Raw genomic sequence first — 288358 nt, 5'->3', positions numbered from 1 at the left:
GGCCCACAATTCTGTCAGAGACCAGACACAAATGCGTTGATCAACGGGCACACACTACCCCAAAAGCTTTAGAATAAGTGTGGCCCCTTTATTAGGGGTGGGCATCAATATTTATACACAGAAGTAAACAAAGTGATTAACAAAAGATAATGGTCATGCATAATCAATCAAGATTTTACAGGAAGAGCAAGTTTAACAAGTAAATGCATAGAGATAAAGGCTAATGGCTACTTGAGGAAGGGGGTGTCATGAGTAGTTTGCAGGTCAGTGCTTTGTTCAAAAAAGGTTCAGAAAGGATTATGCAGAGACGGCCAGTCTGGGTGTTTTTTGGCTCCAAAGTTCACCAAAAGTTTAGACCCAACAGCACCATGGTCCTAGGACCAGAGCAGCCCCGTTTCGGGAGGGGGCACTAGGCACTCTGGGATATGCTTACTTTGACTCAGGTCTGTGCACTACAGTGTGGATGCCAGAGCCCTAGGTTCAAGCCTGGGTTAGAAGAGTCTTAACTGAGGGTTAAAACAAAGTGTAGATGCTCCAGACCAGGGTTCTCTAACACGAGCCAGCTGCCAAGAATTGCTTGGTCCCAGGTTATTTAAATAAACCTCCTCCCCAGCCTGACTGCTTTGGAACATTTGCAGTAAGCATCCTAGGCTGATTGTTTAAAGCAGCTCCACACAGTAATGGCTACATCTTGCAGCTCCACTGCGGTGGATCTCAACCTATTTACAGTTGTGGGCCGCATCCAATACTACCTGTATAGCCCTGAGGGTGTCACATGGGCCGCAGCTGTGTGCCGATTGGCCTGCAAGTGACCCAGGGGCTGCAGGTTGAGCACCACTGAGCCAGAGAATATGGCACAACCCGTCCCTTCTGGGGCCTTGTAGATCTCTTCAAACCCCCAACCATGCCCCCTCCAACCCTTGGATTTGACAAAACACTAAACCCCCCCATTGAACCCAAGTAAACATGTCACAAGCCAAACAATCGTACTCAGTAACCTTCCTCCGTCTTACCCCTAATCAGGGCAGCCTTTGCTCCTAAGGGTGCTTCCTCTTCTCACGGGATGCAACCCACAAACTTTCTGCCCTTCACTCTAGGAGCCAACTGCAGATCATTCAAATTCAAGCCCCCCCACCCCCATCCCGCCCCAGTTCTGAATGAGCTGTCTGGGTGTAGCTTCTGTCTAGGACTCCAACCCTCCATGCACAGAGCAACGCATGTCCTTTTTGGTCTTTGTCCCATAACACACCCTCTCATTCAATTTCCATTAACATTTATTCCATGACGGCATCTCATACAAGTTTTCAAATCAACATAATTTCTTCTCCAGCCGCTCTTTGCCACACAGTGGTCTAGCCAGTTTTGGCCTGGAACCCCCAAGAGAAACCCACTGCACCTCAGATATTGCCCTTCTTGCTGCCTCTGAAAGTACAGTGGGGGTCCAACCACGTGCATGTTGCATGAAGTATTTTGGGGCTGAATTTTTAATCTATGCCAAGCAAAGCTGAGCTGTGGCCCCCTGTCCCCAGTACATAAGCATATGCATGCTCCAAAGCTAGCCTCATCTCAGTGAACTGGAATTTCCACACTAGGACATAGAGCGGGCATGCACATTGCATGTGGCTTTTTCTTTTCTAGAAATGAAGCTGCAGAGACTGTTGGTAAATCAAACTCCAGCCAAGGAAATGTTCTTGCTACCCTAAGAGTCTCCTCAGAGTCCTGTCACATTTTGCGGTGTATTTTTCTGACCTAGTTCCTTCCCTCCCATACTTGCTTTACTTCCTTCTAGGGGGCAGCCAGCGTAACTAGGAGCAGTGTTATTTAAACATGACACAGTTACTTACTGACACACACAGACGTTCTTCTTGTGGGTCTGTCCTGCATGAATGCACCTTGCTTAATGCAGCTGAAGTGGGTAGGGAGCTGGAGAGAGCCAGATGCTGCATGAATCAGCTCAGCGTTCTACTGCTTCCTGCTTCTCTGACAGCCTGTGAAGCCGGGGTTGGGCATAGCTTGTCTAGCATGTGTGACATTGTGCAAATCTCCCATGGAACCTCTGCCCAGCCCCAGCTTACAGGGCAGACTTTACCATTTTAAAAAGCGTTCGCTTCTTAGTTGATAGCACATGAATATTTACCTAGCTCCAGATCAGCCTATTGTATTATCATAGTGCCTGGAAATCCTACCCATGGGCCTGGACCACAGTGTGCTAGGTGCTGTACAAATATAATGTCCCATTCAGCTATTCTTTTTTTTTTTTTTTAAACTTGGGGGTTGTGGTGAATAAATGGCTGAACATGAGCTCCTCATGTGACACTGGGGCCAAAAGGGCTAAGAAGATCCTGGGATAGTTGAACAGGGGACTCTTGAATAGGAGTACAGAGGTTATTTTACCTCCCTATCTGGTCCTGGTGTGACCGCTGCTGGAATACGGTGTCTAGTGCTGGTGCCCACAATTCAAGAAGGCTGTTGATAAATTGGAGACGGTTCAGAGAAGAGTGACGAGAATGATTAAAGGCTTAGAAAACATGCCTTAGAGTCAAAGAACTCAATCTATGTAGCTAAACAAAGAGAAAGTTAAGGGGTGACTTGATCACCCCCTTATAAGTACCTACACGGGGAACAAAGATTTAATAATGAGTTGTTCAGTGTAGAGGAGAAAGGTATAACGTGATCTGATGGCTGGAAGTCATTAATGATCTGGAGGATGGCGTGGACTGCCCTCTCAGCAAGTATGTCTTCACTCCCAACGTTAAAGCGCTGCGTTAACTGTGTAGTCGCAGCACCAGCGCTGGGGGAGAGCTCTCCCCGCACTGTAAAAAACCCACCCCCATGAGGGGAGTAGCTACCAGCGCTGTCTACACTGCCACTTTACAGCGCTGAAACTTGCATCGCTCAGAGGTATGTTTTTTTCCAGACCCCTGAGTGATGCAAGTTTCAGTGCTGTAAAGTGCCAGTGTAAACAAGGCCTTAGACACTAAAGGCTTGGCTGGCAGCGTGGTATTTTGGATAAGATCCAAGCCTATGCTGACCTGGTGATGTGGCTGACCCTTTGGGGTCAGAAGAACATTTTGTATATGTGAGCAGAGTTTATTAAGTAACTTCTCAGTAGGGTGACCAGATAACAAGTGTGAAAAATTAGGATAGGTGGTGGTGGGGTAATAGGAAAAAGCCCCCCAAAATTGGGACTGTCCCTATAAAACCGGGACATCTGGTCACCCTGCTTCTCACTGTACTGGACCTGGGAGCCAGGAATCTGGAATGCAATAAAGGGAGCTGTCTGATTTCTTTTTTTGCTTCTTGATAACCAGTGTGGGGATTCAGAAGCAGTTTGTGGCTGGTTGGGGAGTTAACTTCACTGTTACTCACCAGTTTTGGGAGTAACTACTCTCTCTTTTGCAGCCTGCCCTGACCTTGGCATTTCCAGTGAGGGCTGCCCTGGGCACCACGGGTCACAAGCTCTAAGAGGAAAGTATTGTTTTTTTTATTTCAACCCAAACACAATTAAGTGTGTTTGGGGGAGGGTGGCTAGAGGCAACTTGAGATTGAGCATAGTCAATTGAGCATTTGAAGGTACTCAAAGACCACAATCTTTTTATCAAATCACAGTGAAACTCTGTTATGAATTCCACAAGTATAGATATAAAATGTTAAAAATGCAGAAGAGATTTTAGTATCTGTTCATATTTCAGCTGCGAGAGTCCCATTGAGTTTGGAAACAACCACAAACCTACACAATGTTCCAAAGTCTTCCCCACTTCTTAAGTTTCAGGGCAAGGAGGGATTTAAAGTGACCTCATGGTTGTGCCTACAGAGTTTTGCTTCTGGAGGATGGCACTACCGCAGGCTGTCCACTGCTACCGTAGCTCCATATGGTTGGTAATGTGGGATATTGTTGAATTAATGCACTTCAGAGACTTCCTCAATACAGAGTGTGTCAGGGTCTGGTCTCCTTTATAGTGGTGCCACTCTGGAGGAACACGATTTAAATCAACAATGTTTCCCCAGGTGCATGTGGAATAGGAATCTGGCTCAATATGTTTCCTGTGTGGCGTCTATCAGAGACTGACTAACACAGTTTACATTCTAGTCCAAGCTATTTGTGCTCACAGGCTAACGGAGTCAGTTTGGATAAATATACAGACTCGGTAATTTTATTTAGTGTTTCCCTTCCAACCATATCAACTTTGGGTCAGATCCCAGGATCACTCTGCCTTGACAGGGCTCTCCAGCCAAACCTCTTGCCAATGAACTCCTAGTTCCTTAGGCAGCTAACAGGCCCAGAGACTTAAACAAATGACACAACCATTTGGCCTAGAATTCCCTGCAGAGCTGAACGCTCAACGCCTTCTCCAGAGAAGTGACTTTCCCTACGTCTCACAGAAAAATAGTTTTAAGGAGAAACCAAGATTTGAAATACTGTGAGCAGCAGAGACAATGCACCAGAAATAGCCTGTGTTGTTTCGTCTGTGGATTCTCCCTGTAGGCAGCCTGCACTATATTTGTCTTCACTTGCCATTTCGGCTGCAATCGATTTGCAACTGCCTTTGGCCAGGAATCCATCTATTAAAAGCTTAACTGAGATCTCTGGTTAAAAATGTATTAAATAAAAAGCTGGATGTTCACAAAAAGCTACAGTGTCCTCCCCTCCCCCCTGTACTCCCGCAAATAATCCCTCTGAAAATTGTTCTCAACCGCAGTAGCTGAACTTGGGCTGAGTTGAAGGAACTTTAAGTGCTGTTCAGTGGCAGATAGGGTCCTGGATACAGAGCTAAGATTGAAGCAGCTATTGTATGGGGTATGCAAGTGACTGTATGCAAGTCATCCTTTTAGGATGAAAATGACCCTACTGCATTGGGCCAGTACTGTCTCTATGCACCACTTACGCTATCAGCGCAGAGGCAAATGGCCTTGTGCTGGTTCTCTAGAGGGGTGAATTTCACCCCTAATGTGCCGCTATTGTGGCTCACTTCATTCAACAGCAACCAGGCTTGTGCTATTGGATAAATCCTGTTTAACAGAGTCCTGGACAAGCAGCGTGTGAGCTAGGTCAGACAGCTCCTGAGAAGCTTAGGGGAGAAGCAGCTTGGGTATAGAAGCTCCCAATACAGCTGATCTTAGAGATAAGAGCTTGTAGTATCCTCCCCAACAAATGTTTAATGAGCTGATGCTGGCAGGCTAACGGATTTTAACCCAAAAGGAGTGATTCTGTTCTGTAGCTGCTGGAATAATGCACAGTGTCTGGCGTTATCTGTACATCCATGATTTCTAGTACTGGCATTTGTCAGGTTCTAACCTACCTTGAGGAGCTGGAGTCCTCTGATGGCAATGGATTCTTTCTGATAGTTTCCATGGCCTGTTTCATGCAAGGATCTCAAAGCACTTCACAAATCCTACCTGAAGGATCCCAACCCTTTCGGAGGTGAGCTATGGTGGATAGGGGTGACCTTGCCCATCAGTGGGGTGTGCCACACTGGCTGTTAAATAGCACTGGGAGCAATACCCCACAGTACTAGGAGAAGGAAGAATTGGGAACCCAATCAATGTTCTGGGCTGGACTTGGGGCTGGTAGAAAAACTAGAAATTCCATTTTTGCCAAAAATGTCAAAAGGACAATGAAAGGTTTGTTGTTTGAAATTGTTCATAATTCTTTTCTCTCCTTCTTTTCTTTTTTCTTTCAAAGAAAAAAATGGAAAGAGCAAACTCTCTTTGTTGGAAAGTAAGTGTGTGTGTGTGTGTGTGTGTGTGTGTGTGTGTGTGTGTGTGTGTGTGTGTGTGTGTGTGTTCTGGAGTGTCCATCCCACTTTCTCTTACCCTTTTCCAGTCCAAAAGAGAGGGAGAGAGAGTTTCCCTTTTTCCACTGGCAAAAATGAGGGGTGGAAAGGGCACTAAAACTCAAAAGAAAATCAGTCACAGAACCTCATCCACCCACTTCTGCAATAGGCCTGTAACCTCTGGCCCAGTTACTGAAGGACATAAATCATGATTTACAGACTTCCAAGTTACAGAGAATCCACCATTTATTCTAGTTCAAACCTGCAAGTGACCTGTGCCTCACACTGCAGAGGAAGGCGAACCTCCCCAGGGTCTCTGCCAATCTGCCCTGGGGGCAGGGCTGGCGTTTCCATTAGGCAACCCTAGGTGGTTGCCTAGGGTGCCAGGATTCGGAGGGGCGGCATTTTGTGCGCTCCCCCTGGGGGGCATGGGAGCTTCCAGTTCCGCTCCTGTTGCGCCGCCGATGAAGGACCCTCTGCCGACATGCCGCGGAAAACAGCGGCAGGCAATTGAGCAGCTCAATGACTGCTGCTGTCACCTGCAGCATTTCGGCGGAGGGTCCTTCTTCTGCGGCACGATGGGAGTGGAACCGGAAGCTCCCGCATGCCCCGTGGGGAGTGCACAAAATGCTGCCCCCCACCCCCGAAATCTGCCTACGGCACCAGAAACCCTGGTGCTGCTCCTGCCTTGGGGAGAATTCCTTCCTGACCCCAAATATGGCAATCAGTCAGTTAGACTCTGAGCATGTGGGCAAGACCCACCAACCAGACACCTGGAGAAAGAATTCTTTGTCCTAACTCAGAGCCCTCCCCTCTCCTTCCCCCCATCCTCAGGTGCCCCATTCCCAGCCATTGGAGGTATTTGGTACTAGCAGTTGCAAATGGGCCATGCGCCATTGTAGGCAACCTCATCATACTATCTCCTCCATGCACTTATCAGCTCAGTCTTGACACAAGTTAGGTTTTTTTTGTTCCCGCTAATCCTCAACTTTCCCTGGTGCTGGAGGGTGCTCACGCCCCCTGGTCCTGCCCCGACCCCACCCTTTCCCCACCCCCATTCCAACCCCTTCCTCAAAGACTCCGCCCCCTCCCTGCCCCTATTGGACCCCTTCCCCAAATCCCTGCGCCGGCCCCACCTCTTCCCCGAGCGTGCCGCATTCCCCCTTCTCCCCTCTACCTCCCAGCGCTTGCCGTGCAAATCAGCTGTTTTATGGCGCAAGCACTGGGAGCTGGGGGGGAGAAAGTGGCCACATGGTGTGCCCAGGGGAGGAGGTGGAGGCAGAGGTGAGCTGGGGGGGGAGCAATTTTTCCCCATGGGTGCTACAGACCTGGAGCACCCACGGAGTCAGCACCTATGCTGTTGGAGACTGGCAGCAGGGGCTGACGTTGATATGTGGTTTTGTTTTTAATATTGATAGATTCCAGGGCTAGAAGGGATCATTGTGATCATCTAGTCTGACCTCCTGTATAAACACAGGCCAGAGAACTTCCCTGTGTAATTCCCAGAGCAGACCTATTAGAAAAATGTCCAATCTTGATCTAAAAATGGTCAGTGATGGAGACTCCCTCATGACCCTCAGTAAAGTGTTCCCGTGGCTAATATGGACATTTGCTCTCAGGATGCAAACTGACATCCACTAACTTTGTTAGGTGGCCTGTGTGAAGTGCTGTCTGATCATGACACAACTGCCCTGGGCTAGGTCACAGCAGTGATCTAGAGATGAGAGGTTCCACAGCTGTTCATTGTAGATGGAGCTGCCAGGCAAGGACCATGGAAGAAAAGGCAATGCCCATCCCAGTATGGGCAGAAGGGGTGACCGTGGGAAAGAGAGCAGCTTGTAGCGTGGGATTTATTTTGGTGGTTTGAAGGTTTTTGTTTGTGAACTGCTCCAACAAATAAATAAAAGCAGGGAAAAAAAGCTGGACAAACCAGTAAAGTAGCTACCAGCAAGCCCGCCCACACCACTTGCTTTGCCCATTGCGGCTGACCTTTACACAGCAGCCAGCAAGCTCCAGGAGGGAACAAAGTCACCTGTCAGCACTAGTAGCGTTCCACCAACCCCCAGTGCTGAGAAGCTGCTGCTGCTCCTGAGACGGCTCACAAAACTCCTGCTCCTTGCCCCAAGCAACAAACCACCTCGCACTAGCTCATGTCTGTCTTTGTCCTTTTGCATCCCCATCTCCTTCCCTTGGCCTCAAAGTCAAGGAGATATCGAAACACACAGTGCACATAGCAAACCTGCTTGAGCCCCTTGTTGATCCAAGATGCAAGGAAGGCAGGTGTTCGCTGGCTTTTACAGGAACCAGCTGCAGTGGACACTTCTAAGAGATGCTGAGAACGGAACATGTGGCATCTGAAACAAGTTCCCTGCTATGAAAACTGTTCTCCCCTCAGTCAGCCTAGTCTCACCTTCCCCTTTGGTCTGTCTGGTTTGATTTTTTTTTTCTTCCCAGCTCTATTCATGAAACAGAGTCAGACTGACTCATTCCCGTGCCATCATGGGCTGTGCACCGTGGCCTGTAGGTTTGAAGGCGGGGCCCTAGCGCCCACAGGACAGCCTTGAAGAATGGGCTGGCTAGGAGGCTGCTCAGGATATGCCATGGCTCTAGGACAGAAGTTCTCAAAGTGAGGAGCACATGCTCCTGGGTGACCAGGTTAGTGGGGGCATAAGGACCTCTCTGCCCATCTCGGCCCCCTACTGCTACAGCTGCCAACCAGCAGTCCCCCCCTGCTGGGGAGGCTGGCATGGACTGTGCGTCTTCGAGCGGAGAAGCAGAAGGCTGAAGCTTGTGAGTACTGACCCCTCTATTGGACACTGCCTCCTCCTGACCCTGGCCCGTCATTGCAGCCCCAGGGCACAGAGCCCCGTCCATGTCCCCTGCTGGACAGAGCCTGTGCGGGGAACTTGGATGGAGCCATGCTGAAGGGCTGGGGTCAGGGGCTATGTCCAGCAGCTGGGGGGAAATACTCCTGGGATGCAGCCTTCCACTCCACTCCTGACCTGCCCACCAGCAAAAGAAGTGTGGGAACCTCTGTTCTAGGAGGAAGCAGTCACGTGGACAGAAGACTCCCTCTCTTCTCCTCCTTCCCCCCCATGCTTTCCCCAGAATGTGGACTGCAGAAGGAGGTTGGCTGGACAGACCACAAGTGCATTCTGGGAGCCTGTCCCCCAAAACTGTATGCCTTAGTTCAAGGAGCCCTCCCCCAAACCCTAGGCTGTAGGAGCACGCCAATGTTCTGAAAGCCTTTTCCCACAGCGCAGGCTGCAGAAGGCTGGCTGCCCAAAGACAAGTTCCCTGCGCTAGTAAAAAAGAGACAAGCGAAATGAGGCTGCTTGAGGATGGGAACATGTCCCAACACCATTGTGAAATTAGCCCCAGGATGAAGTTTATACCCAAAGAATGCTGAGTGGGAAGAGGGACACCAGTTGGAGAACTAATCAGTGCGCTCTCATTGACTTCAGTGGAAAGTGCTTGTTCATTGATCATTGGATCATTGCTCCAAGTCTTCAGCCTTGGAATCCTTCTGACACCCAAATGGCAGCAGCCATGGGCCTAGTCCAGAGGTGGGCAAACTATAGGCCGTGGGCCACATCTGGCTGGCAGGACTGTCCTGCCCAGCCCATGAGCTTCTGGCCTAGGTGACTAACCACTGGCCCCTCCCCTGCTGTCCCCCCTCCCCTGCAGCTACGCCACTGCGTGGCAGCGCTCTGGGCAGCGGGGCTGCACGCTCATGCCAGGCAGTGTGACAATGTGTCTGGCTCTGTCCGGGATGCACGGCTCCAGATGTGGAGCTCCAGCTGCTCTGAGTGGCATGGTGAGGGGGCTGGGGAGTTAGATATGGGGCAGGGGGTCCTGGGGGCAGTCAGGGAGAAGGGGGCGGTTGGATGGGGCAGAAGTTTGTGGGGAGGCAGGGGGATGGGGAATGGGGGGATTGGATAAGGGATGGGGTCCAGGGGGTGGGGGTGTGGATAGGGGGTGGGGCAGTCAGGGGACAGGGCCTGGGGGGGTTGGAGAGGGGGTGGGGTCCCAGGGGTGGTTAGGGTAAGGGATCTTGGGAGGGGGTGGTCAGGGGACAAAGAGTGTGGGGGGGATTGGATGGGTTGGGGGTTTTGAGGGAAGCAGAAAGTGGAAGTGGGTGGATAGAGGGTGGGGACCAGGCTGTTTGGGGGGCACAGCCTTCCCTACCCAGCCCTCCATACAGTTTTGCACCTCGATGTGGCCCTCAGGCCAAAAAGTTTGCTACCCCTGGCCAAGTCCCTGTGGTCAATGCAGTGCAAAAGAACATTGTTGCCCTCTTGGTATCCTCAGGGCTTTTCCATATAATCAGTGGCTTTAGGGGGCTCTGGTGACTTTTTTGCACTCCGCACCACCTCAGCTGGTAGGACCTCTTTCTGAGAGAGGTGAGGTTGGCCATGATTTCAGCTATTCTATTCTTTCCTCAACAGCCCATGCAAAGAGTCTTTCATAGCTCCGTGGTTGGCCAGCTCAGGTGCTGAGCTAGCCCATGGGTTTCAAAGGGAAAGGCTGTTAAAGGCTTTGATAACCTTAGCTGCAAAGAGAAGATGGAAAGGCAGAATAGCACCTGTCCATTCCAATGCTGAAGAGCTGCCCTCTTTAATCTCCGCCTCTCGAAGTTGCTCTTCAAGGCCCAGATTTGTAGCAGTGTGACTTCTTTGTTAGCTCAATCTTCCATGAGCCAGGCCAATACCCTTTTGATCTTCAGCTATTAGAGCCAGAAAAGATCATTTAATCCTTTCTGATATACGTGTCATATTTGCTAAGTAACTTAGTTCCATGCTGTTCTAGCTTATACAGGCTAGGCTTAGTAATTACCTTCCTCATTCAAGCGGGGGTGAAAACCTGCCCTTCCTGTCAGGAGCAGCCATTGGAAAAGGAGCATTTGCTCTGTTACTCTGCCAAGGTAGGAAAGGGGAGTTCTGGGTGAGAAGCCATAATGCACAGTAGAGAACAGACAGCATACACCCCTAGCTAACATTTGCACCCTAGTGGCTTAGGGCCAGATGAAACCCACAGCCAGTAGACCATGACTCATTTGGGGTTGAGGTGAGCTGGCCAGCCTGGTAGCCAGGCTCCCTTTTTATGGTAGTTTGGAACTCTGCCTACTGCTACCCACAGAGGAAGAGGCCCCATAAGGCCATGTCTACATCTAAAATTTTGCAGCGCTGGTTGTTACAGCTGTATTAGTACAGCTGTATAGGGCCAGCGCTGCAGAGTGGCCACACTTACAGCAACCAGCGCTGCAAGTGGTGTTAGATGTGGCCACACTGCAGCGCTGTTGGGCGGCTTCAAGGGGGGTTCCGGGAACGCGAGAGCAAACCGGGAAAGGAGACCAGCTTCGCCGCGGTTTGCTCTCGCGTTCCCGGAGCCACCCAGCAAACCGCAGGGAAGGAGACCTGCTTGCTCGGGGTTCCGGGAACGAGAGAGCAAACCGGGAAAGGAGACCCGCTTCGCCGCGGTTTGCTCTCGTGTTCCCGGAGCCACCCAGCAAACCGCAGGGAAGGAGACCTGCTTGCTCGGGGTTCCGGGAACGAGAGAGCAAACCGGGAAAGGAGACCAGCTTGATTACCAGAGGCTTCCTCCTTCCACGGAGGTCAAGAAAAGCGCTGGTAAGTGTCTACATTGGATTACCAGCGCTGGATCACCAGCGCTGGATCCTCTACACCCGAGACAAAACGGGAGTACGGCCAGCGCTGCAAACAGGGAGTTGCAGCACTGGTGATGCCCTGCAGATGTGTACACCTTCAAAGCTGCAGCGCTGTAACTCCCTCACCAGCGCTGCAACTTTCTGATGTAGACAAGCCCTTCGTCTACACCCTGCACTAATGCACCTACCTATGGGTGATGAGCCTGTGTGAGATACCTATCAGTAGCCATTTTGCGAGGCAGAGCTGGTACAGCATGTCAAGAGAAATACTCACTGTGCTCTCTCACAACCTAAAAAATAAGTCATGCAGGCTGAAAGGATCCATTTGCTCTTCCTTTGCAGAAGAACACATTGGTGATGGCTCCAGTCACAGGCTGCCTAGGTTCCAAAGTGTAAAGACACTCTGAACGTCTGCTCTGGTTAAGGCACATAGTGTCCCTGCACATTTTTCAATTAACTCTTTTGTATGGCTAGAGATTGCAGGCAACACTTACATAATTTCCTCTCAGGTAAATTAATATTTGAGGGAGAGATTTTGAAAGGCACAAGGGAAAGTTAGGCACCCAACTCCCATTGACTTTGTCCCTTAAAAACCTCCCCCAAATCCTTAATGGGAAAGTCACTAGCCTCTTACTCAACAAAACCACAACCGAGCTGAACAACGTCAATCCATGATACGACACCTTCCAAGTACAATACTCCAAAGGCTGATGTATGCCCTTGGTTATTCTCAGCCCCAACTCCCATTTAAAGGAACGAATTGGAATAAGGGAATGGGCTGGCTGAAGCACTATCCCTTCAGAAACTGAAGGACAACTTGGCTAAAACACTGATAAGAATGAGAAGACCTGGAAAAACACAGGTTCAGCCAGGCTACTCAAATGGAGGCACCTTCTGGCCTGCCTGTCAGGTCGTGTAGAATAATTGGTTCTGCTTATTGGAAGTTCTGTCCCAAGGGAAGGGTGAATTCTCTGTTTCTTAACGGCTTCATATGTAGACTGGATGCCTTTCCAGAAGACTGTTTCAGTCCCACGCAAGTTATTGCACGCAATACAAGGGGAACTGGAGGAACTCAAATGCCCTGTGACATAAAGGAAGTCAGACTAGATGATGTATGGTCTCTTCTGGTCTTCAAATCTATGACTATTCTGATCTCTGTTACAGCAGTGTAATTCCAGGGACTTCCGTGGAATGACTCTGGGGTAACAAAGGTCACAGTGTGGCCCATGGTAGTACGAGATGGAAAACGCCTATTAGATATGGCATCTGTCCCTTTGTCAATGCCGGAGCTAGTCCCCGGCTAGCAGATGGATTACATCCTAAATGAACACGTCACTTGAGCGTAGTCCTTGTCACACCTTGCCTCCCAAATGCAGGAAGCTTTGTATAAATAATAGTTAAGCTAATTCTATTTGTTACCCTCTTGTTTTATTTGTCACCAGCTATTCTCTTCAGCACTCACCATCTTGGTAGTTTAATGGGAACTGAAGGTTTTTCATTACTCAGGTGAATATGTAGCAGATGGCACATGGTATGCTGCCATCAGCTGTTTTCTGTGATGTGCTGTAGCTGTTAGTAATTAATCAGCGCGCTCAGATAGGTGACGTCTTGTTGATACCTGTTTGTTTGAGAGTGGAGGCTTTTATCCTGTCCACTCTTTCTCCAAGGTGTTAAAATTTTGACACTGTAAGTCCATGACACCGGCTTCAGAGGAGCTGTGGTTAGCAACTTATGCTGGGGAAAGAAGTACAGTTGTCTCCCTAAGTCATTACTCTAGCCCGGCAGGAGGCGTGTCTGTTACCATACTAGGCCCACAGGAGTCTGTGGCACATTGGGGTTGCACTCTGGGGATTTTGTTAGCAGAATTTGAGCTCTCTCTTTGCTGGTCTGACCAGCCCCGCCCCAATAGAACCAGCCCTAAACTCCAGAATCAAATTTGGGAGCCTGTGGGAATCTCTGTTACTGATGGAACACAGGGAAAGAAACATGCAGGGACAGGCGAGAATGAGAAAACGGGGTGAGTGAGTTCCCCTCCACACACACATACTTCGGTGGGCACATAGAAGAGCTGGGCTATGTCACTTGCAGAATTTACCCTCCTTTTCTTCAGGCTGGGCAGTGTGAGTGTTTGGAAGTTTTTTCAACTTTTAAATGTGGGCTGCCATCACCCATGTCGCTCTGGGGCGAGCAAGACCAAAGCTCAGTTACTGGCTTTAGGTTCTGACAGTCCCCTGGCAACAGGGGCTGGGATCTGGGAGTGTGTGTTTACATGGGTATAAAGTAGAGGGGGAGACTGTTCCCTTCCCAGGTTTCTATTTCAAGAGGATGAAGTCACCAAGGCAGCAGTATGAGCTCAGCAGAGGGTGAGTCAGAGCTGGGATTGATTAAGAACCGCTTACAGCACTGAACAGGAATCTGAGTCCAAACCAAACGACGACAATAGCTCATAGTACGAGGCCTTTAATATGACAACTTGGAGGGGCAGGGAAGCTAATTAACCCTTTGCAGTGAGCCCTGCATTAGGCAGCATGGTAGAGTGACCAGATGTCCCAATTTTATAGGGACAGTCCCGATTTTGGGGTCTTTTTTCTTTTATAGACTCCTATTACCTCCCACCCCTTGTCCCGATTTGCCACATTTGCTGACTGGTCACCTTACAGCATGGGGATGGTCAGGACTGCACTTAGAAGGGCATTGAGAGGGGGTAGAGGAGGCCAAGCCAGTCGGATAGTTTTGGAACAAACTGACATTTTAAGAAGACAGCCTGGTCCAGGGGGCTGGCAATGGGCTAAGGAGTCTTTCATGCCAAGATCATTGGCTCAGATGAGGTCCCTGGTTTCATGAGTGGATTTCCACTAGGGCTCTGCATGGCTGAATAGGAGGCGGTCCAAAGTGGTGGCTCATCTTTGGTGGCTTTGTTTGTAAATGAGCTTGAGGATGGAGTGGAGCCGAAGCTGTAACGGCAGCATTGCCTCCACATGCAGACTAGGGTGTCCTACACCCTCTCGGTGTAGCTAGGACCACTAGGCAGTATTGTGGGCTGGCTGCCACCCCAGCATTGCTCTCTGGGCCACCTGCAGTGAGGACACTACAGAACCGACTCACCATGGTAAAGACACACAGCCCATGCCCGGGCAGCCCATCTACAAATCATATAAACTTCCACTGGCTCTGTCTCATATGCCTGCAGCAGCACAGGAAGGCAGCTGCTCGGCCTTGAAATGCCTGTCTTGGCCTCTCAGGAGGAATTATATGAGAGGACAGACTGGCCGGGGAATGTCAAAGGAAAATCGCGGAATGGGGCAGCCTTGTACCTTTAAGGAGCTTTTTCTCTCTCTCTCTGTTCTGTTGTTATAACAGGCTCCTTGCTGGAGGAGCCGAGCTGAACAGGTGGTTTCCAGCCTGTGGGCAAGCCGGCTGCTGGCATCAGTGTTACAATAAGAGTTAAAAATAAAAGGCCACAATCTGTGTGGATTAATAAGCTAAGAGAGGAGGTGACGCTGATACGTAAGGCAAAGGTGGGGGAGAATATTCAACTCTAGTCCTCCTTCGCTCCCTCCTTCCAGCTCTCCCCTCCACACCTGGGCTCATCTGGATCAGAGCGGTTTGGCCAAACGTAGCAACCATCACTCATTGATCTCCTGCAATTAGCCCCGGAGCCCCTTATGAAATGGTGGTGGGGCAAAGGAGCAGGACAAAGGCAGCCTTTGTAGCTTCGTTAAGGCTGAAATCACTTTTTTGGAGGGGGGGGCAGGAAATGGTTTTGATCCTTCTGTGCTTTCAAAGTCAGCTCCCACAGCCCTGACCCGTTAGAGGTGCTGATTACAGGGGGCAGACTAGGGAGCTCAGACAAAAAAACCTCTGGTGTTTGGAATAGACGCTTTTCAACCAGCATTTAAATATTTTCAGTCTAATTTACCCGTCTCCTGTTGAGCTGTTCTAGGCTGGATGGTCCCCGCTATCATCCTGTGGGATTAGCAGGTAAACGATCCCTGCCCCTAGCCAGGTGTGGTATCCTTCATAGACAAAACCCCAGCTAGGTTAATGCTTCAGCAGTTGTGGTGAAAGCAGAGTCTGCCTACGAGGGGGTTTTGCCCATCTCCAGTGGAAACCTGACACCTAGATGGTGGGCTGTGCGGAAAGCCAGCTCCCAGCAAGGGGGCTCATGCACGGTGGGCCTATTTCCATCCCAGAATTCTTTGCACCAGAGCTCCTCCTGGGAAGAGCTGGTGCAACTATGGCAAAAGATAATACAATGTATGTAGTTAATGGGTGGAGCTATCCAGCCCAGTGGGGGTGGCACTGCCTGCTCATTCACAGGACAACCTGTTGTTTAGAGGATCCTCTCAGGGTGGGATTTCTGCACCAGTAATGATCTCCAGCACATACAGAAAAGTGCCATTGTCCTTGTTCATTTGCGTAGCCTGAGGTACAATTGTTCATGCAGCCCCTTTTTCCCCCAGTGCAGTCTCAGGGCCCTTCCCAACAAGCAGCAAGATTCAGTGGGCCCAGGAGAGCTCTGGGGGATCAGGCGGCCGGGGTTTTCTCCCTGACTCTGTCACAGATCTTGGACAAATCACTGGTCCTTGCCTTCCCTGGTGTGCAAATGGGGACAGAGATACTTGTTCTAAAGCCCTGAGATCACTAGGTGGACAGTATGAGGTAGGCGCACACTACTACCTACCATCACTGCAGATGCAGCCAGTGTGGTGGAGCCTGCAAAACCGGTTCCGACCCAATTTCCTGTCTTCACATGCTTCTGCCTTGCAGAAAGTTTCACCTTCCTGGCTTGAACTTTCCACATGCTTTGATTCTGGAGGGTTTGAGCAACAACCCTTCAGCCACTGGGGTGAGAGATGGGGAGATGCCCTAAGGCTGTGTGTGATGTGTTGCCCATGTACAGATGGGAGTGACTATGCAGCCAAGTTCCAATGGCTTGTTAACTCCAAAGCCAGGACAAATGCTGGAGCTTGTTAGAGTGCAGGTGGGATAGGGAACTACACTCTGCTAGGTGTAGCTCTGGAGACGGTAAGGGAGGTTACTACATGTAGAAACCAAGGCTTACAACATGCAGACTTAGTTGCACCTTGACTAGCAATTGTAGCCAGCACTCATCGACTTTTGGCCAGCGGGTAGACCTGGGAACTCTTATTTTTATCTTATTTTCTTCCTGTTTAAAAAACAAAATAAGGAAATTAAATGCAAAAAACGTAAACACATTATTAAGGTTGCACATAGGTAGGCTTGACAAAATTTGGTTTGTAATGTTGGCAGGTAATATCGGTGTTTTATTTGTTAGCATTTTTTTTAGATTTGTATCTATTGAAATGTTCAGTTGCAAAAAATAATAGGAGGGAGTCTCAATAATTATTTAATGAAAGTGGCTATTGAAAGTCAAACAGTGAAAGCCTTATAACCATTAAAACACACATTGTCAACATCACATGTCAAAATATATACCAGCCCTCCCAGCCTCGAGGGAGAAGGAAATGGCAGCTGTAAGTCACCTCAGTGTCACTCTGATTCCGGGTGGTTCCAGGGACTAAAACAGTCCCTCGTTTAACCGAGTTGCCTATGGCCGGCAATGCTGCTTAGAACCATTGTCAGTGTCTGTTATGGCCCCACCCGGGCAAGCCACCTGCACCAGCCCTTGCTGTGTGGGCCTTACTCAGGCCCAGCATTGGAGACATTCTCCCCAGCTAGATCTGGGGCTTGTATGCGCCACAACAGCACAGAGGGACCATAAAAACAGGTAGATTCCCCTTCCACAGCCTTAACTCTGTCCCCTTACACAAACGAATTATGGCACAGACCTTAGTTATGTGCTCACACCTTAAAAATGTGGTAGAAAAAATTATGGGGGAGCTGGTAGCAATTCCAAGAGTTGGGATGCCAAATATGTTCCATTGTGAAGGATTCTAGGGCTGTTTATTTTTTATTTCTTACACTTCTGTTGCAGCAGGTCTCTGAAATTCAGCAGGACCCTGGGGTGAGAGAAGTGCCTTTTCTTTTTCTCTTGAAATTCCATTCAGTCTTATCGGAGATATAAAAGTTGTCCTTTCCCTTCCCTTGCTGGTGTTTCTCAGGAAAACATTGGCATCTGCCCAAGTGATAACTGCAAACAAACAGCAGCATCACCACTACTCCCTGCACCAGGCATCACCCTCACCCTGGATCATACCATCTAGACCCAGCACATACCCCAACACCACTCCCTTTGGGGTAGCATGTGGGGCAAGTGCTCCCCCCTGCACAGGTGAGAAGAGAGAGAGAGAGAGCCAAGAGGCCAAGCTCCCCCTGGAGGGACCTAGCACATGGCCCATCCTCCACACTGGGACAACAGCCTTCTCCTGTTGCCAGCTATTTGTTAGTCCTATAGCTCGATTGATAGGAGTCTTTGCTGAAGGTCAGGCTTCTAACTCTGTTGATGGGTCATCAGTGGCAAGGAGGGAGAAGGATACTGCATGTGAACGTAATTACATATTTTTTCATTTTAAAAAAATAATCGTAGGCACTTACATACTGTCCTACAGTAAAAGAGTTATTTAGGACCCAGTCACGCACTGGAAAGTGAAGAATTGCTAGACTGACAGTTGCCCACAGCTGTAATTTGGCCCCCTTGTGCCTGTGCATTATGATATAATCTTTAATTCCATGACTCCCATCCTACTTTTTCCACAGGTCCCCACCTCACTCAGTGCACTGGCTGGATGCACAGGGAAGCAGGATTAAAGTTCCACAAGCTGCCATATACTTGGCATTTCCTAGTGGTCAGTGCTTGGCTTTGAAACCTAAACTTTTGTATACAAGATTGTATAGTTTGAACTTGAGCAGCTAATCCGATAGACTGTCCTGTGATGTAGTTGCACAGTGAGAAGAGCGTTAACACAGCCCCCTTCAGTCTTCCTTTGCATTTTCTGACTAGTGAATACTTAACCATGGAACTGCAATACTGCATTAGGACAGGCCTTTTTGGCATTTAAATATAGCGGCTTTCTCTAGTTCAGCCCTGAACTTCTCTAGCTGCAACAATTAGATACAGCTGGATGTCCATGCTGCTGACACAACCCCAGGAGTGTGGGCCGATGAAAAGCTGCAGACTTCCTGCTCTGCTCACAGGATGTTGCTTAAACTCCCATCTGATGAAACACTCAGTTGGAGACAGACTGAACTTTCTAGCCTTTTCCTGTGCAGACTGAGTGGGCTCCCCCCACATCCCCATAAATCAACCCCCCACTCCCATGCACTGGCTGAAAAGTGCCTGCAGCCGCTTCTCAGCCAGCAAGAACAATACAATAGCAGCAGCAAAGGGTAAACCTGGCCGCAAACATGACCAGAAGCTGAGCTGTGCTTCCTGAAGCACTTCCTCTGTCTGCTTTGACTGAATCCAGTCTGGCCAAGCCAAGGGACAAACGGGACTGGACGTACTGGGGTTTTCTTTCTGAACAAGGGGGACCTTCAAGCCTGTGGGGCTGGCATGCAGTAACTACAGAGCAGGTTGTGGCCTGTTATCACTGGAGTGGTGTGCAGGGCCCACCTGTTTAAGGGCTGACTTTTTGGTGTTCTGCTAGTGAGAACTTTCTTTTGGGAGGGGAGGTCAAAGCTGTTGCAGATACAAATCTTGGCTTCCAGGCTCCTCCTTGCAGCTGCAACACAGGGGGGTTAAATCCCCAGACGGTCATGATAAGAAATTAACTTTCTGAAGAAAGAGAAAGGAAGTGAAAATTTCCCCTGGCCTCTGGCCCAGCCCCATAACCCAGTGTTGCCCAGCGAAGGTGGTGGACTCGCCTTCCTGCTGCTGGCAGTAGTTACAGTTTATTCGTCTTCCCAAAGGAAAAATGTTGAACCTCAGTGTTTTGTAAATTTTTTTAAACCTGCTTCCTGAAATGAGGTTTCCTGTTAGTGTCTCTTCCAATCCAGACAGCCTGGGGGATTTCCCAGCAAGGGTGTTTTGTAATAGATTTCCCAGAGGTGGGTGACTTCCGCTGGGGCCGACCTGCTTAGGCTGGCTGTGAATAAAGCCTTGTCAGCTGGACTTTCAGTGGTGCTGCGTGCCTGCTGCTCCCACTGGCTTCACAGAAAGTCGAGGTTGCTCAGCACCCCTGCAAATCGGATGATAGGTATTAACAGTCCTCCCAGCTGATAGCGCCTACCTGGCAGGAAGGACCACTGGCTACTCCCATGTGGGCCAAACAGCTGATACATCAAGCGATTCATTTTACTAGTTTCACCTTTTTCTTTCCTGTGTGTGAGCTGTATTTGAACAAGTTGTGACTCAGCGTCTCACAGCCACTGTGTAAGGCAACAAGAGCTGAAAGATACCAGGGGCTGGAAAGGCAAAACGGAGGCAGCTTTGTGCTCTCCTGTAGCTCGGCCACAGGTTGGAACCTTAGAGCCTGTCTTGATTACAAGTTAAGTAAGGAAGGTAGTGGGGCGTTTAGGCAGCTTTCACCTTCAGACAGATCTAGCTAGACAACATTTTGGGGGTAGTGGTTTCAGAATGGTGGGTAAAGTGTTTGGTACCAAAAGACCTAATTCAATTGTTGTATTAGTTTCTTCATTTAGTCTGTAGAAGAGAGAGACCCAGATCAAAGATTGAACTTGAGGAAGATTTTGGATCCAGTTCCAAACTTCCCTGTTCCTGCTCTGAGCTGCACCCAAGCTCTGCTTTGCTGTCCCTGAGTGAGGCGCTTTGGCTCCGGCTTCATACACAGTTCTAGCCTGTAGGCGGTTTCTGCTTATCTCAATCCCATGCTGCTGTTGTGTGGCTGAATGAGCAGGACTGTGAGAGCCCCAGTTTGAAAAACATCATGACAATTCATTTGAGACGCATTCACTTAGGAATCTTGGCTGCTCTTCACTTTGCAAGAACTGGGGATAAGAGTGGAGATAAGAAATCTACAGTACAAAGTTCTAGACTCGCCTCAGACATAAAGCAGAGTTGGCTGGGCTGAGATGATTCTGCTGCAATTCTCAATTCTAACCTGCACAAGTAAAATGAAACGTAAATGGCTCCTAAGCTGCAGCTTGTTAAACAGCAGGGAACTGAATGATAGGTAAATTATATGCAAACTATGACTCCATGGCATACAGTGCTCTATCCAATAGGATTTTATATCTATAGAAACAGAACTGGTTCAGCTGTGAGTTTTTGGTGTTTTGTTTTGAAGCAGAGGGTAGTTCTGGCCTCCTGTTCAGTTCAGCGGAATAGAGATGATGGCCACGGAGTGCAGGGAGAGCAGAGTGGGCTTCTTGCAGAGCGCTCTACCTGCAGAATTAGCAAGGGAGTGGGCTGTATCAGTGGCTACAGAATGTTAATAGAACTAGGTAATCAGCAGCAGGTGGCTTAGGCAGCCGAGCGCTGGTGATTCTAGTTTTCACAGGAGCTAGGGCAAAGGTCCCTATATAACGTAGGTGGGTGGGACACACACACAGTGTTTGCTCAGGCACTAATGAAAGTTTCAATCTAGGTCTGAGAGTGAACCAGCTTGCAGGTGCCTGAGGGGCAAGCAGTACAAAGAGGAAAATAGCCCCCTCTGTTAAACATGGGCAGCTCCTCTGGCAGGGCAGGCTGGGGCGCTGGAACAGTTTGTATAGGGCGGGTGCTGAGAGCCATTTAACCAAACTGTAAACCCTGTATATGATGGAACACATTACAAGCCAGAGGGTGCAGCAGCACCCATGTACCATGAATAACCACTGAGCAAGGGCACAGGGCTCTCTCCTATTCCAATGCCATCGGGCTAGTAGATCCTAAACTGAAATGCTGCCACCTTAAACCGAAGGCCGGTCTTTCCTCCAAGTAAATCTGTACAGGACCAAGCCAGCTGCAGCTGCCATAAACATTTCTAGCTACAGCCGCTACCTTGCTGTCCTTAAGTGTACAATGCTGAAGGCAGAAAAACTGCATTAATTCACACCAGCTCCTCCAAGCCATCTTGCGCCTGCAGCCACCCCAGGGGAGTGGGCACTGTCTGCTGAGGGGAACCGCGTGTGCAAGTAGAAGCCTCTTTCCCCACTGCCAAAAGGCAAAAAGCTTAACATGGTCTCCTGGGTGAAGTGACACTGCCTCCTTCCTGCCTCTGCCTCCAGCCAGCCTTCCACGCAAACAGGTGAGTCACTGCAGTGGGAATTGTGCTTCACTTAAAACCCAAATTATGTAAAGAGAGCTTTGGAGGAATGGATTTTATAGCTGCTGAAGGGCTGCTGACCATTGTTTTTCCAAGAAAATCCACATCAAAGCACAGGGCAGGAGATTACGTAGGTGCCTGCAACCACTAACCTCAGCGCCGTTACAATCTCTTGCCTGCGAGTTGTTCCAGGCCACCAACGGTAGAAGAGTGGCACGCAGTGTTCTTATAGGAGTTTCTCACGACCACCGCTCCGCCCTCTCAGGGGAGAGTAGAGTCACAAGTGAAATGAGTTTAGCGTGCTCAGCCCAGTCCCTACCATCCGCAACACCAAACTAACACAGGATTTGCAGGCATGGCAAGCCAGCTCCACTCACAAAGGGACCATCACAGAGACTGAGGGGTGGGTGTGTTGGCAGGGGAGTGGTAGAGCTAATGGGAAGGGGGGCCACCTCAGTAGGTTTGTGTGTGGCATCTCTTTAAGCCATTAGATATAACTGAAGGTGGCATCGCCCATGCCCCTGCCTGCCGCCCCAGCTCTGCTACAGGGAGATGCTGCAGGTCAGGCTTGAGGTGCACTGGCAGGGCCCACAGAACCTAACACGGGCTGAGGCTTTTCACATGCACTAGAAAGGGGCTTAGAAATGTCCTTGCTGCCTCCCTGCAGGGAGTGTGTTGGGCTGCTTGTTAGATGATTCAAGCAGAGGCTGGCAGGTGCTGCAGGAGGTTTCTTTTCTTAAGGTAACTGTGAGAGCAAAGTGCTTCTCCTGCCCCATGCAGGCAGCCTGGCTCCCAGGCTGTGTCTGGAAGAAATAGGGAACAGGAGGCACAGGCTGGGGGAGGGCCAGACCCCACAAAGGAAAGGGAGAGAAGCAGATGAAAGCTGCTGTTGCTGCTGCAACAGGACAGGTGGAAGTGCCTGGCTAGCCCAGCCACTCCTGTTCAGTTTTCGTGTGGGCCCGGCTAGTCCGCTCACATGGCAACTTAGCTTTGCACAAAGCTGCTCTGTGCCAAGGGTAAGATGCTGTGGAGCATCATCTAGACAGAGGAATAGGCAGGGTGTGTGTGTGTGGGCAGGGGGGCGAGTGAGAGAAGAGCCCAACTTTTCACACTTCTGGCCTGACTGAGCTGCCTGTCAGCCCAAGTCAAGGGACTCCACAAATAACGCAAGGGGAAAGGTGGCTTTGTATTGACTTTAAGGCTGCAGAGTGTCAAGAAGGAACGATGCGGAGAAGAATAAACCCATCACACCTGAAAGACACACGCTTTGATCACCATAGTTCCGTGTTTGAGAGCATCAGAGAAATAAGCATCCAAAGATACTGAGGTGCTCAAAATTGCTCCTACTGATTTGTGCCACAGGGGCTCTGGGGACATCAAAACATTGTTTCTTTGTGGCACATCTTGGGCCCTTCCCCCTCTCTACTACTTGCTAGATTCACTGATTTCTGGTCTTGATCAGCAGCAATGGCCACCCCCATTGATTTGTGAGTGTGCCATAACTGCAGGATTGCACCCCCCTCAAAGACAGGACATACAGAGGCTTAACTCTCTCCTTTGTCAAAAGTTCAGCAGGAACACAGTGTTAGCACAGTCAGTGCCTAGAGCTGTGTCAGGCGGAAGGGAAGAGATGGCCATTGTGCTCTGAATTGTCTTAGGTTTGTGTGTTTAACTCAGACATTTTTACAGCGAATTTAGCACTGGCAAAAGATGTAGGCCTGCCTGTGCTGGAGCGTGACTCCCTCTGTTTAACCACAAAGCAAGGGCCGTCCAGGCAGTGGCAACGCAAGGTTCTTCTCATCCTAACCTCGACCTGGGGTGCATGTGTCACCTGTATGGCGGGGGCAGAAATCGCTTGGTGCCAGGGGCCCAATTCATTATTTGGCCTGATTGCCAAGAGAGCAGCTAAGTGCTAATTTCTCTTAACTGGGATGGTGGTTTTTGTTTAGGGAGATCCTGAAATTCACTTTAGGCCACAGAACAGCTATTGGCTAGGAATGCCACTCGGGCCAGTTGTACCAGTGTGAATTTGAACCTGTTTTGTTCACACAGGGGTTTAACACTGGCTTGCAGCAGTTTAGCTTAAGTCAGCTGGGAACAGGTTTGAAGCTGAGGAAGCTACTTGCCCACCAAAGTAAGTGGCTTGCACCTATTGATATGTTTTTAGAGCTGGTTTAAGTTACACTAGGGCACCTTTCTCCTACAGATAAGACCTCAGTAATGCCTGCACTGGGCTGATTTCAAGCCACACACACAGGTAGAGAGTTCTAACTCCCCAATAATCCCCAGCCCCCCTTCATGTTGTTTGCATGCAATATGACAGAGTGGTATATGCCTGCCCATCCCATTGCTTCATACCTCTGATTTGTAAGCTGCCTTCTCACTGAACGATTGTTCATTGTATTGGTTAGGTACTTCATTTTGCCACTTGATGGAGGCTATTTCGGCAAGTTGCTCAATGAACTGTTAACACAGTGCTGCAGTGAAACCATACACGAAGCACAGAACTTTCTCTCTAGGATTGCAAGTGTTCCACTACAAAGCAGCAGAGAGGTACAGTATTATCTCTCACACTCGCTTAGGCATGTCTGTTACCTATTTTATTTAAATAACCCCACTCATTTCCCCTCCCCCCATATAGTACAAAGGTAAAGAACAACAGAGGTGGTCACAGCATAACAGTACCCGGGCCAGTGAAAGCACCAAGAGGAAGACTAGAGAGAACAGACATAATGGGGCTGTACAATCAGAGTAGCAGACAGTCCCTGCTTCACGGAGCCTACAGTCTAAACCAGTGGGTCTTAACCTTTACTACAGCCTGCACCCCTTTGGCTCTCAAAATATGTTCTCACCCCCCTTACCAAAAATCCTTGAAGTAGGTCAGTTCTTTAAACCTAGATATATTTTTTGTTTGTATATTACAGTAATCACTAAAAATGTTTCATGTTAATAAACACAGTTTGATGAAACAAAAGAGCTGTACTTACACATGCCAGTGCTTAATTTGTGTTTTCGATGATTTACCTTCTAAAAAAATCTGGCATATCTCGCACCCCCACAAAGGGCATCGTGCACCCCAGGTTAAAAACCACTGGTCTAAACAGACAAAGGACATAAATCCTGCAATGTTTTGCTCTTATCTAAAACAAAACCCAGCCTTTGCTTTGAACCCAATTTCCAGTCTGAGGATCTGTCCACCACCTCCAATGTTGGTTTACTTGTAGTTCTTACCTGAAGTTCAGGCTCTGTGTTTGCTATAATTTGAACTAACAGCACATATCCAGCCAGCCACTGAGCAAACTGCCCGTGTCTCTGTGTTGCAAACTGAAGTTTTTTAACTCTAATGTATAAGTGGTGCTCGCTGTGACTGAAGTGTCGTGGGTGAAAACTGCCTGCCAACAGCCAATCTAATTCTCAAATTTTTATCCTCCTATTTTTGCTTTTGTGTTGAGGAGTTTAAAAAGGCACGGCTATGGTGAACTCTTGCAAAATGTATAAAAATGCCAGCCTGTAATGGAACTGAAAGGTATGCAGGGAAACCAGGTATGACAAGATTTGTGAGCTTTGCAACCACATGTATATTACAACAGTTATTAAACAGGAGAGCTCAGCAAAGATTTGCCAGGAAAGAGAGCTAGAAATTTCAGTAATACACAAAGAAAGTCAATTTCAGGGAAATGCCACAATGTTTCCTGTGCCAAGATTTGGACACATGCTTATTCTGTTCAAACTTACACACTGCAAACTATTTTAAAACAAAAAAAATCCCCATTCTTTTCAAACTAGTTTGAACTTCCTATAATTTACAGAAAGTCATAATCATATCGGAAAGATTCCAAAGTCTTTATAGTCAGATCTGCTAAAGTACGGATGAATGATTTCCTTGTACTTTGTAATGCCATAGTCCTAGAAAATATCTGAATAAGAGCAGTCACAACGGCAAGTGTTCAAAAGGAAATAAAAGCTTTTAATGAAAATATTTCACCAAAAGTTCCTAGCTGGAATTCTGTATAAATGCAGAGTTCTTTCAAAACAAGACACTGTTACTAGAAATGCATTATTTACAAATCTGATTGCAAAAGCATGACTCAGCTCCTGAAATGGAGTAAGGAGGGGATTCCTGCTGATTCAAAATGTCGAAGGAGCAGTGGAAAAGAACTGTTCTGTAGGACCAGTACCTTGCTGAGCAACGAGGATGGTAACAAACAGAGGGTGCAGAATGTTAGGATGTTAAGAAGGTTAAATGCGATGGGCTGATACAAATCTCTTCTTCCTAAAATCTTTAGTTTGGAAACATCTTAATTTGTGTGTGCCCGGCTACTCTGGGTAATACATGCGGGGCTGATTCTGGAAGGGATTTAAGCAGCTGAGGTGAACAGGTGCAGGGTGTGCATGCCCTCTGCTATCACATTATCCTAATGAGGGGTCTCTAGTTGGACACTGTAAACAGGAGGTATCGGATGTGATTTCTGGGACTGTTGAAAGCAGGGCTCTCTCTCTCCTAGGAGAGCAGAACTCAGTCCTGTTACTCTGCGATGACAAGGACAGGTTTAAAAACTACATCTACAAATGCTGCTTCCTGCTAGTCACTTGCCCCAACTGGGGGCTACCCATCAGCACTGGTGATAAGGACAGGCTTCTGAACTGGTCCCATCAGTGCCACGCTGCCTAAGGGCCAGAAGGGGACACAGGTGTTTCAGTGGCTACCAAAACAGAGCAATAAATGGGCCAACATGGTGGCTTAACTGCTCTGCAGTGCCAAGTGGAGGCTCTGGATCAGGCTGCCAGTCTGCCAGTCCTGAACAGCTGCTTCCCAGGCTGTGGCAGGGTTTGGCTGGCTGCAGACACAGCTTGTTCAGGCCCATGGATTTATGTTGATTGCCAGCAACCTCTCAGCCCATTAACGAGCAGTAGGGATAGGGTCCAGAGGCAGTCCTTGGGCGGAATAAGGGTGGCTGCACAGGGGCTCAAAAGGGAACGGAGGTGGCGAGAGGACAATAAGTGGCACTCTGGGGTTCCAGCAAAGAGCTGGGGGGGGGGGGGGAAGAGAAGACTAAAGCCACATCACTGATTTCCACCAATTCACTCAGCTGGCAGGGACCCGTCTCATCTGGAAGCGACTTCCTGAAAAAGGAGCTCGCTCACCACCACACCTGTTCCCTGAGCTCCTGTACCGACAGGAGATGATTCTGCTTAATCTGCCAAGCAGCGAAGTAGACAAAGAGGCCCTAGATAATCAGCAGTCTGAAAGAGTACGGGGGGTGCCCACTCCACGGCTGTAAAATCCACCATAACCCGGGCTTCGAGGAAGATGCCGTTGGAGGAATGTAGCTCTCTAGAGAACAAAACTGCATTAAGGAGCTTTAACAAAGCAGTGATTTTCTTCCCTACTAGAAGGGTGGGCCAGTGCTTTCCCTCCCCAGGACAGCCTGTCTTTCAGACCCCTTGGGGTTGATGGAAGGCTCTTTTTTGCTGTTCTGCTCCAGTGACAGGCTCTCCACTCTGCTACCAGGAACTGAAGTCCCCAAAGCCTGTGCTCCTTTTCTCTTTCTTCACAGCTGCACTGGTTGAAGGCCCCTCATCATCTGCTGTTCGTTTTCTGCAGCCAAAATGAAAACAAATATCAGTGACTGCTAATGTTAGCTGGATTCCTTTCCCTTCCAAGTGTGATTTAGAATGGAGCTAGCCTGTCACATACAAATTAGAGAGATGCTTTGGCTGCAGCCCTGAGATGTGGTTTGCCAGGGGTTGAAGATGCAGGGTTTTTCTAGCTCATTAAAGAGAGAGGGGCCACTTAAAATGTTAGGAATGATTCCAGGTTTCGATTCTGAACACTCCCAAAATGTGGAAGGGGGGTGGTGGTCCTGAAGCTATGGCTTTGGTTCGGGCCCAGCACACAGGAACACGGGCAAATCGGAAAGCATGAGCCTGTTTGCTCACCTTCCTATGGAGTGCTTAATGCTTTTAAAAGCAAAAGGGTTTTGCAGTTAGCTGGGCACAATGCAAGAAGTGGGGGGGCTGTGTGACATTTCCCACCCCTCCCAGTGCTGCCAAATGCATGATCCAGACCAACAGCAGTCCGTGCTGCTATTCCTGGCATCTCTCAAGCAGAGCCTATGAATCATGCAGAAATTTACTTGATTGCCAAGTCCCATGAGGTGGCCAATAGGGATCAGACTGAAACCACCAAAGATGTCATTGGAGACCAGTGTCACACATGTTACAGAGAAGACTGCAGGGATGAAAGCCATTGGAAAAAAACCTCAGGGAACCGGTTGGCCTACTCAGCATAGACTATTAATCTTGCAAACTTTCCTACATATTTCCATAGTAACCACGGTGGAGCAGGAAAGCAATTTTAAGTTCAACCAAATTTCAGCACAACTTTAAAACAGAGGTGAACAGCAGCATGTTCTAGCTGAACTTCTAAAAGACCCAAATGATTAACAATGTACATGTGCTGGCTAAACTTATAGGACACATTTTCAACTGAATGGGCACCAAAATCTCCCAACTGCACAGGCATACAGGCCTGTCAGCAGCCGAGGTCTGTACATACAAACGCATGCTTTTGTGTACACTACGATCTGAGAGCCACATCTGTGGGAGGATTTGGCAGAAGGCTGTTCAAAACTTAGCAGTACACATTCTTTTTAATTTTCCAAAATAGTTGAAAAGCTGGGCCAGGGTTTGGCGCTCGCCTCTGGAAAGCTAAACTACCAACAGTACAAGGTGTGTGCAGGGAAATGCTGCTTTAGGAGTTCTCGGTAACAGTGCAGGAGGGGAAACTCAGGAGACTTAATTCAGGTCCTGTCCAGGAAGTGATGGACAGGCTCCTCCACAGAGATGATAAAAGTGTTTGTAACTACACACACACACGCTGTTAATGATCAGCTGTGGCTTTTACACAGAGCTTTTAAAAGAAATGTTTGCTGTTTTTATCCTTAAAACAATAGGGCCAGACACTGACTGCTGTGATTGGTACACGAATGTTCCTAGCAAGGTCCATTGCCACCAAACAAACGGCTGGTGACAGTGTCTCCCATACAACACTGAGCCGTAGCGCTAGTGCCAGAGAGTAAAGGGGAGTTCCCCGGGCAAGACAGCACAAACACTGAACAAAGCACAGTTGTGCAAGGGACTTACGCTGCAGCCATATTAATATACTTCCCAATGCCCGGCCGGTAAGTTTTGGGAGCCTGGCTCTCTCTCTTTGGCAGGACAGCCTTAGTCTTGGTTTTGGATGCTTCCTCCTCTTGTCGGGCCTTTTCTCTCTCTGCAGAGATCTGAGAGAAATGAGTATTAGAAGAATATGGTACAAGAGATTAGTTCAAAGAAAAGGCGACCGTGTCCAAGCGCTGTGTAGTGGCAAAGCACTACGCAATACCATCGCTGCCATGACTGACAGTGCATGCTTGGCTAACAGCGCCTCAAGGAATGAATGGTCTATGGCCATCACTCCACTGCAAGTGATAGGCAACTGCCATTGCGAAGGCAGAGGTAACACTGGGGGACATGGGGGAGCCTTTATAAGTCTGGTGTATTACTCTCCAAACCATTATCCATTCCAACACTAGCATGTTTCCAGCAAATGAGACAGCCTCAGACAGCAGCTGTTCAATCTTTGCTTGTAAAACACAGGTGTAATCACCCAAGGGGAAGACAAGAGAGGCACGCAACATGGGACGAGTACGAATTCCCAGAGAAGCAGACGGGGCTACAGATTAGAATTAAATATTTCTTTGCAAACCTATCAAACAGATGATTTCCTCCTCACCTGAGCATCTGCCTCTTCATACGGATCAACAAAAACAGTTATTGATTTGATTCGTATTTCCTCCTGGAAACAAAAAATTAAAATTAAAAAAGGTACCAGAAGTTGCTAATTGGGTTGGTTTCATTTTCCTGAAGGTAACTTTTAAAAATAAGCAGTAACAGGCTGCATTGCATTCATGGAACACACACACTCTCCCTTTGTTTGGTAACCCTTTTTGGTTTACATTTAAGTAGTACCTTGGGACGATCTGTTTTTGGATCGCTGTCCACATTCTCCATAGCTGTCAGAGCCTCAAACCCACCAACCACTCTAAAACAGAAGAAAGGACTTAATTTCCAGCTGTACCAATGGAACATTAACCACGCGTTCTGGAGGGTGATGCAACAGGTGTTTTCCCTCAGCTTGAAAAGAGACAAATCCACACTACATGCGCTTAGCAGTCCGAACGGCTGACAGCTGTATAGAAACCCAGGCAATGAGTGTCCCAACATGGCCATGTGGGCCAAAGCAAAGGTTTTAAAACCAAGATGAACATTCTTAAAGGAAGGAGATAAAATCAACACACTGGCAAGTAATTTGAGGTCTGTTAATATTGTGACAAACCCCCTAAAATAGTAGTTGGGAACAAAGGACTTAATACTGGTTTGTCACAAATTATAACCGACCGCAGCAAACTGGTTTTGCTAGAAGCAAGATTATTACTTCTAGCATTATTAGGCACTTTCACTCTAACAACCACCCTGGATCTTTATAAATCATGAATAATAAAGGCCCCATCCAGCAAGGGACATAACTACACACTTGGCTTTAAACACTTAAGTATTCCTATTGAATTCAATGGAACTGCTCATGTGCTAGAAATTAAACATGTGCTTAAGTGTTTTTCTGGATTGGGGCCAAAGTGCAAGAGGTAAAATAATTCAATAGAAGGGTCCGAATTCAGTCATCAGGAGGTTTTGATGGAAGAGGAGGAGTTAGTTGCCCTGTGCATCCAAAAACCTCCTGCTGAGGAATTTTAGCAGTGTCAAATCACCTGTACCAATTCTTCACTCAGTGCCGGAAAGGGGACAGACACTGCAAGGATGAAATAAAACTCCAGGTGTAGCTATATTTTCTCAGTATCCAATTTATGGCTGTCTGATTTAAGTGCTGATCTTTCACTGTGGTGAAGTACATGGTGTGCACACATTTAACAAGTCAGGCTTGATGATATCTGATCAGAATAAAAAGACTTCAATTTGTGAAGGCCAAATGCTGGATCAGTATGAATTAAAAATGAGGGTCACTGTGAAAATGACGTGACTTTGGATTCTACCATAAAAGTTCTCTAGAATCAGCAATGTTGTTGTTAAAACTGATATTCAGAAGTGTGATAACACAGGACTTGAATACAGTAGAGGTAATTCTGAGTCTAAATGGAGAGAGATATCTTCAGTGAGGAATAGCTGGGGAGACCTGCAGAGAATTAATCTCAACTCTTTCACTTGGGGGAAATCTGACCAAAAAAAACACTTAGTACAGACAATAGACCCAAATTAAGTCTGTCTCAAAAGCAGGTAATAAAGTAACAGACCAATATAGGTACAAATACTTTTGCAGAAAGAAAAAGGTGTTTAAGCAAGAAACATTTCACTGTTATTCTAAAATCTGAAAAGCTCTAAAATAAGATGGCATAATGACTCCATTAAAGAGATGCTCTTATGGAGTTATACCCTATAGGCACAAGAACACCTTAGCAATGTACTAGGAGCAGTGTTATAATGAAAACCAGAACATTTCACACTGATTGGAGTGTTCCCTCCACATCTAATGCTCTATTGTGTTCCCTTAAATTACAGTTCCTGCATGGAAACACCGCCAGATCAGGCAGGGTCACATTGAAGCTTTTACAATGTCAAGCTAAACTGGAGAGCAGAGATTTACCAGGGTCTATTTTTCAGTCCCAATATAAAAATCTGGGGCCCATTTCAGTACTGGTGTTCTCTGCTCGGATAACTGGGTGTACTTGCTAACTTTAAAGGAGCAATTTTGGAGGTCGCTTTAAATCTCACAAGCTGTTAGAAAATAACATCACACAAGTATTCTTTGTATTGTGCTTAGCTAAGAATCCTTCCTCTGACTTCAGTGGGCATTGGATGAGTACACTATATGTACAAGGGTTTGTTAATACTGCCTATAGCTGCTTCATTCAGAACTCTTATGGCTATTTAGCTTTAAATGTTACAGACTTCCCTTTGTGCGGATGTGTTTTCTCTTCGGAAGGAAAAAGTTGGTCTAGCTACCTCTCCATGTGGACAGAGGGAACATTTTTGGTAACAAGGCATTTGGGGATGGACGGACACAGACACACACACAAATCTGTCATCCACGTGAAAACAGCAACAATAAATAAGGAACAAAACTGCTTCGGTAAAAAATAATTTACTTGGTTTTGTTCTTTGCTTTGGGCTAATTAAAAAAACCTCTAACTCAAAAATATGGGAGGGCTTCTGTAAAAAATATCTGATAGGAATTCTGGTTTTTGCAGGGATGAAACTTTTTAAGTAACTGTCACTCAGAAAACTGACCCATGTTATAGATTTAAGGCAGCTTTATGACAATTATTGGGATTTTAAAAAACACTTAAGAATTAAGTCCAAGTTCCTGTATAGCTTGCATTAATTCTGTGCTCGGGCAGGCAAAATGAGAGTTCAGTTCACTAATGAAAATCACCATGTAACACAGGCAAAACCATGCGTCTCCTTATATAATTCTCTTTTTTCCATATCATGGATTCTCGATTATAACCTCTAACACACCAGGCATTAGCTTAACCCCTTCAGATGAGAATGCCTCCATCAATAAGCAAGTAGTATTAAAAAGTACTTTGGTGTATTACTATTCATTACATATTGGTGACATATTACAAGCTATAATTTCTGCATCCTTGCAGACCTTTGACAGATATTCAGCTCTAACCAGTTCTAACAAGACTGGACATTATTTGGGACAGCAAAAGGCCTTTCTTGAGGCTGATATTATCACACTGTTTTTCAAAGAAGTCACTACCTCTTAGGGCAATTAAAATGGTTGAAATATTGTTTGGTGATGAAAGAACTGTGTAGCAAGCTGGCAGCCTAGTACTTATATTTTTCATATATTTCTTGTAAGGATTACATGAATAAAATGCAATTGACCAAAACCAACTTTGTTTGTACTATGGGGATTCTGAGGGGCAAATGTTTTTTCCCCCCTATCTAAGGCCTTGTCTACATACAAACACTGTACCACTTTGGCTATACCAGTGGAGGTAAAGCAGGACAGCCCCCCTAGTATGGACCCAGTTATATCACTATAAATGTGCTTATAGCACTATAGCTTAGTCCCATATAGAAAGGGAAATAAGCTATACTGGTATAAAGTACCTTTATACTGTTATAACTGCATCCACATTACTATTGGTACAACTATCCAAAAATAATCACATCCCTAACTTACAGTTTAACTGATACAAAAACTGTAGGTAGACCAGGAACAAATGGACAAAAAAGTAAGACCCAGCCAGACAGAAAATGACAAAATTATCCAAGCCAAAATAATTTCTAAATATTTGCAGCACAATCTTGCTACAATTATTAATTTTGTTGCTGCTGCACCGCTTTACAAAATCTCTCAGTTTCAATCCTCAAGGGTCTTATCTATTTTTTACAGTTAGATCCCAGCTTCACATGGATGTTAAAGAAAGAAAGAAATATTTATGCAGGCTGGAGAAGTCTCAGGCTTTTTTTGAAACTCTCAGTAGCACGCAAGGGAAATCTTCCCAGAGTTCCACAGAGTTTCCAAAACCCTGCACACACTTTTGAGAGTTTATAGCAGAAACCCAATTTTCATCTCCTCCTCCAGGCTGATATCACAGATTCACTTATAATGCTGAAAATTAAACCAAACTCTAAAGATGTGTTCTATATTTTTAATTGCCCCTGAAGCAAACTTATGATTTGATACAGGAATATTTTCTAACCAGTAGTTCCATCCATTATCTTCTTGTGTTTTCATGGTAGTTCAGAAGCAGCCAGATAGCTGAGCACTGGAAATCTCAATGAAATATTCCCTTACCCTAAGGCTAGACCTCCTACAATATTAATATGTTTTGCTGGTATTTATGGATCTTCATCTTTTGACAAGATGAATGAAAAATGATTAGAAATTTTCTGCTGCCAGTCCTTTTTCAAAGTCTGAGTGCCATTTCTGTTGCAACTAGTTTGGACCCCATACATGATCTACTTTTACATATTTATCACCGGTGGGGGGGGGGGGATTAATGAGGAGAGATTGTACTCCAGAATACAAATAGCCTCAACAGTTTTGTTCTTTTTCGGAGATCCATCACCCTGTTGCCCCAAAATTATCCTTATGTAGAACCAATAATATTTTGAAATCTGCTACCATTTTTGTTATTAACTAGTGTTGTTAAAGTCTGATGTGAAATAATGACGTCTACCTGGCCTGGGACAGATTTCCAGACTTCAGACAAAAGTAGGGCTCAGTACTGCCTACACTTACTGAAGAAGGGTGGTTGTGTAGTAAAGATGCTAGATTGGGATGCAGGAGATCTTGGCTCAGTTCCCTGCCACAGACTTCCTGTTTGACCTCAGGCATGTCACTTACTCTTACTCTGCCTCAGCTCTCTGTATGTAAAATGGGATGACCCGTCCTCTTTCACCTCCCACCCCACCCCGGTCTATCTTGTCTACTTTCATTGTAAACTCTAGGGCAGGGACAGTCTATTACTTTGTGTCTGTACATTGTCGAGAACAATGAGGCCCTGATTTTGGTTTGGGTCTCTGGCTGTTACCATAATAGCAATAATAAAAATACTCACTACGAGTACTCATAATAATACGCACTACATTCAGTAGTAAGAATTTACCTGACTGGACCCTTGAACTGTATCCTTTGTCTCATATGATTGCGTAGCTAGAAAACAACATGCAAGAATGTTACCACAGAGGCAGTGGAGGGACCACTAATTAACTAGGCGCTCCAGTACCGATGGTGCTGGTGCAGGAGAGAGATGAAAGCTGAAAGACTAAACAGTGGAGTATAAAGGGAAAAACTGTGAAATGGACAAGAAGGACTTCTAAGCCTCCTTTGGGTTGGGGAACATTGAAAAAAGCTTGCTTTGATCCTAGCAGCAAAAATGAATCTACATGTTACCACTGGGTCAGGAGAAGAGAGGCCTGACTGCTGAAATCTGAAAGGACCCAGCAATCATTTGTAGTGCGTAGCAGCTAGAGGCTTAGTCAGGAACCATGCACAATTGTGCCAGGTGCTGTACACAGACAGTGCCCACCAGACCTTCCAGTTTAACAGATCAGGCTCTAGGTTTATAAAAATGTCTTTCTGGGTCAGTCATAGGAGGCGTATGATCCAGGCCTTTATCAGTACATTTTTGTTTAAAATGTTCACCAAGACTTTTGCTTCGTCAACCTAGTGCCTATGTTAGGGGTTTTTCCTATGGCTTTTACTCTTCATTGCTGACACCGTTTGTTTCATACTGACTGGCATACCAGCGCTTTGGCAGAACTTTCATTGGATTTGCATTCATTCAATAATGAGGACACTAGTCTCTATTTGCTGTTTCTAAAATCATTAGTGAAATTAACAATTTACAACTAGTTCCTAGTGACAGTGAATGTGGCTGACCAAGGGAGAGGTGGTGTTGGATGAATTTTTCCTTATGAACCAAGTTGCAGATCCTTAGCTGGTGTAAACTGCCATCTAAGGGAGCTTCTCAGCCTTTTTGCATATGTGGTTATGGAGTTACACTGTTATCTGTTAGGCTACTGGGTTCAGCACTGTGGCTCTTCATTTCTGCAGATATCCGTGGACCACTTCTGTGGATAGCAGCGTGGATTTGGATACACATTTTGTATCCACACAGGGCTCTGACAGTAAGAGTGGGTGGGCAGCTGTGAGGAACCGCGGCACAGATCCTCCACCTGCCCTGGGAGAGGGGTTTGGAGGGCAGGTACACTGGGCAGGGGGCTGCTTGGGCCCCACACCCAGGGCAGGTGGAGAGTTCACTGTGGTTCCCCACAGCTGCCCACCTGGTTCTTACCGTGGCCAGGCTGTGGCAGGAGGGTTGGGGGAGAAGGGCCAGGGGCTGCTAGGGTACCCAGCCCAGGACAGGTGGAGGGTCCACCACAGCTCCCCATAGCTGCCAGTGCGTCTCTTTCCGACCCAGCTCCGGCCGGGGAGGGGAGGGCAGCTCGGAGCTGCAGCCCGACCATAGTAAGGGCAAGGGCAGGTGGAGGGTCTGCAACTCCACGCGGGATCCCTATCCAGTTCTCCCCAATTGGACTCTGGCATTCCACAGATAATTTTTGAGGATCACAGATTGGATGCAAATACACCTTTGTGCATCCACGCAGGGCTCTAGATATCAGCTTTGTGCATCCACGCAGGGCTCTAGACATCAGCTTTGTCCTAGAGGCAAGACTTTGAATTTTCAGGTTGGGGGGGAAGGGGCCTTCAAACCCAGCTTCTTCAAACACTGCCTAGCTAATCAACTAGCTCCCAATGCCTGAAACTTTCAGCTTTTCCCTCTCCCTAGCAGCCCCATGGAGTATGGGGCAGGATTCCACACTTCACATGTAAGAGGCAGGGAAATGGGCAGAACAGATAGGCAGACTAAGAGACACAACGCGCCTGGTCTCCCATGGATGCACTGGTTAGGAGGGCACACCCCAGGCAGAAAGCATTAATGGGTTTGGGAAAAAATGTGCAGGTAATGCTGCATTTTTCTCAGTAAAGGGTATTACAATCCCAAGGAGAGACCTAAAAGCCTGGGTCATGCCATACTGGGTAGAAATGGCGAATTTCATGCAAATCAGAACACTGCGGGTCTGTCTACACTGCGATAAAAACCCCACCACACGAAGTTCCAGAGCCTGGGTCAGCTGACCCAAAGCTTTCAGTGCTCAGACTGTGGGACTAAAAATAGCAGTGTAGATGTTCGGGCCCAGGTTGGAGCACAGGCTCTGAGACCTTTCCTCCTTGAGAGAGCTCAGAGCCTGGGGTCAAGCCTGAGCCCAAACGTCTACACTGCAATTTTACAGCCCAGCAGCCCAAACCCAAGTCAGCTAACCCAGGCTAGCCACGGCTGTGCCATGGGTCTTTTATTGCAGTGTAGCCAGACCCTAATGGCTCGACAGCTGGTTGCAGAGGGTTAAATATTCCAACTGAACTTCAAAAGATGATATTTAAAGGGACTTTGCTGACTCTCCCCTTATCTGCCTAACCGAATAAATGAATGCCTGAAATAAACAAGGATACAGAATAGGCACTGCTTGCGCAATACAGCCTTCATTATATATAGGTTCATTGACTCAAACTTTAAGGCTTGAATGGATTAGATCTTTATTGGTAAATGATGGTAAACATCGATTTCACCGAACACACAAACCCATGAAAAAAATATTTCCTTTGATGATCTAAATTTACAGACAGGCAAAGAAAGAAAAACTGTGCTTAAGAACTTATCTTGATTTACTTTACATATTTTGATGTGTGATGTTCACAACTGTGTGTTTTAATGGTTATAAAGGTTTAACTCTGAATCTCAATGTCTACTGTCATAAAATAATTATTATTGTCTGACCACTCCATAATTTCCCGCAACTGTGAACATTTAAATCAATAATGGGAAAAAATGCTTAAAAATGAACACTGATATCAGCCAAAATTATAATATAAAAACCCAATTCTGCCACGCCTAATTATATGCTGTAATTGTCAAACCTCATGAAGTTGTAATACTAACATCACCATGACAAGATTCAATACGCCTAACCAATACATGGATGCCCATTAAAGCAATTATTTCACTTACACTGAAGAAACAAAGATGTTAGAGAAGTAACTGTGGGTTGGTTTCCCCCCTGTTCTACGACACAAATCCTGTGCATAAATTGCATCACTTGCAAAGGAACAAACTCATTGAATGTATATATGGAAAAGCTCACAAGAATGCCAGGATAGGATGCATCCCTCCAACAGAGGCAGATTGGATATTAAATTAATACTCTACTTATTTCACCCACCAGGGTAAAATCTGTTTCAAGAATAAATTCCTGAAACTCTGTACAGGAATCTTTGTACAACAGTTACATTACAATAAAAAACAAATGCCACAAATTCAGACCAACATCCTGTCTTACCCTTTAATGTCACAAGTACACTGTACACATGCAATTGATCATTCCGCATTCAATATCAGTTATGCTAAATTTAGAAGGTGGCAGAGCAGTTGAAGTGGTGAAGGTGAAAATAGGTTTAATGTTTTCCACCCAGACTGGCCCTTAAAGGTACCTCTTACTTAAATTATAGGGTGTTACTCATGATTTGTCCTGAACTGACCTAGTCAGCTTCTGTGACACCCATGAAAACAGATCTGTTCAAAGGATACCCTATAACAGAAATGAAGATGCCTTCAAGTCATTGTACAAATTTATATTAGGACAACTGGGATAACTGAAAAATTTTCTCTATATTTCCAACACACACATGAAGATGCTCATTTCTCAGGGTAACAACAGTTTGTTTTATTTTCTGTGAAGAATGATAAATACTATGTTGCATCTGAATATAGAAAACAGATAGGAATGTTTAGGTTTGCTTCAGTTACCGTAGTATAACATAAGAAGTGCACCCGTACCTCCTTCAAGATGGACATTTCTATTTTCTTGAAAACTAGACTGACTCTGGCACTGGAAATTTTTACATCTCTGAGAGCTATAGGTTTTATTTAAAAAATCCACCCTTTTTGGGTTGGTTCTAAATGGGGCAGCCAAGCATCCTAAATGCAGTCATCTTTGCATGACACTTTGTAGTACTCAACTCAGTCAAAACTTTTACTGTAACCAAAATTAATCACCATGAGCCAAATCATTACTACATGAACCAAAGTGAAGCACATAGACCGGGGTAGGCAACCTATGGCAAAGACAGCATATGAGCTGATTTTCAGTGGCACTCTCACTGCCTGGGTCCTGGCCACCGGTCCAAGGGGCTCTGCATTTTAATTTAATTTTAAATGAAGCTTCTTAAACATTTTAAAAACCTTATTTACTTTACATACAACAATAGTTTAGTTATATATTATAGACTTATAGAAAGAGACCTTCTAAAAACATTAAGATGTATTACTGGCATGCGAAACCTTCAATGAGAGTGAATAAATGAAGACTCGGCACACCACTTGTGAAAGATTGCCGACCCCTGACATAGACCAAGCTTTGCTAATTTACATATGCCAACCTACCAGATAAGCAGATTTCATTTAGCAAGCCTTAAACTACCAGCTTCACTGCTACATTATTTAGTGCAGTCCCTAAAAGAAAACCTCATAAGCTTCAAAAACTCTAAGAAATGGGCTTCCAAATATCACATGCAAGTCCTCTGTTTAAAAAAACCCCCAAACCAGAAAGTTAATTTATTTCTCTTTTTTAATATGACTTAGCACCTTCACTGGCATTCACACATCTTTGTGTACTGTACAGTTTTCTCACTTTTGTTTTGCTGAATTATATGAATTAAACCTCATGCAGTGCTGTGGATGGCACAGGTCCAAAATGATACAGTTTGCTGCCCAGAAGACAATGCTGGAATGTGTCTGGAATTTGTAATGAAAAACAAAAACACATACTAGGATGAAACATTTTTATTTGGGGAAAATAATTTTACCCTCAAGTTCATGGTTATAAAAACAAAGTACACCTATTTTTATATATCTGTGCAGTGCATGCATGTTAGATAGATCATGTGTGTTTGTGTATAGGCATATATATTAGATGGATCTCGTGTGGGTGTGTCTGCTGACTCCGAGTAGACTTTTGAAGCTGTTAACACGAGTGAGACCAAAACAGCTCAACTCATCCAAGGACTTAATCTAGAAGCCCAGATAGTGAAGCCCTGATGATGCTGTAGCCCCTGACCTATACAAACTGCCAGTGGAGTGACAGATGCTAATTCACTGGACCCACTTCTCTGTTTTCCTCTGCCCCCAGGCCTGCTGCATGCGCACCTGTAATGCACAATGGTTTGGGCCCCCTACATAGATTCACTACAACCTGCTCCCTTCCTCACTCCTGCAAAAATGTTTCTGTTCCTGGAGCCCTCCCAGGCTGAAATGGGGCAGGATTTGCTGCTTAGAAACTTGGCCGTGAAGAGCTTTGCTCCTTAATGGGCTTTGATTTCAACTATAGATGATGTGATTAGTTACAGAACAGTAACAAATAGGATACATTATTATTCAGCAATATACCCTAATGTCTAGATAGAGTGGTACAGTTCAGGGCAACTGCACCTGTACTCCCCCTCTATGATCCACCAAGGGCACCCACTCGCTCTTCCAGCAGTTCCCTCTCTTGGGCAGAGACATGCATCCCTCTCCCTCCAGACTGGGGTGGAGGTGTTTCATATTGCCTGGTTTCCTGCCTACCCTGACTGTCTGAGCAGGCCTGCTTTGCCTTTCTTCTCAGAGGCTACACACAGTGTAATTGCCCACAGATTTAAGGTCCCACAAAGCTTTGCCTAAGCAAGCACATTCATTCTTAAAGTGAACGTATTACATAGAAAACATTAAAACATCAAAAGAAACTACACACATGCTAATAAGCCTTCCAGAGATCACCCCAACGCCAGTGAGGGCTCTGGTAGGAATCAACCCTGCAAACCCCATCAAAGGGTTTTGCTGTGGTCACAGGTTTGTAACAGTAGTTTGTTCAGAACAAGCACCATGAAGCTGTGAGCCACTCCTTTACACAGTCCAGATCTTTGATCTGCAGACCACGAATAGGTGATCAGCCAGGCAATGGTCCCCTACTCCTCAGGGAGGAGCTTCAAAAGGCTGGGTCTTTGCATAACTAGGGGTGGTAATTTGCATTCTCCTCCCTCAAGTATTTCCTAGGAACTTCACTTAACTCTGTCTGTCACGTTGTTTAAAATAATCCTTTGCAGTTCACAACACTCCCCAAGGCTGACACTGGCCATGTCTGCCCGCAAGAGCAGTGACATATAACCCCACCATAATACATAAACTTTGCATTTTTAATGCAATGGACTCCAAATATACTTAAACTTAATTCAATAAGGTTTGTCCAGTGTATCCCAAGAAATTTCCATAGCTATCACACAACAGCCTATCACTCTGAAATAATACAATTACTTTTGATTGCTCCAGCCCAGGATTTTAGCGAACTGCCTGATGCAGAAGAAAAGATACTATAATACAGCATGGCACTTACACTCAGAGATGGGAAATGTGATTGGGGAAAAAAAAAGAGGAGCAAGTCTACCAGGACCCTGATCATATTTCCTTTGTCGGGAGTGCTCAGTGTGCATCCAAACACATCGTCTGACCTTCAGTAAGCAAGGTCAAGGTCCCTGATGCTGTCCTGTCCATGAATTCTGAAATCAAGTGTGAGCTGAAGAAACCTCCAAACTCAGAGGCAGAACCGTCATAATGATTCAAAGGTTGCTGGCTCCTGACTAGCTGCTCACAAAACACTGCAACTTGGCCCATGCATAAAAATTATCAATACAGATTGCACAGTGAGCCTAAGCTGTTCTTCTGGACATGTCATTGCTGCTCATGCAATTCTGTGAATGCAAGAAGAGGGAGGTATCTTTGCATGCCAGCTAGGGAGAGTTTCTCAAATGCGGCATGGGCTTTTCTTGCAGCCACAGACTCCTGGACTGTGTCTGGGGAGGACAGAGGGTGTTGGCAAAGCAGCAGCTCCTCCTCTGGGGCTGCCTGAAGGGGTTGGTCCCTAGCCCTTCTGGAGCCACAAACACTATAGGAGCAGGCAACCAGTGTGATTTCCCCATTTTCCCGGGGGTGTTGTGGCTCAGGCTTCCGCCCTGGGGTGGTGGGCAGAAGACTCTGGTCATGAGGTGGTGCGCTCTGTCCCCCAGCCGCAGGGTTTTGGGCGTGATCCCTGGACTCCCCCCTGCCATCACCTCAATCTCCGCTGCCTCCTCCAGATCCCCATTGGCCCTGCCCCCCTGCCTCCTTATCCACCTCCTCATCCAGGGCATAATTTGTCCCCCAACATGCCAGGGCTGAGTAAGTCTGCTGTGAAAAGTGATATTAACAAATCTACAAATATCACTTTTCACAGTGGCAAACTTACTAACTAGCAACCTAAACAAAACAAAACAAAACATGCAAAGCATCTTATTTTTGTTTCTATTCTGTTCAGGTCCAGTAAAGAGTAGATATAACTGTACGTTATTGTTATTATTGAATCTGCAAAAAACCCTATATAAACAAATGACAATGATATGGACATGTATATATGTGCAGATTTATTTGTTTTTCCTAACGTTAATTAAGTATTTTAGGAAAAATTCTCAGAGCAGTGACCAGCAAGAGTTGGCGGTCGCCCGCTGAGGCCACCAAAAATGATGATGTGAGAACCTCTGAGCTAGGGTGATGATATAAAAAGGGTCTCAGAGGAATGTCCCCAGGCAGTGGGCCTTCCTAAAATGCTTCTCACCTAGAAGAAAACTCCTGCCCAATACTTGGCAGAGATGGTAAATACCAAATGGTTTTCACCAATTTGGGTTTTTCAATTAAATGCTTACCAAGCAGTTAGAAGTCAGCAACTAGCTAATTTTCAAGTTAATTATAGCTTTTTTAATGTCAGGCAGTTCATTGCCAGTTATTACTGGAGAGGGTAATTACTGAATTAATCTAAGCAACTCCACTGAGGCAGGAAATCCACACAGCCCATAAAACTCCTTCCTTTGAAGGCACTGTCTCCTCTTCACCTCTCTTTATTTGTGCTCTCTTTCCACACCCAGCTTACCTGCTCCTTGAGCTAACGGGCCTTCGTGACATTTATTGTCACTACTGTTGCTGGTGAATGAGAAACACTGTCATTACAGGATTCCCCAGCAGTCTGACAACCCTAACATTCTCCCTTGACTTCAAAGACGCCACATTGTACAGAGTCTCATGTACCATCTCTTCAGATCCTCACTGCTCTGGGCCAAACTATTTTACACAACAGCCTCACAGTCTAAAGCAGTGGTGGATTCCCCGCAGTTCCCATTGGCCGGGAACAACAAACCGCGGCCACTGGGAGCTGCGGAGGGTCGTGCCTGTGGACAGTCAATGTTAGCAGAATGCCTCGTGGCCTGCAATCAGATTACCCCGACTGGTTGCATGCGGCCCGCAGGTTGCCCACCACTAAAGCCTCAAGCTCTTAATACCTGCTACTAGGCACGGCTTTGATTTCCAATCTGTAGTAACATGAGTTAAACCAGTTTCTGAAGAGGAGGAACTTCCCAATGTTACTTTCCTCCTTTGCTAGTAGAATAATGCTTTCTTCCTCTTCCTGTTCTTCTTAGGAGTGCGATAAGCTTACTTAGAAATTCGTACAACGATTACGTATATGAGGCAAAATTCTATCCTTAAGTACATACATGCAACCCTACTAGCAAAAACAGAAGTTGCATGAAGGAGGGAACAGCTGAGTGCAGAATTTGGCTCTCAGCATATAGTGATATTCTTATATTGTCCAAAAGAAATAACCCTCAAATTCATGTTGAAGCCAGAAATCTAAATAGTACGATCTGATTTAGAATCCATAAAAAAGGGACAATTCAGATTACAGGGACAACACTTGAGTTACAACAGAAGTTAACTTTGCAGTGAAGACAAGCTCTTAGGTACAGGCAATGCAGTTACTATAGGAATATGTTCACTCACAGCTTTTAATATAAGAACTTGTGTAGGTGAGATAGATAGAATGTTGGCCAGGACACTGAAGTTATCCACTTTTCTTTCACAAAGTGATATGGGAGCTTTAACTTCTACCTGGAGGAGCCACTAGCAAGGCAAATGGGACACCTTGGCAGAAGGAGGGTAATTCAGAGAGTGCAGTTATTGCAGTGTCAGTATTGGGAACATAGCACAATAGTAATTTCTGACTGTTTAAGTGCCAACAATATGTTTGGCTCTTCAGAACACACAAAATGAAACCAATCCCTGCCTGAAAACTTACAATGGGATACACTGGGAAGCCCAGTGAAAAATAATCTCTCATAGATACTAAACAGCTCTACTTTTAACATCTAATCACACTAAGTCCTACATACATTTATTTTAAGCAGTTCTTCAAATTGAGTAAAAATCAAGAGTCAATAAAAGAAGTTGCAATGGAAAGAAAAAAATGAAAAAGCATAGGATTCTAAGGAACTATCAATGAAATAGTCTGATAAAACTCTACATATCTACCACCACCACGACATGTTCATTAGAACAGCTTTACATAATTTAGCACCATCTATTATCAGTGCTTGCACCTGCAGTGATGGAAACAGCTACGTACTATACTTTCTTTACAGATCTGCATTATATTCCTTGGCCTTTGCAATATTTGGAGTTTGAGTGGAGTAGAACCATGGGAACACCATTCCACTCACAACAGGGAATGGTCCTTGGAGTTCCCCCACATTGATACTCACTGGGTTGATATTTTACCATTGTACCCAGCAGCGGCTCCAAGCACCAGCGCTCCAAGAGCGTTCCTGGGGCAGCAAGCCGAAGGGGGCGCCCTGCCAGTCCCTGAGAGGGTGGCAGTCAGGCTGCCTTTGGCAACTTGCCTGTGGGAGGTCTGCCGGTCCCGCGGATTCAGTGGCGGGTACGCTGAAGCCACAGGACCAGCGGACCTCCCGCAGACATGCTGCCGAAGGCAGTCTGGTTGTCATGCCTGGGGCAACAAAAAAGCTAGAGCCACCCCTGATTGTACCACAATGGTAATTGTTGCACTTCAGGGCAACTGCACCTGTATTCTCCCTTGGAACTCCCTCGAGGGCACTCTCCCTAGGCTCCCAGCTCCTCAGCCATCATCGCTCTTGGGTAGATCCCACATCTCTCTCCTTCATGACTGAGGTTTTTCCAGGAAGCACAATTCCCTGCCTTCCAGGACAGTGTGTACACTTTGGTCTCTTCCTAGAGGTTACGCACAGTATAATGGCTCAAAATTATAAGTTAGCACACAGCTCTTCATAAACATGCACATTTATTCCTATGGTGAAAGTATTAAAAAACATGTTAAAACAATAAAAGAACCTACACACACTAATAAGCTTACCAGAGATCACTCCAGCTCCAACTTCGGGCTCTGAAAAGTGTCAGTCCTTGAAAATCCACAATTGGGTTTTCCCCACAGTTATAAGTTCATAACTGTCTCAGATTCAGAACCAGAATAACCACGCAATTCCTTTATACTCTTTGACCTTGGCCTCATGTAACAAGTGACAAGCAGACAAAGGTCCACTCCTTTGGGCATAGCTTCGAAAGGCTGGGTTTTTGCATAACCTGAGGTGGGGAATTTGCAGCCAGGAAAAACTCTCCCTACATCGTTCCCAGGAAAACCACTTAACACTTTTTGTTCCCAAAGTCCATTCTTGTCTGGTACATTGTTCTCTAAAGACCTTGAAACTCCAGGTCTCACATCTGTCACATCTCCTCCCTTGAGAGGTTACAAACAATCCCAACCCACAATGATAGATAAATCATTCACTTAATACAATGGATCCCAAAGATACTTAAACTTAATTCTAGACGGTCTCCCAAGGATGTTACAGGAAATAGCTTTATCTGACACAGTAATGACATGCAGGTGCAAAATAAAAGGCGCTCAGAAGAGTTGGCCCTGTGCAATAGCTCAGTGTTCTATGGCGCCGCACAGGAAGCACTGGGTCATGACTGACCAATTGGCTGGCAGTACCTGAAGTGATGAAGGCAGAGTGTTGAACAGGTAATCTCCTGTGTCACAGTGATGAGTGTGTAAGTATTTTAAAAAAAGATAGAGAACGTGCTGACTGTCCCGTTCTGGAGGCCCATTAACAGAAAAATCTCACAATAATTAGGTTACTGCTGCTGCTGTTTCTGATGAAAGTGTGGATGGGGAGAAAAATGATGGTAAAGGGAATGCCTGACTAGTGGTGGTGCTGGAATACCCACTACCTACTCAGCGCCACAAAGAGTGTGCTCGGCCACACAATAAGTGAAAGGAGAAAAGAGACGTGAATAAAATTAGACATTAAAAGGCTATTTCCAGGTGTCAGACCCAGAGAAATGTGCGGGAAATCAGCTAATGAGCATGGAAAGAAAGAGGAATACTTGTCAATTAAGGTCCGCAGAGATGAGGCCAGAATTTTGGATTTTGCTTCAAATCAAATCAAAGTCAAAAGTTACCAGACTCATCTCCATGCCTTGAACGTACACAGTACAAACTATATGCATGATGTGGTTCTATTCCTTCTCTTACCTTCCAAAAATTGTGTGCTTCTTGTCCAGGTATGTGCAGGAGCGAAAAGTGATAAAGCTGAAGGGAGACACAAACATGACACTCAGAATTTGACCCTCAAGATTCAACAGTATTTTAAAAGCTAACTATGTTTAAAAAAATGTACATGGCAACCCACTATGATGACACTTTAACCATTTCCTTTCTGTGGGGTGTATAAATGAATGACTTATCATATTTTACTTTTTTATGGACTGTATCTGGCAACAGTCAGTTCTTTACCCCTCATTTTTTGATACTTTTATTCCAGTTTCTCATACACTGCCCTATTTACCATTTTAAAGAGTAACTTACATAAACGCCTTTGACAACACTGAATATCCCCTTCTGTGAATGTGTAGATTTTAAGAATGCCAATGTAGGTTAGCAAGGCGCTATGGCTCCTGAATTACATTACATTTATACGGATCAGGATTCTATATCTGGCAAAGACCTTTAAAACAGTGTTCCACTACGTCAGTACCAATTTTCAAAATAGATTTAATTTTCATCATTTACGATATTAATTTTTTACAGTTAAAATGAAGGGAGATTGGCCTATTTATAATCCACCTCTCTTATTGGCTCACTAATGCCATGTTTAGGTTGCAAACACAGCAGAAGACTATTTAAATTAAACAGTCTTTCATTGAAATAATAAAACTCAGAAAACTTTTGTTGCTTTTATGTTTTGTTTAAAGTTTTGCAAAACTTAAATGTGAGGTCTAAGATATCTTTGCAAAGTAAGCTCAAATCACTCAAACATTTCTGAATAGCTTAACATTTCTTTGGAAGCTCCGACCGCAATTGTATATAACGCAAAGGTTCCAATAGCGTGGTCTTGGACACGGATGGTCCCTGGAGAGTTGGCTAGCACATAGTGCTGGCTCTCCTCCTTGTTTCCATCTGTTATATAGCACTATAGACAACTACAAATAAAACATTTTCCTAATAGCACTTTTCCATGTACCCAAGTGCTGCAGTTGCCACAGGGAAATTGTGCGATTGTAAATGGGAGAGGATGTCATCTGACAGGTATTATCTCTATTAAGATGTAATTAACCCCATGAAAAGGTTTGGAAATCCCTGGGTTAATGCATGAGTCTCTCCAGGGGTGCACATTAACATTAATTTTCTTTATGCATCCTCTGTATCATCTTATTCTCAGTTGTATAATAATTAGACCAGCAGAAGTCAATCAGATAACAGTATACCAAAAATACCTGAGAGCTAACATGGGCCCTATAAAATACTGAAAGCTAATAATTCATGAGGACAGCAAAAACAAAACAAAGCAAATAGGGAATTATTCTAATTGCTGAGGATTCCTGGGATGAAGTCTGAGTTTTACTCAAGTCCTTGTCAGTACCAGGTGCTTATAAAAATGATGTATTGTAACTTTGTACGCTGAACCTACCTACCTACCTATTTCGTTCTACATTAGTGTGACTATCACCTGTATAGGTGAGCCATTCATACAGCTTCTAAGTTAGCAACAGTTCTCAGAAAATTCTAAACCTTGTCTATGAAATCTTATAAAAGCAAGCAGCAGGAGAGTCTCAAGGACTTCATGCTATAAAAGGAAGTTCATGTAAATTTACAGTAACAAGGAAAAATATAGGCACAGATGAAAGTACATGTTGTGACACAACAGCAGTAAATCACACAGAGTATGAACAGTAGCTCTTGCGAGTTGTTCCAAATCATTTCCTATAATCTGTTTCCTGGATACTTGAAATATTTTATTTAAAGAAACCTCCACTATACGCTAGTTGATTTAGCATCAGTGATCTGGCAATAATGCTCAGCTTCAAGATAGGTTCTAAGGGCTTGATCCTACAAGGTGCTCAGCACTTTGGTCCCAGTGCAGCAAACTACTTAAGCAAGTACTTAACTTTAAGCACGTGAGTAATCTTATTAAAGACAACAGAACTATTACTCATGTACTTAAAGTGAAGGTACTATAGTGCTCAGCACCTTGTAGGACTGAGCCACAAGAGAATGTCTTTTTAAAAGTTCCATAGTAGGAACAACTTCTTTTCTCTGAAGAGCCAGAGAAAATGAACAAAAACTACTAATTATATGAAACAGGAAACTCTACTGATGATACCAAAACCACAAAGGAACTACAGATCTTCATGACATGCTTCAAGTTGCTCTGATCTTAGTGTTTAAAATGAGTCTTACACTTTGGTGGTATCAATACAAAGTACTTGGGAGAGCATTTCATTCAGGTGTATCATAAGTGGTTCATAGAATTCCATTTATTTTCTTAACTCTATAAGACAACCCCTTATAGAATAGCAAGCGATCACTTACAATTGTGATTTGTTGCTGTTGGGTCCTGAATTGGCCATGCTAAGAATACCACGTCCAGTGTGGGACAGATTTGGCTTGAACTCATCTTTAAAAGGTTTTCCCCAATAGGACTCTCCTCCTAAAAACAAAAACAAAACAAACAACCCTGATGTTTGCTCTTCATTAGATTCCCATTACCCTTCAGATCACTCCCAGCACTCATACTTATTTGGCAGTGCTGCCATTGTGCTCAGGTTTATGGGGCTCCTGACTCCTTTGTATACATTTTCATTCCCTTTCCCACTACCACTCTGATGCCTGAGTGTCCCCATGAAATCAAATTTTGGAATTATCAGCACAGCACACTGCCTCCCTACTGCTCTCATCAAGTGTGACTGATAAGATTGTTTATTGGCTGCATTATATATTCTGTGCATCAAGAGTTCTCAGGGATTTAATATTTTACTGCTGGCCCATCAAACCACAACCTTCTTTGTGTGACGTTAAATCCTAAAAGGTGTTTTTCCTGACAAAAATAAAGGCAACGAGCAGAAAATTACCAGTTTAATTGCACTCTGGATACTTTATTGCTGCTATGAGATTTGGAAATTATTTACTACTGTATTAAATACACTTTCATAGGATCAATAAAGTATATGTATAGAGCCCAATACTGAACTAAAAACTCAGCAGTTCAACTCCTAACTAAGCAATCTGGCTCAGTGTAAGGGGATATACTTCCTCCAAATTGACACAGTAATTTAGACATTCTGGATCAGATCCTTGGCTGCTGTAAACAGATGTAGCTCCACTGAGGTCAAGGGAACTGTGTAGATTTGCATCAGTTGGGGATCTGGCCATCCAAGACTTATTTCTTTTCAATAGCAGCAGATAGAAAAAGGATCTGCAAGACTGCAGATCTCTCTGCTGGGCTGCCATTTCTACATTATTTATGACAGATCTGACATTTTCACTTTCATCCCAGATCACTCCTAATACGAAAAAAATGCTGAGATGAGTCATTTCCATAGTTTTACAGTCAACTCCATAATCTTGTTTGACAAACCGTGAAGAATATTTCACCTTAGCACCAGATTAGAAAGCATGCAAACACAAAAACATCAGACTAGGGAAGCAGGCTGGCTCATCTGCAGAACAGGCTTGAGAACTCTCTGGAGCAACCATATCGCTAGCAAAGCAGCAGTTCACTAACAGATCTGCAATACTCAGTGGCTATTTGCACATGTACACAGGAAAGAAATGTTATGATACAATTGGACAGAAGAGCAGAGAGAGTACTTACTGTGGAGGAGGGAAATGGGCTTTAGATAGCAGCCTAGTACAGAAAACTGCAAATATGTATCAAGAAAGAGACTCTGGGGAAACCTATTCATATTGACTTCACAATATTGTCTAACAATCAAGCAGATGCATGTGGCTCTAAACAAACGTGAAATCTCAGAAGAAGCTGAACTTCTTAAGGACCCAATTAATCTTGTTCAAAAGACCTGTTAATAAAGTTGAACATTGCCAGCTCTGCAATTTGACAAGAGGAGGCGAAGAGAGACTCTTCTAACACCATGGGGAATTCCTGTAATCAGAAGTAAAGAGTTACTGATTACATCCTTGATATTTGGCTACTGAATGTTTTAAGGTCAGCTACACCTCAGTGTCAGTTTGTCTGGCAATCTCTCACTGTGTTATATGAGGTAACAGCTTTTCCTCATGCTCAACAGTGGTCAGCCCTGATACATCGAAGAGAATTCCTTTGAGAAACAATTACTCTAGAGTAAATCAGATGTCGTCAACTTAATAATTGTAACATATCCTGCTTAGAAGACAGTACTGTACTTTGCTGGTAATTCTCCTTTTCCATTCCATGCTCTAGTTTGGGACGGAGATGTGCAGAAGGAAGGAATGGTGAGAACAGTTTGGCAGCTGAAATATAATGAGGTATAGAGAATCCGTAAGTGTGTATAGTATTTACCTCTTGTGTTTTTGAAAAATGGGAGTAATCTTTTCTAAAAGGAGTTGTATACTTATATATCGTACTCACCTGTCATTAAGGATGTCTGAGGTGGGGTGGGGGTTGGCGGAACACTATAGAAAGAATGGATACAAGCAGGTTACCTCAAGAGGGTACTGTGAGGCTAACTGCCCATGCTCTGCCAGCCAGTCATTCCACAGCAAGGGCTAGTGGCTGCTTACATGTATGTTGAAGCAGTTGAAATGAGTCAGAAGAAGCTGGAGAGAGGCTGTGTATTAAGCTACAAGCAGACAGTTTTAGCTGGTGGGTCTGTTTGTGTCCCTGGAAGAGACAACTGGGCAGAGGTGCTGGGCCCAAGATTTCCACCAAAGGGGGTTACACTTGTGTCATTCCTTACCATCCCTGCTTCAGAAAACAGTGCTACTGTATTTGTAAATAAACAAATTACATGAAGAAAATAGTCTGTCTCCGGATCATCAGTTTCTGGTCCAAACACGAACCAGACCTGCAAGGCCCTGAAAATCCACAACTGCTGGCAAAAGCACAATACACTGTCAGTATGCCTTGGCTACTGCCCATCATAATCGTCCCATCTTTTCTTGGCGCTGCTTCTTTGATTGGCCAACTAAACTTGCAGTCCCCAGGTCTGATTCTGTAACACGGTTGTCAAGCTGGCGTAACTCACTCCATTGCCTTACAACAGCATCAAACTGGTGTAAACAGAGTCAGGAAGCAAGTCCTCCATTTTTATGCTCCATCCAAATTGGATCCATTTGTACATAATTAACAAGTTTTATTTCAGTTTCCCTTAGGAAACTACATTTCACTTCAAAGAGTCTCTTTGAAGAAACTCCTAATTAACTGCCAAACACATGTATATTGGTCTACATCTCAAAACAGAGGGGCAACTGCTGCCAAGACATTTTCAGAAACATGTATACAAATGGATCCAGCTGGGACAGAGCATAAAAGCGGAGGGGCCAATTCCTGACTGTTACACCATTCTGACGCATTGGAGTTACACCACTGTCAAGCTGGTGTCACAGAGTGGAGAATAAAGCCTGAGGACTTACTGACCTGAGGAGCAACTCAAAGGAAAGAGGAAAATTGAGCATGACAGACTGTTCTTCCTGGTCCAACAAGCACACAGTATGAACAGCAAGCTGACAGGAGCAATGAGCCATGATCTTTATGTTTCATGATATTTATTCTCTTAGGATTTCATTCTAGTTCATAAGCACAGGGCTAGAAATCTTATGTACATAATAGCTAATTTCAATTTATTTTAACTATCTGAAAAGCTAATATTTTAGCAAATGGTTTCAATATTCAGTTGAGTGCCTCCCTGCATCCGTCCATGACAGAGCTGTTTCGAAAGCTCATTTTGTCTGCCTAGGAGCTTTGAGCAAGGGCAGAGTTTATCCAGCACTAAAACTCTTGAGGATGGAAATTCTAACCAGAACACATACTCTGCGTGTCTGCAGAAGCCCTGCAGTATATGCCAGTGAGTGGAGGTGGGGATGCCGAGGAGACCTAGGCAGCAATATGTTACAGGAACCAAATTTAGAAGAAACAAAAGCTATTCTATTTAATTTAAAAACAGCAAGAATGAACTCCATGGCAAACTCGTTAACCACTGGAACCATTCCAAGTGCCTGCCTGAAGCAACGGCAGAGATAGGCAGCTAAAATGATGAAAAATAAAAAATTCTTACTGAAAACCAGTCTCTGTCTCTCTCTCTCTGAAGACTATTTAAGATCATTTTCAGGTACTCCCGCATCAATCCTATGTATGTACACAGATTGGAAGCATGTCTCTAATGGTTAGAGAAAAGGGACTGAGAACTGAGATTCTGTTTCTCTGCCTAACTCTGTCACTGGCTCATTGTATGACCTTGGGAAAGTCATTCACACTCTTTGTACCCCTCTATCTAAGGTACTCACATAATCCTCATTACCACTGGATCTGAGCATCTCACAATCTTTAATACATTTATTCTCTGCGCCCTTGGGAGGTAGGGCAATGCTATTCCCCCGCACCACTCCATTTTACAGTTGGAAATGTAAGGTACAGAGACACTAAGTGACTTGACCAGGGTCATGCAGGAAGTCTAGGCTCCGCTCTGGGGCTCTAGCCGGGGTGGGGCACCATGCAGCTCCCAGACGCTGCAGTGTGGTCCCACTTCGGCCAGGGAGCAGGGTCGGGGGCCACACCAGGCATGGCCCCACTCCGGCTCCTACGCACCTCTGCATAGGAGCTTGAGAAGCGACATGCTGCTGCTTCCGAGAGCTGCTTGAGGTAAGCGCCACTGGGAGTCTCTCCCTATGCCCCAACTCCCTGCCCCCCTCCCGCCGTCCAAACCACTCAATTCCAGCCCAAAGCCCCCTTCTGCACCCCAAAGCTCACATCCCCAGCCCCACCCCAAAGCCCACACCCCTGCCCAGAGCCCCCCCCCATACTCCACTCTCCCACCCCAGACGGAGCCCTCTCCCACCCCAGCCTGAAGCCCCCTCCCGCACCCGGAACTCATTTCTGGCCCCACCCCAGAGCCCTCACCCCCTCCCACACCCTAACCCCAATTTTGTGAGCATTCATGGCCTGCCGTACAATTTTTATTCCCAGATGTGGCCCCTGGGCTAAAAAGTTTGCCCACCCCTGCACCAGACCATACTTCCTCTCAGTTTACTCATATGTAAAATGATGCAACAAACACTGCTCCCCCACAGGGGAACTATGGTGTGTAAGTGTTTGCAAAGATTCTTGAGATCCTTACATGAAAAGTGCTACAGAAGCAGTCTCAGGACAAGCCCATACTACAAAAGTAAGTTAACCTAAGTTATGTTTGTCACGGAGTCACCAGGCGATGCTCTGGAACTGCTCCCCACCAAGCCAGTCAGGACTTTGGGGAGCCTCCTCTCCCTTGGAGCAGACTTGTTCAGGGCAAGCAGCTCACACAGCTTCACCTCCTGGGTCTCTCCTTGCAGCATTCAGCATCCTCTGCCCCTCCGTGCGCTTCCCACAGCGAGTCCACCCCAGCGGGGTCCTGGGGAAGCCACCGGGTTCTGCACCCCCACTTTGCATTCAGACATGACTCTCAGCCAGCCAGTAAAACAGGTTTATTCGATGACAGGAACAGGGTCTAAAACAGAGCTTGTAGATACAGCGAACCGGACCCCTCGGCTGGGTCCATTCTGGGGGGCAGTGAGCCAGACCCCCAGGTCTGCCCTCCACCCTTGACCCCAGCCAGCTCCAGACTAACAATCCCTCCCAGCCCCTCCTCTCTCCTCAGCCCCTTTCCCAGGCCAGGTCGTCACCTGATCCCTTTGTCTCCAACATCTTCAGTTGGCACCTTTGCAGAGGAGGGGCCCAGGCCATCAGTTGCTAAGAGACAGAGTGTCAGGCATTTAGGTGCACTGGCCCTTTGCTCTGCCAGATACTTAAGAACTGCCTAGGGGACACTGAGGCACCAACACAGTATTCAGAGAAAACATTAAGAACTTTCCCAGTTCGTCACAATGTTGACATACAGCCACTGCGATAATTAAATTGCTTTTGCGTGTCCACACTATGTTCCTTGTGTCAGCAGTGCGTGTCCTCACCAGTAGCACTTGTATTGATGCAGAGAGCAGTGCACCATAGGTAGCTATCCCACTGTGCAACTTGCCACAGCATGTTTTAGGAAAGGTTTGCAATGCCTCCTGGGGGCAAACGAGTTGTGCAGGGGTAACTGGGAACATGATTTCTCCATCGCGTAATTTTATCTGCATCCCATAATATTTCACACACCTCTTTTCAAAAGCCCCGCAACCGTGTGCCGTCTAATTTTTTCCACGCACATGCGGAACAGATTTTGTTATGTCACCAATATGAAATTGATGTGTGACACATCACCTCCATATTGGTGTACATAACAAAATTCATGTGGCGAGGGTGAGGCTGAGGGGTTCAGAGTGTAGGAGGGCGCTCAGGGCGTAGGAGGGGACTCAGGTCTGGGGCAAAGGGTTGAGGTACCGAGGGTGAGGACTCTGGCTAGGGGTGCTGGCTCTGGGGTGGGGGTTTGGGATGCAGGCTGCCCCAGGGCTACAGCAGGGACAGAGAACTCCTCCCAGGTCTCTCTCCACAGGAGCATCTGGGCTGGAGGCGCCGCTCCTGCACCGCAGCCGCTCTGGGGCTGGGGCCACGGGATGGGCATCTCTCCCCCAGCTGCGACAGGTCTGGGCCGGGACTAGGTTGGGGAACCTCTCCTCCAGCCACGGCAGGTCCGGGACTGGGTTGTGGCCCGGGTGCCTCTCTCCTGGCTGCGGCAGGTCTGTGCTGGGGCCGGGCTGGGGCCAGGGGAGGCGTGCCTCTCCACACTGCGGCAGGTCTGGGGGAGAGGCATCTCTCCCCACTGCAGCCCTGAGCGGCACTTAATAGGTTGCCGTGCAGTTTAGAGGACACTTAGACAGCAAACCTGCGTGGCTGCCATTTGTGCGAGACGCATGGATCCAGCACAGCTCTCCGCTATTGTTATGAATGCGGCAAGCACTGGGTGCCTGATCCTGCAGTATTTGCAGAGCTGCCGGAGGAGCTGTGAGAATATGACAATTCCTTAGAGGCTAGATTGCCATGGGACATAGAAAGAAACAATTCAGGGTTGTTGGCGGCATTCATGGAGCAGCTGCAGATGATGGAGTGCTTGTTCTGGGCCCAACAAACCACTGACTGGCAGGATTGCAATGTCATGCTGGTTTGGGAGGATGAGCAGGGGTTGCAGAACTTCAGATGTGCAAGGCCACATTCCTGGATGTGTGTGTATGGCGCTTGCCCCAGCCGACCAGCACAGTAACACCAAAATGTGAGCTGCACTGACAATGGAGAAGTGAGTGGCAATAGCTGTGTGGAAACTTGCATGAGCATATGCAGATAGGGCAACTGAACTGACCACTGGCATTGTTTTCCACAGGTGGTAGTGACTGTAGCTGGTATTTCACTCCTGAGAGCAATGGAAGCTGAAAGAGAAGAGCTCCTGAAGGTGCCCAGCTGCAGACCAGGGCTGCATGCTGCTAGTAATCACTGAGTGGTGTGGGAAAGTGTCCTACCACAGTTTGAGAAATAAGGCAGCCCTGCCCAGAAAACTTCAGTGGAGGACTGCAGACTACCCAGGAAAGTTTCCTCAAGATCTCTATGGAGGATTCACGGGATATCTCGGTGCACATAAACTGTTCCGCAGGGCCCCTCTGCCTAACTGTTTGGGGGAATGCAAAGCAAATAGTAATTCTAACTCTACTGGTAGTTTCACTACCTCTTTTAACATAAGTACATGCGTCCCTGCAATATCAAAGCAAACTATATACTTATCAGAGGTTCCTTCCCCTGCATCAGGCTTGCCTATGCTGGACTGACTGTATGGACTGGCTGGACTGTGCAGGAGTCAAAAACAAGTTCTGGCTTCCTGCGCCACTGGATTCCCCGGTCATCTGTCCCTCATAGTTCTCCTCGTCACTGTTCGCAGCAGGGGCCTATGACTCAGGCTTCCCCGAAGTATCCACAGGGCTCTTAGGGGTGGTGGTGGGGTCTCCACCGAGGATAGCTTATAACTCTTTGTAAAAGCAGCATGTCTGTGGCTCTACACCTGAGTGACTGTTAGCCTCCCTGGCCTTCTGCTATGCCTGCCGCAGCTCTTTGGCTTTCATGCGGCACCGCTGCAGGTCCTTCTGGTAGCCCTTCTCCTTCACATCCAAAAGAGCTGGTTGTAGATATCGATGTTTCTAAGCCAGACTGGAGCTCTGCCTACACAGCCTCTTCTTCCGCATAGACTCAAGACATCCATCATTGCCTGGAGCATGTCTGCTGCGCGAAGGTGGCCTGGTTAGCTGGGTAGTTGCTAAGTGACCTCTCCACGCTGAGCAAACAGGAAATGGAATCTCAAAATTTGCAGGGCTTTAATGGGGAGGGGCATATACTTGCGTGCCTAGCTGCTGGGCAGCACAATTCAAAACGGTGACCAAAATTGTTGCAATGGGGCACTGTGGGACACCTCGTGGAGGCCACTAAAGTTGAGGTAAGTAACAGAGTGTCTGTATTGACAGTGTGTCGACCTATCTACGTCAATCTAAGCACTATGTCTCTCACAGAGGTGGAGTTATTAAGTCGGTGTAGCAGGCAAGTTACATCGGCGGGAGCAACATTTTAGTGTAGATGTTCACAGAGTTAGGTCAGTGTAAGCTGTCTTGCATCAACCCAACGCTGTAGTATAGACCAGGCCTCAGAGACAGTTGCACTGAAGTTAATTGGACTCCATGTGGGAGCAGACAGAACTCCACATGGATATGACTACTTGGAAGATCAGGAGTTAAAAGAATGGCAGATGGAGAGCTAATTTACATAACCTGACCCTGACCTGCTCTGTCACTTATAGCCACAAAGCTGGAGATTTTACTGGGGATGGACTTTTACAATAGGCTGATCTTCCTCTGATGATTGCAGCTATCTTGTGTGAGGTCAAAGCCTTCGGGAGCCACAGATAATTTTTGCATAACTTTATGAAAATCAGCAGATACTGGTAACTCGTCTAGGGGGTTGAAACTTTCCTTAAAATTCAAAATTAATGGTAGGAGAGATCCACATGCCCAAGATTTTAATAAAAATCATGCAGTCAAAAAAGTGAAAAGAAATTGCCTCTTCTATTTTTTAAGATTGAAAAGGACTTCTACAAATGGTTGATAAGGTTAATTTACAAACCATTTGTATTTTTTAGTAGAAGAGGCAATTTCTTTTCACCTTTTCAACTGCATGATTTTTACCTACTCCTGACAGAAAGAAAGAGATGAATCTGTAAACTACACAGCTCAGATGGGTAAATTCAACTGCTTTCATCATTTCAATATTTGTTCAGAGCAGCAGCAGCATTGGTTAGGTATTCAAGACCACAGCCACAACTAGTGACACTGGTGAAAAAGTGAAGAAATGCAAACTGACATCTAGAGAGACAATGCACATGGGGGGATAAAAACAAAACACACTCCCAGGCAAACTGAAATAGCTCATTTTCCGTTGGACGGGAAGGTTTTGCTTCCTCCCAAAGAAATTATTTTTCAAAATGTACAAATGCTTTGTAAATTAATCTTATATTGTATAAGCCCTTTGCAACAAACTGAAGAGATGCACCTCAAGTACATGCAATATTTCAGAAACTATAATGCTAAAAAAAAAGGAGGTGTGGGCTGGGAATCACTCATGACAGCTGTGATTTTAAAATAAATATTTCAAGGGGGGCACAAAAATTGCAAAGCACTGAAAAAGTAGTGGGAGGGCTCCAATTCATAAAAATGATGGCTTACTTTCTATAGCTTTCTTCTTGTCACTCAGAAGAACAAGGTACATGGTAATAACATGACACTTGTATAGAGCTTTCCATCCAAGACATTTGACTCACAAAGCATTTTGCAAAGATTAAATCCTCCCTTGACCCCATGAGGAGAGGTAAAGTTCTGCCTCCTTTCACACACGGGGACAATGAGGCACAGAGGTTAGAAACTGCATTTTTACAAGTGCCCATTAATTTTGGGTTCTCAACTTAAAATGCTATAGGCCTAATTTTCAGAGATGTTGATGTCAGAGATAAATATAAATATATTACTGGGGCTTCATTCTCCCCTATGCCAAGCTCTATGCACTGCAGGATCAGGTGCCACTGTAGAGCTAGTCCCTAGGGGACCTTATGTCAAAGCAGAGCTGAGCTCTATTCTGACCTTGGTTCCTACTTTGGGGGTGGTGATGGTGGAGCAGGAGTTGGATCTGCTGGCTTTATACCACTGCAGAATTCCCATCTACCAGGTGGATTCTCTGTTGGGTATTTGCAGCCAGCAGCAGGAAGGGCTGGAGCACAAGAGAATCTAGCTAATTAAATTTCCTGATCAGGTACAAGTAGCACCAGCTGTAACATTCCAGCTCTGCTTTAAAAACGTGTATAGTCTCCTCTCGTTTCCTCCATCAAAGTGGATGGAATATTAAACCTGTTCTTGTCCATGCACACTTTCTCCTTTTGTATTCAGAACACTGGGAATACACAACAGCTGTTCCATTTGCACAGGAACTGGCAACATTCTAAATACTGAGAGAACTAGTCACACAACACCTAACCAGTTTGTTGTTATAAACAGCAGGAATAGATAGATCATGGATGTGAAATTCATTTTCAAATAATTAATCGTGAGAAAGAATGGCCATGACTCAGCTACTTGTTTTGAATATTGATTTTCTGGGTGCTTATTTTGTTAAAGAAACAATATTCTATTGCAGCTTTGGGAAAGGAAATAAAATCTTTCCCAACTGTGTTCCTGAAACGTTCAGTGCAAGGAAATTAGCTTGGCCTGCTAAGCAGGTATTAAACCTTCAAGTAAATGTATATCTAACTAACTTGGCTGCACACAGATGAGCCACTGAGAACCCTTCATTCCATGTTATATTTAATCTTTCTTGTTCCTCAGTGCTGTAGTTTCCCGTGAGGTGAACTGTTTCCCAGCACAGATCACTGGCCATTTAAATGTATTACTAAAATCACAGCAGCTTCATTAATGAAGTGTTAACAAGAGACCCGACAGCAATAGAGAGAGACATCAGTGCTAAATTCAAAAACCATCAGCCTGCCTGCCAGATGGAGCTGGTCTAATCTTAAAGATCTATGAAAATTTACAGAGAGTAACATTGCTATTAGCTTGGCTTATAGATTTCATTTTTTATGTTTATGAAACAAACCTTTCTTTAGCTATATAACTATGTATAATTATAACTATGTATGGATTATTTATATTTCACATAGGTTTAATGTCTCTTGCACTGAAGAATTTAGAGGCTAGGATTCTAGTTAAAACAGAAATCTCTTTTGAGGTTCTTTTAGTCTGAAGTCCTCGTATTAAGGGCTGTACATAGAAACAGCACAGATTGTGTAAAGAGACAAACTCATAAGGTCTGGAGTTTCCCTATTGTCCAAGATCAAACCCTTTCCATTAGTAATGGAGAAAAAATACTTCCATCATCTCATATGGGATTTATTTGTATAGAACAACTGATATCATGTGAGCCAAGCAAATTACTTGCAAATATACCTTGCAAAGAGCATTAAGTTTCTATGGAAATTGATGTTTTTCCAATCCCTGTTCCTTTTCCGGAGATGCATCTGTTTTTGATTTTAACCATCAAGAGTCAAAGAAATATCAATATTGGTTACAGATAACAGCTGAAATCCTAAATGGAGTTAAATTTACAAATATACTCCACTCACCCATAGCTTGATTGTGTTCAAGAACTGCAACCCTGAATGTACTAGACTGCCTGGGCCTGACTGTACAATCCTTCCTTATGCTAATGTGCACTTATATCACTGACGCCAACAGAATTACTTGCATGAAGAAGGCTTGCACAAACATATCCTACATGAACATCAATAGTCAGAATTTCAGCAAAGCCCTTCACACGCAGAAGTAATCGCAGCCGTACCCTGGATTGTCAGTCTACAACAGGGCTGGGAAAACAATGGCCCAGAGGCCACATCCGGCCCTTGAGCTCCTGCCAGGGAGTGGGGTCCAGGACTTGCCTTGTTCCAGCCAGGGAGTGGGGTTGGGGGTTTGCCCCACCCCGGGCCACTCCCAGAAGCAGTGGCATGTCCCCCATGTGGCTCTGCCTGCTGCCCCCGCCCTAAGTGCCATCCCCGTAGCTCCCATTGGCCAGGAACCACAACAAATGGGAGCTGCAGGGCGGTGCTTGCGGACAGGGCAGCGCATAGAGCCGCCTGGCTTCACCTCTGCATAGGAGCCAGAAGGGGGACATGCCGCTGCTTCTGGGAGCAGCTTGAGGTAAGCGCTGCCCAGAGCCTGGACCCCTGACCCCCTCCTGCACTCCAACTCCCTGGACCAACCCTGATCCCCCTCCTGCTCTCCGAACCCCTTGGTCCCAGCCCGGAGCCCCCTCCTGCACCCCCAACCCCTCATCCCCAGCCCAGAGCCCTTACCCGCTGCTGGAGCCCTAAACCCTCCCCACCTGCGCACATCAACCCCCTGCCCAGCCCAGAGCCCCCTCCTGCACCCTGAACTCCTCATTTCTGGCCCCACCCCAGAGCCTGCACCCCCATCCACAGCCCTCACCCTCTCCCACACCCCAACCCCTGATTTTGGGAGCATTCATGGCCCGCCATACAATTTCCATACCAAGATATTGCCCTCGGGCCAAAAAGTTTGCCCACTCCGATCTAGATTATAAAGAAGATTCCTGGTCTACATGCAACGTACACCAGATTTACCTCAGGACCAAACACTGAATTTGTTTATGCTGTGGTGAACTATTACATCCGCTCCTATATACATGTGCATGTATAAAGCTGGCTTTTTACTATTTCTGGGAAGCAGGATTTAGTGTAAAGTAAACCATGTCTGGGACTCAAGAGCAGCTGAGCATGCTAGTAACCTTATTCTCAGGGAACACTGTGCAGTTTCTACTAGACATAAGGGAAAAGTACAGAACAGCACTACTTCTATTCTAATTCCTCTAGGATTAACCAACCATGCATCACACAGCCACAGAGGAAAGAATAAACCACCCAAACTGCTATTGTTATTTGGGGGATAGGGAAATAAAAGAACGAGTTACTCCAAGTTTCATATCATATAAATTATTTTTGGTCAAGGTAAAACTACTATCAGATTTCAGCCTACTATTTAATGCTGCAAAATAAATGTCTGGGTTCAATATTTCCTTGTTTTAAGGCATCTGATACACATTGCTTTCATGCTGAAAGATAAATGTAAACTGTGATGAAAGCTTAAAGCAGGGGTGTCAAAAATATGCCCCACTGCTCAGATCCAGCTTGCTTGACAGACTAGTTTTATGCTGCACCTTTTCAAAGCCATTGCCCAGGAGAGGCAGGGGCATCTGTTGTTTTTAAGATGGTCCCACACATCTTCTGTACTACACAGGTAATTCCTCTAGACACTGGAGTAACAGGGGGGAAACAGCCCAACAGTAACAGGACAAAGAAATCTGGAGTTTAAGCACAATACATGTTCTTTTCTGATGTATTTCATTCAAGAAATTGTACCCAATACATCTCGAGAGGTTTGAATAAATGTATCAACTACTCTGTTACTGCTATTGGTTAGTAAACTGGCTGTGCCCTTTATTTTTTAAAGAATCTAAAAACTAAAATTTACTTAGCTTAAATGACTGAAATCCATCTAATTAGATGAAAGAAAAACTCTAGCCATTGCACAGTTCATGACCTATGAACCTCCAAGATTTGCTTAAAAGGTCAGTTGAGGACAGAAACCAAAACCAAATGTTACCATAGCTAGTGAGCGGTGCCTGAAGGTCAGAAGTGGGAGTCAGAGGAGAACAGGGGTGTTTGAATGCAATCCATGTTAAACCTGGGTCCCAGGATTCAGCTCTCTCTGGGAACCCCTAACATTGCAATAGCAGTGGATTCAAGAGTTTTAGGTAAGAAACCTGGTTCTTTTAGAAGCAGCAGCCTGGGTAGAGATTTGATTGGTTTGGGTTTTGTTTTGTTTTTTTTAAACTTTGTTTTTAAACAATACATCATGTAAATTACAGAAAAGATGACAATCATCATACATCATGAAAAAAAAGACATGAATAGACTGCAATAAACATGTTGCCTATTAAATAGCAAAAAGAGTAACTTAGATCAGCTTTAGTCATTTCAATTATTCATGGCTACTTATTCTGTATCTTAGTTCCTGATAAAATATCAAACTACGAACCCAGATTTCTAGTGTACAAGATAAAACAAGTTTTTCCATTTCTGTCTGGTAAATTAGCGATCATCCACCATTTCTAGTGGGGGGGAGGGAAAAGCACTGGAGTTATTGTAATCCTCACTAAAAAGGAGAGATAAAGTTTACTGTACAGCATATTTTACAGTCAGGTTCCCAAAGATTAATTGGTCATCAAGTTCCAGAGTAATGTACAACATCCTGTCCATAACAGATTAGAGGCAAATCACTAAACTCCTCACTCCACTTCTTACAGTGACAAAGCTGCAAGTCTCGTCTCAATTTTCATCCAGCAGATATAAAGCAGAGTTTGCATCCTAAAGAGTATAACTCTTATTGAGGAGGGCCAGGTGTAGATCAGTCAAACACGGCCACCTCATGCCGCACTGTTCAAAAGTCAAGAGATGTAAAGTCCTTCCTTCTTGCCTCTACCATGAAACAGGATTATCAACCAATGTAAATTCTCCTTTGGTCTTAATGGCATTTAGAAATCTCTCCCGCTGACCAACACTAGAGAGGGTGCCTATGACGGAGATGCCTCTATTCTCTTCTCTATGGATTGGATTTTCCATCATGTTCAATTTAAGTGCCTTTGAAATAAAGCTTCTCTCTCTCATGAATTCTTTGAAAATAGAGGGCACGAAATATCAAACATGCTTTTAATAAACTTGTTTATTTCACTGATTTTTCCCTTGGCTAGTCTCTCAGTGGTATCCAGACAGATTTCTGATTTTTACCAGTTAAGTGTCTTGCAACCAAATGCTCAAGAAAAAAAGTGCTGACAATATTAAACACAATCAGAAAAACTTCAGAGATTCATTTGATCAATGGTTCAGAGACTTTCAAAAGGATGAAAACAGTCAAGTTCTTTGCAGACCCATCTTCAGACAAACTCAAAAGACAGAGGCAAAGTAAGCTAAAGGTGACAGACTTAAAATGCTCCAATCTAAGTTTTGGGAGGGAAACAACAAATTTCCACAAATTAATTCTAAATTTTTGGGGCCCTGCTTTAGCAGCGGAGGTCAGCTGGAGTGCATGAGCTAACAGTACATGCGTTTAAAAGACACTAGGGGCCCAACACTCTCAGCGGAAGGTGTTTGCATTCTGTCCATACTTCAAGCTGGGAAGTAAACCCCAGCTTGAGGAGACAAACTCAAGCTAACTCTTCTTGAGCTAGTGCTCTAAAAACAGAGTGCAGCCCTGGTAGTGTGAACAGTGGAAGGAGCTAGTCAGCCCGAGTACATGCCTACCGTCTCAGACAGGTAAGTACACTTTCGGTGGCTAGTACCTCCTGTTACTTTGCCACAACCCTATCTTTGACATGCTAGCTTGATCACAGCTAGTATGGATATGTCTCCTCGAGCAGGGAATTACACACCCAGCTCAAAGGGTACACATACCCTTAGTGTGACTGATTAGAGACCAAGTTCATTAACCTGTAGGTCAGGTCACAATAACAGGAAGGGAAGGACAGAGGCAGGAGGGATGCTGTTTTGAAGAAATTAATGTCTCCTTTTGCTTTATGCGTATGCACACACACACAGAAGTGCATAACTGGTGACACTTCTGAAATGTAGGAGTACATTTTCAAAGGCTGGCAGTTAGGCACCTAACTCCCACTGATTTTTCATACTGGCAGTACTGGAAAATTTAACCAGCTACTCATACTGACTAAATTCTGCCTTTTTTTATCCCTAGAGGAAGCAGTCTCCTTTGGTTTCAGTGCTGATCAATTGTATTCCTAAAGTCATATGCCTAGTTCATTTTGGGAAGAACTGCAAAGTGGAGTACAATTTAAAACTTTTTGTGAAATCCCAGTTAATCATGTCCAGTTGCTCCCACTCAAGTTGGGACATCTTATTGCGCAACCTTTGCAATTCACGTTTAAAGACATTAAAATCATATACTCTTCCCCCCCCCCCCTTTTTTTTTTTTTTTTTTAAAGTCACAGTAATTTTCACAGGCCAAATGCTTCCTTTGAACACAAGCTCCAAGTTGCCACCACTGTGTTACATACTCTACAAAGCATAGTATGAGATTTACAAGTTAAGGCCAATCCTAACAGAGGTCTGAAAATTCACTTAGAGAAAATATATGATCTTAAATAAGAACAGAAACAAACCGCTCCTACTTTCTGAGGTTTCTCTAATGCAGATATATAGCCTGTTGGCAGGGCCGCCCAGAGGATTCAGGGGGCCTGGGGCAAAGCAATTTTGGGGGCCCTTTCCATAAGGAAAAGTTGCAAAACTATAGAATATTATATTCTAGTGGGGGCCCCTGTGTGCCCCATTCCCCCCCACCCCCATCCCCGTGTCCCTGCCTGTTGAGAAAGTTTCAGAATTGACAGAATGACTCAAGGAAACCCCCGTGAACACTTACCTTGAACAAACAAGCTCTTGGGACAATGAAACTAGTCTATCATATGGAATTCCTCAAGCTACAATGAGCATGGATTTACGCATCCCACTCTAATTAGCATTATCGGGAGTAATAGGCATAAACATTAGTGCTCCACGAGCCCTTATTTTTTAACTAGCCAATCTTGAGCACTTTTCTTAATGTGGAGAGGGGAGGCCAGAGGCTCTTAAGAGACTCTTCATTTAACACATACAGAGAATTAAATACTCAGAACTTAAGCTGAGCCTTGTTTTAACTCCCTAAGGCAACTGGCCCAGACACTACACTTCTGAACACAGGACAGAGAAAACATTGCAGTTATCTCTAGGTCAGAGTTTGAATTCTCCAACCTTCACACAGTTGTCTCGTCATCTACCTATCTGCTGCTGAGACCCAAAATTCCTTTCTTTTCATAATTCTCAGGATGAGGGGCACTGCAGATATGTCATCCTTCTGTAGTGAAGTATAGACTCCGTCCAAAATGCTGACAAACAATTTTAAAATGGGACTGGTGACTCTCAGTGTTGGACACTATGAACTCCCTGCTCCAAACATCTTCTGCTCCCCTTCAATCGTTCTCCAACTTTAAGTGCATGGATCTTGTCACTTTCTTCCATGAAAAGATCACTACCACATGAATTTCACATCTGCCAATTCTTCTACCAGTATGGTCCCATCCATTGTTCTTCTACTGGTCTCGCCTAACATCCTTCCTGGTGGCATCTTTGCAGCAAACATAAACTTCTTGAAATTCAATGCTATTCTTTGTTGAATTGTTTTCTGCGGCCTCCAAATAGATATTGCAAAAAAGACAAGGGTCACAGCAACAAAGTCATGAGTAAAATTTTCAGAAGTGCCTAGGTCTCTCTTAAAATTGGGACTTGCGTCCTTTTAAAAAATTTTACCCCATGTGCTTCACAAATAAGATACCTGAGCTTTCACCAGTATTCTCATGAAACACTTCAGTTTTCTCACCAAAGAGATATGGCGCCAACTAAGATGACGTACTTGTTTTTCCTGTTTGTAGCCTTTGTGATTTCCCCATCATCTGGTTGCTTTCTGATAAAGGAATACTTGACAAAAGCCAACAAGTTTCCTTAGTAGGGGATTTTTGATAAATTCATTTAATAAAAAGTTCTAAGAGACAGATTAATTTTATTTGTAAAATATAGGTTCACTCCCCTGAAATGAAATATATAAAAGCTCTGATTTATCAATTAAAACCTTGTCTAGTTTTTTTAAAACAGATAAATGATTACAATGGTCCTTTCTGGCCTTGGAAATCTACGAGTCTGACGCCCAGTATAACACAAACCATAGAACTTCCTCAAAATAGTTCTGCTGTCCTAGCAATGTTGGCCATCTCTTACTCTTTTATTTCTACTTAAATTGTAGTATTTTAGCACTATTCAAACAGTACTTCTCTTCGAAACAAGAGCTATATCCGATTCTTACAGAAAAAACAGAGGAGACTGTGCCATGTCAGGATTGTACCCTTCAATGTTGATACCAACAGGTCCTGCCCATTGACCCAAAAGTTCAACTTCAAACTTAACTTTCTAACAAATACTTCTTTAGTCATTCTGTGGTATATGACTTATACCAGGACTCTGAATTCAGAACATTATTTATTCTGAACCTTTAAATGAGGCTTTGGTTTGAAACATAATCCTGGTCTTTTTCAGAGCTACTCAGAGAACAGAATTAAGCCATTTTGTGAGCAGAATAGAGCTGTATTTCATGTTAAATCTGTTATTTTAAAGCAACAACACAGTAGCTAACAAAACAACAGAAGCTCAGGACTGCAGCTGTGTTCAACAACCCAGGCCCTCCGCATACAATGACTCCACATTTGAAAGCAACAGAAAAAACAACCCTGCGGTTTCCCAATTTAATCAATTGCAAATGAGAGGGAGTTTAGAATATTTTGATTATAGCATTTAAACTCACTGCTCTCAGAGTATCAAAACAGTTATTTTATCCTTCTTGTTCATTTGCTTTATGATGTGCCAAAATAATGAGAGAGAAGGAAGAAGCCTGGAGAGTTTCTGCCCCTCGCTCTCTTTTCTTTTCTTTTTTTTTTAAATAAATGTCGTTTTTGCATAACTCAATATACCCATCTCAGAAACACAGACAAAAAGATTCAGCAAGACAATCTCAATCTTGTTTTTTTGAAAGGCTGCATGAATGTGCACTGTCAGAAACAGAAATATAATAGTTGTAACTGTTTGCTCACCCTATGTGCATCAAAAATAGTAAGTAAGTATGATCAGAGATGATTAGTGCTTAATGAAGTATAAAAAGATAAAATATAATAATTAGATGACAATAGCAAATACTGACTGAATAAAGCAGACAAAAAGTTGCTTTGTAAAACTAAAACCTGCTGCAGTTGCATCACTCAGCTGTGCAGAAGTTGTTAGGTAATCAAGAACAAATCTTGAAGATTTCCCCCACAGTTGTTTTAATTGTATAATTTTAATGACTATAGACACACAGAAAGGGTTGAGAGTCCTGTAGGAGCACAGCACTTCTAACAGCTCTTGTCACATCAAGTATTTCAAATACGTTTTATTTCTGATTGGAACCAAGTTAAGGTCTTTAAAAAACGTAGGCCTGAGGAAAGTAAGTCTTGTTGCTTCTTTATTTGAAAAGTTGATTTCTGCAATGTCTGGATTCTCCTGAACTAGAGCAACTTTTTGAAGAGCTGCTGGCACTGTCAGAGCCACTTGGGTATAAACTGACAGTTTTAGGAGAACTGCTACAGGCTTTCTAAACCTCAGGCAGGACCCCAAGGTCTATAGTAGATTCAGAACCAATTAAAATGAAGTAAATAGAAGAAAACAAGATGAAAAAAATCAGAGACTGTTCTTTCTGGTTTGGGATTCCATCCTTCTATCAAACTCTTTCCTAAAATGAAAGGATACACATTATGGATTCCCCCCACCCCCCAGCTTTATTTGCATTAAATTTTTAACTTTCATTCAAAATTGCAACTCATTCCTAACCTTCAATGTAACTGCTTTGTCAGCTTTGGACCACTTTTCTACAGATTGTTAATTGTGCTGCATTTCGGGTATTTTTATGATTTGCACAATTGGAGCTTAGAATGACATCACCTAGTCCATTTTCATTCCACAACAAGATTTAAACTCCTGCCTATAGAAGTGAAAGGCTACTGGGGTACAGCACTACCCCATTTAAGTACCTCTATAGTCCCCTAGCACTTCTTTCATTTCTCTTTTTTAAAGATGTTCCTAATTATGCCTTTAGGTACCTTCAAACCAATAGTCATCTTCTAATGGCATCAGAACATATTTCACCGGACAGTCCAAGAGTAACAAAATACATAATAAGTAACCGATCTTTTCAATGGGCTTCAGCACTCAAAACACAGAATCCCTAACCACTCTGATTCAGCAGTTGCATAATCTTTCATTAATTTAAGCTCTTTATGCTCATTGGGGTAGAGTCTTGGAGAGTCCAAATATATCTGAATTGATAAATAAATAATACACACTACAGTATTTAACAATTACATAGACATCCCTTTGGATGAATAGATTGTGTGAGCACAGGAATACACTATGTGTGTACAGGTAAGCAGCACACGTGTAACTTCACAGTAGAACAGAATGCGGGGGAACTCCTGGGGCCTCCCTGACAAGCAGCTGTGAAGGCTGGATGACATTTGGTAGTGAGCAGGCAAAACTGATTTGTATAGGTGTGCAGAGAACCAGTTTACAGCATCAGGTAAGCTCATAATGTATCTTATATAGAACAGGATGGTCAATGCCCTGAGAAGCCTTCACTGCAGTAGTAGGAGCAACTCTCATATATGTCTTTTCTAATCTATTTGCATTTCTACGGCAGCTGTCACCATTGTATCTAGATCACAGAGGCTAGGAAAGAAGAACAGGCAGAATAAAGTATCAACAAAGTGATCCCTAGAAGTTAGGAACAAAAATGGGAAGAGGCAGGGCCTAACAAAGGGATTAATTCTAGGGGAATGAACAGTATTTAGCCACTTACTAGCCTCAATGGGTTTCTAAGATTTCATTGATATGGAATAAAGAGAGAACCTTCCTTTAGTACATAATATTTTTTCCTTTTTATAACACAATCCCAGCACACTGAATTGTGAACAAGACTCATGGAAATTCTCTCTCTTAATACAAACCAGCCAGTAACACGTCTTTATACAGCACTTTGTATTTACACACACACTTACCCATTCCTGTTCCAGTAGGATCACCTCCTTGAATCTGCAGAATTAAAAACAAAATACTATATCCTATAGTATACTATAGTAAAATATGCCTAATATTTAGATATGAGAAATAAAATATTTTCACAAGAGAGAAATTCTGCTCAACTTTTCTTACTTCTAAATGGTGTGTTGGGCAAGCTAATAAAGAGAAAATTATTACAACTAGTTTGGGGCTTCTATCATCAGTTGGTTGTCATATGCTCCTGGAAAATCATCTAGCAGAGTGACAGGTTTATAACAACAACAGGACTCCTGTGGACAAACAAGGAAAAATAAATGAACTGTGTCTTGTACAGGTTAATGGAAAAATATCTTTTCCATCACCTGCTGTGCCCTAAGTTACCCAGTCGATGATGCACTGCATTTAAAGTCTGAAAAGTATTTAGTTTTACAGTCAAAGCTCCAGCAAGAAAAAAGAGCTTTCTGCACTTGCTTCCATCTTTCTGGCACTATATTCATTTTATGAGTTGTAAGAAAAATCCCAAAATAAAGCCAACCAACCAAGATATCCATTGTTTACGTAGGACCTATACAAAAACAATCTTTTGGATTTTATTGCTCCAAAGTCAGCAGAGGGAGCGTGCAAGTTAGCTGAAATCACAGTGAAAGCACCATTTTAATTTTGATATAAATCTAGGAACACAGTGCTGTCAAATGGAGAAGTCACTTTCTTTTTTTTAGGATCACAAGACCCAATCTAAAGATCACTGAAGTCACTGGAAAGACTCATTGACTTCAGTGTGCTTCAGAAAGTAAAGACTCATCTACGCTACTGGCGGGGGTCAATCTAAGACATGCAAATTCAGCTACATGAATAGCGGAGCTGAAGTCGACGTACTGAGATCTACTTACTGCGGTGTCTTCACTGCGATAAGTCGACAGCTGACACTCTCCCGTTGACTCCGCTCGTGCTTCTCGTTTTGGTGGAGTACCGGAGTCAACAAAAGAGCACTCAGCAGGCAATTTATCGCGTCTATACTAGACACGATAAATCGACCCCCACTGGATCGATCACAGCCCGTCGATCCGATGGGTAGCGTAGACAAGCCCTGTGTTGCAAAAACTAGTTACAATATTTTGTTCCATTTAAGGGAATGTCTGCAGTGCCCCAGGCCAGTGGTTCTCAACAAAGCATACGTATACATGTTGGGATATGCAGTGGTCTTCCAGGAGGTATATCAACTCATCTAGATAGTCCCCTAGTTTCAAAACAGGCTAAATAAAAAGCACTAGTGAAATCAGTACAGAATACAATTTCACAGAGACAATGACTTCTTTATACTGCTCTCCATATATTGTATATGGAAATGTAAGTACAATATTTATATTGACATTTATTTATTTATAAATATATGGTAAAAATGAGAATAAGCATTTTTTCAGTAATAGCGTGCTGCTGTAAGCAAGTAGATTTTAAGTGAGATGAAACTTGGGGATATGCAAGACAAATCAGACACCTGCAAGGGGGACAGTCTGGAAAGGTTGAAAGAAACTGCCCTAAGGTGTATGAGTGTGAGTAGCATCACTATAATGGCTTGATTTTAAGACCTATGCAAATCAATGCTAGCATCTTTCCATGCATTTTAAGGAGCTGGCATACTAATGAGGTGTCACAAGGGTGACATTTGAAACAATTATTCATTCAAAACTAAAGTGCAGCAAGTGAACTGTTTACTTGGCATGGCTTGTAACCAAAACTAATTTTTTGTTGTTTTGTTCAGAATATCAGAATGGGTCACTAAACGAGTCTTTTAAACAAACAGGTTCCGAAAACCTTTGCTGTGAGATTAAACCTGACCCGTGCTTACAGAAGTTCACAAACACAGGCTGAGGTTACTCACCTGGGTTTGATCCTACATAATGCTAAGCACTCTGGGCCGCAATCCACAGTACTTAAGAATGTGCTTTACTTTAATCATGAGAGCAGTTACACAGAAGTTAATGGGACTACTCACAAGCTTAATTGTAAGCATGTACTTCGGTGATTTGATGGATTGGAGCAGAGTGCTCAGCACCTTATAGGACTGAGTCTTCGGTTGGGAAACCTTCTCTCCCCAAGTCAGCATACCTTACTTCCTCTCCAACAGCTGTCCTCAACCAAAGAGGTAAGAAAGGATGTAGATTTCCATGACTTGTATGGAGAGAGGGCACACCCTGGGGCAGGTTCCACCGGGAGGTTCGACTTCAGTGAACACCCAAACAAACCTTCAAGAGTTAGCCAGTTTTCTCTAGCCCCTGTATACCAAAACTACAGAGATCAGTTCCAGAAGTCCCTCAGAAACTGACTTCCTGATTGTTTCAGCTAGGGCTGTGAACCTCACTAAATGAAGTTCAGATATTTTGGATGTAAAAATATGTATCTTGTAAACCAAGTGTCAGCTGAATGGGATTTAAATGGGCTGAGAAATTACCCACCCAGATCAGGGTTTTGAGCTGTATTCACTAATGGCCAGATACAAAGCTTGCTGAAGACAACAGGAGTCTGGCCAATCAGGCATTTCGATGGACTTTGAATCAGGCTCTGAGTGACAGTATTCTTCAGTGACAGCTGCTAGGTGATCGAATTTATACATCTTGCCCTCACTACATGAGGATAATCCTTGTTTCCAAGATACATTTTTCATGACCATCTCTAGTGTACACCTACTTGCTCCAAGGAAGTAACTGAAATTTTAAATTAACACTTCTAATATATTCAACTCCTATTTCGGGGGAATAATGGTGACAAAACCTATTGTGCATTATGTAGCATTTGTTCAATACTCACCACAAAATTACGAATTGATCTGTGAAAAATAGTTCCATCATAATAGTTCTTCTTGCATAGCTTGATGAAGTTTTCACATGCTCTGGGTGTCTGAAAAAGATTAGGTATTTAATGAAGCAATGTCTTTGGACAGTAAAATCAATGATTACATTGTTTAAAATGATCGCATTTTGTCTGTGTCTGTTACAAAGGACTAATTAGTCAGGACTCTGATTAAGAGTTCCTACTAGTTTACAGCAACCACAACAAAAATCCTATAGAAGAGCATATTGTATATGAGAGAGACACCTTGTACAGCAATATGTGAAAGGCAGTTCTCCCAAGTGGCACGGAAAGATGCTGAACATTAGTCTCATTATGCATTGTTTTATTTTTAGAATATTTCCCAGTGAAATCAATGACAATAAAGGGGATAATGCTGGAGACCAAATTCATCTATTTATCCCTAACGAGTCCCAGCAACATACCTCAATCCTGTTCTGATGAGACTACTTCCAGATTTGAAAGAGTGGCTCATTCTTCAGGCTCATTTAGGCCTTGACATCCTTGCTTAACAATTACACAAGGGAACACAATCATGCCACTTAGCATACTGTTCTGCTGCGATAAGAGGCACCTGACTACTAAGAACTGGACTGGCATCACAAAAGTCACAATATTTTATATTAATTGGTTCAAAGAAACTGATGACTTATTTTCACAATCTAAAAGTAAATCTTAGCCAGTTATGTTAGATACATTGCATATTTCTCCTTTGCTCTTACAGTGTGAATGAAAGATATTTATCCTCAATCATGGCATTCAAACACCACTTAGTAAAAAACCGCAGCACAGATGACCTCTGATATTCCAAATACTTGTCTTTCCTTTATCAACATAGTTTCTCTTTTCTGCAGTGCCAGGATGGAATCCCTCATAAGTAGAGAAACAGCCTGTCTTAGTTTGGACATGCTTTCCCCCCCTCAGTTGTAAATTATGGAAATAATATGAATCAAATTTCATAGAAGAATGTCTTAAACAAGCTGAGCTGTAATAGGCTTTAGAAATATTCTTATTGCGCTCTGCGTGTGATAACAAGCCCCCAGCATGAGCACAAGACTCTGTAAATTAGTCGAGATAAGCTTTCAAGAGTTGGAACCTCTTTCTGAATAAAACTGATGCATTTAGCATTGACATGACACCAGTATGGCTCATTTGTAATGTTGCTCTGAGATCTCCAGCAGTGACAGAGGCAAGACTCAGGGCAAGTCTACACTAGAGCGCTACATTGGTGCAGCTACTCAGATGAAGCTGCGTCTTTGTAGCACATCTGGTGAAGACGTGCTATGCTAATGGGAGAACATTCTCCAGTCAGCATAATTACTCCACCTCGGCGAGAAGCAGAAGCTATGTTGGTAGGAGGGAGGGCTTTTTCACACCCTGAGCAACATAAGTTATATCAACTTAGGCTGTAATGTAGGCCTGCCCTCAGTCATGAACACAAAACGCCTAAAACATTACTACAAAAGTAAGGCACGGTCGCACATTCTACAAAAAAATAAAAATAAAAATAAATGAACCATATTTTTTATAACGTTTAAAAATTAAATGATCTCTCTGATCCCTTTCCCAAAGGGAAACTGTGCTACAGTACAGCCTCAGTTATCTAAATCTCAATCGCCTGAAACTCCCTGTTTCCTGGAAACAGGGTCATGTCCCACACTGCCTATTAATTACACTGAAATTTCCCTTGATTGGCCACACATTCTTTGTCCTTCATGACATGTGGATAATCAAGGCTGTACTATATTTCCTCTTAAATCTACCCAACATATAGAAAATGAAGCAGACAGCTACAGTGGAAGACAAACTAGCTAGACTCAATTCAATCTAATGCTAACTGTGATCTCAGCTTTGAAGTGTAGCTTATTATTAGATTAAAATATCTGTTTTATGACAGAATGATACTTAATCATATATTTGTGCAACATCCTTAGGGCAGCTTATGTCACACATAACCAATAATTTCAAACAGGAAGGTCTATATACGTTTTGATGTTTATAGTACATCTAAACCCTTTTTTGAAGTTATATACACACTTTAAAATAATATGCTTGTAAAATCTGACCAGGGAAGAATCATGTGTGTAACAGAAAATACCATAATAGAAAGAGTGCTGTACTAGAATCAAGAATGGAAAAGCTACGGATCATGAAAAATGCCTGGAAGGACATTACAAGCACAGAGGTTTTTGCATTTTTAAAAAGAAATTTTTCCTTTCTGAATCAGAAATGGAATTGGCAGCTTTTAGCCTAAGGCAGTGCTCCTCATGAGAATCAAAAAACTCTTTGGAGAGAGACAGTTAATTAGTTCTCTTGGGGGGAATAAGGCAACCTGTAATTAATTTTTTAAGAAAATGAAATTAGCTGAAAGTTGAATCCCCAGAGGGAATATGGAATTTAGTGCCAAACTGTTTTAAACCAATAATCAATCCACAGAATGCTGATAATACACTTGCCACATAAATTAGGTATTTATGTTGAAAAACATGCTCTGTAAAACATAGAGGAAAAGTACTTTTTCTGCTAATGAATTTTTTATTCACAGCAGGACCTGTGCTGACCCACCTCTCTGAATAGGTTTCCAGTTATTATATCGGTTCTCAGAAACTAGGTTTGTGTGTGCAGCTGTTGAAAAGCAGTCTAGCAACTACGTAAGAACCATTTACTGCAAGGTTTTCTTTAAATAATTGCTACCAAACTGGTTCCCATGGCACCTCATGCATCATACAACAGACATACACTTTCGCAGGTAAACAGTATCTTAGCAACATTACTGTTACCATTTATGGTGGACTTTTTTTGTACAGGAACCAATAAAAGGTTTTCATTAGCAGACACTAGTTTTAATCATGTGGCAGACCCTAATGGTTACGTTGTTTCTTCAAAAACTACTGATAATCACAGCTTGAAACCTGTGGTGAAACTGGGCCACAAACTTACCCTAGTTGTGAGTTTAATTGTAAGAAGTGAGTGAATGTTCATAAAGTGTCACTAATAACTGTCTTATAACAACAAACATTAATGAGAAAAAATACAAAAGAGATGGAAAGCCTGAATTAGTCCAAACAAAAAGTCTTACTGATATAACTCAAGGACTGTGTTAAAATCACATCTGGTAAATAAGAAAAACATAGAACCAGAAATCAGTGAACCCAAATTGACGTGTCAGACACTAGGCTTAACTGATGGACAAAAATAATGAGCGGATGATTTATTCCCTCCATCACTCCATCTTGGAACCCTTAAAGTATTTTTGAGAATGGGGCAAATTGGCTAGTGGAGCAATCATGACTGCCACCCAAGGCCTTCATCATCCTGATCCTTCCCTAACCAGACCAGGCCAGAGAGAGGGACCAAAAGACATTGCCACCTTTGCTGGTTCCAGCTGAATCCCAAGCACCACCTGTGATGAAACGGGATCAGACTTTAAACAGCAACAGCAGCTCCAGCCCATCTCAACTAACTTCTTCTCTCTTCCCCAAAAGGACAGTTATTACCATCTTTGACACCATATAAGACAGTGGTTCTCGACCAGGGGTACACATACCTCTGAGGGTATGCAGAGGTCTTCCCGGGGGTACATCAGCTCATCTAGATAGTTGCCTAGTTTTACAACAGGCTACATAAAAAGCACTAGTGAAGTCAGTACAAACTAAAATTTCATACACACAATTATTTGTTTATATTGTTCTATATACTATACACTGAAATGCAAGCAAAATATTTATATTTCAATTGATTTTATAATTATATGGTAAAAATGAGAAAGTAAGCAATTTTCCAGTAATAATATACCATGACACTTTTGTATTTTTATGTCTGATTTTGTAAGCAAATTGTTTTTAAGTGAGGTGAAATTTGGGATATGCAAGACAGGTCAGACTCCTGAAAGGAGTACAGTAGCCTGGAGAGGTTGAGAGTCGCTGATATAAAAGACTATCGAAACAAGGGGGATTTCCGTTTAAAACCTTCTCCAACTGAAGAGAAAGGGAACAAGGGATGCTGTTAAAATGAAAGCCTTACTGAATACTTCACATTGCAAATACTTTAACTGTTTTTTTTCCCTTTCTTTTATCTTTAATAAAATGTTAAAAGGATTTTTAATGTGTTCACTATGGTACTAAGCAGGCAGAGGTCTCTGTATATCAAACCCCGAACCTTATTTAATACTGTTTAATGCTGGACAGTAACTGGGTTATGTTAAAACCTTTGACCTATATACTGAATCTAAATTAATACAACATGCCTAGAATCAGCAGCCTGGTTTGTCTTGAAGAGCTACTGTACTCGTGAGATCTCAAATTTCCAAGCAAAAACAAACATTTTTTTTAGTCTCATCCTGCTCTTAGGGACAAAGGATGGGGATAAGAATGCGTGGGCAGTGTTATGGCTACAATCATGGCCGCTCTTTGAATGTCTATAGGGCTGCTTTTGCTCCCTTATCAAGGATAGGTGAAAGTACTACATAAAGTACATACTTTGTATTTTCATTAGTGAATTTAGTGCTCGTGAAAGATGCCAGATTGACAGTTCTGGAATGCAAATCCCTCTGCTTATTCACAGAACAGGCACAAGCTTCCTCCATACTGCTTCCTTCCAGCGTGACAGGATTGGTTAGCTTCAATGCCCATTCAATCCTTGGTCTTTCTGCAAAGACTATCAACAAGAAAGCCAACTGGGACAGTCCTTTTTGTGGGCCAGTCCACTAACAACTAGACTGGAACCATCACATACATTTTTAACGAGGCCATCAAACAGCTCCATTGTTAGTATCTACTACTGGTCATTGCTACACTGACTTAAATTTGCAGAGGTAAGATGAACACCAAAGCTACAGCCCTAAGACCTGATGTGGCTTTCAGAGATATACTCTGCTTCACCTAATCTTTTTGCATGATCAGCTACTGTGCTGGCATTCACGGCATTTGATTTTTCAAGGTACATGCTAATGTATAAAGTGCATTGGAAGATTATTTATTATTGCCAGGGCCTCCACAGTGGACAATGAGTTCTTTAGTATTTCTTGTTTGTAGTTGTTCCAAGTAGGCACCATTATCAATAGACAATTCCTCTTTGCCCTTTTTGCAATAGATGGAAGGTCAGAAATACTTAAAATAATTCCAATTTCTCCATTACAACTTTTGCATTCACTCATCTCCAGAAGCTGGATGTAATATTGCCCTCTCATTGTGTAATTATGCAGGTCTGAAAGACAGCAACAGGGGAAAAAAAAGTTAAATTTTACATTTTCTCAAGTATTCAGACCAACTGCTTTTTTTAATCAGATACAACACTTCTAGAGGACGAATGTAAAACTGATCCAGAGGTTTTCTCCCCAGAAGTGTGGTCATTAAAGATAGCCTAAAAAAGTAGGATTTCCCAGGGCTAACAACTCAGATTGTGTTAGCACCACAAAAATGAGTCAACATGCGTGCTGTCTTTGACCATAGGGAAGGGTATACTCTTTTCCAAACTCTGACCAGCATCTTTGGCAACTTCCTACTTACAGTAAAATGAGTCTCATCCCTAAAGACTAACCTCTCTCTGTATATTTTGTAGATACTTTGTCAGATATCTGCATTTGTCAATGGGTTGAAAATTCCTTCCCAAAACAAGCATTGATCTTTTATCAAGAGTCCCATTCCAAAGGATCTGAAGGCTGACTGCCCTAGAAACTGACCTGATTGCTTCCCCTGCTAGCTGGCAGGGAACACGTGTGTCCGATGTGGAAATGAAGATTTCATTTATTTCAAAACATATTTAGTCTTAGCTTATCTAAATGTCTGCAAACTAGATGCTGTAGTGGCACATACTGATTGCTGTCATTGCACCACCTACAGGGCCTGGATGGATTTCAGAATGAGAAAAACTGGTTGTTCCTAAGAGAGACCAGGTAAAAATGGAACAGAGACAAAAGATGGACAGTGATATTACAAGCAAGGGGAAAATACTAGAAAAAAAGAAACCATTTTTTAAAATCTAAAGTTCCAGTAAAAGAGCTAGCTGAATAATGTAATACCTTATAAATACTGACTGATTACATTTTACTTTTCTCATTGCCAAAAGCATAGATGTAAACCAGGCAAAACTCATCTGTCTTATTGTACCCAGAGAGAAGTAACCAAGCCAGGCTATTTTCTCAGTTTACAGCTTTCCTTTCTCATCAACAAAAATGGGTTGCTATCTTTTTAAAAGTCATTCTTATTGGACAGTTAAGTAGCCAATTAGAAATAGATTAGAAACATGCTGTGCCCCTGTTGCCAAGATACAGTAGAAGGGAAAGGAACTGCGGCTTCTAAGTTGTTGCTATGACTGCAAGCAAGAAGGCTTTACTATGTGAACAGCTAATCATTTCAAAATGTTCCATCCCTTCAGGATCTACATGTGTCTTAAAGAGAAATTCCACACTAAGCAGTCACAAGCCATCATTCACATGACTGTATAATTTCTTTTATTGCAAATTCCACCACTCCAGTTATTTGTTTTTGTCTTCTTTAAGCTGTCGCTGTACTGTAGCAGCTGCATTGAACTGCACAACCACAAAATGTGCTCATTAATGCTCTGTGTCCATGCAATAATAATTTGAAATAATGAGAAGTTGGTTCTGTGAATTAAAATTCTATTATGTACACAACAGCTTTCATCTCATCATTCCAATGCCAGAATCCCTCTACTAAGAAGCCTGAACTGGTGAAATACATTTTTCAGACTTCAAACTAAGCTTGCAATTTTTCAGTTTGTTTTTTTTTAAATGCAAGGCAGATTCTGTTTTGCTTTTGAAGGTTTTATTTAGTTAAGGCATTTCTGTCCACGCAGTATTTCTTCAAGGCTATTCTCCTGCATCACTTCTTTCCAAGAAATATAATGGGGTGACTGGGAAATTTCTAAAATGAGCTCTTCCTCCCACAGTCCCCACCTCTCTCTGAAGATCAGATCTGTTTACTGTAGCTGCTCCTCTGCGTAGCCCTTGAATCTTAATGCTCTCTCTGCTGCAGGGAGTACTGTCTCTGACAGGAAGTCAGTGGAACTCACCATGGGATGTCCTACAGGACAGGCGGGTTTTTAAACACATCTATTCACCACTAGCACCACAGCCTCTGCCAGCCTTCTCCTCCGATTCAGCATCGTGATAAACAGATGGGCTATGGTGACAGAGAAGAATGACAGCTCTATGTTTTGTTTTTTAAATAGGAATGAGGCAGGGCTTCCAGTTCACATAAATTACATGGTGATCTCACCGAAACCTTCTCAATCCAATCATGCAGTGGGCAGATGCCTTGAGGTCAATACACTGACTAAAATGATGAGAGAACAGTGACGTTCCAATGAGGTGAGATGACATGTGCAATGGATAAGCATCAGACAGGGCATCCTGAAGTAGAGCATTTCACCAGGCTCACAGTGATGCATGGAGATTCAAACAAACAAAAAGCATCTTAGGTAATGAAACTATATCAGGCAATTACCTAATCTGGTTACTTAAAGCTACAGTAGCTCTTTAAAAACAACAGCAGAAGAACTAAGATTCTCTCATGACACAAAAAACTTGTCATTTTAAAGAGTTATTTAGTACTTGCTAAAAGCATTTTTTTTTAATAAACCAGAATTTCAGTCGACAGCTAAATTTCATTTTTCAAAAACATTCTTCAGAGTGCTACCATTAAGGAATACGATCTAAAATGATGAAGTAGCAAGCACAGTTTACAGTAGGTATCTGTAGAACAATTCATAGCCCAGTTTGCTTGTCACTTGAGAGTACAACAGCAATTGATCAGTTTATCTAAACAGAGTCTAAGGTAAACAGGGCATCTAATTTGCTAACCTAATTTGTCAATTTTACTCAGTAGCTCCCCAGAATCAGAGAATCTGTTCCTACTACAGTCAGTGTTTCCTTTTGTTCTAACTTTTATTTGCTGTGTTAAAGAAACGAATGCACAAGTCGTGATCATTAGGGACTTGAATAGCTCTACGATACTACGCCACTGTGCTCTGTGCTCTGCAAAATATTACTGATATGGACAGAGACATTTGGTATGGTTTAAATGTCAGCCACAACTTTCTTTAATTATTGGAGCAAGCATCAGTAAGTGAAGACTTGGCATAACAGCTCTTCAGGCAGTTTCCTGGCGATACTGCAGTCCAATCACAGGCCATACAGACTCCACCTTAGAAGGAGAAGCTACCTTAGCCTTCACTTCCAACTGAAGCCATAAGGCGCTGATAAATAGCCAGTTACCCCAAATCACGTGTCCTTATCAGAGGACTCAAGACCCAAACAAAGGATGCCTCAAGCAGAACACAATATTGAAGGGGAACAGTTTTGTCATGCTTACCATTGCAGGTCTCAGCCCTGTCCTCTGGACAGGGGATCACTGAGTAACCCCTTCTACCTTAGCACACTTGCCCCACAAAACTGAAGCACAGAAAATACACAAACAGTGATCGACCCAACACAAGCCTGCCATGTGCTTTGGGGAAGGCAAAAAGTCATCTCTCACAGTACTGGAAGGGACCCCGAAAGGTCATCGAGTCCAGCACCCTGCCTTCACTAGCAGGACCAAGTACTGATTTTGTTCCAGATCCCTAAGTGGCCCTCTCAAGGATTGAACTCACAACCCTGGGTTTAGCAGGCCATTGCTCAAACTGAGCTATCCCTCCCCCAGACTGCATGTGCATATCTGCAGGATGGGAAAGTTCTTTTGCAATCCCACCAGGTGACCACTGAGAACCAAAGCACATCAGGAGACCCGAAACAGACATCCAGAGCTCAAACAGACCATCCCATCAGGATGTGTATGTGGGGGGAAAGGATTGGGCTGAGTGCCTCCCTCTGCCTCAGTGTAGAATTAAATACCTCCTTAAAAAAAAAAAAAAAAAGAGCAGGACAATGCCTTTGAAGCAATGGGAGATGAGCCCATACAGGGGACGATTATGGCCCCCAGAGATGGGAAGAACCCTTCCACTATTCCTGTCAGTCCCAGATTTATGAGGAGCAAAACAAAGCAGCACAACCAACATGCAACAGCAACACTATTGTGACACACAGAACAAGTTACAGCAACTAAATGAACAGTTTGCCATTAATATTTGTTGAGAAGATCATGCTCCTCCCCCAACCTCAATCATGGATACTATATTCATAAACAAAGTTCAAAGCATTTTAACATTAGCTTCCAACTTACTTCAAAAGGAGGAAGAAACCATCTGGGAAATACAGTTTATCAAAGAACTATGGAAAATTACTAGATTCCCCCATCACGAAAAAGGGCAGGTTGATTTATCTGCCAACATAGCATTCTGAGGGACCAGTCTACTTCTGAAATCAACACAGCCTACCAACAAATGTTTCCTCTAACTGCTTTTACACCTGAGGGCTGACAGGATTTTTTTTGTTTTTGTTTTTTTAAGCTTAGAAACTGCAAGCTACAGTCGCTTTTACACTAAGGGTACGTTTTTACTACTCGCCAGATTGGCAGGTAGTGTTTGATGTATTGGGGATCCATTTATCACATCTCGTCTGGGCGCGATAAATTGATCCGCTAATCGACACCCGTACTACACCTCGGCAGGAGGAGTAAGTGGAGTCGACGGGGGAGCTGCGGCAGTCGACTCGCTGCCATGAGGACAGCCAGGTAAGTTGCACTAAGATACTTGGACTTCAGCTACACTCAGATGAAATAAAACACTATAGTAAATAAAAACAGAAGAATAAAACTGAAATCCACTGCAGTTCATCTTCATATTTCTTCATATTATCTTTGTTTAGCAACTTTTTACACTTAAAGACCAAAGCTAAGAATTTAACACCTGGTTAAACACTAGCAAATCCTGTGCAATAGCCAAATGCATCTCCACTAAGTAGAATTAATGTTCCAGTTAAGCAACATTTATTGGAAATACACTATCCCTAGAATAATTCAGCTCCCTGGCACATGTTCCAATAAAAGTGACCATCTGATTAAGTATGTCTCCACAAAGTGGAACATACTGTATCAGAATGAAAAAGACAGGGAGGAAAACAGTGACAAAATAAGAAACAGGAATGCCCTTATGTTGTAAAGAGAACAGTATTGCATCTCTGCATCTCTCCTCATTTAAGGCATTTAAAATCAACGGAAAAGTCAGCTTATCTCCAGAAATTTTTTTAACTGCTTTTCTTCAGTTCAGTAAGTTATACATCAAACAACATCTTTGCCATTCTGGAACCCACGTAAAGTTTCACAGAGATCTTGACAAGCGATCTCAGATGCACAGCCAGGAAATTTTGGATTCCAATCCTATTGCACGCTCTGTTTCTGTAGCCCATCACAGCATAAGTGATGATTTCAATTGCAATGCAATACTGATTTCCTGCACTTGGATCAATACAAAACATTTCTTGGTTAGCTTTATATGCTGCCAGGCAGAATCTCATCACCATCAATCTTACTGATTAGCACCTTGCACACTACTTTGGTATATGTGGATTATTGTATTGTTTTAAGACACAAAAGTAAGTAAAAAACTTAACATCTGTCAGAAAAACCCTAACATCAGCTAATCTTATGATCTCAGAGATAAGAGAACAGCAGATGGGCTGTTTCATCAAGAGGCCTTTACCTTGAAATGTTCTACTCTAGCCCACTGGATTATTTTCAAATTAAATTTCAGTGTTGTGGTATTACCTACAGAGAGATAATAAATATGTATTTTATAGCAACTTTGATCCTCTGTGCTAAGTGGGGCACGCACTGAAGAAGGACACTGGATGCCAGACCTAGGTGTAGGGCAGGGGATCTCAACCTTTTTCTTTCTGAAGTCCCCCCCAATATGCTATAAAAACTTCATTGCCCACCTATGCCACCACAACTGGTTTTCTGCGTATAAAAGCCAGGGCTGGCGTTAGGGATTGCAAGTAGGACAATTGCCTGGGGCCCCAGGCTACAGCGGGCCCCACAAAGCTAAGTTGCTTCAGCTTTAACTTCAGCCCCAGGTGGCAGAGCTCAAGGCCCTGGGCTTCAGTTCTGCACAACAGGGTTTTGGCTTTCTGTCCTGGGCTCTAGTGAGTCTAACATTGGCCCTTTTCTGTGGGCCCCCTGAAACCTGCTCGCAGCCTCCCAGGGGGCCCCAACCCCTAGTCTTCAGAAAAGCTGGTCCCTTAGAGTCCCTCACTTGATCTGGACAGGCTCAGAGAGGAAATGCACTTCCTGTGGACAGTCATTGAAGGGAGTTCTGTCCTTGCTTCCATGAGAGTCCACTCTACTCTCATGGGCAGCACTAGAAGAAGAGTGCTTGGGCTTAGACGTTGCAGGCTCCACTCCAAGGCACATGCTTGGAGGGATACTGCTAGTGAATTGTGGTCCAGGTTCAGGGGCCTCTCTCCAGTCCAGATAAGAGAGTGGCCTCATAGTCTTTTCCACCAGGTGCTTTTGGTGACGTTCATAGGCTTCTCAAGTTTTGGGTGGGAAGAAGCAACACATATTGCACTTTGCCAATATGTGCACCTCACCCAAACAATACAGGCACCGCTGATGTTCATCACTGATAGAGAAGAAGCAAGTACAGGAGACACAATCCATGAATCTCAGAACTCTGGACATAGCCCAAGAGCCAGGGAGAGGCTCCCCAGGTGTGGGGAAAGAAATACTCTATGCTAACTATAAGCTTTAACTACTAAGCTAAGATATATAACTATTTACAAATATTTTCTTCTGCAGGTTATGCAACAGAGTGAAGGTGGACACTATTCCAACTCAGGCCAAGCAGTGATGACAAGGAACTGGAGAGGCGTCAACCTATACCACTCCTTATGCCCTGAGTTGGGAGCACAAGGAAAGCTACTATGCACGTGTGGCCAACAGACACTGTTTTGAAGAATTTCTGGACTCGGGTGCATGGCTTTCATGAGTACCCCACGTGTGGAATATGCACAGGGACCAGCACTCAAAGAAGAATTAAAGACTATCATGATGCATATGAATTAAGGCAGCACAGAAAACCTTAATTTTAGTAATTCCCAACCTCTGAATGTTTGACTTTGCAATCTTAAATAGTTTTTACCTTGTATTTCAGTATGTAATATATACATACTTTATGTTCTCAGAGAAGTAACTGGTCTCTTATTTAGCTCACTACTATTTTATTAATACATGCATAGCTTTACTTAGTTACTCTCTGCTGCCAAAAGGCTACTTAATCTGCACAGATTTAATCAACACAAAGAAATAAAAGAAACAGATGATCATAGGCCAGTGTTTGATCAGGCTTGGCTGTGCATAACAGTACACATTTGCAATATGCATATAAAAAAACACTGACTTGAAAGGGACATGTATGGAAAAATAAAGAAACATGATGGGCACCATATTGGGAATGCTATAAAGGGAACTAGACACAGACTCTTGAGGACTGAGACATAGTAGTTGCTCAAGTGTTCCAGGGAATCATATTGATCAACATGGGAATGGTTTCACTCAGCATGGATTAGATAGGAATCAGTTTCATAACACATGACAAAATAAATGATTCAACACAGTCTGCTCACTCTGTTTCTGCCCCTAAATGTTGCTGTACTGACATCATCTGCTTTTCGTCTCACTACATATTGCTATTCAATGTTTAGGAGCAAGAAAGTCACCTTTGTCATTGAACAGGGTGACGTAGAGCCATAGATTCATCATGGCATGACATGCCGCTGTGATGCTTCTCACATCATGGTGATGCATCTCTCACTCATCACCACTACTGTTTGGCAGAAAGGAGGATAAACAGAGCTTGGTGTATTTGTTCCATTCTCATCTCCCACACCTCCAGCCCTACACACTGCCTGTTAGGCAATGAAATAGAAGATTTATCATATTTTTGGACTCCACAATAGCTGCCTAAAACTTCTGAGTCACTGGATAAACTATTTTAAAGTTAAAGTGGTCACCAAAAGCAACCTCTAGAGTAAGCCTGAAACATATTTCCCATTATAATCTCCTATTTCACATGCTTAGAACTTTCCAAAATACCATTTGGGCTGAAATTTTCAAAGTTTGGTGTCTGCCTAAAAATTAACTTTTTTTTTTTTTTTTTTTTTAAAGTTTGAGTATAATCCCTTCAGCTGCTGGAGTTCTGGAAAAGTGAGACAATCTTTTTGTGTTTGTTTTTAAAAACAGAGCTAAGGGGGGTGGGAAGGTACTTTTTGAAACTTGGCACGGAAAATATACAGTGATGTCACACGCTGACAATTTTATTATGAGACTTGCTATTTTTGTGACTCTGATAACCCTGGGTCCTGGAATCAGACAAATATAGGGTTGTTTCAGCTTTCATTTTTTAAAACAGTGAATTTCTACCATTTTGGTTGTAGGTTAATAAAAGCCTGAAAACGTGAACTCTAAAGACTTAGACACCAGAAAGTAAACAAAACCCCAAAGTTATTTTATAGAATCACTTGACATTTTGGAATCTGACTCAAAATTTTGAATGCCTGGGATTGGCAAATCTGTATTGTCTCTATTGAGGATTAGAGCATCCACTTGGTATAAAGGAAGCTGGCAGAATAGGCCACTGAATAGGGCATTGGTCTAGGAAACCAACATTCAGTTCCTGGTTCTGTCACTGACCTGCTGGGTGACCTTGAGCAAGTCATGCTCTCCTCTCTGCACCTCTCTTTCCCATCTCTGCTTTGTCTGTCTTGTCTGTTTAGATTATATAAGCTCTTTGGTCATGTTCCTGCAATGTGTGGAATTCTACACTCTCAGTAGTCCCACTGATGGTATTCCCACAGTGGTACTAAATGGTACTCCCACAGTGTGTAAAGTTAAACATGTGAGCAAGTCTCTGCATAACTGGGGCTTATATATTTGCAATGCCTAGCACATGGTGCCAAGCTCTCAGTTAGGGCCTGTAAGGACTACTGTCATACACAAATATTAATTTAAAATTGACATTAAAGCATTTGAAAGTTATGCACTGACCATGTAGTGCAGGACATTTTCTTAATGTTCCTGGTTCACATGTACACATATATACACTATGAATTCATAACTAGCTACAGGTTAATTTTTGCCAACTCATTCATGTGGAGTAGAGCCTTATATTGAGTGTAGACCTATTGATTCCAATGGGACTACTTGTGATGTAAGATGTTACTTAACAAAAGGCTGGCAAAATTTGGCCCACGTTTACTCTTCTCATTGGCTCCAAGAACTCAAGCTCTGGCGGTGAAACTTGAAAGCTCCACAAGCCAAACAGCTGCTTCGCAAGAAGCCTGCAAGCACAGCTGGTGAAGCTTGACATAAGATATGCAGCTATTAGCTTATAAAATTCACACTCTGAACAGCTCTGGAATTTTTCCTTTTGCTTTTCTCTCCTTTTTTCTCTTAAAAAGGAGAAGAAATTTTAGAAAAGCTATTCATACAGACATTGCACAATTAAAATCACAGTTTGGAAATACACGGCAATGTTACCTAGTCCATTTTGCACAAACATACTATTTATCTGATTAAATGTACAGCATAATATATTACTATTTCCAAACTCTATTTTCTATAAAGACAGGATGTATAACACAGCTGAGTTACCAGTGCTACTGGAACCTTCACTTTTGTATTTCTTGGTTTTATCATTTCAGCCATGCAACTTCCATGTTATGTTAGTGCAGCTTATCACATTTAATAAAAGAAACAATACTTTGGGCTAATGTGGCATTTTAATGTGATATCTCAAAGTGCTTTACATAAATGGGCAATAATTATGATGACCATTTTTCAAACAGGTAGTGCTAAGGCCCAAAGAAGTTAAGTGTCTTGCCCAAAGCACGCACACAAAGTCAGCAGCAGAGTAAAGAATATAAGCAAGCTCTCTTGATTCCCCTCCCTTCTTAAAGTTGGGATGGTGTGTTCAACTGCAAATAGGAAGGGAGATATCCATAAGATAATTTCCTATTAGGATGCGGTCCATGCTATGAAAGAGTTTGAGAACCTCTCTTCTACCGTTTGGTTTTTAATTTTACTTTCATTATTTTCTAATTTCTCCATAGACTTGCATTAGCTGACTTCAAAGACCTTGACTATCTCTACTCCCATGTTTCTCTGCAGGGCCACTAATGATGCAAGAGCCATCTCCTTCTCAGCTCATGCCATCAGGAACTGCTTTTCCTTTCCTCTCTCACCCTCTGAGTCTCAGAATCTCTTAGAATTTCTCATTTTAAAAGATAAAAACTTCACTGAATAGATACTGCTTGCATTGTTTCACTATTCTGACCTCCAACCCTTGTTCTATTCATAATCTAGAGTTACATTACAGGATTAAATCTAGGTGGCATACTGTACCATATCACAGTGCAACTCCAAGTTCAGGTCTCCTTTATTAGTGTGCAGTTGTACATAACCTTTTTTCTTCACATACTGGTATCGCACAACGTCCTCCTCAATGGCAGCTGCCTCAAAGCAAAATTAAAAATTAGCACTTTTGAAATTTTTTCATTAATCTTTAGAAGCTATCTGCAAACAAATCACTAGATTCCTATTAGATGAAATCCTCCCCATAGACTTAGAGATATGGTAATGTAGAAATCATCAGATGGTAATCTCACATTAATCATCTTATGTCATACAATTTTCATTCTAGAAAGCCACAAATTGTCTAGAGCCAACAATGTGGTCTGTATTTTAAGCATCAGGTAACCCTGAATATTACACACTGTAATTTTCCAGTAATATCTACTAATTATGGGTATTATTTTGAAACCAAATTGCTTCTTGCCAAACTTAGAAACCATGCAGGTAGTCATCAGCCAACCACAAATTGTTGACATATGAGGACCTGAACTGATGGAACCATGTCACTACTGGAAAGTCAAACCAAAGGCTCACTCCAAGAGACTTATTTCATTTGTGTCAAAGAAACTCCATTTCTATCAATATTTCTAGATACTCAAAATCTGTCTCCAAAGCATAGAAAAATAAAAGCAGGGATTTCAAGCTAAGTAAAGAAAATTACTTTGGTAAATATGCAGTTAGACTACTGGCTTCAGGCTTTCACTAAGTGTACCTGATAGTCCGAAATCTTTAGTCCCAAGAGTAAGAGCTCTACCTTGCATTTGAAACACTAATTGCCAAGTCAGTTAATCAACACTGAAATTAAAACATTCAATGCATTTTTGTTTAAGCTCGAGGACGAAAGGAAAGAATTACTGTTTAAAATGCATCTTTGGCAAGAAATATAACTCTGTGTGCTGTCTGGCAGCTTTTGACTTACTGCTATTCAATTTTTTAAGATATAATTTTAACCAATACCAAGAGGTTTTTAAGCTAAAAGACAGTAAACATTTTACATGAGAGGAGATCAAATTTCATTGCTAACTTGCATACATGTGCATTCCATTTTGTGGTCCATAGGCATATGAAATATCTCATTAATTTTAGCTCAATATCTACATACTTGCCATTCAGAGCTAAAACTAAATTCACAATTGCTACATTATTTTAGAATGAACTCACTGGAAAAAAATTATCTACCTTTTTGTAACTGTTGTTCTTCAAGAGGTGTTGCTCATGTCCATTCCATTCTAGGTGTGTGCGAGCCCATTTCAACAGTCATTGGAGATTTTTGCCTCAGGGTTCCCACAGGGTCAGCCGTGGCACCCTCTGAGTGCTATGCACTTTGTGAACACTGTTGGGGGTTACGAGAGTCCAAAGGGCGGCGTTGTGAATTGGAAATGGCACCGACCCGACACAAAATGGAGGAATCATTTGTGTCCGGAGAAAAATGGAGATATGGAAGTGTGTGTCCTTCAAGTCAAGGGTCGTATACCAGTCTCCTGGATCCAGGGATGAGATGATGGAAGCCAGGGAAACCATGCAGAACTTCAACATTTGAGATGCTTGTTAAGGCATTGCAGGTCCAAGATGGGTCTAAGGCCCCCTTTTGCTTTCAAGATTAGGAAATAACGGGAGTAGAATCCTTTCCCCCTCATCTCCCATGGGACCTCTACTGCTCCCACTCCAAGGCTGTCTACCTCCTGGGCAAGGAGTTGCTTGTGAGACAGGTCCCTGAAGAGGAACAGGGAAGGGGAGTGGGAGGGAGGGTCAATCAAGAACTGCAGAGTGTAGCCCGAAGATATGTCAAGCACCCAATGGTTCGAAGTCAGCCGCAACCAGGCCGACCGGAAGGTTGAGAATAGAGTAGGAAGCTGGATCCTGGGATGTGACTAGGGCACCGTCCTTGAGTGCATCCTCAAAATCCCTGTTTCTGGCTTCCTTGGTTCCTAAAATGGTTCAGCTGAGCAGACAAATGGGAAGACAAAGGGTATCATTGTTTAAACCCCTTGCCTCTGTCCTTTTTCCTATAGGTGCTTAGCCAGGGATGGAGGTGATGGAGGACGATGACGGAACAGCTTCCTAGCCTGCTGAAGAACATGAAGGCCCAGGGAGTGGAGGGTGGCACAGGAGTCTTTAAGGCCGTGCAGCCTTGTGTCTGTGAGCTCGGAGAAGAGCCCTAACTCCTTCAAACAGGAGGTCCTGTAGAGTGGTCTGCATATCCTGGGATAAGTCAGAGGACTGTAACCAAGAGCTGCGCCTCATTACCACTGCAGCGGAGACAACCCTGGCCGCCAAGTCCGTAGCATCCCAGGGCACCTTTTGCCATCGCTCTGCCTTTCCCCACTGAACAGGCGAACTCCTGGGCTTGGTCCTGTGGAAGAGCCTCCTTGAATTTACTAAGGGAGTCCCACAGATTAAAATGGTACCTGACTAATAGGGCCTGGTGGTCAGACACCTGAAATTACAGGCTGGCTGTAGAATAAATCTTTCTGCTAAACAAGTTCAGTCTCTTGGTGTCTGTTTTTCACCATGCCACTCACCATCCCTCTCATTAACAGCGCACACGACCGATGACCCAGCTGGAGGGTGTGTATTTAGCTATTCAAATCCCTTTGCAGGGACATACTACTACTTTTCCACCGTCTTAGAAGTGGGCGGAATGGCAAAGAGGGTCTGCCACAGTGATTTTTGCGATCATAAGAACCCCTGGGTGGACAGGCAGCGTGATCTGGGCTGGGGCGGTGGAGGATACGACATTAAAAAGTTCATCTGACTTTTTCACCAACTCCTCAATCTCCAGGTTTAAATTGGTAGCCACCCTTTTAAGGAGGGCGTGGTGCTCCTTAAAGTATGGGTGGGACTGCCAATTTGGGAGGGGCCCACCACCACTTCCTCCGGAGACAACGACAACTGCACCGCAGGGGGAGGGGCAGGTTCCCCTGCCCTCTCTAGGGATGGCTCCTTAGGTATAGGAGCCTGCTGTGCTGTCCCTGCATTGGATTCCACACCCTGCTCTGACTCCAGTGCCGGAGGTGGTTTGTCCGAGGCAACCAGGGAGGAATGGTGGGAGTACGGGACCGGTATCATCAGCATGCCCCAAAAATTCCAGAACAGCCATTGAGCAGGCCATTGTCCCTGCTGCCACGCCACTGCAGCAGATGCCATGCTAGTCTTGTGGGTTAGTGGTGATTCACCCTTTCTTAGTAAGGGGCTGAACTCCTGCTCTAACTCGGACCATTGCCCCCCGGTGACCAGGGCGGAGCAGTAGAAGCCCAAGTCTGCCAAATGATCCTCATTGGTGACCGGTGAGAAGAGGGCAAGGAGAGAGAGCGTGGCATCGGGGACCTGGGTCTTCTGGCCAGAGACCGAGGTTGTGGGAATAGGGCCTTGGCAGTGCTGATGGGGATTTATGCCTGTGGTCCAAGGACACTCCACTGCCCTATGGGGTGGTCCCAAGACTGGACTGCCCTGGACGGTGGGCCTTAGCTGAGTCCAGTGCTTGGTGCAGTGGCAGCTGGCTTACTGGGTCTTTAACCACCGAGGCCGCTTCAAGCAACGAAGGCCCTAGGAGGAGCCGGGGGTGCCCTGCTGCTCCCAAGAGTCAAAGGCAGATCTCTGGCTGGGTTAGGGGGTCCGAGCATACCAGTACTCCCGTGAAGTTCCAGGGCAGGCATGTGGCCTGACACGTCCTTTGATCAAAGCCCTCTTCCTCTCTGGTGCTGGGGAGCCCTTCTTCTTATGCTGCTTCTTAGGCATTGGCAGTGAACTCCGCACCGATACCGATGTGCTAGGAGTGGAGTCCAAACAGGAGGGCTCCGATGCAGGACAAAGCATAGCTTCCACGAGGAGGGCCCTCAAGTGGATATCTCGCTGCTTCTCGATTCTAGGGCAAAAGTTCTTACAGATCCTGCCCCTGTCCTTTCTATGAGACTCCCCAAAGCACTTTAAACAACTGTCCTGGGGGTCACTAATAGGCATCAGCCTGCTGCATGACGACCATGGTTTGAAGCCTGGGGAAAGGGGAATGCCCTGGAGCAGAGCAAGTCCCAGCTGGGACTCTAACATTTAAACTAAGGGCTAACTAAGTACCTAAGAACTATATATACAAAGGAGATAACAATAGCTGTTAAGAACAGCGAACGCTCTTGCAGTGCAAGAAAAGCTGCTTCAACCAACCATCAGGAGCAGTCAGAAGGAGCTGAGAGGCCAAAGGACAGCGGTGCCTGATATACCAGTGCATGAGCCCCACACTCAAGAGGGCGCCACAACCAACCCTGTGGATACCGCTAAGGCAAAAATCTCTGAAGACTGTGCGTGTGGGCATGCACACACCTAGCAAGAAATCGACATGAGCAAGCACTCAAAGAAGAAACCAGGGCTATAGCTGCATAGACAATATTATTCTAAGATATCAGACACTGACTAGTCAATAATGCATTCTTGCAGTCCTCTCAAAAGTATGTCTACAGGACAGCATACTTTATACCAGTATATCTGATTACAATACACTTTGTTAATGATAGGTATCAACAGTACCTGCTTCATGTGTTGTTTCTGGGGCCATGGCAGTGGACGTGAAGGAAGCACTTACTGTCCCTGTAGAATAGTGAGCCTGTACAAAAGATTAAAAATTCAGAGTTAACACTACAAAAACTGGAGGAAAGAGATGTAGCATTATAACATCATCTCTGCACTCTTCTCTCAAATCCATCTAATTAATTTTGGTGTACATACACACACATTCAAATAATAAAACTACCTATATAATAGCAGTAGTAATAGTAATAAATACATACATAAATAAATAATATGGCTGTATGGAATAATGGAAACAATTAGTCAGCTATTGTCAAAGCAACTCCAGTTCTATTAATTGTTAAAAGGAGATCAGAAGTTCATCTACACATAGGGTAAATTCCTGGCCTCATGGATAAAATGGATGATTTCTTCTATTGTCTTCAACGGAGTCAATATTTTACCCATATGTCTCCAATGGGTTTAATATCAACACTTTTCCAAGTGCCCTAGCAGAATGAATTAGCCATCAGTTTTAGCTTCTCATTCCCACCAAGCATTCAGATACACTATGGTGAAGATTGTCATATAATTAACATTTTTAAAAAATGTTACCAGAGGAATGTTTCCTAAAGTATCTGCCACATTCCCAATGTCCTTGTAGTATTACAAAGCTGGGCTCTAAAGATCTTGAAAAAGAAGCTATCCTGTTGAACAATACATATATTGGCTATTTCAATTAACAATCCCTTTCCTCATTCCAGAGGAAGGATGGGGTTTCCAAAATATGTAAGCATGTCCAAGTATTCACCAGAAGCACTGCATGAACTGCCCAAATATTTACCAACACAATATGCTGTGTATTTTTTCAAATCAGGCAAAACATCTGTACTTAAAAATAAAAAGTTTCAGGCGTGAGTATTCAGTCTTCAACAGCTTCTGAAAAATACAGTTGTAAATTGAAGCTGTCAAAGCAAGGAGATATGCATTAATATTTTTTAATCAAGACTTGTTTGGTAAAAAGCAAATGAAGCCACTCTAACTACTACAGCATGATTTTACAGTACATCTGTTATGCTGTGTTTCTCGTAGGTTTCCTATTTCACATTGACTTTTTCAGTTGTAGAGAGCTAAACTTGTTCATCTCATTTATCAGATGAGTGAGAGTGTGGTTTAGCCCCCATGACTCTCGTAATCCTCTCTCCTGAGACTGCCAACAGGAGTACCAGATTTGGTGATGTGGACACGTGGTCTCTTAGAATTGGACTGACACCTGTCAAATTTCATATAGATCATTAAATAGTCAGCATATGGTTACAACTTTTGGTCATTGCCAGAAGTGAAAGGAGCTATTATCCCATAACCAGTCCCCTGACCCTTTCAGCCCTCTCTAAAAAATGGAAGCTTCTGTACCAAACACATACCACATATGGGTTTCCGCAACTAAGAGCCAGAGGGGAGGGGGAAGAAGTGGGAAATTAAAAGGGTTTTAATCAGGGGTTACAAGTCTTGAGAAGCACATGCCAAACATAGCACAAATCACACAAATAGCCATTCTGATCACAATTCACTAATTCTGCTGCATTGCCAATATAATCAGCAAACAACAACATTTAATCTTTCACTTCAGAAGGAAGCACCGTCACAAAAAAAGTAGAATGAGGGATTTAAGATAAACAGTGTCACTCTACATTAAACACATTTTTAAACAACACTAAAAACTGGTTGCAAAACTAGAAGTGTCCTTTTGTTGTAGGTCTCTTGATTTTGTTTAAAAAGGTACCCTTAAAAACAGATTTTTTTTTCTGTAAATTTAAAGTGGGAATTCTTTTCCTAACTAACAGTTGCTAAAGTAAATAACAAGACCTGGCTGGTTGCTATACTACATGGCAGAGCCTACATTTTCCACCCCCAGAAGGGACAGCAGGGTTTAATAATGCTTTGGAAAACATACATCGGCTTTCTTGGTTCCTCTTCTGCAGGTGCACAACTGCTGCAGTTTTAAGCATGTCTGATATTGTTGCAATAAAATTTCATATTGACTTTCATTTTTAGCTTGTGTAATATTGGCCATGATAAAAAGAATCAAGGTTAAATTCTATAATTCCTTACTTAAAATATTACCACTTAATTACTAGAAGCATGCAAATGTCTTCTATATTTCCTATTTAAAGTAGATTTTCCGCTCCAGTTCTTATAAAATGGAAGAGAAGCACAATGCGGTGGTATTTCTCCATCTGTCACCTATAACATTTGCTCTGATGAATTTCTACTTAAGTCTTTCCAGACACTGAGCTCAAGGGACTTATTGCTTCCACATTATCAGGCAAGGGTTTTATTATTACAAATTATTTTTATATCCACAGCTGGAGATATGAAAGGAGCACTGCTGGCAAGACTTCTGTAAAACATCCTTGTTAAGTGATATTAAAGCCTACTAAACATATGGAGGGACTTTGGGAACACAGGGTGGCACTTGAGTGGACACTGTCACATGGCTTCTAATATCTATAGCCTCGTTCACAAATTTTCTTTTCTGAAAAAAATGGAATCCCACTCACAGATCTTAAGTGGAGTTAAAAACACAAATACAAGACCAAATAAGTAATAACATCTAGCTTGTTTATATATTTACACACACATCTGGAAATCTCAAAGCATTTTATTGAGGTAAATAATATCCTCATTTTATGAAGGGGAAAACAGAGGCAGGGAAACGAAGCAACATGCCCAAGATGACCCAGTGAAATCAGCGGCAGTGCGCTGTATAGAATCCAGGTTTCTGTGTGCTCTGCCCAATAGGTTTTACTGCCTCCCACAGAAGCCAGTGGAGCTTTGCCAATTACATCAGCTGCCGATCTGTTCCTTATTACATGTGGACAGTTCACATTCCATCTCATTTCATCTTTTTCTCTAAATACAATTTCTTTTAACTGTATAATTGCCTGAATAGGAACAAACAAGACAAGCCAAATCTAAGCCTTGCAGCTTCTGATATATCTAGGCTCATAAACAGTCTAAATTGCCTCTGTTTTGTTTTTAAATCATGTGGCACAATCCTGCTAACTGATGTTCATACAAGGGTAATCTAAGCACAGTGACTGTTTAGGGAGAGGATAACACTCAGCAATCTTGGATTCAATATGCAGACGGATTATTTCTTGACAACCACGAACACATAGTAATATGCCCCTGATAAGGGCACCTTTTACAATAGTCCATTAAAAATACTGTGAAGAGGAAACGTTGAAGCTGCTTCTGGTGATTTATATATATGCCAACATCAGGAATGATTCACTTGCATTGCCCTTAAGCTGTGTTCCTTCTGCCAATGATAAATTAATTCAAAGCAAGAAATTACAAGCTGGAAGGAAAAATCTTTATCACCTAACTCACACCATGGTAATCACATCCTAAATTTAAAGAGTTCTACCTCTCATTGCACCAAATTTCAAAAATATTTTAGGCTCGTTTACAAATATCTTACAAAAACAAATCCATTGACATACACACATCACTGCATTTCTAAAGAATTGCAGTATATTTTAGCTACGCCACTCTCATTGCCTCTGATGTACGGTAAGTTCCCATTCATCAGAAAATAGCCACGTCTGTTCAGGTGGCGATATGGTTACTATACTGAAAAATGCCTTTTACTATTCTTCAGAAATGTAATCAGTGTCGACCTATAAACCAACTTACTGCATTCAGCTTATCCACTTTTCTCTTTTCTGGGGCCTTCATTGTAGCTGCTAGAATATCATCTCCTTTGAATTCTTTATACAGCTCCAGTAAAGTCTCTCGGGTCTCTAAATTTGTATTTTTCAGATAGTAAGATGGATCCAACTTTGCTTTCTCTTCATCTATAAGACAGTATTAAGCCACATTTTCAGTTAAAAAGCAAGCTCTATATCTCAAAATCATTTTGTTCCCCTTCAACTTAACAGGGCAATACATCTCTCTCACCAATAGAAGTTGCTCCAATAAAAGATATTACCTCACCCTTCTTGTTTCTTTATAGAAGAAGAAATCTTTTTCATTGAAACTGCCACATATTTTTGCTCTTCTAGAAGTGATTATGATGAATGAGTGAGTAGTAAGACACCATATGAAAAAAGTGATATCCAAGTATGGTGAGACAAATACTTTACTGGCCATGTACTATACAAGGGCTTGACTTTATATCCTTTACCATTGAAAGACTCTTCAGAACAACTGGAAGCTACCTAAACTCTTATAAATCAATTTAAACCAGTTGTACGGAATACTAAAGACAGACACTATTTTTGGATACATAGTGCCAAAAATATCTTCCCTTTGTCCTCTCAGGGAATGAAACAGATCTATGGCTCATAATTCCCAAGATACATGCTGTCATAGTACAGAAGTATTTTTTTCAAGTGACATAAGTCACACCCGAGTTCTGCCCTGGCATGCCTAATTTTTGCTGAGTTATGGTTCGGGGCGGGGGGGGGGGCAGGGCACGCGAGCAGAGCCACAGTTGGAGCCTCAGGTGTGGGGCCAGAAATCGGGGCCAGGAGTGGAGCTGGATGCCACTCCCTCCCTGTTCCCCAGGGGGGTTGGCCCAGGCCTCAGCCACCCCCCCCCAACTCCAGGGGAGCATGCCCCGCAGTTTGGGGACCTCCGGTCTATTTAGGGAGAAACACAGTGGGGACTGTCTCTTACTGTGTGTTTATACAATGTTTAGAACTACTGGTCCCAATCTCAGCTGGGGCCTCTAGGCACCATTGCATAACATTTCATAATCCCACCATCCAGCGTTTTCTTTTAGAAAAATCACTCAACATTCCACAAATTATTCTCCGGGTTTGCATATTAAGATTAGAGTTTCTTCAGCCAAGCTTTAGTTCAGCCTTACCTGGGTCTGTCACCTTTAAATTGTTTTTAACATGGAAGAAGTTGGAGACATTAAATTTGTCCAGATTGGTTGGATCCTGAAAATAAAAATAAAAAAGTATAAAATCTTCCCAATGGAAACGTAACAGCAGGTAATAGTGAGTGTATGTTAATCCAGTAGTAAACGAGGGGCTGGAAAAGACTGAAATAACCACGATACAAACAAAATTTCAGCTAAACTATATATGGAAAACAGCTACTAACATAGCAATATCTGAAAATGTAAAAATTCCTGGCTATATTTGTTAATATGATTGAAATTTAGTGTTGTGTTCATTGGTAAGTACAGAACCAGTTACTAGCATAGTGTTGTTCAAGAATAGCCTGGGTTCAGGTAACTGGTCACAGCTTGCAAATGCTCAGATTCTAATTCTAAACTGGGATTAGCTCTCCAGAGCATTGGCCAAATGAGATGTCCAGCACCTAGGGGCCAGATTATTGAAGTTATCTAGACACCTATAGATCCAGATAGGTGCACACTGGAATTTCCAAAAATACGTAGGCATTTATCTGCTTCTTTAGGCAACTAAATACCTTTAAACAATTTGACCCAAGGAGGATAACACTGCAGACAAATACAATACAATAAAAATGATTCCTTCATTTTTAAATAAGAAATTTAACATTTTAAACAGGAAATATAATTGAACGTCCACATGGTGCAATACATGTTATTCATTTGCATTCTGAGGTTCATTTGAGGTGCGCTAGTACATCAGGCCTTCAGAGCCACATGAGTCCTATTGATCATGCAGCACATTTTTTCCAGTGTTAGAAAAAGTTCACTTTCATGCAACACTTTTCATACCCAAGATAACAGAGACTTCTTTTAAAATAGCAGGGAGTCTGATCATAGCAGTGCCGTGATTATGTAGGCCAAGTAAACAGCAGCTATTTGCTCTACAAAACATACAACGTCAGATATCAGAAGCCATTTACTGAGAGCGTACAATAGGATTGCTATTGTTCAGCAAATCCATGACTGGATACAAGAGGCCACATCTAGAGAGCATTATTAGTGTCTCCGCCCATTTTTGGAAGGTACGATCTGACCTTTTATTTCCACCAGGACAACCACCAAACATTGGAGGAACTCCCTCCATGTAATGCGTCATTTGAAGAGCAACATGTCTAATAGCCCATAATCTCTTAATACTCAAATCTTCCTGTAGGACTTGAACTCATGACCTAACAGTACTACCAACTGAGCTGTGAAGGTAGTTCAGTAGAAGTACTAAGCTAGTAAATAATCCATGAAATAAAAGATAAGGGAACTGAAAGAACAAAGATCTTTTATCATGGAATACTCTGGTTCAAAGGTAGCCAAGGTATTAAACGACTGGTTGGGCGGAGGGGAGCGGGAGAGTCACCACTTTCACAAAACATCATTTTTTAAACAGCTTCCCAAGCATAGAAAGGTGGTAAATGATTAAAAAGATATTAACGTTTAAAACAATTAACTCTAATTTCTGTACTAACAACATTTTAAAAACAAATTATAGTTATTTCTCAGGGGTACGTCAATAAGCCAGTTTAGCTATATCTCTATATATTGCTAAACAAAAAACCTTGAAGCACTAAACTCATTTGCAAGCAATTTAATACTAGTAGGGAGCAAATGCTCACTCTGAGGGACATTAGGAGCTGAATCTGAGGCCATGTCTACATCTAAAATTTTGCAGCGCTGGTTGTTACAGCTGTATTAGTACAGCTGTATAGGGCCAGCGCTGCAGAGTGGCCACACTTACAGCAACCAGCGCTGCAAGTGGTGTTAGATGTGGCCACACTGCAGCGCTGTTGGGCGGCTTCAAGGGGGGTTCCGGGAACGCGAGAGCAAACCGGGAAAGGAGACCAGCTTCGCCGCGGTTTGCTCTCGCGTTCCCCGAACCACCCTGCAAACCGCAGGGAAGGAGACCTGCTTGTTCTGGGAACGCGAGAGCAAACCGCGGCGAAGCTGGTCTCCTTTCCCGGTTTGCTCTCGCGTTCCCCGAACCCCCGAGCAAGCAGGTCTCCTTCCCTGCGGTTTGCAGGGTGGTTCGGGGAACGCGAGAGCAAACCGCGGCGAAGCTGGTCTCCTTTCCCGGTTTGCTCTCTCATTCCCCGAACCCCCGAGCAAGCAGGTCTCCTTCCCTGCGGTTTACAGGGTGGTTCGGGGAACGCGAGGGCAAACCGCGGCGAAGCTGGTCTCCTTCCCCGGTTTGCTCTCGCGTTCCCCGAACCCCCGAGCAAGCAGGTCTCCTTCCCTGCGGTTTGCAGGGGGGTTCGGGGAACGCGAGAGCAAACCGCGGCGAAGCTGGTCTCCTTTCCCGGTTTGCTCTCGCGTTCCCCGAACCCCCGAGCAAGCAGGTCTCCTTCCCTGCGGTTTGCAGGGGGGTTCGGGGAACGCGAGAGCAAACCGGAAAAGGAGACCAGCTTCGCCGCGGTTTGCTCTCGCGTTCCCCGAACCCCCCTGCAAACCGCAGGGAAGGAGACCTGCTTGCTCGGGGGTTCGGGGAACGCGAGAGCAAACCGGGAAAGGAGACCAGCTTCGCCGCGGTTTGCTCTCGCGTTCCCCGAACCACCCAGCAAACCTCAGGGAAGGAGACCTGCTTGCTCGGGGTTCGGGGAACGCGAGAGCAAGCTGGGGAAGGAGACCAGTTTGATTACCAGAGGCTTCCTCAGGTATGCTGAGATACCTGCTTATTCCACGGAGGTCAAGAAAAGCGCTGGTAAGTGTCTATACTTGATTACCAGCGCTGGATCACCAGCGCTGGATCCTCTACACCCGAGACAAAATGGGAGTACGGCCAGCGCTGCAAACAGGGAGTTGCAGCGCTGGTGATGCCCTGCAGATGTGTACACCTCCTAAGTTGCAGCGCTGTAACTCCCTCACCAGCGCTGCAACTTTCTGATGTAGACAAGCCCTGAGGTCCTGACTCAGCCAAAACTCCCACTGATTTCATAGATGTGTTAGGTCACAAGCCTGTAATTCGCTGCACTCTGGCAGAAGATGCAGTGAATTGCGGGATTGGGGTCTTCCTTTGGGATTTAATCCTAAAGGTCACCTTGCACCTGTTTTTGCCAGCACATCTTGCTAGGGTCAAGTAGCCAATCCAAGAGAAGGGTAGTCGCACGAGTGGATAGAAAAGGGGACCAGGAGTCATGAGGGTTAGTTTTATTTCTGCCACTTGCTGTAAGACCTGAGGCAAATCCTTTCAGCTCTTTTCCTACCAATAAAAACACACCTTACACACAGAAAGGCTGTGAGCATTAATCAACTTTTGTGGAGCATTTCGAAACCTAAATATTCTCAGACCAAGTATGCTCTATTAGACTGTAAGCTTTTTGGGGCAAGGCCAGTTTCTTAACCGATGTTTCATATGGTGCAATCCTCACTTACAAGACTATGTTAAATAAGCAACAAATAAGTATCACACTGAAAACTCTATTAAGTGACCCACTCAAAGAGCCAGCAAAAAAACTCATGACCTACTAAATGTGAACCTTTAAACTGTGTGCCTATGTAGCTTCCTGTCCAATTTTGTTTGACCTTTAGTTAAAGTGGTTAAGACAAGGGGATGCCTACTGGAGAGGCAGATTTCACACTAGCATCATTCAATAATCCTTAATCTTTCCTCAATCATTATTTCCCCCCTAAGGCTTGGTCCTTGTAAGCTCATCTATTGAGCAAAGAGGTCACATCATCACATCAGGATATCTAATTATTCCAGGAAATTGTATCTTAAAGAAAATAAAAAGAGTTGTAAAGTGGTAAAGGTTGTTTGGGGATACAAAATCTAAAATATCTTAATAAAAATACAATAGTCAAACATTCAAAAAAAATAATATTGTAGAATACTAGGGTTAGTGATTAATACACTGACATGAATGTGAATAGTATAATAATTCAAGAAAACATAACAAAATACTCAGGTTGTTACTTTCAATTAGAAAGTTCTCAAGATTCCATCTCCACTAAGTCAATGGTTAATACAGCAAAGCTGTGGCTTCATCTCTCATTAAATGATACAATTATGCCTTTCATTCATCCCTGAAATTGTATGCCTCAATTGGTGAATAAATCTTTAGTTTTATTGCTGGCAGTAAAACCAAAAGACATTTATGAAATCACTCTGCATGAGTCTGCACCCTAATGACGACCCACTGGCTTGCCGGCTTGTTTCTTCCCCCTCCCTCCCACAAATCATTTCCCATTATTTTTCAGTTCCACAACAGCAACTAGGATGCAGCCTCACCAAGGTATTTGACGTTGAAAAGCTAGATATTGTTTCTCTTCTTGGAGCTCTTGTGTAAGAGAATGTTGTTTTTAATTTCCAAGAATAGGAAATCTGGGTGTATTTCTTAACTATCCTGGTATGCTCCTGCACTTTTGTATATATAAACTGTTCCACCACAAAAAAAATAAGTATAACATGCCAAAAAAAAAATCCAGGGGTAATTTCTGATCTATAAATTGAGATCATAGAGGGAAGTGAGGCATAAATGGATTTAAAAAAAAAACCACCAAAAATGCCAGGCAAAGGCCTGTGGGGGTGGCACAACTTTCAATTGCCAACAGAAAATACAGACTGCCTGTTTTCAAGCATTCCTCTAGCTACTCTCAGGCTACAATATTTACTTACAGAAAGTTACAGGTCTGCCTATAAGCATGCCAAGAAGAAAATAAGGATTTACCCCTTCCAGGCATCCAAAAATACATTACAATATTAATTAAGGATTTTACAGAAAGTCCCTGGTCAAGCTTAGGGGTTGCTCCTGGAAGAGACTCTCTCTGGAGCTGGGGGGCAGAAAAAGTGGCCTGCAATAAAGATTAATCTGGTAATATACATTGTATTCTCCTTTACAAAGCCTCATGATTAAATTTATTTCTAATTTACATATAACTTAAAGTTAGTTGCTTACTGGCTTAATCAGTGTGACCGCTGACACTGAGCAACTAAGGGAAAAGCCTTTATAGGCCTCCTCCTACCATCAATATACTTCCCCTGGCTCTTCAAAACCTCATTTAACTACCTCCTCAGAGTCAACTCAAGAATCACAGTATGGAATATAGTAAATAGCAAACTGCAACCTCATCTCCTTAGAGATCACAGCTGCTCTGTCTCTCTGCCCTTTGGAGTTCTAAGCACGAATGAGAAACCCCAAGGTCTTGTGTGCTATTCTTCATTATACTCAGACGGGCTATTTTATTCAAACAGAAACCTTTAAAGATTTGATTTATACTATTTCCCTTCTATTCCCATTTCTGCAACTCAGGAATTTCACTGTACATTGACTAGGCAGGCCAATTAAGCAGCACACTACAAATGTATTTTCCTTCTGTCACTGAAGAAATGTTCTATAACTTGAAATCTGTGAGTGGCATTTCAGCCGGGTTATTTAGGGCAATAAGTCAATAGACTCCTCCCTCTAAAATTAAGCATTGTGATTCACTAGGAAGAGTTCAATTTAGAACTCGAAGTGTGTTGACTGCAAGAGCACAGCAACAGATGTTAACTTATGTACAGAACACTGCAGGGTTCTACTCAGCAAACCTCTCCCCAAAAACTTCACAAAATAGGTCTGACCAATCCTAACTTGTGCTGCAGATAATGTGGACAAGTTATTTTTTACTAAAGAAAAGGATGCCCAGAACACAAGACATATTTTTGATGTGTGCTTATTTAAATCCAAATAAAAACATTAACATACATTCTTTGGACATACTCCTTTCAGGAAGAAACTGTCCAAATATTAATAAAATATTTAACATGCCAGGTTCATCTCATTACACCGATGACTTATTGTGCAGAGAATCAGATGCGAGAGGGAGTCAAATCAAGACATGAGTGTTGAGAATACTGAGATGTAGAGATTAAGACACTTGTTTCTAGGCACCATAGTTGTATTAATGGTGTCTCCTTTGTAGAAAATGACTGGAGTCAATAGGGAGTGCCCCTGCTCCAATTAAGGTGAAGGACCAAGAGCTAAAGATTCCTGGATAATTGCTGTACATACCTGCCTCTTTGTACAAACTTGTCTCTTGTTACTAGCTACAAAAATATGGAATTGTTTTTTGTAGCTAGCAATAAAGGGCAATGCTGGGTTAAGAGAAAGAGGTCTAATTGTTTCTGTTCACTTTTTTGAACTACAGCAAGGTTAATGAAATTGGAACTTATGGTTCATTAAATAGTTTCAGCATGATTTTTTTTTAATTTTTAAATCCCAATCTGAATGGAGTATTTAATTTTATCATTTTTAATTAACTTTTTTTCTTTTCTATTTAAACATTCCTCTCAACTGTTGTGTCCATAAATACCCTTTGTGTTAATGCAGGAGAGCCTGGAAGGTTAACTAACGATAAAGAAAAAACAAAACATTACTATTCAAGAAATGTTAAAAAAACAAGCAAAAAACAGTAAATTAAAATTCTGAGGTTCCTTCTGATTTAAACTTTAACAGGTAAGAATTTCACAGTGTTGCCAGCTGTCACAATTTTGCCCCAAGTCACATGATATTTAATGTTTTTCTTAAAGCTCTGGCTCTTGAAGACCTTTCATTAAGTAAGAGTCAGTTTTTTGTTTCGGTTTTTAAAGTTTCTAGCCCTCATGACTGTGGAATATAAGCTTAAAAACATGACCCAAGTACATACATCCTGGAGACTCAAAACCAGAAGGCAAAAAACCCCAATATATTTTTAAAAAATATCATGATTTGGGGGGCCTGAGTCATGATTTTTTAATATTTGGTGCTGGCAATACTATATATGTCCTTTTAGACAGTGATAGAATCATGGAATTTAGAGATTAAAAACAAAAACAAAAAAACAGAGAGGGCCTAATTCAAGACATTGAGTTAATAGGGAGTTTTGCTAATAACTTTAATGGGATGATAAGATCAGTCTCCCAAGAATTCTCACTTGTTACATACACTTTGAAAACTGCCTTTGGGGTGAATGCACCCAGCCTGGTTAGGAACCCTCCTGCACAAGCTGTGAAGTGGCTTCAGAGCTGCTTCATAGAGGTTATTCCAGTATAGTGGCTGGAATAACCTCCACAGGCACTTACACTGCCTTCCACAATGCTGATTAATGGTGAGAGGATTCATCTGGACCCAACCATGCCTTACCCCTCTACCACAGGAAGCTCACACAGAGTGGTGTGTCCCTACCACGTCATCCCTGTATCAGCCCCTTCCGATTTTATGCAATGACTGTGCACCCCCTTTCATTGCCAAGGAGCCCTCCGTCTCCATAGAAAGTGTTTGCTTTGCCCTTTTGACAAACAGAATAGCAAATGGGAAACAGCTCAAGAGTGCAATATCAATTAGCACACAGCTCAGCTACCTCTAACTTTGTTCATTAGTTATGTTTCTTCTCACAAACACCAACGGTGTTCAACAGCTTGTCAGGATGCATGTCTTGTCCACAGCTGATTAGGCTGTACAGCAGCACTTAATAAAACACACAGTAATACATACATACTTTATTTTTAAATAGCTGCAAATGTATCTGCCACCGTATGTTTTATGCCCTGATTTTTCTTCTCTAGTGACTTCTCCTGAGAAAACACCATTCCATCTTTTTTGTGGTTCAAAGCACTGGGGATTAAAACCACTCATCTTTCTAATGCTCTGTTATGTACAGGGACTAAGCCCGTTACAGCTCTGGAACCATTTGACTTGCACAACCGCATTTTATAATAATCTCTTTTGGCAGTTCCATGTGACAAGCAGCAGCCTCCTGGCCGAAGAGAAATAGACAAGATTGTCAACTCACCTTCTTCATCACCCACAAGCATTGAATAAAATCCAGAGAGGCCGCACAGTTCCTCTCACAGGATGCCCACTCCTGCAGCCTTGGATGCCAACAGTAACTTGTATATGGTTTTACAGTGCATAGAAGGAATAATTTTTATGCATCTTATCAAACTTTAGGGCTTGGGTGTGCATGGCTCCTGCACAGATGCACAGGGGTGGTGAAGGGCTGAGAATCCCTGAGCACTGAAGCGCAAACTCCTCTTTGCTTACCACCCCTGAATAGACAATACACCATCCACCTTAAAGGGGGGCATGGGGTTGTTGTAGCAAGTACATTGCTGCCACACACTAGGAAGCTCTTACATACACTATGCCTCATACAGCCCCTTCAGGAGGCTCGCATAGCTCAGCACTGTTCACAGCTTGAGTATAGGCTTATCCTCTCAAAGCAAAAAAAGTCTGACCCTTTTGGTTTCTGCTCCTGAGGTAGGAGCCTCTGATTTCCCAGTCCCATATAACACATGCTGGTAGAAACATGTACACTGTTTTCTATATCAGATCTTCACAACTACTGAAAAAGAAAAGAGGCAGGATGTTATATTTGGGTTTAACTTATAATTAATATAGAATAATCAGCATGGGTTCATAAAGAATCAATGTTGCAAGCCGAACTTGATTGCTTTGACAGAATCTCAAAAACAATGTCTGAAGGGAATGCAGTATAGGGCATATGTTGGGATTTAGTATCAACTCAAAATCTTACTTGAAAAATTAATTCAAATTGCCTTGTGCAGGTGACATACACATTGAAAACTAGTTAAGAGAGTATAAAGCAAAAGTGTAACAGCAGTTTATCAAACAATGGGGTGGCTGAGAGATCTCTTATGGGATATCAAAAATATCCCCAATACCTTAGTTCTTACGTAGCGCTTTTCATCCAAAGATATCAAAGCGATTTAAAAAGAGGATCTGTATCATTAGTATCAGTGATCAGTATTAAGTCCTGGAGTATTTAAGATCTTTGTTAGTTATCTGGAAACATGCTAGTGAAATCTGTAGACAATGTTAAATTGGGAAGAGTTGACTTCCAATCAAGACAGAGAAAATGCAAAGACTTAGAAAGATTAGAAACGTGCAAAATAACAGAATTCAGTTTGTAAGAGATACAAACTAATACAGCTGGGGAAAAACAATCTGAATATAACCTACAGGAGAGATGAACTTGGATGAAGTAGTCCTCAGGTGATAAGAGGACAGCAAATTAGATGCGCATTTGCAGCGATATATGGCCTCCAAGAAAAGGACAATGTAATTTTGGGAGTATAAAGACTGAGGTCAGGTTTATTTAAAGCAAGGACCTATAGTCCCCCTCTCTCTATGGTTCTGGTGCGACTGTACCTGGAATACTGTACATTTCCGAGCACCACGTTATCAGAAAAATACTAACAAAGTGGAGGGAATTCACAAAAGAGGTACAATGGTGATCTGAGTTACTGACTGATGAGGAGAGATTACAGGGGAGAGAGCGCTCGAGAGAGATGTTTGGCTAATGTTAGTGTCACAGACCTAAGCAGCTTTTGCCCTGGCCTCCATGTTCAGGAAACGAGCATGCACGTACTCTCAAGCAAGAAACATTTCCGAAAGTTACCGTTGGATCTAGGCAAATTTTGTGGTCAGCCATTTCCAGGAAACCCCCCCCCTCCCTGAAGGTGGTAACGAGGCACCTGTAAATCTCCTAATTAGGAGAAACCTGGCCAAAAAACTGGACACGTCATTACCCTTATAAATTGCCCACCGTGCAAGGGTGGGCAGGGAGAAAACGCAGAAAGCTGTACCCGCAACCGAGCCTGATCAACTCGAAGTCTCCCTCGGCTCCGTGTTCTCAGAAACCTACCCGTCTGCCGGTGGTGATGAAACTTTTGTGGTTTGTGTGTGTGAGTATGCCTAGCTGTTGATTTTGCTAGCTAATTGAGCCTGTAATTGTGTTGTAAGCCGGAGTTTTATGGCAAGCTTTAGTTGTCTTATTGCATTTTGTTTTATTTAGATGAGTAATTGCATTTATGCTTAATAATAGCACCAATAGCACCCTTACTAACCCTTGGAAGGACCTGAATAACTACTGGGACCTAGAGCGGTACCAGGGTCAGCTTTTGTTTGTAACTGCAGTATTTTTATTATTTGTTCTGGTATTATATTGTAAGCCCAAGTTGTAACTAGTATTAAGTTGTTCCTCATCCTCACTTGTGACCCATTCAGTAAACCCTCAATTTTAACCCCACGACTGATTGTTTGCGTTATCCCCATTGCTACCTTCGGGGCCCTTGTCACCCCTCCCGAGGACATCCAGTGATCGAACCTCCGCCCTATCCCAATGCTCATTACCCGGTAGATAACGGGCACCTTGTGACCATATCGGTGGAGCGAGGGGCGAGAGTAATCAGTAATCAACAGCTAAGAGATTACAGAGTACCAAATTTCTGAAGAGAGTGTAAACCCCCAACAGTTAAGGGGAAATAGTTAATTATTTTTGGAAAAACAAGAGATCTACATTTGGGAAAGAAACATTTAGGCTGAATATCAGGAGAAGCTTCCTCAGCCTAATACACTTTGCTCTCAAGAATGGTCTCAACAGCAGGGGTGAACTTTTAAAATTCTACTGAACAAGCTACTAGGAAATGGATGACATAAGATGAGCATTCCATCTCTAGCTTCTATTATCCTCTGAATTTTGTCGGCTATACTGATAGCTGTTTGCAACCAATACCATTCTCCTACTGTGATCTCATGAGATATCACAAGCTATCCAGGATCGGGCCAGGTATTTGAATGGAAGACCCACTCCAAAGGAAAGTCTTCCTTAGTTTAGGAAGCGGTGCTGAGAGATCTAGTAGGGTACTCCTCCATCTGAACCAGCACCGAACCATTGCCCTACAACTGCATTATGGCAAATAGTACACTTGCTGCCTTCGGTGATGGTACATAAAACTCAGGGCCCTGATCGCTCACAGAGAGAAAAGAACCCATGACATCTTTTGCAGAAAAGGAGACACTAGACCTAGTGTCCTAGCCAAATGCCAGTTTTGGTAGCTGCATTCTGCCTACCTACATTCCCCTGACAATTTTAATCAGAGATGATCTTATTCTTTGCTGCTTTCCCTGAGGGGTGGTGTAATGCTGCTGTGTTATGTTAAACAGTTGCCATATTCCACTTCAGGCCAGCGGTGGCTTAAGCAATTTATGTATATGCAAGTACATAAAGTTCTTTACATAGAAAAGTACACCTCTACACAAATTCAGATACAACGCAGTAAAGCAGCGCTCCGGAGGGGTGAGGCTGTGCACTCCAGCAGATCAAAGCAAGTTTGATATAACGTGGTTTCACCTGTAACACGGTAAGATTTTTTGGCTCCTGAGGACAGTGTTATATCGGGGCCAGAGGTGTACAATATAAATGTAAGATATTGTTATTAACAATTAGAATTTAGAGTTTGCTTTTTGTTCCAGATCAGAAGTGTTCTTTTGTTTTGCCTTTTTTAAATAAAAGTAATCCAGGCATGACTGTATAAAGCAGGGGTCGGCAACCTTTCAGAAGTGGTGTGCCAAGTCTTCATTTATTCACTCTCATTGAAGGTTTTGCATGCCAGTAATACATTTGAATGTTTTTAGAAGGTCTCTTTCTATAGGTCTATAATATATAACTAAACTATTGTTGTATGTAAAGTAAATAAGGTTTTTAAACTGATTAGGAAGCTTCATTTAAAATTAAATTAAAACGCAGAGCCCCCCGGACCAGTGGCCAGAACCCAGGTAGTGTGAGTGCCACTGAAAATCAGCTCGTCTGCCGCCTTCGGCACATGTGCCATAGGTTGCCTACCCCCGGTATAAAGCAATAAACGTATCCAGTCAGTTGATGTGATGCTCATCAGCAAAGCTGCACAAAAAAGTCTGATCAGTATTTGTACAACTTGTTATTAGTGTTGGTAGTCGGGACTAAACAACATTTTTCTGTTATACCTCTAGGGAATTCTATTCTAGAAAGAACAAGTACTAAAAACACCACATCTCCACCTTCTTCAAAAGAGGTAAACATCTTTAAAGGTGGTTAATTTGGGGGTCATTTGCTAATTTAACAAATACGTCCTCAGCAGCTGTAGGATTCTGCCGTAGGTAACAGCAAAGAAAAATGGAAAATACTGGATAATCTGGAAAATACTGGATAAATTCACAATAATCTAGCTTTCCACTTTAACTCTATTTATATTTCCCTACAAAATCAGTTACAGTAACACATGTGCCCCCATCTGCTTCCTAAGACATTTAGATGAAGCATTTCCAGAGTCTGTTTTCTGTCGATAAACTGAGCTACTAAAAATATAGTTCCATTCAGTTGCTATTTGCAAAGTAAAGAATGCTTTTTATAGAAACCCCTCTTCCATGCCTGATACCTTGCCAGCAAGCAGGGTCAGAACTATCAATCCAGCTCTCAGTTCTTGCTCTCTCAGACACAAGGACATTCAATTCATCTCAGGAAAGTGAGGAAACCTGTGACAAATAAAGATTTAACTACATAGCTGAAAGTTTTCCAAAGAGACAACGTAGATAAGCCAGAGTTCCAGCCGCAAACTCATCATGACAAAATTCAATGATGATCTGTGGCTAAGAAACAAAGCAAACTAGTGACAAGGCTTGCAAGGGTGAAGTCACTCACTACCCAGGGTCATCTTGACACAGAGAATTTATAAGGAAGAAAGCCACAGACCTTGGACTTTTTTATAAATGATTTACCAAAAGAAAACAGGTTTCAGAGTGGTAGCCGTGTTAGTCTGTATCAGCAAAAACAATGAGGAGTCCTTGTGGCACCTTAGAGTTAGTCTCCAGGTGCTAAAAGGAAACAGTACATGGGAAACAATAATGAATTCACACATTAAAAAACAAAAAAACATGAGGATCATGACAAAAACCCCTGGAAATTCCTGTCTAAGAATGAAAAGCAACACATGGTAGAGTTTCAAAACAGCATACAAGGATTCAGTTGCATGACTCCCATTGACCTGAATGAGAGTTACACAGCCAAGTCTCTGTGCATTGCTTTGATGATTGACCTCTTTGACACACTTCTGTATCCTCCAACACCTACACACAACAGGTGTCCCTATGCTATTCCCCAGTTCACCCCATTATGCTGGTATGCTGGAGGACACAAATGGTTCATTTCCTCATTGAACGTGAATCTCCTAGCTTTTCTTGTTTCCTGTCACAGCCTTTAATTCCTTTTCTTTGTTCACTTTTAAAATACTTCTTATATTTTGAGGCTGCAGAACCAAATGTGGTGAGACAGACAAATTTAGCCAGTGGTCTGCTGCATGCCTGAGCAGATAAACGTAATTCATGGTGCATAGTCCAACAGGGAGATGAGAATTTACTGCATACACTAAAATAAGGCTGGCATGTGCACTGATTTTATATTAAAAACAAACTCCTTTGGCCACTGAAAGCTGCTATACATAAATTGACTTTCACCCCAATGACAATCCCCGCCCTCCCCCTCCAAATAGGAACAGTTTGGGAGTAATGGCCTACACAGTTTAGTTTTTAAAATAGAACAAATGTTGAGTGAGAAAAGCCAAACGTGTTTAAAATGATGGCACGCTGGTTTCTCAAAATGTGTTCAGCATTCCACTGACCCAAATTTCTCTTCTGTATTTCAGTGGTTTCCAGATAGATTTGAGAAAATAAAATAGATTACGCCACACAATGATGTAGTAGAAAGGTTTAGTCAGCATGAGTTTGGGATGAGCGCATTTCTTAAGAGTAGCAAATCCACACACATACTATGCAGGTCATCCTAGATGAGTTCATGGGTGGTGTCAAAAGTGAATTTAACAACATGGTTATTATCTCCACATAGGTGGGGGTGGTGGGAGTATAAATACGGCTGACTGGTCATTGGTACACAGCCTAATTCATTTAGGTTAATATATAAACTGCTGGAGATTGAGTGAGAGATACAACTTCTCAGAAGAGGCATAAGTAAGATGCAAGTAAATTCATATAATCTCCCTGCAAAGCAACACAAAACTGTCATGCTAGTTTTTGGAAGATTTATGCATCTAAGAGAGCTTAGAAAGGAACATTTAAATACAGTAAATTTAGATGAGTAGCAGAAAGCTGTTTTCATTAATATATTTAAAATATGTACCTATGGAACATGTTAAAATCCTAACATTTATTTAAATGACTGCAGATTTTAATCACTCTTTCAAAACGGTTTGGTTTTCCATAATGATGGCGCAAATAAAATAGTCATTTACTGTCTCATTACTATAGCAAAACCATTAGCATCTTGGCAGTTAGATTCAAATATCATCGTCAGAAGCTTTGAAACTTGAATCTGAGGAAAGTTGTGGGCATTGCATTCACTGGGCTGAAATGTTTAATTTTGTAGTAGCCTGAACAGTCAGAGTCAGAAGGACTGGGGGGCAGGGGGAAGAGAGAACAACTGTACACATGCTTTTCAGCACAGCAATACAAAAGGAAACAGCACACTTCTTCCCATGGACAAATAAATTTGAGGAAAATTTTCAGCTTAAATTTGCATTTATCAGCCTACCGTTGGTGACACTTCTCTCATTCATAAGAGATATGCACTAATCTGTGACTCCAGTGGCATGATCCACCAATATAAAACAAATGTCTATCTTGCTGTAATGCAAGCTTAACAATCAAATAATTTTAAGGTCTAATATTAAAACTCATTTTATAGTAAATTTCTTTGTAAGTTAAGTGTCTATTACAGCAGATTAGAAAGTAGTTTTACAGTCTCTTATTATGGGTTCCAGTACTAGTAAACTCACTAAACAAACATAACCTTAGTCACACTTCACATTCAGAGAAAATAAAGACCCCAACTTCCTTTGTAAATGTACCAATTCTCTTTGAAGTTTTACATTTTATTTCTACCTAGAACATAGTTACATCTTTCTAGCTTTGTAACTTTCTTTCAACAAAACAAAACCAAACCACAGTCCCTCCACTCCCAGATTTTATAGGGTAACAGACATAAGCAAAGCATATTTAGGTGAAGATTTCTGCATTGCTGCCAGTTTTCCCTCTAGATGTTAAGACACTTTGAAAAACCTACTTTGCTGAGATTTGCATTTTTAAAAATCACCCAGAAAATAAAACAGTATTAATATAATTATTTTTTTCTTTTAAATAGCTGAAAATGTATATGTGGATTATTTTAATTTCTTATGACAACATGGTTCATGTATTATTGGCCATCTGACCAGCTAGTTAGACATAAAGTCGTCTCTGGCCATCTAAGTCTCCTTCTAGTTAGCCGGCCTCTACTATAATCGTTTGTTAATTCCCACTGGGCTAAACTGCAAATCTGATCATTCTTACAATAACCCAATGGTTTCATGCCACTTTTAAGCAAAGATTTAATAGCAAGGTCTCATAATTAACATTTCATTATGATTACACCACAGTACAATACATTTACTTGTATACTATAATGTGTTACATAATTATACGTACACTTGTCAACATACAAAAACAGTGTACGTTTCTGATGCAGATTCATTGATTTTTTTTTACCCAATGTGTACACTTATGCCACAAAATTACTAATCCACAAAATTCAGCAACCCACAATGGGCTTCCCTGCTAAATTAATCACAGTCTACTATGCCCTTGTCTACACTACCACTTAAGTCAATGTAAGTTACATTGCTCAGAGGTGAAATCCCCTCCTGAGCGATGTAATTTACATCAACTTAACGTTATGTCGGAGGGAGATGCTCTCCCATAGACATATCTTCTTCCTCTCATCGAGGTGGATTAATTACGTAGACAGGAGAGCGCTCTCCTATCTACTTATCGAGGCTTCATCAGACCTGCTAAATCGATGTCACTGAGCCGATCGATTGCAGAAGTGCCAAGTTAGCACTGTAATGAAAAATAATCTGATTAAAGTTTCACTTCAGCTCTGGTGAAAATTATATGGAATATCTAAAGCTTGCCATCTGGAGAACAAATGAAAGTGACGCGATTGTTACCCACTACAAAACACTGTTTCTCTAATCAGTTGTCATTTTATATTAGCAATGCAACAGAGAGTGGTCAGTCTGCCTAACACTCCCCAACCCACTCCAAAAGAGGGTTTATTAGGAGGCATGAGACATAGAATAGAATAGAAAACAAGAGGAGATTTACCTGCAGTGTCAGGATGTCCTGCCGAGTAAAGGGTTCATCTGTCAGGAGATCCTTGTAGCTTTTTGTTTTTATGTTCAGCTGCTCAACTGCCTAACAGCCAAGTGGAAAACAAGAAATTAAAATTAGAAATTATCTGCCAGGCAAACGGAAGACATCTTACACCCCTTATAAATATACAGGATGACGTAAACAAATTAGAGACATTCACCTCCAATAGGTGATCACATTGTTTCACTGAGCTCCTTTCCTGATTTTGGAAAACATATGTATTTCTTTCCTAACCATTTGACTCAACAATGTCTAACAAAAAAAAATCTTTTATTTAGGACTCTGTAGCTACATAGGTTGTTACTACATGTTTTTCAGCCAAATTCCACATAAGAATTGAAAGAAAAGCACAAAAAGAAAATCCTGTCATCTGCTTTCTAGATTACAGTTAAAATGTACAGAACCACATTTTTATGCATGGAGCAATATTAATCTCTGATTTAACAGGTGCCATGAAAGTGATTTACAAAATGGACAGCAGTTCACAGTATGGTAGGAATCAACACCAAAGAAACACATTGTACTCCTCAACAATTAAAATGATCAAATCAGAATCATCACTACATGAAAGACACAGCTTTACTTACAAGGAAAGAAACAGGAGTGTGAGTACATAAGTGCCTTCTCCTACCCAGAACCAAAATTGGTAATATTTTTTCTGCTACTTTAAAAGTCTAGAAATGAATTTATGGCTTATATAACCTAGGGATAAATTACACTGGCCAGAATGATGTATAATGTGAGCAAATGCTGTGAAAGTTTCCCCACACATCTGCTCAGCTGAGCTTCTCTTTAACAGGGTATGCAAATTGTAGCAAAATGGGTAGCAGTTTTACTATATGGGCAAGCATCTATTAAGGATTAGGCTGTCAAGTCATTTTTACTTGTAAATCAAAACAAAGCTAGTATCCATGTTTCCAGAAGAGAACAGAAAGTATTTTAACTCAGTCTCATCTGTTCGCCTAACTGGAGATTTAAAAACGTACGCCATTTAGAACTGGGAGAACATATTGGGGTGGTTCTCTTGGGGTTGAAATGGGGGGGGGGAGGGTTGGTGAATTCAGCCCCTTTTCTTGTTGCAATTGTACAAACTGTTTTTTTTATTTGAAATTTCAGTATTTTAAAACAGTTTGATGTCTGTTTTGTGTGAACGAATTCCCACCTGTGGACTGTTCACAAATGCTCACTGCATGTATTTCTTACAACAGTGGTTCTCAATCGGGTACACAGAGGTCTTGCAGAGGGTACATCAACTCATCTAGATATTTGCCTAGTTTTACAACAGGCTACAAAAAAAGCCTAGCAAAGTCAATACAAACTAAAATTTAATCAAGATAAAATGAAAAAGTAAGGAATTTTCCAGTACTAGTGTACTGTGACACTTTTGCATTTTTATGTCTGATTTTTGTAAGCAAATACTTTTTAAGTTAGGTGAAAGTTAGGGTACACAAGGCAAATCAAACTCCTGAAAGGGGTACAGTAGTCTGGAAACGTTGAGATCCACTGTATTATAATACTGGATAGTCAAGCTGTGTACATGATCACACAAAGGTTTGAAACTGATTGTATGGCAAGGTCTATATAAACAAACCTTTGCTCACACAAATGTTCACGAAACCTGAATAAAAAGTTGAGAAATGCAGTTCCCAAGTGAAGTTCTCAAATATCCACTAATAGGTTACCAATTTTTTTCCAACTCCAGTTAAAATATTCTTGCTTACTGAAGAAGGTTAGAAGCAGGCAATCTGCCCTTTGTGCATGGATATGTACTAGAAAGAAATCTTGTTGGGTTCACAGAAGATTTTTGTCCATTCAACTGAAAAACGTGTGACAGTGAATCAGGAGTTAAACATTCTGGCCTACAAATCTCTCTTGGGCTCAGCTACATGCAGCTTACTCAAATGACAGGCTTTAAAAGTAATACACATCTTAAATCACTCAGTCTGTCCATAAGAGGTGAAATTCATCCCTGTGAAAAGGCCAAAGGCATCTGCTCCAATTCAGACCTATTTTGAAGACTTAAATTGGACTTCAGTGGCGTATAGACCTCTTGCTGTTTCCACCCTAATGGAGATAGCATGGTTTAGGGCAGGGAACTAGGATTACCTGGGTTCTAATCCCCTTGCTGCTCCTAGTTTGCTGCATGACCTTAGGGAAGCCTCTTCACTTCTATGTGCCTCAGCTTCCCTGTCGGTAACACAGGGACAACACCTACCCACTTCTGTAAAGCTCCTTGAGAGCCTTGAACAAAAGATGCTACAAGTGTAAAACATTAACATTGAAATGCAATGGAGGGCCTACCTCATAAGCAAATACATTTCCAGTCGTCTTGATAGCCACTATATGAGAGTTATTGGTGAAGACAGTGAAAAGCACTGGACAGTGGTATTTACCTGTGGGGGAGGAGAGGAGAAAAACAAAAAAACAAATTCTGCATGAGTTTCTTATGGTTGTTTAGACAAATGGAATGGTTGCTTTAGTTGTCTTTGTGAAGAATATTTACATTCTTTTTCATGTTCAGTGTACAATTAGTGGTATTTTTAATTCATGCTTTGTTTCTGTAGTATTTGTGGGTGGGTAAAGTAGAATGACACCTACAAGAATTATAAATCAAGAGAAAAATGGGACTTCGAAGTCTACCATCCAGTAGCCAGCAACATAGTATGTCACATAATGGGGTTGGTGTCTACTCAGTATCACAACATCAATATCGTAATAACCAAGACACTCTTGTTGAGTGTACCTTCTCACTACCCCCACCACCCTGTTTTCAGTATCCTTCTCAGGAACATATCTTGGTTTATATCCAGCAGAGGTGCAGATGAGATGGTGCCCTTTGCAGGTTCTGCTGGTAAGAAAAGGAAACACTTCGTATTCAATCTCAGTAAACAGAATTCCATTAAACCTAAGCACATACTTTTCAATAAAGAACCTGGCTTCAGCTCAAATTGAGTTGTAAAATTTTCTTAAGAAGGTCAGCATAAATATTAAACACGTCTTACATAAAGAAAGTGATGAAAGCCAACAGATCAAGAAAATGTATGGATAAACTTAACAGAAAGCAATTAGAAGATGATTATTAATTCTTGATCAGTTTGCTAGATTGGGAATTCGGAAACAGCTTTGGCTCATTAGATTCTTTTCCTACTAATTACAAATCTGATAAATCAAAAATAGCAGGGAGAACTGAATAAAGATAGCTCAAAGCACCACCATGACAGGACAGAGAAGGTCCTACAGATATTCACCCACTAGTCACGGAGAGACAGTGCTCCAATCTCAGACTTGTAAAAGCAAGGACAAGAAATTTGAGGGATTTTATTTATTTATTAATCTACCCAAAACTGAAGGAAAGTTATTCCCTTTGAGAATATGTAAGCTTCAGAAGCAAATTTAGAAGGTGTTTTATGGCAGGGGCATCAGTACTTCGTCCCATTGAGAGACGCACAGCAAGCTACCCAGAGCCTGAAGCCTGCCCCCATGCTGCCTAAAATAAAGGAAGCTACAGCTGCTTTAATCTTTAATACCAAGGAGCACTCCATGAAGATAGTGCTCCATCTTGATCTGAATGGAAGGTGCTCAGATAAAGACAGAGCATTACATGGCTTTTCCTGTAATCGCTTCTCATCCCACTTTCTACATGAAAGAGGAGAACAGATACCTGAGCATGTGTTAAAATTCCATGAGCCATGTTTTAAGAAATGCCTGCTGTTAGGCAGCAATAAAGATCAATTCTCTTCCTTTCCTACTGTAGCCTTTTACTTCATCTAGCACCACCCAATGGGCTCTTCTTAAAAAAAGACTGTTTTGACAGTTCACTGCTACTGTAAGCTTGCCTTTGTTATTACTTGTACTGTATAAGTGCCTGTGCATCCCAGTCGTGGAGCAGGACCCCACTATGCTAGCACTGTACTAACACAGAACAAGAACATGATCCTTGCCTCAGAGTACTTCAGCATGCTAGCACGGACTCTGGCACTTGCGCACCGATGATACAGCTAGCTACATATATCCCACAGTAGTGATAAGTGCTTCCACGACCCTGCCCCCCTCCATTCCATTCCACCAGTCTTGGCTAGCAGCCTGCACTTCAGTATACATTTGCCAGTTCACTCACAACCTCAGCAGAGCAGGGTTACCTGAAAGCGACTAGTCTTTCCCTTGCAGATGGCAAGGGCTCTCTCACCCATGGCAGCTCATGTAGTTCATGTACAATGAGTTGCTCTGATGAGAGCGCATTTCACAGATGCTGAGACTCTTTTCCTTTGAGTATAACTGGTTCTGAGGAGCAACCCCATCGTATTTATTAGTGTCTGTTCCTGCTACCGTAAACAAAATGTGCATCCTGACCAGCAATGTCAGGAGTGAAATTGCAATCAGTGCACAGCAATAGGGCCCATGCACTAGGCATTGGTTACTGACTCTCCAAGCCACATGTAAACTCTTAGCAGTATTCCCCAAAGCCATTACACTGTTAAAGATGAGAATTTATTCCTCCTCCAAAAGAACTGGTATTAGTTACAAATTTACACTCTAAAAAGTGAGGAAATTCTACTATACGGCTCCAGCCTTAATGCCCTATAACCTCATGTTCTCCCTTCCATACGCAGATCAGAGACCTCCCTTTGCTCTTACCACTTTCTCATTCAGAATGAAACACCCCCCATATTACCAGCCCCTCCAACAATCACCCCCTACCTAAAAGATTTAGTTGTCAATAGCCACACTACACAAAGTTTTCAAGAGATACTAGTGATTTACCTGAGACACCATATAAAGGGACCTGGTTGTCACGAAGTACACTCTCTGAAAATCAGGCCCCTCTAGGGTCTCTCAGGTTGGGCACCCAAACACTGAAGCATCCAAAATCACCAGTCATTTTTGAAAATCTGGGTACCTCTCTCCAACCTCTCTTTTTGGGGAAAATCAGAGGGTGGAGCCAACAAGGCTCCAATATCCAACCTATTCCAGCATGCTGGACTTCTTACAGTCAGGTTGGGACAGGGCATGGAAACGATTTTGGTGACAGTGATGGAGCACCTCAGATAGCCAGGGACAGAGACACATATACCTACCTACTAGAAGGGGAGCTCTAAGGATGAAGAGCCTAACCCTACATCATACGCCTTTTTAGTTATACCTCTACTTCTGATGTATGATGCACATTATTATATACCCTGGACTCCCTGAGAATGTTCTAATCTTTGCCTGTGAATTCATCTGAAAAAGGTTAAAGAATTACAATATTCATAACAAGGTTTAGAAATAACCTAAGCATGTCTCGTGTACATTGCCCATGGAGGAATGCATTCATTTCAAGGATGACTTTTTGGAAGCAATTCTACTGAACTATGGGAGAGCAAAAAATGGTGACAATGCCTCTAAAAACACAGCTTTTTCTTCCCACGCTACTTTTCGGCCTGCAATTCTTGTAATATTTAAATTAAAAATTCACCTTTGGGTTGAGATTAAGCATAAAATATTGCAGCCCAAAGGACACTGTTTTGCAAAAAGTTGTAAGCGGAGAAAAATAAGAGTTCATAATGAAATGATTCCTTTATACTTAAGAGTCTGTATGATGACTCTTTAATATTCTAAACTTGTCATTTTAGTTGGGCTAGTCCCACTTGAGTTAACGGCAGCTGTACAGCAAAATGCCCGGAATTGTGAGCTGAAAAATATAATGGCCAAAACGTGACCTCCATTTTAGGGTGTCCAACTTGAGATCCCCAAAAGCTGCCTGATTTTCAGAAAGTACTGAGCTGGAGCTATAGTAAGTTGTGCACCCAAAAATTGCTATTAGTTTTTTAAAACCTTTACCAATTTGTTGATGTTTTACCGATTATGACAATGTTCTAAAGGCATTAAGATTTGTCATTTGAATGCAAAACTCTGAAGAAATCTGTTACCCATCATAGAACTCTTATGACAGATGGTGTGGTCTCATGGATTTAGCGAAAGACTTAGGAGCTAATAACTTTTAAATTCTAATCCCATCTCCAACGCCTAGAGCCCTTGTTGCCTACATTTTCCCCTCAGTAAAGAGATGATGATCATTGTCTGCTTCACAGAGGTTTCATAAATTAATGGCTGTAAAGTTATCAGAACATATAACATGCAAAGTATTATAAATAAAACTATAATTTTCTCCCTTATATTATTAGTGGTCCTGGATTGGTCCTTGATTTTACATCTTTAAGCCAGCAGAAGCATAACCACAGGCTCTTCTCTAACAGGCTGTTATTCAGAAAATGCCATGAACAGGTTCCTCAGAAAACAATTATCTTGAGTTGCCAAATGAGTTATTGAGCATTTTGCCCCCAATTTTACCAGCGTCTTCAAAATGGAGTTCAAATCATGGAGGACTGATAAGGAGGATCAGTGAAGTCTGCTGAGTTACAACACCCCATGGACTTATAATGAGCTCCATCAACTTCTATATGAGAGTCTCCCTTTCCCACAATGTTACTATATCTTAGCAAAGGCAGCATCTCCCTTTCCCTTGGTCTTTTAAAAGCCAGACACAATTCCACTGAATTGACTGGGAAGCTGGGGAATAACTAGCATGGGAAAATCAACATTTTCCAGGCTAATGTGCTTCTAATTCTGCTGTGACGTAACACTGCAACATTAATGAAGACTTTATTCTTTTATATTCTGTTGCACATTATCTCAGGATAATGAAGTAAGCCAGAGTGAAGGGCTAAGGTACAGGCTCAGATTCCTGTAGTAAACTGGCTATAGTAGTTGCGGGTATCAGCTAAAGATAACACACCATGTAATTTCACCCTTCCAGAAACTCTAACTCTCATCATGTATTACCTTACTCAGTAAGCAGTCACAAAACAAAATGGGATTGCTTTCAGAAACAGAAACTACTCAATGTAAGGGTGGCAGAAATGGGGCCTTAATGAAGAACATATTGATTCCAACGATCAGTGACAGAGCTCAAAAATAAAACTATGATCCTACATAGAAGGTAACAAGTTACTTTAGTACATGAACCTACAGATAAACAGAATCCTGTTTGTAAAAGCGTTCAGAAAAAATAAAGACTGCACCAACTCACCTTCATTGTTTTTAGCGAAGTTTAGCTTCACAAGAGATTTGGCATCTAGTTTCTAAGGGATACAATAAAATATGGAAAAATTAATCACTGCTAACACTGACCTCAGAAATAAAATAATACCCTGGCATTAATGAAGCCTGTTATTACACTGATTGCATCATCATCAATAATAAACCACCTGTTATTTTATCACAGTAACTCTGGAAATGAAAGGGACAGAGCCAACCCCAGATATCATATTTATGGAATTTGAGAACAGGGAAACACATTACAGTATTGTAGCTTGATACAGTATTGTTATAATACCAATGTAATAAACCTGAGATTAAATAGTTCAATTTATACTTTGCCTCAGCACAAATTAAAAAGGGGGTTAGCATGAAAAGATGAGAGGCAATAACTTGCAGCAAATACATTATATTGAAAGCTATTCTTGATGATTAAAAGTGACAATTCTGAAAGGCATTTCTGCCAGAGTGCGTAAAGGAAGCAAACTATTTGTGCAATTACATTTATTATCACCGTTTATCTTTTGCTTTAACAGACTATACGTCAACCCACATACTAACTAGCAAAACATCAGAAGTAATGAAGAATGGTGCTGTGAAGTCTCAGGAAAAACTTACATTTTTGGTCATTAAGAATTTTTAATACAGCTGATACCGTAGCAAGGGTTCCATGGATTTTATGACTGAGAATCAGAGTTAAGGGGAAGATTAAGCTGGCCTGTTAGAACTGATTACATTACTTTTACTTTTTTTTAAATCACCTGACAGGGAGTCCCTCAGGCCCTGATCCTGCAATTTCATCTGTGCAGGCAGCAAAGTCCTACTGAAATCAACAGGACTCTGCATGGGCATAGCGATCCTCCAGCGCAGAGAAGCATTTATTTCAATAGGACAGAAGTGAGTGTTTGATCATCAGACCATAGTACCCAATCCCGCAACTGAGTGCCTTCCTCTTTCAGGTGCAGTGCACCCTCAACTACCACTGATTTCAACAGCCTGAGGGCACCTTGTAGGATTAGGCCCTTACAACCCTAAGAATTTGGGTAAGAATGGCTATTGGTAATGCAAGTAAAACTAAAACGGCCACCTCCCGAAACTTGCAGAGTGGTAAGCCTACCAATATAATGCATCATGATGGATCACAGGTTTATAAGCTAAGTCAGGACCTCAGAAATAATAATAATAAAAGCCTAGTTTGAGAAACATACAGGCTGTCAGAAAAATTGAGTCACTGCCAGATTTCCTGCTAGGAGCTTCTACAACAAAGGCCTTTTAAAAGACAACTAGTCTTGCTTTCAGACAATCAATTAATCAACAAATAAAGAAGGCAGGGAGCTGTATTCCTCCTTGTATCCCTAGACAGGTCTCTACTCGTTACTGTTTGTACATCTTTATAAGCTTTGTGCAGAGACTTGTTGGCTCAATTTTGATGGCGTATAGTGGTTACATAAAAAGTCACATGACCATTCCCCTCCTTCCCTCCCCCCCCCCCCAAAATCAAGACTTATGTTCCTTGATCAGAAAACTACAAGATATGACAGCTGGCTCATTCTTCTATAACAGCTGGGCTCTTTTTTTAAATTTTTTTAATACTAGACTGCCTCTCAAATTGTTTTGTCAAGTCACAGCATTAATTAGCTGCCACAAAAAGATAACCATCTGCCTAGTTTCCTAGCAAGACCAACAAGGGAAAAGATGGGAGACGGAATGAACACGCTAGTTTGTTAGCGTTGTCTCCGGCCCAGTAATTGGAGGATGCAAATCCAATATGGTGGTTCACATGCTGTGGTTCGCAGGCGAGACAGACATCATCTGCAGGAAGGCATAGTAATGGCAAAGACTGCACGTTCAGTCTAAAGTAGGATTTCTTACTAGGAAAAAGAAATTATTGAGGAAATGGAGAAGGCTTTACAGAGCTGACAATGTAAACTGATGTGTTTGGATGGCTTTGTCCTGCCTAGAGATATTACTGCAAAACAGATCCACAAATACATGCTCAACAAAATAGCCCAAATATTAAATCCAAGGTGCAATCCTTCACAGAGACACCACCTCTTGAAATATTCAAAAATCTCTAGGTCTTCTTTAAACCGATTGTAACTGAAAGAGATGCCGTCTCCCTCTGCTCTCAAAAGAGGAGAGCAGGCCATCTGTGAACAAAGCAAGGAGCTGCTGCAGCTCAAAGAGAGGCAGTCCTCAGACAGAGACCCTAGCTATGATTTAGGATCCAAACTGTTGTATTCGACTGCATTTTCTGCAGTATTTTAGTCTGCTTCCAGCTAGAGTCGATCAGCACTAGCACAAGTTGTAGCACATTATTTTATTAGTCAAGATGTATTATGTCCTTAGAAGCACTATCATGGCCTCAGGCTCCTATCTAGTATCCTAGGAGACAGTACAGTGCCACAGGTCACATCTTTTGGATGAGAGCAAGTAAACAATTTATTTCTTGATAAAGGTTGCTCATGTTGCAAGGCCTAATGTCAGCATGCAAAAATAATATGGGACAACACCTCACTACTAATTGCATTCCCAGGTAATGGTTCCATTTGTAATATGAAGACAAAAATGTGACTGACTGAACGTAGCCAACTGATCAGTATGTGCTACATTACAAAGAAATCTCAGAATCAGGAAGAGGCTAATTCGCACTCATGTTATATATTAACCACACAAAAAGTACATTAAAAGAATATTGTTACAGTAGGCAAGTCAAGATCTCAAGACAATGCAAAAATTAAGCTTGCTTATTAACTGGTTCTCAGTTCCAGTCTCCTCCCTACAAGATTCCTCATCCAATTTCAGTTCTCCACTCCACATACTGGCTTCTATTCCTAGTTTCTTTGCCCAATCATTCCCAGTCTACCCACACACCGACTCCCAGTCTTGGTTTCCCCTACCTACTCCCACCAGACTTCAGTTCCAGTGACTGCCCCTCATACTCCTTGTCCCAGTCTGCTCTAACCACAGGACCAGATCTTGTCTCTTCTACATTCAAATCAGGTAGCTTCCTCCTCCACACTGCTCGGGCGCAGCAGGGGAGGCACGGGAAGCACAGAAGAGAGTCCCTCTGTCCTCAGTTGAGATGCCAGCACCCAATGCAGCCTACAGCAACCGAGACCAGAAATTTCATATGAAGTCTGGCTCAGCTCTGTGCTGGAGCACATGCAGCACAGACAGAATCTTCAGGAAATTCAGCCCCTAAAATCTACGAAGTCTCTATGGAGCATGCCAAACTGCAATTTTGCAAAGGCTTACAATTTGGCCATATCTGGGTGGCTTTTCATCGGGAAGGCAAAAGAGACATCCTTAATACAAAGGCCACCCTCTGGCAAATGTCATGTCCCTGCTCCAAAGCCTAGGAGCAGTAAAGTTGTCCAAAGAAAAAGTCACCAGAATTTTTTTTATTTTATTTAAAAAAATACAAAAAAACCCACCCAGGAGCAAAACAACATTTTCTCCTAATTTCTTGGAGACAGTGAGCCCATTTTGGCTGAAGCACCCACAAAATAAAATTCAGCCTGAGGAAAGCTTCCAGCTTTCACTCTGAATTTTCTTGTTTATGCCACTGAGTTTGATTGTACTGAATTTCTTTAAGCTCAGTACCAATGTGGACACAAGAACAAATGGATATAAACTGGCCATCAGGAAGTTTTAGACTTGAAATTAGATGAAGGCTTCTAACCATCAAAGGAGTGAAATTCTGGAACAGCCTTCGAAGGGGAGCAGTGGGGGCAAAAGACATATCTGGTTTCATGACTAAGCTTGATAAGTTTATGGAGGGGATGGTATGATGGGATAGCCTAATTTTGGCAATTAATTGATCTTTGACTATTAGTGGTAAATATGCCCAATGGCCTGTGATGGGATGTTAGATGGGGTGGGATCTGAGTTATTACAGAGAATTCTTTCCTGGGTGTCTGGCTGGTGAGTCTTGCCCACATGCTCAGGGTTTAGCTGATCGCCATATTTGGAGACAGGAAGGAATTTTCCTTCAGGGCAGATCTGAAGAAGCCCTGGGGTTTTTTCGCCTTCCTCTGCAGTGTGGGGCACGGGTCACTTGCACAGGTGCCAACTTTTCCAAGAGCCCATGTGTCTCCCCAAATCCCCACCCCAGCCATGCCTCTTCCCCGAGCCCCCTGTGTTCTCCCTCCTCCATCCCAGTCGAGCAAAACAGCTGTTTTGCAGCGCTAATGCTGGGAGCTAGAGGGAAAAAGTGGGCACGCGGCACACTCAAGGGAGGAGGCGGAGCGGAGGTGAGCTGGAGAGGGGGAAGGGAGCTGCTGGTGGGTTCTGAGCTCCCATCAGTTTCTCCCCATGGGTGCTCTGGGGCTGGAGCACCCACAGAGTCGGCACCTATGGTCACTTGCTGGAGGATTCTCTGCACTTTGAAGTCTAAACCCTGATTTGAGGACTTCAGTAGCTCAGGACATAGGTTAAGGGTTTGTTACAGAAGTGGATGGGTAAGATTCTGTGGCCTGTGTTGTGCAGGAGGTCAGACTAGACGATCATAATGGTCCCTTCTGACCTTAAAGTCTATGAGTCTAAATACCTGGCAGGGAAAATTTCAACCCAAATGATTAAAATTTGGTAAACTTATAAACAATTGTAAAAAAAGTCTTGTAATGGGTCACTGTCTGGCGTCAGCACTGGGGCTGCTGGCCAGCCCCCAGGGGGTCAGCACTGAGGCTGCTGGCCAGCCCCCAGGGGGTCAGGGTCTGGGCTGCTGCCCAACCAGGTCCAGGCTGCCACCTGGCCCCTCACCCAGGGCTCCATTCCTGACCCTACTCTGTGGAGGGGTCTCCAGGTGGGAGGCGCTGGGCACAGGGGTCTGTGGGGGGACTGTGGCTCTCAACTGGTGGCCCAGGTAACACATTCTGGGCCGCATAAGGCAGCCCATAATGATAAACAGGTTGAGAGCCACTGATCTAGCACCAGTGGAAGAACTCTTCCCCTCCACACACAAATACAACTCTCACTCTGTCTCAAATAAAGCAATACAAGAGTTCAGACAGGTGCGTCTGAGTATAGAGGAACCAACTGAGATTACCATCTAGGGTCTGTTAATCATTTTTAGCACAGACAGTGTTTAACCTTTCTTAAAAGTATAGAACCCAGCTTTTTTTTTAAATGCCTAAAGTGTACATTGTGCTTGGCTGCTCCTTCTACCCCAAGTACTCCCTGTACAAGTGGTATATGATCCCTTAAAATGTGGGGCCAGTGCAATGCAGCAGTATGAGAAATCCAGAACAAAGAAGCGTGCTTGGCATTTCACTGATCGGTCTAGTTGAGTTCAGGCATTTCAGAGGTTATGTCTACACAGCATTCTGGACTGAGCAGGAGCAAGACTCCCAGCCCAGTTGACAGATTCAGCCTAGCAGGGCTTACGCTAGTGCTCTAAAAATAGCTGAATAGAGAGTGCTTTGGGCTGGAGCTTGGGCTCTGAAGCCTATCCCCATCCTTAGGCTTCAGAACCCGAGCATCAGTTCAAACTACAACTTCAAAGTGCTGCCTACACAGCTATTGTTAGAGTCCTAGTGCAAGCCCCACTAGCCTGAGTCTGTCAACCCAGGCTTAGAGGCTCACTCCACAATGCTGTGCAGACATATCTTAAGGGTGCACCTACCCTTCAATAAAAGACCTGGTGCACGGCAGGTGGCCTGGTGGCAGCTGGCCTGGATCAGCTGACTGTGGCTCACAGGACTTGGGCTGCAGGGTGAAACTTTGCAGTGTAGATGTTCAGGGTTGGGCTGGAGCCCAAGCCCTGAACCCTCCCCGTGAGGGTCTCAGAACTAGGGGGTGCAGCCTGAGCACTTACACTGCAATTTTCAGCCCCACAGCACAAGCCATGCGAACATGAGTTAATTGCCTTGGGCTCTGAAACTCAGTACAGGGTTTGTTATTGCAATGTAGAGAGGTGTGTCACAGAGCAGGGGCGGCTCTAGGCATTTTGCCGCCCCAAGCACGGTAAGAAGGCTACCTTCGGTGGCTTGCCTGCGGAGGGTCCACTGGTCCCGCAGCTTCGGAGGTCCTGCGACCCACGGGACCAGCGGACCCTCCACTGGTACGCCTACGGGAGGTCCTCCGAAGCCGCGGGACCAGGAGACCCTCCTCAGGCATGCCTGCGGGAGGTCCTCCTCAGCTGCAGGACCAGCGGATCCTCCTCAGGCAAGCCGCCGAAGGCAGCCTGTCTGCTGCCCTCGCAGCGACCAGCAGAGTGCCCCCCGCAGCTTGCTGCCCCAAGCACGTGCTTGGCGTGCTGGAGCCTGGAGCCACCCCTGTCACAGAGGCTCAGGTGACAACAGCTTTGCACTCCAGTGTTGCCTGCTGTCTGAGCCATGAAGCAACTTCCTGTTACCCAGGGGAGGTGTTTGTACTCATTGTTTAGATTTAGAAGGTGGGGAGGAGACAAGGCTGTAAACAGACATATACAGGAGGGCTGGGGTTATGTTGTGGGCAAAACTGCAGGTTTTTGTTTTCAAAAGTCTATTAACGAATCTTTCCTTTTCCCTCTATAATGTAGCAAAGACCTAGCTCATTACACAAAGCAGGCTTTTCAAACCTCAAAGCCTGAAAGCTCCGGGCCCTTGTCCAGCAACCTTTAAGGCAGGCAAATGGTCCCCATTGCCTAAAATGGGGTTTCTTGCCTGAGAAAGCGTTTACAGGATCTGGTCCTCTGTTTATAAACTGTGAGCAAGGAAAAGTTATGCAGGGAAGTCCAGCCAGCAAGGCAGTATTTCCAGTGTGTTGGTTTTAAGATCTGCATGTGTCACACTGAAAATTATGAAAGAACATTCTATTTAGACATAATTTGGATCCCATAGCATATTTTCTGAATTTTTAATTCTCATAATCTTTATTTTATTTGAAAACAAGATAGTCTTTCATAAGGGTTAAATGTTCTCCTGTTATACTTATTCAGCACCAAAAGTCAAAGCCTTCTATTTTCGATAGGACAATTTGTTGCTGTGGAAATGATCATTATGCCACAAGCAGAGAACTTAGGCCATGTCTACATCTAAAATTTTGCAGCGCTGGTTGTTACAGCTGTATTAGTACAGCTGTATAGGGCCAGCGCTGCAGAGTGGCCACACTTACAGCAACCAGCGCTGCAAGTGGTGTTAGATGTGGCCACACTGCAGCGCTGTTGGGTGGCTTCAAGGGGGGTTCCGGGAACGCGAGAGCAAACCGGGAAAGGAGACCCGCTTCGCCGCGGTTTGCTCTCGCGTTCCCGGAGCCACCCAGCAAACCGCAGGGAAGGAGACCTGCTTGCTCGGCGTTCCGGGAACGAGAGAGCAAACCGGGAAAGGAGACCCGCTTCGCCGCGGTTTGCTCTCGCGTTCCCGGAGCCACCCAGCAAACCGCAGGGAAGGAGACCTGCTTGCTCGGCGTTCCGGGAACGAGAGAGCAAACCGGGAAAGGAGACCCGCTTGATTACCAGAGGCTTCCTCCTTCCACGGAGGTCAAGAAAAGCGCTGGTAAGTGTCTACATTGGATTACCAGCGCTGGATCACCAGCGCTGGATCCTCTACACCCGAGACAAAACGGGAGTACGGCCAGCGCTGCAAACAGGGAGTTGCAGCGCTGGTGACGCCCTGCAGATGTGTACACCTTCAAAGTTGCAGCGCTGCAACTCCCTCACCAGCGCTGCAACTTTCTGATGTAGACAAGCCCTTAGACTTCAGATGGAGAAGCTGAAGCAAGAACAGATGAGTTCTCAAAGGGTGAAAAATACTTGTTTTTCATGCATATATCTTATCAGTAATAAAGCACACGAGAAAACCAAAGTGCAAAATATAAGGTGGAAAAGCAAAAAAACTGTTTCTAAAACTAATATTCTTCAAAGATTACTGTCAAGTCTCAGTAACTCTTCAATGAAAATATAATTCAGGAAAGAAAAAGCAAAGTTTAATAAAAAGGCACAGGTTTGAAATTTTAAATTTATCACCAAATCTCACATCCAAGATTACATTTATGCCATAAACATTTTCCCAGGCAGAAATAAAAGCTAGTATTCTTTTAAAGAGACAATTACACACTAGTACTGGAAAGCAGGGTTAAGACACAATGTCAGCTGTTTAACAATGAGGATTGGAAAAACTATCTGAGCTTTCCCCTCAGCAGATTCTCTCCCTTTTTGAGACACACTTCCAACAAAAAGCAACAGAGTCCTGTGGCACCTTATAGACTAACAAATGTATTGGAGCATAAGCTTTCATGGGTGAATACCCACTTCGTCAGATCCATGGCTTCCAACAAAGCCAGTCAGGCTACTTTTGGCCATGACCTACTTTCTAGCAAGCATTAACAAGCCCCACCACAGAGTTGTCTCTAGTCTGTCAGCTGACACAATCTATTCCTCCTGGGATGCGGAAGGGCAGCTTTTGGATGAAGCATGCTGATTGTTTAAAATTAAATCACCCTTTGTCACTGATGCGTGTGAATCATGAAGATATGACCTATAATCCCTGCATATCAATTAGTTACACACTCTGAATCCCTTTGGTCCGTGTCAACATGTTCATCATTCCCCTGTTAAAGACTTGTTGCTAATGAGATTTTGACTCTGCTGGATACATACCAGTCTGAAAAACAATCAAAACAGACTCGCTTTGTTCTTCAGCCTCTCATGGATAGTGACGGTGGGGAGCAGCAAGAGTTTTATTTACTAAATGCAGAGCTTTCCAGATTCCTTAACTGAGTTAATGTTAAAAAATGTTAGTCATCTAGTAATCTACCTAATAGCCTATTGTAGTAAGGGACAAAAACAGAGAGCAATGCCATCAAGGATAAAAATCTCTACAAATTCAACTCTGATGGCAAGGTCACTGAGGAGTCAGAAACATCAGACCCTGAATTGGCCAGCCACAGACAAATCCTGTAGCATAATGGACAAGATGCAGAAGTGAAGAGACTTTGGCACTACTGTAGGCTGAGAACCACCAAAATGGGACACTGGAGATTTGGGGGAGAGGGGGCGGAAAACAGGTACTAAAGATAAAAATGGATTTGTCTTACGTACCCGTTGCTGAAATTCTGCCTGCATCTTTACTTACACTTCAGGTTCTTTTAGAGATCACAAACCTATTGTTCTTAGTTTCCCATCTTTGAACTTTGAGAAGCAACCACACCACTTTTCCAGTCACTGAACATTCAAGAAAAATGCAGATGATATTGCTTGGCTGTTTCAGTTTCAATTGCAGAGCAGCAGGCATACTGAGTACTACTTAACATTTTAAAGTGAATTTAATGCTGGTGAAAGGTGCCACATTGACAGCCTTGGAGACAAAGTCTATAGTGAGTGCACACAATAGATACGCAGTAGGAAACAGAAGGGCAAGCCTAACCCCAGTTAAGATTGCCCAGTATGCCTCAATGCTGCCTTGGAGGCACCTGGTCTAGACGTAAGAAGATAGTTCAGTCTCCAGATCCATTCAAGCTACAGCTACTCAGCAGAGACTCCTAGTGTGACTGCCAGCTATGACAGTATTTTAATCACATGGACAATTGTCCGCTCAGAGCTAGACCAATACTATCAATTCATTTCCACAGGTCAAACAACAGCCTTTAGTTGATAATGACTTTCATTCACTACAAAGTAGTTCCAGATTTGGGCTGGTGGCTCGGAAATGAAAAGGGGCATCTCTCATTAGCCACTTCCAGGTCATCAAGTCCCAACAGTAAATATTTAATTAAACTGGTACTCCACATCAATCAGAGCCCTGCCTTTAGGGCTGCAGAGATTTGCTTGACTCACAGAATCTGGCAACAGCACTGCCATAACAAATGGAATGTTAATAAAAGATATATGGAAAGATAATGAACAGGACAATAGAACCTCAGAGTTACAAACACCTTGGGAATGGAGGTTGTTCATAACTAAAACGTTCATAATTCTCAACAAAACGTTACAGTTCTTCTTTCACAAGTTTACAATTGACATTGACTTCCAACAGCTTTGAAACTTTACTATGCAGAAGAAAAATGCTACTTTCCTTTTATTTTTTTTAGTAATTTACATTTAACAGTAATGTACTGTATTTGCCTTTTCTTTTTTTTTTTTTGGTCTCTGCTGCTGCCTGATTGCATACTTCAGGTTCCAATGAGGTGTGTGGTTGACTGGTCAGTTTGTAACTCTGGTGTTCATAATTAAAAGGTTCTACTGTACAATATTAGACCTGCAATTTTAATGCAGTCTGAGATCTTCTATCAACCCAGACACATAGTATCCATAGTCAAATCTAACAGTTCATGGAAAATACAGAGAAACAGAAGTACTGAAAAGCCTTAAATCTCACATTTTAGTGAACTCTGGACAAGAGAAGATCCGGAGAGTCTGATACTGAATCTCATCTAAGGCTACAATGTTTCATAGCTTCCAAGTGTCACAAACACAAAAATGCATCTAATGTACCCCATCTTCCACCAAAATAAGAAGTGGAGGGGAAAAAAGACCACCTGTTCAGTCTGTAAAATCTAAATTCAAATACTTATTTGCTCTAGGAGAAAAAATGCATTAGGAATAACAGGATACATTTGTGTGCGTGTGTGCCCGAGTGTCCAGAGCCAGTCTACTGAATACCAAAACTACCCAACATTCCCCAGATCCAGAGGACCAGGAAGGTACTTAATCAGCACCTTGCTGTGTTTTTTTAATTAACCTCCCTCTTCATTGTGAATTTAAATAATTAAGTGTTTTTCAGCGTTTTACCTTTCGGCCGCATCACAAGGAACCAAATATGACTCTTTAAAATAGACACACTCAGGCAAGCTACAGGTGTGTCACCACCTGTAATATACACACCTAGAGAAAGGAAAAACAACCTACAAGTAACTGATCTATGTCTATTATGAGAAGTGAGAGTGGGAGGAAAGACAGGAGGAAGGGGAGAAAAAAACTTAAAAAAAAAAAGAAAAGAAAAAATAAGAAAACAACAATTTTCCAGATAAAGATCTAGCCTACTAAGCCTGTAACCAAGTGATCTTATCACTGTCACCTTCATTCCCTCTATCCTCCTGCTCCTTATATTAATTTTCTTTATGACCATAACTAGTTATGACATGTCGAATTTAGATTGTTCTCTGGGTAGGATTCATGTCTGAACATGTTTCTGTGGGGTGCCTGGCAAACTTGTGAGCACTAGCCAAATAAAATATTAATAGTTTTACTGTACACAAAAAGGTGATCTTTTGGCACAAATTTAAGAAGAATAAACAGGAAGCTGAAAGGAATGGTCAAATACCTACAAATCTTTTAAACAATGTCTTCAACTGCAGCAGTGAATTCCCCAGAAGCCAAGGTAAGGGGCTGACAGGGAATTCAACATATCCATTCAAAGTGTGCAGGTCACACCTTTTTTGTTTATTTAAAAGTACAGAGAATGATACATGGGGCAAGATTAATAGGGATTCAGTGCAAAAAAGTTGCTATAGTTTTTAATACCTTTGCTCAACCATGAAAAGTTGCAAATCACTATTTCTAATACTATCACAAATAGTGATAAACTATCTTTCCCAAATGTGAACAGCAGTTCTGTGTAGCTCAAAAGCTTGTCTCTTTCACCAAAAGAAGTTGGTCCAATAGAAGATATTACTTCTCCATCTTCTCAGCTACAGCTGGAACTCTCTTATTTTGTGTTTGTACAGCACCTAGCGTAATGCTCGTCTCCCAGACACCGACAGTTAAATATTTATTTGTATTGTGGTAATCTTGCAGTACCTTTTTCCCTTGGGGAATTTTCTTTTCCCCCAGAGATGTTCAATTTGGTATAAATTTTGAAGCAATTTCTATTAGCTCTGTTTTAACACTAAAGTCTCAAGGCATTTCGTGGCAGTTCAGTTAAGTCTCTTACTGGTATCTTATATGCCACATACATCAGATATTCAGGGATCAAGACAACCAGAGGCAGAGTTAATTCATCCAAAATAATCCCTTAACAGTTGAAGATTTCCTTGTACATTATGATCCTTGTTGATGCTTTTCCAGAGCCACATTTCAGCTCAGTTTCCCTGAAGTTGTGATACATGGTGTGCGTTACAAAAGGACTAAGAATAAAGTGGGATAGCATGCTTTGTGGGGACCGTCTGCTGTTCCAATGAACCCAGCAAGAGTCCCGACACTATTCTGAGATGATGTGCATAAACATGCTAGCAAAATGAAAGCTGGACCTTTTGCCACAAAATTCATGTAATTACCTTTAGATTGTTCACTGAGATCTACTAATTTCTGAAGCAAATTAGGCAATAAGGAAAATGTGGTCCAAGCAGTACATATTAAATAGTTTATCTTGCTTAAAAGGCTTCATGTGAAACCTGGCACACAGAATAGCCTCAAGTTTCTGCAGGTTCATCCTCAAGATATTTTAGCCAGAGGCCTTTTACCCCCTCCAATTGTGAACACATCTGGAGAGATCTATTCACAGCTCTGTACAGGAAAAAAACCCACTCCCTCTTGAAACACTGCTGCAAACACAGACCATGGGAATACAGTCACCAGTGTTATCAGAAGGCATTCTCCCTGGCTTATTCTTATCTACGAAAGCGTCTCCACTTCTGGAAATACCCAAAGGGCGAGTTACTGAGTGAAATCAGACAGTTTGGCAATCATGTCCCAACAGGCACTGGTAATATCTTTAAGCAGTCCCAGTACATAATTTTTAACCTTTTTTCCTATCCTACACAGAACATACAGCCGAACAGATATGCTTATGATCATTCTCTTTTTCTCTCTTTTAGTGAAGTATGTGAAAGCCACAGTGTGGCCACATCATACCTAAACCAAGTCTCTTTAGGGAAGCTTCCACTAACACAGTTTCCTCATGAAAGGTAACTGTTTTCTACTTTGTAATAAGCTATTCTACACACAGAGAACCTTGTATTTTTCGTCACTGAATCTTTTATTAGAACTAAAACAGTTCAAGAAACGACTTTGCCCCAAGTTTCCAAAGACCCTCCTTGGCAAGTTTACCAAAACAGTAAAAAGGTACACCTGGTGTGACATTTACACCTGCAAAATATTTGAAGACTCAATTGAAAGTTGCACAGGTCACAAACAAAGCCATCCATTTTGGATTCTAGGGCCACAAATGCCCCATCCTCTTCATCAGCATGGATTCTTGAAAAGCATCCTCCAGAGGATACCTGAATTTCTGATTATCCCTTTGGCTGGGCTCCAAACTGTTGAAACCTGAAGCTACCACACTACTTAGAAGCAATCATCCATTTTCAGGTACCCATGGAGAAAGTATTCCATTGCCAGTGGAAGTTCCTGCTTTCTCACATGCTGTCAGGGGACGTGTTTGATCATTTGGATTTTAAGCCCTATGCTCCAGGTCTTGAGCAGAAAAAAGATCCATACTGGGAGGAATGGGCAGCACTTCTGAATTTATCTTGCTAAAAAACAGTATCTGATCAGTGTGATTGTATTCTCTAATGATTAGGGGATCCCGGCACTGCAGAAACAGAAAACTAATGAGGAGACAGCCTACATGCAAGAGGTTCCACAGGCTCTCCATCTGATAATATTGTCCTTTAACACTGACAGATTGACAATGCTTATTGGATTTCATAGAAAGAGAGTGTTCTGTATGGATATGAGAACAAATTTAGGAAAAATCTCCAAGGAGAAAAACTGCAAAGCCACATGAAAACAGAATTAACAATGTTCCATGCCTTGCTTGGCAGACCTTGAAACTCCTACAGTATGTCTGAACATGATTACTGTGTTGTATTAGCGTCCGGAGGTCCAGTCAGGGAATGGAGTACTCCAATGTACCAGACACTACACACAACAAAAAGACTGTCCCTGCTTGCCCTAAAGAGCGCTAAATGCTTGGGCATCTCGCCTTCCTAAACTACTTGTACTCCCACCAAATGTATTACTCTAGCTTCAGTAAAGAGTGATCTCCTTTAACCCCAAATCCTTGTCTAATCATAGCCATTACACACCCTAAGACCGCTCACAAAGACTGAATTGGTTGGATTTTAGCACCTTCCAGGAAAACAATTTTTCTTTTACCATGGACTCAAAATTAGTTGTAATAGCTGTTCTAGACTTTCTTCCTAAAGGTAATTAAAGGCGGCTGCACCCTATTATCCGAACACACATATGGAGCAATGTAATTACAATGTAAATTGCAGCAAGTTATTATTACACCACTCACACAGACTAAGATGAAAAAGAAAAATCATCTTTCATTTAACAGCAAGGGTACTTGTCATCTTCACAGACTCAGGTAAGACATCCACACCATCCAACCTATTAAAAAAGGTTGAATGTCCCTTTAATTTTGGTTATTATCCTGGCCTTATTGTCTAACACTGAGTTCAAAGAAATATGAACGTGGCCCATGCAGCTCATCTACCATAGCTCATTTCTGAAAAATTCAGTCCAATGTTGATTTGAAAGGCAAACGTGGAATCTAATGTCTAGTGAGTTGTAAAAACTTTGTCACAAATTCGCTGAAGATCTGGCAGCCATTCCTTCAATACACCCTCCTCACAGTTTTTACACCATGTGGTTTCTTTTACCATAATACTGTAAAACAAGAAGGCAAGATTCCAGCCCTATGATATGAGTCAATGCCTAAATCATTTATGATCTAATTTCTTGACTTGGTCTTGTCAATTCTTTCCATTATTTTTCTCTGTCTCAAAATAAACAAATTTTACAAACACACAGATGTTTAAGGAAGTTTCACCTTTGCCCTAACTTTTGCAACTTTTTCCAGCAGGATTTCCTCTATTTCAATAGCCAAAGAGGTTGTTTTTTTAAAGCAGTAAGAATTTTTTTAAAAATATTTTTTATATAGTGTGCAATGAATATATCCGCAGACAGCGAAGTCAAACTTTTTTCATATCGCTTCCATTAACCTGACAAACCAGCCTCTCACATTTAGTGAGACAGTTAATTTCTCTGGGATGGACTGAATTTTAATTACTTGAGCAAAAAAACCCAACACATAATATGTTTCCATAATAGCCAGAACTAAGGCTTTGTCTACTTTTGTCAGTCAGGTGTGTGTGTGTGTGGGGGAAACAAAAACAAAAAAGCCCACCCATGACCAACATAAGTTTGACTCACAACACTGCCGGTGTGGACAGTGCTATGTCAGCGGGACACATGCTACCGCCGCTCGCTGGAGGTGCTTTAATTATGCCAACAGGAGAGGTCTCTCCCACCAGCACAGAACAGCTACACAAGAAACCTTACACGTGGCACAGTGGCTCAGCTGTGCCATTGTAGAGTCCGTAGCGTAGACATAGCCTAACAAGACACACAGCAATATCCATTAGCATTTGGAAGAACTATTAAGCCCTTGATAATGGGCAAAGATCTAATCTGTAAAGGGCCTGAGAAGCCAGGGACGGATTAGGGTTTTGTGAGGTCCCTGGGCCAGAGCAAGTGGGAACCCCTTTCCATCCCTCCCACCTGCAGTGTGTCGCTTCCCCCTGGTCCACGCTCCTGCAAGGGAAATGGGGTCAGGGCATGGGGGCTTGCCCCACTCCACCCACCAGGCAGGTGGAGCGAGGCAAACCTCCACGCCTCGATTCCACTCCTTAGCTGGAGCACCAGGCAGAAGGCGGCAAGCCCCCGCATCTTGACCCCACTTCCTGGCTGGAGCGCCAGATGGGCAGGCATAGCGGGGCAAGCCCTCGCGCCCTGATCCTGCTCCCTAGCATTAGCAGGCGTCATGCGGAGCAGGTCAGAGTGCAGGGGTGCCCATTTTTCCAGGGCTCCCCAGTTGGCCGGGGCCCCAGGCACGGGCCCCACTGACCCAGTGCCTAATCCACCACTGTAAGAAGCAAACATGAATAAGAGTTTTTTTAAATATATAAATGAATTAATTCAGCTGCAACACTCACACTTTTTAATTAGAGGCTAAAAGGTATTTGAAACCTTTGTGTTAGTTTCCCCAGAAATATACGCTGCTTTGAAAACAATCGATTATCACCAGGAAATGAACAGAGATGGTTCTGCTGGGAACAATTTTCATCCCATTCAGGCCCACGGTACAAGTTTCAAAGAAATTAAAGTGCTGAATGTAACAAAGCCAAGGGACCCCCCTCCAAGACTGCACACCACCTGCTCAGCCAGGCATCACATTACTATATCCACGTTGTTCAACATTTCTTTCAAACAATGGATTAAAAAGGTACATTGTCAAGACTCAGACTTAAATTGGACTCATCAGCAGTATTATGATTGAGGAGGCACTAATTGCACTCTCTCTGCAGCCCCATTCTTCTGAGATAGGGCACTGAAGTGTACCACAATCACCTTCTCGATACACTTTTAGGAGAGCAGAGCTGACAGGCCCCGTGGGAGAAAGCATGAGTCTGTCTTCCTAGAGAACACCTACGCCCAGGATTTTTTTTGTTGATGCTGAGTCTCTCAGATTAATATTAGCCATGTACTGGACACGTTTCAATCCCTCATCCCACCTATTTATTTTATGTAAAATATTCTCAAGGATCAAGAGAGTGAGAGACTTAAAAACATTAATCCTTTTAAGCTAAATGAGACTTTGGGCAGACAGAACTAAGAAGTTTATTTTGAATGAGAAAGGTGATTTTCCTACAAGGCCGGGGGGATTCTCAGCCTTTATCCCTCAGTAACCCCACAGCCAACCACCCTTTTTTCCTCCACTGACTCAACTTACGGCTTCCTGCAACTGCTCCTCTTTAGTTGTGTGCCCCAGAATCCTTTCTGTTGCTTCATGGAACTCTTAAGAGACAAGGCAATAAGTGAGGGACCAGGACTTGTCTAAAGTAGGGAAACAAGGGTGGTATTTCAATTGAGTTAGCTCAATCAAACTAGCTTAACTCGATTAAAACTCCACTTAATGCAATGGTCCCCAAAGTGGGGTCCACAGTGGAACATTTGAGGGTTGCAGCAGGGTACAGGCCAGGCCCACTCTGCTCCGGCCTCACCCACAGGCTCACAGCCTGGCCGTTGCCATTCCTGGCCCCATCCCCAGGCTCCCAACCCAGCCATGGCTCCAGCCTCAGCCCTCTTACCCGTCTGCATCCCCTTGGAGCTGTGGCTGTGCTCCCAACTGTGGCTCCTGGAGTGTGCGGAAATGGGGAAGGGCAGCACGACAAGAAAATTTTGGGGACCACTGACTTCATGCCTACACAGTTTAACATCTTGACTTGCTAAAATGCAGCTAGAGTTACAGTTTGGCTATAGGCACTCTGATCAGCGTACAGCGCAGCCAGCTAACTCGCCTTCAAATGTGCTTGCCTGTATCTTAACAAGTCATCTTTCTTGAAATCTGCCGCCCAGAACTGGGCACAATACTCCAATTGAGGCCTAATCTGCGCAGAGTGGAATGGAAGAATTACTTCTCGTGTCTTGCTTACAACACTCCTGCTAGTACATCCCAGAACGATGTGGGACTGTGTCAAAAGTCTTGCTATAATCAAGATATACAGAATGGAGAGAACTAAATAGTGGTGTCCCCCGGGAGTCTGTACTGGGACCAGTCCTGTTCAACATATTCATAAATAATCTGGAAAAAGGGGTAAACAGTGAGCTGGCAAAATTTGCAGATGCTACTAAACTACTCAAGATAGTTAGGTCCAAAGCAGACTGCGAAGAGTTACAAAGGGATCTCACAAAACTGGGTGACTGGGCAATTAAATGGCAGATTAAATTCAATGTTGATAAATGCAAAGTAATCACACTGGAAAACATAATCCTAACTATACATATAAAATGGAGTCTAAATTAGCTGTTACCACTCAAGAGAGAAATCTGGAGTCATTATGCATTAGTCTCTGAAAACATCCACTCAATGTGCAGCAGCAGCATTATCATTAAGAAAGAGATCGATAAGATAGAAAATATCATATTGCTGCTATATAAATCCATAGTACACCCGCATCTTGAATACTGCATGCAGATGTGATCGCTCCACCTCAAAGAAAAAAGATATATTGGAATTGGAAAAGGTTCAGAAAAAAGCAACAATGATTAGGGGTACGGAACAGCTTCCCTATGAGGAGAAATTAATAAAATTGGGACCTTTCCGCTTGGAAAACAGACAACTAAGGGGGTATATGACAGATGTCTATAAAATCATGACTGGTGTGGAGAAAGTAAATAAAGTGTTATTTACTCCTTATCATAACACAAGAACAAGGGGTCACCTAATATGCAGCAGGCTTAACACAAACAAAGCAAGTATTTCTTCACACAACATACAGTCAATCTATGGAACTCTTTGACAGAGGATGTTGTGATGGCCAAGACTATAACAGGGTTAAAAAAAGAATTAGATAAAAGAATTAGATATCACCCCCCAGGTGATAACCTTGCAACTTCCTGAGGGGTCCCTCCCCCACTTTGAGAATCCCTGGTTTAGAAGCAGATAAAGGAGCAGCAAAAAAAAAAAATTGTGCTTAGATCAGCCGTAGGAAACAGATACCAGAGATTAAAATATTTCCATTGTTTAAAAAGAAATTAGATGCTTTACTGTGCCCAAAATTAATTGAAGATAGCCATTGATGGACCTATTAGCCAGGATAGGCAGGGATGGTGTCCCTAACCTCTGTTTGCCAGAAGCTGGGAATGGGCAACGGGATGGATCACTTGATGATTACTTGTTCTGTTCATTCCCTCTGGGACACCTGGCATTGGCCACTGTCGGAAGACAGGATACTGGGCTAGATGGACCTTTGGTCTGACCCAATATGGCTGTTCTTATGTTCACTGCTATCCCCCTCCCCCTCATATACTAGACCAATGACACACTCGAAGGAAATTAGGTTGGTTTGGCATGATATGTTCTTAAATCCACATTGGCTATTACTTAGAACCCTATTATCCTCCAGTCAGTGGTTTTCAACCTGTGGTCTGCAGACCCCTGGGGCTCCACAGACATTGTATAAAGGATCTGTTAAAGGCTGTCATTACCATAGAACAGTGAGGATCCACACATTATGTTTAAGATTTCCAATGTGGTCCACACCTCATTTGGAAAATTTTTAGGGGTCCACAAATATAGAGAGGTTGAAAACCACTGCTTTAGGTACTTGCAAACTGATTATTAATTTGTTCCAGTTTCTTTCTGGATGTCAAAGTTAGTCTGACTGGTCTATAATTCCTGGGGTCCTCTTTGCTCCCCTTTTTACTTACAGGTATTATGTTTGCCCTTCTCCAGTCTCCTGGGACGTCACTCATCCTCCATGAGTTCTTACAGATAATTGCTAATGTTCCAAAATTGCTCCAGTTAAATAAGTACCCTATGGTGCACCTCATCAGGCCCTGATGACTTGAATACTTCGTTATCTAAATATTCTTTAACCTGTTCGCTTTGTTTTGGCAGCTCTCCTTCGCCACAAAGTAGAGGACCTACACTTTCCTTCATCTTTCTCTTGCTCCTAATGTATTTATAGCACCTCTTCTTATTGCCTTAATGTGCCTTGTGCCTTAGCCTTTCTGATTTTTGTTTTTACATGCTCATGCTACTCTTTTGTAATCATCCTTCGTAACTGTGGATTCCATTTGGATTTTGGTTTCCTCAGACAAAGGGGTGCCTCTATGGAATTTTTGTATTTACGTATCTATATTGGTTTAGAACAGTGGCTCTCAAACTTTTTTACTGGTGACACTTTTCACATAGCTAGCCTCTCAGTGCGACCCCCCTTATAAATTAAAAACACCTTTTAATATATTTAAACACCTCTATAAATGCAGGAGGCAAATAATAATAATAATAATAATTGGAGATATACCAATCTGCTAGAACTGGAAGGGACCTTGAAAGGTCATCGAGTCCAGTCCCCTGCCTACACTAGCAGGACCAATTTTTTTTTGTCCCAGATCCCTAAGTGGCCCCTTCAAGGATTGAACTCACAACCCTGGGTTTAGCAGGCCAGTACTCAAACCACTGAGCTATCCCTCCCCCTAAAGTGGGATTTGGGGTGGAGATTGACAGCTCAGAACCCCCCAGGTGATAACCTTGCAACTTCCTGAGGGGTCCTTCCCCCACTTTGAGAATCCTTGGTTTAGAAGCAGATAAAGGAGCAGCAAAAAAAAAAATTGTGCTTAGATCAGCCGTAGGAAACAGATACCAGAGATTAAAATATTTCCATTGTTTAAAAAGAAATTAGATGCTTTACTGTGCCCAAGCAGATCACCTCTTAATTCACTTCTGTGAAGTGTGCTAAGGCTTACGACACTCCCGCATTGGTAAGTATTAGTTTTCCCATAATTAAAGTGGAGATAATGAAGCACAGAGATCTCAGAAACTTGTGAGATGGGGGAGGCATGTGACTTGCCCAAGGTCACAGAGCAAGTCTCTAGTAGAGATGCAGGAACCCAATGCCCAGGTCACAGTAGTGCACTCTCCTCACAAAAGGCAGAATACTAGCGAACTGGAGTGTAGCAGAGATTAATATTGGAAAAGCTCCCCCGTTTTTCTTCTTTGCTCTGCTTAATTGTGTTAAATGAATTCATCCCATTTTTAAGATACTCCTCAACTCAGAATTGTCTCCCTTGAAACTCCTTTGCCACAATATACACATTTCTAGCTGAACCCAGTTCTATTATCTGTTCATATCTGACATTCCATCAGACCAGATATAATCTGAACAACTTCATTCCTTAGAAATAGGTACATCTGATCCCAGCTGGCTGACATGTGTGGACACGCTGGGCAGTGCTGTCATATGCCAATTACGTAAAACATTCTGTCAAGCACACAACTCTTTGTGAGCCCAAGATGTCAAAGTGCTGATCTCAGTACAAGGAAAGAGATTACTACAGCTCTTCTACTTATTCTGTGTTGGATGGAACTTCAGAGACATTGCTTGGGGAAGGAGGCAAGACAGCCAGAAACACCCAACAGGTTGTGGCTCAGCTGCAGGAGATGCTTAGTCTGGTTTCAAAATTATAACCATAGTAACATCAGTGTTTTAGATCACAACACATCAAGGAAGGAATTATGAGATTACCCTTTCGAGCAGCTCATGGACAATGAAAGAGGAAGTCAGAAAGGTCAACACAGATTTGTTTCTCGGACACTGGCATCCACACTGTACCTCCTGGGGATGTTCAAAAACAAAGAGGAATTAAAGTATGAGGAAGCAGAGGGAGGGGGGTGGGTATAAAGAAAAATGCTTTTTTAAACCATACATAAAAACAACTGTGACCACGGCATATACGTAAGTTCCTTTAGAAGAGGAAGGAAGTGGTTGGTATGCTGGCCTGGGACTTGGGAGACTCAGGTTCAATTCCCTAATCCCCACATATTCCCTGTATGACTTTGGGAAAGTCACTTAGTCTCTCTCTGGCTCAGTACCCCATGTGTAAAATGGGAACAGCAGCCCTATGCTTTACAGGGCTGTGGTGGGGATAAATACAATCAAGACTGTGAGGCGCTCAGATACTACATTGACTGGGGGGGGTGGGGTATGTGTGTCATATAAGTACCTAAGAGTTTGATAGCTAGATAAAAGTCAGTGCCTATAGTTAACACTACAAAAAGTGGCTGTCCAGGGTAAACTATACAAGATTCCAGCACTGTTTTTAAACTTCACTACAGAAAAACGGAAAATGATTTATTCAGAGCCATGTCCCCACCTTCTCATTGGACCAGATTTTTTTCCAGCAAATCCACACAAGGTAACTTTGTTGTCCAGATTATAAAACTACTATTGCAGTTAACCTTGCTTAATTTCTTTCTTTAAATAAGCCTGGAGACGCAAATATCTGCATAAATCACCAACTCATCACAGAAAAATTTCTTCCTGCCTTCAGCTCCAAGCAAATAGTATGAGAAACAGAACATGGCAAAACAATGATGGATTAAGAAGATGGCACTAAAATTATGATCTGACTGCACAAACTCAAGGCTTTAAATCCTCTCCCCAGCACAGGTTTCCTCCTCATACCTCCCAAAACTATCCACCTCCACATAGTATAGGAGATGCCCTTCCATGAAACCCAAACTCAATGTCTCCCAATTCTCTTCAGTCCCAATCTTCACCCCACTGATTCTAGGCTGGGCTCACCACAGGTGCAATGACAAGGAATTACGTTTTTCTTTCTTTCTCCTGTCTATGGATTTAGCAATAAGGCAACAAGAGTGTCTTCATTTTTTTAGGCAGCAGTGTATGTAATTTCTCCTTCAGAGGATACAGTCCTCTAGATGGGGTTTCTCTCTTCCCCACCAACCTTCAGAGGTTGGGTTCTCCAAAGAGAGGAATTACGGGAGGAAGAGGATTACTATTGAGGAGAGGTAGGAGGGCAGACAGGTTGGCATAGCTGAGCCTCAGAAGTTTGGAAACCTGAGTCATGGCTCACAGACAGACTGAGAGCTCTTGGAGACCACCAGGAACATTTTGCACTGGTCTCGCTAGTTCTTTCAAGTACAGTCTCCATCAGCTGAAATTACAACACAGGCCTGTTCCTGAGACAAGAGTCAGCATGTCAGAACACCATGTTCATTATGACCAGTGATGGCAATGGTCCACCATGGAACAGGGCTTATTGAACTAACATAGTAAGATGGAACAACCTAGCTACAGGACCTCTTCATGTTCTACTGAAAGGGAGGGAAACTGCTCTGGGTTTGGCTTGCATATCACGCATTAAAAGAAAAAGGGGCTTCTCAGAGACTATACTACCATACATAAAAGAGACTACTAGCACGATTACTCCCTCTTTTTGTGTTTGCACAAAGCACTTTTAAACACAATACTCTGCATGGTTTTAAATACAAATAGGTGTCTTAAAGGTAATCTGACTATCTGGGAACAATAGTTTTAGCCAGCTTTGAACAAGGTTCCAAAAGCCTTTAGCTGATCCGTGGAGCAGTAAGTGCTTGCAGGCTGGGAAGAGTGAATGAAAAGGCCATCATTCCCCCTTTCCCTCCCTACCAAAAGAAGAACTTTGATCATTTCCCCAACACATTTAACACCCCTACTGCTACCAGTTGCATAACACTGAAGAGAATATTCACTCTAAAAGAGCCTGCTCATGTTTAGAGTTTGGAATGCTGTATCCAATTTAAGCATCTCCTCTCATCTGCCTGCTGGGGAAGTCTGGAATCAGAGGACACAGGAGACATTTCAAAAAGCAATTTCTTTCCACAGCACCCTCTGAAATCAAAGCAGTTTAGTGACAATTCTGTGTAATTACTGCCACCTTGTGCTCTACGGAGCATATTGCAAGGAAAGATTCCTTCACAGACCATAATTAAAGGAACAGTTATGATCAATAGGCCTGAAATCTGATCCGTTTTGTTTTGCTTAGATCTGTTTGCAAAGTCTTTAACTACTTGTCTTTTATCCCCCAAAATAAATACTTTAATGTAGTTGTTTTTTTAAAACGAGCAGCAAAAGAAAAATCAATGGCAGCAGCATAACACTGACAATAATGCTTCACACTTACATGGTGCTTCACGTGTTCAAAGTGCCGTACAAACTAACCATTCATACACAAACCTACAAACTAGCAAACATTTAGAATGAAGGGAAAAACAACAAAGCAACTTGCAGTTTTAAGATTTAATCTTCCATGGGGTTATTACAAACAGTGAGATGGAAGAAAAGATTTGAAGTTTACAGACGATATCGTAACAATATCCTTTTAAAAACATCATCTAACAACATTATGAGCAGCAAAACCTCTGCAGTTATTAGCATAGGTTAAGATCAGTCTTTTTGACTGAAAAGAGCCATTAACCAAAGTTCTGTTCTGCTTCCCTCTTACAAGCAGACCTTCTAATCCAATCAGAGCCTTTTCTGGAACCTAATTATTGCTCTGACTAATCAGGCTTGAGAGCATCAATGGTGGTGGTCAGTTTACTCATGCACACAATCTCACTGAAATTTCTAGGTGCAATGCAGGAATAAGACAAGCAGGATTCAAGTTCCAGGAAAAAAGAAACATCTATTGTCAGCCTTCGTCACTACAAATTGTGGGGAATTTTTCAGGCTTGCTTCTCCCTTCCTACCTTCCAAGCATGTACCAGGCACAGACTACATTCCACAGGGAAAACAATTAGGACCATGAGAGCATTGTGGATATTAACATTCAGTCAGAAAGATTTCCCATTTTTTGGTTAAAACAAACATGTCCTAGTAAATCTTTATTCTAGTTTCAACACTTGCCCCTATAAATAGCTATTTAAAAGCCCTCAGAACTCATTTATGGAACTAAGAGACAGAAGTTTCTCTCTTCACAAATCAAGTAAGGGCTATAAGCAAGTAAAACAACATGTATTTTATTAATAAAACCATTACTACCTACCTCCCCTGTGATTGGATTGGTCCCATACTTCTTTATCCAAGGAACAATACTCCTGAAAAAAGAGGAGACATGACAGATAGTCATACAGAGACTTAGGAACCCACGTTCACTGTAAAGACCTGTTTTATCATCTCCAACTGGTTATGAAAGCCCAACTACAGAAGTATTTGAAAGAGGCAAGCAGCACCAAGTGACCTTTTATCATTGACACTGTACTGCAGCTTTGCAAACGGTTATGAGCACACCAACTCCTCCCATGATAGTGATATTTTACATACCCTACAAAAATGTTATTTGCCCTAGATGAGTGGGCAAAGCTGATGCACACTCCACAGCAGAATTTTCCCCCACAGTATTTACGGATGGCTTCTCTCATTAGACAAACAAAACAATGTCCCCTTCTGACTTTCATTTTTAAAAGACAAAGGCATTTTTTAATCTGCAAGTCTTGGCTTTTGCTGACTGCTTGCTGCAGTTTAACAGTGGTGAGTACATCTCCACAGAAGAAATGAAACCCAATGACTGAATAGGCTCCAAAACCTCTAAGTGAGCTGAGAGAGAAATGAAGGTATTTTTAGTGTTTATATGACTCCTCTTCCCAATGCACATAGTAGGCAAAGTTACCCCAAAGTGCTGCTGCATGATGAATTTTTCATGTATTATAAATCTCTGAGTCCCTCCACACCTAAGTTCCCCTGCCATGCTATCAAACTGGTAGGAACACAAAAGGCTACGGACCATCATAAAATAGCCTGTGCCAAGAAGCACAGTTAAAAGCACACTGCTCCACCACAGAAACACTGTGCATTTACAGCAACGGCTGTAGCCTTCTACGTACAGCTATGATTTTGAGAAACAGAACCATCTGAGAAGCGAGATAGGCTTGGACTAGAAATCTAAGCACCAGAGGGAGATACAGGAACTCGTGAATTCTAATTCCAGTTCTGACACAGATTCCAATCATGACCTCGAGCAAGTCACTTAGCCTAAAGAAAAACCAAAACAAAGAAAATAAAAATGGAAGTGAATGACTTACAGCAAATCAAAGACTGTTCCATCTGGTGTGCAAACTGGATATTCGAATGGTTGCAGAGATAAACTAGGGAAAAGTACACATTTATTTCAGATTTATCAATGTCAGCTGGAAAGTCACAATACTAAACTAGCAAATATCATTAGCTTCTCTTTGAGCCCTAAACCCAGGTCTACATCAGTGAACATAGAGCGAGCCTTGCAACTTTCATCTGACTATGTGGAACTTACTGATACTGCATCTTCATTTCTTTCATTCTAGCGTCTGTGTTTTATCAGCAAGAAGTAAACTCTAAGCACAAAGAACTAAGATGTGAAAGGTCCTTGCAACTTAATCATTGGCTCTAAGTGATGCAGGACAGATCAAGGATATAAAACACAGTGAAGGAGAACAATATGAGCATCAAATCTAGAATTTTATAAGTATGAACTTATTTGAACTTTGCATGTTAATGCTTTGCAAATTTTACAGTTTATATATTCCTTTTGAACTTTACAGTTATTACATATAATCTCTCAGACACTGGGCTTCATGGAGTCAAAACAAATTTCAATCCTTGATGAAATTTTGTTGGTGTCACATTAAGGAACGATAGTTACTTTCCCTGATGTCTGTCTGCTCTACCTACCACTACAGGAAACATGATCTGGTTAAGGACTCAAGACAAAATAGATTTTTTTAATATCTTACCTGCAGTGATCAAAAGATAAACGTCTAAAATTCGCTTGTGGAATATCTGTTTACAAAAACAAAAAACAAAATAACTTTCAAAAATCCAGAGTATTGGGGCAGTCAAAGTGCTTCTGATATTTACTATTAATCCTACGTGATCTATATTTGGAAATTACTGTTTTTTATATGTTAGGTAGTGATTTGCTCCTGACAAAGACAAATAGTCTAAATCTTGTGAAACAGTAACAAAAACCAAAATTTCACAAACCAGTGCAGTGCAAACCTCCAGTCTGCGCCACAAATGAAACCGGAAGAGTTAGAAAAAGGCAAGCTTTTAAAGTAGTTGAGATACTCCTTGGCCCGTTTCCCCCTCTCCCCCAATTTTTATGGTTTTACAACCACATTATCCCTTTTTTTTTTTTATTTCTTCCTTCTCTCTTTTTAAAATCCACACTGACAACAAGGGAATTTAATCAACTATAAAGGGGGAAAGTGAAACTGACAATACACAAAGAGCTGTCAAATGTACCATGTACAGTAACTCTTCACTTAAAGTCGTCCCCGTTAATTTGTTTTGTTGCTGATCAATTAGAGAACATGCTCATTTAAAGCTGCGCAATGCTCCCTTAAAACATTGTTTGGCAGCTGCCTGCTTTGTCCACTGCTTGTAGTAAGAGCAGCCTGTTGCAGCTAGCTGGGGGGGTGGGGGAGGCCTTGGAACCAGGGTGGACCAGCAGCCCCCCATTAGCTCCCCACTCCCTTAAGGTCTTTGTGCAGCAGTCGCCCAACAGGCTATCAATTGCCGGCAGTTCAGCTGTCCCTCCCCCGACTGCCTTGGAGCTGCTCCCAGGAGCCTCCTGCTTGCTGTGCAGGAGGCTGGGAGAGGGGGACTACTGTCAGGGAGTCTCCCTCCTTCCTGCCCCCCCTCCCCAGATTACCCCATCCATAGAGCAGGGATGGGAACAGGACAGGGCTCCAACAAAAGGCAGTGTACTCAGAGTGGGGTTAGTGTACTTAAAGGGGAAATGCGCATCTCTCTCTCTCCACACACACACACACAGAATGTGTGTCTCTGTCTGCCATGTTGTCTCCCCTCCCTCCATTCGTGCTGCCTTGTAGAGTGTGAGGCTACATTAACAACATGTTAACCCTTGAGGACTCAGCCGAATGCTAGTTCATCATTTAGCAGCAAGGCACTGCCTCGGAAATATCCCACCCTCTGACTTCATCACCTCAACCAAGCTTCACAATCATCATTGTCGTGTACGGTATTAAATTGTTTGTTTAAAACTTATACTCTGTGTGTGCGTGTGTATAAATACCCCCGCCTCCCATTTACATTAATTCTTTTGGGGAAATTGGATTCGCTTAATATTGTTTCACTTAAAGTTGCATTTTTCAGGACATAACTACAACGTTAAGTAAGGAGTTACTGTAAATAAGTTTGGGGAGGGCACTCCGAGCATGAAGGGCAGTCTGAAAGAAGGGGTGGAGATGCCTATGCGAAAAAGAAACAAATGAGGTCTATACTGACATCAGAGGCTTTGACACTTGGAAGGGGTGGGGGAAAGAATGGATGAGACCAGGTAAGAGATGTGACGTATGGCCGTGAAGGCAAAGACAGGGAGTTTAGGTATGATGGACAATATAATGTGATACTACTAAAGACACTCAAAGGAGAAGCTGGGGATGACATGGTTGAAATGACAGCATTTTGGATTTGTGGACATGATTAGCATTAGAGACCTGAAAGGAGATGACAAGTGTAGGTGGAAGATACTCAGGATGTGAACAAGTGATTTAGTTATAGGAGAGAAACAGGTGAGATTTTCATATTCTGTGGAAGAAAAGGTGACAGGTTTTGGCAGAAGCCTGATTGTGAGGGAAGAAAGAAGGTGGAGTCAAATATAACACCCAGGCTACAGGTATCAGGACCCCACTGCGACTACAAGGATGGTGGAGTTGTTAACCCCAACTGAGAAGGCAGGAACTGGACTGGGTTTGGGAGGAGCTCCGATGTGGTGATGCTGAGATTAAGATGGCAGTGAACTATCCAGGATGGTACTTCATAACAACAGAGGGAAGTGCAAGACTGAGGAAAGGGATACAAGCCCAGAGTGGAGAAGGAGATCTGAAAGTCATTGATATAGAAATGATAAGTAAACTGATGTACAACAAACACATGGGGTAACCAGGGAACAGGGCACAGAGGGAGAAGAAAAGAGGGCTAGAATGGCATCTTGAAAGATTCCAGCAAAAAAAAGAGGGTAAACGGAGAAAAAGAGGCACTGCATGCATGGCTGGAAAAGTAGAGCAAGATCCAAGAGAGAATACAACCAAGGAAGGCAAGAAAGATAGGACATGATGAAGGAGAGAGCAGCCAACAAGATCAAAGGCAGCAGAAAGGAGAAGGGGGTAGCATGTCAAGTAGGCCTTGAGACTTAGCCAAGAGAAGGTCATTCAGAACTTCGATGAGAGCAGAATAAGGAAGCAAGGGGAAGGAGACATCAACACTCAAGTGTGAACATACACATTAAATATAGAATCAGTCACAAGAATTAATATAGAAAGAAAACATAGCAACTTTAAACCATTTACCTGATTTCTTTCCTCCATAAAAGTGTGTGTATTCTGCACATGTTATGTACCTAAAAAGTAAAGGGGGGGGAGTGTTAATGCTTAAAACATCACACTACAACACTAACTATATTTAGCAGAAATTGATGACTTTTCCAACTTACAAAGTTCTATTAATAAGAGGTGTTAAACATTATTAGTTACCTGGCTTTTTCACACCTTCACCCAGTATTAACCAACTCTGATAGTAGGTGTCACACCTTGATCTTCCTAATATCCAGAACAGGGCCTTTGGGCAATACCACAATAAGAAGAAAAGAAGAGTGTGCTTTCACCATATCCTAACAGAGCTAGTGACATCCATGTTATAACACGATTTTATTTTATTGTCACCATGGATGGGAAAGCATAATTCCACAACTAAATCAGGGAACTGTGCTTTAAGCTTGGGAGCTAAAGGACCAAGGCTGACCCACAGCTCCCTAATACAGCTATTGTTTCGTATTTTCCCAGCCAAACCTTTTTTTTTTTTTAAATTGTGTAATACAGATATCCCAACCCATGCCCAAGGTGTGAGCTTGCACACAGTATTTGTAAAGCAGGCAAGCTCTTGATCCTATCTAGCCGCTTCTGAACCTGGGACAGCAAAGGCCAGTAATCCAAATTAAGGCCACTATAATTCTGACTAAATGAGGGTGTTCTGTTGACATGCAGATTTAAGTGGTGTAACTTCAAATTCACACCTTTAGTTAATTCATATTAACTTTCCCAGATGTCCCCATGTAGACAAGCTCTAAGGCTGTGCCTACACTACACAGCTTTTAGTGACATGACTATGCTGCTACACCCATGCCACTAAAAGGCGTGCAGTGTAGCAACTGTTTGTACGCAGGAGAGCTCTCTCCTGCAGACAAAAACACTTTCACCCACAACAAGCAGGGGGAGGGTTTCTTTAAACACCTCTGAACAACAAAAGTTTTGTCTTTCGCTTGCCAGTGTCGACAAAGCTTGAGTGTCTTTTAAACCTGAAGATTATTTCACTGAGCCGTCGTCATTAATTGGATTGTGCCCAGACCAGAGGTTCTCAAACTGGGAGTCAGGACCTCTCAGGGGGTTGCAAGGTTATTACATGGGGGTTTGTGAGTTGTCAGCCTCCACCCCAAACCCTGCTTTGCCTCCAGCAGTTATAATGGTGTTAAATATATATAAATGCTTTTAATTTAACGAGATCACATTCCGAGGCTTGCTATGCGAAAGGGGTCGCCAGTACAAAAGTTTGAGAACCACTGGCCTAGACCCTGGGCCTGCCTGCTCTACCCATGCAGCACCTACGTGGGAGAGGAAGGGGTCGGCTCTGGCGGCCACTGGCTCAGAGGACCCGCCCGCGGCCTATTCGGGCAGCGCTGCACGCACGGGCTCTCCCGGGCCGAGGGGCGCCGGCTCGGACACCCAGCGCCTGTAACGCAGGGCGGGAAGCGCTGGGAGGCAGCAGCTTGGGCGGGGCTGTTGGGGAAACCAGGCCCGGCCACCTTCCCCGAGCGGCTTCCACGGGGGCGGCCATGGCAGAGGGCCCGCGGGCCGAGACCCGCCGGGACAGTCTCCCCCCCCCCGGACCCCCTCTCATACACTCACATCTTATCCTTCTGGTGCTGCCGCTTCCCCATGGCGGCGGCTCCAATTCCCCCCCGGCACAGGAGACGCGCCCCCTACCAACAGGGGGGACCCAAGCTGAGGCGGACCACCTAGCTCCGGCCGGCGGGCTCCTCAAGGGCCAATCCGGCTCTCCCGAGCACCACAGCGACTTCCGGTAGATCGGCGTGCGCCGCTAAACTGGCTCCCCGGAGAACCAGGGCGCCTCACGTACCGTTCCGGCCGCTCCTTCTACCCCGTCCCCTGGCTGTTGGGGAGAGTTCTGTGTCCTGGCACGGCCAGTCTGCAGTGCTGGGAGAAGGGGCACCTGGGCTGCAGTGACTAAGGGACCGGAGCCAGGAGCCAGGCAGTGCGGATACTCACAGCTGAGCATCACCCGCTGTGACCTAGGTCTGAAATCTCTCCTTCAGGCTGGAGAAGCTCGCGAGACAGACAGTAATCGAGGAGAGGAAAGAGCCTGGTGTAGTTTCCAAACCACTGGGCAATGGAGTGAAGGAAGGGGACGGGGGACTATTTCTAGAAAACACAAACCTCTTCTGTCCAGCTGTGGATCCTGTTAATATAACAACTGTTAAACCGTTGCTGTTATGAAAAGGTAGAGAGAGCTCACTAAAGTAACTAATAACGAAAGAAGGACAGCATAACAAACAGGAGAGAGAAATTAATGTGTTGGCAGAAAGCAAAACTGTGTGTGGAGATTGGAGAGAAATGCTAAGAGGAGAGAGAATTTACTCCATGGTTTAAAGCTGAAGTCTGTCAATCTAGTTTCCCACCGTAAGCCCATACCCACCTCGCACACCAGCTGTACACCACTTCCCCGAAGCTAAAACCACCGTCCTGCATTAAACTCCACCTACGGGAGCTTAGTGCTGGATGGCGTTTTCTTTGAAAATTAGGCAATAAGTGGAAATAGCCCAAACTGGGGTCAACTCTACAGCTGGAGGTTGGCCTAGCCTTCCCCTCTACCCCGGCTCTCATACTCTTTAGCAGCTTGTCCTAAAATGAGGTTTGCTTTATGGGTTGACTTTGGAAACTTTGGCTTAGGGGATAAGGAGATTAGTGGAACATTAAAACCTGCTTTCACAAACAAAACAAAGCTTGTGTTGACCAACAGACAGACACCTCACTCATATCATAACCCTGAGCTCCTGTTTTCTTTGTTCGCCTTCATTGCAGCAAAGCTTTCCCATTGCAGTTCAAACTCTGGTCAGTTTGTCACTATTCCACAAAGATCATTACTTCAAAAGTGAAGGATACTTTTAAAATATGCTAATTATAGAATCCATAACAGCTATTCCAAGCCCAGCCTGACTCAAAGTAATATAGACTAGAATTCAGTTTTCAGTAATATTTATCTTGAGTCAAGCAGATGCACCTCCTCCCACTCCCAAAACTTAGTCTATAAACTGCTTTCCATTTTGAATTTGCAGTTATGTGAGGCATTTGCATTTCTAACATGGCTGTCACCCTAGTATGTAGGTGCTGTAGGGTTGCTAACCCTCCTCGTTTCACTGAGAGTCTCCCAGAATTGGGCTCTATCTCCCTGAGGCTACTGAAGCCAATGCCGGGAGATTTTAGACCGCTAAAGTCCGGCTGAGCAGTGGGGGTAAGGGAGGCTCTCTGCCACTCCTGGAAGCAACTGGCATGCCCTGTGGCCCCTGGTAGGGACAGGGGTCTCTGTGCACTGCCCATGCCCTGGACACCAATCCACAGCTCCTATTATCCAGGAACTGCAGTCAATCATGGGAGCTGTGGGGGCAGCGCCTGCGCCTGCAGGCAGGGGCAACGTGCAGAGGCCCCCGGCCCCATCTCCAGGAACTGCAGGAACACACCGGCTACTTCCAGCTGCAGCACAGAGCCCCCTGGTCCCATTTACTTTGGGTGCCCTGCTGTTCAGCTAACCGGGAGCCACGCGAGGTAAGTAACGCCCAGCCAGAGCCCACCCCCCCACCAAAGCCCTGAGCCCCCTCCCAAAGCCTACACTCTTCACCCGAACCCCCTCCTGCACCCATACTCCCTTCCAGAGCTTGCACTCTGCACCCCCTCTTGTGCCCAACCCCAGGCTCAGCCCAGACCCCCCTGCCACACTCCAAACCTCTGCCCCCACCTGGTGAAAGTGAGTAAAGATGGGGGAAAGGGGGTGTTTGGGGGGGGGGAATGGAGTGAGTAGGGCACGTCCTCGGAGAAGGGGCTGGGGGCCAAGCAAGGGTTTTGCATTTGTGTGATTAGACGAGGGATAGGCAAGGTGCAGCACACGAGCTGATTTTCAGTGGCACTTACACTGCCTGGGTCCTGGCCACCGGTCTGGGGGGGGGGCTCTGCATTTTAATTTAATTTTAAATGAAGCTTCTTAAACATTTTAAAACACTTATTTACTTTATATACAACAAGTTTAGTTATATATTATAGAAAGAGACCTTCTAAAAATGTTAAAATGTATTACTGGCATGAAAAACCTTCAATGAGAGTGAATAAATGAAGACTCGTCGCACCAGTTCTGAAAGGATGCCGACCCCTGGATTAGACGGTTAGCAAGCCTAAAGTGCTGACATATATTCCACCAAATGCCACATAACACACTGAAGTTTGTGCTGTGCCTTAGGTCCTCCAGCTGCAGCATGTACTTATAATAGTTGGTCAGATTCACTTATAGGATGCGTTTTCTAAAGAATTTTGTGTAATCTCTTATAGCTGGTTTGTGATACAGGAAACATCTCTCTCTAACAGTTCTTTTTACATTCATAGGACTGATTTAAAATGCTAGTTAGTTGTGATCAAGTTACTTCCTTGCATCCAAATCTACATATTCTAAAAGAAATGCAATAAATTAATTAGTAAATATGCACTAATGAGGAAAGACTTGAATGCCAGATTAACATCTTTCAATGAAATATTGAGTTTCACAATTCCTCATCATTTTCTTAGTAGCTATTAAATTATTGGGTAAGCATCATGTGGTGAAAGCCTAACTTGTATGTGTTAGTCTATATGTACAACCCACTGCAACTCACAACAACATACAATTAAACATACTTACAGAATATTTACCCACCAAAATCCACATCATTACTATAATACTTTGCATTCTTTCCAATATTAAATAGGCATTTAGATACCAACCTGTGTTGCCTTAGAAATACCTAAAATTAGAGTAGAGCATCTCCAATGTATTTCAGAAACATTCATACATTTATTTTATCTGGACACCTGTGAAGAAGATCCTTTAAGTATTATTCTTTTTACCCATGAGGAAATGAGGCCCAGAGGCTAAGTGACCTAACTAAAGCCTCACAGAAAGTTTGTTGAGGAGCCAGGAACAGATCTCTCGTCTCCTTAATCCAGTTCTGTGGTTTTCCTCTATCTAATCAATTCATTCTTGCATAATTATGGTAGCTTGTGAGTTTAATATTAAAGTGTTTGTGCTCTGTAATTTAGATTTACCATTAATTGAAGGTGTGATCTTTGATTGTTTTCAGACAAGTTTTCTTACATTTTAGTGTTAAGAAATGCTCAGAACTTTGTCACAAATTTCCTTATATTACAGCAGTATTGAAAGATAGGAGACTTCTACTTGTTTAAAGGAAACATCATTGTTTCCAGCTCACCTCCTATAGTCTAGTTCAGAATGAAGTCAATCTGTACTTTTTACAAGTTGGCCGCAGTCATTTGCCAGCCCACTTCTATAGCATATAGATTACTAGTGCTCATATCACCTTTGTCACATTTATCGTACTTCTATAGTTACACTCAAGGTTAAAAACAATTTCTTGATTTCCAAAAAAATCTTTTGAATCTAAAAATGAAAATGTTTGAAATTTTTGTACATAATTTGTAGTTTGAGAATTAAAATTTAACAAAAATGACAGCAAATTTCAGACAATCCCTGAACAGTGGTTGACTAACAATACAAAATTATGATCTAGTAAATTAAAAGGACACAGAGGCACTCTTAAAAATTAGTTTAATTTTTACTCTGCATTATCTGACACTCTCTTAGAACTCTTAACATTGAATTACTTCCTCTAATATTCTTCTCCCACGGATCCAATTCAGTTATTTCCTCATTGGTAGCCAGGGTGAGCATAGCTCTCGGGATTGTTTTCAATTAACATATGCTCAGTGTATTGAATACACTAGGTCCTACATAGCTGCGGGTATTTTTTTCCCCATTTGCAACCAAATAATGGATTCATAAAAGCTATTTATGTATTGAAGATGATAAACCCCAGAAAACAGGCCTTAAAACATATAAAAACTTGATTAGTTTTGGGCCCAGACTACTTGACAGTCTCTCAAGCTAGGTCTCAAGAATTTGTAAGGACCGCAGATGCTGGGCTCAGCAGTAAACGTGCCCTACATGGGAGGTTCACCTTCAGTACTGAGTAAGAGCTTTAGCATATAAAGGCCTAAGCCAACAGATAAAGTTCTGGATCTTAAAACACCTCAAAATTCTAAAGCTATGTAGATCCAGGTTTGGTTTTGACAAATATATAGCCTTTAAATTTCCTGTTTCCAGATTGTTTCATATGCTGCCACAACATTGACCCTGTTCAGATTTTTCCACTTTGAAGACTATTGTCTTGATTCCTACACTAAATTCCCATGAATGAGCATTAGGCACATACAGATTCACAGAATATTAGGGTTGGAAGGGACCTCAGGAGGTCATCTAGTCCAACCCCCTGCTCAAAGCAGGACCAACCCCAACTAAATCATCCCAGCTAGGGCTTTGTCAAGCCTGACCTTAAAAACCTCTAAGGAAGGAACTTCCAACACCTCCCTAGGTAACCCATTCCAGTGCTTCACCACCCTCCCAGTGAAATAGTTTTTTCTAATATCCAACCTAGACCCCCGCCACTGCATATCTTAAGGTAGATTAATTTTCTCCTATCTGTTCATGTGTTAGCTATTTAATTTTTCGGGTTAGTTATATTAAGACATTTATTAACTTCTTTATTGATTTCCACACAAATCCAAATTGTTATTTTGCACAAAAAGCTACTTTCATGGCTGCTGGGCTAACAGCCAGTAGCCACAACTACTAAGGAAAACTCCAAAAGAATGCCTGCAGAGATCAGAGAGATTTCCAAAAGGTGCAAAAACAGACAGAAGGAAATTTCCCATTTCAATGTATTTTTACATTGTAGTTCTTACATCAATGACTTTCTATAGAAGATATACAGTTACCTGCACGTTTGTTCGGTATTTATGTTAATCTGCAAACCCACCTTTTTCATTGAAGTTTGTGATTATGATTCCAGGCAAGGAAATTTCCCCAAGTACTCAGCTAGATCTGTGAATGGCAGTTCTGACTGGGCATATAGTGGCCTTCAGCGTTTCCAAAAGTGTGCAGTCAAAAAATAAAATTTAAAAAATGATCTGAAAATAAACTATTTGAAGGAGTATGGGACAGTACACACCTCTCCTTCCTCACACACAACAGCTGCAGAGGGAGAAATCAAGACTGAGAATTGGAACTAGTATTTGAGAGTGAATCCATGGGAAAATGGAACAAGCATTTTTGAAAAAAACCTGCATGTTAGATCAGATTTACAGAAAGCCACCCACTTCCTGCTCTTCAGGCCAGAATTATGGCCACTAAATATTGAGAACTCAGTGAGCAATCTTACAAGCACAGTAGCAGTGGTTCCAGAATTGCTTTTAAAGGAAACCTACAAAGGGAAATAATGGTTTTACCCCATTTTGATTGTATAGCATGTATAAATCAGGCCATCGTATATTCTCCACCCTTCCCCGCTTGATTTTTTTTAAGCAGAAAAATATCAGGAATGTCAAATCTACTATTCCCTGATTTTGCTGGACACCTCCTCCTTTAGAACAGTGGCTCTCAACCTTTCCAGACTATTGTGCCCCTTTCAGGACTCTGATCTGTCTTGCATATCCCCAAGTTTCACCTCACTTAAAAACTACCTGCTTACAAAATCAGCACACTATTACTGAAAAATAGCTTACCTTCTCATTTTTACCACATAATTATAATATAAATATTGTACTTACATTTCAGTGTACAGTATATAGAGCAGTATAAACAAGTCATTGTCTGTATGAAATTTAAGTTTGTACTGATTTCACTAGTGCTTTTTATGTAGCCTGTTGTAAAACTAGACCAATATCTAGACGAGTTGATGTACTCCCTGAAAGACCTCTGTGTATACGCCTGGGGGTACACGTACTCCTAGTTGAGAACCACTGCTTTAGAGGACTCAGAGAAATGGAGCAAGAATTTTTTTTACCTCAAATAGATGGTATTGAATATAAATATTTTCTCCCCTCACTCCCCCAAAAAAGGACCAAACCACCAGAATAAAAATCACTTTCCTCTCATTTAATCAGATTTCACTTGCTTGGAATCTGAGATCATAATCCTACTAGTGCTCCAGTCATCCACAGACTTCTAAGAAAAACAAAGTATACAAAATATTCGGGTTTTGTCATCTAAAAAACAAACAGGAGAGGACTCTTTTGTAAAAAACTTTAAGCCTTTAAGATTATCTTTATAAAATCATAAAGAACCCAGAGAACACAAATTTTACTTTTTTCTCCTTCTGTGCAGGTTTAGTTATAACTAAACCTAGATCCTGTTGAGAGAGAACCCTCATTAAGAGGCCATTGTGAACGAAGACTCAACGCTGAAATATGTCGAGTCCTCCAACCCTTCCAGCAGAGATACTAGCCACTAGTAATGGGGTTTTCATGGAAAGATTCAGTAGTGGGCAAATTGCTAACAGCTCAAAGGGTGGCTTCATCAAAGCACTGAGAACTAAATTTAAGTCCCAGGAGGGAGTAGGGTGTCTAACATTATGGAAGAGGTTCAATAAACCATTTGTAAATCTTAACATTGCAGGGTTAGTAAATACCAAGAAGCTTTGTGCTGGAGAATGGAATACTGTAATGCTAGCTAGTTGAACTTTAATGGAACTCAAAGAAAGTCCTCCTTTCTTTAGAGTTAATAAGTATCCTAACAGCTCAGAGATGGGAGCATCAATAGGAGACAAACTACAATGAGCACAACAGTGGAAAAACCTTTTCCATTCCTGAAGATAAGTCTTTCTGGTAGAATCTTTTCTACTGTTCAGCAGAACCTCCTGGATCTCTGTGTACCAACACAGTTCTTACTCTGAGAACCATCTAGCTACTAGGCCTTGAGCTGCAGCAGGTTCAGGGTGAGTTAAAGGACATTTCCTGAGTCCGGTGTGAGAAAAGACTAGGCATCAGCAGAAGATCAATGGTAGGTCAGAAAAAGAGGTGAAGAAGGTAAGGAAACCATCTGTCTCAGCCAGATTGATCCAATCAAGATGACCCTGGCTTTGTCCTGACTGATTCTGTTTAGGACCCTGAGGATCAGAGGCAGCAGCAGAAATGCATCTAGGAGATTCTCCACCTTGAAGAAGAAAAAAGGCATCCCCAAAGAGAGGTGACCCAAGCCTCCCCTTGAACAGAACTGCTCAGACTTCTGATCAGCTATGGTGGCGAAAAGATCTGTTTTCAGAAATCCCCAGGTAAGAAATATCTAAAGGTTTGTCTAGTTCCCACTCGTAATCCTGAGTGAAGTGCCTGCTAAAGTTGTTGGCTATGGTGTTTTGGAGACCGGATACGTAGACTGTCAAGATCCGGACATCAAGGCCTATGCATGAGTTCCAAAATTTCACGGCCTTAGCAGAGAGGGAAGGGGGTCTCGCTCCTCTTTGCCAACTTATATAGTTCACATTGTCCCTGTTGTCTGTCATTATGCGTGCTGTCACTGAATAACTTTGGATCATGAAAAGGGAAGTTCTGGACATCACAGGCAAATCATGAGGAGTGAAGTCATGATGCCCTGTGCATTACTATAACCATAACACTGGAACGAGCTGCCATATCAGCCACACATGGAGAAGCTTGCAGCATTGTTCTAGCCAAGAGCTGCTCTTTTGCAATGATGGCTTGAAACTGTTTTGTGCTCTTGTAGCAGATATTCAATAAAAGAGGTAAACTTTGTATAATTAATGTGATTATATTTTGCCAGAATCACCTGATTATTAGCAATTGGAATTGCAGAGTAGCAGAAAAGTAAGGTTCAAGAGTTTGTGCTCCTTGTCATTAGATGTAGTCTTTGAATGGTGTTGTCTACAATGCTCATTCACTGCATCCACAACTAAAGAATTTGGTGTGGGGTAGGAAAATAAAAACTCAAGCCCCTAGCTAGGACAATACTTTTCCAATGGTCTTTTAGCTGACAGGGGGTGCAGTAGCAGGAGTCTTCAGACAGACTTGGCAGATTCTAATAGTGCTTCATTTATAGAGAGGGCTACCCGGGCTGACAATGGTGCATAGAAGATGTCAAGCCATTTGTGCTGCGTCTCCTGCAGTTCTTCTAATGAGATCTGAAGGGTGTCTGCTGCCCTCTTCATCAGATCTTGAAATTACACCTCTACCTCGATAGAACGCTGTACTCGGGAGCCAAAACAATCTTACTGCGTTATAGATGAAACCACATTATACTGAACTTGCTTTGCTCCACCGGAGTGCACAGCCCCGCCCCCCAGAGCACTGCTTTTCCGCATTATATCTGAATTTGTGTTATAACGGGTCACGTTATATTGGGGTAGAGGTGTATTTGAAATCATCATGAGATGGTGAAGGGGATGACAACTTCAACTGGGGAAGAAAAAGAAATATTAGAATGTGGAGCAGCCTCCTCGTTAGCTCTCCTTTCTTGGTCCTCAAATGTATCCTCATTGGAGATAGTTTATGAGAAACAGAAGGAGTTGAAGAATGTTCCCTGGGATGATCTACATGAGTAGTGTGCACTTCAGAAACCAGTTGCTGGTAAATAACCCAGGAATCCCAGTATGCCCACTAGGGAGGACCATATGGGAATGGTGGGCACATCCAGGGTTAGTTGTACCAGGTGGATGTTTGGTGGTCTTTGATGGTAGAAGCCTGGAAGTGTTCCTAAACAGTCCAGGTTCTGGCTAAACAAATGTAGGTAGGCAGTCAGCAGAACCCTGCATAGAAATCTGGGAGTCTGAAGAACTCCCTTTCATAGTCTGGTGGAGTTGGGGAATGGAGGAGTAATCAGCCATCTTTCAGAAGGTATCGAGTGCTAGGGAGGAAGGTGGTCCTGGAGAATGGTGAAATAGTAGGGATAAAATTGTTGTGGTACCAGAAGTCTTGAACTCAGAGGAGACTCAGCCGCCTCGTAAATAAGCAGGAGTACTGCTGAGAACCTGAACTCTTGCAGTATTGGGTGAGCCAACACAGTGACCTGGTAAGTCCCAGCCACAGAGGTGTGAGGTACCAAAGGCTGGACTCACTCTTCCACTTGTACTGATGGTCTAGGTACCGATGAGGCACTGGAAGACGAAAAGTATACTGCCTTCTTAGTCAAGTGCTTAGAATCGGTAGTATCTTGCCCATATATCCTTAGTATGGGACATAAAGATGCACATGGCGCATACACAAGACGAACAGGTATTGCCACTGAAATCTTCCGATTGAAGGTGCACATGCACACCTCAAGTAGAGTACCCACAGGGACACTACCTGAAGTTGCAGTAGTTACAAAAACAAGGTTCTAGATCACTACAGTAAAATCAGTGTTAAGATTTACTACTATGGCACTTGCAGAGAAAAGATAACCCAGATAACATTAGTTCAATATTGATTTCTATACACGTTCAAGATGATTTAACCTGTATTACTGTTTAATGCTGCTACAAGAAGACATGAATATCCAGAGTAAGGCCATCTTTTTTTTAATCCAATGCAGTGTTCATTTATTTTTGTACATACAAAAAGAGCCACCCTCTTTGATTCCCCCCACCCCCAAAAATCTCTCCTTTACAAACAGTTAAAAATTAAAAACCAGATGATGACAGGTTAATTTTGGTACAATTATTCAGCAACATAGCTGTCATAATTAGAGTTAAATTTCCTACAAGGCTACTTGTAGGGAAATCCTGATTATTGGCCAAATAAAATTCCATATTACAAGTTAGCAAATTCTAGTACAAAAATAGTCCTTGTGTTAGAACAGCCTCTTATAATTATATTCACAGGTTTGAGTCTATTGGCTGCATAATACCTTAATATTTTATGAAATTTCTTTTATATGGCTCATTCATCTAATTCAATATAGTGTTGAGCCTCAATCAATCCTCAGGCAAAAAACCCTGAACAGGGTTAATACGCTGCTCAGTGTACTCTGAAGTACTGTGCTTTTCACAGGACATCCAAAAAAATCCCCAAACTGTTCTCAGCTAGTCTTCTTGATATCACAAAGAGATCCAGACCCAAAAGGACCCCCCTGAAGTACAGATCCACAAACTTCTGTAGGAACACAGGCCACAGCTTTGATGTTCAAATTTCACTTGGAAAACAGGTCCAGCTCCTTCACTCATTTTCACATTTGCCTTGGTGAGCTTCTTTAGAAATTAAAGCTTATCACTCATGAAAGATGTGGGGCCATTCTGGTACTGCCCCTTTCAGGAGTGTCCCATTCTGGCCGGGCTCTCTCCTCTTCTGTCTCTGGTTAATGCTGTTCAGCAGTTTCCCTTAGACCAGGCCCTTCAGGGAAAATCTGGGGAAATACTATTTTTCTCTCAAGATGTCTAGCTGCTCTTGATATTCTGTGAAAAGCCTCTGGAAACGGAGGTTCTGTCCGATGACAGGAAGCAGTTCTTTCAGTAGCTCTCTCTTTCGTAAACCCTGCACAAAAACGTCAAAAATCCTCAAATTTATTTTATATCATTAATGCAGGCATTTGATACAGGATTCACTTAAGATTAGTGTGGTCTCTCTTTATCTTAGAGAGCTGTTTATTTGATGTCACCTCCTGTTATTTAGATTTCAATAATAATAATAATAATAATAATAATAAAGTCTTTAGGAGTTCTTATTAAATGTTCTTGTTGCTGCTTCCACATGGTGGCAGAATGTGGAAGTGTTCTTTGAAGGGCACATGTTTCTTTGGCATATCAGCCCTTTCAAAGGTACATGCCTGGTGAATGGAGAGCACTGAAGGTGCAACCTGTTCCATCTATTAGGTATGTTAGACAGCATCAGTGGATATAATGGAATTGTTAAGTGTTTGTATACAGTGCCAGAGAGAATAAAGGAGGTTACTATTTAGGTAATGGAAAGGATGGATTAAGTATAGAATGGAAGAGGTTCCACAGTGATTAAAGTCTTTGTAGATTGCTTGCTTGCTACTCAATTTGAAATATACTTGAGGCTAAAGGGCTATCAACCTTCCCAATAGTTAAAAAAAAGTTACACAAAGTAAGCAGACATATCTTCTTCCTTAAGAAACAGTGGTTGGTCAAGACTTGGCTCATACAATTTACTTACTTCCTTGTGAATCAGCACCATGCTGGCACAGCTTTAGAAACAGTATTTAAGTTAAGTGAAAACTCTCTTTTTAAAAAAAACAAAAAACAAACAAAAAAACAAAAACCATGGAACCCCAAAACAATGAAAGCCCTAGCAGTGAACTTTTAAAATAAAAGCTGGAAATTACCTATCAGATGACACTTTTAAGGGTAGATCAAATTTTGGGTTCTCAACTTTGGAGGTGTTCTTTTAAATGTTACCAAAAGAAACTATGAGAGGAAATGTAAAGTACATTCAGTAATTTAAATTAAAACTGTCTAGTTTATACACTAAAGAAAAGTCTCCCCTACTTTATTTAAAAACAAAAACCAGCACTTACCACCACTGTTGATTCCCACTGACTTCCAGCTGAGTAATGGACTGGACCCAATAAATCCTTGCATAATTCTCGCAGGCGATATTCAAACCCTGAGAATTACCAGAAATAAAACATTCATAAACATGAAATTATACCCACTACACCAGAGGTAGGCAACCTATGGCATGGGTGCCAAATGCGCCACGCAAGCTGGTTTTCAGTGGCACTCATACTGCCCAGGTCCTGACCACCAGTCTGGGGGGTTCTGCATTTTAATTTAATTTTAAATGAAGCTTCTTAAATGTTTTAAAAGCCTTATTTACTTTACATACAACAATAGTTTAGTTATATATTATAGACTTTTATAGAAAGAGACCTTCTAAAAATGTTAAAATGTATTGCTGGCACGCGAAACCTTAAATTAGAGGGAATAAATGAAGATTCAGCACACCACTTCTGAAAGGTTGCCGACCCCTGCACTACACAATATAAATGACACATAATTTAAGACAGAGTTACAAGTATCTAGACAAGAACAACATAAGGACAAACCAATATGATTTCTGTAAAGGTAAATTGTTCCTCCCTAACCAATAAGAATTATTTGAAACATTAAAATAGTAAATAAAGACAGCTGGTGGATTTATTCTAGAACTTCCAAAAAGTTTTATCTATAGTTCTCCTCAAAAAGACTGTTAAAAGTGATCAACAACAGAAAAACAATGGAATGACTATCACATTTTTTATTATACATAAAACCTGAAAGACACCTCTTCTTTCCGAACCACTCCCCCAAAAAAACCCATCAGCTTGTTTTTTATGTTATACATGTCTTGGCTGCCCTGGTAGACTCCAGTAACTGTTGAAATGATGACACTACAAAAAAGTCAGACTGAAAGTTGAGTAATTGAGAGGAGAATTAAATGTTTACTAAGTCTGTTTAAAATGTTTTGGGTTTTTTTTTTTTAACAACACATATTTAATGCAAATACCTAAAAACAGCTTGGAAAAAGGATGTCTGATAAAGACTCAACATCCCTGCCTCTTGTATTAAGGTGAGAATGTTTGCAATAATCATGCTTCGAGATCCTCACTAAAGATCCTTCAGCAAAACTTAAAAGACCAGACTTGACATTCTTTATATTTATCAGATAAAAAACCAAGATGAACACCTTTAAAAAACACACACAAAAACTTTTCAAGACAACTTTACATCAGAAAGTAACAAAAATGGCAGAAGCCCAATTTTGCAAGTGTACTTAAGGTGATTTGGTAATCACAGGATGAGAGGTAAAGTCTTTTAATAGAGTTTAAAAAATGGTAAGGAATTAGGTATCTATATAGGATCAATACAATGATCTACATCTTTCAGCATTTATTCATCTGGAAGTTGGGTGAACAGTGCAGTGGCATAAAACACTGATAGCAAAATTGAATGTTCAGAGTAGGTTTAATGTAGTTCATATTTTTCAATTTGCCAGTTAGGTCCTGAATTAGTTTTAACTTCTTCGAAAAATAACTAGGTGTCATTATGGACAGATCAAGAATCAAATATTAAACTTGGTTAAGAAGGGAGTGAGAGAACCACATTTATTTAGAGAAGTGGAATCTAGTGCATTGAATTTGGGACGGAGAGGCAAGAACTCCTGAATTTGACTCTGATTCTGCCAGTAATTCAGTATGTGGTTCTAAGTGAGCCACTTCACCTCTGCCACACTTTTCCCATATGTAAAATGGCTATGTGGGTGAAAAGAGGGTCCCATGTAGGAAAAATTAAGATAGGGGGACCATTTAATTTGGAAAGCAGACAAGTGGAGATATGCTAGAGAGCTGTAAAATCTGAAAGGGACAGAGAAGGCTAGTCAGTTATCCTTATTTAACAATGTGGAAAAAGAAGATACTAAAAAATAAACTCAAATTGGAAATGAACAAAATGGAAAGTTATTCTCCACCCCCTTCTTTGCATAAACAAAAATTAACCTATGTAACTCACAGCTGCAGGCTATTACATTAAATAGATTAGCAGAATTTTTGTTTAAAGTTTAGACATTTACATGAATAAGAGCAGAACTTCTGCAGCTATATTAGCCATGGTAAAAGTCACAAAGGGTTAGTAATTCCTCTGCTGCAGGACAAAATGTGATCACCAATTGAGTCAGGAATAAATTTTCCTCATGGTGTATTATTAAAAATGACATGCTTTATGTGGGTATTGCAGCATCCACCAGCAGCTGCTATCGGGGACAGTATGTAGATCTTGGGGGATAATTCATCTATTAAGCAATGTGTATTTCTATACTTAAATTCAGAGATGGCACTTCTTATCCCAATACACTATTTATATTTAACATACAAGCAAAAGAGCCTCCACTATGGACCACCTTCAGAAGCAAATGCACTGGAGTTTTTTTATTTTTTGAATTACCACAGAGGTGCCAAACAAAAGGACACTGAGAACAGTCACATATATAATGAGAATACGGGAGTTCTGAAAAATCCACCAGAGCTGCAAAGAAATAACATTGCATATTATAGCTCACCTTCATTAACTAGGTACCGTGCATAGATAAGGAGCCAATGGCGGTATTCATGACTGGATTGTAACATAAGTGCCGCTGCTATCTGATTCTCCAGGTAAGCCAGTGTTGTTTCTTGTTGTACTAAATGAGGCATGGAGAACAGTCTTGCAGCTTGCCTTCCTGAACTATAAACCAAACATGGCACAAAGTCAGAGACCAATTAGAAAAAAATTCCCCTAGTGCAGAAGCCATTCTTCTAGTCTTTCACATATCTAGGGTATTTGGTGCTTTCCCAGTTTGCACCTCTACTGCCAAAGGCCACTGCCTATAAATCTTCTGCATCCAACAGATGGAAAGACTCTCGGACCTCTTTACATTGGCACCAGACCCAGACTGACCATCCAGGGCAGTAGGTTCAGTGATCCCCCAGTCCCTTTAGACTTTCCACTTGGGGAGCAGTAACCAATAGGAGCTTCCACAGCCTCCTGAAATCATCATTCACTCAACTTGGAAACTGAATTTTACTGTATTGTCATTGGTCACTTCTCCCTGGTCATTCATCCCTCTCCTACCACTGCAGCCTCTCAGGTGCCCAACCCCACTTTCCCTTGTCCACTGGGGTTCTCCACCACCTCCTCATTTACCTCTCTCTTTTCTCCTCCCCACTCCCATAACCCCTTCCTCTTGCCCACTTCAATCCTGAGTGTGCACCACTCCCCTCCACCACAGCAAAGCTCTGTTTATATAGTTTTATTTATATTATAAAATGAAATATATAAGAAAATGAACAAAATGGAACCAACACAGTAAGTTCCTATCATCATCCTGATCACTTTGCTTATATGCTGCATTCCTTTCGTCCTCCCTTCATCTGTTTTTTGTCTTTAACATTATAAGCTCTCCAAGGTAGGGGCTTGTCTTCTTGTATGTTTATATAACCCTTTAGAACACTCCTGAAACCACACCCAGAGGAGTGTGAAAGCCAGGAAACTAAATGAAGGCTAGTTCTATAAATGGTCTTTGGAAAAGGCTGGAAATTCTTTTTTTTTAAGTTAACTACAATGTTCTAATAAAATTACTTTTTGAAGTAGCTAAAACATCTTTACAAACCTTAACTAATTTTTCATCTGGATATTTTCTTTTTTACAAAATAAATCCAAACTGTTATTTCCATTCCTTCTATTTTTAAATCCTAATTTTCTTGACTTTTTTTTTTTTTTAAAAGGAAAGAAGGAAAATAAGTCCCATTACCCTGCTTACAGCCCCTCTTAAGTGGGCATAAAAAATTAGTAAAATAAAATCAAAGTTGGCTATGAGAGAGTATATAAATTAGAAATAAGGGATGTGAGTAGCAGGTAAACACGAGCCCCTGAGCTGTCAATGGACACTTCCACTGGTTCTTGCTATTCCCTGGTGGTGTGATCAGAAGTTAAAAATATGCAGCAAATGACTAAATAACCATCCAATCTTCCCTAAAATTCTCAAAGACTCCACAGAATAAGCCAACTAAAGATAACTGAATAAACCAAAGGTGAAGCTTGTAGACCAAGCCACTTTTGGGATGATGGTCCAATAAGTAAGTTATAAAATCACAATGCAAAATGTAAGAAATCCAATTTAGATAAAGTGATATTCTATCAATATAAATGAGAAACACTGCACCAACAGGTAAGGAAGAACTATAAAAGTAGAATTATTAAGTATAGTGTGCAGCCACCTTCTCACTACCCAAATATTCTCTGAGCTAAACAGATACAAGGTTACAAAGGTCTAAGGCTTAAACAGACTCTCTGAACAAATCTGATTGACAGATTAGCCCTCCAACCCACTGATATTTCTGAAAATAACTAAGTAATTCAAGCATTCAGTCACAGTGAAACTAGACAGCACAACAGAAATTAACACCAGGCAATTAGACTGTATATGAAGCAGAAACAGACCACTTGGCTGATCAGTGAACACAAATAAAATGCCTAAATGCATACTTTGATGTTCGTCCCTGTATTATGGCTAAGGGTCCTGAACACAGCATGGCTTCTTGGGATGGTAAACTATTCCTGTAGTCTGCACATTGTGCTAAGGAGTCCTGTTTGTCAGAGACAAGATTCCTGGGGGGAGTAAAAACAAGAACATATTACAACACAGTGAATGGTGCATCAGGTGGCAGATGACTCTGTTCTAGTCTGCTTTATACTTGATTTGCATTTTCACAATAAAAAAATGTATTAAAGCTAATATTAAAATTATATAATACACAGGTTAAGAAAAGAGTCTCTACATCTGGGTATAGTGCTTAAATAATACAAAAGTACAAAGGTTGGTTCAAAAATCATACAATACATAATCAGCAATAACTCAAATTTAGATTAATAAATTTAACAATACACGCTGGTGCAACGCACAAGGCTTTGGGCCAAATCCTGCTTACTTTATTTACACAAATGGTCCCATTGAAGTCAATGGGATTAGTCACATAACCTAAACAGGATTTGGCTTGAGCTCTGAAAAGCATAAGAGAAAATCCACTGGCACATTTTACAGGTTGCATATTGAAAACAAAAATTCACATCCACTGCAGGACCAAGGCTGTACCGAATGTAGATAATTACTTTATCCTGAAACTAACTTTACCCCAAGATCCTCCACACATCAGACCCTACTTTCAGACTGCTGATCAGCTATTCTGGCAGTTCCTTTACACTGAGGATATGATGCCGCCTTCATACTGACAGGGGAGAGTTGACAGCTACAACTCCCACCTCCTACACCTAATTAAGGCTATCATCTACATGGGTTTGACAGGCTGGGGAATTTGCTGCTCAGAAGAATGCCACTTGTACGCTTACCAGACAACTAAGATACACAATGGCACAAATACTAATAGTAATCTTGATGGTTTAATCATGGTTAATTTGAGCTGGTGACTAAGGGACTATTCTTTTATATAAATCTGACGATGTGGCACAAACAGAAAAGTGACAGGAAATTCAGATTCCATCCTTCATTCTTCAATGGTTTAATTGTTGTGGAGAAAAAGACAGCAGGATTTAAGTTCAGGGTCAGCCATAACTGTGAATAATATCAAGGCTGTGACAGATATGGACTAGAGCCAGGCAGTAAAAATGATATTTTCTCTGGGGTGTTTTCCCTCCAATTTATTTAAAGAAATAATAATCTAAACACACAAACTACCGTCTAAATATAAGAGAGCATCCAAGTTTCCTGGCAGCTGTTCTGGACTAATTTTTTCCAAAGACTATTATCTTTTACATTCAGAAATCATGGATGTCTGAATGACCAAAGCATTTTAAATCCATGTCAACTTCCAGGCAGTTTACAAGCAACCCTACGACAACAAATCAGAGTATATGTGTAACAGGTGGGGGGGAAAAAGGGTAAGGAAATATATTCCAGTTTAAGCTTTTAATTTACAAGGGTTATTTTAAACAATACTGAATCATAAAAACATGAAAGGGACTGTCCCAGCCATCTACGTACCAGTATGTGGGGAGCAAAGCAGAAGACACGCCCAGAGTGTGTTTCCGCTTGGGTTAGTTTTCGAGAACAGAATTAAGGGGCAGTAAATCAGAACTGGCATGTTACCACAGCCAACTTTAAAAAGGGTAGGAAAGAATGTGCAACTTACCACGTAGAAAGAGAAGGATTAAAACAATATGCCTTTCCATCAGACAGGCTCATTACTGGTATACCATGCTGAGTCAGCAAAATTTGAGAGACAGATGTATCACTTCCTACAGATTAAATCAGATCTCATGATTTCCTCCGAAGTAATCTTTACATAACATTTAAAACTCTACACATTTAAAGTGCTGTACAACCATTAATTAATCCTCACAAGAGCCCTACCGAAACAGGTGTGACTAGTGTTACTCCCATTTTACTGGCAGGGAAGCTGAGGCAAAGAGGTGAAATAACTTACTGAATGCACATAAGCAAGTCAGTAGCAGAGCTGGACTTAGAAGCCAGGGCTCTTAGCACTGAGTTCTGTGTACTATTATATGTGTCATTTCTTTGCAACTATCATTAAATAATCTTGAGAAATTGCAATATACATAAAGGGTTGGTTAAAATGGAAATATTTGCAGTATCTCAGGGCAGAATATTCACCCAATTATTTTTCTGTCATCTTTAAAAATAAACCTTTCAGTTTACAGGTATCTCCATGCCAATCTCCTAACAAACTATGCTTGGGAAGGCGTGGATAAACATGCTGTAATGCTCAGATATTCATTATCTCCTGCTTACCAATTGTTCTAATTCTACAGTCCTACGGAGCATGTTTTGAGCGCAGGACCAAGTGACCAGGGTTTGTGGCTGTTTGTCTGAGAAGACTTATGCAGTCTGCTGGGTTCATACCACACACACATACAAATACTTCTCAAACTGCCTTTGATTAATACTACTAAAGTTAAATCCAGACAGGAGGCCAGTTCATTTCTTGTAATGCTGATTTTTTTTTTTGCCAGATACTGGCAAGGGCAGAAAACAGATTTGTTAAATTCAGATAATTTCTGATCAATTAAGCTTTAAAATATCTGATTATATGCAAGATATGCATTTGGGACTGCAATAGTGTTATGGGATTTATATACCAGATTAGAAAGTGTTTCATGATAACTCTACAACACTGCATTTCCACATTTAAAAACAAAACAAATTACAAGATCTTTAATAGTCTGCTATCTCCTTATATTTTTATCTTGGTAGTTTCTGTGGTAATGAAACATTATCTGGTGATTTCCATTTAACACCCAACTACGTACAGAAGAAAACCTATTTATTTTTGCTTTACAGGGGTACATAGAATTTTAGCACACTCGTTAATGGCTCAATATATTACAGGATGACTGAAAGACTAAGGTTGGCAGGTAAATGTGCACTTTCATTACCTGCTAATATTGTTTGCAGAGACTCGTCTTTAACAACCACTGACTGTTTATGAACATCCCTGAAGGGAGAGAAAAGAGGGGGAGAGGAGGGAAAGCTATACATTAAAAAGAAATGAATATGCCAATCATATAACAAATCAGTTTCTAGAATGATCCTGATTAAAATTTGTAATTTAATATTTATTTCATTATTTTGACAACACAATTTTGGCAAGGCAGAAAATAGCAAAGCAGAGCTGTATGCACCCCTGCTTCTGAAAAGGATTATAAGAACAATTATTTGCACTTCTATGGCCCTTTCTGTTAGAGAATCTCATCATACTTTGCAAACATTAAGTCTCACAATACATCTGTGAGATGGGTATGAATTATTTTCCCAGTTTTACAGATAAGTAAACAAATGTAGAGAGAGGTTAAGTGAACTGTCCAGGGTCACAAAGTGAGTCAACAGCCGAGCTGGGAACTGAACCCATGCCTTCTGACTCCTAGGCCCATACTCTAGCTCAGGGATCGCCAACCTTTGGCACGCGGCCCGTCAGGGAAATCCGCTGGCTGGCCAGGACGGTTTGTTTACTTGCAACAGCCACAGGTTCAGCCGATCGCAGCTCCTGCTGGCCGCGGTTTGCCGTTCCAGGCCCCTCCAGGCCAAGGGATGTGCTGGCCACCGGTTCCCGCACCCCCATTGGCCTGGAACGGTGAACCGTGGCCAGTGGGAGCTGCAATCGGCCGAACCTGCGGACGCTGCAGGTAAACAAACCGTCCCGGCTTGCCAGCGGATTTCCCTGATGGGCTGCGTGCCAAAGGTTGCCGATCCCTGCTCTAGCTGTTAGACAACACTCTTCCAATGTCAATCTAAAAATAAAGATTTTAATGATTTCTGTTTCCTTCTTTCCCTTAATTCCACAGACTAAAATCAGCCTGTCCTAGAAGACAACTTAAACAAATGACCCTTAGTAGGATAAACCATCCACTTTCTAGGGTGAAATTCACCCCTGTGCAGAGTTCCACTTAAGCCTGCAAAAGAGAGCTGTCAGGACTCATGTCTTGCATGGTGGGCCCTCTACACAGGGCTGAATTTCACATCCACAAAAAAGACTCGATCGAAAGAGAACCTGATTTGAACCAGAGCATCAGCAGGCACATGTCAACCCAGCCACTAGAAAAAAAAACATTTATCAGCCCCAATCAAAGTTATTAACTGGAAGCAGTAAGGTAACCACTCAAACTCAGCCGTGCTTATTGGCAGTCATGACAGCATAATTTAGTACTCACCACACAGACAGCGTAGCAATAGTGGTGAGAGCCATGACGTAGGAACCTGTGCAATGTAAAGCGGAGATAGGCGAATGCAATATAATAGGTGGGAGAAGGCGACGACCACAAGCTGAAAATACAGATAAGGTCCTCTTCTCACAGGCTACACTCACCACATCACTGAAAATGATCAAAAGGAAACATTTAAATTCAGCTAAATGAAAGAGGCAAGATCTCTTGGGTTATCATACAACTTGAAGAAGGTCCCACTGATAAATTGAGAGGATTCAGAAAATTTGTCTCCAGAAGGCAGAGGCAAAAAACAGGAGAATGTGGTTTTGAATCCTAAATTCAAGTCTCTTACTTGGCAGATGGCGGTGAATGTGACATATCAGTGGGGAAGGAAAGGAGGCGTGCCTGGTCAGAATAAGCCTCGGCATACTGGCCATATGAAGAAGAGGTTGTTTTTTTGAAACAAGACCGTTTCCACACACAGAAGAATGTACAGAGAGAATGATCTGTCAAGACAATGGAATGACGAGGCTCTCTTTAGCAGGCAGGGAGGGAGCTGTGCACTAGCAGGCAAGAGCATTGCCGAATGAAAGTAGGGAATTGCTAGATGACAAAATATAAAAGTACTTTTCATGGTGATGTGAGGTTAAAGGTTTGAATTACCTTGCAATCCAAGCCCTGGGTGCATGTTTCAAAGGTGGTGTTGGATAGCACTTCCGTCAGTGAGAAAGGCTTATACTGTAAAGGTAGCACTTCCTACCTCCTTCATTAAAGAGCATGGGAGATTTTGGCCCAAATTTTATGTACTTTTTATTTCTGTCCTGCTCTAGGGTATGCTTCCAACACTGGATAAGGTATGTGAATGATCAGGAGTTTGCAGTTTTCTGTTATGGATGACAGGACACGGTATGAAGGAGAGCGCTGATAACAGCTGTACATAACTTTGTAACCAACCCTCTTCATAAAAAGCTTAAAACTCAGGCCAGGCTAACCCAACCTTGTGGTGGGCTTGGGCTGAAGTCTGAGTCAACTTGGGCCAATGTGAGTTTTTGCAAAACATTACAGCTCAAAACATAAGAGCTGCACAAAAAAAAATTTAAAACTTGTCAATTTCAGCTGTGATTTATGAGTTTAATTTGTTCCAATCCAAAACTCAGCACAATTCTTAAGGGCATGAAACCAGAAAAAGGTTCAGATGAATTCCTGTGAACCAGACTTGTGGGTGCCTTTGTCACAGTTTGGACCTCAACAAGATCACACAGTTTAAATTAAACTTCTGATGCAAAAACTAAAGGCTGCTGTTGAGAAGGAGGAGAAACTGCAAGTATCTCCAAGGAAACAGGGATCCCACAAAAATATTCTACTTAAATTGTCCTTTTAAACTTTCAGTCATTGTGGCACTTGCTGTTGAAACAACTGCTGCTTCTAATCATTCAGTCCAATCTAATGGGGGAATTTAAAGGAGGAATCCAATGTCTGACAAAGAAAGTATTTTAATTGGCTAATGGGGACATGGGATGCTATAAAGACTTTGTTTAGGTCAGGACTCTAGAGGCTAATTCACAAGTGAGGCTGCCATCAGGTCTACATACAGTGCATATTATATTTATTCATATCACATGGTTAATACCAAAGCATTGTGTACAGGTTACAAAAGAAGTAACAAAAAGAACAGCGAACCGCAATGATCAACAAAGCCAGTGCCCCCGTTACTAATGCTACAGGAGGAGGAAAGAGGAACATAAGTGTCCTACAGCCGGCTAGCAGGAAGAGGAAGAAGAGAAAGGTCTTAGGAAGATGTCTTGCACTATGAAGAATCACACAACTCCATAAAAATAAGGGATCCTGTCATGCACTATAATAGTGAATTTAATTAAACATTTTGCAAAATATACAGTGCACCAGGGGGGTTAAAATAAAAGACCAATGGGTAGCAATATTCTCCGAAGCTATTGAAGTTTGGTAAATTTTAAATACCTGTATATTTTATTCATGTAATTGGAAGTTCTCAAAGGGAACCTTGAATAAGATTTCCACTAACCACTTGTTTAATAGTGTAACAATACAGCCCTAAATACTTTCTCCTGCCAAAGGACTATCACTCCTTTTCTGGAGGCGCCTACTTCTACAAGCAAATTCTCTTACCAGCTTCCAGCTGCAGTAAGAATTCGACTGGTGAGGACAGTCTCCCATTCTTTGCCTTCTCGATTACACTTTAACCTGCTCAGCTTGGAACCTCCCACTGTAGTCATCTCATTCTCCACCTCAATGTACATGGAGGGATCTGAACTTACCTGAGAAAAGAAAAGGAAAATCTTTTTACACAGAGGAAAACTGCTCAGGGGTACTGTCAAATAATGTTGGTCCAAAATAGGGCCCAATTAAACCTTGGTGTCTGATAAACAAAAAACTCCAGAGTGTTTTCTCTAAAATATCCTCAAAATTCATCAAATTACTTCAAAAGGAAGAGATTCCAAAGGTAACTGGTCACTCAAGGCAACTGGTCACTCAAGACTATCAATAATTTATGTGTATTTTGAGCCCACCAATTGAAAAAAGGGTTTATATTTTCAGTCATCTGTTCTTCCTAAGTCCTGGACACCAAATCTAGTTCAAACAAGGCTGCTGCTGCAACCTTTCAGGATTCCTGCAGTCAAAGCCAGACTTCTATGGTAAAAACACACAGACAAGGGACTACATAGGTACATGAGTCAATGTTATGTTAGGCCCTCCAGGTGCTGAGCACGTCACTTTACCGCATGAAGAGACCTCAGAGGAAATGCCCAGTTTATGTAGAGAGCTGTCTGTGGTTCATGTGTGAAGAGAAAGCACCAGCCCTGTCTGGAGCTGCTGCTTCCACCACTTCTCTTGTAACACCAAAGCTAAATAAAGGAAGACGGGAGGGGGCGCCGAAGGGAGGAAAATATGTTTGTCTTTGAAGGCAAGTCAGGTGAGAAAAGAAGGAATGAATTGCTGAAATGGATTGCCTCTGCAGGTGAGTTAGGAAGGAAGGAGGCAGAGTCAGAGAGTGCATGTGACTTACTAAGGTCCCGAAGCCAAGTCAGGTAAGGGAGGGGAAGAGGCAGTTGGGAGGCCTACATTGGTAGGAAGGAGCCAAGTGGGAAAGTCTTAGAAGAAAGTGGGGTGGGTAAAGCTCCTTCTTGGACAAGGCAAAGGAATTCTGCTCCAATCCTTCAGTTTAATATAACTATGCTGAGTGTCTTAATGATATTTTTGGAAAAGTAAACAGATCTTGGGGAAAATGCCTTTTAAGTAAACAATGTTGCTGTCACCCACTTACTTGCAATGTAAACGATTTCTGTGGGATTGGGGTTGGCAGTTTAAGTGCTAATGCTGGTGCAGAGATGCAAGTGGCATCCTTCTCAGAGGCCAGTGCAGCTGGGGACTGAAAAACAGAAGTGTCAACAACAGTAACAGAGCAATTAAAAACAAAAAGAAAATATTATGAACAAATGGAACAGTGCACAGTTATCACTCACAAAAGCACCTCAGTACAGATATACTCTAGTCAAGATTGTGTTGTCAAGAGAGAAACCTCAACAGATGTTTAAAGACACGTCAGAAAAACCTCATGCAAAAGCTTATTTATTTATTTATTTATTTATTTATTTAAATACATATTGCACAAATACTATGTCTTCATTCTCTAAACTGGCTGCTAAGAATTTTCAGGAACAATACGTGGTCATTGCGGTCTGCATTAGGCCATCTTTGACACTTTCCATTTGTACTAACTTAATGGAAGCTCCGGTATGTTTCAGGGCAAGGCCAGCCCTTGAATGTTGGTAATGAAAAGGGCTGTTGCAACTGAAGGATGGGAAGTACAGTCATAATGTACTAGCTAGGTATGTACTCTACTGCCCTGTACTGAATAGAAGGTCATACCTGCTCAAGTGTTTATAATTATGCCACCCTCTTGAATCATACCGACAGCTGATGGAGTTTCTCATTTAGTTCAAGCAGCAGACATCTGTGTTTTTTTGAAGCCAAGATCCTGCATCTAACTCCAATACTACACACAGACTGTTTAGTTAGTGACTGCAGTATTTGTGTGTGCACAGCATACAGATTTGTTACATTATGTGCACCTTCATTTTAAAACCTTAAGAATTAGATAAAAAGCAAGCAAGAGGACTAGCTTCAAAATGTTGAGGAACCTTAGCACTCCTGGTTTCACTTGACCACCTTCTGTCTAATCTAACGCAAGGACAACATTTTGCTTTAGTAAATGAAGAGTAGAAACCATAAATACTAATACTATGGACATTAATTAAATTACTGACATACTGATTACCTGCACAGTTAAAGTCACAGGTACTAATCTGGAGTCCTTTCGAGGCCTGCCTTTTTTCTTCTTTTCTACTATTTCTGCCTCTAGTTCTAGTTTACGCTTGGGCAGAGACAACGGTTTAGTAGCTGGAATCTTCTCCTCACTGTCGCTGCTGCTCTCCAGGATATCCTTGGGCTTATTCTCTTTAATTAAATTCTGATCCTTTAATCTGCATAAAAAGTAAAAGATTTGTTTCATAATTTACATAAGTTATATTCAAAGCTGCCACCCATCCACCCACTATTAGCTTTCAAGCTAAGCATCAGATGCTTTGGATACATCTGAAAAGGTGCAGAGGAAAAAAATTAAGGTAAGAAAAGGCTACTCAATCCTCTGTGCAAGTGCAAAACGAAACATACAAAATGCAGCTTCTTCAAGTAAATTTTCTGCTTAAAAAACAAATAGTAAACTAGGCTGTGGTGGCTTGCACTGACACAGGGGTGGCCAACCTGTGGCTCCAGCGCTGCATGCGTCTCTTCAGAAGTTAATATGCGGCTCCTTGTATAAGCACTGACTCCGGGGCTGGAGCTACAGGCGCCAACTTTCCAATGTGCCGGTGGGGGCGGGAGGGTTGCTCACTGCTCAACCCCTGATTCTGCCACAGCTCTACCCCTACTTCACCTCTTCCCCCAAAGCCCCCGCTCCTTCCTGCCCCCTTACCTGAGCCTGCCACACCCTTGCTCCTTCCCCTCTCCCCAGAGCCTCCTGTGTGCCGCAGCAGGCATGGGGAAAGAGGGGGAGGCGCTGATCAGCAGGGCTGCTGGCAGGTGCAGGGGAGCTGATGGGGGGCTGCTGAGGTATTACTGTGGCTCTTTGGCAATGTACATGGGTAAATTCTGGCTCCTTCTCAGGCACAGGTTGGCCACCCCTGCACTAACACATTATTCAGCAACTAGATACTTAAAAAAAACCAAAAAAAAAACCCCAACAAGTTTTATTTTACCATTTAATGGCTACTGCACCACATGAAGAGCAATTATAATACCAAATCAGATGATGCAACTAGAGTTTTGCTTAAAGAGACTGGTTTCCATTACAGCTGTAATGGAGCAATTCCATTAGGGGCAGGTGGATGGGCAAAGTGGGGGAGGTGGAAGATAACAAAACTGACACTAGCAAGCTTGCAAATGAAAAGAACACAAGGGCTGTAAATTAACATGTACTGCATGCTTGACATCTCTGAAGTAATGGCTTTCAATGCACATATATATATATATATATATATATACACGCACACACATACACATATTATGATGATCATCAGGAATCACAGTTATTGGTAAGGTTGTAATAAAAGCCTTTTTGCAGCCTCTTCCTACCCTCAGCTTTCCAAGACGTTTACGTGGGAAGCGTGGGAGGAAGGGCATTTTTCATCTTCTGCTGATCTAAACACGCAAGTAATTTTAAGAGTAGTTCTCCTCTCTTCTCCACAGAACAGAGAAATGAGTAAAAGATGAGGAGTGATTTATATTCCCAGTTCTACTGCTGTTTGTCCATAATTATTTGCATTTTGTTGCACATTAGAAACATTAGACATGCTTCACAACACCTCTTCAAGAGTAAATATTGTTATTCCCATTTTACTGGATGGAAAGACAAACTCAGAAAGGTTAAATGACTTTTGCCCAACATCATACAGAACATCAGTATCAGAATCATGATGAGAATTTAGGTCTCCTGACACCCAGCCCTATGCCATGATAATAGATCACAGTGACTCTCAGACAAGTCACCACCTTGCTGTCCCTCCAGCTTCCCAAGCTGTGAATTGGGATACTACCGTTTACTTCACTCACTCACAGGGATACCCAACCAATGTCCCTTCTGACTTTGGGAAGTGGGCAGAAAAGACACTGTACCTCACATACATACTTGCGGACCAGTTTGCCATGCAACTGAGTCTCGGCAAATACACCTCTACCTCAATATAACGCTGTCCTTGGGTGCCAAAAAATCTTACCGCATTACAGGTGAAACCGTGTTATACTGAAATTGCTTTGATCCACCAGAATGCACAGACCTGCCCCTCGGAGCACTGCTTTACTGCGTTATATCCAAATTTGCGTTATATCAGGTGGTGTTATATCGGGGTAGCGGTGTACACCCATTAGAGACATAGGAACTGCCCTACTGGATCAGACCCAAGATCTTGCTGGTTCAGTGTCCTGTCTCTCACAATGGCCAGAACCAGATGCTTCAGAGGAATGTTTAAGAATCCCACAGTATGCAGATGTGGGGTAATCTGCCCCCCATAGTACATGTCATCCTGGTTTCTAGTAGTTAAGAGATTGGCTCCAGGCCTAAATCTTGAGGTTTAATCGCCTTTTCAAATTTTTTGTTATTAATCTGAAAACTCTGGATACTCATGATATCAATATAAATGTCGAATCCCTTTTTGAATCTTGCTAAGTTCTTGGCCTCAACAAAATTCTAAGACAATGAGTTCTACAGGCTAATTACGTGTTGTGTGTTTGCTGGTTTTGAATTTGCTTTCTTTAATTTTCATTGCTTGTCCCTTGTTCTTGTGTTAGGAGACAGGCAGAACAAAAGTTCCTGATCTACCTTCTCTAGACTATTCATTATTTTATATACTTTTATCGTGTACCACTTATGCATCTCCTTTCTAAGACAAACAATCCCATTCTTTTCAATCTCTCTTTATATGAGAGTTTTTCCAAGCCCAAGATCATTCTTGTTTCTTTCCTCCAATCCCCAGTTCTGAAATATCCTTTTTTGAGATAGTGTGACCGGTACACACTATTCCAAATGAGGCCACAGCATTGATTTATATAATTGCATTATAATATTCTCTGTGTAATTGCATTATAGCATCCTCCATGTTATTCACAAGCCCATTCCTTAGGTACCCTAACATCTTGTTTGCTTTTTTGACCACAGTGTCCCATTAAACACGTTTTCAATGACTATGATGGTACCCAGGTCCCTTTCTTAGGTTGCTACAGATAATTTAGAACCCTGTAAGGTGTCAGAGTAGTTTAATTATTTTCCTCCAATGTACATTACACTTTGTATTTACTGACATTGAATTTCATTTACCATGAAGTTGTCCATAAACTTAGCTTACCACGATGTTGTCCATAAACTTAGCTTGTTTAGATCTCACTGAAGTTCCTCACAATCCTGTCTGGTCCTAAGTATTTGAAAATAACTGTGTCTCACCTGCAAATTGTTCTACCTCATTACTCACCCTCTTTCCAGATAATTAATAAATATGCTAAACTAGGGATAACTGTACCCTTGGGAGTACGCAGAGATCTTCCAGGGGATACATCAACTCATCTAGATATCTGCCTAGTTTTAAACGGGCTACATAAAAAGCACTAGCAAAGTCAGGACAAACTAAAATTTCATACAATAACTTGTTTATACTGCTCTGTATACTATACACTGAAATGTAAGTACAATATTTATGTTCTAATAGATTTATTTCATAATTACGTGGTAGAAATGAGAGAGTGAACAACTGTTAAGTATTAGTGTGCTGTGACACATTTGTATTTTTATGTCTCATTTTGTAAGCAAGTAATTTTGAAGTGAGATGAAACTTGGGGCAAATCAGACTCCTGAAAGGGGTACAATCATCTGGAAAGGTTCAGAGTCCCTGTGCTAAACAACACAGGACCTAGTATGAAACCTTTTGCTATGGATTACAATTGACCATTAAATCCTAATCTTTGTTTTCTGTCTCTTAGCCAGTTTTTGATCCCTGACAATACTTTGCCTCTCACTTCATGACTAGTTAGCTTCTTGCATGAAGGAACTTGTCAAAGACCTATCAGCACTCTAAATAAATTATATCCACTGATTTTCCTTTATCCACTACTTCATTGACACATGCAAAGAATTTTAAGATTAGTGAGATACAATATTCCTTTGCAGAAACCGTGCTGGTTAGACCCTATCATATAATGATCTTCCAGGTGTTTTATTATTCTATTATTATTTTAATTATTGTTTCAAGCAATTTGCCAGGTACAGATGTAAGGATTAGGTCTATAATTCCTCAGATCAGTTCATGAGCCCTTTTTAAAATACAGGTACAAAATTTTCTACCTTCCAATCCTCCAGAATAGTGGTTTTGTTTTTTTTTAAGCAAAAGGACAGTTTTAGGGGAGGAAATATGGGACAGGAAAAAAACCGTTGTATTTACTATAAATGGGGTAACTATGTAGCTCACTGGCAAGACACTGACCTTCTACACGATTTGTTGAGGGGTCTGGGTGTTATAACATGCACAGACTCACGTCACCAAACTGAAAGGTTTTCCTTTTCTAGACTCTGATCATGTGGCTCCACAGATAAATACTTGAAAAGAAAATGTATCGCCTATACAAGGTTCTCAGCACAAAACTGAAATATGTCTGCAGCTATTGGGATCTACTTTCCATGTCATGTAATTTAGGTTGAGATGGAACTCCCTGTTGCAGGCAGGCTAGATTTTATTGTCTTCCATGAAGACCTCACATGCAATGATTTTATCTTGAAACAAAAAGTTTTAACTAAGGAAGATCTGAAGGGTTTTCTTGGTCCCATATGCTTGAGGCTGAAAACATAAATATGAATACCCATGGATAATGTTACCTCAGAAAATCTCTCTTACTAGTAGCTCTTTTTCATTGCCTTCTTCTATAGAGATTTGAGTTAATTTCCAGAATCCCAGCACTGATGCATCCATATCTCAGAGAATCATATTGTTTTATCACCGTCTGCTTGTGTGTCCTCTCCTGCTCTGTCTTACCTGTCTATGGCAGTCTGATTTGTATTTATTACAGCAGAAGTCCCTGAGGTGGCTTTGGATCGTTCTGTGAATCTCGAGTCAAATGCTTTCATTGGTTCGATCTTAGATGGAGTTGTTAGCACAGAGGAAGACGATACAGGGGGAGCAACTGAAGCAGAGGTAGCATTTACACTATTAAAGGAGGAAAGGGAAAAACAAAGATTGAAAATATATTTGGAGTCATGTAGTACTCAAAAATAAATCAGCATTTATCAAAAACTTCTACACGGACTAGATGATTCATTAAATTGGCCACTCTTGGATGTATGTGAATTAAAATACATCATATCCTTTCATGTGTCAATATCCTCTACTCTCAAAAATTATTTATAATAGATCCGAGAGTTGAAATCTTAATGCTGCTGCATAAAGTCTTTTCATCTAGCTATAATCAACTGATTCATTCTTTATAATTCTCATTCCTTGATTAAAAATACATATTATCTGTAGGCATTTAGTGTCCAAGTACAATAAATTAGTGATTACATATCTGCAGTGGAATAGCATGAAATGATCTGTAGATCTCCACTGCAAATTTCTTTTGCTGTAGTAAGCTGAAATTTTTACACCCCAGCCTAGCTTTTGCCTACACTACAGTTCAAACCACATAACCTGGTTCTTGCAAACATTCTTTGAACCACACAACAGGACGTTACAGCACAAAAAAATCATCTAAATAAGGTTTGCTCACTTTTAAAATACTGAATTTAGACTGAATAAAGAGGTTTTAAGGGGGCTGCAATCTTGTACTAATAGCAGCTCAGTGTTTATAAGAATGATTTAGTGGTTACTCCAATGGATAACAATTAAAATACATCTTACTGCACTGGAGAAGAGCATTTCCAGTGCACACCTAGGGATTTGTTCAGCCCTGTGAGGCTTAATTAAGTAAACTGTACTGTTTTAAAGCTACTAGGTATATCCCAACTCAAAGCTCAGTCCAACATGGATGCATATCCTCAAGGAAAACAGAGGCGTTCATGCTAGTTGACTTCTTAGTAAGTGCTGCATAGTGGTGTGCACTGGATGTTAACAAGGATAAACTGACTTCACAAAAAACATGGATTTGGTATAATTAGTTCCCACCACTGTTAAAAGCGTAACTGAATATTAACAAAATCCTGAAGTATGCAAGACAATACTAGATTCTCTATTAATATTTTCTAGCAGGGAAACCACTTTAGCAACTGCTCATTTAGAGAATTATGAAGGACAAGTCATCTACATTAAAAGAAATGAAACCTCTTTCAAACACCGACCCATCTTTATTGACTGCATCATCTGTTGGTTTTATACTGGCTGCCAGTGGTTCTAGAGAAGGCTTGGAAGTGCCGAGGGAATTGGTTGCATTAGAATCTAATGACATCAGTTGCTGATTACTTTGAGAAGACATCATTGAGCCAGCCAGAGATCCAGATATCGGGATACTATTGAAGAATGCGGTTGAAAAATCCCTATACCAAAAAAGATTAAAAGCAAGTACATATGATTTTTTTTAAATTAGTATTTTTTTAAAAACTATTTGAATTTAACTTTAATATAATTTGTGTGTGTATAATAGACACATTTAAATACCCATCCATTTTTTCCCACATATTTTTCTCTCATCTCTACTGCAATGTAGGCCAATGTAGTACTTTGCGATTTACCTCTGCTAATTAATGAGGTAGAAGGAATGCGCATTGCTTAGGGGTGATATTTATTTGTGTACAGCTGAAGAACAAAGGGAGCTCTCCCATTTTGGTGAAAACATTTTTTAAGTTAAAGAGTTTTTATAGAGTTAGTTGACAGATGCAAAACATTAGCTTAGTCCTGTTGAAGTTAACGGTACGACCTTTTGATGGCACAAAACCTGTCTCTTAACACTAACCATTCCAGACTGGCTCTTAGATCTTACTATTAAGAGAACACTGGGATAAATGCAGATTTTCACAACTGTATGCAGGATATTTGCAGCAAAAGCCAGCTACCGAGTTCAAATCATGACTGGCATGATTACACAGGATGTAGACACATGCTTTAGAAATTGCTTTGGACGACAGAAAGTATAACAAGCTCCTTGGAAAAGGGAGTTTATTTTTCATTCATGGCTCTGATCTTAGGATCTTTTTTCCATGACCTTCCCTCTTCCAAAAACAATAGCTGAAGCTGCTCATTCTGAGGATACAAATCCAGATAATCTAAAACACTGAAGGATTCAATAAACAGTATATTCCTAGAAGAGGAAAAAAACATTTTTTGGATGAGACAGGAAACCAAGGATGTGACCACTCAGTTATTCAAGATCCTATAGCACTTGGAATGTGCTGGAACAAGTGTTCGCAAACACACAACCGCCAAATTCCAAGTGGAATTATTACATTCTTCTCACCTAAATGTCTGTGTATTTAATTTGAAATGATTTTCAATTCTCTTTCTTTAAATTATCCTGCGGTATCATTTTCACAGAACAGCTGCCACTTTCTACCCTAGAAGTGGCTGCATTTTAATGCTAAGTAAAGTGATCATTATAAAGCACTTCGAAATCCGTTCATCTTAAAAGTTCTTAAATGTAAGATATTATAATATGCAATGGGTTTAAGATGGACCTAAATTTTGTGAGCGTGAACTGGAAGAAGTCGATGAAAAGGTCAAGGGAGATAAGAAAAGTAAAATACTTCAAAGTATACCCAGTGTCCAGCTGAGCTATGCAGAGAGGTGTGATCCGCCTCCGGCCATCTGCAGTCCGTGTTTCAACTTGTTTCTTTAAAAGATTCTGTTGGGGGAAGGGGAGAAAATAATGTTAATATGAATGCTTTCTCCAGTTGACACAAAACTCTGGTTAGGTGCAATGAAATGAAAAATGATCATCAGTAATTATATTCTTTATTGCAGGGAAAATTTCACACCTCCCCTGTGTTTCTGAACCAAAGAGGCTCCAAATATTTGCACACACTCACTTGACTTGCCTTCCTGTCAGCACAAACAAACTGGATTTTTAGGACCGTAAACTCTATGGAGCAAGGATTGTCTTTTAATAAGAGACTGTATAATCCCTAACACAATGGAGCTCAGATCTGTGATTGGTGCTCTTAGGCACCACCATAATACAAACAATAAATTCACAGCTAAATACAAGGTAGAACACTCTTCGCAAAACCATCACTTCATATCTGACCTCTCAGTCCTCGACCTCAAAGAAAACCTGCACAATACCTTCAAAAGATGAGCCTGGGAGTTTACATTCTTAACTTTGTTAGATACTAAAAAATCATGGACTTAATAAAGACATTGGATTTATGGCTCATTACAACAATCTATAAACCACTAACCCCCATAACTGCCCATTTCACTGTGAATAGTCTCTTCCATCATATTAACTCCATATGCTAAACAATCTGTCCCACCTTGTATTTAGCTATGACACTCTGACTACCTTTCCCAGACCTGAAGAAAAGCTCTGTGTAAGCTCAAAAGCTTGTCTCTCTCGCCAACAGAAGTTGGTCCAATAAAAGATGTTACCATACGCACCATCTCTCTCTAATTATCAAATTTCTATTGGATACTATAAAATCACCATTCAAAAGGCCTACCTTTCTAATGTCCTCCAAACTCTCACCATTAACCATGCTCGCCACTTTGGGAGCTGCCGTGACAGTCCCTGCTGCTTCCCGTATTGCTGCATTCTTCTGCTCCATCTGCTGCTGTTGCTGTCTCTGTTGATACTTCAGCATCTCTGGATTCTCAATAATGGTAGTGGACAACTGAGCCTCAGTCATTATCGCTAAGCTTTTACCATAGGTAGACTGATGAATGTTGCTCTATGGGTGTTAAAAATGTAAAAACAAAACCTGTTCACAACTGCTACCAATACCTCAGTGATTGTGCTATATAGACATTACACATATCTATTATGTATCAATATGCAAGTGCCTTCAGTATTATTTACATGTCATTCAAAGATTTTTTTCTCTCATATTTTTTAGATAACATCCAACTCATTAGCAAACTTAACCAGGGTGGCAAAACTTCTGTTGCTAGCAGCGATAAGGGGGAAAATCCAGCTGATAGCAAAGCATGCTAAAAAGACTTACACGCAAGCTCATAAGAGTAATTTTAAACCATAATTTTGAAATCAGGAAGTCACTCCTCACTACTTAGGCCAGACAAATGTTTCATATGTATAATGCAATGTAAGCAAATGGGTATTTGCCAAGACAGTTTCTACTCTGGAAAGGATACTTAATACCGCAAGTTGTTTCTGAACTTGATGGCTGACTTTACAAAAAAACTCCCTGGTTTTGGAAAGCAGACAAGACCACATTTTTCTATAATATGAAAATCAATCAACTACAAGCTTCTATGAACAAGTTTGAGATTATTATTGTAATGAAAAAGAATGGATGATCACATTTGTCCTGAGAGCTCATAGTACCTTCTCCTCCTCACTAAGTGGATCTCCAAGTTCATCTTGGGAAAAGTCCAAAAAAGCCACTGATCCGTCCATGGAACACACCAAGATCCCGAGTCCATTTAAGGTCCTGAAAGACAGTAAAGATCTTTGTTTTGAAACCATGAGTTTTAAAAAGTTTTCTTTGCTGCATTTATGCAATCCATAGATGTTTTACTGTAAAAATAAATTGTTAGCATAGGATTTATTACACCAGCAACTACTGAAGTGCAAAGAAGTGGGCAACATGGGATAGTCAAGGGACTATGTTTGATAACTAGTGACTACATACATGCATGTGCTTTTGAACACAGTATTCAGCCACATTAATGACCAGGACTGTGAAAAACCAAGACTAGGGATAAAACTGGAAGAATTTAAAATGTTAAATACTAAAGGCGAACCACAAAGCAAAAATACAAATCCATTTGCTTCAGAAAGTATGTGCTAAATATGCCCACTAATGGGGCTAAGGGCAGCATTCAGCACATACGCAACTAAAAAGCTTCCCTTCTTAGGCACTGAGAATCACAATACTACGGTAATGTGTAGGATTCAATCGAGAATGGGGGCCACTATGTAGGCAAACAGAGTAGTAGACAGTCACTGCACCAAAGAGCTTACAATCTACACAGAAAAGACAAAGAGAGAGTGTGGAGGAGAAGATATACAAGCTGAAGATGACCAGCCATTTCTGCTCCATTGCGATTCTATCCCTCAGTGGTATCAGCAATAATAGAAGCCAGATGGAGCGTGGAACCAACCCAATAGTCTCTGGTTTAGGCCAGAGATTTGTGTTCTGCTTTAGTATACTGCACACAGAGGCCTGGCTACTCTGGTACACAGCATATGCACTATACCAGCATTTTTATGGGGGCCTCAACAGCGACTGTAAAATAAGTTTTTTTTTAAAAGCCCTTGTGGCCCTTATAAGGCAACAACCTTCTAAATGTGGCCCATTATTCAGACACTTGGGGGGTTTTGCTAGAAGAGGCCTTGACCACTGATCCAGTAGCTCCTAAATGCAGTTTTACCCCTAACAGGTAACAGAAACTTACAGATGATGTGTCACAGATGAAATTAAGACAGCAGAGCAGGACTTCTGTCATCAATGCTGAGTCAGCCCAATTGCAAACAATTTTTTAAAAACATGTATCATGGCTGCATGAGAGACAAAAAAAGGTTTCTTGGTCTTTACCATAGCATCTCCAGTGCCACTCCCAGTCAAATTGTCTCAGATAGTAGGTAACTTAGATAACCCAAACTCCCAACTGGAAAGTGAGTCAAGTTTCTCCTAGTAAGTTTTCTGCTTGCTGGACAAATAAAAAATTTCTTGGATTCAGATGTAAACATTGGGATAGTGTAGATATCCACTGATGATGGAGATAGTGCCTCTGTCTGAGGGTACAATGCCAGATGAACATCAAGAAGGCACCAGTAAAACCATATTCAAGGATCCATCACTGGACATTGACAATGTCACTTCTTGTTCTGTGTTTGTGCAGCACCTAGCAAACTGGGACTCCTAGGTGCTTGCACAATAAAATAATAAATATAGAGCAGTGTCTTATTTCTCTTTTTGGAAGAGATTTTTGAAAATGTAATGATGCTCAGATATAAGAGTGATAGGTACAAATTTACAACTCTATTTAAAATAGAGAAAGCTCAGAAAGTTCTGGCAGTATGCACAGTTCAGATTTCCTTGTTCCAAGTCCGTCTCATTTTAGACCCAGGTACAAGACTGAAACTGCACTTCTGGGAATGGTTCCATATTACTAAGATTTTAGCCAAACAATTTGATTTTCTAAACAGAATATAAAACAACAAGCTTTCTGCTGATCACTTATTGTCTCTCTAAATATCCCACAAGAACATTTACCCATACAGTCAAAAATGTTAACTGGATATTGCTTCTAAAACTTTATAACACTGAAAAAGTGTAACTTGCAGGGGAGGTAGCCTTTTCTTTACATAGGTAATGAAACTACACAAAGCTGCTATACTACAGCAGAAAGAACAGCAAGGCACTCCTTTATGCAATTATACTACTAGGCGCACAAGCCTTAACTCATTAATGTAAGTAAAATACTTTGAAGTCTTTTGACGGAAATCTCTATACAAAATATTATTTAATTTGACAGTAGGATCCATGGAGAAGGCATACAGACACCTGACCAAACTATACATATTCTGCTGCCTGAGTAAACAGCTTTTACGTCTAGAATAGGTATATCGGTATGGGTACACAATTCCCAATGGTCTCTAGACCCTCCATTATGGGAATACTACTTATTACCTACTTTACGGGGTGGTGGGAAACTTAACTAATGTTAGATATCCTCAAATGAAAGGCTCAACAGAACTGCAAGGTGTAAATTACACTTCCACCCCGATATAACGCTGTCCTCGGGAGTCAAAAAAATCTTACCGCGTTATAGGTGAAACCACGTTATATCAAACTTGCTTTGATCCACCAGAATGCGCAGCCCCACCCTCCTGGAGCGCTGCTTTACCATGTTATATCCGAATTGGAGTTCTATTGGGTCGTGTTATATCGGGGTAGAGGTGTATATTGCATTAAAAACGATTTTAAAAAAACATTGTAATTGCAAAATCAAGCATTCCGAAGGAACTATGATAGAATTAAGGCGGCCTGTCCAACCTTAATTCAGCCCTGTTGTTCATATGCTTATGATAGTCTTCAATTACATGTTCACATACTATTTTTCCCCACAGGACCTCCTGCCTCATTCAGTGCATAGATTGGACAGTGCTCACTGAATGGGGGTAGCTCTTCAATACTCCTTTTTATCCTCATCATTCAGTGTGTGGTCTCATGCTTATTTACTGCTTACTATTCAAACCCTGCTCTGAAGACACAATTATTATTATTATTAATTTCCTCATTTTTATGGCACTTATCACCATAGCCTCTGAGTAGCTCACAATCAGTGAATTTATCTTCAGAATACATCCCTAGGGTATTAACATTTTCAATTGTACAGAGGGGGGGCATTATTATAGCACTTTACATGTTCAAAGCACAGTTCCCATTGACTTCAGGTGCAGCTGTAAGTGCTCAAAACTTCTGTAAATCAGGCTCAGTGTGTCTCAGTTTGGGCACCCGAAAACTGGGAAACACATACCGGCCATCTGTGAAAGTTTTAGTTTAAGTGACTTGTCCAGCATCACATAAGAACTTTGTGGCAGAGGCAGAGACAGAATCCAGTTGTCCAGGGCTTTAACCATGAGACCAACCTTTCTCTTACCTCATTCACCATACACCTTCCAACTTCTGCAGTACATGAGACACAGATTCTAAAGACAACCACCTCATTCACTATACAACCCTGATACATGCCCAAAGCAACATCTATCCTGTGAACTGAATGTGGCAAGAGTCCTGTGGAAAATATAGCAGGTGATCATGGAATTAAAGACTGCATCATAACACACAAGAAGGCTGAATTAAGATTGTATTTGCAACTTCAGTTCTGGTATCTCTTGACTTTGCTACCTTAACATTCTTTTAATGTATTTTTAAAATGTAATTTTCTAGGTTTAAAAAACAGAACTGAAAAAAATCAGAAATTCCATCATGTGGAAACATACTGATCCCCACATTGGTCATCAGCAGGGTTGAACCTCTAGATTCACAGCACAGACCTTGAAGCTTATGAGCTAATGAAGTAGTTGATAGTAATAGAATCTCTTATTCTCTGCAGGGGCCAGTCACTAGAGAAGAATGACATACATTTTGCCAGTGGGTTTCACAGATACTGCTGAGAGCAGGATTTCTGTATCTCAGCACTCCCAAGTTCTGAGGGGAGTGCCCTCTAATGGTTACAGACTCTGCTGCTCCTCTTCTTCACCATCCCCCCATAATGGCCCTTTAACATATACCCTTCTATCTCTGCCCCCAATGTTTCTATCCCCCTCTGCTACTGCCCACTGCAGCCAGTCCCATTCCCCCCTTCTCCTATAACTGCAGCCTGCTGCCTCCAGTCTATCCCTGCGCCCGTCTGTTCCTTACCCCTTTGCTTTATGGTCAGGCTACTTCTTCCCTTTCCTTCATGCTGCCTGGGCATCAGCAGGGGGAGACAAAGATGACTGAAGATAGCTAGTAGCCACCAGGGAGGGAGCCAGAGGCAGGAGGAGAGTTTGTTATGGAGAGAAGAGAGTGAGGGCGGGGGGCGGGGAGGAAGGTGTTGGAGTTGGGGGGGGGGGGGGGCTGGGTGCAATGACAGCCTAGAGACTTGTGATGCTGTCCAGCAGTGGAGGGAGCCTGAGTGAAGGAACCTGGGACAGCCTCTTCCATTCTGCCCCCGCCCCTTTCCTCACCCCTTCAGCTCCCCCCACCACCACACACCTCTTACTGCCTGGTGCAGAGAGGGCTGGGGCTGCTGGGGGCTGCTGCCATCTTGACCTCTCTCTAACAGACAGCTAGATGCTGGCTCAAGTCTAACAGGGGAGAATTGCAAGCGTCTCCCTAGCTCAGCTGTGGCACCAGGGCAGCCCACGGTGGACAGGATGAATGACAGCAGGGAGGCAGGGTTGTCAGCATACATAATGGAGCTGCCGAATGCAGGTCATTCCCAAGACACAACATCGGGCAGCAGGGAGAATGTGAGTGTGGCTAAATAGGGTTTTTTTTCCCCAGTGCCTTGTCACCATACAGCAAGACATGCTGCAGTCCTGCTCTGTAGTGCTAGTACTACCACTGGAGTAAGGGAAGAGTCAGTGCTCATGCAATGGTCACTGCAGGCTTCTTTGAGTTGCCAACTTTCTAATTGCACAAAACGAAATACTCCTGCTCCGTGCCCTTCCCCGAGGCCTCACCCCTTCTCTGAGACCACACCCCCACTCACCTCAGTTCCCCTCCCCCCGCTGCTCACTCTCCCCCAACCTCACTCACTTTCACTGGCCTGGGGTAGGGAGTTGGGGTGCGGAAGGGGGTGAGGGCTCCAGTTGGTGCAGACTTTGGGGTGGGGCCAGAAATGATGGGTTCGGGTATGGGAGGCAGCTCCAGGCTGGCGCAGAGGGGTGGAGTGCAGGAGGGGGTGAGTGCTCTGGCTGGGGGTGCGGGCTCTGGGGGGCAGGAGGGAGCTCAGGACTGGTGCAGAGGGTTGGGGGTCCAGCTTCAGGTGAGAGTTTGGGTGCGGGAGACGGCTCTTACCCAGGCGCTTACCTCAGGCGTCTCCCGGCTGGCAGTGCAGCGGGGCTAAGGCAGGATCCCTGCCTGCCATGGCTCCGCCCTGCTCCCGGAAGGAGCTGGCATGTCCGGCCCCTCGGCAGAGGGACATCCAGGCAGCTCTGCAAAGTGCCTGCGCAGCCCCCAAGGCTCCCACTGGCTGCTCTTCCTAGCCAATGGGAGCTGCACAGCCGGCGCTCAGGGCAGGGCCAGCACGCAGAGCTTCCCTGACCCCTGTGCCTAGGGGCCATAGGGACATATTGCCACTTCTGGGAGCCTGCCTTAGCCCAACTGCGCTGCTGACCAGAGCCGTCATGGTCTCTTTTCAACTGGACGTGCCAGTCGAAAACCCGACACCTGGCAACTCTAAGGCTTCTTGCAGTAGGACAGGGAAGAGGGACCTGGGCTGGAAGATAGCTGAAAAGCATGATGTCCCACACAATACAGAACTCTGGACAAAACCCACACTAGACTCCAAACCCTCTGGAAAAACACAGCTGCTTGGAAGGTTGCTATGTTCTATGCTGTGATTGGTGAGGTGTGTTATAGTACTTTATAATTTCATTATTTTCTGTTTGATACTTGCCTCGTGATTTGAAACTCTCCTAACTTGATCCTTCCGCTACACTCTGCCACAAAGGAATGCACACTTTCTTACATAGCACTGCAACACACCTTTGACAGAACTAAATTATTTATTCAAGAATAGAGCAGCTATGTTTAATTTTCTGAATGAGAAACTACCAGGAAGGTGAGATACATAAGCAAGTGTGGATACTTAAAGAACTTCATGTTAAAAAAAAAAGGGAATAATTTTTGGAGATGGGCGCCATTGTAGATTTTTTGGGAGGGGAGAAGAGGGACTGAGATGACGTACTGGAGTCTTCTCGCTTGCATCAGTGTAAATGAATAAGTCTATATAGGTTACATGTGTGTAAAATCCATCAAGCCCATTAAGTTTTATAAAATAGTAGCAGTTAGCTCAAAAGAGGAAATTCTAACAAGCTGAACTTATTCTACAGATGTCTTTGTACACCATAACACTGTATTATTATTATTATATTTTATATCCTTTAGTTACAAAGACACTATTCTTCCCTTGCCTGGAGATATATACACACTCCAAACACACAGCAGGGAAATTATTTACCTTAGTACCAATGTGGAAACAAGAACAAATGGGTATAAACTGGACACTAGGAAGTTTAGACTCGAAATTAGAAGAAGGTTTCTAACCATTAGAGGAGTGATGTTCTGGAACAGCCTTCCAAGGGGAGTAGTGGGGGCAAAAGACATATCTGGCTTTAAGACTAAGCTTGATAAGTTTATGGAAGGGATGGTATGATGGGATAGCCTAATGTTGGCAATTGATCTTTGATTATCAGCAGGTAAGTATGCCCAGTGGTCTGTGATGGGATGGGATCTGAGTTACTGCAGAGAATTCTTTCCTGGGTGCCGGCCGGTGAGTCTTGCCCACATGCTCAGGGTTTAACTGATCGCCATATTTGGGGTTGGGAAAGAATTTTCCTCCGGGGCAGATTGGCAGAGGTCCTGGAGGTTTTTCACCTTCCTCTGCAGCGTGGGGCATGGGTCACTTGCTGGAGGATTCTCTGCAGCATGAGGTCTTCAAACCACAATTTGAAGACTTCAATAACTCAGACATAGGTTAGGGGTTTGTTATAGAAGTGGATGGGTAGGATTCTGTGGCCTGCTTTTTGCAGGAGGTCGGACTAGATGATCATAATGGTCCCTTCAGACCTTAAAGTCTATGAGTCTATTTAAATTTGAATTTTTATGTAATACATTTTCATCTGTTCTAGAGACACTAAGGGCCTATTTGGTACATGGAATAACAGAGTTGAGTCAAAACTAATGAAGTTAACAAAGATATTGCTGCAACTTCAAAAACTTCAGGTCATACTGATGTGGTGCTCAAATTATGCTCAAAATGTGACCAGTGTTGCAATGTACTGGAATAAAAACTTCCACTGAACAGATAGGTACAGAAGTAGACAATATTTTGTTTTAGCTTTTGTACAAAAGAGAAAGCCATCTTACCATGAGATGTCCATGATAGACTTGTCAAACAGCTCATGTATGACAACTAAAGGTCGTTTCAGACATGTGAGCTTAAAATGGAAAAATACAGGAGACAGAAATTTAGAAATATTATGCACAACCTCATAATCCCATCCTCTTCCAGAATCTAATAGCATTTACCAAATCTTACCTCCTGATCACGGCTACCACTGAAACCTGTTACCAGGAATGCTATCTGTATGCTTGATGATGTAAGATCTGGAGTGTACCTGGAGTTAGTCATTTCTCTACAGAGCACAATCCATTCCCTCAAAAGTTTGTATGACATTCAAACCCCACTTTTTGAAACAGATTGAATCTTCTGACCCATGTAGCCCTCTCTCTGTTGAATTGGTAGAGAGCTCTACAACTGTAAAGTAATTCCAGACCCCAGAGAAAGCTTCTGTTCCAACCTTAACTGAGAAAACGAGGTTGCTCACTGGCAACATATGAGAAAGGCAAGGTAATGTGCTGACTTTCAGACTATCGATGTGTAAGTAAGGAAAGCCAGTCAATAACAAAGGGAAACTACCAATTGTTCCTGAAAAGGAGTAGCCAACCCTGTATTTATGGATCAACTTGATATGACAATAAAGAACTGAATAAGGAAAAGAATTTCCCATAACTTGTTAAACAACAAAGAAGTACAGTATCTCTAATTCTCAGCCAGTATACTTAGCATCTAAAATACCTGGCTCTAACTAAAGCTAAAGTAGGAGAAGGTAGTGTGGTTCAGCGGATAATGAGGTTACCTGGGATTCAGTAAAGCTGGGTTCTTATCTCGGATCTACCACAGACCTGCTGTGTGACTCCAAGCAAGTTATTTCACCTCTTTTCTGTTTCCCCTCCCACCATCTATCCGTCTTGTCTATTCAGACTGTAAGCTCCTCAGGGCAAGCACTCTCTCTTACTATGTGTCTTTGCTGTGCCTAGCACGAGATCCCAATCTCTGCTGGACCCATTAGGAGCTATAATAGAATATACTTAAGTGGTACTTTGACTAACAACACACCTGTTATTTGGTATTTTTGCAGAAAGATTTAGTGTTATGCTCTTAAGTGATTGATGGATAAATATCACACTTAGGCTGCTTAGCAAGGAAACAGGGAATTGCAGGTAGCAACTAACGTGTTCTGGGATATGTCCCTCATTGTGAAGCCATAGATTTTGTTTAAGCTGATTAGCTGCCCTATTACAGCTTCCAAACCAGTCAATCTTACATGAAAGTGGAGGAATAACCATTTTTATCTTCAGCTACAATCTGAAAATACAATTTTACTTTAGATTTTACAAATAAAAGCCAAACCAGATGTTTGAAAACTTGGGTTGTTTTTTTTTTAAAGTTCTTTCTACCCTGCCTCCATTTACTGGCTGACAGCAGAAGCTGAGGACTGAGGCCAGGACAAAGCAGGCAGGGGATCAGTCAAGCCAGCAACAGCTAGTCTGTCCTAACTATGTTCCCTGCATTCTGCAGAGCAAGCTCAGGGGAAGCCAGATTCTATGGTAGGGTATGCTGAATATGGGATAAGAGAAAGGAACTGTTTCTCTTACAAGAGGTCATAGCCTGTGATACAGAGAGTGGCCTTGGGTCAGGTTTGTTAGGACAAGTCAATTCCTTTTCCCCGCCATGAGCCCTGCCTCATTCAGTGTATAGATTGAACAATGCTCACTGAATGGGTAGCTATTCAATACTCTTTTTCATCCTCCTTATCATTCAGTGTGTGACCCCATGCTTATTTACTGCTTACTATTCAAACCCTGCTCTAAAGACAAAATTATTATTATTATTAATTTCCTCATTTTTATGGCACTCATCACCAAAGCATCTGAGTGGTTCACAATCATTAGCGGATTTATCTTCAGGATACATCCCTAGGGTGAGCTGGTAGTAATATTTTCAATTTTACAGGTTGGGGGCATTATTATAGCACTTTATATGTTCAAAGCACAGCTCCTAGTGACTTCAGGTGCAGCTGTAAGTGCTCAGAACTTCAGCAAATCAGGCTCAGTGGATCTCAAGTTGGGCACCAGCTCCTCTTCTCTGACAACAGCAGCCTATTCTACCACTGACTCTCTTAGTCCCCCATGTACCATCAGGCCTTGAAACTGGATTCCCTAGGGCCTTTGCTTTCCTAAGTTAGTTTCATAGAGGGGGAGAAAGCATCGACAGCATCCACCACCTAGCTTCATCTGGGACACTGTACTGCCTACCCTGTTCTGGCCCAAACATCAGAGACCTCAGTCCCCAAAACTTGGTCTAGAATAAATCACTGCAAACTTAAAAATTACAAAAATCAATGGGAGATTTACCTGATTATAGTAGAAATTGTGGCTAAAGATATAATCAACTTTTCATACAATATTTAAAAATGTTTCAGTGCTTATTTCTAAAACAATTCATGATAATTCCAGTGCAGATTTTCCTACAATCCCCTGATAACAGGCAGAGTGGCCAATAAAAACTGTATCTAAGTGCAAGATCCTAATTCTGTACACCTGATCTCTGTGCTAAGTCCCCTAGTTGTCCAAGCGATCACATCAGCCAATGAAAGCAACAAAGGAAACTTACCCAAACGGAGAGGGACCGATCCTTACTGCCGACAGCACAGCAGCAGTAGGGACAGCTTGGCTTGGTGGAGCTCCCATTCTTTTGTTTCTTTTTGAAGATTTTTGGATTGAATTTCTGAAAGGCAGAAAAAAAACCCCAATCATATTGCAATCAATTAATTATTTTTAGGAGGTTTTTTTGGGGGGGGAGGGGGTTAAGTTAATTTAATGCTCACAAACGATGTCAGGCTAACCTCTCTAGGAAACAATGTCCCCATCATACGTTCAGCACACACAAAAGCAATGTAGGTTTCCTCACACTGCCCACCCTATGTGTCTCAGCCTTGAGCTGGAAGGACACCTTCTATAGATGTCTATTTTTGTCTCCATAGTCAAGTCAGTCTTTGGCATCTCTGATAAACGCACCAACAGGAATACCAAACTGTACTAGTTTTGTGATGTGAACATCAGCCCATTTGGAACCAGACTGATTTCAAATAAGCCACTGAAGAGGCCTTGGAAAGTAAATTTTTGGCCACTCCTGAAATAGGCTGGATTTGAACTAGTGACCAAGAGCAGGGGTTCTCACAACAATTTTTTTGGTGACAATTTTTCCTAAAATACTTAATTAACTTTGCTGTGAAAAGTAATATTTGTTAATATCACTTTTCACAGCAGACTTACTAGCTAGTTGTGAGGCTGTGAAAAGTGATATTAACAAACATACATATATGAATTTTCACAGCAGACTTACTTAACCCTGGCAAGCCAGGGGACAAATTAAGCCCTGGATGGGGAGGTGCGCAGGGAGACAGTGGGGGACAGGGGCGAAGTGGGGGTGGTGGTAAGCCAAGGGTCAGCACCTGCTGCCACATGGCTGGGGTCCAGGGATGGAGCCCAAAGCCCTTGACTGAAGCCTGCCGCCTGCCACCCCAGAGTTGAAGCCCAAAGCTGGAGCTTCACTGCCCCTGGGAACGTGGGAACTCACTGGCTCCCTGCTCCTCCAGTGTTCGTGGCTCCACAAGGGGTCAGGGTCCAACCCTCTGCTGTGACCCTGGGGGGAGTCCACTGCCCCCTCCCCCAACTCCTTAAGTCACTGCCCAGGAAGCTGTGGCTTCAAGAAAAGCTCCTGGTGGCTGCATGCAGCCACTGCAGTCGCATTTGAGAAACGCTGGGGGGCGGGGGGGGGGAGGAGGCAATTGCTCAGGGGCCCAGGTAATTTAAAAGGGTGGCGGGGGGGGGGATAGTTACCACTGCTGCAGCATGGGCAGGAAATTAAAAAAAAAAAAGTGTGTGGGGGGGAGCAGAAGCAGCCCCGCCGGGCGGATGGGTGGGTAGGCAGGGGAAAGCCACAGGGGAGTGGGGGGGGAGCCCTGAGCCCCAGTAGAAGTCACGCTGGGCAGGGAAGCCCCAGAGCCCCGGCAGAAGCTGCAGGGCGGGCAGGGGGAAACAAGTTCCAGGACAAACAATTCCCACTGATTTCAAAGGAGATTTGGCCCTGAGTAAAAAGTGCAGGCATGAGGGAAACAGATTAGTTCTAGCTTCACTACCTTTTCTTTGGGTAGGGGAGGAAGGTGTTAAATATGAAACTAGAAGAGAGGGGACGAGGAAAAGATGGCATTTGTCAGTTCTCTTCTGCTTCTGTTTTCTAGCAATTGTACTAATAAGAATAAATGTTAATATAATTGACTCTGAGGCTGTAACTGAAGTCAGCAAAAGATACATGGGGAGTGTAGAAGTTCCACTTCTTTATGTGGGCAGCCCTTTTCAAAGAGCTCCGTTGTGAGCTGCCTACATTGTGCCCACAGTGAGAAGTAACAGATGAGAAAGGCATCACCTTACAATTCTGCACATGGAAAGAGAAGAAGGGGGGTACAGGGAAGACAGCATGTTTGGGGAAATTAAGTTGTACCAGAAAAAGGGCTTGTGCAGCTTACTTCCTCTGTGGAGCAAGAGGGAGGGGAGGAAGAGACCAAATAGTGATTGAGTCACAATTCAGTACCCAATATGAACACGAGGAAGCACAACTATGTGCTGTCCCTCACTCAGGGGGCCTTGTAAGGTGGTGTTATTAACCAAGTGACATTATTAATGTCACTGAGGTGCAAGTGTATGAAACCAACACCTGCAGATCTTCCTCTGGAAAATATAAATAGTGCAAAGACCTAATGGAAAGCAGTTATTTTAAGTTCAAGTGAACAAGAAGAAGCAATTCTCTGTGTGCAGTGACACAGGGACTCACATCTCTGTGTTGTGGGGAGTTGTGTTTCCATCTTGGTGCCCCATGTAGCTGGTCAGTGTAGGTACTCCTTGCGGTGTTAAGCATAGAGGTTGTGAAGCAAAATCTGAAACTGAAGCTTCCCACCCTTCCAAAATGCCCACACTTCTCCCCCTTCCCAACTGCTGCTCGGCCCATGAGCCTGTAAACCCACCTCCTTCCAGGAGCTCCTGCCTCCCCAACCCTATTCCTGGCATTACCTCTCCCTGCTGGTGACCCTCATGGTGGAGGGTCCAGGACTCCACACAGTAGTCTGGGTTCTGTGAGCAGCTCTTACTATGGCCCAGATCTGAGTGTGTTGGGGTGCTAGGGAGCGGGGGTTATGTGTGGGGTGCTGGGCAGTTGTGGTGGGGTTGTGGATGGGGGGGGGCCTCTGAGCAGGGGTAGTGGTGTGCAGGGTACTGTGCATTTGTGGTGGGAGAGATTGTGGGGGGATTATCTGGGCAAGGGGATGCTGGGTGCGGGGGCTGTGTGGCACGGCCCGAGGGAAGGGGCATACAGGTGGGCCAGTGTCAGTCTGGCAGCTGCTGGTCTGTAAACAGTGCCCTTGCACTGGGTTGGGTGGAGCGGGGCTGGACCCGCCATCACCCACTCACTCATGCCCGTCACCCCAATCGGGGTATGGGCCACCAACCACAGATCTCCAGAGTCCTCTATCCTGGGCCATTCGCTCTAGCTGGTTCCAGGTATAGCCCATTTTTTTGCACGTTCCATGTGCCTATGGTAATCCTCCTGGTTGCAAGAAGGGTAATCGGCTTAGTGGCTTCCTCATGGCTTTTACCACCCAGCGTCATGCATCTTCGAGTTGAAGACCATTCTTTTTCCAGGGTAAAAGTCTCTGTTGTCTCTATTGTTGGCATTTCTGTAGCAGGTTGATTTTTTACGAGGTGGAGTTGCTAGCCCCACGCCCAACCCTCCTCCTGACTTGAGACAGGCAGATGGCCCCAAAGGACCTCTCTGGTGGAGTTTGGCCCTGCCATGCCATGCCCCATTCCCCCAGCCAGCCCCTTGCTCTGGGTACTGACCTCCTGGTGCCATGCTACATTGCCCCCATGGGGGGTCCGCAAGTATGTTTGATGCCGGACCCACAAAAGGTTAATGCGGCCCTGGCCGGAAGAGCGCAGCCAGCAGCTCGCTGGGCCCGGCTTGTGCGTGCATGCCCCAGCCGCTGCACGTGGTCCAGCTCCACGCCCATGTGGCAACGCCACGCCGAGCCATCCCTTTCTAGGAGGCCCACTGACTGTTCTGCTCTGGGGCCCGGAATTGCTGTCAGCAGGCCTGCTTCCAAATCCGTGAAATGAAAAAAGTTGTACAAGTGAAAGTCTACACTTACCTTAAACTGACAGATTTTTAAACATCTATGTATCAATTAATAACTTATCATATTTACATCTATCTATATCAGCTGTTTCCCTATGTTGCACATAAAATATCAAGAGAGCATATTTTCTAAAACCTATACTTTAAGGAGACCTTACTCTTTAAATTTACTCACCACCACTGTCACTGCCTTGCGGTGCCCTACAAAATCCATGTTGGTTTTCCATCCATCTCTCTCAATGATCTGAGCCGTAGGTCCAGAATTATTCATGGCATGAGCAGAAACCAGATAGTGTCCATCAGGTGACCAGCTGAGACGCAGAACATGTGTTGTCCCTCCACACTGAGGAAAAAAACCAACATACTAGGCCTTTAAAGGGGTCTAGATTGATTGATCAGAGAGCATTTATGACAACTTTTGAGGGTTCAGAAAAAGGAAAGTTAGATTTTACAAACTGAATAAGTGATTTCTTGTTTCTTTCAGGAGTGTAACACAATTTCAGCAGTAAAACATTTCAATACACTAAATTCTCAGAGCTTCATCCCTATCCACATGGTTGGTCCAATCTAAGTTCTGAAGCTGTAACCTAAGAGCTAGACAGTGAATAAGAGGATCTGGTTATTGTCAGAATAGATGCAAAACTGGGGACTGATATTGAAAAGAGGCTCTCCAGGACAATTTTTTAAATGGAAAGAACACCTGAAAATACCCTTCTTTATAATCTGCAAGAATGCAGAATTCTATAGAATACTGTACACCAAATATTCATCATCCTGGTTAGTGACATGGCTGCAACACACCGGTTAAAAATTATGAGCTCCAAGTTTGCAACGCACTACCTTACAGACTCTAAACAGCTGAATGCAAATGAATGACTATGAAGAACATTGCTAGCCACATCACTATACATTTAGCGCAAAGGGAACCCCCCACACACATTTACTCTCCTCCATGTTTTTCCAGCAGATATGCAAGTCTAGTCAAAGTCACTACATTACATTTGCATCCTGCTCAGAGGCTAATAGACAAACTTACTATGTCTGCAATTCATAAAGCTATTAGCACCTGAAAAGATCACTGACTGTGATTAATCTTCAAAAATATTTGATAAAACTAAGACTACAGTATTTTGCATGTGAACTCTATTCAAATTAAAACTACAAAAGCATCAGTGCAATGAAAAACTGGGAAATAGCACCCCCATCTATTGTTTGCTTTATCTCAATTGTCTGGAGACACTTCTCACCCTTCAACCCCTAAAACAACATACCAAGCCACAACACAATGCCCTGGGCAGTCATACTATAACACACTTAGTGCTGGTAAGGTGCAAATATTACTCTTCAAAGCTAGGACTTTAATAAATACAAGGACTAGGTTTTGTTTATTTGTTTATCTACTCCTATATGGGCAGAGGGAAGGTATCCTGCCAGAGGGAAGGATACCTGATGGTAAACAGGGGAGCAGGATTGATGTGCTCCATAGGCAGCTCTATCCAGCTCTTGCAGCTGGAGGGAAATTGGGCATAATGTGCCTCTTTACAAGGATAAGGGAGGGCAGGTGCAATTATTTAGGTTAAGTCAGGCTATTCACAAAGGTTTGTTCATATTGTCTGAACACAGTTATTTTATGTTCCCAAATAGTTGAAGCCCCCTTTCTGGACAGAAAGTCACAGGAGAAGCAGAGAGCTAACTTGTACACATAGGTGGTACTAGCCCATTGGGGGCCCTAAGCACGAATATTTTTGTGTGCGCGTGTGCACACACACACGGGCAAATAGGGGGCCCTCTTGAGCTGCTCGAGGCCCTAAGCAATTGCTTAGTCTGCTTATGCCTAGCGTCAGCTCCGCTTGTACAGTTGGGAACTCCAAGAGGGATAAGAGCAGGCATGAACCACACAGCAAACATTTCAGTCCTGTTTAATTAGCTAATATCTGTGCAGGGCTTTGGAGATCAGAAGTATTATGAGTTTTTTAATTTGTTCACTATGTACTCCTTAACACGTGACAGATACCTCATCAAATGGTTTTGTGATGCTGGTTTCTAACTGCCAGTCCATGGTCCGCCACACCTTCAAGCTTCGGTCATCAGCCTGAGAGGCTATATATTTCCCAACAGGATCCCAGGTCAGTCCCTTCACCAAGCCAGAGTGTCCCTTCAGAGTGGCAAGAATTTCTGTGCACAGCAAAAAATTAAGAGATAACACTTGGATGCTACCATTCCCTTAAAAAGATCATTTAACCATAGACAAAAAGTCTAGCGGAGATTGCTAGGATCCTTTTGAAGCACCATATTAAAAGCAGCCTGACATTTTTGTTGGATGGTCAAATACCAAGGTATTAATCAAGCTCAACCTATGTTCAAATTAAGCTTCCTGTACAAATGAAGCAAGAAACAAAAAGGGTATTCTGACAGCATAATGAATGGAAGTCACTGTGCAAGAGATAAATAGATCCAGACCAGCAGAGACCAGTTTATTACAAAAATTTTGTCAAGCACTGGAAAGAAAACAGCAGTTTAATTGGAACCTAGTTAAAATATGCACCCCTTCCTCCCTTTGATCTCAGTAACCATCACAATAGCTTCAACTTGGGGCATCTGTATACATGATCTATGTCCAGGTTACATATTAAGTAATGTTTAAGCCTGACAGGCCCACTAACCTAGGGACAATGGTATCTATACCACCGTGTTGGACAGTGTTCAACTGCCACTCCTGATCTCTTGCCTCTCAGATTGTTTAAGGAGAGGCTGAGAGCACTGTATAACAGCATTTTTAGCTTGGGAGGGTATCACCTCACGTCAACTCTTCAAGCCATTTAAAAGTGAGGCTTTGATGGGCTTCCAAAGATGATAGCTGCTATGTGGACCAGGTACAAAAGCAGAAAATAGGAAAAGAAGGCACTCTTAGAACTTCTTCAGGATTTGAAATATATATATTTATTTTATGTTTTAAAAACAAGCCAAAAGATAAAATACAAGTAACGGTGATGTTTATGCAAAATCAGCAGCACGATCTGAACACAACAGCTCTTTCTAGCGGTGGTGTGATCTCCTTCTCATTTTCAACATATGTGACAACAGCTGAGCAGATTCCAAGGTATTAGTCACTATAGTAAGGACAGGGTGCCTGCTCCAGAATACACCCTACCTGTTCATAGTCAGTGTCTTTCATTGACACAAAAAGCAGTCAGTTTTTGTCACTGATAATTATATTTGTATATACATATCTGAATTTAAAAAGTTCCCACCTGGGAATTTGACAGCATTCCAGATGACAACGGTATTATCCACACTGCAGGAGGCCAGCCAGGCATCATGAGGAGACCATGCCACATCCATCACATCTATTAAAAAAAAAGTCTTCTCTGTGACAAATTGCACTAGAGCTACAAATTGATGGCCAGATAGATTTAACTGATTTAACCAATTAGTGCAGCCCCTGTTTCAGAGATGAACTTGCTATGTATGTTACATGAACACCATCTGACTTGAGACTCAAAGCGAAGCTATCACTACTATGGTCCATATAAAGCAAATGAACCAAGGGAGTGAAAAGGAAGCCTTCCTTTGACTGAGCCATACTCAGGAGGAGTTGTGCTAAGTCACAAACTAATATTCCCTTATATCACATCAAATTATTTATATTATTTCCATATTTAATATCTAATTACAAAATGATTAATAAAATCCATAAGCTATTTCACCTGCAGAACCATTTTTCATTGTTCTATTCCCCTTGAGGTATTCTTTAGTCAAATCTTATTTTTTAACTTCTGGACAGATCATTTAAATAAGCACAATCAAGTTATATTATATGTAGCTCTGTTACCATCTAGCAGTTGATAAAATACATTTTTATTTTGCTTTTGACAAAAAGCAATAAATATAGAATCAGATTATAAACTCAGCCATAATAAGATTTCCCATCCTGGTAATTTTCCTTTTACTGAAATTCTCTTTTTCCAGTTTCCTCTAATCTTTGTGTCATCTTTAATATGGGACCCAAACGAAAAGAGAGAGTTAGAAGCAGTTTTACTGCCATCTGAGAAACTTTGCCAGGTTGCAACCCATGCTGTGTGCTGAGATCCTTCTACATACTGTTAGTGTGTCGCAGCTGAGCTGCCAGCATTTCCACAAGAACACTAGAGGTTTTTGGCCCTAAAACACATATTTCCTTCCCCCCATATTTCACTTCAACTCCTTTAGTTAAGACAAAGTTGCATTTTTTATTATTTCAAAATTGGTCACAATATACTGAAGGGGAGGAAAGGTGGTCTTGTGGTTAAGGCACAGGACTAGTTATCAAGACCTCTATTTGACAGCTTGTGCTCGTTCTGGTCTAAAATCTTAGGGAAACTAATTACAGACATTCATTACTTGCAGGTTTGTCTGCTTCTACTTCAAAGCTTTTATGCAAACAGGAAGAGTAGTCCAGTGGTTAGGGCACAAGCCCAGGATTTGGAAGATCAGGGATCCAATCACTGCTCCACCACAGACTTCCTGTGTGACCCTGGGCAAGTCACATACTCTCTGCCTCAGTTCCCCATCTATTAAAAATGGAAATGATAGCACTTTCCTCCCTCACAAGGGTGTTGTGAGGATCAATACATTAAAGCAGGGGTCCCCAAGGCAGTGCCTACGGGCGCCATTGTGCCCACAGAGACATCTTAATGTGCCCGCGTCCTGGCTACCAGGAAAGCACCCGCCAAAATGCCACTGAATTTCAGCGGCATTTCGGCAGGGACACCTCTCGATGACGATCTTGTCACCAACAAGTGATGTCATTGAGAGGCATCGCCCCCGAAATTCGGGAGTGACACCTCTCGATGACACAACTTGTCGGCGACAAGCGGTGTTGTCAAGAGGCATCGCTCCCGACGACACAACTTGTCGGCGACAAGCGGTGTCGTCGAGAGGCATCGCTCCCGAATTTTGGCGGCGAAGCCTCTTGATGACGTCACTTGTCAACAGAAAGCGGTGTCATCGAGAGGAGTCGCTGCTGAAATGCCTGGGCGGGTGCTCCACCGCCGCAGTAGTCCTTCCTCTGGCGCCCGCAAGAGGAAAAGGTTGGGGACCACTGCATTAAAGATTGAGAGGCACTCGCAGTTATTTGCCTTAATGGGGGGCTGTATAAGTACCTAAGATAGAGAGATATAGAAACATGATGGCCAGGGTGTTTACAGGAACCAGAATCTCCTCTGTTCAAAGGACCTGATTTGCATTTAGTGAAGCAGCAGCAGGAGATACCACAACACAATATTATTCCAATCCAGATGGAAAATAAGGTCTCACTACTACAGTCCACTGTGAAACACTGATGGAAAAGACACAGCTCCTCAGGACAATTACAGAATTAACACATGCTTGTCATTTGTTATAACCAACTTTTTATAATTCATGCCAAAATAACATAATTCCACTATAATAAGATAATAAACAGAAGACACTGCTTAAGATAATACTACTAATAAAAAAGTATTATCCACATTTTACAGCTGAACACACTGACTTGCCCCAGTTAATTTATGTTCTCATTATCACAGAGCAAATCAATGGTAAAGTCAGGAACAGCATCCAGGAATTCTGACACCCAGTCCCCTCTTCTAGCCATTAACACACACTGCCTCCCTTAAATAAAAGCCACCTTTTTCTCCCCCCTTTTAAGGCTCCTGACACTTGATGTTATCTCCTCATAACCAGTTTTAATAGTTAGTGATTAGCTGTATAGTGAGGAGTTCTATGACCAACTGATTATATTGTGAACAAGCAAAGTATCATGTTAATGAATACAAAATATTTTTTCAACATGCTCTGTTCAGATTTATTCTACACCTTTTCACTTACCCCCTGAATGGCTTCTGAGAATTGAAACACATCTCCACTGTTCTACATTAGCAAGTTTACTACTGGAACCAAACACAGTGCTAGGTCCAATGTACCTAGTTAAAACAGGACCAGACGAGTTATTAACAGAAATCACCTCAACAAGTTACTCATTAACGGTTTGTTTTAGAATATAGTATAGCTGTACAAGTCTATTTTCTGCTCAGATATTATCACAATGGAGAATGAGACGAAAATAGCAATACTGTTTTATATGAAAGTGAAACGTATAATACCTTTAAAAGCTACATAAATATACTCTATACTACTATACTTCCTGAAGCAAGTTGATAATGCTAATATGTAAAATATCTCTTTGAAGAGTCTAATAATGAAGCTGTCTAAAACCCATGGAGAAAATGGCTCACCTCCTACACACAAGAGAGAACACACTTATGGAAACAGACTATTGTTCAAGACACAGGTTATCAGAATAAACTTCCAGTGTATTGATCTGCAACTGTGACTTTCTCCCTGCAAGCTCTTAAAGCAAGGAGCTGGCGCTGGAGGAAATTTTGTGAAAATAGACAGATACCTGCTAAAATTAAAATACAAGTTGAACAGGAAAAACATGCTTACGCAGCTCGTTTCCACACCATGATCAGTTTGTCATCGCCCCCTGAAGCCAAATAAACCCCATTGTTTGACCACCGCACACAGTTCACACAGGCTAGAAAATGGAAGAAGAAAAAAGTTTATAAGATGAAAAGCCAACAACAAGAAAAAAATGGTTCCATAATGACAGCAGATTTCATTTTAAACCGAGTTTGGCAGGAGATGCTTGGAATTTGTTAAATATGCTCACTCCACTCAAAGCAGTTACTCTATCTGCTTTAGATAAATGGATTGGCACTTATCTTTCAATGCCAGTTGAATAACTTATCTAAGTTTCAACAACAACCTATACTGTCTAAAAAAAATTAACAAAAATATGGTTTAAAGGGGAAACAGTAGCTGACTAAGGAAATTGTGATAAATGAAATTGTATTAAATTACAAGTGCAACCTGGAAATGGTACAATTTTCAAGAAAAGCAAGGAGCATCTTATTCAGATGAGCTCATTTCAAACGTTTTGCATGCATGGTACACAAGATCTTAAGACTACAATCAATATATTTTATATGGCATCTCCTCTCTCTTCATTCCTTCTCCTGCCCTTCTCTGTAATCCTACTGGTTTTCAAAAATTTGTTCTACAAATTATTTTTTGGCCCCACCAAATTAGATGGAAGAGACTCAAGTGCAAGGGATTTCCAGATGTATCTGAAGAACTGTCCAAAACATATTCTATAGCTTGATGAGGTTTTCTGCTGAACATCTAAAGAAGACATGGTAGCTGAGGTCTGAGACCCTCTGCAAAACATCACATATTCTTTACTGCTGAACAGAGACTTATATTTTTAAATTACAAACAGATGTACTAACAGGTAATCTGCCAAGGCTCAAAACCTACAGAGAACCCTTCTATGTTACCTAAGTGATTGTCCATCTGACAAAGCATCTTGGGAATATTTTCATTCTTTTCATCTTCCTCTTTGAGGACAGGAGCCATACTCCAAATCACCACCTTCCCAGAATCCTGTCCTAAAGACAAAGAAGAAATCAATATTTTATAGAAAACAAAAATTTGTCTGAACTCATCTTCAATTTCATAGAAAATATTGGCTCTCTGATACTGTAACAATAGGTGCCCTAGAAATCTTTTAACACAAAGATATACTTTTAGAGTTCACATTCATTTGCTGATACTCAAACTGTGCTGTGCTTTCATTTATCACAAAGCTATTACGATGATCACATGTAATTATTCAGAAATAGTAAAAGTCATACTGTATATAACAGTAATATTTTGACTGTGATTTGTCCTGTACACAAAAATTAAATTTAGGTTCAAGGAAAGGGGGCATTTAAACTATTGTTAGCCAGTATTATATACAATAGCAGTTTTACACACAACACCAACATTATACTTAATATGATATATTGTATTAATGTTTTGCATAACTATGAAGTGTATTAATATTAAGCTTTTCTCAAAATCCAGTATAATTATGCAAGGACAAAATGTACAATCCATACTTCCAGCATCCTTTGTAGTTAAGTCAAGCCTCTTCTTGGTACATGTAGGTACTGTCAGGAACAAAATGTACTAAGGTACAGAATGCGAAGTATGGAAATATATCAGAGTGGCAGTATAAAATGGATACTCTTGTTGATACCTACCCAGCATGCATCCTGTACCCAGTATAGCTAGTATAAGATGCCTATAAGGTTTGGTGACTTCTGGAAAACTATGTTCAAAACTGATAAGAATTGGTGTGTGAATCTTAGGTAATATCTTGAAAGTCATAACCCTCTGGGCTATAAATAAAGCAGAAGTCAGCCCACGATTTCGGAGCAGGTTTGAAGACTCTGTGGAGCTTCTGTCCAGACTTATGAGATATTAACCATTGCCTTTGTGTATTGGGCTGATCTATCTTTGATTAATAAACTCTAATTGAGCCAAGTTATCTGATGTTTCATTACTCAGTACACCTCTACCCCGATATAACACAAATTCAGATATAACACGGTGAAGCAGCACTCAGGCGGGGGGAGGGGGAGGCTGCGCGCTCCACCAGATCAAAGCAAGTTCGATATAACACGGTTTCATCTATAACGCGGTAAGATTTTTTGGCTCCCGAGGACAGCGTTATATCGGGGTAGAGGTGTAACTGAAATTGAACCCTAACACCACCAAATTCTATTTGTGTATATTAATATATAAAATATTTATGTTGTGTATAAATATATATAATTTTATTAAAATGTTTAATCCCAATTTCCACCAGCTCTCAATATAAAAGGCCAAACTGCATGTTTTATCCCTGTCTGAACAAGAAGATTTTTGGCAATTAATTCTGTGGAATTAAATACCAATATTAGTAGCAGCAGACACAATACAACTACTGTTCTCCAGTGATGCCCAAGAGAACAAGCATATGGCCATGTCAATAAGCATGAACTTGCCATAAAAATCTAATTTATTCACTGCAGCATTTTAAATATGCATATTCAGGTCTTATATCTCCAGGGAATAGATAGTTTTCCTAAATTATGAGTTTAAAATAAATGGATAAAATGAGAAAAATGTGATGAGGACGTGAGATTATTATGGCCCAGATCTCTTTCGTCCATTAGTGTGCAAACATACCTTGTCCTCCAGTTGCAAACTTGGTCCCATCTGGGTGAATATCAACTGAAAATATTGGCTTTCCTGGACACAGAGAAAGAAAAACACACACACTGAGATGGACCCATGTTCCTGAGAATACAGTACTGTCAACTGAACCTCAAATGTTCTGGTTAGTCAAGTAGCAATTTTCTTCTTCTAAAAGTTCTAATCAGCATATAACAAATACAGATGACTAGAAAGTATAAAACATCCAACATCATAACAGAAACTACATCCTACCCAGATTAAAAACCTCACAGGAATATAGGATCTCTCATACAGAACAAATCATACCCTGCCTCTGCAATAGCCTAATGCTTCAAATGAAGATAACCTCCTCCACAATGCACCTGGCCAATCATGTAAAGCTTGGGAAAGAACTTCTTTCTGACCCCTATCAAACTGATGACCTGAAGCAAGAGATTTGATTTCCCCCTACTTCAGCTTAACAACAAATATTATTGTTCATATGATCTAGTTCAATTTAAATCCTGCTTTAAATATATACAATCCTGTAACACCCAGAGGCTTAGAGTTATTTATATGGCTTCTATCACCACAATAACAAAGCACACCATTGGGATACAAATATTAGGAACTAACCAATTCAATCTTAAATACTCCAGTTAAGGTCCCCTAACACCTCTCCTTTCAAAGACAATAATCCTAGTTTTTGTATCCTCTCCCAAGGTCACCCAAATCACTGGCAGAGCTGGGAACAGAATTTAGGAAACAAACAGCCCTGGCTCCCAATCCGCACTGCCCTGCCTGCATCCCTGCTGTAAGCACTAGACTCCCTCCATTCCACCATACTATCAAACAGTTATAATAACCTTTGCAGAGAACATTTTTTAACTTGCAGCCTCCCGTGAGGCCAATGAAGCCAATAAGGATTAGCTGGAGGAAACTGAATAGGAAGTGGACACAGTGGAAATTCAAGCAGCAAAATTCAACAAAAACAAACAAGAGTAACAAAGGATTATACAGTCAAACAAAACTTCATGTAGCAACTGAAAGATGTCTAAACTTTTTTAAAAATTAAAAATGCTGCCACATGTCAAAATCATCAGCATCCCAGTGGAAAGGAGGGCAATGATGTCATAACCACTCTGTAAACGCTAACCAAGAGTATTAGATTTGGACATTTGAGCAGTTTCCCACATTGGTGGAATAGTTATACTGTATCTTCATGATATGTACAAACATAAAAGGGAAAACTAGAGGGACTTATCCATCTTATCTATCCAAGGTATTTTGAGTTATTACCCGTCATCATAGTATTTGAGTGCCTTTCACATAAAAATGATAGCAACAGCAAAGCCCATAATAGGTTTTGTGAAGTTTCTGATATTCCTGTTATTGGGGTAAATACGCTGCTTAGGGTAGCGCTGTTTATTTGTGTTTGTTTATGATGATTTGTTTCAGGGTAATTTAAAAAAAAATATTTATTTTATTCTTATTGAAATGCTGATGTGATCCCAATAACGTCCTACAGGCAGCAAGGCTCAAGTACAGTAGGATGGCACCCAACTTGCATTCTTTCCAGATCCAAGTCCCATAAAGCACATAAGACACATGAGCTGTAACTCTAAAAACGGTGGCTCTTCTTCAGAGGGGTGTGCTTGCATCTGTCCTTTACTCTGCCAAACTGCATGTAAGTTTCAGAGATAACCCACATATTTTGGGAAGCACAGGCAGCAAACAAACTTCTGTTAAAAAATTAAACAAAAAACGGATCTTCAAGGCTCTAAGATTAGAGAACTAGGAGACTAAACTATTTTGACCTTGCCCACATGAGAAAGTTGCAAAGGTTTAGCTTAAGGTGTCAGTTAAACTGGTGCAAACCACTGAATGCTTATTTCAGTTAAAGGGGTTTGTACCAGCTTAACTAACCAAGTTTAAAAACTGATTAAGCTAAATGGATGTAACTTTCTCAGGTATACAAGTTCCTATTCTATTAAACTAATTGTCAGCAACACTTTGCTTGCCTGTCAAACCTCCATCCCCTGCCCCCAACATGCCCCAAACAAAGGATAGACACCTGATAAGAAAATTAGAGTTACAGCCAAAGCAAACAATGAGAAGTTTCTTTGATTGGCAGCCATGTTGCCTCCTCATTTAGATAAAAGGAATATGTTAGGGCATTCTGATGCATAATTATAGTATTTACAATTGTGAAATGAGCTGTTCTACCTCTCCCTTTGCTGAAATTACTGGCATTAAAATATTTTATATTGTGCTACATAAGATTACCAGATAAAATTTGTTTCTCCTGCGGAGTATATCTGTGAGAGTATGCATGGTTTATCATGAAAAACTATCAACCTGCAGAGTGACCAGTTGCGGGCTACAAAGTCAAACTGCAGCCTGGGGACACGATTGCCCGTGAAAGGTAATTTTTTCGAACACAAAGGACAATCATGTGAACTAAGCACTTTTTAAAAACTGAGGAAACAGGATACAATTCTCTCCTTTTCCTTCCCCTGTCACCCTTGCTGCTTCTTAAGCTATCTTAATGTTGCCAATTTCTGCTTTATCCTTAGAAGCAGAGTTTCTTAAGCAATAGCAGCCAGTTTCTGTGTTCTGGGTTCAGGTACAGTTTTGCTGCCAAATTCTGTACAACTTCATGTGTGATATTTATGCAAATTATTTAATGAGCTATTTTGCATATATGGAGCTATCTGCATATATCTAAACTGTCTTTAAAAATGGTGTGAATTTCTTTCTGGTGAAAAGCAGCAACGGTGTATGAAGTCATCAGTTTATCTACAAGGTAACAGCAGGCAACTTCCTCAGTGACCAATAGGAGTAGTTCAGTCTCCACAGCCCATTTAGTGTTGGCTTCTCTGCCGAGTCTGCCAGTTAGTGCAAAGCATGACAATGAGTTTGTGATGTGGGAAATGGAATGGAGACCCACCAGTCTCATCTCATATAGGAACCAAACATCCATTAGTTGGGAACAACTTTTAATTCGTACTGAGTTAACTGGCTTCAGACTGGTTACCTACAGGCAAAAGGCTGTGACACTCATTAGCAATGTCTAGAGGCATCCAGGCTCCTAATAAGTGTTAACACACTTTCCAGAGTCAGGTTTGATTTATGGAAAGCTGTGTTTATTTAATCAAGTTCTAGTGTTTTGGGAATTTACACAGGCAGATAGGCAAGCAGCAGACACCACCACCATGCACTGCTGTTGCACCAGAACAGAGGCAACCAGCTCACCCCTCACTGGGTGTAGCGGTCAGCAGCCGAAAGGGGGAAAGCTGAGGCTGCATTCTTCACAGCACCCCGTCTGCGGGGCCAGGTGAGGAAGCATGGGATACAGGGGGAGGGGCAGACAGAGCGGGGCACACAGGGCTGCTGGGGAGTCACATAGACTGGGGATCAGATGGGCTAGTGGGAGGGCAGACTGAAGCAGGGTTTGAATGGAAGTGGGGGTGCAGGTACGCATGGGGACAGGAGTTGAGGGGTGCAAGGACACATGGGGCAGAGATGTGCCTGACTGATTGGGAGAGGTTAGAGCAGGGGTCGGCAACCTTTCAGAAGTGGTGTGCTGAGTCTTCATTTATTCACTCAGATTTAAGGTTTCGTGTGCCAGTAATACATTTTAATGTTTTAGGTCTCTTTCTATAAGTCTATAATATATAACTAAACTATTGTTGTATGTAAAGTAAATAAGGTTTTAAAAATGTTTAGGAAGCTTCATTTAAAATTCACTTAAAATGCAGAGCCCCCCCAGACAGGTGGCCAAGACCCAGGCAGTGTGAGTGCCATGAAAATCAGGTCGCGTGCCATAAGTTGGCTACCCCGGGTTAGAGGTCAGCCAGGGTCTGCATGGGGGAGGCTCCCCAACTCCCTAACAGTCCCTGTGCCCCTCCTCCCCAAAAAAACCACATTCCATACTTCTCACACCCACATCCAACAACCTCCCAGGCTCTTTCCCAGCAATTACTTCCCTCTCCCTCAGCTCCTTGTTACCCCTGACTCCTCCAAGCCTTTGCATTGCTTCTGAGGAATGCAGGAAATAAGTTTCTGTATTGTAGTTTAAATGAATTCTTACTCAAGTTCAGTATTAAGTAAGGAATCTGTTTGTCAAAAAATATTTCCTGAATCTTTTCTGTTGTATGTATTGTTACAGACAAACTTGTTGACAGACATTTTGAAATAAATAACCAAAATAATTGAAACTGGTGTGATTATATTGTGTTATTTTGACAAAATATGCAGAAGTTTTCAGAATTTTGATATTTTTGGTGCAGAATCCCTCCCAGGAGTAGTTAATGAGTGTACAGCAGGAAGGATGTTGCAGAAGTCAGGAGTGAATGTGTCACAAATTGCATGCACAGGTATGAAGAGATGCTTGTCAATTGTGCTGGTAGTGGTACCTGCTTCAATCCACTATCTGTGTAATCCATTTTTGGAAACTGGTGAACAGCAAGGACCAAAACATCTGTAGCAGGTGACCTAATGACTGCGGTCCCTTCGACACCAAGACACCTAAAAGCCATGTCGGCACATGCAGCATGCAGAAGCATGCTTGTGTCTGTTTCCTTTTGAGTACTATACCACTCTTGGGCTTCTTCAACACCTCTACTGGTAATGGACTTTGCTACTTCACCTTTGGAAAAGCATCCAATAAGGAGAAGTGTTTGTATTGGATGCGCTAATACACTCATGTTCATTTTTAACCATTTATTCACAGAGGAATTTTACAAGTGACTATTGGTTAGACGCCACATTTAGAAACTTTTTCCATGGAGGCATAGGACATTCACCAAACACCTGGTGTTTCATGCACTCAACCTTAGATCCTATCCCATGCTGTCTTTCTACAGTTTTCACAGAGTTATTCTCGTCATATCTGTGTCAAAGACATGGTTTATAGAATTAGCTTTGTCAAATCCTTTAAGGACCTGCCTCAAGTACTCAGCAGCCAATTCTCTAAAAGTGTGGAATTTGTTTCCAGCTGTTATTTTACGACTCTGATGTATGCTGTGGTTTCTTTGTTGTACGCTCTTAGCTCATGGATTCTTTTAGCTTCAGCTTCCAGCTGATGCCCTAGTTCAGCTTTCTATGTTCTTCTCATTGTTCCATCAGCACTGAAGAGGTACATGGGGCAGGTCCTATTAGGTGACTAAGAACAGTTGTCAAGATTCAGAAATGAGGTTTCAATGGCAAGTATCTTCGGGAAAAGAGAGACTGGTAGCTGCTTTGAATGTCCTTCCCTCATACACTGCCCCATAGCATAAGGGAAGGTGCACTGAGCTGCCAGTCTAGAGTCCATTGGTTCTAATTCCAGCTCTTCTATGGACTGTTCTCAATATTCGTATGCACCTCATAGCCCTTATTAACTAAGGCCTTAGTCACCTACTTTAGGGAGTCCGCTATTATTCACCCATTTTACAGGTAAGATAACAGAGGTTGGACAAGGCCACTGCAAGCAGAATTAGGAATAAAACTCAATTCTCTAATATGACAAACCCAGTTGCATCCATTTTGCCATGCTATCTTTTGGAAGGAAGGGCCCAAATTATGTGCTATTTAACTCATGCTAACATGGTGGGGTTTTGTCCCTCTTTAGTCTAGACCACATACAAAGGTTTATAAGTCTTCTGCTGCCTTCATGCTAATGTACATGGTGTTTTAACTCAAGTGGTAGAAGCTCATTATTTTTAAATCCAAAAATTGTAGTTTCTCATACTCACACACAAATTTATGACACCTTACCAGGAATGCATCACACACATGAAAAATGCAGGAGTGTCACATCATGTCCGGACACATCTCTCAATTTTTTGTATGGCAGTCCTAGCAGCCCCTTTAAAGACCCACATAAGCACTATTATGGATTCTGGAGCGGCCTTAGGGACTAAGCAGATCCTATCACAAAGATTTGGTGAGGAACATTCTTCCTGACATGTACATTTTCTGTACTTCAGTGAACCATGAAAAAGTAAGAGCTCCTCACAGCACAGGCTACCTCAGAGCTTCATAGAGTTCTTTAGTCACCTGACACTGTCTTGACCAACTGGACTATGTTTGGTGATTGACGAGTATTAAATATACATAAAAAAGTCAGGTATGAATGACATACAGAGTCTGCAGCAGCAAGAATTATACGGTGGCTGCAAAGCCACTTTCATTCAAAATCTCCCTTTTCATTTATTTGAACTGAAACAACAAATACTTGAACTCAGACCAAAGGGTGAATTTTTTGGAACATTTCAGAAGAATTTATTCAGTTCCTTGAGTTATGCAAGTGAGATGTGGAGGAAATACACTCCTTTTAACTTGGAAACGCTGTTTCAATATTTTTTTTTCAAAATAATCCCTTACAAAATGGTTGAATTTACTGTAGAGAAATGGTTAAAAGAATATGAGAGGCTGTGAGTACAGAAAAATTCACACACCAGTTACGAAGACAGATACTGAGATGTTTGATTCCCTTTTACATTCAAGACTTAAAGTACATTCACTGCTTAAAAAAAAAAAGCACACCTGCCCAATATTTTGGAATATTACATTTAATAGATATGCCTGATCTGTTACAAATATGTAATCAGAAATTTCATTCAATTTAATGAAATCACTAGACACAACATGCTTTTGGTGTTGTAATGATGCTCACTCTTTAATATGGTAACACTTTGTTAAACAGAGAGATCTGATTACTATACTCCTGCGTAATGTATCATTAAACAAGAGCTCACTGTTGTAATGATTGTTGTTTTGCCATCTTTTTACATGGCAAAGAGTTGTAAACCTCTCAAAACTTCCTAAATAAATAGTACCCCAAAAAAGGCTGACCGTTAGATATGAACTATGGCTAATCTTCAGTAAGGAGTCGTCATTCTGACAAGTTTAAAAAAAATATATCAAAGTTATAATCTATTACAGATTTTAATTGGCATAAGCACAGACTGAAATTACTGCTATGATTTTAGTGGGATAGTCATATGCACAAGCACAGTTCGACAAAACAAATGTGCACCTTCAGAACTCCAAAACTAGAGGCTCTGGGTCAGCAGTAGCAAGTGCTGGATTTCTGAAGCATATTAGAGAGATTTTCCTTATCACCTCAGCAGCACAGTTCCAGGGCTGTGCATTCTCACAATTGCTTCAGTATGGAATCAGACTGTTACTGTGTTATTCTTTGATGAAACTGGATAAAATCAGTACTAAAACTGCACACTGTGAATGTACATTAATTCCTTTACCATACAGAGATTCCTTTTAAATAATGCCTCCTTATCTCTGTTTTGTTCCGTAAGACCCAGTACAATTGGTTCTTCTCTATCCCTTAAAATACGGAACACTTCAACAATCACCAGATTCTCTGTCTTCAGTTTTCCAATCATTTCCAGTAAGTACATCTGCTTCCAGTATTATGAAGTTACAGATGTAAAATGATTTAAAAACGAGAAAAATGTATAAATGTAGTACAGGAAGGAAACTCAGCAAGACAGAGTTGTTACCATCACCATGCTCTATTTCTTTTGTCTGTTAAAGTTATTACTCACTTTAGTGGGCATCATGAAATAAAGATTAAAGCATTTAAGAACTGCTTCACTGTATTTTTGAACAGTTTACAAATCACAGGTATGACATTCATCTTGTCTCATTTTGTCAAAATTACACAAAAGAGAGACATTATTAGATTTGTTAGTAACTGCTTTCTTCCTGAATTCTCTCTGAATTACTTTGTTGCATCCTGTTGGAATGAGCCAAAAGGTAAAGTGTTCCTGTTCGCAAGTGGATGAATGCTTTTCCTTTTGCCAGAAACTCAAGTAACTGGTGGGAAATTCAGGACTTCTCCATTAATTAAATAACAAACCAAAACACCCGGGACACATTAACGTGGGGAATATTTAAATTTGACAGACTAAGTTCCAGGATATTTTTTATACAGTTACAATGATCTCTAACTAACAATTTAAACTATCTAAGCCCCAAAATCACAAGGTGTTATGAGCCAAGCTAGGTTTAGCTAAAAAAAATCTTTCCTAAGGATTTTTCTCAAAGGATAAGGAGTCCAAAACATGACAATACAACTTAGAAACTTCAGGAGTCAAGAGGAGCTTGGAAAATCTTATCATATAGATTTTGGTTTTTTCTGAACTTAAGGGAATTTAAACTACAGCCACCACAGTTAAAGAAAACACACTAAATTGTTTGCAAACACGTCTCTTTTGTTGATAAACTTTAAATGGGCATGTTTTTGTTTAGCTTGAGGCACAAATAAGTGAAACTTAAAGTTGTCAACATCCTGTGAGTTTCTATCATAATATGGGTGAGTTTCCATTAATTTTATTTCTCTCCAACCCTTTTAATATAGAACATTCAATAAGATTCACGAATCTATTCAAATATTTACATTCAGTGAGGTGGCTTGAAGAGGTAATAAATTGTATGCCTAAATTGAACAAAAGTAGGGATTGGAGGAGGACGGAGATTATGAGCTCTTCTTTTAGGCATGTTGAGTTTGATCTGACAGCTAGACATCCATGAGGAGATGTTAGAGACAGGCTGAGATTTTGGTTTGGACAGAAGACGACAAGTCTGGAGTAGAGGGGTAGCTCCGAGAGTTGTCAGCATAGAGATAGTAGTTGAATTTGTGTTTGTGGATAAGATTGCCCAGAGGTAAAAGTTAAATGGAGAAGAGAAAGAAAAAGGGATCAAGGACAGAGCCCTGCAGAATCCTCAGAAGGTTGTGAGGGGGGAGAGATGAAGAGTATTCTCCAAAGCAGTGTTTCTCAAAGCCAGTCTGCCACTTGTTCAGGGAAAGCCCCTGGCGGTCCGGGCCGGTTTGTTTACCTATAGCATCCGCAGGTTCGGCCAATCATGGCTCCCACTGGCCGCGGTTCGCCGCTCCAGGCCAATGGGGGCTGCGGGAAGGGCGGCCAGCACATCCCTCGGCCCGCGCCGCTTCTCGCAGCCCCCACTGGCCTGGAGTGGCAAACCGCGGCCAGTGGGAGCCGTGATGGCCGAACCTGCGGACACGGTAGGTAAACAAACGGGCCCGGACCGCCAGGGGCTTTCCCTGAACAAGCGGTGGCCCGACTTTGAGAAGCACTGCTCCAAAGGACATGCTGAAGGACCGACTAGAGAGAGGAGGAGGAGGAGGAGATTCCTGGTCTCTTGCTTCCCCAGCAACTGCTATGGAAGGAGTTCTTCTGATAGTGGGGAGGAAAAGGTAAAAATAGTCACCTAAGGTTTCTGATATATACAGCAGAAACAATTTATGCCTCCTATCCAGCCAACACTAACACACGAATAGTCCTGTTAAACTCACTGGGATTACTCACATGCCTCAGTGTTTGCAGGATCAGGATCTTAATATTACATTTAGGTTGTAAAAGCTACATTTGTAATACTAACCTAGCAGAACTTTTTAAAAGGAAATCAAGTCAAGTATCTCAAATGATAATGCTTTCACTTTCTTTCTAATCAACGTGACCTTTCATTTAGAGGATATGTTTGCCTGGTAATTAACTGTTTCAAGATGAAGGTAAATATTTTTAATGTACACTGATTAAAAGTTCTCTTTATATTGAGGCTACACTCATGCAGACACTTATCCACATGCTTAATTTTACTACCATTTCCATTTACTTCAATGGACCACTCCGTAGTGAAAGACACAAGTATGTCCAAACTGAGTCAGAGTAATGGTCCATCAAGCCCAGTATCCTGTCTTCTAGCAGTGGACTGTGCTAGATGCTTCAGAGGGAATGAACAGAACACGGCAATTATGAAGTGATCCATCTTTGTTGTCCAGTCCCAGCTTCTGACAGTCAGAGGTTTAGAGATACCCAGAGCAAGAGGCTGTATCTCTGACCATCTTGGCTAATAACCATTAACATATCTCATTCTTTTTTTAACCCATTTATGCTTTTGGCCTTCACAACTTCCCATGGCAATGAGTTCCACAGGGTGACTTCATTTTGTTTTTGCTTCAAACCTAATGACTATTAATTTCACTGAGTGACACCTAGTTCTTGTGTCATGTGAAGGGGTAAATAATACTTCCTTATTCACTTTCTCCACACTACTCATGATTTTGTAGATCTTTATCATATTCCCCATTAGTCACCTCCTTTCCAAGTTGAACAATCCCAGTCTTCTTAATCTCTCCTCATACAAAAGCTATTCCATACCCCTACTAATTTCTGTTGCCCTTTGCAGTACTTTTTCAAGATGGGGTGACCAGAACAGCATGCAGTATTCAAGGTGTGGGTATACAATGGATTTATACAGTGGCAATGAGATATTTTCTGTCTAATTATTTATCACTTTGCTAATGGCTCCTAACATTGTTAGCTTTTTTAACTGCCACTGCACATTGAGCAAATATTTTCAGAGAACTATCCATGATGACTCAAAGATCGCTTTCTTGAGTGGAGGTAACTAGTTTAGACCCCATCATTTTGTATCTGTAGTTGGGATTATGTTTTCCACAGTGCATTACTTTGCATTTATCAACAGTGAACTTCATTTGTCATTTGGTTACTCAGTCACCCACTTTTTTTCAGATCCCTTTGTAACTCTTTGCAGTCTGCTTTGGACTTAACTACCTTGATTAATTTTGTATCATCTGAAAACTTCATCATCTGAAAACTTCATCACCTCACTGTTTACTCCATTTTCCAAATCATTTCTCAATAAGTTGAACCTCCCTGGTCCTCAGAGATCGTGGGGGGACCCCACTATTTACCTCACTCCACTGAGGACACTGACCATTTATTCCTATCCTTTGTTTCCTGTCTTTTAACAAGTTATTGATCTGTGAAAGGACCTTCCCTCTTATTTCATGACTGCCCACTTTGCTTAACACCTTTTAGTGAGGGACCTTATCAAAGGCTTTCTCGAAGTTCAAGTACACTATGTCCACTGGATCACCATTCTCCACATCTTTCTTGTCCCCCACAAAAGAATTCTAATAGATTGGTGACTCACGATTTCCCTTTACAAAAACTGTGTTGACTCTTCCAAAGTATTTTGTTCATTTATGTGTCCGATAATTTTCATCTTTACTATAGCTTCAACCAATTTGCCTGGTACTGTAGTTAGGGTTACTGGTCTGTAATTGCCAGGATTGCCTCTGGAGCCTTTTTTAAAAATCGGCATTACATTAGCTATCTGCCACTCATCTAATACAGAGGCTGATTTAAGCAGTCGGTTATATACCATTAGTTCTGAAATTTCATATTTTAGCTCCTTCAGAACTTTTGGGTGAATACCATCCTGGTGTTTGGTGACTTATTACTATTTAATTTATCCATTTGTTTCAAAATCTGCTCTATTGATACCTCAGTCTGGGATTGTTCCTCAGATGTATCACCTAAAAAGAATGGCTCACATGTGAGAATCTCCCTCACATCCTCTGCAGAGAAGACCCATGGAAAGAATTAATTTAGCTGCTCTGTAACGGCCTTGTCTTCCTGGAGTGCTCCTTTAGCACCTCGATCATCCAGTGGCACTACTGATTGTTTGCTAGACTTCCTGCCTATGATATACTTCAAAAAAATTGCTCTTAGTTTGTCTCTTTTAATAGTTGCTCTTCAAATTCTTTTTTGGTTTGCCTAATTAAACTTTTGCACTTGACTTGCCAGAGTTAATATTCCTTTCTATTTTCCTCAGTATGATTTGACTTCCAATTTGTAAAATATGTCTTTTTGTCTCTAAACACCTCTTTTACTCTGTTGGTTAGTCATGGTGGCTGTTTTATTTTTCTTCCCATTTGGGTTACACATATAATTTGAGCCTGTGTTACGGTGATTTTTTAAAAGTTTCCATGCAGCTTGCAGGCATTTTACTTTTGTGACTGTTCCTTGTGGTTTCCGTTTAACTGGCATCCTCATTTTTGTGTAGTTCAATGCTACTGTGGTGGGCTTCTTTGTTATTCTCCCTTTCCCTCGCCACCATAGAATATTAAATTAATCACATTATGGTTGCTATTACCAAATGGTTCAGTAACAGTCATCTCTTGGACCAGATGCCGCGTGCCACTTAGGACTAAATCAAAAATTGCCTCTCCATTTGTTGGTTCCAGGACTAGCTGCTCCAAGAAGCAGTCATTAATCATGTCTAGAAATTTTCTCTCTTCATCCCATCCTGAGGTGACATGTTCCCAGTCAATATGGGTTAGTTTAAATCCCCCATTATTATTGGGTTTTCTGTTTTTATAACCTTTCTAATCTCCCTGGGTCTTTCACAATCACGGTCACCATCCTAGTCAGATGGTCGGTAGTATATTCCTACTGTTGTACTCGTTTTATTCAAGCATGGAATATCTATCCAAGTTAAGCATGTCTGTAAGTGTCTGCAGGATTGAGGTCAAAATTAATCATAAAACCTACAATCTAACTACAGTTTTATGCTAACTTAGTTAAAAGACCAGAAGAACTCTGTGTAGCTCAAAAGCGTCTCTCTCTCACCAACAAAAGTTGGCGCAATAAAAAATATTACCTCACCTACTTGGTCTCTCTAATAAACCATACAATAAACCAGCTTTAAGAACCCCAACACTGTCCAATTTGAACAATACTCAGTTTACTCTAGATAATCAGTCACCTGGAAGAAATGAGTTCAAGTTTCTAAAACTTTATATTATGGTGTAAATTGCACTGTCAAAATAAAAGTATATGCAGAACAAATTATGAAAAAGTACCTGTATATGGGCAGAACATGCAAAATTAACTCTTTACATGACCAATACTTGTTCCACTCACGTCATTGTGATGTAATAATTTAGACACTAAGTTGTTTGTTTGCTACTGATTGTACTCCGATAATACTCCACACGTTTAAAAAAATGTTGGTAAAAAATTACAGCATTCCTCTGAAAATGTACATTAACTTATATCTCATTAGGAACACTTTATTCTTGAAGATCAAGATATATCATAGCTCACAAACCGTTATGAGAATGTAATTACAGAAGTGGCAGACAAGACAGTTTAAAAGCAATGACTTCTTAATCTTAGTATAGAATCTGATGCTACTGTTCATGTGCACATACATTCTGAAAAATATACAGTATGTGAGGCAATATATCAGGATAATATTCTTCCACAACTATGTATTATGGGCTGAATTACAGGAAGTATAATGGGCAAGTGCAGCAACTTGACACATCTGGAGACATAAATATACAAAACAACTGATTAAAACAAAAATTATTTTGGTGGCCTCAGGTTAGTACCCATTTGTGCAGAACTTCTATAAATTTCAGCACAAGGCCCAGAATGGAATAGAGGTATGTGGAAATCTGTACATCTCTTGCATGCTAATTCAAAGTACGCTTTGTTCAACCTACTACTCTTCACTTTCATAAGCACTAAATTCATGAATATTTGTACTGAATACTTATAAGCAGCTCAGGTTTCTTACAATGCAGCCACTGAATGACATCATTTCACTATCCAGTGTGAAAGCCAAGAAATCCACAGTCTGGTGCCTTTATATTCTTTTCACTATGTCAAAGGTTACCCTGAATGAAAACTGCAACTATGCTTGTGAAACAAAATAGAGTACATCATTCTGTTTTTCACAGCAGTAGTTCTCAACTAAGGGTCTGGGGCCCACTGGAGGGCTATGAGCAGGTTTCAGGGGTCCGCCAAAATAAAGCAGAGATTGGGGCTAGGTTAGACTTTCTGGGGCCCAGGGCAAAAAGTCTAAGCCCAAGACCCACTAACAGCTGAAAACCGAAGCCGGAGCAACTTAGGGTATGTCTACACTGCCCACGTTACAGCACAGCCACGGCAGCGTTGTGATGTGGGCAGAATAGTCACGCTTTATCACTGGGGGAGAGCTTTCCCAGTGATTAAAAAAAAACCCACCCAGAATGGTAGCTTTATCACCAAGAGCTGCTGTCTAAAACTTTTGTCGCTCAAGGGGGTGTTTTTTCACACCCCGAATGACTAAAGTTTTAGCACTGAAAATGGCAGTGTAGGCACAGCCTTAGCTTCACAAGACCCTCTGGGCAATTGCCCTGCTTCCTATCACGTAACGCTGGCCTTGGCTTTTAATCTACTGGATATGTAGAAAAACTGTTGCTGTGGCACAGATGGGCCCTAGAATTTTTTTTAGCATGTTGAGGGGCCTCAGAAAGAAACAGATTCAGAAGCTCTGCTTGACAGGACAGCTCACAGATCTCCTGGCAGACATTTTTGCTAGGCAGAGTTGCAAGCCATTGTCTGAATTTTGGAAACCATGTTTCTCTAGCAAACATGGTTTCGTTTTATTTTCATTCCATTTACTTTAGCAAACTATCTGCATCTTATTTCTCTCAACCCTCCAAAAGTATAAAAATCCACAATGAGCCAGGAAAAGCAGATTTCCAGACACTTTAGTCATGCTAAAGAATGTATCCGTATCTTGTTATCTGGAAACAAGCTATGCCACATCTCTTCATATCTGCTACAGTGTTGCAGCTGCTAAAACCAGATGCGCTTAGGGATTAGTTTACGCTCAGTAACAGCTACATCTCATTCGCTTTAGAGGAAAAGCAAAATCACGAACCCCACAAAGGGCTATTAAAGTGCGAAACGCTTGTAAATGTTTAACTTTAACTAAGAGTAACAAAGTAGCTTCAAATCTGCACAGTGCATTCGTCTTTGCACACATACACCCTCGCGATCAAAGTCTGGCATGCCCCTAAACCACGAAGATCCTATCACGACAGCTTTCCCCACCAAACCAAACTGTCCCTCTTTCCAAGCGCAGCGTCTCATCCCCCAATGGGAGTCGCCCTCGGGGGGCGCACAGAGCAGTGGGGCTGGAGTCAAGGGCGCTGCTTTGGGACACGGGGGGGGGGGGGGGTTGTTACTTTCAGCGGGTTCACGGCGAAGTTCACGCGCGCAGAGCCCTCCCCGGGCCCGGTGCCCCCGCACGCACCCACCGGGCTCGCCCCTTTGGGCGCCCCGGCACCGGCTCCGTCCCGCCGGACAGGGACACCCCGGGCCCCGCACTCACCATTGTGATTGACCCAGGTCGGCTTCAGGAGCTTCATTGTCCCCCGGCCCGGGGCCCCCGCCGGCCCGGGACCCCCGGGCGGGCTGCTCCGAGAGGCGGCGGCTCGGCTCAGCAGCGGCCAGCAGCCATGAGCTCGCCTCGCTCCTGCTCTCCGCGCTGGCCGGCCCCTGCCCCGGCCGGAGCCGCCTTAGCGCCGCTCCATCCCCCGGCCACGGCCCCGGCCCTGCCCCAGCCACCTCCTCCCGGCCGCATCCCCCGCTCGGCTCCCAGCGGCTCCCCGGCAACGCCGGAAATCTGCGCCGGGCAACCGCCTAACCGGCCCGGCGGGAAACAGCCGCCCCGAGCCCGGCTGCCCCCGCCTGGAGAGGGCGGGAGAAACCAGCGCCCCCGACCGCCGCCGCTCCCGCGTGGGGCCCGGGGTCTGTCTGGGGGGAGCTCGGCCCAGTGCCCCTCCCGGGCAGAGATGGGGCGGGTCCGGGTTGAGGGACCCCCAACAGCAGAGATGGGGCCGGTCTAGGTTGGGTGGAGTGACACCCCCTCCCCCGAGCAGAGATGGGGCAAGTCTGGCTTGAGGGACCCCCCTGGCAGAGATGAGGGAAGGTCTCAGTTGAGGTTAACACACACAGACCCAGAGATGGGGGCAAATCTGGGGGTTGAACGATATCCCTCTCCCCCTGCAGAGATGGGAGAAGGTGTCGATTGATTGACAAACATTCCCCAGGCAGAGATGGGGGAAGATCTGGGTTGTGTGACCCACCCCTGGGGCAGAGATGGGGTGTGGGGAGGTCTGGGTTAAGTGACCCCCCGGTACAGGTGGCGGAAGATCTGGGTTGAGTGACAATTGCATTGTGCTGTAAGTGAACCTGATTAGTCCATTGTCACTGGCAAAGCTGAGAGAAATGCAAAAATCAAACCAACAACATGAACAGGAAAAAGAACATTTAGATACTAAAAGGAAAATAACTTTCAATAACCTGGACTTCAATCCTGCAAACACTACACTCCTTCAGTTCACGGGGACCACAGGTGTGCAAGTGTTTGCAGGACCAGGGCAACAGGTGAGGTATATGTTGTATTTTTAATTATGTGAAACAGTGTCCCTTTATCATGGGTCTCTAAATAGGCTGAATTTAGCAGCATTAGGTAAATATCCCTATAATGGGACATTCGGTACCCAATGTGAAACTTTATGCTACCACATACATCATTATGTAACTGTATCAAGAACATAATAAACTTGCCAGTACATACTCTTAACTATGTCTAGACACAAGATAAATTTTATTACCTTTGTAGTTGATGCTCACATAATTTACTTTGCTATAATGTTATTTTCTCTACAGTTATTTTGTAAACAAAAATATTTGTTAGATGAATAACTACACTTTGCATTTACTGTTCTTTTTTCATAAACTAGGGCAATTTTACGTTCTTTAGGGAAACTTTGTGATTGTCCATCAATTGTTCATAGTTCTAAGCATCAGAAAATCAGAGACCAAAACACCCAGTATATCATCTAGTCTGCCCTCCTCTGCTTGCCTCTCTCTTCCCCTACAAATAATGTACAATGCTGTGAAGTTGGAGGAGTCTGGTTGTTTACTTTTTCATGAGTGGCCTAAGTAGCATATTAATCACACTCACTTTTAACTCTTTTGTAGCATATTCCCATTAATGTGTTACCCTGTTTTTGCATGATAAAAACTTTGGAATTGTGCAAAACTTTAAATCATGTGATAAGACTCTAGATTTATCTCCCTTAAAGTCCTGTGTAAATAGGTATTTATGCTCTATTTATTGGTGACTGTCCAGTGCTAGGTACTGGTACTGGAATTCAGGGGTGAAATCCTAGTCCCACTGAAGTCAGTGGCAAAACTTCCATTGATTTACATGAAGCCATGATTTAACTCCAGGAATGGGATTTCAGACACAATTTTAACTTATGCTCCAAATTCTGTATTTTCAGTTATCTCCATTTCAGCTAAAGAATCCTGCACAATTAGTTTCAATGAAGTATTTTGAATTCTTCCTTTTTTTATATTTAAAAAGCTGAGAGCATTGTGTGGAGGAGGAGGAAGGGAAACTGACTTTGAATACTTATACATCATCATCCAATGGTAGGAACAAAGTGGGTGTGTTGGAACATAATGTTTCCAGCTACAGGATTAAAGAATTTGTGTGCCAGTCATGTCAAAGGGAGTGGAGGATTATTTGTAGCATCCCAGCATTCAATTTTCTAAACACAGATGTATGTGAGTGATTATGTACACAGTTAAATTCTTGTGGGGTCAGGCCCTATATTTGGTAACCGGTAGCTCAAATTTGATCCCTTCAGTGACTTACTTCCAGAAAGCCAGTTTGAAAACTGCTAACTAATTTCAGAAAGGCCTTCAGTGAAGGACTTGAATTATTTGACTATTTTGGAAGAGCAGTTGAAGGAAAACGTTTTTATTTTGATACTTAGGATGAATTAGTGACCCTATTAGCATTACTGTCAATACTCCCATTTACTTGAATGGGGTCAGGATTTCATCTTTGGGAGTCTAATCTATGCATCGTTCATAATCAGATATTTAATTAAGATTTTTTCCATGAAAATGTATTAATGCTCTTGATTTTTTTAACTCATTCCACCTCCCTCAATCGCTGTAGCCCATGAAAGCTTATGCTCAAATAAATTTGTTAGTCTCTAAGATGCCACAAGTACTCCTGTACTTTTCAGATTGCCATCTGATTCCCCACCCACACCCCCTCGATACTTGCTACTAGCTTTTGTTTTATTTCAAATATTAATAGCTGTGTTTGGAGTACAAGGGTAAGACATGCTGTATCATACTCTCAAACGGGCAGCTACTGGCTGCAGGAGGTTTAGGGAGCCAAGTATTTGGTGATTACTCCAGAGGCATTGGGTTTAAGAGGCTTTCAGACTGGAAGGACTGGTCTCTAGGGTTCCGTGTGTTTGGGTTGCAGGTGGTTCACTGACCAGTCACTAGAGCAGTTGAGAGGATTCTAAGTTTTCAGGATCCAGGGGTTCAGCATCAGACTCGCCTGTAGTTTCTCCTCGAGCGCCCCCTTCAGCCCCACGTGAGTCCTGCAGCTGTCCCGTAGCAGCCCGGCTGCCAAGGTAAAGCGCCTCTTTCCCCTGCCTTAAGCCACTCGCCCTCCTCGGGCAGTGAGATTCTGCACCGGCTTCCCACGCTGCTCCGCGCCCAGGGCCGGATTCCTCGCGAGGCGGAACTAGGGGTGCGGGGGATCAGGTTTGCAGCCGGCCGCAGTTGCTGGCGCACCGCACTGGCGGGGAGCTCAGAGGAGCCGCGGCTGCCGAGGTGCCCAGGCCCCGCAAGAGCCATGCTGGCGGCAGCCTGCGGGGCCCTGCGCCTGCTCCCCAGAGTCCGGGGCGGAGCGGGGAGCTCCCTGCTCAGGTAGGGCCAGGGATCCCCCCGGGCTCCTGCCCTGGGTCTCGCCGGGCCGGTCCCCACCCCTGGCCTCCTCCAGCCGGCGCGCGTGGCCCCCTGACACCACCTCCTGCCCGGCCCGAGCCCCCCTGGCAGCGCCCCTCGCTGCACGGCGTGTCCTCGCGCGAGGGTGTCGGGCGCGTGCGCCCTCCCTTGTGACACGCGGGGCCCCCTTGGGCAGAGCGGCCACGCCCAGGGGTCATGGAGAGGCGTAGTAGCCACTGGGCCGCTGCATGCGATGCTCTGATCCGAGCCCGGGCCCTGCCCTGGTGTCATTTCCCGCCTGTGCCTTCCAGAAGCGCCGCCCTGGTTGATATTTCTGGCCTTTCGTTTGTTGCACCGTCTGGATCTGCCTGGCTACCCTCACTGCCAATTGTGGGTGTTTTGCCCTCCTGGAAGCAGCAGCAGGTCCCAGCATGTGATACATGTTCCTTGTCATCGGGATGGAGCTTTTGCAAAAGAGTTGGACAGCTGCTTGGATTGAGAGGGAGGGTTGTGGTACCAGCAGACTTAGTCTGTGCTTAAGCAGAAGGGCACAGACAAGTTGGTGACCCAAACTTTGACAGATTGTATTTCTTTTGTAGCAAACTTCATATCCTCTGTAGACCCTGAGAAACTGCATCACTCTGTTCCTAAAAGTGAAGCTGAACATACTCCCTAGTTTGTAGAATCAATTATTTTTACTTTTCAAATACACTGTAATTTGAATTTGAGATGTAATTAAGCTGTGATTTTTTTTAAAAGTGATTTTCCCCCCTTGTGGTTTCAGACTTTCAAACAGTGCAAAATTTGGACTGTTATTGGGCTGAAAGGGTTAATGTTTGTTACAGTTGAGTTTGTGCCAGGCCCCGCTACTGGCTCAAACAGTTGAGGATGGACTGAAGATTATTCATTATAATGTATGTGTGCAAGTGGAATCACTAATAAAGGGCAGTATACAAAAGCTATATATTAACATAATTTGATTCTTCTCATGCTTTGTATTCCTTTTGTCTTTAGTTCTCAGCTGTCCTGGACCATTCATTTTCGGGGAAACCATTGGCAGACTTCTATGCTGGCATTTCAGGCGTCCCTCCCCATGAGGTAAAATACAACTTATATTGTATTTCATAGAATAGTTTTCAGATGTTCCCATCCTCCTTACAGGAAGTTAGAAAAATTTAAATTATTCAAATGAATATGTGCACATATATATTTCTATATTATGAGGCATAGATATAAAAGAAAGTAGAACTATTAGGCTCTAGTGTAGTGTTTAATTTCCATATATGTAGCTAATGCTCTGAATAAAAATTTAGTTTATGGTTAGTTGTATGTTAGTTTAATGTATGGTTAGTTGTATGTTAGTTGTAAAAGTGTATGTTTGGAGATATTCTGGTTTAAACAGCATTCCGGTTTTTCTTTTTGAACAGTAGTTGAAATGTGGCACTTGCTGCACTAAAATTACTTTAACCTACTTTTTCTACATTTATAGATGTGTAGTATCAGTTTGCATGCCACCCTTTTCTTAATACAACTTGGTTAAAATGACTCCGTAGTTAGTAGCTAAAATACTGTACGACTTCTGTTTCAAGCCAACATCCAAATATAAAACCTGTTTGCCTATATTGTGTATGTAGTATAAGGAAGCAGCATGGCTTGGTGGATTGAACACCAACCAGGAACACTGGAGTTCTAAGATTGACTGCCATTGACTTATTCTGTAGCATTGTGCAAGTCACTGACCCACTCTCTTGGTTTCCCTATATGTAAAATGGGCCGTGATACTTCACAGGAGTGCTGTGAGGACTAATTCATTAATGTTTGTAAAGTGCTAAGTATTATTCTTCTGTGTATAGATTGATATAAGAAAATGTACTGTATTACAGTTTATATTGATTTGCTGCAAGAATGCTTCTCAAATTTCCAGTATGTATAGAAAAATATTCCTTATTAGACGCACCCTTTTATTCTGGGATGGGTTTAATATAGAAACGAAAAGTATTAAGTATTACATGTGTATACACAGATACAAAATTTTTAAATTAATTTCCTCCACTAGAGCAGAACCAAGGAAGAAAAAGAAGGTAGATCCAAGGAGAGAACAAGCACAAAAGGACCGTATGAAGAAAAAGATAAAAAAGCTGGAAAAAGCTGCCCAGGAAATGATTCCCATTGAGGATTTTGTAACACCATTCAAGTTTTTGGATGCTTCACGGTATAGAGAACTGCCAGCTTTTACCTTGGGGTTGATAATGAACTGGAGAGGTGCAAATAACAGTGAACTACCCCAGTAACTGCTCACTTAATATTGTAGTTAAAGTTGCATTTTTCAGAAACATAAGTGAAACAATGTTAAACAAATCCAATTTTCCCATAAGATTTAATGTAAATGTAGGGGGTTAGGTTCCAAGGACATTTTTTGGGGGCAGACAAAAGGCATTATATACTGTACAATACTGTGGTGGGGAGGTGCCCCTGTCTAACCCCTGGGTCTGGGGGTATGGGGTCTAGGAGGGAGTTAGGGTGTGGGAGGGCGCTCAGGGTGGGGTGCGGAGTCTGGGAGGGAGTCAGGGTCTGGGAGGTGCTCAAGGTGGGGGAGGAGGCTCAGGTTTGGGGCAGGAAGGAGGTTCAGAGCACTTACCTGGGCAGCCCGTTTGGTGCAGGGTGTGCAGGTGGCTCTGCGCAGTGCGGCACTGCCCCTATGGCTGTGATTCTGGGAGCTGCCCCCCACCCCCGCCAGGCAGGGCCACCCAGAATGCAGGGGCTTTAGGGGCTGCAGGGCCCTCGGCTAATAGGCCCTGGCCTGCAGCTCTAAAGCCCCTTTTGGAATGCAACCCTGCGAGCAAGGGCCAGAGGACTTTCCCCTTCAAAGCGCCGTTTCTCTCCGGCCAGCTTTGAAGGGGAAAGCGCTGCTTCTCTCCGGCCGCTCACTGCACGGCTGCCCTTGCTCCTCCTGAGTCCTCTGACCCATGCACGCAGGGCCGCATTCCAAAAGGGGCTTTAGGGCTGCAGGCCAGGGCCCTGGGGCCCCCTTAGCCCAGGGCCCTGCAGCCCCTGCCTTCTGGGTGGCCCTGCCTGCTGGGGGAGGGGGCAGCTTCCCGGTTTGCTCCCTTCCTCCCAGAAAGTCCCCAGAAACACCCAGGGACACTGAGTCCCACTCCCTCTGCATGCAGCCCACTGGAAAACACACAAAAAAAAAACCCACTCCGTCACAGGGACCATTCGAGATAGAGAAACCAATTAACGCCTATGCAGTCATTAAACAAAAATATGGGGTTAATGCAATGGGCTGCCTGTGGGCTGACTGTATGCAGCCCAGTTAGCACACAGCTGTAGTCCAACTGCATGTTAAAATAAAAATTCAAAATTTGCCATTCTGGTCTGAAAGGAGGCAGGTCTGGCTGAGGGGGAGACAGCATCTGGCAGCCTGCTGGAGCACTTCTGCCAGCAGGGGGCTGGTGAGTGCTGCAGGGGGCAGGGTGTGAGAGAGTGGGTCTCTGGGCAGGTTTGTGGGGCAGGGAGGGGGAAGCACTGGGAACTAGGGATTTTTGAAGGTGCTGCAGCAGGCTTTAGGGGGTGCTGGCTGCTCGCTCCTGGCCCCCCTCTGTGGATGGGTCTCTGGGCAGGGGGTGCTGGGCAAAGGGGATTTTGGGTTGGGGAGGGGCGCTGTGGTTCTCAGCCTGCATGGGCCCACAATTATAAATAGGTTGAGAATCCCTGGGTTAGTGGGTTACAGATTGTTATAATGAGCCATAAATCATTATTTATAGAATCTAGCAGAATAATGAATTTAAGTTCCCTTACATTATGTGCTAACTACTTATGTTAAACCATCTGTTCCACCTTGCATTTTTCTGTGACCTGGGAGTTCCTTTCCAAGACCTGAAGAAAAGCTCTGTGTGGCTTGAAAGCTTATATTACCTCACCCACCTGGTCTCGCTAATTACCTTGAGCAAGTCTTTAACCTCCTTGTTCTCTTACCTTTAAAAAAGGTAACTACCTCAGGTGTATTGAGGAATGTTTGTAAAGGAATCTTGCAAATTGCCACAAAATGCATTAGTTTAGGTACAAAATCTTCTCACCCACTCTCCCTGTGGTGGCAATTGAGATAGTTTGAATGATATGTTACTTGTTTGTTTAGAAACAAACAGATGAATGGGCAAGTGGAATTTGCTGTTAGATAGTATTGTAGTATCCTCCAATGAAAGACCCTACATAAAGGCAATCCAGAGTATTGTGTGTTTGGGCCAACTTGCCTTTTTGTATCTCACTGTAGTTTTTGTTAAATGCTTGCTCTTTGGGATGCGAGCAGCTTCTGTGTTAAAATGTTATCTTGTTCTTTCATGTTTGCCAGAGTGCGAGAGATCTCCCCACTGTCCTTTGAGGAGAATGAAAGGCGAGCCCTGCTCCTGAAGAAATGGGCCCTGTACAAGCAGAAAGAACATGAAGCAGAGATGGAAACACTGAAGTCTCTTATGGCAGCTCAGCAGGAGGCACTAGAGGAATTGCGTCTCGAATCAGAAGAACTTTACCAAGCAGCAATAAGACGAGATGAGGACTTGTTTCCCTTTGAGAAAGAGGGGCCTAGTTACACACCACAGGTTCCTGGCTATGAGGCTCCTGAAGGGAAATGCATCGACATTACCAAAGTGTACACACAGTGAGATCAGAAGACTCTGCCATGCAGCTGGCAGGAGATACGCAGTGCATTAAAGGACGACACAATGGGATGCAACTAGACTATTTATTTTGCTTTTTCAAACATCTCTATGCAGATGGCTGTCAAAAGAAAAGAAAAACACCACCTGTCCTTGTTCCCTTTCTTTTTATAACTGGCCATCTTGACAATAAAACTTCCAATAAAAACAAAATACTTTAGAACTCCATTGATCTAACCTTCCCTTAGCTGGCTCTCTGCATTTACCAAACAATCTTGGCCCCAGGGCCAGAAGTGGGCAATCTCTCCAGTAGCCATTAGATGGTGCTGCGGCATAGCATTTTCCCATTCCCTGGTTTATTCAGAGTTTTGATTATCTGATCTGGCCCTGGTCCCAATTAGACCAGATAAACAGGGTTCTACTGTACTGTATTTTTGTGCCAGATACTGAAGCACGGTCCCATGTAGAGAACTGTGGCTTTAGTGAACATTATTTTTTTACTTATAGAATATTTTTTCCCCTTTCATTTATTCCTGAGTAACAGTTCCTCACTCTGGACAAATCATAGTTCCTGAGAGTATAATTATGCGATAAAGAAAAATTGTTAAAGCAATCATATGTCAGTCTACTGTACTGGGAAGATAACTGTCAATTTCTCCTTTAGCTCCAATTCAGGTTTTGTTGAGGTGCCTGTGTACAAATCAAGGGGAAAACAGATATGATATATATCACAAAAAAGTAAATATAGCTTTTCATACTGCATGGCTAATGTGATAAGAGATTCCATTTAACTAATTTGCTTAAAGCCATAAGACTTATCTTTGAAAGTCACTGAAGTCCTTATTTTTGTGATAACTTTTAAAGCTTTCACAAACATATTTAAGAACAAAAACAGCCTGAGAATAATTTTGCAGGGACAAACAGCTGGTATAGGTCAAGTTTATTTTCTGTTTGCTGCCCCATGCACTACTGTCATCCTTAACAGAGTGCTATCTGTACAAACTTTCTTTTTCAAATACCAGCTGCTTGGGCGGTCCTGATGACTCTAATCTCTATTGCAAATGGAGAGGGCTAGCTTGTTTTTTTAATTCCTCCTCTGGCTAATGTGGTCTTGGGCATGCCATAAATGGCAGCATGCTTAGCCCATGTGAAGGAAGTGAGGGGTGGGCTCTAATAGCAAGAGCAGCCAGGCTACATGAATGTGTGCTGCTTCAAAGCAACAGGCATTGTCCTTGTCTGGATGAATGGGAAAGGCAGAGGACTGTAGCAGACAAGAATTAAACTGAGCACCTGAACTATCCTTTTTAAATATTTACATCTCAGTAAGACATTTCTTAAACACCATTAAATGTACTCCAAAATAGGCATTAATGAGGTGAGGGACTGCTGTGAGCAGAAGTATAAGATGAGATGTCTCTCTCCTTTAGAGGCTACAGTCTTGTATCAGCATCACATGGCAGAAAAATAGCATTGGCCTCACATCTTCTGGTATATGAGGGCTAAATATGGTAGGTAGTCTCATTACTTTGGTTTATCTTGACCAAGAGGAAGGTACCAGTCCCTTGGTGGGCTTTTCCTCAGCTGCCACACTGGATCATACTTCTGTTTTTCCAGAATCCGGGCTCTTTCACTCTTGCATAGGGATTCCTGCAATGCATGACAATATAATACTCAGCATTAGCTACTCACACAACTCAAGTTACTTCTACCAATGATCTTTTTCAAGATACATATAAAAATTAATTTGTCGTACTAAAATGAAAGCAGCTTGGAATGGCAACAAAAGGAAAGGTCATAGCAGAAAATGTTTGCTATTAAAAGTTTTAAAGCATACACAGATAGCAAAAGGCCAAAAGTATGACTATTTCTGTACAAATAATTATCTTCAAAAGATTGTTACTTTTTATGGCAAAAACCCAAACCTTAAGGCCTACATTTTCAAAAGTAGCTATTGGTTTTGAATGCCTCAATTTTGGGGCATGTGGTGTCGATGCTTTCAAAGCACCTTGTTTTCAGACAGTTCTGGATGTCCACCCTCTTAAAATCAGGCCCCTCTACTGTATCAAGTTGGCAACACAATTGTTATTTTGAAATTTTAGGCTTAATGATTCTGATAAACAAAACTTTAATAGTAGCATTAACACCACTATGATCATTTATTTCTGCTTTAAAGGCATTCTATTAAGTTAGGGTATGTTTTTTCAAATTCTCTTTTCATTGGCAAGACAGCACAACTGAGGTTTCTAGGAGAGATTTGAATGATGCAAGGAATATAGAGAACTGATGTGAGGTTGTGAGCACAGGTGACAGAAGCATAAAAAAAGGCAGGCATTGGAGAAGGAAACAGGAAAATTAAGACCGACATTGTTCATGGAGTGGAAGGGAGAAGGCGGAGAACATGAAAGGTTCCAAAGTCAGAGCCGTATACTGTGATGAATGAATGATGGATGTTGGCTCTTAAAAGCAATGACAAAAATTTTAATTTGAAATAAGATAATGGGGAGCTAGTGGAGAGATCTGAAGAAGGGATGATACAGTCAAAACAACACGAAAGGAAAATGATTTTAGTGGCAACATTTTGTATGGATTAGCATGGGGAAGAAAGCGAGACATTTTTCCCTCTACAGTTTTGAAGAAAAGGTTATGGATTGAAAAGGACAATGGCAGGCAATTTAGGCTCAACATTTTATTATTTTTAAAGGATTTGTAAAATCTTATAATATTACAGTTGTTAGTCCCCTCTCCCAGAAACAAAACAAACCCAAGAGTTAAATGTACTAGAAAATTATCCAACATCTACATAGTGCCTCACAAACATAGAAAAGGCCTGTTCCCACCACTGACATAACTATTCTTCTATATATATTACACCAGCCTTGTGACATTCTTGCCCACTCAATTGTGGAAGTACTTTATATTGATAAATTAGAAAAAATCTGCTTGTTTTTCTTTACTGGGGTATGGGTGACTGAGTAGATTTTTTGTGGGGAAGGTTAATGCTGATGACCATGTTGCATGCATGATGCACAATTTATTTTTTATACCATTCTTAATACTGTCTTCAGTTTGGCATTCATCATACCTTAGCATCTGGACTTTTGCTTTTTTCCCACTTTCTGCAATTGCCATAGTCTATTTTCCACTGTTCACAGGAGGGAGCTTCTCCATACGTATAATAGTTATGGAATAAATTACGGATGCCCTTACAGTGTTTCCATTCAGACCAATAATCCTCGCATGTTCGTGGAGGCTGGTAAAATAGCAAAAAAATACATGAAGAAGACACCTGCAGGAGAAGAATCTTGATATTTGGCCTTAGTAGTAAGGAACAAGATATTTCTGAGTTTAAAAATGCCCCGTCTATGTTGTCATGGTGGGAAATCAAACCTGTCCCATTCATTTCTGCTGTCTTGATGGGGGTATTTTCCCCACACGCCGTCTCGGTGTATTGTGTTTTGCGATTAAATACTGTGCTGTTGTTACGTCTTTACTTCTCTAACTGGAACCAAGAGTCCGACTGTACAGAGGTTGGGACAAAGCGGCCCTGTCTGGTGAGGGTGTGCCATACGAACTATTGCATCACTAACAATTCAGTGGTAAACAGCTCAAGACTCTTTTTTTAAGGGACAGAATTTGGATACTAATATTCTTCTACCTTATCAGCTTCATCCTGAAACATGCAACAGGGAGTTTCCTACTGCTCGGAACACCTGAGCCAGTAGCCAGAGCGCAGGGCCCTGTTCTTGCAGCCTCTGCACGCTGGGGTAAGGCTCCTGCCCTCGCAGGAGGGGGCTGGCAGCACGCATGGAGGAGGTCAGGCGCCCGGGGACGGTATTAGCAGGAGTCCCGTGACCCCGCTGCAGGCCACCGCGCCCAGCTAGGCCGCTTAGAGACGGCGGGGGATGGCCTGGCCCAGGAGCGGACTCCTCCCCCCGCTGTCATGACCACTCGACGGGCGCCAGGCGGTGCGCGCGCCCTCGCTCCCCCCTTCACTCACCCTCCACGCGCCGCGGTCCGCCATGCCGCTACCCGGCACCGTGAGCCCAGCCCCGCACTGCGCTCATCGAACCAATCGGAGAAGGGTGAATGACGGACAGCTCAATCCCAGCCAATAGCCAGGGAGCGCGTAAAATTACGTTTTCCGGCAGCGTGTGGCCAGAAGGCCGAAACTGAGCCCGTTGTTGCCACGGCTACCTATGCTCCGCCCCTGGCTGGGCAAAGCCACTGAAGAGACAAGAGCGCCTCTGAGCGACACAGCGCTGAGCCACTCAGCGTCCTCCTGCCTCCGGCGCGCAACAAATAGGAGATTGGGCAACCTGGGCAGAGGTAGCATGATATGAAGTGTGAGCGCGCGGGCTGCGCCAGGGACAGATGCCATGTGCAGCCTTATTAAAACTATTCATTGTCTACCTCTTTGTCTAGCCCCAGAGCAGCGGGGCCCTGATCCTGGTCGGAGCTTCTCGGTGCAGCCAAAAATATTAAATAATAGTCATTATAATTTGCTGCCCCACTAACTGCAGTTCTTAGTCTGAGAACCCTGGGGGTAGACTGGGCAACCATTACTTGGGTGAGCACTTACGTGAGGAGCCCTAGTCAGGAATAAATGCTCAGTAACGTGACTAATGGTTGCAGAATCAGCCCCAAGAGACCATTTCCCGGAGCCTCAGATCCCGTTGCTGTACAAGCCGGCCGCTCTCTGCTGCCCGGGCGGGCTGTCCTGACCGCAGGGGGCGGGATCCCCAGCAGGCTCCGGGCAATGGCCGGTCCGGCCCTAGCAGCTCCGCGGCCCTTGCACCGGCCCTTTCCCGCGGGCAAACGGGAGCGAGCAGCGCCCCGAGCCCGGCTGCACCGCCCGAGGCGCAGAGCCCGGCACCCGCAGGCTCCCGGCCGGAGGCGTCTCCGCGCGGCCCCGGGTGCCCCGGGTAACCAGTGCGCGGGGCTGCGACCAGGCAGCTGCTGGGATCCCGGGGGCCGCCGCCCCGCCCGGAGCCGCGTCCCAGGGGCGGCAGCCGCAGCTCAGAGGCTGGGCTCCTCCTGCGCTCTCCGACCTCCCCCCCCCCCCGCGGCAATGCTAATTTCCATCCCCAGAATGCATTGCGCACCCTCAGCCGCGTCCCTGGCGCGCGGACCCGGTTTGGTCCCGGAGACCCTGGTTCGGAGGAGCAAAGGCGCGGTGTGATCGGGGGGTGCACCGGGCTGCAAACAGGCGGGGTCCAGGCCCCGGTCAGTGTGGTCACCGTGAGATGGTAAAGTGTGGCTCTTGGCCTGGCAGCACTTCTGCGGGGTGCGAGATATACTCTGGTTTCTCTTCAGATCGTATAAATCTTTCGCCTTTTACTAAAGATTTCCGTGGAGAGGAACATTTATGAGTTTCTACCCAATTTTTTGAGGCTTCACTTCGGTGAAGCTACCCAATGTTGTGAAAAAATAGAAAAAGATGATTCCTTTACATTGAGCGAACTGCTCTTTATTGTAGCAAGGGTTTTTTTTTATGGGTATTGGGGGGTATTAGAAAAACGTTAGTGTTTTTTGATTGTGTCAGATTCTGCTATATAAAATATAATTAACGTTTAATGTGTTTGTAAGCTTATTTTCTAAATGTGGTGTATTTTGTACTCTATATTACTGTTAGGTTGATCATGTTTTCTTTAGTATTAATTATTTACTAACACAATGCTTGTGTAACTAATAACTTGCACATCTATTTTAAATGATGCATTGTTTCATTTCCAAGTTAAGGATTTAGAATATTAACTAATCACTATCTCCTAGGCACAGAATTTAACTCTAGTTGCATGTTTTCTGTTATTTAATGGTGGAAAAAAATATTCATATTGGCCTAAATCAGGGGTCTCAAATGCCCAGCCTGCAGGCCAGCTGCGGCTCGCAAATCTCCCTAATGTGGCCAGTGGGACTCCAGCACTTTTGGGGCTGGGTTTCTCCCTTGGCCCCACCTGCTGCCCGCTGGCACTCCCCAGGGGATTTACAATGGCCCAGGGCCCAGGCAGTGCAGCATTTGCCTGATCAGTCCAGGTGTCTGCCGGCCCCTCCCTATGGCCCCAGGATGGGGTGGGTCTGTGCCTCTGTGCGGTGACCCTGCCCCGAGCACCCCTGCAGCCAATAGGAAGCTGCAGGGGCATTGCCTTGGGGCAGCAAGGCATGGAGTCCCTCCAGCCTGCCCCACCTTGGAGTGCCAGGTAAGTGCAGCAGCCCCCAACCCCATCCCAGAGCCTACACCCACATCCCCTCAGCACATATCTCCTCCTGCCCCCCTCCTCAATCCTGCACCCCCACCACCTCCTCCTGCACCCCTGCCCCAGCCCAGAGCCTGCACCCAGCACCCAAACTCCCTCCGAGACTCCTGTCCCTTACCCCTTCTGCACTCAAACTTCCTCCCAGAGCCTTAAGTAGGTAGGGGGCGGAGTTTTGGGGGAAGGAGTTTTGGGGGCAGTCTGTGGGTGGCATGAGTGACGTTATTGGCCCGCTGGGAGGATTTGAGTACTGGCACTGGCCCTAAGGTAAATTGAGTTTGAGACTCCTGGCCTAAATTATGTTATGCAGAAATCACAATGAATTCTTTGACTCCAGATTTCCCTGTGAGAACATCAAAACTGCCATACTGGTCACACCAATGGTTGATCTAGCCTAGTATCCTGTCTCTGATCATGGCCAGTACCAGAGCTTCAGAGGGAGTGTGCAGAACAGGGCAGTTGGAGTGTTCCCCTGTCTTCCCCCTCCCAGTCTCCGTAGTCAGAGGTTTAGGGTAGCCTCAAGCATGGTGTTGTATCCCTGGCCATCTTGGCTAATAGCCTGTCCTCCATTAACTTATCTAGTTCTTATCGGAACCCAGTTATACTTTTGGCCATCAGAACAAACCATGGCAATGAGTCCCAAGGGTCAATTTAATTGCATGAAGGCCCCTCTCCCTCTGTTTTGTTTCTTTGTTTTTTTATATTATGGGAAAAGGTGAATAATACTTCTCTACTCACTTTTTCTACACCTTTCAGCATGTTATAGACGTCTATGAGATTCCTCTTTAGTTGCCTCTTCTCTAAACTGAACAGCACTAATGTTTTTAGTCTCTCCTCATATGGAAGCCATTCCATGCTCTTCATCATCATTGCTCCCCTGCTCTGAATGTTTTCCAGTTCCATTATACCCTTTTTCAGGCGGGGCCACCAGAACTGGGCACAGTATTCAAGGTGTGGGTGCACCAACGATTATATAGTGGCATTTTGATATTTTCTCTTATTTTTCTATCCCTTTCCTGATAGTTACTAGCATTCTGTTAGCCTATTTGACTGCTGCTGTGCATTGAGCTGAAGTTTTCAGAGAATTATCCATGGTGACTCCAAGATCTCTTTCTTGAGTGGTTAACAGCTAATTCAGAACACATCATTTTATATGTGTAGTTGGGATTATTTTTTTCCAATGTGCATCACTTTGCATTTCTCAACATTGAATTTAATCGGCCAGTTTGTTGCCCACATTTGTGACATTCCCTGCAATGCTTTGCAGTCAGCGTCGGACGGGACTGTTTTGAATAATTTTGTGTTATCTGTAAACTTTTCCTCTTCACTGTTCACTCTCGTTTCCAGATCATTTATTAATATGTTGAACAGCACAGATCCCAGTGCAGGTACAAGCTGTACTTATACTGATTGGTTGATTTTAGATCTTTAACTTTGATTGGTAGCTGAGAAGATGGTAAATTGGACAAAAAAAGCCTCAACAAACCTCTTCGTGTCCTTGTTATTTCCTGACTTCTTTATAAATTTCCTTTTCCTTATTTCCCAGTTTATATGCCAGTTTTGGGTGCTAGCAGGGGGACCTGACGGGCTCCTTATTTTTTTAATTCTTTCGGATGCATTGAACTTGCTAGGGCAGCGTTAGATTCTGGGTGCTGAGGTGTCTCAGCTTTATTTCTGTTTCTTAGCTCTTTGGGGAAATCAATTATTGGTCTGACAATGCATGATCCCTGCACTAGGAGTTGGGTAATGAGGCCGTAAACCTTGGAAAATCACTGACAATCAAATGAAACCTGAAGTCAATAGAAGACCCTGAAAGGCCCTTGGGGAGTTGAGTGCAAGTTGAGGAAGCATGACGTTGAGGAAGACTTTCCTACACAGCTTCCCTCTCAATTCTTGTTTTCCTGAGTTGAGTGAAAAAGTCAGGAATCAGCTCTACCCAATGTGCAGTGGTTAGACAAGAAACAGCAAGGGACTGAACTGGTAATGAGTGAAACTGCAAATATCTTACATATGCCTGATGATTGTATGTTTGAGATTGATATGTGGGAGCAGAAAAGATCATTGGAGCTGCGATATAGCACTTGCCTATGTTTTCTTTGAACTGTTTTGCTGTAAGAGTTAACAGTGAGAGATTGCTAGTCACAGGTCAGTGGGTGGGTTTATGCAAATTAGGAGTGTGTGGTGACAGCCAGGGAAACCTGCAGCAGCTTGTCATGGTGAAGTGGAAAGCTTTGGGGGTGGTGTGGTGGTGGTGAAGCATGCCAGCTTTTCAGTATTGCTTCTCTGCTATTCTTGTCTGAGATCAAGTGGAGGTTCTGCTTTTATCAGTTGTTCTTTATTTGAGAACTGTATATTAAATTGATTTTTAATTAGGTAGAATAGCAGCTTGCTCTGTCCACCATGTGCATCACCCTGATACTACAGTACTTCTGGGAATGGTACATCTCCTTTTGACCAAATATTTTGGTTAAAAAAATAGAAAGAATTTCACTGCGGGGAGGTTGTTTTTGTTTGGCTTCTTTGAAGTAGCTGTTTACAGTAGTTGAAATGCATTGGTTTGTTTATGATGAAATGTAGTTAGTTTCTTGTAGTGTACAGTGAGTCTATAGATGTGAGTTTCTTTGTTTTACTGGAGACTTGTTTAAAAAGCTGGGGTTTTACTTTCTGCTATGAATCCTTTTGACAATGTGAGGAATTAATGCTTTCCAGACTTGAGGGTCTGTGGGGGAATTTTTCTTTATTTTTGTTGTTTGTAATATTGACTCTCAGGTATATAAATAACTGTCTGAGTTACATAGACTTTTCCCCACCCAGCACATGCTCCATGTATCTTGATTTGTAAAACCAAGTGAAGGCACTAGGTGTCGTGCTGCACCCAGCACACAGGGGTCCCAGTCCTGATGAGATTTTTTTCAAACATACTGTAATGTCAATTCTAAATAATAATCCTTATTGGTGTTGCCAACCCTCACCATTGGAAATCATGAGTAACCCCCCCACCCAAAACCATGAGATTGGCTTAAAAATCATGAGGATTTTTGTTTTTTAATGTCACATGGGTTCTCTTCATTTCCCTTCTGGTTTCTGAGCCTTTAAGGTGCTCTCAGGTCCCATTTACTTTTACTCTACAACTGGGCAAGCTAGAAACTTATCTTTCTAGTACAGCCAGAGCCCCAGAGAGCAGGAGCCCGGGCACCTGGGGCTGGCAGGCAGCGGAGCTCCTCACAGTTGTATGTTCTATACGGAGATTTCACCAACCAAGTATCAAGTGTGAACTCCTCAGGCTCTAAAACAGCCTTGACATGGAGTCACAGACAGTCCCCTTGTGCACGCTGGTCTATCTTGGCACCCAGGTGAGCTTTCCTTTGTGACAGATGGGGCCTTACATTAAAAACCACAGTATTCAGGTCATTCCCGGTCACTCCTCTGCGTCAGTTGCACCTCAGATCTCAAATTGAAGACAACGCTCATAGGCAATCCTATAATAAACTAACTAACTAGTTATTAACTAGGAAAAGAAATAAGAAACTTATTTACCAAGTTAAAGCAGGTAAACATACACACAAATGAAGCCTTATTTTGATGAGATTGCTTTTTGATGTAAAAAAATACAATGATTTCAGGAATTTTATCATAAGTTAATGAGGTTTATTGTCCGTGCAGAAAATGAAAGGAACAAAGTTTGTGCTCGAAGATTTCCCTTGTTTTGGGTAGATCTTTTTAGAAAATTAGATAGCATAACTGATGCTGCTGAAAGGCCTTGTTAAAAAACTATTTATTTTTGAATGAGATGGTAGGTAATATCTGACATTAGTTCTAGAATTCATGGCTGAGAAGTTCTGGGCAAACAGCTTGGCGAGTGGATTCAAACTGAAGCACGGATATTGCAGAGACTTCCATTTCTGCCAAAGCGATAGCCACAGCAGCTCATCTATTTGTCTAGTGTAGCAACTTTGTGAAGTTGCTACACTACTTACTCCATTTATCTTTTACTCCTGAGGGAATTCTGGGCTACTGCTTGCATGCATAATTAATGAGCCATGCGTATTTTTTTATTTTTTTCCACTGAAAAAAGCTTCTGCCAAAATGTTATTGCAGTTCCACCTTTTTCCCACCAGAGGGCACTGTGGCGATCAAAGAAAGCAGCAGCTCCAGGCCAGCTAAGGAAGAGAGAGCCTGCATTCTTCACATTGCCTGTTAGGCCAGGTCAGGAGACAGACAGCATGGGGTGTTGGGGGTGTGTGTGTCAGACTGGGGCTCTTAAGGGCTAGTGGGGGAGGATAGATTTGGTAGGGGCTGAATGGGATTGGAGGCACAGGGCCACAGAGAGGAGGGAAGTGCAGGGCCACGTGGTGATGGGGAAGGGGTGCAGAGCTACATAGGAACGGGGTGGCTGGGTGGGGGCAAAGAGACACATGGGGGAGGGGGCACAGGGATCATGGGGACAGAGTGGCTGGGTGGGGGCACATAGACACAGGGGCACATAGGGAAAGGAGTGTGGCTGGGTGGAGGCAAAGAGACACATGGGGACGGGGGGAAGGGGTGCAGGGCCATATGGGGATGGGGAATTGCTGTCTGAGTAGGGGTGGAGGGACCTTTGTGGACAGGGGGTTCAAGGACACATGGGGGTGCTGGGACACATGGGGACAGGGCATATGGGACTGACTGAATGGGAGTTGCTAAGGGTCAGCCAGGGTCTGCATGGAGAAGCTCCATAAAAATCCCTCCCCTGCCCCCCAAAAAAACGTGTTCCAAACTTTTTTCACCCAAACCCAACAACCCTCCAAGTTCACACCCAGGCTCCTTCCCAGCAATTTACTTCCCTCTCCTTTTAGCTCCTCTGTTACCCCAGATTCCTCCAAGGCTTTGCACTGCTTCTGAGGAGTGTGGGAAATACGGTTCTGTATTATAGTTTAAAGGAATTATTACTCAAAGTTCTGTATTAATATACCTAGTAAGGAATCTGTTTGTCAAAAAACATTTCCTGTGTCTTTTTTGTTGTCTGCATTGTTATAGACATACTTGCTGACAGGTATTTTGAAATAAATGTCCAAAAATAATTGAAATTGGTGTGATTACATTGTGTATTTTGACAATTAATGTATGCAGAATTTTAAAATATTGTGCATAGAATTTATTTTTTTGTTGCAGAATTGTTAATTTATTGGCACAGAATTCCCCCAGGAATAAGTTCTGTTTCATGCAGGTGCAGTGGCAGGTTTTCAGTGGACCCCTGGTTAGACTGAAGTTTGGATGTTCCTGTATTTTTATGCAGCACCCATTGTCATGGCCACTGAGTCCCATAACAACAACTAACAAAAATGGCACACTCCCCTAGCCAGGCACTTTACATTGAGAGGTCTGCTTTGCCGCTCCATTTAAGCCATGAGAAATAACTAAAGCTATACCTTGCAGCTCTCCAGGTGTGGGTGCTGGCAGAACAACAAAAGCAGTGAATGCCCCCTGGTGAGTGGTGAATTCCCTGCAATCAGTCCTGGAAAATCCAACAAGAACTGGGGGTAAGAGCAGCAGCCCTCCTCCACTGGGATCACTCAGAGGGATAGAAGGATCTCACCATTAAAAGGGTCTAAAGCCAAACGGTGTCCTTTGGATGGTGGTTTGTAGACTTCTTATAAACGCATTCCTCAACTTATTGCAACTCACATTCACAAAGCCACAAAAGGATGTAAACATTATACAAATAGTTCTCCAGTGGCAGCACACCACTGTTACAAGGCTCAGACTTCCCTTCATTATAGTTGCTCCTGCTTTTAAGTGCATAGCTAAAGTATCTGCTGCAAGAACAGCAAGGATGATCAAAAGGGGAGTTACACTTAGGGTGTGTCTTCACTACCAGCCGGATTGGCGGGCAGCGATTGATCCAGCGGGGATTGATTTATCGTGTCTAGTCTAGACACGATAAATCGATCACCAAGCGCTCTCCCGTCAACTCCTCTACTCCAGCTCGGCGTAGTGAAGACACCACGGTAAGTCGATATAAGTACGTCGACTCCAGCTACGTTATTCATGTAGTTGAAGTTGCGTAACTTAGATCAATTTCCTCCCCACCCCGTGTAGACCAGGCCTAAAAGTTGGGAAACAGCAAGTGCATTTGTATGACTATATAACGGACAGGAAGTGGCAAGTAGTGCTTAGAACAGGGCTGGGGAGTTAGGATACCTGTACCATTGACTTGCTGTGTGATCTTGTCAGTCACTTTTGAGCTCTCTGCTGCCATTTCCCATCTCTACAGTGAAAAAAAAATTCTGACCTATCCACAGCTAGGTCTAGCCCTAGATATTGTAAGGCCTTCTCCAAAGTAACACATGCAAGGAGTCATCTAGCATCCTCTGCCAGTTGTTGCCATGGCTACCTATGCTCTGCCTCTGGCTGGGCAAAGTCAGTGGAGAGACAAGAGCTGGTCTGAGTGACACAGCGCTGAGCCACTCAGCATCCTCCTGCCTCTGGCGTGGAACAAACAGGAGATTGGGCAACCTGGGCAGAGGTAGAATGGTGCAAAGTGTGAGCATGCTGTGCCAGGGACAGATGCCATGTGCTGCTCTCAGCAGCGCGTGCACGTTACCAACACAGTGCCTGTGGCAGGCGATGCCGTGTGCATTTGTATGTGTCGTGTGGGAGGAGCTGAGATCGGGGAGGGATGTTAATCTGTTAACACTGGGAAAACTCTGCCTGCGGGAATGAAGAGTGCCCCCGTGACCAGGCTCTGGGTGAGAGGGGGCACTCCGGGTGGCTGAGGATGCATTTCTTCCCAGAAGTGGCTACACAGCCCACAAGTCAGCCGTGGACCTGTGTTCCCTCCCAGCCCCAGTTCTTTTGGTGCAGAACGCCCTCAGGAGTATTTGATGTATTACAGCTGTTATGCTGGTTGCAACTGCTATGGTTAAAGTTGCAAAAAAGTTTCCATTATAACCTATTGTGTTTGCCCACTGCTACCTTTCTAAACTTTCCCTCTTGGGGCTAAAATTTTTCTATGATTGGTACTTATTGAAAATATCTAAAGACATGTCCTGCCCTTACTCTGGGGAACTTCAAAGGGAATGCCATGCAGGATTAATTATATGGCCTTTAGTGCTTCTGTTTGAAATCCTGTACTTTGGTTGTGCTGATCTTTTTTAATTGAGGGAATGGGGTTGTGGTCTTCTGACCCCCCTTAAATTCTCCCTGGCCTGGAAATATGCACTTACATAAAAAAAATTCTAGCAGTATGTTAATTACCCAGACTAAGATAGAGTTAAGCAATGAGGTAGGTAGTAACTCTGATGCAATCTGATTGTTGGAATTAAATTCAATACCATTTCCCATTTGAAACGTCAGGACCTTGTCATCAAGGAAGGGTGGGGATTGCCACCTCCATACCCCAAAATCTGCAGGAAAATGGATCTTAGACCTCTGAACATAAAACGAATATCTTTATCGTTTCTGTTACATAACACATAAGAGAGAGAGACTCATAGACAGAGCATTGTTAAAATCTCAAAGCTGTTCTAGTATCAGAGGGGTAGGCATGTTAGCATGTATCTGTCAAAAGCAACAGTCCTGTGGCACCTTAAACACTAACAGACGTATTGAAACATGAGCTTTCATGGTGAATACCCACTTCGTCAGACCAACAAAGCTGTTCTAGTGCCTCAATTGGCTGGAGATCAATGAACCTCATGCTCAGGTTTGAGGAGTCTTGAGAGGAGAGAATGGGGATCTTTAAGAGATTTTTGTATCCCTTTTCCCCACACTTTGTATAACACTTGTCTTCTTTCACTGTAAGTGCTTCAGGGCAGGGAACTTTTCTACCTCTTTATCTAGCCCCAGAGCAGTGGGGCCCTGATCCTGATCGGAGCTTCTCGGTGCAGCCAAAAATATTAAATAATAGTCATTATAATTTGCTGCCCCAATAACTGCAGTTCTTAGTCTGAGAACCCTGGGGGTAGACTGGGCAACCATTACTTGGGTGAGCACTTACGTGAGGAGCCCTAGTCAGGAAAAAATGCTCAATAACCTGAGTAACTATTGCAGAATCAGCCCCAAGAGACCATTTCCCGGAGCCTCAGAGCCCCTTGCTGTGCACAAGCCGGCCGCTCTCTGCTGCCCCGGGCGGGCTGTCCTGACCGCAGGGGGCGGGATCCCCCGCAGGCTCCGGGCAATGGCCGGTCCGGCCCTAGCAGCTCCGCGGCCCTTGCACCGGCCCTTTCCCGCGGGCAAACGGGAGCGAGCAGCGCCCCGAGCCCGGCTGCACCGCCCGAGGCGCAGAGCCCGGCACCCGCAGGCTCCCGGCCGGAGGCGTCTCCCGCGCGGCCCCGGGTGCCCCGGGTAACCAGTGCGCGGGGCTGCGACCGGGCAGCTGCTGGGATCCCGGGAGCCGCCGCCCCGCCCGGGGCCGCGTCCAGAGGCGGCAGCCGCAGCTCAGAGGCTGGGCTCCTCCTGCGCTCTCCGACCCCCCCCCCCCGGCAATGCTAATTTCCCTCCCCAGAATGCATTGCGCACCCTCAGCCGCGTCCCTGGCGCGCGGGCCCGGTTTGGTCCCGGAGACCCTGGTTCGGAGGAGCAAAGGCGCGGTGTGATCGGGGGGTGCACCGGGCTGCAAACAGGCGGGGTTCAGGCCCCGGTCAGTGTGGTCACCGTGAGATGGTAAAGTGTGGCTCTTGGCCTGGCAGCACTTCTGCGGGGTGCGAGGCATACTCTGGTTTCTCTTCAGATCGTATAAATCTTTCGCCTTTTACTAAAGATTTCCGTGGAGAGGAACATTTATGAGTTTCTACCCAATTTTTTGAGGCTTCACTTCGGTGAAGCTACCCAATGTTGTGAAAAAATAGAAAAAGAAATTGTGTATATACTAAAATTTTATGTTTGTTTTGATAAGGTTTTTTTTTTGTTTTTATTGGGTTGTTTTAAGAAAGTTTTTTTTGTGGAATGGGTTTTTTTTATTTGAGAGATTTTGTGTCTCTGTAATATTTTGCTTTATACATACATTTATTTAGTGTTGCTGAGGTTTTTTTTTTTCTAAACTGGGTGTATTTTGTGCCCCATGTTGCTGTTAGGTTGAACATGTTTGTTTAGTATTAATAATTTATCAACATGATACTTGTATAATGTAAAAATAATTTGCAGTTTATATTAAATGGTCATATTGTTTCACTTCCAAATTAACTAATCCCTGTGCCCTAGGCACAGAATTTAGCTTTAGCTGCATGTTTTCTGTTATTTAATGGTGGAAAAAAAGGTTACTCATATTGGGCTAAATGAGGGGTCTCAAACTCAGCCTGCAGGGCACCTGCGGCCCGCAAACCTCCCCAACGTGGGCTGCTGGGCTCCAGCAGTTTTGGGGCTGGGTCTCTCCCTTGGCTCCACGTGCTGCCCCCAGGCACTCCCCTTCCACCCATGAGATTTACAATGGCCCAGGGCCCCGGCAGCACAGCTGAGCAGGGTCTGCCTGCTCACTCCAGGTGCCTGTGGGCCCCTCCCTGCGGCCCTGGGGCGGGGCTGTGCCTTCCTGTGCTTGCATCCCGAGTGCCCCTGTGGCCAATGGGAAGCTGTGCCCTGGCCCACCCCATCTTGGAGCCCCAGGTAAGTGCTACCCCCACCCAACCTGCTCCCAGAGACTGCACCCTCCTCCCCACATAGCCCCTCTTGCTCCCAAACTCCATTCCAGAGGCTGCACCCTGACCCTCTCCCCCACCCAAACTCCCTCCCAGAGCCCAATCTCTCACCCTTCTGCACCCAAACTCCCCCCCAGAGCCTGCACCCCAATCACCTACCCCAGAACTCTTCCCCTACCAAAACTCCCTCACAGAACCTTAGTTAGGGGGCAGAGTTTGGGGGGAAGGAGTTTTGGGGGGTGGGTTCTGGGGAGCATGAGTGACATTTTTGTCCCGCTCGGAGGATTTGAGTACTGGCACTGGCCCTAAGGTAAACTGAGTTTGAGACTCCTGGCCTAAATTATGTTATGCAGAAATCACAATGAATTCTTTGACCCCAGATTTTCCTGTAAGAACATCAGAACTGCCATACTGGGTCACACGAATGGTTGATCTAGCCTAGTATCCTGTCTCTGATCGTGGCCAGTACCAGAGCTTCAGAGGACGTGTACAGAACAGGGCAGTTGAAGTGTTCCCCTGTCGTCCCCTTCCAGTCTCCGTAGTCAGAGGTTTAGGGTTGCCTCAAGCATGGTGTTGTATCCCTGGCCATCTTGGCTAATAGCCTGTCCTCCATTAACTTATCTAGTTCTTATCGGAACCCAGTTATACTTTTGGCCATCAGAACAAACCATGGCAATGAGTTCCAGGGGTCAATTTAATTGCATGAAGGCCCCTCTCCCTCTGTTTTGTTTCTTTGTTTTTTTATATTATGGGAAAAGGTGAATAATACTTCTCTACTCACTTTTTCTACACCTTTCAGCATGTTATAGACGTCTATGAGATTCCTCTTTAGTTGCCTCTTCTCTAAACTGAACAGCACTAATGTTTTTAGTCTCTCCTCATATGGAAGCCATTCCATGCTCTTCATCATCATTGCTCCCCTGCTCTGAATGTTTTCCAGTTCCATTATACCCTTTTTCAGGCGGGGCCACCAGAACTGGGCACAGTATTCAAGGTGTGGGTGCACCAACGATTATATAGTGGCATTTTGATATTTTCTCTTATTTTTCTATCCCTTTCCTGACAGCCTCTTTGACTGCTGCTATGCATTGAGCTGAACTTTTCAGAGAATTATGTGATTCCACGATCTCTTTCTTGAGTGGTTAACAGCTAATTCAGAACACATCATTTTATATGTGTAGTTGGGATTATTTTTTTCCAATGTGCATCACTTTGCATTTCTCAACATTGAATTTAATTGGCCAGTTTGTACCCCCGCCCCCTGGCTGACATCCTGAGAGCGATGGGCTATGAAGTGCAGATGGATGTCTTGATTGTCGGAGCCCTAGGCACCTAGGACCCCTGCAATGAGCGTGTGCTGTGGACCTGCGGGATCGGTCGCATTACGCGTGGCTCATGCAGCCCCTTATGGTCTCAGACACTATCCAATTGTCCGGGACATCTACATCGAACACATCACCGGCCACTGACAGTACCAGGTGTGAGCCAGAGCGACATTGTTCTTTGACTATGAGAAAGGGACCAAGAAGCTTTGTTTGTTGGATCACATTAACTGGAACCATAAACTCCCTGAACATTAAATCTCACCAAATGAGGGTCAATCCATCCTCATAATCATATGCCCTCATTATACTCCACACCCAAACATAGCCATTATATGAACAACATACCCTCATATCTCAATGTCTGTACTTAGACGCATCAACCTTTTACCCCCAATCGGGGATATTGCAGATTATGTATTCCTTATGCCACCTGATCTTAAACCAAACTTCACACCCCTCTATAATCTGTATGTTATTCCCTGATAACCAGAAATTTCTATGGTTAAACTCTGTACCGTTCACTTTTTTTAAACATCATTTTAATAAAAATTTTAAACTTAAAATCTCAAAGCTGTCCTAGTGCTTCAATTAGCTGGAGATCAATTGACCTCATGCTCAGGTTTCAAGAGTCCTGAGAGGAGGAAAGGAGTTTATGGGGATTTTTAAGAGATTTTGTCTCCCTTTCCCCCATATTTTGTATAACACTTGTCTTCTTTCACTGTAAACTCTGCGGGGCGGGAATTTTTCTACCTCTTTCTCAAGCCCCAGAGCCGTGGAGCCCTGATTGGAGCTGCTGGGTGTAGCCATATTAAAAATATTAAATAGTCATTATAATTTGCTGCCCCAATAACTGCAGTTCTTAGTCTGAGAACTCTGGGGCTAGACTGGGCAACCATTACTTGGGTGAGCACTTACGTGAGGAGCCCTAGTCAGGAATAAATGCTCAATAACGTGAGTAATGGTTGCAGAATCAGCCCCAAGAGACCATTTCCCGGAGCCTCAGAGCCCGTTGCTGTGCACAAGCCGGCCGCTCTCTGCTGCCCCGGGCGGGCTGTCCTGACCGCAGGGGGCGGGATCCCCAGCAGGCTCCGGGCAATGGCCGGTCCGGCCCTAGCAGCTCCGCGGCCCTTGCACCGGCCCTTTCCCGCGGGCAAACGGGAGCGAGCAGCGCCCCGAGCCCGGCTGCACCGCCCGAGGCGCCAAGCCCGGCACCCGCAGGCTCCCGGCCGGAGGCGTCTCCCGCGCGGCCCCGGGTAACCAGTGCGCGGGGCTGCGACCTGGCAGCTGCTGGGATCCCGGGAGCCGCCGCCCCGCCCGGAGCCGCGTCCCAGGGGCGGCAGCCGCAGCTCAGAGGCTGGGCTCCTCCTGCGCTCTCCGACCCCCCCCCCCCCGGCAATGCTAATTTCCCTCCCCAGAATGCATTGCGCACCCTCAGCCGCGTCCCTGCCGCGCGGGCCCGGTTTGGTCCCGGAGACCCTGGTTCGGAGGAGCAAAGGCGCGGTGTGATCGGGGGGTGCACCGGGCTGCAAACAGGCGGGGTTCAGGCCCCGGTCAGCGTGGTCACCGTGAGATGGTAAAGTGTGGCTCTTGGCCTGGCAGCACTTCTGCGGGGTGCGAGGCATACTCTGGTTTCTCTTCAGATCGTATAAATCTTTCGCCTTTTACTAAAGATTTCCGTGGAGAGGAACATTTATGAGTTTCTACCCAATTTTTTGAGGCTTCACTTCGGTGAAGCTACCCAATGTTGTGAAAAAATAGAAAAAAGAAGTTTGTTTATTTAAAGGACTATATTTAGTTTTGTGTAATTTTTTGTCTGTTTATAGATTTGTTTAAAAAAATGTAATTTGTGTTGCGTGATACACTGCACTCTGTGAAGTATGTTTGTAGTTTAAAATGTTCATGAGTTTCACGCTGAGAGTATTTTGTGATTTCTGTAAGTGATTTGTATTTTCCCCTTAAGAATTAATATAAATGGGAAAGAAGGTTAGGTTCTAGAGAAAGTGTTTTCACCAGACAGAAGTCTCTGTGTCTCTCTCTTTCTCTAACTTTTAAACAAACATTTTAAGACTACACAGCTATGATACTTCTGAAGCTTGGTTGAGGTGGTGAAGTCAGAGGGTGGAAGAGGAGGGGTATTTCCCAGGCAGTGCCTTGCTGCTAAATGATGAACTGGCACTCTGCTGAGCCCTCAAGGGTTAACCCGTTGTTAATGTAGCCTCACGCTCTACAAGACTGCACAAATGGAGACGGGGGAGACAGCATGGCAGACGGACAGAGAAATACACCCTGTGTGAGAAAGCGATGCACATTACTCCTTTATGTACGCTGACCCCACTCTAAGTACGTTGCCCTTTTATGTAGATCAGCAAGTTGAGACAGCAGCTGCTTCCAGCAAGCTCCCTCTGTCCTGAGCCCTGTCGTATTCCCCCCTGCTCTATGGAGATGGGGTAAGCTGGGTGCAGGATCAGGGGGAAGAGGGACACCCTGACATTATCCCCCCCCTCTTCCCACCTCTGCACAGCAAGCAGTAGACTCCCAGGAACAGCTCCAAGGCAGAGGGCAGGAGCAGCACATGGCGGTGAGGGGTGGGACAGCTGAACTGCTTGGCAATTGATAGCCTGCTGAGTGGCTGCCACGTGGGGAGCTGATGGGGGGGCTGGTGGTCCACATTTACTATCTAGTTCTTAGCTGAACCCAGTTATACTTTTGGCCATCAGAACAAACCATGGCAATGAGTTCCATGGGTCAGTTTAATCAGGTGAGGGCCCCTCTCCCTCTGTTTCATTTGTTTTTTTGTATTATGGGAAAAGGTGAATAATACTTCTCTACTCACTTTTTCTACACCTTTCAGCATGTTATAGACTTCTATCAGATCTCTCTTTAGTTGCCTCTTCTCTAAACTGAACAGCACTAATGTTTTTAGTCTCTCCTCATATGGAAGCTATTTCCATGCTCTTTATCATCATGTAAAAGCAGCAGAGTCCTGTGGCACCTTATAGACTAACAGACATATTGGAGCTTTTGTGCTCCAGTATGTCTGTTAGTCTTTAAGGTGCTACAGGACTCTTTGCGGCTTTTACAGATCCAAACTAACACAGCTACTCCTCTGATACTTTTCATCATCATGGTCCCCCTGCTCTGAATGTTTTCCAGTTCCATTATATCCTTTTTCAGATGGGGCCACCAGAACTGGACTCAGTATTCAAGATGTGGGTGCACCAAGGATTATAAAGTGGCATTATGATCTTTTCTCTTATTTTTCTATCCCTTTCCTGATAGTGACTAATATTCTGTTAGCCTCTTTGACTGCTGCTATGCATTGAGCTGAAGTTTTCAGAGAATTATCCATGGTGACTCCAACATCTCTTTCTTAAGTGGTTAACAGCTAATTTACAACACATAATTTCATGTGTGTAGTTGGGATTATTTTTTCTAATGTGCATCACTTTGCATTTCTCAACACTGAATTTGATCATCCAGTTTGTGACATCCCCTGCAATGCTTTGCAGTCAGCGTTGGACGGGACTGTCTTATATAATTTTGTATTATCTGCAAACTTTTCCTCTTCACTGTTCACTCCCGTTTCCAGATCATTTATTAATTACTTCTCCAAAGTAACACATGTAAGGAGTCATCTAACTCCATCTGCAGCTCTGAGAAGGCATTTATCCTTCCCATTTCTGCATAGCCATATCACCACAGCTTGGGAAACAGGATTGCCAAACCGGAAGACAGGAAGTGCAGTTAGGAGATGTCATCACCGACAGGACTACAGACTAAGAAATAGGGGATAATGCTTTGGCCAGAAGATCCATGAGGGGCAATAGCCTTAGAGCTGAGAGGAGCCACATGACTGCATAGCCCAAAGGGGAGCTCTGTTCACACCAGGGAAGATTAAACAAATCTTTTAAAGCATTTTGCACTATTGCTCTGTTCAGCAAAGTACTTCAGATTTGATATAGTGGGAAAGGGCCCTGCTGCCTTCTCCCCTCACCCCTGACACCTGTTTTCCCCACAGTGCACACATTCAGCATCCACGCTAAGGGATGTTACATTCACCCCACAAGGAAAGACTTACTACAAAGCAATTATAGCTCAAACAAAATAACTTGTTATAATGTTTATTATATACGCTTAATTATACATTATTTGTTAGCAAAACCTATAATTAAAATTAAGTTTTTCATGAACCACATACAACTTGCAAACCTTTGATTATGTGGTCTCCTTTGATAAGGGTAAAACTGCTTTACTAAGAAGATTTAAGTCGTCCTATAAATGCAACAGGCACAGCTAACAGAGATGAGCCCAAAGCAAACTCCTCAACTCCAGCTATCGCTGCACTCCAGGTCCCTTCAGACCTGAACGGTGTAAATCAGCTCCATTGCTATTGGTACCAATCCTCTTACTCAGCAAACGAGAGTCACTGTGAGGAGATACATGTTGTTTTGCTTTTGACATAACAGATAGATCCAATTTCTAATATGTGATTAAGGAGGTGGTTGTAGGCAGCTATGAACAATCAGTCACTGTTGTCTCTTATATGTTGTCAGTTCTGGCAGATGATCGCACCATTCTTGTTATGACTCATCTCTGGAGTGATAAAGATAGTAGCCCAACTCCCACAGGCCAGCAGATGTGGAATGGTTTTTATCTAAAAAGAGTTTATTTCAAAATGCATGTTTATCTATCAACCTTCTCTTGGTGCAGGTCACATTGTAGGGAAATAGTGTTTTGGCTTTAGAGAAAGGCAGGATGCGGTGGATTTTTCTGATGTAGCATTTTTTAAAATGTCTGTTGCTTTATTTGAGACTAATCAAAAATGGACAGCCCCCGGGCCTTACCTTAAGGAAGGCTTGAGGAAGAGGCATAGCTGAGTAAAGAAGAGTTTCACCATTTGTAGGAGGCTGAACACAATAGATTATGTCAGGAAGAGGAAAGAAAGATTAAAGAGCCTGTGTGTCGGATGTGGGAAACACACCACTGTTCTAAAAGAAGAGGGAACTGGATGTTTGTACTCAGTTATCCAGCACAACTCACAAGAAGCCATGTCCTTACCATCCATACCCATGCTTCTGATTCACTTGTAATTGCTGGGTATTAAGCTGACCTGTTGTGTCTTAACAATTAGAAGGGTATGAAGCCATGTATTTAATTACAACTGACAAGCCAAGTATTTGGTTCTCTGTCAGAGCTTGCAACTTCTTTAGGTTTGTTTCTAACTTAACATCTAAGAAAACAAGATCAGATCAAAGTCCTCCCATGGAGGTCTTATGCCACCTAAACATGTGCCTTGGTTTGTGGAGAACATGGCTTTGGAAAGGTTGTTTGAAAGTGTGGTAAACAAATGTACAAGGAAAATTAACAAGCTCAGAGCAACATGATACCATCCTCATAGGGGATATCAATGAAAGTTGAATGTAGTCTTCAGAATTGAGCCAGCAGAAACACATTGACCCTTTGAATAAGGTACAGCTTGGTGGTTTTGTTTCTTAGGTTTCTCTAACAAATTCCCCTCTTTCCAGCATACAAAATAACCACTACAAGCTCCTGGAGCTTAGTTTTCAATTGAAAAGTAAGAATTCCTAAATTGCTAACTTGACTTTAAAGTAAAATCAAAGTCAAAGGGTCCCTGTGTTACATATGACCAATAGCCTCCCTCCTCTCAAACCCAATAACTACAGTCCAATGCGCTGCAATGTTATTTTATTCTCCCCAATTGGCCAAAGGTTCCATAACTTATGGTTTTCTTCCCTTCTTGCGCAAGGACTGGCCTTCTCCTGAAAATGCAATGAACCGGCTGCCAGAGTCATCCTGAATGTAGGAGGGAGAAGAGACATTTGTTTAGGTTCAGCTTTTGTTATTACTGAACAAAGAGAAGACCTGTTTCAGACAACATACCATCATAAAAGCACTACTGCACTGGCTATTGACATTTCACATCCATAGTTTACACAGAAAACAGTTTCCTTCCCCAAAAGTTGCTAGTGTTTCAGTGACCTTTCGTAGATTTAATTCAAAATCCCTTTGCATCACTTCCATTTTATATTTTCCTCCTCCAGGCTTATACAAGGCACACCTTGTTATGTCAGCTAATAAGAACATCAGAGCTTTCTGTCCTGTAGATAGTATTCAATATCACTGAGTAGTTTTAAAATGTAAGTTCTCCATGAACAATCACAGGCTGTGAAATGGCAAAGTCAGGGAACCTAAACAATGGATCTGATCATGCTCAGCAAGAAGCTCTTAATTTTTACTGCCAGTAACCCCCCCACACTGTTAGTCACCATTTCAGAGATAAAAGCGATTAAGATCCATCACACTAAAATGCTACCATACAGACTTTTAATGGCAAACCTGGGTGACTGCACAATAGTTACTGTGCTACAAACGGGCCCAATTTTCCCACAGGGGACAAATAACTCCCACTGCTTTGAAAAGGAGTTACTCACAACCCTGTGGTGGAAGAGAAGGGCCTAGCAGTTAATAGTCCCCACTGTTGAAGATTTTTCATGAGATAAGGGATCACATGAGATAAGGACCACAATATTCTCTAAAAAGCCTTCCATGAAGGGAACTTTGCTCATGTAATTAAAAAATTATTTAAAACTAGATTTCAGTGATTTATAACACTTATTATTAGCATAATTTTTTCTTAATTGTTCTGACCTAAGATGGGTCTGCAGCATCAGAGTCAACAAGCGTAGTATTCAAGCAGGTTTGCTGGAGCTGGGGCCCACTAGCAATGCAGACCCCTTCAACAACTGTTACTTCCACTGTATTAAGTTCTCTACAAATATGGCTAGGTACAGAGGTCTACTCACCTCTTCAACTTTCTTGACTAGTGGTCGTGAATTTCTGATGAATGTGATTCTACCGATTCTGAAGTCATAATTCGGTATTCCTCTGGGAAAGGAAGATTGAGCTATTAAGGTACTGAATAAACCTTTAGAGTCTTGTCATGGGAATAAATGTGACAAGCAATAGCAAGGACTATTCTCTACGTTTTTTTTTGGTTTTTGTTTTGTTTTCCTTGAGTCTCACTCTAACCATTCCTTTTGAAGAGCTGTCATGGTCCCTTCTGACCCTAGAATCTATGAATCTATTAGGATTATTTTGCTAGCACATCAGACTCAGACCATTGATTCATTTCTTAGAGCTGAGCAAATGTTGTAAAGAAATATCTGTGACGATTCATTTTAGGTAAGTTGTCTGCAGCCATGTGCATGCATCATGTCTGCACTTTCCAAGGGGGATCAGATTTTACTGGTACAAGCATATGTGGAAAATGAAGTCGAAGCTGGATGCACACATCTTCATAGAGCCATTACCATAGTGAGTATTAATTCAGAAGCAGGGTGGATGAAAATTGATTTTTTAAAATTTCAATTGGAAATTTTTTATTTAAAATAAATACGGTTTAAAAATAAATCTATTTAAATTTTTTTTTAAATTGATAAAAGAATAAGGCCTAAATTCACTATAATCTACTAAAATAAATTAAATTAATTACAAAAAATAATATTAAGTAGCATGTTTGTTGCCAAGTTTTAAAGAAAATCAAATGATTGAATTGGTGGAAATCACTGGCTAAGCATCTGGAACCAGAGTTTGTTTAAGTGCTAAACCAGCTTTTGACAGCAGTGGCCTCTTCTGCAGTTGCAGAGCGAATATTTTCTCAAGTTCAGTTTATTCAACTAATTCAATCACATCAGTTCATCCAAAGTTGATAGACCAATTGGGAGTTGAAAAGCAAGAAAACTTGTTTTCCTGTTCTAATCTAAGAATAAAACTAGGTGTGAGACAGTAAGATCTACTAGTTCTAAAATTTTGAAGGAAATATTACCAGAAAGAAACACATCAATTCCTTACCTACACACAATACTTCCTTTGTTTAATAAATGTATTACTTTTAAATGTAAAATATGTTTTGATAAGCCTTTTGATAAACTTTTTTCTTATGTATCCATCACTTTTAAGGTAGTTTTTTTAATAAAAAAATAAAATAAAATGCTGCTGTTGTGCATTTTTAATTGAGTTTGAATTTCCATGCAGCTAGAACTTGATACAAATGACAAGGGGAAAAAATCATCTAGTAAATAAGAAATGCATCTTTCACAGTTTTCTAAAATACTAACAAAAACTAAACAAAAAAAAAACTCGTAAAGATGAAGCATTTGAATAAATGTAAATTAAGCTATAGCCTCCTGGTTAGCAAGAAGAACCAAATTTAGAGTAAAGTCTATATTTAATTGCAAATCAACATGTTTTAATGGTTATCATTCTATGAGAATCAACTTTTCTTTAGGAAAATAACTAAAAGTACAGATGCAAAACACAATTAAAATTGAGGATTTAAAGCAAGGTTTCCTGATTGCTTATTTAAATCCTGATTAAAATTGGTGATTTACATTGCTTTGAATTAAATCAATCTGCCCTGTTTAGAAACGCTTGTGCAGTTATCCTGTCAGGAAATAAAACAACACCATGGCCAAGTTTTGTAAAAGTATTTATACTGATAGTTGATGGGATTTATACTCAAGTGCCTAAATGCCTTTTGAAAATGAAATATAGGCTCCTAATCAGTTAGGCATTCATTGCAATGCTGAGAGCAGCAACATCTAAATACCTTTACAGATCTGAGTCCATGTGATTTATCTGACCACTCTCAAAGCAACATATATTACATATTTGGCAATCAAATACATTTGGAGAAATCAGGATCTCATGGATATTATAGCAGCGGACAAATACATCAAGAATGATTCATTCTGCTCAAACATTGACCTTCCACCTGTAAAATCCTAAAGGAAATGGGCTAACCTTCGAATGTCTCCTGGTTTAATTGGCGAGGGACTAGGCTCAACACCTTTCTTCTTGCCATCTAGCCTGTTCCCAGAGCCAGAGAATGCCTACAGGTACAAAGCAGAAAGTCATTTCTACACATGTTCTGCATTATTGTTGAAGAGCACTGCATGTGTTTTTGTTTTTTAAAAAGACCTGATCAAAGATTGGTGCTGATCTAGTGGACTAGAGTCATGCAAGAGATTAGAATGGTATTTCAGTTCCCATCACTTGGCTCCTCAGGCACAGTAGAGAGCACCCACCATCACCTCTCCAGCCAATCAAAAAGCATTGACTGCTTATAGAATCGTAGGACTGGAAGAGATCTTCTAGTTCAACCCCCTGCACTTAAGTCAGGGCTAAGTATTATCTAGACCATTCCCGACAGGTGTTTGTCTAACCTGCTCTTAAAAATCTCCAATGATGGAGGTTCCACAATCTCCCTAGGCAATTTATTCTAGTGCTTAATCACCCTGGATAGTCAGGAAGTTTTTCCTGATGTCCAACCTAAACTGCCCTTCCTTGACTGAAAGGACAGTGACTACAGTACAGAGTCTAGACAACTGGACTGGGACAGAGACTGAAGACCAAGGGCAGTGATTTTTCATAGGGCTGTGATTTTTGGCCTAGCTTAGAACACTGGAAATTTTCCCACATTATTAATCGCATGCAATTTGTACAAGTACCTCTGTAAAAGTATATATGGGGGTCTGATGCTCTACCAACTGAGCTAGCTCTACAATGTGCACAGATCCCTGCACACTACTGGATGGAATGTCAGACTGGTTTAAAGATGTTTGTGGCTGAATCTCAGAACGGCTAAACACATGAATACTATAAAAGCATGATTGTTCCACAGGTCAGTCCATCATTTTATGACATTTACAATGGAAGAAACTTTTACTCTAAATTTTAGTTATTGATATGCAAGCCTCTTGAACAGTAGTGCCAATGCTAAGCAAGTCTCCAGAGGGGACGCCTAGTTTGTGCTCCCAATAACATTTTATCAAACAATTTACTTCCCTCAGGTACTGTTAGATACTTAAGTGTTACTTCCATTACTCACAAGCCATCAGAGTCTTGAGTGGTAATATTTACTATGGATTCAGAACACAAATTACTGCTGTTTTTAACATCAGAAACTCCTGAGAAAATGCCTTGCAGTGAGAACGTATTACACAGAATCTTACAGATTTTGTTTGGGACGTGCAACAATGTGATTAGTACCCTGTGATTTATTTATTTTTTAAATAAATTTTTAAGTATTTTTTTTAATAGTTTTGTATTATTTCGTTTAATTCACGCTGGATGGGGAGATTGCACGTTTGCCCCCAGAGGGGTTGGGAGGTCCTGAGGTGGGGCAGGGGGTTGCAGACAGTGGGAAGGGGGGTTGCAGAGCGAGCCCACCCTGCACTCACCCTGCAGCAGTGGCTCCTGTCCGCAGAGCTGGGCCCAGCTGCCCACTCTGGGGACGACATGATGACAGAAGAGTGAACGGGCCAAATGTGAACAGTGCTGCAACCCCATGCACCAGGTCACATCAGCACTCACTCAAATCATGACAGAAGGGTGGCTAGGCCAAATCTGAATGGTGCTGCAACCTGATGCAAGAGGTCACAATGCCTGGTGCAGGGAGTCGGACCCTGTCCTGTGGGATAGAAGCCACAGGCACAGCAGCTCCAGGATGAGTTTTTCATTTTGTATGTTTTTCGTTTAATTTTGCGTTATTTCCTATTTGTGAAAATCACAGGGCTCCAGTGTTGGTTCTATGGTGCATGTGCATATCTCAGTGTTCCAAGGCCAGGCTGTCATGTGATTACATATTTTAAGCAGCATCTGCTACAAATAGAGGCAGCCTAGCCTCAGGAAAGGAGGACCTAAGCCCAGGAAAGGGGCCTGTCACACCTGGAAGTTCTGAGAAGGAAACACCTGCAGCAAGCAGGAGCTGGCTGGGGGAAGCCTCATCTGGGAAAGGCTGGGAAGCCCTGAGATGAGGGCTAAGACAAACCTCTGTGAGGTGGTGACACTGGGCCTTTGTTTCTAAGTAAAAGAGAAGCCCTGAGCAAAGGAACTGGATTTGTGCAGTTGTGGGGAACGTATTTTCACCTTCCCAGCTGATAGATTTGCCCACAAGCTTCGAGTGTTCAACCCTACCAGACCAAAAGAAGATACTTACACGAAATCCTAGGTCACTCACATAGCCACTGTGGTCTGCTTCAACATCCTAGGAAGCAGAGGAGAAACAAGCTGTTTCATTACATTCATTCTGTGTTATGCAAAATGAACATGAATGGTTTCATGGATTTCCTACAGAATGAAACTTTTACAGGTATTTTATAAAGTTCGCTGAACATGAATTTTTTTGACAAAGTTTTTGTCCTGGAAATAGGTTGTTCTACATGAACAATCTCCATAGGGTGGGCTAAGAGAGGAATATAGGCAAGAGCATCTTGGAAATACAATTTATGGCTGAACCTTCTGATCTCAAGACCTTTTCAGAAAGAAGCTTCCATTAGTGATCTTTGCTCCGTAACAGCCACAGTAAGACGAGAAGGCAACTAGAGAGAATACACTGTAGAGAAGAAGGAGGAACTTAACTTACTGTGCTCTCCTCATGTTGTGTGTGTCTTTCTGGTTCTTTGTATCCCAAAGGTGCATCAAAATCCACCTGTTTTTATAGCAAGAACAGTTTGTTTGTTTGTTTGTTTTTAAAACAGATCAACATTTTTTTTAAATTATCATCATATGCCATCCCTAAAATCTCTACAAAGTCTACCATTCTAGTTTGAACTAGAGGGAACGGGATCTTTTAAAAAAAGCTCAATTAGCAAAAATGTTACAATTGGAATGTCGGAGACTCATCTCTAAAGGGTGCTTCTCCAGCACATGGTTGTAACATGCTGGCAGGGCAGCATGGAACATCACATTGCAGCTGTTCTAACTTTACAGTCTCCAGGCTGTCAAATGGGCCAGCATCTTTCATAAGTACATAAAACAAAGTGCCCAAGAGAACAATTTGCAAGTAAGGCTCTACAGGAATTCTAGGCACTTCAGACACCTCCAGGCGTATGATAGGGTTGCCAACCCTCCAGGATTGGTCTGGAATCGCCAGATTCCTGGTAACTTTTGAAAGCAATCCAGGAGATTTTAATAGTATATTTTAAGAACATGACATTCCCTCTTGTTGGGGGGGGGGGAAATCTCCCAGAATAGCTTCAGTCAGAGTTGGCAACCCTAGTATATGACCTGTGGCCTTCATCTTGCAACTCACTTATGGTTACAGGATCTGTATTATTGAATGTTCACCTTTCCCACAGCATAGATAATGCTGCATTACAGAAATGTCATGATCAGATGCCCCTTCTCAAAAGAATAATTTAAGTGAAAATAAAGATCCTGCTACAAAGACTTCAACTTACATTCATATCACACTCTATGATGGACACAGCTTTATCAGGCTTGGTCTCCATTACCCGAAGCTCATAGATCTGAAACAGGAACATGTATAATATAAAGCCATTCCTCTTAGTATGCAAATTAATGATTAAAGAAACTTGGGCAAAATTCTCCCACCAGAGAGCTTTAGTTTCAATGAAGAGTAAGCTCTTCAGATCAGAGGCTGTGTCTGCCTCTGTGATTTGTACAGCATGTAGCACAACAAGGCTTCAATCAGATCAGGGCCTCTGGGTGCCACCATCATGACTATATTTCAAAATGGAAGACTTCTTCCACATTAGAGATTTTCATTGCCCCTCAATAGAGCTGGAGGGATTTATTTGGTCAGAGCCCAGTTATCAGGTTCTGAATCTCCTGACTTCCAGTTTCCAAAAAAACAGCTCCAAGTTGGGGTGAGGTAGGATATATGTACGGTCTTGTACTAATTTATGATAAAATGGTCCTTTATAGTTTTACTGTTGCTAAGAATCCCTTTTGCTCCTAATAATCCTTTGCCTGAAATGGTTTATGATTTACCCATAAATTACCCAAGCTGAGCCGAAACCTGGCAAATAAGTACTTTTACATTTTCAAATTTTGCTTCTGGGCAAAGTTGTTCAGTAATCAAAGGGGTCAGAGCTCAGAATTTAATATTAAGACCAGCACCAAGGCTACTGAACTGATTGCATTATTCATTCTCAGAATTCACTAAAGGCCTTTTAAAAAAAAATGTAAGTGAAGCTACTACAGAATTTTGCATTTGTAGCTCCTGAAAATCTGGGTCCCTCTTGCCATGGGGTACACAAGGCCCTGGGTAAGGTCTCACCTATGAACCTGCCTCCCTGAGATGGCCGAAGTCCCTCTGTGGCTGTTTTCAGAACTCTTACATCTTTTCTGTCTGGGTCTATTTGCTCCTGACATTTAGCTCCCACCGTGTCCATTTATGCATATGTGCAGAAATATGGGTGGACCAGGGTGGTGGTTTAAGCTGAACACATGGTGTGTCCCGTGTTCAGCTACTACTGACACTCAAATGAGAGTATCTGTAAATTATGTGATTCTATAAAAAAGTCTTTTTAGGGTTCCATGTGAAACAGATGCAGAGTTGGAATTTATGTTTCCTGGGACTGCACACAGGTTTAGTTACATAGTGTTATTTACATTAGATACTGAACCTTCTCATTGTAGTTGATGGCAATAACATCCCCAGTGGTTAGACAAGCAAAGTTTCTCAAAGCATTTTCTAATCTTTGAATTATGTTAAGAAGAACTGTATGGTTGTTTTCAGTGTAATATTCAAGTTATACATCAACAAGTTCATATTTTCTGGTTCCAGGTCTATCTTACATGTCACTTAAAATATAAGTACCACAGACAGTTTAACAAGCATTAAGCATTGAACATCCCTTATAAAGTTCTCTAGATAGTAAAAAAAATAAAATAAAATAAAATAAAATTGTCTACAGTTAGGCTCCTGAAGCAGTGGCCTGATTTTTTAGATGTGCCAAGTACCTAGCAGCTCTCATTAAGTCATTTTAAGGAAAAATCCTTTATTCCCTACTTTAGACTTTTATTCTTTGGTGCAAAGACTATTTGCCTGAGCAAGGACTACAGGATTTGGCCCCATTTCATTAGGCCTTTATTTAGAAGAATGCTAGACTTCCTGCAGGGAATTCACATCTCTCCTCACTTGCTCTTGCTCCTACCAGATTCCATTCTCTTACCTCTCAGTTTTCAGAGGTGATACTTGTAACAATAAGCCAGTATTGGAAGTATATGAGCAGTCCTTGAAAAGCTGCCCCACCCTTTCCTCCCCTGTTTAGGGTAAGCTAGTGTCAAAAGCCCCTTCTGTTGCTTCCTCTGGGATGAAGTGAAAGGATACACAGCTTTGGGATTGGTGATGTCAAGGAAATCTGGACTTTGTGGTTGGAATTTAGAGTAAGTAGCCACTTGAAGGTTAACACTCTCTACTTGCACCAGGCCTCCTTCCTCCAGAAGCAAGTTCTGCATCATCTGCAAAGAAATATTGGTGACAAAGACAGAACACTGTACCAGTATCTATGCAACAGAAACAGGTAACTTTTAGATGGAACTTCCCTTGAGAACAGGGAAATATATTGGGCCATATTCTGCCCTGAATTCTGTGGGTTTGCACTGGGTATAATTACAGGAAAAACTTAGTCCTTTATTATGTCTCAGTAACAACATAGTACATGCAGCAACTTACTTTGATTAACTTAGAGGAGAGCTTTAGCTGTGACTGAAACACTAAAACGTGCTGACTGTGCAACTGAAATGCAATTTCAGCAAATATTCTACTTTAATATTAACCAACACCACACTAATCCTAGACTTTAAATTCTGTCAGTTTGGTGTAAGGCCACTTACCCAGTGTGGAAGGTAACAAATGCCTTCATCAGCCACAAATTCTAGCACACCACAATGCGTCATTCGATCTGAATTTTTATTAGTCAGCTTAAATAACATAGGGTACGTAATGTTAAGTCGACCTGGCAGAAGGGGAAAAAGATACAATTTGTTATAAAACTCATGGCACATTTATAAAGTTGCAGAGACTGAACATTAGCAGGAGACTGAGCCAATATCCTGGCAAACACACCAAATTATTTGCAACCATCAAAAAAAATAAAGGCTGATCATTTCATTAATGTAAATGTTGATACTTACATTAATGTAAGTGTCAAGCAGCTGCTAGAAAGCTCACATTGTCAGCCTAGCACCTGAGCTGTGCGTAGATAAGGGAAAATTAAATCCTTTGACAAACAAAATATGTTAAAAGAACAAACAACATACAATTTTTATCCTCAATATGGATTTTCCTGGTGTATCTTGATTTAAACCACATCTTAACGGATACATAAAGCACTTTTTGATGTTTGCCTACACAAATATACAGCACAATATTTCTAGTGTTCTTACAGTAGAATAAACATTACTTACTGAGTTGATCCAAGGCAGATGGTGGCATAATTACTGCAGAAATTAATCAGAAAGTTACAGTAAGATTAGGAACATCATGGCTACGGAAAGCAAATGCAGTGTACAATTTTATCATTCCTTCTTGGTGGACAGCATTTTACCCTGGTTCTGAGCTACAAAATCTATAGGAATCAATCAATGTAGACAAACAATATCTGGTACTTTTAATTCAAAATGTAGATTCTGAGTGAGGCAAATGCGAGAAGTTAGTGTATTAGGTTTTGTAAAACTTTCTAACAAAAGTATTTCCCAAAAGTCATTTGGTTGTTTAACTATAACCAAATAAAAGTGCTAACAACTCAAACACAGCATTGGACTAACATATGGGAGCCTGAAAGTGGAGCGGACAAATCTATTTTCCTTATTCAAGCTGAGTGAAGCCTAAAGAGGAAGAAAAAGCATATATGGCGAAGACAGCAGATTTTTAAATCTTATTTGCTTAAATGGCTTATTTTATTAGTGACAGGTAAAGACATTTGTTTTTAAAAATAATGGGCCTTCTAATTTACTTGTAGGTAAATCAGGAACTCCAACATCAATTAGATGATATTAAAGTGAGAAGAATATTTATTTAATCTGAGAGTGCCCCTTTTACTCAAGTCACAAAGCCATCAATAAGTTTCCATGCTTTATGTTTGTAGCCTTATACTGTTTCTGCAGCCACCTGCCATAAACAATACTACTGAACATTCACATATAGCATTCAACAGTGTATTATTCAAAATAAAACATGCACATACTCTTCCCGCCTTTCTCCACATCTGACCTGTCATTAGGTCCTGCAAGCATGGACACTGAGAAGCAACGATACTGGGTTGAGAAGCGGTTCTGGAAAACCCGGGGGATTGGATGATCAAACATATTAAAAGAAAACTGGGGGAGGAAAAATGACAGTGTGTTAGCAAACATCGATCCACTTTACTAAGACACCTGCAGGAGGTTGTTCTCCAATGCAATCATTGTAATCAATGTTGTGTGCTTATTTTTCCTAATATAAATATGGTTTAGACATATATATGTATCAATGAAACACAGAAAATAAAGTGAAAATTCACCTGTAATTTACCACTACAATCAATTTTGATTGATTCTACAAACTGTAGAACAGACATGGACTTCAATATGAAATAAGCATACACATCCTAAAAACCATTTATTTGTGCAGTGCTGCAGCCAGTGTACAGTACAGATTATTAATTTAAATTCAACAAGGAATACAAGTGATTGTTATTTCTTTAACTCTTCAGCACAGGACAAGAGATATTCAACACAGGGGTGGCAGAAGGGTATTTTTGTACCCTTGCATTTTTATTTTAATGATTAAAGAGATGACAGTGCACATAGCCTATGGATAAACACAGACTGAAGTCTTCATCATCGCTGAGAGAGAATCATTCCTAGGTATCCAATGGGGTAGCATCCTCACTTGTAAACCAAAGGCAGGGGAGAACGCTGAGTCAGCACTGCCCAGGAAATGCCCAGGATCACACAGGATAAGGGATGGGGGAGCCTCAGATTGTAAACTCTTTAAGATTACATCATATACTATTACTCATACCCCACACTTAACCATCTGAGAGTTAGTGGGGACACTAAATTGGGGGGGGGCTTTATTAAACCATTCTCTGCTGTCTGACAGTAGGGTGGCCAGACAGCAAGTGTGAAAAATCGGGACAGAGCGTGGGGGTAATAGGAGCCTATATAAGAAAAAGCCGCATATATCGGGACTGTCTCTATAAAATCGGGACATCTGGTCACCCTACTTGGGAGCAAAGATTTTGCTGGGGGGAGGGGAGGCTCCAGAGAGAGCTTTAAAAATCTCTCCTCTCTCAGCTGGCTCCCTCTGAGAGGAAGGGCTGGGGGGGGGGAGACGTTACATATGTCCCAGACAGACACCCTGAAGGGTCCCTCCCCATTGCCCTAAAGCCAGGGGGACAAATCCCGACCCCGTCGCAGAACAGTGCGGTGTTGGTGCGTACCGGCTCCCCTAGCGCCTCCCTGCCTGTGTAAACAATCCCGCCAGGATGACTCTGCAGCTTTCCCCGGCTCTCCCCCAGCTCTAAGACACCCACTCCAGGCCCCTTCAGGCACTTACCATCCTGGCGGCTGTTACTCCTGCCCCTTTCTCAGAGCGCTCAGCAAGGGACACCAGAGAAGCCCCTTTAGGGAGCTCGGAGAAGGATCAATACAGCGGCTGCTTCCCCTCCCCCACAGGAAACCGTCTGGCTGAGGGAAATGGTAGGCAGGGAGGGGGAAATCCCTTTAGCCCAGCCCCTCTATTTTAGGGTGACTTTTAATTTCTACAGACGTGGCGCTGTTTTCACAGCGGTGAATGTGCTCAGCAAAAACGAGCATTTTCATCGCTAGCAAAGGAGCGAAAAAGGTTTGGAAGTTTTGGCCCACTGTCCCGACAAAACTACATTTCCCAGAATGCATCTTGTTTACACCCGCACCCATCGAGAAAGTAAAGAAACTTCCGCTGCGGCCATTTTAGGAAAGGGCGGAAGGCAGAACTTCACAAGCGTCAACATAGTTTTTCTTTAAATAATTCATTTGTCCATTCACTCCCGAAACACTTATATTTTTATAGCCAATGGTTTGTTTATACCTTATATGGGGGGGGCTGGTGGAGCTGATTTGCCCATAACAAAAATGGCGCTGTACACGGCCGAACAAAATGGCGGTCCCAGGAGGACTTCGTATGGATTGGTCCATCGCCCAGCTCAGTGATCACTCTAATCGCTATGTGATTGGTGGAGGGCTGAGATGATCGCAAAGCTAGTCCAATCAGCACTGTAGAGATACAATGTAGTGGGAGTCTATTGGATGGTGGTCTGGAAGCTGAGACCAATGGGAAAGGACGCGATTTGGCGCCTGTTTTGACTGTGGCGGAGAACGGAGCAGTCGCCGCGCTGCAGCCATCCCACCACCGTTCTCGGCCCCCCGTAGCGCGGCGGTAGCGGCCCGGCCCGGCTATGTTCCTCTCCGACTTCCGCAAGGAGTTCTACGAGGTGATTGTGGCGCAGGTGAGCGTTCTCCGGGCGCGGGGAGCGGGGCTGGAGGGGACGCGAAACTTGAGCGGGGCCTGCCTGCTAACCCCTCGCCCACGAAGCGGGAGGCCGCCTGGCTAGATTGTGGAGGAACCCGCGGCTCCCTGGTGCTCCAGCTTCGCGCCTTCCTCCTCACAGCGCTTTGCCACTGCGGGCCCCGGCGTCCCCGTAGGCCGGGCTGGATCCTCGCTCCGCACGGCCTAGACAGCGCGGGACTGTGTCACCCAGGGAGCGGCCACACGGAGCCGGGGGCAGAGCCCTGCTCCTGGGCTGGGCATTGCCCTGCTTTCAGCCTCATGGCCAAGCTGTGGTAAGCGCTGCCCCGCCCCCCTTCCTTCGTGCTTGACTCCCCCCCCACCCCCCACTAGGGAGAGCGCGCAGCCCAGCACCCTGCTCCTCTCCCCGCCCGCTGCTGGCTTCACACCGAACTCCACAGAGCAGGTAGGTTTGCTTTGAACATCTGGCTCCGTAGCCCTCGGTGGGATAGTGGAATAGGAGTCCCCAGCTAGGCACATCGCAATTCAGAGTGTGCTTTGCTTTGTTGCTTGGGTTTCTTATAGTGCACCTGGAGCAGAGGCTCTAAAAGTGGCAGAATCAGCGACAAGGTGCTGGGATGTTTTGAGTTGGTGATATGGACATAGCGATCCCCGGAAGACAAGGAGCTGGAGCTGTTACCTGGGTCTAGCTAGTTGAGATACCCGCCAGGTGGGGAGTATAAGATTGAACACAACTAGCTATATGAAAGTAAAAGCTACCAGTGCCTTGTGTCCAATAGGATTTTACATTGAGTTAGCTGTCTTGATGTAAAAATGCATCTTTGTTTTCAGTGAAGACATAGGCCACAGTACAGGATAAGCTTGATGTAAGCTGCCTTGCATCGACTTAGCTGTGGAAATGTCTTCGCTTAAATTTGGCTCCCAGCACCCACTGATAAGTGCTTCTCTATGCCGATGTCATAGTACCACCTCCCTGAGTGTTACATCAACAGTCACAGTTGATGTAATTAGATCAATACAGTGTCATTGCATTGCTTACATCGACAGTTATGACTTTCAGGAGCCGTCCCATGGTGTCCCACACTGACAGCACAATCAATACAAACGCTCCTGGTAAGGATGTCCACCGCCGATACAAGAAGCCAAGTGTGCGCACACACAAGCAATTTTATAACTGCAGTGGCTGTATGCCAACCTAAATTAGGTTCACATAATTTTGTAGTGTAGACATTTCCAAAGTCTGATTGCACTGAGAGATCTTCAGTGCAATAAAATGACACTAACTAGTTCATGTGCACTAAGCACTGTTGAGGGTTGTCCATTTTGTTGCAGAATATCATGTTGCATTAAATTAGGGTTAGAAATTACTTATTTGAAAGATACACTTAGTTTGCAAAAAGTTTAAAGAATAATCTTGTAATAAAATTAATTTACAATGGTCATAAGATTACCAGCGTCTGATAAATGCTTAACATAATTTCAGACTAGTGAATGCTGAAAATGTTGACATGTTAATCTTTACATTTTGAGATACAGATTTTAAGATACAGAAAAACAGATTTATTGAACTTTGTCAAAGAGTCGATAAATCAGATGGCAAAGCTACTGTCTGTGATAAAACAAGGATTCCAACTAGAAACTGGCAAGCCTTTTCACAGTGGAGACCTTTTTCTTATGAGTTTAGAGCTACTGGTTAAATCTTTCTTGCAAAAACATGATGTTGCTAAACTTCTTTGAAAATCACTGTAGCATTAGTTGCTACATACAGTAATTCTGTATTCCATCTCTGTTGGCCTTTATTTTGCAGTCAGCCTTCCATGATGATAAGGTTAATGTAGATGGGCTTCCAGCCTTTTTAGTATCAGTTTTTCAAACTGTGGTCAGGGTACGTCTAGATGATAAAGAGGTGAAAACATTACTGGGCAGCCTACGTTAGTTTTCCCACCAATGAAGCTGTGCTAGTGATTGTCCAACTTTGGAAGAACTTAAGAAAAAGTTCATTGTGGCCAACACTTAAAAGAACAGTGGTGATGTTTGAACTAAACCATGCTCACCTTGAATATTGTGTCAAGCTCTGTTTATGCTACAAATTTTCCCAAGTGATGACACTCTATTCAAGATCTTACTGAAAACTAGGATTGCTTACACCTATGTGTGGATTATATATACATTACTTTAACTATGGATAAAAACTGTTCTAGGATTGAATAGTTTTTAGCTTTCAAAAATTATGCCCTTGCCACATAGGCCAGCATACCCATGTTTCCTGAAATGGTTAACAGGAAGAGATCCTGGACATGGATTCAGGCTATGACAAGTTTTTAGCAGAGACAAGGCCTGTGTGATGTAACTTAAACCCTTTTGTGTTGCTCTGAAATTTAAAGGGACAGTGTTAGCTTGAAAATTTAAAAATTAGTTTTTAAAAAAATTATTTTTCTGATAGAACCTACTTTAAGTGACTATTCTGGGAATTGGGGAAATTGGCTAAACACAAGAAAACTAAGTGTTGTGGGAAATGTCTTCACTTCTCTAACTGGTCTTAAATGTTAATTGTAATTGAAGGAGCAATGTTTTCACATGGATAATGGGATTCTTCAAGTTGTTAGGGTTCCTTCAAAAACAATCCTGATTTAGTTCCCAATGCTGCAATGATCTCTGTCCAGACAGACCCCCATTGATTTAAAGTGGCTGTGTGCATAGATTTGCCTGCATAGAGCTCATTGCTAGATAAGCCTTTACTGAGCAACCCAATACTATCAAATAAGACAAGATGATGTTTGCACAGGTTTGTTTACTCTCTGCATTCTGTTGAGTGATTCTATGCTAACAGGCTAGATTAAGCAGAAATAAATCTGTCTTTGGAGACATTAATATGAAACGTACCATGTGAAACAATTATCAGATAAGGGACATCAGTGATAGATTCCTCTTTTAAAAATTACTCTTCACTTGTCTAATTGAGTACCTTTATATAGATAATGGTAATATGAGGCTCTCATCCTTACTTTATTTCTTTTGTATTGTTTGTTGCATTGAAAGATTTTAAATTTTGCTGGTGGAAAATGATGCTTTTGCAAATGACCTAGTATGCCTACATTTCTATACAATAGCAAGCCATATGCGCTAATTAATATATTAATACTGTCTTCAATTTTTTTCAGCGTGTTCTTCTTCTTGTTGCTTCAGATGTAGATGCATTATGTGCTTGTAAAATACTCCAAGTAAGTTTGTTAATTATAATTTATGTACCACAACAGAAGGGGGGAGGGGCACATTTAAAAGATATATACAGCACTATGTAGAAAGAAAAGTGACAGAGAAATTTTTATAAAATTAGTTCATTTTCAAATGTAATTTTTTATTTTCCTAACTTTTTTACTAATAATTTTTTCCTAACATGATACTGAGACTTGATAATTCATGCCTAAATATTTCTATAGAAATGTAGTTTGGGATGCTTTTGATGTACCTCTAAAGAGCAGTAGGAGGACTTGGATGAGCCAGAGTTACAGTAGTTGCTGATGTTCTTCCTCATCTGTTAAAGCCTCTTTCTTTCTTTCTAGGCTTTGTTTCAATGTGATCACGTACAATATACACTAGTCCCGGTATCTGGGTGGCAAGAACTTGAAACTGCATTTCTTGAACATAAAGATCAGGTAAAAAAAAAAACATAGTGCATAGAGCGTTCTATATGATTCTACTATATAGTTGTAATTTTTAAATACACGTTTTCCTCAGATCTAAGTTTTAGGCTGAGATTTAAGTGATTGCCCAAATAACATTGGATCAAGTTAGATGTACGAGGGACAAATGCGTGGCAAGTTCCCACACTTTGTTCTGCTAATGTGCCATAATTCTGATTTAGCAAATACGTCTGCTATTTTAGATATGGATCAATTCTAAAGAGAACTGCCAAATGCATCCTAGTGTGGTGGTTTTATGAGGTGGGTCAAGACAACACGAGTAAACTAATTTCACTTTTGATCTATATAAACTAAATTTAAACCCATCTTCAACTATGAAATGTTAGATTATTAACTCTCTTAGCAGTCTCCACACCCCAAACCCCAACACATTTTCCTTGTATGCAAAACTTGTTTGTTTTCCCTGAGGTGTTGTAGATTCGAAGTCTAATGGAAATTGGTACAAGAGAAAATGCTTTGTAGACAGAATAGTTTGCAAAGCTTGCTTTGTTTGGGGAGTTTGTTAGTTTGGAAAACAAACTATCCGCTAAGTTAGGTACGATATATTGTTTTTCTTCCGCAGTTCCAATATTTTGTTCTTATAAACTGTGGTGCCAATGTTGACCTCCTGGAGATCCTGCAGCCTGAGGAAGATACATTTTTCTTTATCTGTGACACCCACAGGCCTATCAATGTAGTGAATGTTTACAATGAGACACAGGTAAATCAAGCTGTTCAACAGAATATGCAATATCCTGTACTGAGCTAGGTGATCTACCACTCTTCTATTCCTTTCAACATAGGTAACTTCCACAGTGCTAACAGGAAAGCAGAAAACAAATTATTACTAACTTGCAGTAGTAGTTTGTATGGTCAAAAGGGGGAAAATCTGCTTTCGCCCAATAAAAGGTGCCTGTGGTAGCTGTTACGAGTTTCACAGAGATGAATGTAAGTTCTATACCATTGAAGAGAACATGTTACTGTTAGGTTGACTTCTTTTAGAATGTAGAATTAATATCTCAGTAACTAGTGACATCATATTAAATGAAGAATACTGACATTTTGTTTATAGTCTAAAATTACTTGGTAATGTTCCTTAAAAGATGTGCTTTGTTTTTACATTGAAAGTCATTATAATTCCAGTTTGTTTTATAGTGCTACACTTACCTTGTGTTGATACAGAAGAATAAACATATTTATCTTAAGTCATATGGATACAGTGCCATTGTTCTAGCCCGTGTATATGGATTCTAACAGAGTGACATTTTGATGCTCTAGTATGAGTAGATCAAAGCAAGAGTGACTGGATTAGTCCGTTGTACTAAAAGGAACAAGTGATGTACATTTGTGGGTTGAACAATTATTTCAGTTGTTAAAATGAGCTATTTTATTTAAAATACACTTTTGTTGTTGTTGTTAGATTAAGCTGTTGGTTAAGCAGGATGATGACTTTGAAATTCCTGCCTATGATGATATCTTCAGAGATGAAGAGGAGGATGAAGATGACTCTGGGAATGAAAGTGATAGATCAGAGCCTTCAGGGAAGCGCAAACGATTTGAAGAGGTGTGTTTCTTACAGCTTTGTTGTGAAAAGGGAGGAAAATCCATATGCATATCCTGATGTAGTTCAGCAAATATGACAACACCATTTGGGCTTTAGGGGCAAATGAAGCCTAAACAAAAGCCAGTGCTGCATTAGAAGATCAAAAGGCCTAGACGCAAGTTTAACGAATAAACCAAGTTGAAAGGATACTCTAGCATATCTCCAGACAAAAAACTTTAATGTGAAGTTCAGGTTGAGAGTATATATCAATTTAAGGATAAAAAACCTCATAGTTAAACAAAAAATTTAGAGTTAATGTTAAATTCTCAAGAATCTGAACGTTTGAATATATAGAAATTCATAGATTGGATAAACTATTCTTAATTTTGCCCTTGTATAATGCCCTAAGAAAAGTTTAAAAAACAAAACCTCAGACTACCTCATCCCTTAGTGTGGGAGGAGGTGGTTTGGCTTTTTAAAATCTTATAGTGAGCTCAAAACTCAACACACATGCTTTACTCTTAGTTGCACAATAGGTGTTCTGTCTTTGACCACCTTTATGGCCAGGGCACAAACTCTTGATCAGACAATATATTGGGTAATGTGAAAAGGTGAAGGCTCTTGGCACCTTGAGGGATCGGTCCTGTAATTCTAAATGCCAGCCAGTTTTCAAAATATTATTTAAAACCTTCCAGCTTACAAAATTATAATATAAATAACACTATAGAAAGGTGCCATTTCTTTAATCTTGTTACTGTAGAAATGTTTTGAAAATACTTATCCTATTATGTTTACTAAATGTTTATTTTGACAAAGCCTATAAGTTGTGGGCCTAAACTGACTGGATTGGCACTTACCTTTTGAGCAATTCTGTTATTTGACCATCTTATGTTTTGACCATCTTATGTTTTGGTATCTAAACCTGTCTGCAGGATATTATGGAGAGAACAATGAAAAGAAGACAGAGGAGAGAGTGGGAGGCACGTAGGTAGGTGTTCGTACTCCTGATGTTTCTTATACCTTTTTTTCTCTCCCCTTTTGATAGTAATCTTCACATTGAGACCACAAAAGTCTATTCTTTACTGCTAGACCTGCAATAATGCTGCAGTTCACATTTCATTCAGAAATTGGAAGGTAAAAATTGTGTAAGTCATATCTAGCAAGTAATCTTGCTATTTTGTAGTATAGTTGTAAGTTTATTATATTAATAATTTGTAAATTTGCATTGTATGTACCCTTTATGTCATCTATCATATGACCACATCCTGCCCTGAGTTGCTCCCTGTGCAATCCTATGTTTCAATGGGATTGTATAGGTTGCTAATCAGGGAAAAATGTTGATGATATAATTTGATAAGATCCCTTTTAAAATAGAAGCTACATTGCAGTCTCATAAATTTCAGCATTACTAAAGCATAACTCCTTTACCAAAAAAAAGTTTGGTTTAGCCCCGGGTTGGATTTCATATTTGCAATATACTAATTTTAAAACAGTGTAATTGCTACTTTACTTTTTTACTTCCTTATATAAGGAACTTGAAGCAAATCTTGCTACTTAAGCAAACACTTTTTTCCCCCTTTTAGACGAGAAATTCTCTTTGATTATGAGCAATATGAATACCATGGGACCTCGGTAAGTATGAAGTGCTGCTTGCTGTAAACGCTTAACTACCACAAAGAAAGTGTCCTCCTGCAATAGGAATACAGTATTTCCAATATGTTATAGAAAATTCTTTGACTTATTTATACTGTATTAAGTTGTTATTGCATTATGTTTCATTGGTTTACTGCAAGGTGTAACAAATAGCCTCTATGGTATATTCTCCTATCTATGTCTCTATTAATCAATTCTGAGTTCTGGGATTTCTGAAGTACCCTTTAGCATTCAGAGATGTAAACCAGAAACTCTGTGGCACAGCCATCAGTGCCACAACTTGCCAATAGTGGGTTTCCATGAATTCCCATCTTTGCACCTCTAATGAGTGTCACCTTACCACATAACAGTCTTAATGTTAAAATACAAAAATTGCATCCCAAAGTACTTCACAAATTATATGTACAGCAGTGAAGTGCAACCAAACTGATGCATAGCATGCCCTACAATAGAGAAGGAGAAATTTTGGCTGACAACAGGTCAAATCCCTAATAATAAGCTTTCTGTTGTATGGGATCTTTAATGTTTATAAAAAATACATACAGGGCCACCTTTTTTTTTTTTTTTAAAAGGTCTAATCTGATCTACCCACACATGCATGGAACTCAATTTATTTTTTAGAAAGAGAAATAAGAGTTGATATGACCTTGCTTGGTTTTATTCCTCTATTTTCAAGGAAAGCAGGTATTTCAAACCCAAAGTTTAGATTACTGAGCTGTTTCTTCTCAGAATTAGCATATTATCTATCAAATTATTTTAAATCTTGTTGTTAAATGCAATTTATATGTAAACAGAGAAGGATAATTGAGTCATAAAAGGCACTTTTGTCCTTTTCCCAGTTTAGGGAGTAAGAGACTAGAATTCAGATTAGAACCTGTCTGTCCTGCAGAAGCTCTGCTACTAAGCTGGTGCATGAGAGATTTTTTCAAAAGTGTTCTGCTATTTTTTTTTTTTCTCCTAATTGTGAAGTTTGATATGGCAATTCATCAGTCCTCTTTTCTCTTGTAGTCTGCCATGGTGATGTTTGACTTGGCATGGATAATGTCTAAAGACTTGAATGACATGTTGTGGTATGTAGTCCAGTTGTGGTGTCAACGTTCATTATTTATAGTAATAGTACCAGCTAATTCCATAGTAAAATCTACAAAAATCCTCAATAGTATTTGTATCCAATGTGTGTGCATGACTTTTTAATTTTATGTTGGAGAAAAATTATGTCTTAGGCTTGGGGAAAGGTACTTCCACTACAAACCGAGCTGTGGTATTTCAAAAATTTACTATGTGGGACCACTGAAATTATTTCTGTGGCTATGTATGTAAAGTATCTTGTCAAGTAAAAATACAGCTACTTTCCCATGTGAACATGTTCTGTGATTAATTTAATTTAGTTCAGAAGTGTTTGTATACCTGCTGCGCACAGTCCTCTTCTAAATGTTGTAGATGTCTGTTCTTTCATGTATTTATAGTCTTTTCCTACCTGACTTTTTTTTTCCCCTCCCCCCATTTTTTTTAGGTGGGCTATTGTTGGGCTTACGGACCAGTGGGTTCAAGATAAAATCACACAGTAAGCAAGCTGTTCATCCATTTTTATTTAATAGCTAATATGCATCAGGGAATCTGCATGTTAATGTACTCGGCAACATGAGTCAAGCTATTGTATTAGTGAGTGAATGTGGTGTACGTATTATTCAAACAAATTGTATTTTTAATTGAAAAAAACATTCAAACAATAGAAAACATTTCTAATCAACTTTATTTTCTTCAAGATTATTCATTTTATAAAATGATCGCTGCTAATATTCCATAGAAAAGCAGTGCTTAACTGTGGCTAATTTAAAGATGTCTGTTTTTACAGTAGCTTCATTAAAGAAAAATCCCAGTATAGTCTATAGTTTTGAAAATTCTCTTACTTGTTTCACTTTTTAAAAGCTTGAAACATTTTTCTCTAATTCATCATTTTTTCCTATTTTTCAGACATAGATTTATCTCCCGATAGCTACTGAGTTTCTGTATCTTGCATTGTACAAAATTTTGAAATGTATGATAGATTTCAGTTTGTGTATTCTGCTCTCCCTACACCTACCTGCATTCATCTCTATTTTGTGAGGTTGAGAGTAAATTTAATAACTACTTTCATTTTTGTATGTGTTATATTGCAATAAATACACTTCTACCCTGATATAACACGACCCGATATAACATGAATTCAGATATAATGTGGTAAAGCAGCGCTCCAGGAGGGTGGTGCTGCGTGCTCCGGTGGATCAAAGCAAGTTCGATATAATGCAGTAAGATTTTTTTGGCTCCCAAGGACAACGTTATATCAGGGTAGAGGTGTACATTCGTTTTGATTTACTTTGTATACTACCAAGTTTTTTGGGGGGTGGAGCTGATCACTAAGCAGTGCCAATTTTAAAAAAAAGAAAAAATCTTTTGTCTTTTCATAATAAGATTTCATTTTTGTGAAGCTAGCTAGCCAAGGTTTAAGTAATAAGAGAGAATTTTGTAATCAACAATGCTACAAATACCAAGGGAAAGAAAAATTACTATTTTTTTTTCCTTTAAAGAATGAAATATGTGACTGATATTGGAACTTTACAACGTCATGTGTCCCGGCATAACCACCGCAATGAAGATGAAGAGAACTCCCTTTCTATTGATTGCATGAGAATAGCGTTTGAGTATGAGTATCCTTATGTCTGATCTATAAATATTAAGGGTTAAAAACAACCGCCCTGATTTGACAGACTGAAGGCCTAATCTAGGAAAAGGAATCTTATTAAGGTTCCCTATGAGTTAGGAATTGAATTGGAAGAAACAGATACTTATTGCAGGTGAATCCCTGTTCCAATATTTGAGCATAACTCCAGCAACACAGTCTAACCTTCCAGAACTATGGAACTGGAGTACAAATGCAAACCCTGGAAAAATAGAGCGGGGGAGGGAAATGACAGCTACACCAGTTAGTCCTCACTGTGATGATGTTCTTATGCACATCTGGAAATTTTTATTCCAGTGAGGTGTAGTTAATGTAGATTTAAATAGTATGTGTGGGGAGAGAATAATAAACAATTAAGTTCATTACTAGTTTGTAAATATATAAATATATATGCTCTAAATCACTATTTTTCCCTAATTCCTGTTAATGTCCTCAGTCTGCGCCTGGCTCTTTATCAACATTGGTCCCTATTTGAAAGCCTCTGTAACACTTGTTATACTTCTGCCAGTCTCAAACTTTGGTCTGTACAAGGGCAGAAGAGGCTTCAGGAGTTTTTTGCTGACATGGGGTGAGTTATAAAGATTCGTCGGGAAAAGGGAACACTACATTGTACTTTTCAATAAGGAAGCATATGAAAAATATTCAGGATATAACAGTAAAGATTAGAATTTTGAGGTGGGCGCTTATGTTAAATATGGAAATGTTGTTATGGGCACAGGGTGGATTGCCCTTCCACTGCATTACTTCTGCTCTGCTGATACTACTGTACTCATTAGTTTTAAGATATGTGCTTTTATTGGACAGTAGATATATGAAGTGACTCTTGCACATCCACTATTCAGTGTTTTGGGCAGATGAATATGAAGAGCTGTTGAATGCATTCACTTATAGGGCAATCTCCTTTCCATTAGATGAAGACATGTTTAACTGCATGTTTAAAAAATGACTTTTTCTCATTTTATAGTTTGCCTTTGAAGCAGGTGAAACAAAAGTTTAATTCCATGGACATTTCCTTAAAGGAGAACCTGCAGGAAATGATTGAAGAATCTGCCAGCAAATTTGGGTAAAATCCTATTTCTGTTAATTAAATTTCTGTTATATATATGAAGCTCAGCATCTCTCAGAATCAGGCTTTGAGAGACTTCCTGATGCTACCGCATCAGGTATAAACCCAGAACGTCTGACTCCTAGTGCTGTGCTCTAACTATTAACATGCAGTTTAGTAGTTTACTAGCAGTTTAAAGAGGATGTCACAACTTGTTTAAAAAGGCATAACAATAATGCTAGATAGGAATAAGACTAGTCAGAAAAGTTTATGAGAGATTTACCCTTGTGCTTCTAATTTCAAACTTCTTAATGGATGGCAATAAATTTTAATATAATCTCATAGATTATAAGAAGTTTGTCATAACTTCTCTCCATTGATTTGGTCCGCTCTTACAGAATGAAAAACTTAAGAGTACAGACCTTCAGCATTCACTTTGGTTTTAAGAACAAGTTCTTAGCAAGTGACATTGTCTATGCAACAGCTTCTCTAATGGAGAATATAGAGAAAGATGAACCTGGAGCTGATAATTTTATCAAGGCTTTGGATAGTCTTTCCAGGTATTGTGCATATGTTTTCTCTCCTCTCACAATTTTTCTTAATCATTAGTTATGAAAACCATGTTAAGTTGATGAAAATGCTTCTCTCAGAAGATTCAAAGGAAATATCCTTATGATTAGTATTTAGAAATAACTCCATTTAACAAGAATTTTCTTTTTATGTGAAAATATTTCTCTTCTCTCTGTTCCACTATAGGAGTAACCTGGACAAACTGCATCAAGGGCTGGAACTAGCCAAAAAACAACTTCGTGCCACTCAGCAGACTGTAGCCAGCTGTATTTGCACCAATCTTGTAATCTCTCAGGGGCCTTTTCTTTATTGCTATCTAATGGAGGTCAGAATTATGTACTTGTTCCTCATTTGACTTCTTGTACTGTAACTGTCGCCACTGGCATGTCAAGTAGATATGAAAGCTTGATCAGAAAGCTTGGAAGAGCTTAGCTTTCTATATTGCACTGATTTCGAATAAGCCTATATTGACACCCCTTCTCCCCTGACTTTTCCCCATTTTAAGAATCAGTCTTGTCATGGTACTATCTTGATATTCAAGTCAGCAAAGCGATCAATCCCTCTGGAGTTTTGCCTTGTAAAAATTAAGGCAAGGTTCCTTAGGGTTATTTTATATTCAAATGAAAAGCGCTTTTTAAGTAGAAACAATTTTTTGTTAATGTTTCTAGAGCAGGGGTAGGCAACCTATGGCACGTGTGCTGAAGGTGGCACACGAGCTGATTTTCAGTGGCACTCACTGCCCAGGTCCTGGCCACCAGGCGGGGGGGGGGGGGGGACTCTGTATTTTAATTTAATTTTAAATGAAGCTTCTTAAACATTTTAAAAGCCTTATTTACTTTACATACAACAATAGTTTAGTTATGTATTATAGACTTATAGAAAGAGACCTTCTAAAAACGTTAAAATGTATTACTGGCACACGAAAGCTTACATCAGAGTGAATAAATGAAGACTCGGCACACCACTTCTGAAAGGTTGCTGATCCCTGTTCTAGAGTGTCATGAGTTCTAGTTTTAGTTTTTTGTTTTTAAACTGCCATTCATCCTAAAGATGAGCTGAGGATGTTACTATCTCTTGTTTAGATATAATTGAATTAACTTTTCTTTTCCCAGGGCACTCCAGATGTGAAACTGTTCTCCAAACCAGTGTCTCTGTGCCTGCTCAGTAAATATTTACTCAAGTCTTTTGTTTGCTCTGTAAGTAAATCAAAGGCTTACAACTGGCTAACTCTTGCTCTGAATTCATAGTTATAATTCTTCTGTGGATTATTTAAGAGAAGGATCACCAGATCAAGTATTAAAATATACAAGTTACTTTTTCAGCTAACTGAATGCACCAATGTACAGATGATGCAGTGTGAAAGATTCCAGTCTGCAGACCTGTTTAACACTAGTGAGATTTTTCATCTGAGATGCTGACATCCAACAATAGAGGGAGATCATAGTCATTACATTTAAAATTGTTATACCTTTTTTTAACAAACTTACTGTGGCAGAGAAATTAGCTTAAGTTTGTAACACTGAAAACACTGAAAATGCAGGATTAAGTTATCTAAACACCTGAAACATTTTAATTTATTTTTGTTAACGTATATTTAAAATAGTAAGCTTCTTTTCACAACAAACCAAATTGAATTTTAAGCAGTATTTATTAAAATGGTTATCTCTTAAACTATATAAAAGTAGTACTCAATTCAGATAAAACACAGGGCTTAGTATTAGATTAACATATCACCCAGTTAGTGAACATTCTCCTACTGTACAAATAACATTATCGTGCGCAATCTTCACTATGTTTATATGTTACTTCTCTTCTGAAAATTAGACTAAGATCCCTACCCTCCAATGAGTTCCATGCGGGCCTACTCCTCTATGGAGCTAGTTGCAGGATTGGAGCTTTAGTCAAAGCTTTTTTCCTAAGGGGTTGTCTTCCTAATTTCTTTAGATCCCTAGCTCTCAACCAAGGTGACTGTTATGCCCAGAGTTATCAGAGCAACAGGATGGCAATCTCAAAGTTAGCTGCCAAAGAATTATGTCTAGGGATTTATGCCACACCGAACACTTGATTTAGTGCAATAGATATTCCTACAAAATAGCCAAAATCCTTAAATCACTCACTGACTTTGAAGAGCTTAATTAAAGAGAGTAAGGTTGTCAAAGTGCTAACCTGATAAAAGTGGCAGTTTTATCTTTGATAAATACAGATCAGATAACTTTCCCAGGAGCTCTCTACTACTGCAGACCTGTGGAAGGGTGAAGGAATACCATGCTAATGAGGAAGGGAATGTGTTTAGTGGAGTCAAACTTACTTTTCAAGCTTAGTGTGTCTTGTATTATTTTATAGAAAATTAACTTTGTGCAAAATTTTTCACTTATGCAGAGCACACATTTTACTTTGCATGGAGAACTGAAGGTTGATTGTATCATCTTTGAGCTCGTTATCTAACCGAGGGACTTTCTGTCTTCCAGACAAAAAACAAGCGCTGTAAGCTGCTGCCACTGATAGTAGCAGCGCCGATGGATGTTGAACAGGGTACAGTGATCATGGTGGGAATTCCTCCAGAGACAGAAAGCTCTGACAAAAAGAAGTGAGTGTTTTTTGTTTAGTATCCTTTCTAAATGACATCAGTAAGCTTAGCCTCTTTCCTGATATAAACCTATCTAAGATATATTTTAACACCAAATGTTTTGATCCCAATGTTAGTTTTAATGATCAATTGTACACATCTTAAGTATTTTGCTATGGGAATTTAGCTGTAACAGTGAAGTACCTTTCACAGACCTGAGGAAGAGCTCTCTGTAGCTGAAAAACATGTCTCACCAACAGACGTTAATCCAATAAAAGATATTATCTCACTTACCTCAGCTCTTGCTATGGATATGAAATATAGGCACACATTTCCCCAATTCCTCTTCCTCTTTTTTTTTTTTTCTGATTTGGTTTGTTCATTTGCCTTTCGAACAATAAATATCCTTTCAGTAATGTTTAAATATAATAATCACAACTATCCATATAAAGTGATGAGGTCTAAATTAGCTGTTACCACTCAAGAAAGAGATCTTGGAGTCATTGTGGATAGTTCTCTGAAAACATCCACTCAATGTGCAGTGGCAGTCAAAAAAGTCAACGGAATGTTGGGAATCATTAAAAGGATAGATAAGACAGGAAATATCATGTTGCCTCTATATAAATCCATGGTACACCCACATCTTGAATACTGCGTGCAGATGTGGTCGCCCCATCTCAAGAAAGATTATAGTGAAATTCGAAAAGGTACAGAAAAGGGCAGCAAAAATGATTAGGGGTATGGAACAGCTTCCATATATGGAGAGATTAATAAGACTGGGACTTTTCAGCTTGGAAAAGAGACGACTAAGGGGGGATGTGAGAGAGATATAAAATCGTGACTGATTTGGAGAAAGTCAAGTGGTGTTTACTCCTTCTCATAACACAAGAACTAGGGATTGCCAAATGAAATTAATAGACAGCAGGTTTAAAACAAACAAAAAAGGAAGTACTTCTTCACACAACACAGAGTCAACCTGTGGACCTCTTTGCCAGAAGGTGTTGTGAAGGCCAAGACTATAACAGGTTTTTAAAAAGAACTAGATAAATTCATGGAGGATAGGTCTATCAATGGCTATTAGCCAGAATGGACAGGGATGGTATTCCTAGCCTCTGTTTGCCAGAAGCTGAGAATGGGCAACAGGGGATAGCTCACATGATGATTACCTGTTCTGTTCATTCCCTCTGGGGCACCTGGCACTGGCCACTGTTGGAAGACAGGATAACTCAACTAGTTGGACCTTTTATCTGACCCAGTATGGCCATTCTTATGTTGTTGTTATTTGTCACACTGCTAAAAAATAAAAGTAGTGGACTTTTTTTGTGGCTATACTTTTTGTGTAGGTCCTGACATTTTTCAGTGTGCTTGCAAATTATATTCAGGCTGCTCAATCACTGGGCCATTTGCGGATCCTTTTTAAAAATTACTGTCATAGTCAATAAGATTAAATCCTGCTAAAGCTAAGGGTTTGCATGGGAGGAGTTGTTATATTCATACGGCAGGAGTTTTAATCTTGACTACTTTTGAAGTTTTCCCCTAATTTAAAATTTTAATCTGCTTCCTGGGAGACAAAGCGGGTATTTCGCCACAGTGACTAATTGGATCCCATGCACTCTGGACTGTTGTGACTGCATGCTTGTAGGATATAATGTGCATTGTCCAGGAAGAATAGGGTGGAAAGGGAAGGATGTTTTGTCTTTGTAACATTTGGAGTGTTAGAAAAATGAATAACCTACTGCTAATTAAAGAGGTGATATTCCTAATGTGTGGGTTTGGTTTTTTAAAAGCTTTTTTGGGAGAGCATTTGAAAAAGCTGCAGAAAGCACAAATTCTAGGACTTTACATAACCACTTCGACATGTCTAGTAAGTAACTTTTTATCTTTTCACATCCATCTAACTGCATTTGACAGGCAAATCCTTTAGGGGTCAGTGTTTCTACTGTTTCAGACAGGAGATTCCCTAAAAGATCTCAGTCATTCTACAAAGTGGCAGTTCTTGTAACTTTAATATATACCTAGATGATGATATGTGGTATGCTTCACAAGCAGGCTGCAATATAACACAATCCAGATTTTAGTACCATAGCACTTCTTGAATTGGCATTTTGGTGTACTGAAAGTATAAAGACTGCTAGCTGTAAGTGTGCAAACCTCTTAATTATTATTGAGAAAAGTTGAAATATATTTTGCCTGGAATGACAATTTTTTACCTGAATTGACTTGGAGCTCTCAAATGTAACCATAAACAGTTATAGTTATGTGCTAGTTTATGATGTAGGCTTATCTGCATTAACATTTGTTTTGAAATACGTTTGGTATTTGAAAGAGATGTCAGCACAAAAAGAGAGATGTCTCACCTCCTTTTTTTAGCCAACACAAAAAGGAGTAGTATTCTGGGAAGGTTTGTATGTGTTTTTGCAAAGAAGGCAAAATTTAAACTTTTGAAAATTAGGATGTGGGTATTTGCTCTGCATTGTCTGATGTAAATCTAGAATCTATCAAGCCCACAGAATTAGAAATAGAGACCATATTTAAAGGATGAGAATCTGGAATTCTGAATTTGCTCAGATCTACTGTATTACCCAGACCTCAAAAAAACAAGAGAAATAATTTAATTAAAAATACTAGTATATAATCCCAGAGTCTGAGACTTGGTATATCTGCAGTTGTCTCCTGTACTAATAAATCTTTCATTATTTTAGTAATTGAACTGAAAATGGAAGATCGGAGCAAATTTCTGGATGCACTTATTTCTCTTTTGTCCTAATGGTAAGTGTGCGTGAAAGGAGAATTAATTCTTGAATGCGGTTTATTGGTAGGATGTTCTCAGATGCTGCAGCAAATTTTAGTGGAAGTATAAATTGTAGATAAGCTACAATTTCAAACAAAGCCAACTCATTTTCCTTTTGATTCTGGGGTCTATCTACCCAAAAAAAGATACTATAAGTTGAAACTTGCCATGGAATGCAGATGTCAGAAATAGTACTTAAAATTTATTTAGTTGTGTTTTTAAATTGTACAAGTCCAAATGAATGGATGATTTTAGTTTAGACCTGTTTTCTACTTACTATAGTCTAACTGCTTTTACACATGTATATGAAGTGCCTTAAAAACACACAATAGGTTGATGACCTATCAGTTAAATAATATGCCTTCTGAAAACATTAACAAATCTGTTTTAATCCAGATGGAACACACAAGCTGTATGCATGGTTTTTTGTATATAGTAAGTTTTCCCTGAAAGACTAACTCAAGCTCTACTCATCTATTATAAATAGCATTTTATCTTTCATTAGTTTATATTGTGGATTTTTTTGTTTTAAACTAAGAAAGTAAACAGACTGTTTAAGTTTTGAAATACTAACAAGAAGCCAGGATATTCAAAATGAAGGTTAATACTCTGTCCTTGACTCATACTTTTTAAAAATTCTCTTTAATCTCACAGCAGTTTTGAGTTCAAGACAGAATCCTGGCCCTAACAGTGCATTTCCTGGCTTTGAAAGTTTATGATAACCATAACATTATTTAAACAATATTTGCATTTATTATGGCCTGCATCCGTAATATTTAGGTTGTTGACTAGAACAAAGTTGGGACAATTTAATACTTCACAGGTGGCCATTACAAAGGTGTTCTCTAGCGGTCTTGTTAATATATCAAAATAAGACAGGATATTTGTAAATAAACAACATATTCATTTCATATTTTTTAAATCAGCTAAGAAGTCTGCCGTGTAGTTCTTTCTGCACTAGCAATTTGTATTTCATTCCATTGTTGTTTTGTTTCAGTTTAGATAGATAATGTCTATTTTAGTTTTCCGTTAAGGCTGGCCTACCCTATTAAACTTTCTGTCTCCTGAATCTAGCTTTCAAGAACTTAGTGTTACCCAGAATGGTTAAAGGTGTGACAGCTGGTATGGCTGGGGCAAATCTAAACCCTTGCTCTCCCTTGTAATCTTTTTTTTGGTAATACTTTCTCCCCATCCATACTGGCCTCTACTGGACAGTGCAACAGTGTTAGCCACAAAACAGTTAAAAATCAGTTGTTGAATTATTTTGAGGCAGGCCAGATTTAATAGTGAATTGTTGCCACCTCTACTTCTTGAATAGCCACAATTCCTCAGTATTCTGAACCCTTTTTATAAGAGTGTTTTGTGCAGCTTTTGTAGTGGTGTGAGCATAACCTTCTTGAGAGAAATTTTTAGTGTGCTCAGTGGCTTTGGAATACACATTTGGAAGTATGTGGTTGATTGGATCTCTAGAAGTGTTTAAAAGGGACCTTGGAAAACTTTAATACCAGGAATTGATCCTTATTTATACAACTGTGAGGTAACAAAGTATTATCCCCATTTTATAGATGTGGAAACTGAGGCATGAAGTTAAGACTTGCCCAAGGTGTTAGTGACAGGAAGGGTCATTCATTGTCCAGAAGGACTTCTAGGTTTTATTCACACATCTGTCAGCCTGCATATCCTTCAACAAGTACCAGAAGCACTAATCATTTCCTACTTGTTCAAAACTTTGGACCAGCAGGTTACCAGCTGCTGTTGGGATCTGTAAGGCAGAGTGACCAATTGCTGGCCTCCCAGACTGCTTTCCCTGCCCTGCTGCACTTTGCAGACAAGCCAAAAATATCACTGAAGTCTCAAATGTTGTCTTCATTCATGGTGTTGCAATTGTGATGCTCCATCTTGCTGTCCTTCATGACATACTGCAACAGGCTTCGACTTAAATCTTCTTTCTCTCATAGGCAGACAGAAGGACGTCGCCCTTGGCACGTGGGTGCTGAGCACTCTCTTTGTAAAGACCCTAGCCTCCTGATCTAGGAACTAGTTGGACCCCACTGGTCCAGATTGTCATATGAGCAGGAGCAGAAAGACTACCTGTAAACTGCATTTCTATGACCAAGCATTTGACAATCTGGAACTCTCCTATGCCCTTCTGTGTTGATACAGATAATAAGTTTAGGGTTTTCTAAAAATTCACGTTCTACTGAACTGTTGTTTGTTGTTCAATTGACCTTTTTTCCTAAGTGCCTTTTTAAAAGCTAAGGAAGAATTCATCTGAATAAAATGTATATAGAGGGAGTTCAGTTTTGTGGGGAGAAAAAATCTTGCATCCAGGAATTGGTCTCTGCCTAGCATGTTTGAGTAGCAAAGGAAAACCTATTGGACCATGCTATTAAATGCTTTGTTGCAGAAACCTGATTTGCAGGTATCAGAAAAACTCCTTTTGAGTTTCTAGTATAAATCTCTCCAAAATCAACTCTTAATACATGTCACCAGGAGTAGCTCTGTGTAGTATTAATTTCTAAAAATCTCTGTTCTGTGAGGCATGGAATTAATATTGTAGGTCTCTTAAAATCGAAATACCGATCAACCACAAGTGCTGAAAGAGAACCTGTACTAGCAGTATAGAACAACTGTTCTTTGACAGCATTCCTGTTAATAGCATCTCCCAAAGAGGTGATTCCTATATCAACACCATGTCCTTAGCCAGTCACTTGGATTCTGCAGTGTCACTTTTAAAATGGCTTTTGGAGTGGCACTTTCAGTGGGTGTGCTATTATGCATGGACTATAGTATTTTAGATATGGACAAGTTAGATCAAACCCATCCCCCTGTCAGAGGAGGATAGGGTTCCTCAAATAGGGAAGGTTTCAGTTCTCATATAGAACTGATGTTGCACTTGATCTTAGTCACACAAAATGGTTGTCAAACCAACTGAACTCCCCCTTTTCAGCCCTCAACAGTGGATTATTGTTACTTTAATTTCTAAGCAGCGAATGAATTGTGAAGATATGATCAGTGTCTCATGATGTCCCATATATTCAGATCATCTGATACAGTCCTGAATAAAACTCCAAACTCTTGTATTACATAAAGTACCACTTTATTAGATGTATTCTGTGTTTCTGTGTTGTGTTTAGATTATTGTAAATTTTAAGAAAGGGTGAGGTTTTTTCCGCCTTTTTCAGGGTCTGCCTGGATTCCTTACACATGTGATTTTTATTTCTTTGTGTATTATATTGACTGTAAATGTTTCATTACCTGGATTTTACCATATGTTGTGTAGATTTTGTGTAGATTAATTTTTAACTAATGGGATTTTAAATGTAGCCAATGCAAAATGTAGCCAATGCAAAATTTTTATTGTATATTTCTACTCAAATAAAATAACACTTGTTGTTTTATTAAATAGTCTTGTTTGGTCAATATGATCCATGTGCCAAATTGTAAAAGCCATAGCACTTGACTACATAATATCAAATGAACTTTTTTTTCTCTTGCATATTTAATAGGTTACACTGTACCATGAGAATAGTCAAAAAGAACAGTCATACTTGTGGCACCGTAGAGACCAACAAATTTATTTGGGCATATGCTTTTGTGGGCTACAGCCCACTTCATCAGATGCATTGAATGGAACATATAGTGAGGAGATAGGGAACACACACACACACACACACACACACACACACACACACACACACACACACACACACACACACACACACACACACACACACACCATGAAAACATGCTACTCTGAAACATGAGTATAGTGTTTCCCTTTTCCTTACCTTCCGCCACCCAATGCCTAACAGTATACTGTCACTTCATTAACCAGCTAATTTTCACAGCACCTCTGAAGTAGATATCCTCACTTGAAGCATGGGGAAACTGAAACACACAGGTGTTGTGACTTGTTGCTGTGTAAATCAGTATTGGAGCCAGGATTAGAACATTGAATTCATGGATCCTAGTGTCATGCTTTAGCCACTGGACTGTATCTCTTGGTATTTATAATACATGTTAAATTTGAGAATTTAAAGTTTAAATTATTCTCACAGTACTTGTAATTCAGCAGTTGTAATTTTGGTCTCAGATATACAGTACAAAGCTCTTACAGCACTTTTTCATTTGAAGGTCTCAAAACAATTTACAAAGGAGGTCCATATCATTATCCCCATTTGATGAGGAGGCTGAGGCACAGAAAGTATGTTGTATTATGGTATCTGGGATTAGTTTTAATGCCATGCTATATATGCACAATATCTGACATCGTTATAAAAAACTGTGGGAACCTTAACTAGATTTCCTGACTTATTCTGCTTAAGATTTCAACTTTACTACATTATTGTAATTTTTTTGGATTTAATGTCTTTTTCATATTGCATATTCAAATAACATTCTTACAGTAAGACTGCATATTACTTGAATTTTTTTAAAAATCTGTTGGGTGCATACACAGATATGCACCTGCCTATATCTGACATTTGATAGTTCAGAGCATGTTTACTGGTAAGGGAAATAATATAGTGTCAAAACATATCACCATGCAGTAATGACCACACAGAGAGCTGGAGACTCTGTAAAGTTCTCTTCATTTCCTACTTTTCACTCTCCTCACCTTCTCTCAACCCTCACCCTGGATGGAAGAAAAAACGGAAGCATTGTTCATCAATGGTATGTGCTCTTGTATCAGAAATGACACCATGGGTTTTCATTAAACTTTCCTGAAACTCAGGTTTGCACAGAGAACAAGCATGAGAGATTTATCTCAAAGAGCTGCTTTTTCAGAAAGATTCAGACATGCTTAACAAGCTTCTGATGCTTTGTCTACTGAAATTGATGTAGTGGTAGCATGGCACTATAATAGAAATTCTTCTGACAATGAGTGACACTGCTGCCTGCACTGCATCTTTCTGGGCTGTGGAACTTGTAGACTAATGTGGTAACCTAGTCAGTTCCTTGCTCCAGAGCCCATGTATAGGAAAGGCAGTAAAACTGTGTAGTCCTGTAGTGAATCTACATAAAACATAAACTCTTAATGGCAGTAAATTGGTGCCATGACGTGTAGCAGCCACTAATGTGAAATCACCTGCTGTGTAGTTCAATCAAAAATGTTAAGAACCATCATGATTTTGCAGACTTAACCCCTTACATGGGAATGCTGGATACAGGATGCGTGCCAAGAACTCTTGACTTCCCTTTGTTAAGGGATTAATACGCTTTCGGCTATTTGACCAAATAAAAAATTTTGGCTACATGAGTTAGTTATTTTAAAATACAGTGGTTAAGGCAGTAACTAATCGGATTACCCTATTTATGTATGGTGACATTCCATTTTAGCTGGGTCTAGATGCAAACAAATATTCCCTCAGGATTATATTTGAGCTGCAGCAACTTTTTTCCCCTCCAGTGCACTCATTTATTTTAACACCGGGACAAAACAGTTTGTTTATCTGCTTGTTCCTTATTCATATCAGAGAACAATTCTTTAAAAATAGAGAATAGCAAAAATTCCTTGAGGGCAGGGGGTGGGGGTGGGTCACATTTTTCTTAAGAGGATAAAATACAGTGGAAATTATTAAATAATTAAGTTATTTGGCAAAGCAAGATAACTGAATTACTGCCATACAGTGACTCATTAGCTTGGAAAAGAAATCCTATTTCCTGTACCTACTTTTTTGCTAGGTGGGCACAGTTGCACATAATTGAAACAAAATCTTAAAGACCTCATTGGAATTGAAGTGGCTTGTCAGCCCAGAAGGATCACAATAATTGAAAAGACCTATGCTGCACCTCACTTGGACACTGTGTGGTAACAGAGCCTGAGAAAAGGAGTTGAGTCTGACTTATCTTGCCGCCATTGCTTCGCTAAATCCTGAAATATATTAAAATGTTCTCGTACGAATGAAAATGAAAGATCTAAATCAGCTGGCTCTGTGTTTGCCCAATGCTTATTTTTCATAAATCACAAATGACGATGGTATTAGTTCTGAGGAACTGAAAAATTGATAGGTGGGAGTGAAGAGCCAGAAGAAACATTTTGGCTCTTTTGAGGACCTGTATGAAATAGATGTTGATACACCCAGGGGGTGATGGTGATCAAGCCCATAAAGCCTCTGGTCACTAGATGACACAATATGGCTAAAAAATTAGAAATATCTGTAATGGTAAAATAAATGTTGCAAAAGCAGACCACTGGGGTAGGATGGTCAGCAGTAAAGTAAACAACCCAAAAGACTGCTGATTCTTTCTTTATCCCTCTGAGTGAAGGCAAAGGCCCGGTAAAGTGTTAGGGGCTTTTTGTGCCAGCCCCTTTTCAGATACTTAATAACTGTTCTTATCAGCTTCTGTAAAGCTTTATTATAGCTAAAGGATGGTAACAATTCCTGGTCTCTTTTATCTAATCTTTACTTAGCCTGTTTTTTATACTGCAGTGTTTAAATACTACTGTGATTGGCAATACAGTCCTGGACCCTTAAAATTCCAATTCACTTGCAGGGAGTTGTCATTTGTTTAATACATAAACTCAGTGCTGTTCAGTAGAATTCACTCTGGAGCGTTCCTGCAGGACAAAGGGAATTTTATAGGTTCCAAGATAGTAAATGCAGAAGTCTTGAAGCCTAACAGAGGTGCCAGTTACAACACTTGAGGCTGACATAAATCTCATCCAGTCACGTAGTTTGGGAGGGTGAACAAAGAACTGAAGAGTGGCCAAAGAATATGCTATGAGGTGGGTGATTTTCTGAAGTTTGCCTACCTAGAATTGATTGGGTGACACACATTTGTTCCTTCTGTCAGTATGGGACTTACTTTAAAAATAAGTTAAATTACAAAAAAAATCAGGTTTTCAGAATCTGTATCTATCCATATATGAGTAGTTTATCTATCCATATATGAGTGAATTAAAAAGCTATCTTAAGGTGAAAAAGAGACACATTGGCTCTGGGACACTTCCAAGGTTTGTTCTCCCTTGCCATCGGATGGCCACAAGTACTGGAGAGGTAAAGTGCTGCTCCTTTCTAAAAAGGAGATGAAATTTATATTATTAACACTGGCCTGGATTGTGCTGGTTTTTGAAGGCAGGGAAGAGAATACTTAAAATCGGCTTCCTACTTAGGGGGTTTGTGCTGTGAAGGTGATGTCATCTTGGGGTGAGTGAAGAGATGAAAAGGAGATAGTGATGCTCTGAGCATGATGTAACTGCAGAAAAGAATGCCACTAGAGTAGCCATACAAAAAGGGGATAAAGTAGGTAATAGAAAAATGGCAACTGAGCAGGAAGAGGAGGGTGAAAACACCAATTTATCCTGTCAGTAGTCATAGCACTCCTTTATTTAAGGGTTTCCAGCATGCATCTGTTGTAGTGGGTTTGGTTTCCCCACATTAGGTATCCTGGTTAGTTCTGGGGAATTTTGGATTATTTTTCTAAATGGAATTCTACTGTCATCTTCATTGTTCTGGGGAACCTGTCCCCCACCCCCAAACCATGTTAATCTGTGGAGAGCACT

At 42.3% G+C, this 288358-nt stretch overlaps 6 protein-coding genes, 1 long non-coding RNA gene, 3 other non-coding genes and 1 pseudogene across 18 annotated transcripts; 7 read left to right on the top strand and 4 right to left on the bottom strand.

The window, feature by feature from the left end:
- Positions 1-25518: 25518 nt before the first annotated feature.
- Positions 25519-149378, bottom strand: PPIL2 (peptidylprolyl isomerase like 2). 2 transcript variants are annotated; one of them, XM_030582355.1, is made up of 21 exons: positions 149202-149378; positions 147591-147640; positions 145011-145056; positions 144324-144386; positions 143288-143339; positions 139987-140076; positions 119018-119069; positions 114250-114341; positions 111901-111990; positions 95906-95981; positions 94729-94889; positions 91048-91123; positions 86521-86627; positions 71180-71269; positions 68374-68407; positions 48015-48132; positions 45678-45734; positions 29586-29658; positions 29350-29412; positions 28719-28858; positions 25519-27171 (listed from the first exon to the last, which is right to left on the bottom strand). In XM_030582355.1, the coding sequence occupies exons 1-21, from the start codon at positions 149231-149233 to the stop codon at positions 27078-27080; spliced, it is 1656 nt and encodes a 551-aa protein (XP_030438215.1). In that variant the 5' UTR covers positions 149234-149378; the 3' UTR covers positions 25519-27077. The 2 variants fall into 2 exon arrangements, with proteins under 2 accessions (XP_030438215.1, XP_030438216.1); XM_030582356.1 differs by lacking the exon at positions 139987-140076 and having other exon boundaries at positions 149202-149377.
- Positions 120626-136378, top strand: LOC115660732. Its single transcript, XR_004002902.1, has 3 exons — positions 120626-120636; positions 126884-126888; positions 136286-136378. It is a non-coding gene; the product is annotated as an uncharacterized LOC115660732 (long non-coding RNA).
- A 9583-nt stretch (positions 149379-158961) lies between the features above and the next one.
- LOC115660953 (protein HIRA) lies at positions 158962-220773 on the bottom strand. Its single transcript, XM_030582942.1, has 25 exons — positions 220675-220773; positions 205678-205740; positions 203958-204068; positions 203065-203155; positions 202447-202541; positions 199851-199946; positions 198614-198774; positions 196775-196942; positions 193024-193137; positions 190434-190504; positions 183170-183275; positions 182328-182555; positions 181425-181510; positions 180015-180209; positions 178717-178887; positions 173922-174126; positions 172908-173012; positions 171752-171900; positions 169613-169774; positions 168341-168399; positions 167077-167182; positions 165416-165538; positions 163452-163615; positions 160933-161021; positions 158962-159929 (listed from the first exon to the last, which is right to left on the bottom strand). The coding sequence occupies exons 1-25, from the start codon at positions 220709-220711 to the stop codon at positions 159813-159815; spliced, it is 3072 nt and encodes a 1023-aa protein (XP_030438802.1). The 5' UTR covers positions 220712-220773; the 3' UTR covers positions 158962-159812.
- A 3181-nt stretch (positions 220774-223954) lies between these two features.
- MRPL40 (mitochondrial ribosomal protein L40) lies at positions 223955-228989 on the top strand. 3 transcript variants are annotated; one of them, XM_030583090.1, is made up of 4 exons: positions 223955-224093; positions 225126-225209; positions 226168-226323; positions 228463-228989. In XM_030583090.1, exons 1-4 carry the CDS (start codon positions 224020-224022, stop codon positions 228770-228772), a joined length of 624 nt encoding a protein of 207 aa, XP_030438950.1. In that variant the 5' UTR covers positions 223955-224019; the 3' UTR covers positions 228773-228989. The 3 variants fall into 3 exon arrangements, with proteins under 3 accessions (XP_030438950.1, XP_030438951.1, XP_030438952.1); XM_030583091.1 differs by lacking the exon at positions 223955-224093 and adding an exon at positions 224315-224501; XM_030583092.1 differs by lacking the exon at positions 223955-224093 and adding an exon at positions 224315-224534.
- A 604-nt stretch (positions 228990-229593) lies between these two features.
- On the bottom strand, positions 229594-233339 carry C13H22orf39 (chromosome 13 C22orf39 homolog). 3 transcript variants are annotated; one of them, XM_030583093.1, is made up of 3 exons: positions 233177-233339; positions 231849-232016; positions 229594-230413 (listed from the first exon to the last, which is right to left on the bottom strand). In XM_030583093.1, the coding sequence occupies exons 1-3, from the start codon at positions 233324-233326 to the stop codon at positions 230288-230290; spliced, it is 444 nt and encodes a 147-aa protein (XP_030438953.1). In that variant the 5' UTR covers positions 233327-233339; the 3' UTR covers positions 229594-230287. The 3 variants fall into 3 exon arrangements, with proteins under 3 accessions (XP_030438953.1, XP_030438955.1, XP_030438956.1); XM_030583095.1 differs by lacking the exon at positions 233177-233339 and adding an exon at positions 232764-232956; XM_030583096.1 differs by lacking the exon at positions 233177-233339 and adding an exon at positions 232422-232706.
- Positions 233340-234059: 720 nt separating this feature from the next.
- Positions 234060-234175, top strand: LOC115661246. Its single transcript, XR_004003053.1, has one exon. It is a non-coding gene; the product is annotated as a U5 spliceosomal RNA (small nuclear RNA).
- Positions 234176-237291: 3116 nt separating this feature from the next.
- Positions 237292-237466, top strand: LOC115661256 (annotated as a pseudogene).
- Positions 237467-243707: 6241 nt separating this feature from the next.
- On the top strand, positions 243708-243823 carry LOC115661245. The gene has a single exon (XR_004003052.1). It is a non-coding gene; the product is annotated as a U5 spliceosomal RNA (small nuclear RNA).
- A 3750-nt stretch (positions 243824-247573) lies between these two features.
- On the top strand, positions 247574-247689 carry LOC115661244. Its single transcript, XR_004003051.1, has one exon. It is a non-coding gene; the product is annotated as a U5 spliceosomal RNA (small nuclear RNA).
- Positions 247690-250058: 2369 nt separating this feature from the next.
- UFD1 (ubiquitin recognition factor in ER associated degradation 1) lies at positions 250059-263605 on the bottom strand. The gene is made up of 12 exons (XM_030582703.1): positions 263328-263605; positions 261973-262105; positions 261194-261226; positions 260621-260742; positions 260115-260245; positions 259408-259480; positions 258217-258285; positions 257400-257465; positions 256974-257021; positions 254777-254865; positions 252778-252859; positions 250059-251767 (listed from the first exon to the last, which is right to left on the bottom strand). The coding sequence occupies exons 1-12, from the start codon at positions 263328-263330 to the stop codon at positions 251693-251695; spliced, it is 924 nt and encodes a 307-aa protein (XP_030438563.1). The 5' UTR covers positions 263331-263605; the 3' UTR covers positions 250059-251692.
- A 244-nt stretch (positions 263606-263849) lies between these two features.
- CDC45 (cell division cycle 45) lies at positions 263850-284202 on the top strand. 4 transcript variants are annotated; one of them, XM_030583353.1, is made up of 19 exons: positions 263850-264243; positions 267440-267499; positions 267842-267934; positions 268545-268682; positions 269382-269525; positions 270437-270492; positions 271088-271136; positions 272166-272227; positions 272671-272721; positions 273725-273844; positions 274313-274444; positions 274841-274939; positions 275320-275481; positions 275678-275816; positions 276604-276687; positions 277960-278078; positions 279845-279921; positions 280760-280826; positions 282807-284202. In XM_030583353.1, exons 1-18 carry the CDS (start codon positions 264208-264210, stop codon positions 280822-280824), a joined length of 1686 nt encoding a protein of 561 aa, XP_030439213.1. In that variant the 5' UTR covers positions 263850-264207; the 3' UTR covers positions 280825-280826; positions 282807-284202. The 4 variants fall into 4 exon arrangements, with proteins under 4 accessions (XP_030439213.1, XP_030439210.1, XP_030439211.1 ...); XM_030583350.1 differs by having other exon boundaries at positions 263850-264258; XM_030583351.1 differs by having other exon boundaries at positions 263850-264258; positions 282590-284202.
- The last annotated feature ends 4156 nt before the right edge of the window (positions 284203-288358 follow it).

The sequence above is a fragment of the Gopherus evgoodei genome, chromosome 13 (genome assembly GCF_007399415.2).
Source record: "Gopherus evgoodei ecotype Sinaloan lineage chromosome 13, rGopEvg1_v1.p, whole genome shotgun sequence".
NCBI lineage: Eukaryota > Metazoa > Chordata > Testudines > Testudinidae > Gopherus > Gopherus evgoodei.
The sequence above is the reverse complement of the archived record's forward strand: the minus strand, read 5'-3'. Positions and strand labels throughout refer to the sequence as shown.

Excerpts from the sequence above, each read along its gene's own strand:
- PPIL2 (XM_030582355.1), bottom strand. The coding sequence starts at position 149,233 with ATGGGGAAGCGGCAGCACCAGAAGGATAAGAT. Across the intron at positions 95,982-111,900 it reads AGGACATCCTGACACTGCAG|GATCCAACCAATCTGGACAA; the intron begins GTAAATCTCCTC and ends TTTTATTTTCAG. Across the intron at positions 68,408-71,179 it reads GATCAATTCGTAATTTTGTG|ATTCAAGGAGGTGATCCTAC; the intron begins GTGAGTATTGAA and ends TTAATTCTGCAG.
- LOC115660953 (XM_030582942.1), bottom strand. The coding sequence starts at position 220,711 with ATGAAGCTCCTGAAGCCGACCTGGGTCAATCACAATG. Across the intron at positions 181,511-182,327 it reads GTTTGGAGGACATTAGAAAG|AATCTTTTAAAGAAACAAGT; the intron begins GTAGGCCTTTTG and ends TTCCCCCAACAG. Across the intron at positions 168,400-169,612 it reads ATTGCTACGCTGTCTGTGTG|GGATGTTCATAAACAGTCAG; the intron begins GTGAGTACTAAA and ends CTCTCCCTTCAG.
- MRPL40 (XM_030583090.1), top strand. The coding sequence starts at position 224,020 with ATGCTGGCGGCAGCCTGCGGGGCCCTGCGCCTGCTCCCCAGAGTCCGG. Across the intron at positions 225,210-226,167 it reads CAGGCGTCCCTCCCCATGAG|AGCAGAACCAAGGAAGAAAA; the intron begins GTAAAATACAAC and ends TTCCTCCACTAG. Across the intron at positions 226,324-228,462 it reads AAGTTTTTGGATGCTTCACG|AGTGCGAGAGATCTCCCCAC; the intron begins GTATAGAGAACT and ends CATGTTTGCCAG.
- C13H22orf39 (XM_030583093.1), bottom strand. The coding sequence starts at position 233,326 with ATGGTTGCCCAGTCTACCCCCAGGGTTCTCAGACTAAGAACTGCAGTT. Across the intron at positions 232,017-233,176 it reads CTCTGGGGCTAGACAAAGAG|CCTCCACGAACATGCGAGGA; the intron begins GTAGACAATGAA and ends CTATTTTACCAG. Across the intron at positions 230,414-231,848 it reads GCAAAAGTCCAGATGCTAAG|GAATCCCTATGCAAGAGTGA; the intron begins GTATGATGAATG and ends CATGCATTGCAG.
- UFD1 (XM_030582703.1), bottom strand. Across the intron at positions 260,743-261,193 it reads ATCTGCCTTGGATCAACTCA|GTCGACTTAACATTACGTAC; the intron begins GTAAGTAATGTT and ends CCCTTCTGCCAG. Across the intron at positions 257,022-257,399 it reads CACAACATGAGGAGAGCACA|GATGTTGAAGCAGACCACAG; the intron begins GTAAGTTAAGTT and ends TCTGCTTCCTAG.
- CDC45 (XM_030583350.1), top strand. The coding sequence starts at position 264,208 with ATGTTCCTCTCCGACTTCCGCAAGGAGTTCTACGAGGTGATTGTGGCG. Across the intron at positions 270,493-271,087 it reads AGAGAGTGGGAGGCACGTAG|ACGAGAAATTCTCTTTGATT; the intron begins GTAGGTGTTCGT and ends TCCCCCTTTTAG. Across the intron at positions 271,137-272,165 it reads ATGAATACCATGGGACCTCG|TCTGCCATGGTGATGTTTGA; the intron begins GTAAGTATGAAG and ends TTTCTCTTGTAG.